Source organism: Archocentrus centrarchus, chromosome 4, assembly GCF_007364275.1.
Source record: "Archocentrus centrarchus isolate MPI-CPG fArcCen1 chromosome 4, fArcCen1, whole genome shotgun sequence".
Taxonomy (NCBI): Eukaryota; Metazoa; Chordata; class Actinopteri; order Cichliformes; family Cichlidae; genus Archocentrus; species Archocentrus centrarchus.
The window spans coordinates 10,391,014-10,634,806 of NC_044349.1; the positions used below are offsets into that span (position 1 = coordinate 10,391,014).

Sequence of the window (243,793 nt, forward strand, 5' to 3'; positions counted from 1 at the left end):
TATCATTATCACTTAATGAATATATATAATTGGATCTTGGCTGCCGCTTCCCTCTGGTCTGATGAATACTACTCACTATTCATTCAGCCCCGCCGTATCTTCCTCAACTCTGCCTCCATTACAGCAGTCTGTGAAGCTGTAGATGATGATGATGATGATGGCGATCATCATCATCATCATCATCATCATGCTGTCAACAGAGGGAAATTGAAATTATCTGTGTGTTCTTTGAATGTTTAAATGATTAAATGAAAAGTATATTAAAAAAAAATTAAATTTGGGAGTTTCTGGACAAGTTGTGTTTTTTTTTCATTGTTTTGGTCAATAATGTTTGAAGTGTTGAAATCTAGGTCAGATGTGAAAATTACATAACAGGTGATCTGATAAAAATGAGAAACAGAGTCGATACAGGTTGCGTTGCACTGAGTATTACCAAATTAATTTGCACTTAATGAACAAGGATTTTATTGCTTAAGCAATACCTGTATCCTACATGCAATTATTGCAATTTCCATGTTTTGTTTAATAACCCCATGACAATTTACAGCGCAATTGTTCGCAGAAACTCATTAAGCCCACAGAAAGTATTTGGATTTCATCTCCATGATGACCGCACATGGAGAAAATGTTTGGGAAAAAATCCTGCAACATTAACACAAAATTGATGGAAGGTGGGGAAACTTCTACAAACGCTACACATTCATAGATTGCTCCTATTTAAATGTGACTCCTAGTTTGTGTAAATGTGGAAAACTCCCAGAGGAGGCTAAAAACCTTGATAGCTGCTGTTGTGACAGTCATGGCCATCAATACCCTCTCAATCTGCCAGAAAACAGTGTGTGTGTGTGTGTGTGTGTGTGTGTCGGTGGGGGGGGGGGGGGTTAAAGATGGTGATGAGAAACACTAAAAACATTGATTTAGCATTTGTCCACTTCATTTAAAGTGAGACAAGGGGGCGACAAGGACCAGAGGGGTCTTTGAAGAGGCGAGATCAGGGAGTGTTTAGCCTCCTCCCATTCAGATGTCACCCTCTTGTTGGAAACCAAAAGCAACTGTCCCTCCCCTCCACATTGTTGAGGGTAAATGTGGCATAGCAGGGGCTGAGCATGTCCGTCTGTATAAATACGATATGGAGAGTGTGTGAGGCGATGGGAGAGTGTGCATGTGTGTGTGTGCTAGGAGGCCTGCACATTCATGGATGCGTACACCGTCATTAATCCTGCTTAAAGAAGACAGTGTTGGCAGAGTGGCAGCGCCCCAATCCAGCTGCTCCCCCCACAGAGACACATCAGACACCCTATCTGACCCCCACCCGAACACGCTCCCTCCCATCTTCCCACTTGTCACCCGCTCATTCAACCCACCTCCTCACCCCTCCATACCCATCAGTTCAGCCTTCCCCACCTTTGCTCGCAGCCCCAATTTTCCATCACTTTCCCCCCTCGCACCGCCCAAAACCCCAAACCCCATTCTCACTCACTCACCCATCCTTGCCATACATCACTCCAAATTAAATTTACATTAGACCCTCCTCTATCAAAGAAGCCAAAAGAGAAGCAGAAAGGGAATGAGATCGAGAGGCTGACATCATTACCCGGCAGCAAAGCACATGACCGTCATCTATTAAACCCTTTTATACACATGTCTCAGGATTTTACCAAAGTTCATGCATACCTAAGTGCAAGTTTATGTTAAAAATTAAACGCTCTTTTAGGAGGACAAAGGAGTTTCTGAACTGTTGACTTTGAGAGGGGCTTTATAACCTCTAACCATGGATGTCTGGCATTGCTATGGACAGCCCCTTCCCTTCTTCTCTTCTCTCACTTTTTTTCTTCTTCCTATGGCTACTGCTGCCTTTTTTCTCCCATGATTAGGCAGTAGTGAGTTGACTGTCTGCATATTAGCAAGAATTTTTCTTCTACAGCAAAATATCAGCTGCCACAAAATGACACAAAATTACAGGCTTCAGTCAGGTCAACTGCCCTCTGATATGTCTTCTTTCTCTTTCATATTGTAGTGTTTTTGTTCCATTTTTTGAGGATATTCTCTAATCCAGTATGTTTGAAAACTGAATTGTCATGAGAATGTGCAGTCCTTTGGTCATACAAGTAAACCACAACAGGACAGTGTCTACTGTAGAAACCTTCTCTATGAACTGACAACCTTTTGAAAGGTACCTCAATTAACCAGTAAATAACTGAAGGTCAAGCAAGATTGAATTAATTTAAAAAAAAAGTTCCTGTTTGGAAGGTACACTATATTGCCAAAAGTATTCACTCATCCATCCAAACCAGTGAATTCAGGTGATCCAGTCACTTCCGTGGCCACGGGTGTATAAACCAAGCACCTCAGCATGTAAACTGCTTCTACAAACGTTTGTGAAAGAATGGGTCGCTCTCAGCTCAGTGAATTCCAGTGTGGTACCGTGATAGGATGCCACCAGTGCAACAAGTCCAGTCATGAAATTTCCTCACTACTAAATATTCTACAGTCAACTGTTATTGATATTATAACAAAGTGGAAGTGATTGGGAATTACAGCAACTCAGCCATGAAGTGGCAGGCCACATAAATGACAGTACGGGGTCAATGGATGCCGAGGTGCATAGTGCGCATGTGTCACCAACTTTCTGCAGAGTCAATCACTACAGACCTCCAAACTTCATCTGGCCTTCAGATTAGCTCAAGAACAGTGCACAGAGAGCTTCATGGAATGGGTTGCCATGGCTGAGCAGCTACATCCAAGCCTTACATCACCAAGCACAAAGCACGCGTAAAGCACGCTGCCACTGGACTCTAGAGCAGTAGAGACGTGTTCTCTGGAGTGATAAATCAAGCTTCTCTGTCTGGCAATCTGGTGGACGAGTCTGGGTTTGGTGGTTGCCAGGAGAACGGTACCTGTCTGACTGTGCAAAGTGTAAAGTTTGGTGGAGGGGGGGATTATGGTGTGGGGCTGTGTTTCAGGAGTTGTGCTCAGCCCCTTAGTTCCAATGAAAGGAACCCTTAATGCTTCAGCATACGGTGACATTTTGGACAATTTGATGCTCCCAACTTTCCCAAACTGTTCCCAACAAACGGGTAACAGTTTGGGAATGGCCCCTTCCTGTTCCAACATGAGTTTGGTGTGGAAGAACTTGACTAACCTCCACAGAGTCCTGACGTCAACCCAATAGAACACCTTTGGGATAAATGCAGATGCCACTTTCCTAAATAAAGACTGGAGGAGATGTATGCCGGTATCTCCAAGAGACAACATTACGCTGTCAGTTCCCTAGCTGTTGCTTTTGAAACAACTGAATGACCAGTTTGTCTAATATTTGTTCAGCTGAAGAAACTTTCAGTTCTTTGGAAAGCTCCAGGACATTCGATTTTTCGTGTAAATATGAATAGTTTTCTGGGTTTGAGCCCTGCCGCAACAGAACAACAGTGATTTTTTTTTTCTGACTTCATGTCATTAACTGACCATAGAAAACAGCAAAATGGCATATCTTTACAATTTCACCACTAAAACCAAAGTTCTCAGATGTTAAATACAATAAACACAAAAAAGCAACCCTACAAGAACATTAGTTTTATTTTGTTGCAATAGCCCTTAAACACTTGCAATAACTTTTCACTGCCTTGTGATGTCACCCTGTTATAGTTTCATGTGCTGCTTTGTATGATGCCTGTGTAATTTCACATTGTCTATCATGTCATGTCCTATTGTGTCACACTGTATTGTACTTTGTCGCGCTGCATTATGCTGCCGCATGTCGTGTTGTGCTCCCTCGTCTCAGTCTGTATCAGTGATGTATTAGGACAGAGTGTTACCTCCCCTCACCGTTGGGGATATATTTGCATTGGAGCGTCTGAAAGCAGCTGGAGTGAACCAGCTCAGTAAAGGCACCTGAGTGCTGAGCGCTTACTCTTTAATTGCTTCATTATCGTCTGTGCTAATCCCTCTCCAATTTCGACACTCTCATTTTCCACACTAATTTGTCCCGGTCCCTCTCCAGCTCTCTCCTCTCACAGTCCGCAGCGCTATGGCACCTATTTGCTTTCCAAGGCAATGATAACAATTAATGCAGCAGTTGGCGGCGCTTGTTTCATATAAACCTGTTTTAGCCGACTGAACAAGAGGTTGCTGATAAACAGACTCTGGAGCCAAGGCGCAGAGCTTCACAGCACCATTTGTTTCTCTAATTATGCTTTAATTACAACTGTGTATGCTAATACACTAAACATTTGCATAGAACATTCACACAACTTTCTGCTTTCTGTTCACGAGTGAGTGCTGCAGAAGGAAGAGAGAACAAAGTACCAGTGCTTATTGAAAGAGGCCCGCACTGTGTTAAATTGCGTATGGGAATTGTTTAGAATTAAAAACAATGCCACAGTTCTCTCTGACAAACTGTTTATCTTATAGTGTTAGGTAACAGCAAACAAAGTAGGACTGATTACAAAATTAGGTGGCAATTTATTTCTTAACCACAAAACACTGTATTAAATTTTACAGTAATAAAACTGATCTTAAAATGCTCTAGACAAATGTGTATGCTGATGTTTTTACAAATTATTCTCCCTGCATTAACATACTTCTGCAGCAGGATGACATTATTCTGCAAAATAAAAAACAATACTAATTACAAATTCTTAGTTGGTGTCATATTTTAAAACACTAATGAACCTTTTAGTGTTTTTTAACATGCAGTTGAGGTCTGATAGACTCAAAAGTCAGGGGAACAATAGAAAAGCAGCTTATTGTAGATAGGAGGAGTTTACATTTTTAACATGTTGTTGATGTCACGAGAGTTTCTGTGGAGTACTGGTTAACACATTTGCCTTACATTAGAAAGATTCCCGCTTCACTTCTGGGAGGAAACAGAAACCCAGCCTCAGAGGGTCACAAGCACGGATAAATGGAAGGGTTGCCTCGGGAGGGGCATCCAGTGTAAAACCTGTGCCAAAAGCAAAATGTGGATCCATCCGCTGTGGCAGCCCTTAGGAAATAAGGGAGCAGTTGAAAGTTAATGCCATGAATGGGTATATTTCAGTCCAAACTATAATTTTTTCCTGAACCTAATCAAGAGATTTAAAGGATGTGCCAAGAAGAATGTGCCTATAAGTAACCAGAGACAAAAAAAAAGGCACAAAAAAAAAAAAAGAAAACAAAAGTCTAAAAAAAAAATTCTGCTCTAAACGGGCTGCAGCCTGCTGTCTTCTGAAGGAAGAATTCTGTACTTTGTGACATCTGCTGCATCGTGAGATTTCACCAGGTCACAGCACAGCAACAACTCTACATGCTCTGGCTTCATTGTGCCTTGCTTATCTTCCTTCCTAGAAGCCCTTACTGAAAAATAGAAGATAACTTTGTGTTGTCTTTACTTTGAACGTGTTCAGCCTGCGCCACAAACCAATCACCTTCTGTAAGAATAGATAGGCATTTAACTGTTTTTCTATGTATCACAATTTGTTGGAAGTGTTCATCATAAACATGCACATGACAATCAGATTGTAAGGACAAAACATACTCGTGCATACCCAAACCCTCCAGGTGAGGAAAGGAGGTAACGCCTGTTTCCTGACGTCACACACACATACACACACCCCCACACACTCACGTGATGCTAAAATAAAAGAGCCAGCAGGAAGAAGGAAGTCAGACTCTCACTCGGACACACGCACGTGTGTTGGCTGACTGAGACTCTCCCTGCAGGTACAAAGATCAACTATGGGTTTCTGTGTCTTCTTTTATTTAACGGTGGTCTGAACCTAACACCTTCCTTCCAGTCCAGCCCCCACTGGAGATCTCAGTGATGATTTTTTTTGGGCAATCTGATCCCAAATGAAGAGCTTTATGCAATAAAAGAATTATCCTACATGATTTCAGCTTACAAACTAATAGTCAGTCAGCCAAATGAGTTGCAGATTTTTCCCCGACATGAGTCGCATCAGTTGAGTTGGCAGCCTGTCAGTGAGACTTAGGACACATTTGATACACACTGCTAAAAGAATGTGACTACAGGTGACCACCTCCCAATGTGGTCAGAGTGTTCAGGTCTTCCACTGCATCTCAGTTGCCAGTCTACATCCATAATGCTTTGGATATAAATGTAGTCAAACGTTACTCATTTTGGGACACTGAAAAGGATTCTGAAACTGTGGGTTGGCACCAAAAGTTCCTCACTGAACTAGAAATGACAAACAAACATTCTGACCCCTGAATTTTAGAAAAAATGGCCCAAATGGGGCTAGGTGATCATTTTCAGATGGCCACTCTTCCTAAATTATTCATCCAGCTTTGATGAAACTAGGATTATATTGGACTTCAAATATGAAATGTAATTGTCAAATTTCAGATTTTATTATCTCTATGTGACCTTCTTACCTCTGCTCTGACCTTGGGGCCTTGTAGCAGAAACTCTACAATGCTTCAGAGTAAAATTTCATGCTTATTAAAGAATATTGAAATATCCCATTTCCTTTCACAATATGCTGTTGAAAGTACCATGAATTTATACAAGTCAAAAGAAAAGCATTTGCATTTCATCTATCACTGCCCTACATTGTTTAATAATTAAATAATTTTGGTTGCGGAGACGTCCAAAGGCAGACATGTAGCCCAACAATGAAACAACATATCTACATGACACTGTTTAATTTTTCAGATTAAGTCTTCTCTTTATAGACCATTTTCTTATTTTTAAATTGTTACATAATGAACAAAGATTAAATATAATCCAATGAAGTGACTGTAAACAGATATGAAGACATAAGATTACAATTTCTGTTAAAACTTAACCTCTTGAGACCATAAACACAAGTGTGAAATGTGAAAGTTTAGATGTCTTTGAAACTGTAACCATCAGCTATTCAGCACATCAACATTCATTTGAAATAGCAGATTTTATCTCTGAAGCTTCTGAAAAACCATTTGCCAGTGTGATAACCCAGTTATCAATCACCCAACAGATGTTAATGCCAAGTATTTTGAGGAGGCATCCACAAGCTACTGTTTAGAGCTTACCCAGGTAAATAGTGCAAATCTAATTTTAAGCATTCAATCTGCTTTAAGCAACAGCCCCCACAATCTACAGTAATCCACTATTTTTTATTTAAAATGTTTCAAAAGTAATACTTGAAACTGCATTTTATACAACATTTACAGCACGTGATCAATGTTGGAGCTCTGCAGACATCACAAACTTCTCAGCAGATAGAAACTAAAGATTTTTAAGAACTTTCATCAGTGCTGAATTAGCAACAAATGTTAAATCCATCAGCTGATGATGACCATAGGATATGGCTGAAAGATCCAGAAGACCTACTAAATGCACCTTAAAGTGAGATTTATCAACCAGCCTATTCTATTCTATTCTATTCTATTCTATTCTATTCTATTCTATTCTATTCTATACCATACCTCTGACTGTATCACTGCTACTCTCTGCTCGAGCCAGGCATTCAGCTAAACACATAACCTAACTACATAGTCATTAACATACAAATGACCTGCAGTTATCCGGTGACTGGGCCCCCCAAATGCCACCAAATGCTAAGAAACCACCATTTACAGATAAGTAACCCAGCCAGACCTGTTCAGTAATTCCTCACCATGCCATTTTGGCTAAAATTGATGCATTTAATTGGCCATTAAGAGATATGCTTCTCACAGTTAAGGTTAGCGCTAGAGGTGAGGATAATGATGGTGCTAGATGAGTATAAATTAGACCATACAGTGACAGGAAACACACAAACTCAGTGGTTGTATAGTGGTAAATACAACACATATCCCATTCATGGCATGGTGGTCATTCACTATAGGATGACCTCATAGTCAGCAAGTGACTCAGTCCACCATCAAACGCACAGTCAAATGACTGTTCACTGTTTCTGAGAAGAAAATACTGGCCATTAAATACAGCACATGAGCTCCATTTAGCTCACACCTTATGGGAAATTTGGGATAATTTAATTCCCAGAAATGTTCAGTTTTTAACAAGAATGGTTAAATGTATATTTAAGACTCAAATTATTTTAATTATTTTGTTCATGAGATCCACAAAACTGTTTAGATTCACGACAGGCATCATCAGTCATCTTGACAGACTGACCAAATAATCACATTCAGGCCCGTTTCACTTTCACTCATTTCACACAATCGTCCTCAGCTGATGGGGTTTTTTCCAGCGTTCATATTCATATTTCAAAGACCTTTTTGTATTTCTTTAAATGTCACTTTGTAAAAAAACATTTTTCACAAAAACATCGTCACAGCACACACTTTTTTATGACTGTATCCACGAATTTGTATTGATACTTTTTAACACTATAATAGAATGGGATAACTTTCCCCAGAAAAATAGACATATAAAATTTAGACTTCATGGTCCTGGGTTGTTCTTGTAATGACTTTGAATTTTAGCTTGTGCTGTTATACAGGTTCTACTTCCTGTTTTTAATTCTGTATTGTCTCCCCAGTGCTCCCCTGTCTGTTCCTCCCCCTGTCTTTGTCAGTGTTAGTCTCGTGTTTAGTAGGAGTATTCTCATCTTTGTTTAGTATTAATCTGTTTGTTGTTTCCTGTTTTACTTTGATAGTTTGTACTTCCTGCCTGTCTGATTGTCTTCACCTGTGTTGATTACAAGTACCTGCTCCTCCTTCCTGTTTCTGATCCACAACTAGTCCCCAGAGTATATACCGTCCTCTCCTTCTTTTTGCTTTTGCTGATGTGGTGAAAGTAGTTTCCATTATGCAATCACAGCATTTTAATCAGTGCAGAACATTTGCAGATAATGGCTTTAATGGTGCATAATCCTACTTTTTTTTACTGTACAAGAACAAGTTAAAACCATTAGCTACAATACCACAGAAGTGATCCTCAAGGTGTTTTGTTTATTAGCTTTGAAGTTTGCACGCTTCACATAAACGTGAAATTATGCATCTCAGTCTGACCAACCTGCCCATTATAACAGGACTGCACTCAAAATAGTCAAGAACTCAAAAATCTTCACAGGTACCCTATAAAGTGTGTTTTATGATTTTTCTTCTTCTTACAACAGTTCATCACACACAATGCACACCAGTCAGATCAATACATATTTGCTGACCTAACCCTGGTGTCTCTACAAGCAGGAAATCTAAACGCTATGAAGCAGCTCCTCTGGACTGAACTGTAACCTCTGACCCTGAGTGCAGCAAAGGCATCTTCACTCCACAGTGCCCAACACTCCAGAGCAGTAACCATTAACTAGAAGTTGCTGCACTTGTCACAAGGTTGCTGGGATCTGACGCCTATCGCTTTTCTCTGCTGTTCTTTGCCTGTTAGAATCACGTTGTGTATGTGTACATTAGCTTTGTAGCCCGAAGGCTATCAGACTTGTTGTGGCTATGCAACAGCAAAACAAAAACTGCATATTCTACACTCATTCATGCATAGGTGACTCACTCATTCATAAATAAAGCAAGTAGTATGGAAATTGGTCAGACTTAAATTAAGGGCACCTTAACCTAATCAAGGGAAATAATATAATCACCCTGAACTGAAACTGCAAATATTTCCTCTAGACCATAAAGCTGCAGGAGCACAGGAAGCATTTAAGCAGGTCTTCTACTTTGGCTTCATCTCTTGGTTCTGTCATCTAAATTGAGATAGCAGTACTGAGGAGGACAACAGAATCAACAGTGAAGACAGAACAAATAATATTTCCCTCTCACATCATCTATCTGACAGAAGGCAGCAAAAGAAAAGAAGAAAAGGGAGAGAAAATAGGAGAAATCTCCGTCTTCACGCCAATCTTTCATTCGCTCTGCTCTCATCCATCCTGGATGCACCTCTTAATTTGGTTCCGCCACAGACTGGGCAACAGAGACCTTCAGCCATTGGAAACAAATGGTCTGGCCAGAGAGGGGCAACAATTCACAGTCAGCAGTGCAAAACTACTCAGCTGCTGGGGTTTACTTTGCATTACAGGAATGGATTTGAAACCTTTTAGCATCCCTGTTTTTGGGAGTTTGGGAGTTTGCAGCCCAACAAAAAAAAAACAAAACAAAAAAAAACACCCCAATATACACACAGAAGGAGGCTTCTACTTTGTAGCTAGCAGCTGGAAGATTTGAAAGGTTAAATGACAACTGTGACTAGCATGTTAGCTAAGCTAAACTAGCATTCAGCCAGGCTGTCGATTCAACTTTACTGTTTCCAGTTGAACTCCTGAGAGTCTTAGAGAGGTACTTGATGGCAATAAACTATCCATTACAAATAAATATTGTACAGGGTTGCAAGCGGAAATAAGAAAGGTAGGTGAAGAATTAAGCCTCTGCCTTTCAAGGATAAGAAAGCAATTCAAAATCTCTATAAAAGACTGTGAACATTTCCAACACATGCAGATTTCATCTGCTTTAGAAATTAGGGTAATGATGACCACAGAAACATGCAAGAAAGGCCATCAAATATATTATTTAAGTTAGAAGTAAAAGTTGTCCAATTATAATGATCAGAGTAAATGATATCTCTGTAAGTATCTCCTCATTAATGGGTGGGCCAATGTAAACGAAATGTTGCGCAAATATTGTCACACATACAGCAAATATTAACATCTATATGTTTTTTTTAACACGTGTTTCACGTGTTACATAACTTAACAGTCACCAAAATTTGTATCTGCGAGTTTGTTTCCAGTCACCACTACTGTAAATATAGAATGATGAATCTGAAAAAGCACCCTATGGGCAGTTTTTGTTAGGCTCATTACTGATGATCAAAAAATGCTGAACATGAAGAAATAACTTTGAGTAAAATGCAACTGAAACATATAAAATCAAAGCTTTATTTATACAAATAATTCATCATTAAGGAAAATATGCTTGTTATAAACTTAATGTGTTTGACCAGAGTCCATTAAATGTTTTATGTTGTACTTACATAACAAAATTACATGGAGAGTTTACATGTAATCACATTATGTAGAGTCAGCATTTTGGGCATAAATGTTTTTTTTGACTCTGAAACATTTATGTATTCACATGACCCAAACAAATCTATAAACATAGCTATATGTGTCTTTATGTATAAAGCAAGTCCTAAGAAAACCTTTAAAAGATGTTTATGTATAAAAATTGAAGTACACTTTTGGGACCAAATATTGAGTTTTCCCTTAGTGACCGATGAGACCGGGTTGGAGCAGCGACAGAAATCTTTGTATGGCAACTAGAACTGTCAAATATAGTTCAAATAAATCATTCTAATTTATGATTAATAAGAAAGAAGGATTTAATGTGGTAAACCTCACATATTTTGGCAGATGACACAGACTGACAGACACAAAAAGAAGAGGAGAAAGGCTGTAGTCAAGTCTTTTTACAGTGACTTCAGTGTATTGTAGTGAAGAGCAGAGCGGCCACATGGTGACATTTGTGACTCTATCGATGTCAACCTAATTTTACTGTGAAACCAGAAGCCCCGTGTCATCCTCATGTGAGAGTTGAGTAAGAGGCCTAGAATACACTCGGGAGATGATACTACACACACACACACACACACACACACACACACACAGACACTCAAAAAAAGGAAAATTCAAAACACTGATACGTGCCCGTGTAAAGGAAATGGTAACTACATGATGTATACAAATACATGCAGTGACATGCAGGTATTTATTCTGATTATGATGGTGTAAATGATGGCATACACCAGACAGACACAAACAGAGGCTGAACTTAGTGACTCCGAAGAATCATGGGGCAGATGCCAACTGAATGGACCATGTTGGTGTGACTAGTGGGAGGACATATGAGTCCCCAGTGGACACTACAAGTGAACAGGGCATTGACACAAGGTGGCAGATCGCTACTGGGGTTGTTCTCCAGCTTGGAGTCTGTTCTGTAGAAGTGCTCCTCAAATAACATCTCTTTTGAAAGTCATAGCAAAGTCATAGCAAAAGGGCGTGTTTATAGAAGTTTTAACACTTAGTACAATCTGTGCGAAGATTTAAAAGCTTCTATTTTTCCATCTATCCATTCTCTTCCACTGATTCTTTTCAGGGTTGTGGGGGGACTGGAGCCTATCCCAGCTATCATAGGGATAGAGGCAGGGTACACCCTGTACAGGTTGCCAGCCTGTCACAGGGCTAACACAGAGAGACAGACAACCATTCACACACAGTCACAACTAAGGGCAATTTAGAATCACCAATTAACCTAACCCCAATAACTGCATGTCTTTGGACTGTAGGAGGAAATCGCAGAAAACCCTTGCAAACATGGGGAGCACATGCAAACTTCACACAGAAAGGCCCCAGCCAAGGTGGATTCAAACCCGGACCTTCTAGCTGTGAGGCAGTAGTGCTAACCACCATGCCACTGCACTGCCTTTTCCATTTTTCCCCCTCAGTATTTTTGATGGGATTGCAGCAGCCTAGTCAGATGTACAACATGTGGTTTATTGGTCCAATATTGAAATACCTGAAGAACTTACAATGGTTTGCTGTAAAATTTGGTACCATTGAACAAATTTGAACTATTGATACAAAGCACAATGTATCCATGTTCACCTGTTAAGGACCAGATTCTGAGAAGTTGAGATTCATCGAGAACATTTTTCCGATCTTCTGTTGTCCAATTTTGGTGAGCCTGTGTGGATTGTAGCCTTAGTTTTCTTGATGTCTGCTGCTGTGGCCGATCTGCTTCAAGGTTGAACATGTTGTGCATTCAGAGATGCTCTTCTGTATACCTTGGTTGTAACGAGTGGGTGTTTGAGCTACTGTTGCCTTCCTATCAGCTTGAATCTGTCCATTCTCCTCTGACATCACCAAAGAACTTTTGTCCAGAAAGTCAAAGGTTTTTACACTCAGCTGGAAACTTCAGATGTGGTTGTCATATTGGGGTATAAGACTGTGAGTGGGGTATGATTTTGTGTTATGAGAAGAAAGGAAGTAGACCATCTATACTGCTTGGTCCCTGTCACACCTCCACACAGCTGGTAAATCACAATGTATAAATGTTGAATTGTTGTTGCAGAGTTTAACTAGAAATGAGACACAGACACTACTCATTTCACTGTGTGTGTGTGTGTGTGTGTGTGTGTGTGTGTGTGTGTGTGTGTGTGTGTGTGTGTGTGTGTGTGTGTGTGTGTGTGTGTGTGTGTGTGTGAGAGAGAGAGAGAGAGAGAGAGAGAGAGAGAGAAAGAGAGAGAGAGTTTGTGTGTGAATTAGCAGTTTGTGTTAGGGTGGGTTTCTCATCTCTTTATGGGTGAATTTAGGTGCTGGTCTGTAAATTTTGGTCTGGAGAAGATTTAATTCAGTTTAATTTAACTTAAAATACTTTGGTCAAAATATAGCCTGTCAACACCACACAGAGAAATCAAGTTGGCCTCTGAAACTGTAGCATTTCTGTAGCCTGTAACAGCTCTTATTTGATTTCTCTAAGTTTAGCCTCTGCCAGTATAATTACATTTCCTTTACTTCTTGGCCAGTTATAAATAAATTGGGTCTTGAATTTATTAGCGCATTATTGTAACATGCCACTGATCTACAAACACAACAGGTTGCCCATCATTTGAGATGATAATGATCCGCCACAGCAGCTCACCTCTCAGATGTTATGCTGCTAAGATAATTAGATTGTACCGGAGTTGTGTTTGGACTGCAGCAGTAGCATATAGAGAATTTCCTGTCAGATGACTTAAGTTTCCGACAAACACAATTTAAGGTAACTGGAAGCATCTTTGAAATAAATCAGATGTTTACAGAGCAATTCATCTGCTAAATTGAGGGAATCTTGGGACAATAACAAAGGGTCATGAAAGTATAAGCACACTGGGTTCACTGTAAGCAGCACTGTGAAGGTTTGTGATTTAGCCTGGTGATGTTTTATAACACTATTTTCACCTGGCCAGATAAATGAACAGCACTGACGGCTCACTTTTACTGGTGGTCTGTGACATTTTGTCTGTTATCCAAGCACTGTCTATATCAATTTGCTTTAGAAAGCTAACAATGCTGCAAGTTTCCAGGGTACACCAACACTTGGTGAGCACACTCAAAACATGTAACTATACACTGACTGGATATTTGACTCCTAAACTGCCAACTGAGTTCATGACTGGTGCAGTGATGGTAGTCCAAGCTCTGCAAGGCTCTGCTTTGTAGGTGCTAAACAGAGCTTCGCAGATGTTGTAGCTGCATGTTGCCACTATTGTTCATGTTTGTGCCATTGTCCTTTGTCCTACGCACAGCATCATTGCTGTTGAGTGATGACTTGTTAGCTGAATTCCCATAATCCTTCTGCCTGTGTAGCCAAAGGACTACACTAACAGACACAAATGCAGGACTGTAAATCTGGTTTTAACTAAAAAACAATGTTTTCTAACTTCCAAGTTTGGATTCCAGTCCACATATGCAATAGTGTTTCTCCTGCTGGCAACATCTGTACTTTCCCTCACAGCCTGTAGATTGTACAGTGAGATGATGTCATGCAAATAAAAGTCAGAATGGAAAAGTAAAGGCAAATGATGCAAAATGATGCTTCACTTGAGAGCTCATGTCATATTTTTATAATGTTATCCAGTATGAGGAAAAATTCCGTTCAGGCCTTAGAGATTTGTATTTCTTTCTTTTGTGTGTTTTCATGTTTTATGTGTACATTTATGCACTTGAGCTGCTACCATAGTTGTGTGTGATGGACATGCATTTCATGACTTAGAATATGCATTATATGTTCTGTGGAATACAATTTGAGTGGTCCAGTGTCAAAGTTAAAACTAAAACAAACTTGTAGTGCATACGGGTTGTGTGATTTGTGTGTTGTTTGTGGCTTTTTAGTAGTGCATGCATTGATTTCATGATTGTACAAGTTTCCCATTTTGCAAAATGGTTTGAAAATCCAGAGTCCTTCCTTTAGTTACAAGTCTTTATGTTCTATGTAATGTTCAAAATTTAATCGGCAGGCCCAGTTCCTCCTTGGCCAGTATTCCTCTTTTAAGCATCATGACTCGTTTCATGATGTTGCTGAGATCAGAAGAGTCTGACAGATGACTTCAGCAAGGAGTGCTTTGTAATGTTATCCAGTTTTTATAATGTTATCCAGTATGAGGAAAAATTCCGTTCAGGCCTTAGAGATTTGTATTTCTTTCTTTTGTGTGTTTTCATGTTTTATGTGTACATTTATGCACTTGAGCTGCTACCATAGTTGTGTGTGATGGACATGCATTTCATGACTTAGAATATGCATTATATGTTCTGTGGAATACAATTTGAGTGGTCCAGTGTCAAAGTTAAAACTAAAACAAACTTGTAGTGCATACGGGTTGTGTGATTTGTGTGTTGTTTGTGGCTTTTCAGTAGTGCATGCATTGATTTCATGATTGTACAAGTTTCCCATTTTGCAAAATGATATGATATGAAGGATTCTGACATGAAGGACTGTCTCTCGAAGGATTTCGAAAGTGATAATAATGTCATCTTTGACAACAAAGATCAGGAGTTTTGGAGACAGGTGAAGGATGTTGAGCAAATGCCGGTGATCATGAAAAAGAGAAAAATGTGTTGCCTGGAGAGTCTAAAAAAAGAGAAGGACACAGATCTATTGTTTTGTGTCTCTCGTGGGCAGAGTTCAGTGGCCTATTCCAGAAAGCAGGTTTAACAAAGTCTGAGTCTGTCCCTAATTAACTGTGAGATGGTAAAATGTTTGTTTGTTTGTTTGTTTGAGAATAGCTAATCAGAGCTAGTTCAGTGGCGCTAAGCATGTGCTGGGTGATGACAAAAAAGCAATGTGCTTCAATGCCAAGATTCACCATAGCAAACAGCAAAGAAAAAAAGAGATTATTTGCAATCTGTATCGAAAAACTCACTTTAAACTTCACTGTCCAATTTAAAATTCTTAAAGTTGTTTCATCTGCACCACAATTACCCTTACCTGGTTATAACATGAACAATGATTTTCTAAATCTTCATACAGTTATGTGTTATTTAAACAGTGATTGTGTTTAGAAGTTTACATCCCGACGTCATGGTAATTTGGGGCTTTTAATGATTTCTTTGAACTGTTCTTATGTGAGAGTGGAATGATTGTACAGTATATATATCTTTGTTTACTTAAAAACAACAACAACAACAATTGGGTAGGTTTGAATTTATTTTGGATTTTCTTTAATCCACATAGTGTCAAAAGTATACATCCAGATATCAAATATATATACATACACTCACTTAAATGTTTTAATAAGTGGTGCTGAAAGTTCTACAATGTCTTTGAACTTGACAAGGCCAAAGCCTACTAACTTCTCATCCCTGATCATGATTGACTACAACTGGTATTTTCTCTTTGCCAGCATAAAAAGGATTTGTTTGACATCACTCACTGGATTGACTAATACTCAAAATAATGGGAAAGTCCAAGCAACTCCGCGAAGATCTAAGGGAAAAGTGTACATTTGCACATGTTGGGAAGGTCTTTTGGGGCTATTTCTAAACAACTGGAGAGTCCAGGATCATCAGTTCAAACAATTGTATATAAGTAAAAGTTATTTGGATGCCAATATAACATTAAACTTCTGGAATAGCCTTTCCAAAGCCCCAACCTCAACCCCACTGAAAATTTGTGGACTACACTTTAAAGCTAGGTCCATGCCAGAATACTATCCATCCATTTTCTTCCATTTATCTGAGACATGGGGGCAACCATGCAAGCAGAGAACCCCCCAAAAAGTAGGCAGCCACCCTTTCTGCCCCTTGTATTTGCAGTCTCTTTCTTTTGGTCACTACCCAAAGCTCATGACCATAGGTGAGGGTAGGGATGTGGATCGACCGGTAAATCGACAGCTTCACTTTTACACTTAGCTCCCTCTTCACCACGATGGACCTGTGCAGCGTCCGCATCACTGTAGCCGCACCAGTTCATCTGTCAATTTCCCTCTCCCCTCAGTCATGAACAAGACCCCAAGATACTTAAACTCCTCCACTTGGGGCAGCAACTCATCCCTGACTCAGAGTGGGCTCTCCACCCTTATCCAACCGAGGACCATGGCCTCAGATTTACAGGTGCTAATTTTCCTACCTACAGCTTCACACTTGGCTACGAATCACTCCAGTGTGAGCTAGAGGCCACCACCTGATGAAGCCAACAGGACTGCATCATCCACAAAAGGCAGAGATGAGATTCTGAAGCCTTTAAAAACTGAACAGAATCTGTGACAAAGGGCAGCCCTGTCCAACATCCACTGGAAACAAGTTTAACTTATTGTAGAGAATGCGGACCAAGCTCTTCCTGCAGCTGTAGAGGGACTGAAGGGTTGCAACAATGGGCCAGATGCCCCATACTCCTGCAGCACTCCCAGAGGAAACCCTGAGAAATGCGGTTCAATTTCAATTCAGTTCAATTCAATTTTATTTATATAGCCCCAAATCACAACAAACAGTCACCTCAAGGCACTTTGTATTGTGGGTAAAGACCCTACAATAATACAGAGAAAACCCAACAGTCAAAACGACCCCCTATGAGCAAGCACTTGGCAACAGTGGGAAGGAAAAACTCCCTTTTAACAGGAAGAAACCTCCAGCAGAACCAGGCTCAGGGAGGGGAAGTCATCTGCCCCAACCAGCTGGGCTGAGGGGAGGGAGACAGGACAGAGAACATGCTGTGGAAGAGAGCCAGAAATTAATAACAATTAATGATTAAATGCAGAATGGAGTATAAACAAAGTAAATAAGGTGAATGAAAAGAAACAGTGCATTATGGGAACCCCCCCAGCAGCCTAGGCCTATAGCAGCATAACTAAAGGGTGGTTCAGGGTCACCTGATCCAGCCCTAACTATAAGCTTGATCAAAAAGGAAAGTTTTAAGCCTAATCTTAAAAATAGAGGTTGAATGTACATTGATGGAATGAGCATAAAAACACTCATCTTAAAGACACTGTAAGCAATAGTAGGTGTCATAGTCAGTGTTTAAACTCTGATACCAGTGGGAAGACACGCATGAGGAGATTCCTTCCTTTAGTCATTATCTGTACATTCTATTCACAAACCTTAAAAAAAAAACTCTCTTCTGCAACATTATGAGGAATGTCATATATCACAACTCAAACACAAGCTTACAACTGTGATATTTTCTAGTGACAGCATCATAAGTTTTCCTTCAGTGTGAGTGATGCTGATGCTTTTAAAGCTTAGAAGGACAGGCAACAGGATCAGCCTGCAGATTGCCCACCAACAGAAAAAGAAGCCAAAAACAAGATTACCAATCATCTGAATTACCTCAGATTCAATGCTGCTATTACTCAGCTCTCCTGGAGTACACCCACCAAGTTTGAATCACATCAGATTAACATCTCTCAAGATACGTGAATAGCTGCACATATACAGAGATTATTTCATTTATTAGATTAATATAATTGGCCATGGTCCTCAGCCGGAAAAGGGTGGAGTGCCCACTCTGCCTCAGGGACGAGTTGCTGCCCCAGGTGGAGGAGTTCAAGTATCTCTGGGTCTTGTTCATGAGTGATGGAAGAAGGGAGTGGGAGATTGACAGATGGCTCAGGGCTGCATCTGCAGTGATGTGGATGCTTCACCGGTCTGTCATGGTGAAGAAGGGTCACTCGACATGGCTGTAGCTCAGTAGGTAGAGCAGGTCACCTACTGATTGGAAGGTCAGTGGTTCAATTCCTGGCTACTGCAGGCTGCGTGCCAATGTATCCTTGGGCAAGATACTTAACCCCAAGTTGCTCTCCGACCGTTCCGTCGGAGTATGAATGTGAGTGAATGTTAGATGATTAAAGCACTTAGCTTAATTAATTAATCATGGAAGTGCTTGTATGAATGCGTGTGCATGGGGTAAATGTGAACGTGTTGTGTAAGCGCTTTGAGTGCTCATATCTGAGTAGAAAAGCGCTATATAAGAACTAGTCCATTTACCATTTACCCTCACCTATGGTCATGAGCTTTGGGTAGTGACCGAAAGAATGAGATTGCCAATACAAGCGGCAGAAATGAATTTCCTTTGAAGGTGGCTGGTCTCTCCCTTACAGACGGGGTGAGGAGGGCAGTCGGAGGGGCTCAAAGTAGAGCCGCTGCTCCTCCACATCGATAGGAGCCACTTGAGGTGGTTTGGGCATCTGACTAGGATGCCTCCTGGTTGCCTTGTGGGTGAGGTGTTCCGGGCATGTCCTACCGGGGAGGAGGCCCCGGGGCAGACCCAGGACATGCTGGAGAGATTATATCTCTCAGCTGGCCTGGGAATGCCTTGGGGTCCCCCCGGATGATAGAGGTGGCTGGGGAGAGAGAGGTTTCAGCTTCTTTGCTTAGGCTGCTCCCCCCGTGACCTGGCCCCGGATAAGCGGATGAGGATGGATGGATGGATGGATGGATGGATGAATGGATGGATGGATGGAGGGACGTACATAATTGTTAAACCAGCATTGCAGCATTGTTAGTTTTTGTGCAGGGGAAAAATTATATGAGACTTTCTTCTTCTCTTTTATTCCCCTTTAAACAGAATAATTTCCCAAAAGACCATAAAATCATAACATTGCTTTTTTTTAAAAATCATATATTAAGATCTTAGACTCATATCTTAAAACCATCACAAGTTTGTTTGTTTTCAGTACTGCCAAGACAGGGTTTCCATTTTATGCTCGATAACATTGCTTTTTTTCATTACTAATAAATCTATACTTGTGATTATGTTAATGATAAGCAGTCCAAGATAAATCATTAATGTGGTTATAGAGCGTTAAACTGTGCTGTGCTGCTCCAGAGATGAAGCTACAGATATGGAATATAGAACTTCCCAACAAAAATGAGAAAGGAAAAAGGGGATATGTTCATGTATGGTTCCAAAACAGAACAGATAATTTATCCACAGCACTACTGGTCATCTTGTATCAGATTTTTTTTTTCTCTTTATTATTCATTGTGAATTGTTAGCTGTGCATAGAGAACTCTCTTAGCTTCTCTCTTTTTCTATTCAGTTGACATTCCTGACGGGGGGAAAATCCAGAATTCCTAATGAAGTTCAAAACATTACATATGCAAGGAGAAATTTTGGATTGCTCGCAGCTACAGCTTTGCAGTGTTCCCGCCGCATGGATCTGCACCAGCCGCTCTAATGCCAAAAGAGCATGAAACAGAAATGACATATGCTGCAAAACTTGAAATGTATGTAGCTTCCTCAATATTATCCTTGACTGGCTTGCTTTGTTTCAAAAGTGTGTCCAAACCATGTACACAGATAAATGACCCAGCAAAGGAATTCCTGCAGCAGCTCAATGAAATGGCTTATGCAGGGCAAATTTAATATGTGGTTTTGCCCAGACAATACAGGGGTTTGAGCAGCTCTGCCATGCCCTGGAGCTGGGTGATGAAGAAGAGCAACACAGAGGAGAATGGGGCCTTTGTGAGCCTCAGAAAGTTTGAAAGCCCCTCGCAGGATGCAGCAAAACCTGACCCAGGACGACAAGTCCCTGTAGGAGAAATAAAATGGGTAATCATTACATAAGTGCCACAAACTGTTAACATCTAAGGAACAAAAGAAGTGCAAACTAAAGAGCTGCTGGGAGAATGCATACGTACTCGAGCTTTGAGTGGCTTATGTCACTTTCTTTGCAGGAGAGATGTATATATTAAGGCACAGAATGCGTACAGTATATGTATTTGGGATTTTACATATATATCATCATTATTATTTAAGGCCCATGATATTATCTTTTACAGCTGGATGGAGAAATGAAGGTCATTTGTCATTTCTGCTGTGGCAGCACAATGAAGCCTGCTGCAGAGATTCCATCTGGGTGAAATAAAACAAAAAGATGTTTCATGATCGTGCATCTAATCAAACATCCGTGACGAGAAGCTTTTTTTTTAGCACAAATGATTCTCTTTTAATCTCATAATGTCATGTAACTTTGCAAAGCACTGCTTTATTAAGGTTTCAGCAGGATTGCATATTGCACAATCAGTCGATCCAGTGTCTGACAATCAGTGTCAGAGAGTTTTGAGGCATGTAAAGTTTCAAGTCCAGCTGTGGACCTCCAGTTCCCCTTATTCCCCAGCCATACCTGAAATGTTTGCTCTCTAACAAAGATATAAAATTACACAGGCACATCTCTCCAATAGGTTAAATATTCCAATTAAATGTCTTGCATTTCTGTGGGCCTTCAACTCAATGTTTGTTACCCATAATGCATCACTAAGCTATCCTAGGAAGTGACTGCTCAATCTGGATGCCTACACGGAATAACCAGTCCATTCTCTGATCGCATTTTAGCACATTATGCTCATTTGTAAACATTTAATAACATTCAAAGAAGGCGTAAGGCTTTTCCAAATGACATTAGCCACACTAACAGGAGTCATCTGACTGGAATACCTCTAATTTCTAGTATAGACTGTTTTCATGCAGAATTCTAACATGATAATTGAATTTGCTGTTCTGAGCTGCTTTCTCAAGTCCAGTCACATGGGCCCATTAGCCATTTAGCTTCTCCTTTGGCTCTTGAGTTGGTACATCGTAGGCCAAGAAGAAGCCAGCCAAGTGACTGTTAACTGCAGATCTTTGATGATTCTGTAACATGTTCAAATGACCAAGTGGATTTGATTCTCCACAAGTTCCTGAACCAAAAGCTACTTGATGAAAAAAAAAAAGAAAAGAAAAAAGTGTGAAACCGGATGTATTTGTTTGCAATTAGAAGAAAAATGTGTACGAATTAAAAATTGGTTTAATAACAAGCGTATAAAGCGATTTAAAAGCGTCACTGGCTGGTTTCCTCTCTTTTTGAAGCAACTTAAGAGTGTACTTTATGGAGTTATTACACAGCTTATCACATCTATTAAGTTAATGAGTGGAGAACAGTTTACACTAAAGGCACACATCCTGTATATGAATTCACAACTGCTCTTATTACCTGTTCTAGCCAACAGATGGCATGAACATGTGCCCTCAACAGGACAACAATATGCGCACTCTGAGGATATTCAACATGCTGCACACTGACCTCTCAAATAAACATTTTAAAATTTCTTCTTCTACACTGGGTGCCATTGCATGCAGTCATGACTGTATAAAAAGAATATATAAGGTTATATCTTCGAGCAATAGCTGCTCACAAAAGGGAATCATATATTGTCCTGAATCTTAGGCCCTTCGTTCTTTTTTTATTAATCATCCTTTGGATTAAAAACGATGCAGATTTTGATGTCATATGACATTAAAAAACATTAAATCACCCCATTATGAACAAATTACACAAACATTCAAACAGATGATTTTGAAGTTATGTACATCCTTTGACATCTCAGTTATCATGCACAATAATGCCACCTATACCACACATATTGCAAGTACTTGTGAAAAGCTTTAAAATTTAGAATCTGGACTCTCATTGTGAGCAAAAACAAATGCAAGAAAGAGTTTTGGTCTCAGACAGTATCTCCTGAATATGAATATTGCCTTTAAGTTCCTAAATTTTGGGATAACTTTATAATCATATCCTGGCTCATTCATGAATATTTCCAATCCTGGTATTGTATTTGTTCAGTGCATTTGAAAATGTATCCATGTCCAGACCAAAAATGTAGCCGCTCATTTTCCAGAACATCAGGAGGGACAAGTCATCAGTCCTGCACGTACACTTGATCTTGAATACAGAAGAGAACAATGTAAGGTTACCACTTAACACACGTTAATACCTTTTACAAGGAAAATCTGCTGTAAATCAACAGCCGCCTGCAGCTGTGTGCTACTCTCGAAGTGTGTGCAGTTTGTCAATGTTGAGTTGACCAAGTGACCAGAAAAATGATATTCAGTGTGCGAGCCTGCTGCCAGGTGTCATTACATTTCCCCCTTCCAGCAGAGAAAAGCAGTCACACACGCAACCATCTGTTTCTGAGACACCCCCGAAGCTCACAACAGTGTCCTTTTTGCCTTATTTTGTGATCATAATTGAGAAGCAGTGTGTGTGTGTGTGTGTGTGTGTGTGTGTGTGTGTGTGTGTGTGTGTGTGTGTGTGTGTGTGTGTGTGTGTGTGTGTGTGTGTGTGTGTGTGTGTAAAATTTGACCCTCTATCAATCTTTGAACTGAATCGTGTGTACCCATACAACAAAGCCTGACTGGACCTAGACATTTCCTCAGAAACTTGTTATTTTCCAAAAGCCTAACAAAAAAATGCACAGTTCACATTTAGCCTAATGCATTCAGAAGTATAAAAAGGCTTTAGCTGAATATATCAGGGCACAACAACTCATGGTTGTGCATGCAGAGGGCTGATGGTACATTTTGACATGAATTCATATGCAAAGGGCGCATGGATTTTATTTTAACATCCCATAACACTCTGAGCATTGTGAAACATATTCCAAACAGCCGCCTCCATCACTTTTCATGCCAGCTCTGAGTCATTCTGACATCCAAGCAACAAATTTCCCCCCCGCTTCCTGTGACAACAGTATCTGCTTATGATCTTGCTGGTGGACAAGCACACAGTCCTCAAGGCGGCCTCAGTGTGTGGCAGCGGGTGAAATCCCCCTTTTGTGCAGCAGAGTGTTGGACCAGGCTGGGTGTCCTCTTAGTCAAATCAAAGGCACTTCCTCCGGCACTGTGGCAGAGCCCACTGCCTCTGGAGCTACTCATTATTACATGCGAGGGGGGACTTGTGATCTTTTTAATTATTCTGCACTTCATTTCTATCCCACCATTCAAAACGCAACATGAGAATTGATTGCCTCAAAGATCCATCTTTATAATCTCCTTCAGGCCCATAAATTATCCAACTTTTGGGCAGGGTGGACGAGCCGTGCAGGCACAAGCAGATCCCTTTCAGAGCAAGGCGGAGGCACATCACTGCAGTGTGTTGGGGGGAGCCAAACTGAATGGGGCTGCTCTTTTGCTCGCTGAAAACGGCAGGGGGAAGGAAAAAAAAGTACACTTGTTATCTTGTGAACCCTCAAACATGTAAGATAGGAATCTCTTGAATGTCAGCGACAGAAATGGAATTAACAAGAGATCTTTTTATTGTCACAGAAGGTCATTAGGCTGCCAATCGGGGTAATTATGGAAATGATCTCCCCAGCTCTTTGGAATGTTTTCCTGCTTCCATAAGGACTTGAAAGTGTTCAATCAGCCTCTCTCGTGGGAAAGTTCAGCCATAACTGCAAGTGTACCAGCAAAATCAAATTAAGCAAAGAGATTTCATTAGTATTTATAGCCCCGAGGCATTTGTAAAAGTATGGAGCAGCAGAGTAATGTGGGACTGTGGTGGGGAGAATTATTGCTTAATGACAAAGGCCATACCTAGAAGACATACACATGGATAATGAATAGGAGGCATTGATTACATCTCTGAAGAGGATTCTGGAGGGATTATAAAATATTGATGCTTACTTTGGACTCCCTGCATGGATGCGAGGGAGATAACTTTGTTGTTAGACCTGTTATGCTGTTTGCCTTATAATTTGGAGCTGTTTAATCTTTTACCTACAAGTAAATACTGTGTTATAAGCAAAGGTAATGCAATACTGTTGCATGATTTTATATTGTTTTGTCGTGTGTTTTTTTTTAAATACATAAGGGTACGGTGAACAGTAATGGAAGCGTATGTTTGTGCAAACAATATAAGACCAAGGTCCTTTAATATGTTAATTCAATGCTGCTGCTTGTTATGATTTTTTTTTTGTACATAATCTGTGATGAGATTAAGAAATATGACGTGGTATTGAAAATGATGGCTGAAATACTTAGTTGATTGATGGCTTGATTGATTGATTACTCAATCAATTGATTAATTCAATTCAATTCAATTTCAATTCAATTCAATTTTATTTATATAGCGCCAAATCACAACAAACTGTCGCCTCAAGGCGCTTTGTATTGTGGGTAAAGACCCTACACAGAAAACTGAAACAATTTTACTGGTTTGTAAATCATTTGAGTTAATTATTAATTATTTCCTGTTTTTGCTGTTGTTTATTCATAAAACACAAAACACTGCATAAGGGATTGATACTGAGCAAAATATAGAGCACTCTAAATGATAGAGCATAATATCATTTAGATTTTAAATGATATTATTTTTATTTAATATTTTTACATCCATTGTCTGGATTCTATTTATTATGCTTATTAAGCTGCTGGATGCCCTAATTTCCTTTGGGATCAATAAAGTATCTATCTATCTATCTATCTATCTATCTATCTATCTATCTATCTATCTATATATTTATATTTATATCTATATAAAAAGTTTAATATTTATATCTATATATTATCTATTTATATATATTTATATATATATATATATGATTGATAAATGCTACTGTGTGTATTACCATTTTGATTGTATTACAGTGGGTTTTGTTGAAGCCAAGTTTTTGTTTTCTTTGTGTGTGAAATGCACTTTATCATCTGGGGTGAAAATGAAATGAAGTCAGATAGCAATGTGCAGTCAGGTGTAACACCTGATTTGAATCACTGGGTCTATTCAGTCCACTTAACCTCCGCGTAATTGACAGTTTAAAGGTGCAGTCCTTAATTTCAAGCGACAGCACCAGGACTTTGATTAGGATGTGTGATATGCACTTCCCCACTGGAATAACAGGCAAGGACACTTTTTTTAAAATAAAGCAAATAGGGGAAGATACACATTAATGTGAAATATAATGTTTTAAGATTAAAGGAATAACATTAGGCCTGCAAGAGAACGAGTATATCATAGACAGGTGAAACTAACTAATTGTAGAACATCTTTTTAGCTCTCACCACACATACGTTTTAAACACAAACACACATTTCATTCAGTCATACAATGAAAACACCATTCCTCTCCAAGCCGAAAGCTTTTGTCTCATTATCTCATTTTTTTCTTCTCCAACAATAATTGGGTTCGTGAAGAGGTAAAGTGGCTCTGAAGAATTTGACAGCTTATGGGTAGGGCAGGTGGGATGCAGGAGGTAATTTACTTTGATGTTGTTCGTGTGTGTGTGTGTGTGTGTGTGTGTATATATATATGGATATATATATAGATATATATAGATAAATAAATAGATAGGTAGGACGATATTGAGTTCAACGATCACACTGAATGAGAATTGTCTTTCATGCTTATAGGAAATGGTGCTTTACATGCAAACATTAATATTGGAGCATGAAGATTTTCATTGGACGTTTCTTTGGGGAACCATGAAATGGTGAGGGTGTTTTCATTGTTCTACATTTGTATACTTTTTTGCTGACTATGACAAATCACCCCCAAATCAACTACACCTTTGAAAACAAGGGCCAACACAATCAAGCGATATTCAATCAAGTATTTATTGATTGACTTATTTATTAATATTTATTGCATTGATTTCTTTTTATGTTGACATTTATATATTGGTTTACATGTTGGTTCAAAATGCTAAGAGCGCATGTGTGAGCTATTTATAGGCAACCCCAGGACTTGGCTTTTGTGAGATGCTTTCTTTAAGGTTTGCTGTTTTCCATTCATTAGCCCCTCTTTCGCTGTAACTATTAGCACATCGTTTACTGACCTTTCAACGATTCCGTTCAAAGCCGGGTTGCGCGTGTTTTGGCACCGCGCTGAATGCCTGCCATTGGGCCAATTTGCAGTGTTTACGGCCTGAACCGCTGCGCTCTCACAACTCGGTGATACTCTGATTTGCGACGTTCAGTCTTAATCTGAATGACAATAGGCCTACAAACTGGGTGACATTGCGCGTATTTAACAAGTACACATTGGCATGGTAATCCGGCTGCATTTAGCTGGGGGTGTCACTTTCTCACAGCACCTGCGAGTTTCCATGCAGCCCCCCGTGTCTCATTCTCGGGCGGGGGGGGGCAGAGAGGCCTCGTCGTCCAGAAGCCAGTTTATTTTCGATATAAGGTTTTAGATAGTAGATTGTAATCAGAATGAGGAAACAAATTCTTTTGATTTGTTAACACAAAACACCACATTCCCTGCTTTACAGATATTATATTATCATAAACTATTATTGTTTCTCTTGCGCGCTTGATTTATTTCACTTCACACCAAAAATATAACCAGGTTGGAAAAATTCAGATGTCTTCTTCTTTTATTGTTTTTTATTGAAACTGGGCAAGAAATTCGAAAACAGCGAAGCAGACATGTGAGTTGTCACATTTCTTGCTCTTCACCTGACCCAGAGATCACCCCGATGTCCGGTAAGACTGCGGACATAAAAGGGCAAAAAGAAAAAAGAAAAAAAAATCAGTTGAAACTTTTTATAACACAACCTGAAACACAAACATCTGATCTGAGGAAACTATCAAAAGAATATGGAAAACAGTGGCTGTAAAGAAGAGCTAAACTTGAGACTCGAAAATCAATAGAAAGGCGTGGATTGTGCCCCCTTTAAACACGCTATTATCATTCAATCAATCCCCATTAAAATATAAAACTACATTAGCACCCAAAATAGGCTGTGAATGAGCTGTAAAGGATAAGTGAGTAAAGGCACGACGTTTCATGCATCACCTGCTGTAACTGCGCAGCCTGACCTGTTGAAATGTGTCTTTATACCGGCGCGTCAAATAGATGGGACGTCCAACAAACACAAATACGCACACAGGGAGAGAGAGACGCAGCATACGCGCTTGGATCTCAGTCTTCTATTCTGGGCCCCTTTTTTTGCTTTTGATGTGACGTGTGAGAGATTTGGCTGAGGCCGATCCAGCAGGAGGGAGGGTTAAAAATGAGCTCCATCATATTGTTTGACAGAAACTCGCAGGTTGATAGAGTGGATTCTGAGCAGGGCTGAAAATGGTGATTTCCAAAAGAGAAGGGGAAGAAACGACAAAAAAAAAAAAAAATGCCTTCTGGATTCTACACGGTCGATTGCAAAAAAAAATATATAAAAATTAAAAAATAAAGAAATAAATATAAATTACATTTCACGTAATTAATTAATTAATTAAATCCATTAAATTAAACTAAAATCCAGATTGAGGGCGAAAAATATTTTGTTTTTCTATCTTCTCGTGTGACTTGGATGTGTAATGGTACACAGCCTCCCCCCCCCCCCCCCCCCCCCCCCCCCCCCACCCACCCCCCCTTGATTTTCTGATATTGAAATACTTCGTGTTTTATTGAATTTGACAATCCGAAGATCTGACTGCTGCTGTAAAATAATTAACATAATGGTCGCAATTAGAGGCGCAATAAGAGTGCATCAATTTATCGTCATATCGAGGGTAGCACGCTGCCCCTAGATGCTCCCTCGCATAATCAGTGAGTTGCCTTTAGAAATCTGGTTTTGCAGCAACATCCAGTGCAAGAATGTGAATGACTTAATATATAAATATATTGCAATTTTGAGCATTAATATTGTCATATTTGTATTATAATTCAATGAACAACTTTTTAATTCTTCCAGAGAAGCCATTAAGGCACATTTAAAAAAAATAATAAAAATCTTGGACACTTTCTGCGAACATGTTTTGCAAGAAAATAAGGACAGGGAGGAATCACTGTTGGTTTGACCACTGCGCAGGGATTTGCTCCTAAATACACTTTCTGGATGCTAAGTTTGGTGTGCCATTTTGGGATCTTATTAGGACAGCCCTTCTAATAAACCTCCAGTGATTTCTATACTGAAAGTCCATGACACAGGCACAATCGAAAATTAAAAAAAAAAAAAAAAAATGCTTTTAAATCTTCGCACGCGTGAGTTGCATGCACATTTTTTTTTTTATTCAGTCCTATTTTCCCTCAAGACCAGGCAGAAAATTGCACTTTCGTGGATTACTGTAAAATGAATTACACCTGTATTATTATTATTATTGTTAGAAATTAATCACAAAATAAACCGACTGTCGAAGCAGCTCGGCTAACTAAAAGTGAAAATATGTGGCACATCCTCACCACTATTTTTTTAACCTCCTTTCACCGCAAAATTTACCTTCATTCATTTAGACAAATCAACCCTAATAATTTCAACACCAGCCTCGCTGGTGTGTTTGAGCAAACACTCTCACCCTCCCAGCTTCTGCAGGTGACCCTGACCTCTGAACCCAGGGACAGACGCACAGGGACACGACAGAAAACCAGAATCGCCAGAGCATAATGCGTTATTATGATCACAATTATTTGTTCTGTGACCTTGCTGGTATGGTGTGCAGTGATCACGCTGTGGTGACTGTTTCCTCTCCATCACCTGCGCTGCCTGTACTGCCGCCGCCGCCGCCGCCGCTGCTGCTGCTTCTCCGCCATCTCCTCTGCCCATCCACCCCCACTCCTCCTCGCACCCGATAGTTTCATGCAGGAACGAGATGGCTTATTATACTAAAAGGTTTTGTCGCGCTAAGCCGTGCATGTGTGCTTAAAACGTACATTTCATTAACAAACTGCGGAGGTATAAAAGCGGATTTATGAGGCTTCAAAAGATCACAGGAAGGACGGGTTTGAAACCCCCTCTCGGTGCTGTTGCAGTCAGGTTATATCAGCAGTTACGCCGCCTTTCACACAACACTGCCACTCCGGGATTTTTTTAAATGAAGGCTTGCTGCACCTGGCTTTCCACACACGCGGGGAGAGATAGACAAGAGAAGACAACAAGGTTAAGTCAGTTGCTCTGTGATCATCTGATTCATTAAAATAAAGATATGCGGAAACTGTAAAATCAAACATCTGCAACACAAGTCTCTTATTTTGCTCTTAAAAAGATTTCTTGCTTTACGCCAAGAGGAAGATTCTTGAGTAGGCCCTACAAGCGAAAGCACGATCTATACGTGAACGTCTTCTGCTGCTAAACGCCCGAAATGCAAAGAAAGAAAGAAAAAACTGACTGATCGAAAAAGTTTTCCATTTATTACGAAAAAAATGATAATTAAAAAAAAAACAGTCAACCTTAAAAAGTAACTATTTCATTTTTATTTATAGTTCCACAAATCCACAAAGCAAATAAGTGATTTCTTAAACACACATGCGCCACGCGGATGCACAAGATAAAAGTTGATCCAAGACTCTGGTTTCATCTCCTAAGTAGCCCGTATTGACAGACCTCCAGATCACGCAGGTCACCGAGAGATTAAAGCGGGGCGAGTCTGATCGGAAGCCACGTTTCCGTCCTTTGACCCTGCACACGCGCGTTATTAATGATAGCGTTTGATTAACCCCACTTTTAGCTCGGCAGCTTAGGTGTCGGAGGAGCGCCGCTGCGAACTGCTGAAAGCAATTAAAGGGTCAAATTTACTCCCCCAAACTATAAGATACAAACACAAGACCGGTGGGCTTTTCAAATTTAAAATAGATCCTTATCTTATAATAATAATAATAATAATAATAATAATAATAATAATAATAATAATAATAATAATAATAATAATAATAATAATAATTAGCTATTCTGTCATATTAGGTGTTTTATATGACAAAAACATTTGATCTTAGCAGACAAATAATCGTTAATTGCATCATCTCAATTCTTACCCCTTCCCATGCTTCCATTTATTTAAATAAGGCCTTGAAATAAATAACTTGCCCGTGCTGATTATATTTCCTCCTAAGAGGCTTCCGATAAAATCAGGTGTACGTTCAAATGGCTTGTTTTACACTCGATAATATCCAAACTCATGTTTTTACTTCGACACAAAAATGTTATCAGTCTCTTTGAAATTTATCCTAAATACAAAAGCTCGTCCTTTTCTTTTTCTTTTTTGTTTTTTATTAGTCCTCCCAAATTTTCGCACACGACGCAGGAAGCCTTCTGTAATGGATCTGGCATGCCCTCTGCCAGAGCTCAGCCCACACCGCTCACCTTCACGCTTTTGTGAATAAACGTTCTCTTTGCACTCACCCGCTGCCCGCATTTCCTACTCTTTTTCTTTTTTTTTCAAATGCAAAAACGGCGATGACTGGGGTCGTTAGCACCTCTTCCAAACTCTGAAGGAAATTCTGTGTTCTCCCCATTCATCGCCGCCGCTGCTGCTTCTCAATATTCTTCCCACCCCGACTAATCCTGTGGGAATAAATAGACTGGAATTCATGCTTTGCATTCGCAGCGTGGATTTACGCGACGGGGCTGTAAAGCTGGGAGTATCGAGGCATGCATCTCAGCACCAAATAAACAAAGTAAAAATGTTTAATCCTCATGCTGCGACGAGGTATCCTTCACGCAGAGTTACATGCACGTACACTAGATTAAAATAAACTGTGGAAAAAAGAATCCTACGCATGCTCTATTTAACAGTTTTTTTTTTTTTTTTTAAAGTCAAGACATTTATGAACTTAAAGGAAGATTCCGTTAACTTAGCTGTTGTCGGTTTCATTCTGCAGCTGTCAACAGAGTTCGCGTTAGCAAAGTTTGGTTTGTTTTTTACGCAGCCACATTATTGCGCATCAGATCTTTCAATCACGCAAGCCAATTTTCTCCCCCTCCTCCTCCTCCCTCTGCCACCGTTAAATGGTCTATGACGGACGAACACAGAAATAAGCGGAAAGCAGCACTGCTGATGTCCCATTGTTGACAAATCCATGAAACAACTCCAGTTTGCATGGTTTAACAGAGAGGAGAGGTGGGTGGAGGGAGGAGAGGAGAGGACAGGGGGCGTCTGTCGTCACCAAACCACGTGTCCAGCGCTGATAGTATATCTTATACTGGGGAAAAAGTAATCTATCAGACAGTCTTGTTAAAAAGCTCCGGCCTTTAAGAGCAGCATGTGTCATCTCGACTTGGTTCTCCAAATATCACACGTCTAGGAAATAGACGCGCCGAGAAGGGACGTCGGAGCGCAGAAGTCCCGCTATCTCCAAACAACTTCGAGGCAAGACGCGCTGCTTCACAGGCCTGCTCACTTAACGAGTGGGGAAATATTTGTAGAAGTTGAGGTTCTTCGTTGGCTGGAGTGGCAGGCGTCCGGTTCGATCCCATTTAGATTTTTGGGACGCATCCGATCTCTTGACAAGGGCAGCCAGAAGTGTGTGCGCACTGACCGCCCTCCACGGCACACCGGCTGCTCGGTTGTTTTGGCTGCGGTAGACTTTTTGCTCGGTGAAAAACAGTGTAAGTAAGCCGTGAGATGACCCTGTCTGGAGGCAGCGAACGAGCCAGCGACATGTCCGGCCAAACTGTGCTCACAGCGGAGGACGTGGATATTGACGTGGTGGGCGAGGGAGACGAGGAGGGCATGGAGAGGGTGGACAGCGACTGCGACAGCCCAGGGGATGGCATCCTGCACGACCTCCGGGGAGAAACGGGAGACGATGAAGTGGAAGACGAGATCGAGGTAGAGAAAGAGGAGATTAGGTCCGGCGTAGGGAGCCCGTGCTGCGAGAGCTCAGGAGAGGCAGAAACGGGCACCGGAAAAGGAGAGGGTCACGACCAGAGCACGGCGCCAGGTGCGATCCAGAAGCCCAAAAGCAGCCTGGTAAAGCCGCCTTACTCATACATCGCACTCATCACCATGGCCATCCTCCAGAGCCCGCAGAAAAAGCTCACCCTCAGCGGGATCTGTGAGTTCATCAGCAACCGCTTCCCGTATTACCGTGAGAAGTTCCCGGCGTGGCAAAACTCCATCCGCCACAACTTGTCTCTCAACGACTGCTTCATAAAAATCCCCCGGGAACCTGGCAACCCCGGCAAGGGTAACTACTGGACCATGGACCCCGCTTCAGAGGACATGTTCGACAACGGCAGCTTCCTCAGGAGGAGAAAAAGGTTCAAGAGAGTTCAGCCAGATGTGCTCAGGGACCAGACTGCTCTCATGATGCAAAGTTTCGGGGCGTACAGTCTTGGAGGGCCCTACGGGAGACACTACGGCATCCACCCGGCTGCGTATTCCCATCCGGCTGCTTTACAGTACCCGTACATCCCTCCTGTAGGTCCCATGCTGCCCCCGGGCGTCCCTCTATTGCCCTCGGCGGAGCTAAACAGAAAAGCGTTCAACTCGCAGCTCAGCCCGAGCCTTCAGCTACAGCTCAGTAGTCTCAGCACGGCGTCTATGATCAAATCCGAGCCTTCAAACAGACCGTCTTTCAGTATAGAAAACATCATCGGGGTGTCCAGCGCTTCCTCTTCCTCACCGGGCGCCGCACAGGCTTTCCTGCGGCCTCCTGTGACCGTTCAGTCTGCCCTGCTGAGCGCGCAGTCCCTCTCCCTGTCCCGGACCTCAGCCGCTATTGCTCCCATCCTTAGTGTACCTACAAATATTATTTCTGGACACGTTTTACCCTCCGCGACGGCGGCTGCAGTGTCCAAATGGCCTTCGCAATGACTTCAAACCAAGAGAAAGCAAACTCTTATTTTTATATAGAGACATTATTACTGGGAAGTGTGAAAAGCACAAATTTATAGGCAGCACTGGACTGTAAAGCCATGTAAAAGACTGTTGAAACACAGAACAAAAGAGAAGATTTTCTGTACAGGTAATATTTGTAAATATTTGTAAAAAGAAAATGATTTTACCAGTTTGACTTTTACCTGTCCCTTTTCCCCCCTTCTGTTCCTGTTTGGGATCTGTGGTAATTATTTTACATTCTTCATTTTGTAACTGGACACAGTTAGTTTGGCTTCTTTTTCATACAAGACACAAAAGCTCTGGAAAAAAAAACGAACTGTTTATAATAATAATTTAAAAAATACAAATATATGTAATTCTATGTAGCTATATTGTGTTGTAAACTGAATTTATTTGTAAATAAATCTAAGAAATAATTAAAAATACATTTTCATTATTAACATTCTTACATGTTTTTCACACCTGATTTGACAAAATTCGCATTATTGTTACTGAACATTTCAAAAAGTGGGATGAAATATAATTTTGATAATTTTACAGTTTGTACAAAGCAGAATTAATTATTCCTACATTAAAAGCCAAATCTATCTTATTTTTCTATCATTTTTAAGGCTTAAGAAATGTCGTTTAATTTTTTACAATGTTAAAAATTTATATTTTTTCAATTTTAATTTTAATTTACATTTTATCAAAAATAATTCAAAAAATATCATAATTATGTTTTCCAAGTAGTAATAGAAAAAAAGTTAAACATTAGGGCAACACTTATTAATCCCTATTCAGTATTAGATTTTTAATTTTACTCCTTTTGCGTTTGATATGGTAGCATTTAAAAAAAACATAATTCAACTTACAATTTAACAATAATAAAAAAATAAAAATAAATACTGACAAAGAATTTTAAATTATTAAAAAGAAATAAAGAAAGTAAAACGTGAAAGCTTTGGGATCAGCTTGTTATAAAGATAATTCAGTCCTGAGATTTTGCGCATACAGCCTGCCGAATATTTATGCAGTTCTATAGGAAGACATATCAAATTTGCATCACTTTTTAAATGACGGGATGTGGCGTGAAGAGGTGAATATTGTCCATAAAACCGTGTAACTGTTCATTAAACTATTTACACTGGCTTTCCTGACTGCGTTCCCTGAGAGGAGGTTACAGTTTAGACCAGAGTTTTACCATCACATCACTGCTGTATCGTTTTGCAGGATATTCTGCGGCTTGGCTTCTATAAAGGTAACAGTTTCGCAGTTGTGTCTGGCTAATCACTTTTACACAAACAGCAAATGGTGTGTGTGTGTGTGTGTGTGTGTGTGTGTGTGTGTGTGTGTGTGTGTGTGTGTGTGTGTGTGTGTGTGTGTGTGTGTGTGTGTGACAGAGAGAGAGAGAGAGCGAGAGAGTGTGTGTGCGTGTTGGGGGGTGGGGGGGTTTAGGGGCTATATTTATCTGATCCCCATGGGAAAGAGAAAGGAGCCTCTCTCTCCGCTTCAATTCACTTTCAGACACCGAAGAAGGTGCTGATGATGCAAAAGGCTTCTCCAATGTCACCGTGGCATTTCTGCTTTCTAAATTCATTATTATTCCACCTATTGATATTATTCTAATCCGCCACAGTAGTGACTGTGATGCGAGATTATTATTATTTTAAAAGAACTGGCCTGTCTTTGTCTACTGAAACATTAAAAAAAAAATACAGAAATTGTTAAATTATTAAATACTATTAAATATTGCGTTATCTGTAATGGATTTCTGCTCATTTCTGCCATCATATTTTTTCTTGCTATTCGAGTCTACAATTATAAACCGAGAAGACATCAAATATGCACAAGCACACGCTCTAAAATGAAGTAATTGGTTAAAGGTCTGCGCACCGTTACCTGCGTATCTTTTGGGGATGCGTTAATTCTCAAAGAGAGTATCAGATTATAAATATCAAAAGTCAAACTTGCACTTGTTGAACATGTTAATTTAAGCCTCTAATTTACTTCTTGTGGGAGGCGTGTGTGTGGCTACAGATTGGAATTCAGACTCCACAAAGGAGCATCAAACCAAACACACATGTATGTATTTTATAGTATATGAGCATCCTTGCTATAATTACACATGCAGTCTCCGTGCCTTGTCTCAGACTGTGATGTTGCAATACGGGAGATGCTGCAGGCTGACAACACCTTGAGGTGATGATATTTATACCGCTAGGGGGCGTAAACTGACACCTCCGGCTCTTAATTAGGTTTATCACAAATAAATTAGAAATATTTGGGAAAACCTGAAATAATAGATTAACATTTCCTGATACCCACCTAATTCTCTTTGTCTTCTTAGACACACACTTAATGCATGAAATAAATTTATTTGAGCAATCTAACTGCAAAATGTATTTTAGGCCATCCTACTGTATTTTTTAACAGTAACAGCTTTATAGCATACAGGGAATCTATCTTTTCTTTTCTTTTTTTTCCCCTTAAAACTAAAATTGCTGGAATTCTTACGTTCTTATTTAAGAGGAAACAGAGAGGAAACACCAAAACAAACCTTCTGTTAATGCCAAAAAACAGCTGAAAATAGGGGCGTGATGAAATAGCATTTTAACATGGGCCAAATAGCTGATCTGGCAACACAGGCCTACTTAAAGGATATGGGGGTGTAATTCAAAAAAAAAAAATTCCACCAAGGCAGCCTACAGTAATTTGTTGCTTGTTGTTTCATCAAAACCATGTGCAGTTTGTGTTGTTTCGTGCTATTATGGCGCTAATTATTGCGCCCAATTTGCTGAATGAACGACGGCGCTCATTTTAAGCGCAAACAGCCGCACTGCGCGCGCACCCGCACGGACTTTAGGCTATTCGATAATGAGCCGTGCAGCTGCACGTGCTTGTGCACAGGTGGAGAAAAGCCTGGGTTGTGGTTCCCACAGCTCCAGCAGACAGACTATATTAGTCTCCAAGCGCAGTCTGTAAATAACATTCACAGTGTGTGTGTTTGATTCCTGACTTGTCTTACCCCCCACGCGACCTCGTGAGCGGACTGAGTTTGAATACTCAAACTGACCAACAATTAATTAACATAACAGTTATTGTCACGCTGTCGTGTTTCATCAGAATGTGTACCGTATGTTTGTGCTTGGGGCTATATGATAGGTAACAATTTTAAATATATATATTTTAGTATATTATCGGTGCATAAATGTGTCCAGTCAGCATTCATGATGTAAAAAGAGGTCACGCTTCATGCTGCTCGTTTTAAACCCAGTATTTCAGATTTACAAAGATTCCTGCGGAAAACAATAAAATGTGTGAGTTCCTTAAAGTGGAAATATTCGAGGGAATGGGTGTCAAACATAATCAATTCTCCTTCAATCCTCCTTTATTCTGTGTGTATTTAAAATATTTACTTGCATCTGGGTTGTATTTGGCATACATTTGTGCTGTCCCCTGTGAATGGAGGAAAAATGCGGAGAAAAAAAAGGTTACTAACCATGCAAAGAGCATCCAGAGTGCACAAAAACAGCTGGCAGTTACCTGAAATGGGGACATTTTCGCTGTTTGTGGAAGTTACTACAATTCATATGGGATAGCAACATTCAATTAAGAAGGAATATTTAGTAGAGAAATTTAATCAATATCCAACATAATGCACTTTCTTTTTCTTTGATTAGCACAGTACAGTCTTTAAAAACTTTTACTGGTGTACTTGTGCATTATTTGGACAGAGCACTAAATCAGAGGGAAAACTGAGGCACAAATCAGCTGTTCTCACAGAAACAACTTAATCCACCAAGACTCCATGACTGAAAATTTGAATGTTTGAGCTGGAGGCCCTGACAGTATCAAATTTAAGCAAACTGTCACCTGCTATGCAGTATTTAGTACATAGTGTTTAAGGGTGTAATGATGTTGCAATCACATAAGCCAAAATTCCCAATTTAGCAGGACTTTGTATGATTGGATAGTCTGGCTTTAAGAAAGCAGATGAATCCCTGGTCCATGCAGAATACTGAACACCTGGGTGATAATATTGTTCAAAGGAAGGTGTCACAGTGTGAACCGCGACCTTTGTATCAGAGAGGGCATGCCAAGTGTAACTGAAAGAGACTGAAACAGAACCACACTGATACCAGACCCCTCTGGAAGTTTAGGCTTTCAAAGCCCAGCACGGAGCTGAAATGCTTTTAAGTGCATACAAATATTGCAGGAATTTTCCAACTGGCAATTGTATCTGAGAAAATTGCAGGACTTCTTTATTTTCACAATCCCTAAATTAGTCATAATGGGAGAAATAATTATGATGTTCTGAATTCTTTAGATCCAGCTCGCCTTGCTGTAGCAAACATGACTGTTGATATGATAGACTTTAGTGACATTGGGAAGCAAGGCCCAGGCCTTCAGTAATAACTAGGTCATCCTCCACCACAAGCTATAGCCTTCTCCTGGGCGGAGATTACAGACAGTAAATGTAGGTACAGCAGTTGCTGAATATTTAAAAAGGCATAGAGATGAAGCAATAAATGACAAAGTAAAGCTGGCGTGGCTGGGCATTAATAACTAATGGGTGCCAGTGAGTTATAGGCTGCTGCTGTTGTAATGAAAGTGTCATTGCAAATCAGCAGTTGTCCGAGGTTATTATTATTTATGCATAATTGATGCCAGAACCACAAGGAGCATGTCTCATCCAACAAACCCCAAAACCTTGGGAACAAAGATGATGGTGTCAACAAAAGGAAAGGTCACAGAGGAGAAAATGTCCTCGGGCTCGGATCCATCCTACACTGTAAGGGGAAGACAAGGATGGGATGTGATAACCATATCCACATCTGTGTACAGAAGATTAACACAAACTAGTTATACTAGTTAGACTGTTGGCCCTCTGCTGCTGATGGTGCCTGTTTCTGTCACATTAACATTCATTTTGTCAGATCAGCTGCTGATGATATATTTGCAAAGAATTAACAATTTAGTATTTGCTATGACAGCAAAAATTTCTAATCTGGCATGGATGCCTGATTCTTTAATGTGAAGAGTTATCTATTCCATACACATTAGCTTTATCTGTCAATCATTTGTTCTGTTTCTGTTTACCTCCAAATTTGCATAAAACAACTCAAATATATAATAAAATGTATAATATACTTATGTTTTTACTTTTTTAGATACAATTTGAGGATTTCAAAAATGTTTTATAGTCATATTTATAAGACATCTAAAAATATATATCATTATAAATGTATACATATTATATACATACTATAGACTAGTCTACAAGCAAAGTCTGAAATTGACTGATTCACATTCCTGATTATCATTCCTGACATAAGAAACAGGAAAAGGGGAAAAGAGCAATCGTGAAAAAATGATAACTGCCTGGAAAGTGATTCATTTATCTATTTTATCCCAAAGTCTGAATTATGCAGTCAGCCTATTCTGTCACATTATTAAGCAATATTAGCAATGCTCATTTGTTACCAGGCAACTTCTGACCTCTAAATTCAGCATCAGCTGCAAGAACATGCGAAAATACTGCAGAAATAAACCTTTAATAATGCATAATACCCATCATAAATCTTATTTCAACCAGAGATGCATTCACAGTGCCTGGGAAGTTAGGAGCACCTGATTCTATTTGTAACTGCTAATCAAAACTTGTAAGAGTGATATATCGACACATCTTAAAACACTTCCTGGCAATAGGACTATTTAAACGCGCTCGATAATCTTATTCTCGCCGCAACAACTGAGAGAATGTTCGACAAAAGAGAAAATGTCCTTTTTTTCTTAGTGGTTTTAAACGCAGCATAACTGTCAGCTGCAACGTCAGAAATCTAATGACCAATGAGTAGTTGAAACGAAGACTTGGCGAGTGACGCGTACAGGAAGAGAAACAGATTTCAAAAACGTTTCAATGTACCGATTTTAATGGTTTATTTCTTCCACTAAAACCTAATTTCATCGGGAAAAGCTATGCAGACGTGGAGTCTCGTATCAATTTGCGTGTTACTTGGCATTAGTGCGAGATGGGGAGTTTCGTTAAATTCATATTCAGGTAAGAAATGTGCTGAGGCCAACGTTTAAATTCATTTTTCCTTCTTACGGTGTTTGTTTATTGACTGAAAACCGTTTTAACCGCATCAGAGCGCCACTTTCAGCAATTACCGTCAACGGCTTAAAGAGCTGTCAGCGCGGGTTTGTTGTGTGGTGGCCGTTCATTCATGAAACAAGCTTCAAATTCATCACACTGACAGCTCAACTATTTTCTTCCAGGAGCGGGGAAACCTCCCATGTTTGGCGACTATGAAGCCCAGAGGCACTGGCAAGAAGTGACCTACAACCTCCCTGTTCAGGAATGGTCAGTCTGGCACTCACCGGTGTTGTGCCAAAAAGTGATCGTCTTTCCTTTTTGATCAAGCTTATAGTCAGGGCTGGATCAGGTGACCCTGAACCATCCCTCAGTTATGCTGCAATAGGCCTAGGCTGCTGGGGTGTGTGTGTGTGTGTGTGTGTGTGTGTGTGTGTGTGTGTGTGTGTGTGTGTGTGTGTGTGTGTGTGTGTTTCTTTTCCACTCCTCTTTTCACTGCTTATACACCACTCTGCACTTTATTATTAGTTATTATTAAACTCTGGCTCTCTTCCACAGTGTGTCTTTTGTCCTGTCACACTCCCCTCACCCCCCAACCATTCACAGCAGACGACTGCCCCTCCCTGAGCCTGGCTCTGCCAGAGAGTTCTTCCTGTTAAAAGGGAGTTTTTCTTTCCCACTGTCATCAAGTGCTTGCTTATAGGGGGTCGTTTTGATTGTTGAGTTTTCTCTGTAATTACTGTATCGTCTTTACATTATAAAACACCTTGAGACAACTGTTTGTTGTGATATGGTGCTATATAAATTTAAAAAAAAAACATTGAATTGAATTAAAATATCTTTATAGAACTGTAATGTTATGTTTGTTGCAATTTCTGCTGCCCTCCTGGCTGGATCTCTCTGGAAAAAAAAAAAAAATTTTTTTAGTGTCAATGTCACTTTGTCACAAAGTGATTACAGATTCTACTTTGTGACAAAAACGCTGTTACTCACTGAAAATGACTTGGTATCATTCACAAGAAACATGTTTGACATATGTTTGACCGAAAACTCATTTACAACAGTTTAAATACAGCCAATTGTTTTTTGGCAAATACTGAAAATAACTTTTTGGCAGATGTTCACTTTTTGGCACAACACCAGGCCTGTTCATAGTAACTGGGGTGCCGTTTACACGAGACCGTTTTCATTTTGAAACGGTGTCGTTTTGATGCGTTTCGGCCTTGCGTTTACACGACAACGGTGTCGTTTTGATGTGTTTCGCCCTTCTGTTTACACGACAACAGAGTGAAAACGATGTGTTTCAGAAACGGGGTCCAGAGTGGAGCGTTTCAGAAACGCACCGGCTTGCGTTTTCGTGTAAACACTTGAAACCGGGATGATTTGAAAACGCTCGACTCGCACATGCGCACTATGGTTGCGACGGCCACAGTTTTTCGCGCACGCGCAAACTGATAAACAGTACTCGCGGATTCACGAGTGCTTCTTATGCTTTTCCTGTGTTTTTACCGTTTTGTAATTCAGCGTTGTGTGCAGCAGCGATCCAACCTCATCATCGGTCCACACAAAACCTCTCACATTGGCCGTTTTGTAAGTAATGAACAATTTGCCGCACTACCTACTGTGTCACTCCACGCATGCGCGTCTTGCATAAACAAACTTTGCAAAGAGAAAACCAACGCCAACTTGTGGCCTGGCATGAGAACTACATCGTTTTCATCGTTTCACATGTCCTCGTGTAAACGCGGATCGTTTCTGAAACGCCATCGTGTAAACGAAAGGCTGAAACGCATCAAAACGACACCGTTTCCAGTGAAAACGGCTTCGTGTAAACGGCACCTGGGTCTTATTACGGGTCCTTGAGTTGAGAAATATAATGTGATACTCAAAACGCACATTGCTAATATGTCCTGCCTCTGTGGCCTCCTTACCACGTGTGAAAGGATGGATGGATATGCAAAATATTAAATACAAATAACATTAAAACTACAGTTTTTCCTAGCTATATGTACACGCTACACTGTCTTTACAGCAGAAATCATTAAAGTTTTATTTAGAAAATTATGCAATGAGAATGCACACTTTTAAAGAAAGTCTGGCACCGCAACTGCTTCAAAATAAATGTTACCTTTCTGCTCCTCCAGGTACTTCAATACTACAGACAATGACTTGAACTACTGGGGGCTTGACTATCCTCCACTCACCGCTTACCACAGCTGGATCTGTGCTTATATGTAAGTCATTTGGATTATTTAGAAAGGATATTTCACATAATATTTGAATGTTAATTTAGGAGAAAGACAGAGAAATAGAGCGAGTATACCATGAGAGAAATGTTGTTATTTCAAGGTATAGGAAAGCAGTACCACAGCTGCCCACTATTACAGTAAGAGCCAATATTGCATACCTTAGGTACTGTTTACAATGGAAACACAGAAAAGGAAATAATCAAAATGTATGCTTGGTTGTATGCCTGGTTCCTGCAGAGCCAAAACAATAAACCCAGAGTGGGTGGAGCTCCACAAGTCCAGAGGTTATGAAAGTCCACAGCACAAGTTATTCATGAGAACTACAGGTATTGTAACCATGAGAGAAAAAAAAACAAATTCATGATCTATGTCTGCTTTAACCTTAAAACAACTCACTAACTTAAAGTAACATTTGTAGTTATGTTTGGATAATTTGCTCAAATCACTGTAATGGTTCACATTTATACCATTTGACCATTTGTGTTACTGTGTATAACATAAATTTGGCATCATGTAATATGTAACTTTTTTCTTTTTCAGTCTTAGTGGCGGATTTGTTGATATACATCCCTGCAGTGGTTTTATACTGTTTATACCTGATTGATGGATCCTCTAGGAAAAAGGTCAGAGACATGTTGGGTATGAAATGATTAGTTTTCAGTTAAAGACCCAGACCAGCCCTTTTTCTCTCAGTCTGGGAACCCACCCTTATTAAAACAGATTACAGCACTAGACCTCCAAATTGGGAAATGATGGCGTCATTATTGCAATATAATCTGGTTATATCATGTTATTACATTTCTAAGAAGTTATTGCAGTTCAGCTGGTCTTCATACATTTACTGTACAATCAATTTAAAGGGATCATTTCTAATGTTTGGACGGTGTCTTATATTATCAAACAGAGAAAGAAGAGCAGTAGTTAAAAATGACTCACACAGGATTTGACTTTAAAAGGCTGCGCTTTTCCTGCTGTGATTAATTACAGATATCTGCCCTTTTCCTTTTTCAGGTTTCCATTTTGTTCTGCTTTCTACTTTACCCAGGATTAATTCTCATTGACTACGGCCATTTCCAGCATCCTTTATGTACATGCGCATTCCTACTGTATATTATATGTAATGTCAAGTTTTTGCTCTGTGTTTTGATTAAATTACATGTAATCTGAAATGATGACCTATAAGGTTAGCTCACTTGAAAGGTCCAATCATAATGTAACTTAGTTAACATACTATATTTATATATATGTTTGTAGCAGTTTTGTATTGCAGTTTTAGTTCACTATATCTGCAGCATTGAGTTGTTTACCTCCAGAAAACTCAGCCTTCCAGACCAGCACTATCCTTAACAGTATCAGGTACAACGGAGTGAGCCTGGGTTTTGCCCTTTGGGGGATTCTGGCTTTGGGTCTGGGCTGGGATGTGTTGGGCTCCGTGGCCTTCTCTCTGGCTCTCAACTACAAACAGATGGAGCTGTACCATGCTTTGCCTTTCTTCTGTTACCTTCTTGGAAGATGCATCAAAACGGGGCTGATGGGCCGAGGGTGAGTCTTATTGTTCTTCCTTGTTTTTGTATTCTCTCTCTCTCTCTCTCTCTCTCCATAATGAGGATGATTGTTTGCAATTAAGTGCAGTCCAGATTTTCATGGGAGCATCAAGTTTCTGATGCTCCCATCAGTTCCAAATTTGTATTTGTCCTGTTGGGTTTTTTTTCACACAGGCACTGCAGCCCCGAGTTTTTCTAAATCTTCCCCAACAGAGGTGATTTTGAGAAGGCAAATGTTTCATGCACTCAGAAAAAGCAATTTTTCAACCCAGTCCTCACAACATTTTCAGGAGTCAGGAGTTTCACAAATTTAGGGTTTTCACAAAGTTAGGGTCCTCCCCACCCTACTTTAGAAATGATTAGAGAATAGTATAATTCAAAAATCCTAAGCTAAGATGATGCATTTTAGCATGTTGTTCAAAGCGCTGCTATGTGGAGGTTTTAGCCAGCGCTAAAGGAAAATCACCAGCATTTAAAAAATAAACAAGATTTGTTCATTGGGAATTTATTTCCTGTGCTTAACGAATTCATTAGACCACCATCCAGTGTAAGGTTTGTGCCACAGTAAATCTGTAACTGCCAAAATAATTTTTATGTTTCCGTAATGATTAATCCACCAGTATGTGCAAGCTTTTTAATCAAATATATGATTTTAGTGCCAATATATAATTATTGTTGTTACCTGTGAATTTTCAAATTTAATTTAACAAAAAAAGCTGAAAAATTAGTAAAGCACATTATTATTTTTTTTATTAAGATGCCAAATTATAGTTATTTACTTGCAACCCTGAACAGAAAAATTAGTTTTAGTGGTTGAATGTTATGCTTCATCAATTTCCCAGAGAAGTCCAGTGTGCCGGCTCAAATTTGGGTATAAAAATGTGAATTCAGTTTGTTATTCGCCAAATAAATAGCAGTATCATTTTTAGCTTTAGTTTTTTTTTGTTTGTTTTTTTAAAGCAACCAATTAAGGTAACACAGTAACACAGACTCCGACTGGCTTTATATTACACACATGGATCATGCTTAACAACCCCCCCTCAAAAAAAAAAAAACAAACAAACAAAAAAAACCTCATGCAAACAAAAAAAATGCTGCAATCAATGATGCCCTTCGCTACAGGCGAACACAAAATGTCCCAGAAGGACTTATAGTGATGTCTGTGACATCCTGAATGTTGCTGGTTATACTCTGTGGTCACTGTGCACACAAGTGTCAACAGAATGCCCACACTAGATATGTAATGTCAGTGTATAAGACAGCAGTGTCCTCAGGAGAGTCACAGAATGACTGAGGTAATCAGATTGGATGCTGTTACTAGTGTGTCCAGTGTCTGTTTATCTAGTAACAATGTACCAAGGGCATTTAGTAGCAAATGGAGAGCTGGATTAGAAGGCCCGGGGGGGGAGATATGTCCAGATGACACTCTCGCCATGCCCAAACTCCTCAGCTATGCCTGTGTGTGCAACTTAACCAGCAGCTTCACAGTTACAGCTGACAAGATATCCTGACCTACACCGAAGACTTTCAGCTGATGCATGGCTTTCACTGCATTCCTCAGCACAAGGGTCAAAGCCCAAATTTAGGACTTAGCACACAGTATGCGTCAACTGTTTTCAAAGACAAATTCAAAGTAAATACTAAGGCATTTGGGGGGAAATAACAGTTACAGAAAGTGGGAAAATTATTAGTAAATCCTTGTTTTCATTATTTCTGATACATTTTCATCTCCTACATCCTGTGATGATGCTGTTGTCTTTTCATGTAGGCTTTTCTTGCTGGTGAGGATTGGTGTAACAGTGTTGGCAACTTTTGCCCTCTGCTGGTTTCCCTTCCTGTCTGATCCCAGCCAGGCCTTGCAGGTGGTCAGGAGGATCTTTCCTGTGGCTCGGGGTTTGTTTGAGGTACAGTGCATTTCCTTATATTTGAGCTTAACCCTAAAACCACATCTGAGAAGCTTAATATTCCCAGACTAACTCTTAAAAAGAAAACATTTGTATCTTTGTCATGCAGACATCTAAGAATAGCAGTGTTAATCTTGGAATTCTTTTTTTTTTTTTAACTGAAAATGGGAAGACAGCAGTGCTTCCTGACAGATTGTGTTTAATGATCCGTGGGCATCTCCTGAAATTCACAAATAAATCTAACTGCAGTTATTTGAATCCAGTATAATAAAATTCCAAATACAGTACCACCAGCAACATTTTTTTTTTTTTACTTAAAAAAAAAAAAAGGGGGATTTGTTAACAGCTCCCATTGTGGGATAAGCCTGCAGAGATGCAGTTATGTTTCTGTTTACCCCCAAAACAAATTACTGTTAAATGCCAGTAACTTCACATCCCTGTTTATGTGCAATCAGTTGAGATTCTGTGTTTTCTAAGGAGTGACATTTTTTCTAAGGAACCTCATTTCATGGTGTTCAACAATTTATAGCATGAGGCTGTGATCAGTGATTTTATAAAATGTTATACACAGCCCACGCAGCACTCCTCCTCTATGCACCGTTCCATACTCTCAGCACCGTTCCATCCACCAATGCTTAGCCGCTTGGAAACAGATACCCTGTAGGATCAAAGAAAACAGTGGAATAAAACTGTGAAAGGTCAGGAGATCAGTTTCACTCTATCTCCGGGAGGTGTCGGGGTTCGGACTGTACAGTAGGAGGATAGAGATAAATCTCGCTAATTTATGAGCAGGTTGTTTTCAGCACTTCATAGCACAGCCATGTTCTATCCATACGAACTGATGAGTCGGGCTGACGCGACACTTGAAGGCGTATCAGAGCACATCAGCTGCTTCCACCTACTGACCACATCTTTGGGAAACAAACACATAAACATATGTTTGACTGTTTTACAAGAACAAACACACACGTTTGATATACTGTGGTCAGCCTGTTATAGCCTGATCACTGGAATATGATATTAATTTAAAAAGGAAAGTGATGATGGTGAACAAGAATACTTGAAACACCTCTGCAGTCACAGTGTTGAAAGCAGCGGAGGTAAAGTAAGTGTGTGTGCGTGTGACTGACAGCTCGGAGGCCAAGCTTTGCAGCTCTCATTTCTGAAACCCTGTAACCCCCTCTTGTCCCTGTTTCCCGGAGGTAGAACCCACCACAAGGTGTCATGGATGTGAGAAGTAATTGAAAATTCTACCGCCGGAGCGGTTGGCAGCGTGCACCGCGGCAGTATTTGTTCAACGAAATGGTTCAAACATAATACGCAGGGTGTGAGAGACACTATGCCCCCCTGTGACGACAGCACGACGGGGCCACTGGGGCAAGTTGTCCTGAACTAATTGTGAAATTGTGCACGTAAGCAGACAAGGGTACAGGGGTGAGAAGGGGTGGTGGGGAAGAAGAGGACTGGTGGTCCTGGTGGCTTCTGGGTGGGAGCGGTTGTAAGTTTACCCACTGAGCTGCGTCTCACATTGCTGCCTGCTCACAAAAATGGCACCAAATGCTTCTCCCTGTGAAATTCCATGCTAGCTTATAGGTGAAGGGGCCGCTCTGCTCTCGCTCACTCCACCCTGACGTTCATGTGTTGTCTTCAGGCGGTGTCCAGGAGCACCGCTGTAGCAGTTATTTGGAGCAAGAAGGAAAGAGAGGGATTGGGCTGAGATAACACAACAGTGGACAGCCCAGTGCTGCTGACTAGGTTGCCATTAAGATGGGCACAGCTGTGCAGCCAGCAGCTGTAACACAGAAGAGAGAGAGACCAGAAATAGATTTTCTAGATAGGATCATGCAGTGAAAACACCCATAGTGGAATCATAAAGCTGGTCTAGGAATGCAGGCCTCTGTGTTGCGCGATATCATGGCGCACACTGGTGGCTTTGGCCTTAATATCCCTGCACAACTGCTTAAGCACTTAAATCAACTAAAGCACACACAATGGCCTCCTCATCTGATATCAGCGTTAAACCACAAGTACTTTTTAGCTGGTATTAAAGAGGAGGCTTCACATATATGGTATATTGTACCACAGTCAATATATATAATTTTGAGAACTCGGTATACTGACTTTATGTATTGTTTGTTTCTTCTTGGTTGGTCTGTGTCTGCTGAATCTACTTCAAATTGACACTTGACCTTGAAACCCTAAGTTTTTACAAATAAGTCTCATGACTTTCCTGAAAGGAGAGAAAATTTATGAAGGAGGGTTATGAACAAAAAATTCCACAGAGAAATCTTCATTACACTTTCAAAAGGTGGAATAATTTCTCTTAGCAAGTACTTCTTTATGTTTGTTTAAGGAGGAATATATTGAATTTGTAATGGTGTTTTTGTTTTTCCTCCATCAGGCATTTTTTATTTAACCAAGGTGTGTGTGTGTGTGTGTGTGTGTGTGTGTGTGTGTGTGTGTGTGTGTGTGTGTGTGTGTGTGTGTGTGTGTGTGTGTGTGTGTGTGTGTGTGTACACAGGATAAAGTGGCCAACACATGGTGCAGCCTGAACACCCTGATAAAGATCAGATCCATTTTGTCAAGTGACTCTCAGCTCTACCTCAGGTGATTCCTCTATCTGTTTAACAACTTTCACTTTATTCTCCTCTGTCTTTTCTTTATCTTTCATATTTTCTCATTTGTGCCGTGCCATTCTGGCTTTTTACCCCCTCCCTCCCTCACTCTCTCTCTCTCTCTCTCTCTCTGCTGGCTCATGTTTTCACTCCTTTCATTTCCTCAAAAAGCCAAGCCTGCCCTTGGGAATAAAGGCCGCAATCCAGCGGTTGGAAATAAGACCATCCCGTACATCTCACGAGGAACTTTTTAACATGAAGTCATTGATGTTTTTGAAAATGGGAAAAACCTTTTGAACTGCTCGAGGAACACTGAAAAAAAAAAAAGTCTTCGCACTAAATCAATCTGACAGCAAGGTTTTTGTTTTTAAACATGATTATGGATCATGTGTTTTAAAGGATAATGTGATTATAATGTGGGTGTGAAAGAGAGGCAGATTCTCCACAAACATTAGAAGTTATCTTGACCAAAAGTTGGGGTCCTGTGCAGCCGCAGTCAGAAAAACTTTTTGCAACAGTTGCGTGGTGGTGAAGCCTGCTTAAATAACCCAGCATGCTAAATTTAGGAGTCCTATGTTCGCAGCATGGACACGTTTCTGCCAGACTGCTAAGTCCAGGGATCAAGTTAGACTTCTTTTACTGTAGTGCATTTGAAACAAATGAAAAACACTGCTGTCTTTTTGGCGCAGGGGGTGGATTGCTAAATGCTCCGCTGTGGGTATACAGTGTACATAAAATGAATCAGCTGTGAAAAGTGATCCACACCCATCCAGACAGCAAAACCCTGCCCTACACATAACGCACGAACAGCACACATGGTTTCATACAATAAATATCCACTTACTGGTCCTTCATTACTCCTGTCTATCTTTGTTTCTCCCTATCCAGCTCCCTTTGTGTATGTTCACTTCTTTTTGTCTTCTGTGATTCGCAGTAAAAACAAGTTGTTGCCCTCACACCTCAAACTAACTCACGGCCTGACCTTTAAGCAGATTTATACACACTGACTGACATGTTTTTTTCTCCTGCCTTAAACCCAGAAGGTGACAATTGAGGGTTACTGCCTGGTAACCCTAAAAGGGGGGGCCATTATTTGGTCAGTTAATGCACAGCACACAACTTAGTTACAGATCAGAAGGTGTCTTAAAAAATTGTGGCATGAATCGAGAGTTGAATGCTTTATTGTCTGCACTTGATTTTAAAATCAGATCATATAGTTCCACTTACTGAAAACAAATCTGACTGTTTTTATGGGTTTTGTTGGTTTGACAAAATAGGCTACTTTGCAGGTCATTAGAAGCGTTCCCATGCATCCATGTCCACACAGTCCACAAGATTTTCATGAAAACCTTGAAATGCAATGCAAATGCTATTGAGAATGATATTGAATCAACTGAACAGCTGATTTTGTACTATACGTTTACTGTTTTGTTTTTTCTTCACTAAATTGATCTTCCATTTTTCATTTGATTTTTTTTCAGTTTTGCCTGCACTCTTCTGGCAGTTCTTCCTTCCTCTATCAGACTGGTGACAAAGCCGACCTTCTGGCACTTGAAACTGTCTTTGGTGAGTGTTTTGGGCATTCAGCACTGGCCTGTTTTTTCAATCAGTTAGCTGTTGGCTCACAAATATTATATTTAATTTAACAAATCTTGCTTCCTTTTTTTTTGACACCACAGTCCCAAATATGTTTTCTCTTCCTCTCCTTTGTAATAAAAAGTGCAATATTAAATATAGCAGTTTTACTGATAGCCCCAATGTCACTTTAAGGTCAATTCATCGCTGGCGTTCTTCCTCTTCTCCTATCAAGTCCATGAGAAGTCCATCCTTTTGGCTGCCTTGTAAGTACAGACAAGATAATTGTAACTTCTTGAGGTTTGTCTCATTGGGTGACAAATGTAAATGGTACTTTCTCTGTCTTGTAGCGATATCTGAAATATTCATGAGTATAGATTTAATTTCTACTCACAAAGGAGCCATTCGCCTTGTGAAATCTCAGATTATGTCTTGCAGAATGTTAATGTTTCAAATCATGTTCACTTTGCAAAAGTGACGTCATCCTCCTGCTGTACTCCCAGTTTTTTTTTAAGTACAGAAAAGTTATTCACCTCTGTCATCACACTCAGTGCCACACAGATAGAAACCCTGATTCCATTGTCATGACATGCTGTGCTACGTCAGAGTTGGGTCATATTTAACAGGGTGAAAGCGGCACTAAAAGAAGTAAGATGCATATGTGTGTGCTTCAATATCATTTACCTCCATATGTATAAAGCTGTAGGTGGAGTGCAAAGCCTGGGATAGATTTGACAGCGAGGGATTTGGTTCCTAGATCTAGGCTCATCTATTAATCTAGATTAGGGTAGATTGTTGCTTTATTAACTATTGAGTTATATCTCCCACCTGTCCTCCTGAATCAATCAGTAATACATGTCCAGGGATTAGGAAAGAATGGTAGGCGGCAGCTCGGGGTGTTGTTTGCGCAGGATCAATTATTGGGCTGTAACAGGATCGCCAAAGAGCACTGACTGTAATTATGGGCTCGGGGAGTGATGGAAAGTGCCCCCCTTTGAGAAGAGTGTACAACTTGCACTGAGGCCGGCTAGCAAGTTCAATTAACGATAGGCTTAAACACAGATGAATACAGACGCATGAGTATGACACGCGGTCTCAAATTTATCATCGCAACTTCTTGGCAAAACATCGTCAGTTCTTAAAATGAAAATCGATAACATACAAAATAATGCCGCTGACGTCGTTTTAAGTCGATGTCAGTGGATGGGCTCAGTAGCTTTAATATTCTATTTATTCTTGTCTAATTGCAAAACAGGGCTTGATATTAGTCACTGCAGAGTATACTTAATATCCAGACTTTTTTATTCCAGGCCTGTCTGCCTCCTGCTGAATGACCTCCCCTTGATGGCCATTTGGTTCCTACAGGCCTCTACGTTCAGGTAAGAAGGAAAGTCTTTTGAATTCACCAACTACACACAAAAGTTGGAGTAACTAAGTAACAAAGAGTAGCAAATAAAAACTGGCTATCTGTTGTTAGACTTGTTTCTAAGGCTTATTTACTGCACTTTGAATAATTGAATAATAAATTGAATAATAGTGTTATAGAATAATAAAGTTACTTTTATGATGTAACAACTAGATGACGTTCAGCAGCTTTCTTATGATTAGAAGCAGGTCAAGCTTAGCAGAACTTTTAAAGTTCATTTACAGGACTGCTTAATTTTTTTAAGAAAAAAAATTGTACAATAAGTATCATTACAGAGCATTTTTGCTCACTTTATAACTCTTATCCCCTGGTCAGTTGTGGCCACAGCTTTCAGTAAAACTTATGAAGTTTAAGATGTGCTGGTTGCTGAGCTGGCACATAAATCTGGTGTTCCACTGTTGGATGTTGTCACTCTTTAGTCATTTTTCTTTGTTTTCTGTCTCATTTAATGAAAAGATATAATAGAAATAATCCCGAAAAGCTAAATGATGTGCTGTGTGGGTTGAGCAAAGCACCATGAATGGAAAAGACAAGTAGTGCTACAAATGCTCCATCTAACTTTCACCAGCTGTTGTTAAATTCTTCCGGCAGCACTAATTGTTGTGTGTGTGGTTTAGTATAAGGATATCTGGGGATTACACTGCATAGTCTGCATGCCTGCTGTCTAAGTGTGTGTTGTGTAGGGACAGGAGGTCATTCTGTAGCTGCTTCCCTGTACAGTCTGACTTGGACTTTCACATTATCTGCATCCTCTCCAGACTCATTCATTAAAAAAAAAAAAAATACATCTTTTGTTAGCAGAATTGGTTGAATGGATGGTCAAGCATGACCACTTTATGAGCACTGAATGCAGCCAGTCAGTATAAATGGAGGAAGTGTTAAACATTTATCTACTGAATAGAACTTTTTTTGTTTGAGTACAAATCTGAATAAGTAGTTTATTGTGAGGGGAAAGTTTTTTTTATGAGCTGGGGTGATGCGCGATTCACTAAGAGTCAACTGTTGTTCTTGCCCACGCCCGTTTTCTACACTAAGATAAGCTCCTCGTGAATTTTCAGAGCCATCTCTCCCCAGGAGACGAGTGCACATCCAGGCCTGCAGGATAAAAGCTGCTTGGTTTACTGTTGCGCTTAGCTCAACAAACTTTGCACTTAGCTATCATGTTGACATATATGAAAATCTTCCATCAATTGTGGGGTAGAACTGATTTCTTTTCAAAAGATTTCACGAATCTTCAAAATTCTGCTGTGCTTATAAATGTTGTACCAATGTGTAACAATGTCCAGCTATTCCTTGCATGTAAAGGCAATGCTGCAATAGTTCTGTCTTCATTATAAGAATCACATGCAGTTCTTGATTTTTGGGGCTATTTCACGTTGCTCAAAGCAAAGCCGTCAGCCTTGGAATGGGATCACACCAGCTACGATTCCAGTGAGTTCACGGATCACAACCATCCTCAGAACTAATCTGCCTTTATACACTAAAAATGAAAAAGAATGTGGGACTGGGGGCTGCTTTTGGTGCCCTTCACTAAGTATTCATGTATTGGAACGTGACCATCTAGAAATAGGAACCTGTGAACTTTCATAACTGTATCTTGCTATTGTATTTACAAAATTTATCCATAAGCCATGTTTGCAGTAGTCCCCGCTACAGTAGATGAAACTGAATTTTGCCACGATGACACACAGACAGGCTCAAAATGTACTAAAATCTAACACGCCTATCCTTTTCTTATCCTTCTGTGCAGCATGCTTCCTCTGTTCCTGAAGGATGGCCTGCTGGTGCCCTACACTGTGACCTCCTTGGCCTTCCTCTTATTCAGCATCTATCTACTGTCTGCACTGGATCACTGTTCAGAGGACAAACTGAAACTGGGAGCCTACAAAAAGCTGTTATATTGCTTGCCCAAGATGGATCTGGCTTTTATAGTGAGATGGAAGGTCAGTGCTGAAGTGCTGGTATAATAATTAACATTAACATTATAGCTCCAAATATGCACTGATTTGCTTGCTTGCAGAAGAAATCCATACATCTATAAAATCTTGTAACTATGTTAACTGAACTTGAGTACACTTTGGGGTATTTCCTGCTTAAGGTCCTTCACACTTCGCACTTATTCACTATATATATCTCACAGTAGCAAACAGATTTCAGTTATAGTTACTAGTCACTTGAATACAGTTATTAAAATCTGATTCACAGTTATCAATCACACCGAATAACAGTGTGAAGAATTAGTAGTTAGAAGTCAACAGCAGTGGTTTTGGCTGAGTGCGGTGCAGTCCCATACATGTGTGTATGTGGAGTTAACTTCTGTAATTATGGTTGTGGTTTCAATTTGTTGCTACTAAAGGTCATTCAGATTAAATTAGAATTTAACACAAATCCAGACAACACTAGTAGATAAAGTAGGTAAAAATACAATATGACCCTAATGTGTACTTTTTTTCCCCCCTATTTTGAATTAGCAGGATTTAAAGCTTTATCTTTTAAAGTATGGTTTCCTTCATGTTGTGTGTTAGCTTTGCACTTAACATTAAACAAAGATATTGCTTTCTTAAAATGAAGTTCATGTTTTCTTTAGTACAGGTTGGGAGGCGGATGTACAGATGATACATTTGTAGTAGGAAGGGTGCTGATATCAGGGTCCCAGTTGGCCTGTATTTTCAAAGTGGCACTAGACCTAAATTGCAACTGTGTGAGAAGATATACCCAACTGTATAAATAAATATCATGTGCTGGTGTAAGCTGTGTAAGCTGTCTAGGGATGAACGCTGCTGCCAACCAAAGAATTATTTATCGCTTATTTAAGTTTCCATAGCGTCTGAAGTGGCTTCTCTGTCGACCCCTTAGTGACAGGGGAACCAGTAGGGTGTCGGAGATTAGGAGAAGGTGTCTTTTTATAGCACGTGTCATTAACACAGGTTTGCCTAGATATATTTATTTACACAAGCAGCATAAATAGCGAGCCCCAATGATGGGGATAAGGTTTCATGGGTTTGGGGCGGCTGGGCGGTTGCGGGCATGAGGCGCTTCCTCCATCTCACTCTGGGTCATAAAGCGCAAGCAGACATATGAATGATCTCATGTTCACCATCACATCTGTTTATAAATCTGTAACACAATAAAAAGCAGTGACCATACCTTTAAAAAAAAAAAAAAAAAAGTCAGATTGGCTGTAATATGATAACGCAGGCCTCAGTTGTTTCTTTACAGCACCTCTCAAATGACTAATTTGAAATCAGTCATTTAATTATAAATATTCAGTGTCATATAAGCTCTATTTTAAGTTAAATTATTTATTAGTTTGATGTTATTGATATAATTAGTGTTAAGGGGAAAGCCAACAGTTTCTGGTTTTTTTTTTTTTTTTTCATTATGATTTTAGTAAAGAGTATGTTGCAAAAAAGACTTGGAATAAAGGCAGCTCTTTTAATGACATGCAGTTGTAAAGATACTTTATTTGTGTCACAGTTTAATTAACAGCAATGTTACTGACCAAGAAATCTTACAAATAGAAATTTAGTAAGACATTCTTAAACCGAGGTTCCTAAAGTTTCGATCAGTTCTTAAATCTTTGCATAGCTGTCAGGGAGAGTTGGTCTTCGACCATCTATGACAGCTGGTTAAAAATCTGAGTGACATTAAATACTAGGTCACATAAAGACAGCTGAGTGAATCTGCAAATCAGGATTTAGATGTAAATGAAGGCTCTGGCTAGTAAGTAACTTAGAACTCATTTTGTTAGACTAACCACACACACACCCGGTGAGTGCCGACGCTTCTCTGGCTGATGAACTCAACATCTTCTTTGCGCGCTTTGAGTCGGGAAGCCGACAGCCCGCTGCGCTCCCGGCCGGAGGGGCGGAGACACTCACTGTGACGGAGCGCGACGTGAGGAGGGCGTTTAGACGTGTAAACACCAGGAAAGCGGCTGGATCAGACGGTATTAGCGGACATGTCCTTAAGACCTGCGCTGACCAGCTGGCACCTGTGTTTACGCTGATATTCAACCTCTCACTGAAACTGTGTGTGATTCCCACCTGCTTTAAAAAGTCCATCATAGTCCCTGTCCCAAAGAAACCACACCCCAACAGCCCCAATGACTTCAGGCCCATAGCACTCACCTCTGTGGTGATGAAGTGTTTTGAAAGACTCATCAAGACATTCATCACCTCCTCACTGCCCACCACCCTCGACCCACTACAGTTTGCATACCGGCCAGACAGATCCACAGATGACGCCATATCCTTCCTCCTCCACAAGACCCTTTCACACATAGACACTGGTAAGGGGAACTATGTGAGAGTGCTGTTTGTAGATTACAGCTCAGCATTCAACACCATAGTTCCCTCCAGGCTGGTCTCTAAGCTGCTGGACCTGGGCCTGGGCCCATCCCTGTGCAGGTGGGTTCACAGCTTCCTGACCAGCAGACCACAGGTGGTACGAGTGGGTCACCTCACCTCATCCTCCCTCACCCTCAACACTGGATCCCCCCAAGGCTGTGTGCTCAGCCCTCTGCTGTACTCACTGTACACCCATGACTGCGAGGCCACGTCAGAGTCCAACGTCATCATCAAGTTTGCTGACGACACTGCTGTTGTGGGACTAATCTCTCACAATGAGGAGACAGCCTACAAGAGAGAGGTCTCCCGCCTGGAGAACTGGTGCCAGGAGAACCACCTCCTGCTCAACGTCAGCAAAACAAAGGAACTGATTGTGGACTTCAGCAGGAAGCAGCAGAGGGACTACCATCCACTTGTCATCAGTGGTGCTGAGGTGGAAAGAGTGGACACTTTCAAATACCTGGGAGTGACCATCTCACAGGACCTGTCCTGGACTCATCACATAAACATCACTGTGAAGAAGGCCAGACAGCGTCTCTACCTCCTCAGGCGGCTGAGAGACTTCAAGCTCCCACTCAAGGTGCTCAGGAACTTTTACACCTGCACCATCGAGAGCATCATGCGTGGGAGCATCACCACCTGGATGGGAAACTGCACCAAGCAGGACTTCATGGCCCTAAAAAGGGTGGTTCGTTCAGCTGAACGGACCATCAGAACCACCCTCCCCAACCTGCAGGACATTTACACCAAGCAGTGCAGGCTGAGGGCCATGAAGATCCTAAAACAGCCCAGCCACCCCGGACACTCTCTCTTCTCCCTGCTCCCATCAGGCCGGCGTTACCGCTGCCTGAGGACTAAGACTGAAAGGTTGAAGAAGAGTTTTTACCCACAAGCCATCCGTCTGCTCAACTCTGAGCCCTAACTGGACCATTATTGCACAATGTAAATATTATAATTTAAAAAGTGTGTATAGTGTATAGTATATAGAGTATAGTGTATAGTGTGAATTACTTTTTTTTTTATTTTTATTCTTCTTATTTATATGTGTGTGTATATATGGTTGCAGGTACAAAATACATTTCACTGTGCATTGTACTGTGTATAACTGTGCATGTGACAAATAAACACTATCTTATCTTATCTTATCTAACATGTGACATTTCCTTTTATGTTCTAATGTAACAAGTAATCCACAGTTTTATCTGAGCCTTCGTGCTTCTCATTATGAAAACTCATTCAGAATTTTGCATGATCTTTTTTACCCCAATCTCCTTTCGGTGAGCTGACAACTGCACTGTTTTTGTCTCTTACAGTTCTACATCAGCATTGCAGCCATGGTTGGCCTGAGCATCATCAGCGCAGTTCTGGTCCCTCCGCCACATTTACCCGACTTGTTTCCTGTCTTAATATCTACTACTGCTTTCCTGCATTTTCTGGGAACATTTATACATTTCACCGTTGTTCAGTTCAGTGAGCCCCTCAGCAAAAAGAGCCAGAAGAAGAACAAATAAATCATGTCAAAGGTGAAGGTGTTGAACTTATTTTACACCACTGAAGTCAGTGTTACACACTGGAGTATATCTGCGTTTAAAGTGCTCGAGGCCTTTCACCCACGCCTTTTTTTACCAAATACAAAACAATGCAAGTGGTTAGAAAATTACTGTGTTGCAAACTGCCATTTCAAAAGAATTGTGACATGAAATGAAAGAACGTTGTTGTGGTATTTTTCAATCTGGACCAATGAATTTAGTGCACTTCCAAGAAAAATCTTCCATGTTGTCAAAGTCACTCAAGTGAGGTTGACTAAAGTCATGTGAATTGAACCTAACTTGTTGAATGATTTGCTTGGAACATTCATATGTTACAAAAAAGTACACTGTTCCTGGCTAACCTGATGCTGCATAGCCTACACATCTGACTTGTCTGTACGCCCAAGATAAAAGAAGTAGCCACAATAACGTAAACCCCTATTGTAATGTTTCATTTTTTTAGGGACCAGGAGTATTGATCTAATTTTGTGGCAACTGTTGACACCAAAGTTTGTGGTGGTTTATAAGAACATTGTAAATTGTTTGTTCTTTTGTCCACCTTGTGTCCTTGGGGTGGTGGAATATCATATCCATCTATTCACGTGAACTCATCATTGAATTTCATTGAACTGTTTTTTAAAATAGTTTTCTACTGTACATTTTTTGCCAAACATTAAGGTTATTTTGTACAAACTTAGTTTTTGCAAAAATAAATCAAATTTCCAGGCATCCTAAAGTGAACATGAGTTTTATTGCCACATTCTTCAATGATTTGACTCAAAGCCGCTTCATATAAACTGTCTACATTAACCATGTTGTGTGCTAAATCACCCCTAAAGATCTGGCAGAGAGAGAGAACCAATAATTGGACAGAAATTATATCTTTCCAAGCTTTTACTCAACATCATTAAATATTCATTACAAGCCCTTGATACTACAAGTGCCCTGCACAAAAGACCTGTACATTTAAAACAAAACCAGTGATGGGAGAGGTCTTAAAAAAAAAAAAAAAAAAAAAAGATGATGGAAGGTGACATATCTGAACATAATGCTATAAAGTTGAAATACCACAGAAAAAGGCACAAGCAATTTCTATATCCAATCTCTCTGCCAGTTAATGACGGGCATAAAAAAATCCATTACAACTATAAATGTTATCAGGTCAGCCAGGGTTGCCTGTGCATCTGAGGCTGCGGGCTGGCAGCCAATAAAGGGCTGCAGGGACAAATAGGAGCCCAAGATCTGAGTTAATAGTTACTACAATGGGGCATGAACACAAAGGGCCAATTAGTGGTAGCATGAAAGGTGTTGGCTTGCTCTTTTATAACATTTGCTTCTTTTTTTAAATTAATTCTTCCCCATCCAAAAAAGTCCAAAAAAAAAAAGAAAAAGAAAGAACAATAACAAGAAAAAGAAAACCAAATAAAAGTTTGATACAAAAATGATTATAGTAATGATGGAATCTGATATGGTAGATATGAAGAATCTTGCATGGGTAAGTTAATATCATCACATACAAATACAATTGTAAATAGGATCAAGTAATAAAATTCAATTAAAAAAAATAGCTCATTCAGAACAATGGAATATCAACCAAAAATACAGAAAAAACATTACATAAAAGTTATAAATTGATTTCCATCTCACTGAGTGAAAAAAGTATTTGATCCCCAGCAACCCAGCCAAAATTCTGCCCATGTGGCAGACAGATTACAGAGATCAATCAATTACAGATACTCCTGATTGCAGCTCATTATGTGTATAAAGCACACCTGTCCACAGAATCAGTTTCTTCTATTCCAACCTCTCCACCACCATGAGCAAGACCAAATGGACTGACTTCTGCAGCTTAAAATCTTGGATGAGAACCTCCTTCCCTCTGCCAGAACACTGAAGATGGATCATGGATGGGTCTTCCAGCATGACAATGACCCAAAACATACCGCCAAGGCAGCAAAGGCGTGGCTAAAGAAGAAGCACATTAAGGTCATGGAGTAGCTTGGCCAGTCTCCAGACTTTTATGTGTTTTTTTTCTGGATTTTTGGTTGATATTCTGTCTCTTGCCATTAAAATTAAACTACCATTCTTTGATAGTGAGCAAACTTACAAATTCCGCAGGCAATCAAAAAATAATTTCCCCAGTGTTTACTCCACAAGTATACTTTGCATGTCCTCTGGTTACCCAGGACATGCAAAGATCAGAAGATCTTTTAATTCCTTCTTGTGTTGGACTTGCTTTTACAGTTCATTTTATAGATATTCAGTTGGATCAATGCGGAGGCCAAAGCAGCATTCTATGCTTCTTTGATACTGTACATACCTCAGACCATTCCTAAGCAAACTTTGTAGTGTAATGGGCCGAGAGAGGCCACTGTTGTACGTGGGGTCTTTAAAAATGTTTGGGTCCTTGTTAAAGTAAGATCCACAGGAATGACAGGACCTGAGGTTTCCCAGCTGAATACTGCTGCCTTCTCATTGTGTCTCTTACCCAGGTAAATGACACTAACACACAGAGCTTCTCACATTGTTTCACGGTCCAGTTCAGCAGCACTGACCACTGCATACAGGCATAGGCGTAGGAACCGGGGGGGATGGAGGGGACATGCCCCCCCCAATATTGGAGACAGGCGCATTTGTCCCAACCAAAAATTACACAGCAGAGGAGAAAAATACTTGATTTTGAAATCTTTAACTCTTTTATTTTGAAGGCACAGCATGCGCTCCTCCCCTTCCTCTGAACAGCTCTGAGCGTTTGGGAGGTGGGAGACAGCGGCAGTAGTCAGAAACTCTTGAATGAGGTAAAACAGTCTGTCGGGATCGTTGCCATGAACAGAGCCGGACTGAGGCATAGGCGACATATGCGGCTACCACCACCAGGGGGCCCCCAAGCTCACATACATTTGTAATGAAACTTTATGCTAGTGCACTGGTAACATTTGTCTATGCACTGGTAACAATTATCTGTGCACTGGTAACTATGCATTGGTAACATTTATGTGTGCACTGGTAACAATTATCTATACATTTGTAACAATTGTCTATGCACTGGTAATATTTGTGTATGCACTGATAACATTTATCTGTGCACTGGTAACAATTATCTGTGCACTGGTAACATTTATCTGTGCACTGGTAACATTTATCTGTGCACTGGTAACATTTATTTGTGCACTGGTAACATTTATCTGTGCACTGGTAACATTTATCTGTGCACCGGTAACATTTATCTGTGCACTGGTAACATTTATCTGTGCATTGGTAACATTTATCTGTGCACTGGTAACATTTTGTCCCCTTAGAATTATAAGGTTCTATCTACGTTCTGACCAGTTTTGAGATAGTTTTTGCACTCTGTATAGCAAAAATTACACATAGAATAAGTCACACATGATTATGAAACACACCCTATATGTATTCTAAATCAGTAATATCAAAATCCTATTAAATGTGCAAATGGGGTTTTTTTTTGGGGGGGGGGGGGGGGGGGGGGGGGGGGGGGGGGTTGAACAAGTATAATGCAGATAGAACCTTCTAATTCTACAAACTCCTTTTTTGTTTGGAATTATAATCTGCAAAATGTAACTACTACTGATTTTCAAGGAATGAAAAATAGTTAACTTATAGTAAGTTTTAAACCATAAAATTATAGCTATAACAGAGTGTCCACAAGTATGGTTAAATCAAATTTAATGAATTCTGTGACATTTTTAAAATTTCTTCTTTCATGGCAAACTGTTTTTACGGATACATTTCCCTTCCCTTTACTAGAAGAAGATGATGCTTGACAAAGTTTTATCTGTGAATGTTTCAATGCTACAACATCTCCATCCATCCATTCTCTTCCGCTTATTCTGTTCAGCGTCGTGGGGGGGGGGGGGGGGGGTCTGAAGTCTATCACAGCTGACATAGGGTGAGAAGCACAGTACACCCTGTATAGGTCGCCAGCCTGTCGCAGGGCTAACACAGAGAGACAGACAACCATTCACACCTATGGGCAATTCAGAGTGACCAATTAACCTAACCGCAGTAACTGCGTGGCTTTGGACTGTGGGAGGAAACCCACACAGACACGGGGAAAATATGCAAACTCCACACAGAGAGACCCGGGCCAAGTGGAATTGAACCCAGATCTAGATGTCAATCTAGCTGTGAGGCAGTAGTGTTAACCACCATGCCGCCTTGCTGCACAACATCTATTACACAATTTTAAAATTGTATAATTAAAAAAAAAAAAAAAAATCAAACTTTTCATTAAACTCATGCTGGCAGACTGCGCCCTCATTTTTCCCATCCTTTATTTTTCCAAAGTTTTCTTAAGATAACTCAACATATAATTATATGAAAACCAACAAGTAAAAATAAAATTTATAATAAATAAATAGAACAAAATAAACATTTGATATAAATTTAGGAGGCGTATACTTTGACATATAAACAAACTCAAATTTCAATAAAATTTGTACAGAGAGTCAAACAAATTCTGGATAATTTACTACAATGTTTTGTTTTTTTTTTTCCATTTAGCCTAGATCTTTTTAAATTTTACAAGCTGCAATCTACCTGAAAAAGCATTCTTTAAAATTCTGAATAAACATTTAGATTCTGAGTCCATGCCCACTGAGTACAAAAATCCAAATAAAAACTTATCCCACTTAAAAGGTAGATTTTTTTAAACTTGGATCTTTAATTAAAATCATTCTGCTATAAAAATGTCACTGACAATGAACTGTTTTCTTTCGGTTGTATTTATTCAGGAACAATGTAACAATTTCTTTGCCGTCCCTTTTCTGGTGTTTTTTTCTTTTACTTGCTCTTCTGGAGTTTGATGACAGAAATAAAAATAGACAGAGCTCATTAGCATGGTACCACTGCTAGGTCATAGAATATATTCAAATCTGAAATCATTCTTCAATCAATAATATTTTATACGTGAGGTAACTTATTTTATGACCTTTGACTATTCTCAATATTACCAACTACATTGTTTGTTTTTTTATGTAAGCACTGACCACAGGCAAACAATACAAAACTAGTGTTAGCTCACTAGCTTCGTAGCTAACAGCGCAAAAAAACAGCTCAGTGCAATCTAAAAAAAAAGAAATCAAAAGTTCGGAATTTTCCTGCCATTAGTACTTCTGTCTGTTGTCAACTCATTTTTGAAATCCTCAAGCTTTAGATGTCTTGTAAACAGCCCCAGCTTACCATGAAACATTTTCTCTAGCATCTCCTCTGCTCCTTTGCTTGACATTGGGCACCAACATTACAAAAAAGAAGCAGCCTGATTGGCTCTGTTGTGAACATTTCAAGTGCCTATTGGTTCACAGATAGAACCTTATAGTACCAAGTTAAAGCTTGATTTTGCAGATAGAACCTTATTATTTTGTGAATAAAATGCCCAAAAATATATATATTTTGAAAAAAAAACATATTGTTACATATGGTTCATAAGTGGTCAGCAAATAAGTATATGACAATAACTCAGTTTCGTCAAAAATGTCAGAACCTTATAATTCTAAGGGGATGATTTATCTGTGTATTGGTAACATTTATCTGTGCACTGTGCACTGGTAACATTTATCTGTGCATTGGTATCATTTATCTGTGCACTGGTAACATTTATCTGTGCACTGGTAACAATTATCTGTGCACTGGTAACATTTATCTGTGCACTGGTAACATTTATCTGTGCACTGGTAACATTTATCTGTGCACTGGTAACATTTATCTGTTCATTGGCATCATTTATCTGTGCACTGGTAACATTTATTTGTGCACTGGTAACATTTATCTGTGCATTGGTAACAATTATCTGTGCACTGGTAACAATTATCTGTGCACTGGTAACATTTATCTGTGCACTGGTAACAATTATCTGTGCACTGGTAACAATTATCTGTGCACTGGTAACATTTATCTGTGCACTGGTAACAATTATCTGTGCACTGGTAACAATTATCTGTGCACTGGTAACATTTATCTGTGCACTGGTAACATTTATCTGTGCACTGGTAACATTTATCTGTTCATTGGTAACATTTGTGCATTGTAAGTATGCACTGGTAACATTTATCTGTGCACTGGTAACATTTATCTATGCACTGGTAACATTTATCTGTTCATTGGTAACATTTGTGCATTGTAAGTATGCACTGGTAACATTTATCTGTGCACTGGTAACAATTATCTGTTCATTGGCATCATTTATCTGTGCACTGGTAACATTTATCTGTGCATTGGTAACATTTGTGCATTGTAAGTATGCACTGGTAACATTTATTTGTGCACTGGTAACAATTATCTGTGCACTGGTAATTATCTGTTCATTGGCATCAATTATCTGTGCACTGGTAACATTTATCTGTGCATTGGTAACAATTATCTGTGCACTGGTAACAATTATCTGTGCACTGGTAACATTTATCTGTTCATTGGTAACATTTGTGCATTGTAAGTATGCACTGGTAACATTTATCTGTGCACTGGTAACAATTATCTGTGCACTGGTAACATTTATCTGTGCACTGGTAACATTTATCTGTGATCAAGCCAGTTTGCCCACGTCCTACGATTATAAAACATATACATATGTAAATTATACATGCAATCATATAAGTGTACACAACACTATTTTTCCAAGAAACATTTGAAAAATAAGAAAGTAAAAGATTAAAGAGCATTTTTTAATGCTTTTCTCAGAGTATTTATGGATCTGTCAGGTTTCCAATATGTGTCCCCCCTAATAGGAAACTCATTCCTATGCCCCTGCATACAGGGAACACCACGCAGTACTTGTTTTTGGAGATGCTCTGATCCAGCCATCTATCATTCAAAGATTTGCCCTTGTAAACACACTGCCCTATGGGTGTGATCATATTCCCAGTCACAAGCGTTAATAATGAAATAGAACTCTCACCGCATCAACCAACTGTCTTGTGTGACTCTTGCAACTCCTTTGAGACAGATTTAGTTTGTGCTTGTAAAGTTGTGCATAAATATCACATTCAACAACTTCAATCTGTGAGACGGCATTCAGTTCACATGCTTCCAGTGTTTAAAAAAGTTAAAATACACAGCAGCGAGCATTTTCAAGCCACAGCAAAAAACACCCAGCTAAAGGTGCTATCCAGGGTGCTCTATACATCAGTACTGTGGCTGTGACTTTCAGGCTGCTCAAAGCAGCTGACATGCAATAGATGTCAAACTTTGTGTTACTGTGAAATAAAAAAATTTTTAAATCTCCCTTTGGGTCCCTTAATTACTAACATCTATTATTTAGCCTTGTCAGAAGAGGAGCTCACAGTTTTAAGTGGCCCAACTTTAGCGAAAAATACCAAGTACAGGTACAAGATAATTTGTGGTGTGTCAGTGCTGGTAAGGGCGTATTCAAAGCACCATGGATCCTTCTACCAATCTCCACAGGGGCCTGTATGAAAACATTAGTTTTGTTTATGGGCGTGCTGGCTTTGTCCTTCACGTGGCCTCTATGGGTGATAAAGTGAGAGTTACACGATCCACCTTAGGCAGAAATAGGAAATGTTGCTGTGAACACCAGCTGTTGCTTAGGTCGACTCAGGCAGCGAGAGGCCTCGGCCTTCCCAGGCACTGCCAAATAAAGAGACTACTGTGCTGTGTAAGACAGTTTGCCCCCCACACACCCCCCTCACCACATTTACTTTTCAAAGGTGTTAAAGTGCGCAGGTGGGGAGGATTGCATACATAGTTTTAGCCATAAAGGGGATGAGGGTTGCCATCTGAAGAACATTATTTGCACAGCGATGCAGCATTGTGGTTAATGTAGAATCAACATTTGTCAGCTGCCATACAGAGGCTCCGGCGGAGAGACGGGGGTCTAACATGTCAAAGGATTCGCTCCTACCGTTCCAGACACTCTCCCACAAATGAATGACGGCTTTCAAGACATCTCAGCCCCACAACTGACAGCGCAGATTCCACATTCATCTCCTGCCTTATCTCCGTGGGATCACATGCACAAGAGGTGAAGAGCAATTCCATTAGCTGTCAACAGCCGAAATGCCTCGCTAACAAAAACCTGGGGAGTATGGGAGAGGAAAACATGATTGTAACCCCTCTGGCATTCGATGATATTGCACACAGTGCAGTCACTGTCAAAACTGAATGTGCACAAAGAAGAGAGTTAACAGGAGGTGTGTTTTGCATAAACCAGTGCTATCAGTTAACAAACCAAGATGTGCACATGGCAGTGGGTTTCTGTCAGTTTTTACATTTCATCTAAAATTAGAGTTGAGGAGGATTATTTTACCTCAAACATAACAGATTTACTAAAACATGTAGGAGCGAGCTTTCATCTTGTCATCAAACTAAAATGAGAAATGATTAAATCTAAAGTCAAACATTTAGAGATGGGTAGAAGTTTACTAATTTTTCAGTAATGTAATCAAGACAACGCAAGTGGTAGGAAATGCAAAGATAATCTCAAGAAATCTATAACTGGAAGTCACTAATGTGCGGTAAATTGCCCTCTCCTGAGTACTATACTCCTCAATGCCAATTAGTCTTTTAATCCACCTCCTCTATTTGTTGGTGAACAGGAATGCTTACTTGGCCTTTAGGTATTTCACAGAAACACGGAAGTGTATTTTTTTTCACTTCCTGAGATAAAATGTAATGACACTTCGCATCTGACAAAACTGCATACTCTGCAGTCCAAGGTGTCGATCGAAGACCACCGGCTTCAGTTGGGCCAAAAACGGCCTAATATACAACTCTACCTCGTTGATTGCAACCATGTGTTCAATCAGAAAGCATAAAACTCCCGGTGGGTAGGTGGCATCTGTCCATGAGCTGACTGATGTGCCAGAGCCTGGGAGCTGCCTGAGCTGGCGGCCCACGACCTGCGACACAGCCCCTCCGCTTTTATGACATCTTAAGGAATCTTCTTTTTAATACAGCCCATTACTGCCGACATACAAATCTTCCCCAATGTGGCCCCATCTATGGTCTGATCAATTTTTACACTGCTGAGCTGCACCCTTTCCCCTCATTTTGTCATCTCAAAATTCATATTATATAGGATTTCCTTATGGGAAAAAGTGCAATAAAAATATGTTACCACTCCGAAGATGTGCACAAGTCAGTACCTGACTGTTACTAAAAATCTGCGGAGAAAATAAAATTTGTTTCTGTAGTAAGCAGAACTGTTTAAATGTTATTTATTTTTATGTGGCTAAGAAAATATATTGTGAAGTGCAGCATTGATTTAGAACATAACCATGTCTCGATACGGGTTGGAGGGGCTGAATTTATGAATCCTTTGCACAACTCCTTTAATTGAATTTTCCAAATCTCTCACCACACACAAATAATCAATACCTACTGCAGAGGGAAACTTGCTTCAGAATTATTAGGGCCTTTCTTTTTCAATTTTGTAGTCATCAGCACATACAGGCGCTGCGGGTATTTGTAATGCCTCGACTGGGCCCAGAGGATTTATGCCCGCCTCAAGCCTGATTGCTTACTGAATGTGACTTCTTTAGAATGCTTACTGAAACTTCTGTTAACCTTAAAGAACAGTCGTAAGCGCTTCTTAGTGCTGTACTCTGTGTCTAAGGAGCAAAGCAGTTTAACATTGCGGGCAGGCAGATAATGACAAGACAGAAAAGGGGGCAAGAGAAAGAAAGCAGGGGAGAAAGAAGAAGAAGTCAAAGGAGGGAAAGAAGCAAAGGTTTAAGTTTAGGTTCAGGTGCCACAGGCTTGAGTTGGCAACAAGGTGAACCACGCATGGTTCTGACCATGTAGAAAGGGCTCCTTTTAATGTGTAATAGCTGCCATAGAAGTTTGCTATACCTTACAATACTCCTGCATGCAGACAATATACAAAACTACAAACAGGCAATATAAAAAGTAAGAATATGTAACTTTTAAACTTTTTAAACTTAAACTTATTTTAAATAAGAACCTTTAAACTCCATGCATACCTTTACTTGGTCTGGTGTGAGCTTCAAACAGCCTCACTGTGTTCCTGACCTTACTGAGTTTGCTGCAGACTTGCTGCAGTGCTGATAGTTTAGCAAAGTAGAATAGTTTAATCTAAGAGCCTTTTCTTTTTTTTTTTTTTTGCCTTAACTTATGAATACTGAGTTACTAGGCCTGATTTAGATTTCTGCACCAGGTCTTTGCAAGGGGGGGGGGGCTACATACATAAACCACGTGAGAGGCTGACGTAGTTGCCTGTGTTGTGCCAAAAAAGTGATTTCCGATGTTTCTCTGTTTTTTATGGGTAATATATTTGCTTATATTGGTAAATACACTGTAGTCAACAGGATTTATGAAGGGCTTATATATAAAATGAAGGAATGACCTGTTTTGCTAGTATCTTTATGAGTGTTATTGTATCTACTTTATAATCAATCCAGTCCTTTTTGGCCACTTAAAATATCTTCATAGAACTGTAATGTTATATAAAGTCCCAAATGGTGAAATTCTGGGACAACACAAGTAACTGTGGAAACTCTAAGTGGCAAAAACGAATGAAGCAAACACTGTTTAAAAGGCAAAGAAGACAAAGATAGAAACCAAAGTAAAACAATGGTCAACCTTGGCTTTCCCTTGGAGAAGAGAGCTCCATGACTCGAGATGGTTAAAAAAAACATTGTTTGGCATTATTTCTTTCAGACCAGTTTTTTAAAGAACAGCCTCAATGCTTACAAGTACAGTATTTGTTACAGTCACATGCAGCTACAGTGTGTTCTACCCCACATTTGCCTCCTGTGTGTTTTCTTTTTCTTTTTAGGAAAACAAGCAAGTGGCAAGATGTTGTATTCTTTCTATGCTGCCAAGATCAGTGCGCACAAATCTTTTGATTTGAATAGAGTGTCTGATGACTTGAAATCGTGTTGGAGCTTTCTAAATATCCAACAGTACCTCTGCTGTGTAAAGACTTGGCTAAATCGGCTTTATTAACACACACAGCATGAGCATAGCTCTTCAATAAATGAACTAATGATCACTCACTTTAAGTCGGGTGTCCTCTATCCCTTATTTTCCAGTGATGGCCTTACAGTCCAATTTACTTCCCTCTGGATACAATAAGTACTGAGTTTATGAGTGGAAAAACATCTATTACAGTGGTCCCTGAGCCAGTACTTAATCCATATGCAGACTACATTATAATGAATACTTTGGGAAGCAGACATACAAAATAATAATACACACAGCGCAAATGAAAATGTGTCCCCATTAATGGTGCCATGATAAGAAAAAAAAGTGGAATAAATAATTCTACATCCTCAAAGTACACAACCTTTCAAAAAGTGTTACTGATGCTTTGTACCTTTGTATTCAGCACATGAGTAAATAGGCTATAAATGCCATATCAGTATATCTGAATAAACTTTTTACACCAGAGCAGAATCATCCTCGAGATACCGTCAGCATCATCTGCCTGGATTTCATGCTCCCAGCAGATAGACCAGAGCTCTTTAGTATCTTTGAATAACAGTTTGTTTGCTTAAAAATGTGTGTCTCAGTGCACATAGAGGGCCAATTCTCTCCCACAGCTATCTGCCTTGACATTGCAAAGTCTGTTGTTGTAAGGAGGTTTAAGCAAAGCTGATAAATTTCACGGCTCCACCATGTGACAAAAAATGTGACATTCCTGAGGTGTGGATCCACAATGTATCATGTATGTTTGGCTCCCTCACTGGAACTAATTAAAATAATTTCTAACAACCTTATCGGAAAACAAGTTTGCCTTCTGACAATGCCCGCTATTCATTTCCCACAAGTGTTCATTGTACGATTGAATCACAAGAATTGCTCTGCTGCAGGCACAATATGTGCCTAAAATAATCAAATTAATTCCTTCCCTCGGAAATCTACTTATTGACTTGTTTGTGTAACCATAACAAAATGTTGTTTTTTTCCAAAGGTCACAGAACACACAATTGTCTGAAAATCTCAAACAGGCATCCACTGATGCTCTTAACGTCCAACAGCAAGGGAGATGCAGGGAAAAGGCAAATCAAACAGGGAGTGGGGATGTCCTTGGGAATCAAACAGCCTTGTGACTATGTTTGTTTTCCTTATCATCACAAAGTCAACCAAACAATTGGAACAAAAATGTTTTCTTTGAGTCGTGTAAAGAACTAAAGATTCACCCAAAACTATATGAATGAAGCCATTTGGTAAAAAATAGTGTCACCAAAACCACTCTTGGCTGACACCAACTCTCTGCCCAGCATTAAGTACTTCAGTCATACTTTGATCAGTTGGTTTAAGCAAAGTATATAAACTGCACAGACTTTTGGGGTGATAAAAAGTCTGAAACTAATAAATATACAAGTCCCAACTCAATGTAGATTTCAAGAAAATACGTGTTGCTTCTTTATTTATTTTTAAAAATGTGGCAGATTTAATCTCCAGTAAATCTTGTGATATTATTTAACCTTTAGCCTCATTCAGCATGTGGCCAAGAAGCCTTTTTGATAATCAGTGTTATAAAACTTCAGGGAAATACAGTAAATGATGGCATGAAAGCCTAATAGCACACGAATGCTAAACAGTAAACAGTATTTAATTAATGTTTCACTACATAAATAGGCAGAAATGTCATTAGACTTACTTCAAATATGGGAACAAATTCCTAAACTAAAATATTTACTCTCATTTTATGTGATTTCTGGTGCCAATAGATTATAAATATAAATGAGTTCTTTCAAGCTGTTGAAAATGAGTTAGTGAAAATCTGACAAGTCCTACAGCTTTTGCTGTCTCTGACAGATTTATTTTGGTTTTTCACTCTAATGATGGCTTCCCTTATTGGCATCTCTTTGGGCCAATTTAAAATTATAGTGAAATCAATATTTTTGAATTACTCAGATATTATATCACGTTGCAAATGGATAATGACCCAAAGCATACTTCAAAAGCAACCCAAGAGTTTCTCAAGGCAGAGAAAATGGATATTCTTCAAAGGACAAGTCATTCACCTGATCTCAAACCAACACAGCGTGCTTTTCACTTATTAAATACAAACCTGAATGCAGAGAGACCCACAAACAAGCAGCAACTGAAGGCTGCTGCATCTCAAGGGAGGAAATGTAAGATCTGGTGATGTCCATGGGTTCTACACTTCAGACACTCACTGACTGCAAAGGATTTTCATTCAAGTATTAAAAGGAATCCTTATTTTTAAAATTATGATTGTACAATTATTTAGCCTCTGAAAATGGGGAGCTATGTCTAAAATTGCCTGTAATTCCTAAACAGTTAATGTAAACTTTTTTTCAAACCCCTTGAATTAAAGCTGAAAGTCTGCACTTCAGTCACATCCTGTTTGATTTAAAATCCACTGTAATGGTGTGCAGAGGCAAAACTACAAAAATTATGTCAAATAAATACACAAGTTGTCAAACAGTCCAACTCAATGTAGACTTTCAGAAAATGTGTGTTGCTTCTATATTTATCTTTAAATATTTGGCAGATTCAGTAAATCTTGTGATATTATTTAACCTTTAGCCTCGCTCAGCATGTGGCCACGAGGCCTTTGCGATAATCAGTGTTATAAAAATTCAGGGAAATACATTAAATGATGGTGTAAAAGCCTAATAGCACACAAATGCCAAACAGCAAAATGGTATTTGCTCTAATAATTAATGTTTCACTACATAAATAGGCAGAAATGTCATTAGAATTACTTCAAATACTTCAAATTCCTAAACTATTTCATTTCATATTATAAATCTAAGCCAGGTCTTTTAAGCTATTTCACACTTCACCGGGTTAGTGAAAAACATAGGTTTAACCTGACTTTCTAAAACAAGCATGTTCAACTTGTCTCCTTAATCAACTTCTGTCCTAAATCAAATCAGCATTGTTCACTGCTGCCCTCTGCTGACTAATTAAAATACAGAAAACAAACAAACAACAACAAAAACAAAAAAAATAGATAAACTAGAAAAAGTGCCGCTGGTCCTTCAGAATAGCGGCTTGCAAGGCTGCAAAGCGGCTATTCTGAAAGGAAAAGCCATGTCAGAAGTGAATATTCAGTAAGTAATAAAAAAAAAAGCATCATCTCTCAGTCTGAAGATGTAATGGAGACTGAGCCGTTTCCGCCTATTCTAAAGATTTAGGACCAAAGAAAAAGTCTTTCTCAAGAATATTTCCTCCAGCTCTTTGCTGGTTCTGATGAATGCATCCACTGATCACTCTGGTTTAGTCCTGCAAGAGAGAGAGAGGGACAACAAAGTCTTTATATCACAATCTTCATACTGTGTACTAGACTGGCTAGGGTAGGCTGAGCCTGAATGACTGAAAAGGAAATACTGAAGACCAAAGCGAGTGACAGATTATTCAGCAGCATGGTACATTACAGTACAAATAATAGATATCAGTTCAAACAAACTTTACTTTCAATTTGGTAATTGTCTATGAGCTAACAGTAGTCGATAAAATAGCTGCTGTAAATCAGTTATTGATTTAATCTTTATTCGGTTATTTAAAATCACTTTATTGTTATTTACTGTACCATTTTATTGGTTTAGAAGTGTAACTGGTTTTATCTGGCAGTGTGGGTTTTATTATTTCTCCAAATTATATTATATTTGCTTGGAAATTCATAATAAGTAACTGGTGAACCCCATATGACATAATCAAGTGAGTGTTATGAATGTACTGTAAACCAAGCTCATGTAACACATTAGTGACAGCACTATAAAATTAAAAACTAATGCTTGTCTTGATGGATGGGCTAGATACCAAATGTCTGCCTTGGCAAAGGAAATGGTTCTTGTGTTAAGTGACTCTTATACAACTATTTTTAGTGCTATGTAAATCACCGATAATTTGGCCAGTGATGGATCTCCGTCATTCCGTGTCTCCTGTCATTAAATTCTGATATGTCATTATGACCATCAGGCAACTGTGACAACTGAAATATAGCAACTCATAAAACCAAATTCTCTGTAGCTTTGCACAGACTTTAGTACTTAATATGAAAGCAGTGAAAAAAAAAAAATAATTTGCAGCCTACAATTTAACACACTGATAATAAAAAAAAAAGAAAACTTTAAAATATGGCAAAAGCTGTGAATTAGGTACTCACTTTTCCAACTTTTTCCAACTTTTATATTCCAGTAAATACTGCTTTGGGAAGCATTATTTACCACAAGAAGATTACATAACATGCAGATTACTCATTATTTATGCAGAATAAAGTCATAAATATACGCATATACTGAATATGCATGCAGTAATTTTGGTCATTACATACCCAGATTATAAACTCCTCAGTCCAAAACAATAAACCCTTAAACCTGGCTCTGTCTGACGTCTCTTTGTGATAGCAGGGAGACATATGTTTGTGCTATCCTTGATACAATCAGGGGAACCTCTGCATTTGTCTGGACAGAGTTAACAGAGGTGGCGAGCTAATGTGCTGATAAAAATCTGGCCTGCCTCCATGTGTAACTCAGGCTTAAAGTGTTTTGGACACCTGTCAGTATCGCCGGTGCCAGTCACCTCTGCAGAGGCATGCAGGAACAACTGTTAACACATCAGCTTAAGAACTTGCAGTCCCAGTCAAGTGTGGAAGGTTTTCTACAAGTACTGATGTTTCAGAAGCTGGAATCTATTAAGGAAAGAATGACTTGTTACAGTTTGGTCCATAGGTTTTTAAACAAAGACACACATTTAAAAAAAACAAAAAAAAACAATCAATGTATGACTGAAGTGCTGACTTTCAGCTTTAATTTGAGGGTTTAACAAAACGTTTGCAATAAGTGTTTACGTATTACAACCATTTTTATACATAGTCCCCAAATTTTAGAAGCTCAAAAAATGATTGGACAAACTAACATAATTTTAAATATATTGATTCTTTTGACTGCCTGAAGTCTGGAACCCATGGACATCACCAAATGCTGTGTTTCCTTCTCTGAGATTTTATGCTTGGCCTTTACTGCTGCAGCTTTCAGAACTGCTTTTTTTCATTCAGTTTTGGATTTAATAAGTGAAAAGCATGCTCTCTTGGGATGAGATCAGGTGACTTAAATGTGCCAATTAGGAATATTCCATTTTTTTTTTTTTTTTTTTTTTTTTGCCTTGAGAAGAACTTTTGGGTTGCTTTTAAAGATTGCTTTGGGTCATTATCCATTTGCACTGTGAAGCTCCGCCTGATCAGTTTTGTAGCATTTGGCTGAATCTAAGCAGAGAGTATAGCCCTACACTGCACAATTCATCCTGTTACTTTCATCAGCAGTAACCAGTAACATCATAAATAAACACTAATGCCCCTGTTCCACTGGCAGCCATACATGCCCATACCATACCATTGCTTCTAGCATTTCGGGGGGACTATGTCTAAAAATGACTGTTAATGTAAACCTTTTGTCAAACCCCTTGACTCAAAGCTGAAAGTCTGCACTTCAATCACATCTTGTTTATTTAAAATCTATTGTAGTGATGTAGACAAAACTACAAAACCTATGTCTTTGTCCAAAAACCCATGGACCTTGCTGTAGCTGTGCGAGTACATTGTCAACACACCTGGTGTATGAACTACTAGAGAGTGTCTTCTGTTCGTGTCTTCCGTGTGAATATAAATTAAGAAGGAATTTAAACCTCTAACCATTCTTGGTTATTTAAAATTTCCCTGTAGGCCGCTTTAAATGCACTGTAGTTGCAACACCATTTACCTATAATGCAGCAAAATGCTTTCAGTAGTTCACCTTTGTGCCTCTTAGGTAATCACAACCTAGAGACACAAACTAGGGCTGTATTTCCAACATTAACTCAGGTAATAGTAATGACTGTGCAGAGCCTGAAGTCATGTTAACAACTGTGTATATGCTTTGCAGACATGAAAAAAAAAGTCACTGAGTTACCTAAATTTAGAAAGCTACTAGATTTTCAGCGAAAGATATGTACGCTGGGGGTTTTTTTGTTTGTTTTTTTTCTTTTTAAGCTTACTGTCGCGTTTGTAGTTCTTATGTCCTGCTACATACAAAGGTCCGAAAATCGCTTTACTGAAAAAACGACGTTTTTCATTTTAAATGCTGGTTTTTAATCACCTCGACGGGTCAAGCACCGCTTCACGTTAGTTTTAACAACCACAGGAACCTTTAACGCGTGTTTCTTCCGTGTCCATTTCGATGCGCACCGTTGTTGTCTTTTCTTGTTTACATAGCAACAGACTAGAAGTACCAGTGATGATGTCGGGGGGCAAATCTTATTGTTAATGAGAATCAGATTCAGTACACTGCATTTAGCTGGTTATTAAACATGATCGTCACAGTGTGATAATGAGGTAAAAGCTGCCGCATCCCGCTACCGCTGTAAGCTGGGGAGACTTAGCTAGGGTTAAAAGTAGGTCGATCTGTTCTTCGAAAAATGTCTTTTCAGGAGTCACCCCGTCCTTCAGAAGAGGAGGAGGCTTTCTACATGCAATGCAGAGCTGCGTATCTAGCTGTGTTCACATCTAGTTTGACAAATATCACTTCGAAACAGCAGTTATGTCGCGGTAAGCTATGACAACAGACTGATTGATAGCTAGCATTATCGTGAGTCATTTTTCTATACGTTTTAATATACTTATACTATATTAAAAAATGCTCGAAAGTAGAAAATGGAAATTCTCCTGGACGCTTAGACCAGGGTGACCAGATCCCAGCAAACTTAATGTGGGCCAAACACTGTGTTTGTGGGTGTTACAATGAATACCTTTTCTGAATCATACCTAAATATTTTAGCCAATTCTGACGCACACGTACTGTTTGACTTCACACCATATTTTCCCTCTGTGCAAATTTGAAAAGTAGCACAAAAAAGACGAAAAAATATTTCTTATTTTGCCACTTTAGTTTCTGTGTGGTAGTGTCCATCATGTGTACCAAAATATGCAACGCTTGTGACTTTTTGGTGACTTGTAACTTTCCCTGATGAGTATGGCATTAGACAGGCCAACCTTCGTCTGACTCAATAAAAAGCCTTCATATGCACTCGATAAAAGCTAGTTTTTAGAACATTGTACATTGTCTCAAAATGTGGGACAGGGGGTCAAGGAATAAAAATGCTGTGCAGTTCCTCTTAAAGAGGGACATCCGGTCACCCTGTTTGAGACCCAACTAAGACTGATGGCAAAAGGGCAACTTTAGCTTAAGTCTTCCATTTAGTTAGAATTTCCCTCTATTTCAGGCAAAAGGTTGAATGTTTCACTTGAAAATACTCTGGATGCTACGGTATGTTTCTGTTTATCAGTTTTGGGTTTGATCCCCCAATTATTTATTTATATATTTTCATTTCCTCCATTCAGTTCTTCAGCAGGCTGGTAGAAATCCGTCCTGTGCCACTCTCAATAAATATTGGACTGCTACAACATCTAAGCTGAACTTTGATGACTTTTGTGAGATTCTCAAGCGTGAGAAGAAAACTGAGGAAAGCGAGCTGATGAGAGTTTTCAAAAAGATGGATGTGAATGGTGACGGCTACATCACACACAGTGAACTGGAGAAGGCCTTAACCACTGTGAGTAGCCTAACATTTTGGATTAGATTTGCATCAAATCGTTATGCTTTAAACTTTTTTTTTTACTCTAAAGAAATATATATAGATAGATAGAGAGGGAGGGGGGGTTGGACGACATTTTTTTAAATAAGATATAAAAAAAAGCCCCACTCACCCTGCAGGCAGTCTTTGTCCTCCAAGCTCGGAACCTCTACCAAAGGCCTGGGAACTTGAGGGTCCTGCGCAGTATCATAGCTGTTCCTAGGACAGCTGTTCCTAGGATATCGTTCCTGGAATCTGCTGGAGCCATTCTGCCAGTTTGGGGTCACTGCCTCGAATGTTCCGATTACCACAAGGACCACTTTTACCTTCACCTTCCACATCCTCTCTAGCTCCTCTCTGAGCCCTTGGTATTATTGAGCTTCTTGAACGTGCCATGTATGCCCTGCCTGCTAGCATCTTGCACCCTTCTATTATGTGCTGGATTGTCTCAGGGTCATCTCTGCACAGCCTACACCTGGGGTCTTGCCTGGTGTGGTGGACCCCAGCCACTATTGATCCTGTGTTTAGAGCTCGTTCCTGTGCTGCCATGATTAGTGCCTCTGTGCTGTCTTTCAGTCCAGCTTTGTCCAGTCATTGGTAGGATTTTTCGATATCAGCCACTTCTTCTATCTAAAGGTGGAGACGCCTGTCCTTCCATGATGATTCCTGTTCTCGTCTTTTTCGAATTTCTGCTGCCTAAGCACTTGATCCCTTATGGCCATCTTCATGATGTACTCATGGATCTTTGTTGTTTTGTCCAGGATAGTGGTTCTGACACTTACTAGTTCTCTGCCTCCTTCCTTCCTCTTAGCGTATAGTCTCAGGGTGCTGGATTTGGGCTGAAACCCTCCATGCATGATAAGGAGCTTTCTTGTCTTGATGTCACTGGCTTCTATCTCCTCCTTTGGACAGCTTCTTATTCCAGCAAGGTATCTGATGACTGGCAGGGCGTAAGAGTTGATTGCCTGGATCTTGTTCTTCCCATTCAGCTGACTCCTCAGGACTTGTCTTACTCTCCGCAGGTACTTGGTGGTTGCAGCTTTCCTAGCAGCCTCTTTATGGTTCACATTTGCCTGTGGGATTCCAAGGTAATTGTAGCTATCCTCAATGTCTGCAGTGTTGCTTTCTGGTTGTGCAGTCCCCTCAGTTCTACCTTCCCTCTCTTTGTCACCATCCGACTGAACTTCTCCACTCCCAGTAACATTCCAGTGTCATTGCTGTAGTGGTGTGGATCAGTGAATTGATGCCTCATTCCTGGCTTACAGCTTGATGTCATCCATGTGGAGGAGGTGGCTGATTTTTGCTCCATTCTGTAGTTGGTATCTGTAGCCAGTCTTGTTAACGATCTGGCTCAGGGGGTTCAGCCCTATACAGAACAGCAGTGGGGACAGAGCATCTCCTTGGTAAAGCCCACATTTGATGGTGACTTGTGCAATTGGCTTGAAGTTGACCTCTAGTGTTGTTCTCCACACCCCCATTGAGTTCCTGATGAAGGCTCTTAGGGTCCTGTTGATCTTGCACAGTTTTAGGTATTCCAGGATCTATGTGTGAGGCATGGAGTCATAGACTTTCTTGTAGTCAATCCAGGTGGTACACTGGTTGGTCATTCTCATCTTGCAGTCTCAAGTGACCACTTTATCTACCAGTAGTTGGTGTTCTGTGCCTCTGGTATTTCTGCCAGTTCCTTTCTGGGCCCCACTCATGTATTGAGCCATGTGCCTGCTCATCTTATGTGCTGTGATACCTGACAGGAGCTTCCATGTTGTACTGGGACAGTCCATTGGCCGGTAGTAAACTAGATGTTGGGTGTCGAAGAATCCATAGGTCCCACATCCTCTTTATGTAATCCCCTTCACTGGGGTTACATGTGTAGTAGCATTCCAACAGTGCCCTATTCTCATTTTGTGTCCATGTATGCCATAGTCTTGTTCCAGTAGTCCATTTCTCATCGGTATGTTCTGAGCATAGTTTAAATGCCACTGCCTGCCTGAGTATTGGTGACATGTCCATTCCTTTATGATGATAGTGCACCTATTTTCAGATGGTTGCTTCCAGCTGGATAATGCACCATTTCACAAAGCTCAAATGATCTCAAACTGGTTTCTTGAACAATGGCAATGAGTTCAAATGGCCTCCACAATCGCCAGATCTCAATCCAATAGAGCACCTATGGGATGTGGTGGAACAGGAGACAAATCTGCAGCAATTGTGTGATGCCATCATGTCAATATGGACCAAAATCTCTGAGGAATGTTTCCAGCACCTTGTTCGATATCTTCCGTAAAGAATTAAGGCAGTTCTGAAGGATCTCCAGCCTAGGACTGATGGTACTAGTTACTAATGAAGTGGCTAGTGAGTGTAAATTATTTGCATTACATTCTGTTTTTATTTTACACAGCAACATTTTAGAAAAAGAATTGTATTTTTTTTCCTGGTATTTTGAATTAAAGCATGTTTGTTTACTCTTTTAGAGAGGAGAGAAAATGACAACAGAGGAGGTGAATGCTATCTTCTCATTAGCTGACCTCAACAAGGATGGCAAACTGGACTATGGAGAAGTAAGTGTAGACGTATGGAGTGACTTTTGCTGATCTTGATACAATTTTTCTGTATATACTGTACTTCATTTACTTTATATACAGTACCAGTCAAAATTTTGGACACACCTTCAAATCCAATGGTTTTTCATTATTTAAAAATTGTCTGCATTGTAGATTAATAATAAAGTCATCCAAAATATGAAGAAATACATATGGAATTATTTAGTAAAAAAAGTGTTAAACCAGAATATGTTTTATGTTTTAGATTCTTCAAAGAAGGCACCTTTTGCTTAGATCACAGTTTTGCATATCTTAGCATTTTCTCAGTCAGCTTTATGAATCTGAAAAATTTCAAGAACTTTCAAGTGCATTTTCAAAGACCATCAAACTGTCATAGTGCATGGAAGCAGGCCGGTTAGGGAAGTGGAGACAGCTGGGGCAGAACAGGTGCACAGAATGACACTAATTAGACAAAGGGAAGTAAAACTGAACAGAACACACAGGGAACAGGAGACTGTCAAAATAAAACAGGAAGAAACCAAACATAATATAAATGTAGACTTGACACCACATACAGAGAACACAGACTAGACACAACATGGGGAGACAGACACATAAGACTTCACACAAAAGCGAGGGACACTGAGGGAAAAACACAGGGAGAGCTAAAGTCTAAAGCAACTGGGAACTAAACTACAAACACGTGGGGAACACATGAAACAATATAACATAACAAAATAGTAATAATGAAGACAAAATAACTACAAAAAACGTAAATCTAAGAAACAAGGGGCCACAGACCCAGGACCATGACACAAACATTATGATGAAACTGGCTCTCATCAGGACCGCCCCAGGAAAGGAAGACCAAGAGTTACCTTTGTTGCACAGGGTAAGTTCTTCAGAGTTACCAGTCTCAGAAACTGCAAGTTAACAGCAGCCCAGATAAAAGCCCACCTAAATGCTTCGCAGAGTAGCACACACATCTCAACATCAACTGTTCAGAGAAGACTGTGTGAATCTGGACTTTATGGCCACATTGCTGCAAAGAAGCCACTTCTAAGAAAGAACAACAAGAGGAAGAGAATGGCTTGGGTCAAGGAACACAAGGAATGGACATTAGACCAGTGGAAATCTGTCCTTTGGTTTGATGAGTCCAAATTTGAGATTTTTGGTCCCAAATACCATGCCTTTGTAAGATGCAGAAAAGGTGAGTGGATGGTTCCTACATGTGTAGTTCCCACCCTGAAGTATGGAGGAGAAAGTGTGATGTATGGGGGTCCTTTCCTGGTGACACTGTTGGCAATTTATTCAAAATCCAAGGCACACTTAACCAGCATGGCTATAACAGCATTCTGTAGCGACATGCTATCTCATCTGGTTTGCGCTTAGTGGGACCATCATTTGTTTTTCAGCAGGACAATGACCCCAAACACACCTCCGGGCTATGTAAGGGCTATTTGACCAATAAAGAGGTTGATGGAGTGTTGTGTCAGATGACCAGGCCTCCACAATCACCTGATTGTAACCCAACTGAGACGTTTTGGGATGAGTTGGACCGCAGAGTGAAGGCAAAGCAGCCAACATGTGCTCAGAACCTCTGAGAACTCCTTCAAGACTGTTGGAAAACCATTTCAGGTGATGACCTCATGAAGCTGATTGAGAGAACGCCAAAAGCGTGCAAAGCTGTAATCAAAGCAAAAGGTGCCTACTTTGAAGAATCTAAAATCTAAAACATATTTTAGTTTGTTTAACACTTAAGTTTACTACATGATTCCTTATCTGTTCCTTCATAGTCTGGATGACTTCAGTATTAATTTACAATGCAGGAAAAAAAATAAAAACATTGAATGAGAAGGTGTGTCCAAACCTTTGACAGCTTATCTTAAATATCCTTGTCCCTGATTCATGTATCATATACTGTACTGTACTCAATCATCCCAGGTTTTGAATAGAAACGCTTTTTTTTTTTTTTTTTTTTTTTTTTAAATTGGGTTTATACTGAAGTTGTGCCAAAACTAGAAATTTACTGCATCTGAATTTTCAGGCTTCCGTCATTATTATTATTGCTTGCTAGACTTTTGAACCTATGCAAATGTAACAGAATTATTATGTAATAATTATTTTTCTCATGTTTATTCCACATGTGTGTTTATGTAACATATTTTATTCCTGTTCTTAAAGTTGCCTAACATTAAAATATAAGCATTTATGTTGCTGGTTGTTACTTCAAAGCGTTGCTCATGTATCATCATCTGACTGTTGCTTTCCTGCTGCTGTCAGTTCTGCAGATTGTTTGTGTCTACAGTAGAGCAGTGTCAAACTGCTGCTTTGGAGAGACTTGAGGCTGATGCCAAACTGAAGAGGCTGAACTTTGGCAGTCAATCATACAGCCCGCCAAAGAGCTCCGTGTCATCAGCACCATCAGCGGCAGCAACTAAAGTGGCAGCAACTCAACGAGCAGACTCAGACGCAGCACCAAAGAAAGGTGTAGGATTTGACCTCTGAGTGAACTAAAATAAAAAAGGGATATCTGACTTTTGACAGTTAGGTACATATTTTTCATAAAAAAAAGCAGCTATACAGCAGTTAAAGAAAAGATTCCCATATTTGGATGCGCACACATACACACAGATTTCCCAGTTGCTTTGTTATTGATCGATTTTTCACTCAATTCGTGACAAATCACCTCATTAAGACAGTCCATACATCATAATAGCCACACAATTAGGGTAGCTTGTTTGGAGGGAGGAGACTGTAAAGTGTTTTGATTTGAGTAATCATTTCTGCCATTAAGAGATTGACAATAGCTCTGTCAGCTCCGAAGAAAAGTCCAGCCTTTCCATCACTTTGAAATTCCATATGATTCTGAAGCTGTGATTTCCATCTCACCAAGCTACTGTTTCTTACAAACATGAGAAATGTGTGCCTCTCGAGCCACTTATCTTTTTAAAAGTGGATGTAAAACTCCACTTTTTCACTTTGGAAGCACTGTGTTGAAAAGAACTGAGGTCCAGGATGAGCGAGCCAAGGACAGGCTCACAGTGGGAAGATAGATGGGGTTGATTTAAGTGGTCAGTCCATGTTCATGTTATTGATTTGGAGGATTCCACCACTTCTCACTGGGGAGATGATGAGGGATTAGAGAGGAGGCCCAGTCGACCACCACTGCAAAAACAAATGAGCTTCCAGATAGTAGTCGGGATTATCACATTATTGCGCCTCTCCCATGTATTGATTTATACACATTACATTTTAACAAGGCTCTGACACGAGATGCTACGTGATCGCACATGTTGAATGGGTTATTCTTCCAGCTAAAAAACAATTTTGACTGCTCATTTGGGCTTAGATTTGTCAGTAGAAACCAGTACTGGCCCAGGATATACATTTTTGCCATTTCAGACATGGGTAAATTTTGTTTTTAACAAATAACTGGTGAAAGTGATTATGTGTTTAGTCTGCTGAAAAATTACCCCAACAATCATTATGAACTTGTGGAAGATTTTGCTGGGGTCACATTTTAGTGCATCTTTGTGTGCACACGGGGCTATAATTTGGCTCTCTAGATTAAAATAGTCCCATCAGTGCAAAACAAATCTGTGACAAATACCATGACAGTGGGTCTGTTTATGTCTTTGCTATGGTAATTTGCTTATAAGCCCTTCACATTACTTTGCATCTCGATTTCCCAGGCTTCGAAACAATCAGGCCACTCATTAGCAGATTGATATTTTTGAGCTTCTATTAGTGTTCCAGGAAAAAAGTTGTGCGAGAAATTGATTTGAATGGGTGCTGTTGCACCACTTGTGATTTCAAATGGTTCTTTGATTAATTAAACTGAGGCTGAACTGAAGATTGCACTTTCCCAGAATCCAAATGCAAGGTGGCCATCCTCACATGAACTTGGAAATGGATTTCTGATAAGAATTAGGGAAGGCATGGGCTGTACCTCATTTATTTTTCAGTAAAAGGGATTTGTGTTTGTCCATGGGAATTTTCACATCTGGCTTGTATGTGTGTGTGTGTGTGTGTGTGTGTGTGTGTCACAGACGTCCGATCATCTTCCCGGCCTTCTTCAGCTCGCAGCAGACGTTCGTCTCTGTCGAGCTCAATCACGATGACATCCAGCAGCAGTAAAGTCAACAAAATCCCAGAGCCTTCAGGTTTACAGGTAACCCCCTTTTGTCATTTTTTATAGTTAATGAATAACTTCATTATTGATTAGCCTGTCAATTTTTCCAGTCTTTCAGTCTGTTACATTGGCTTGTACGCCCGGAACCACAGAACAGTGTTCATTTTTGTTTAATTAACCAACTGAAATAATTAAGTGATAAACAAAATCGTCATCAATTAACTTTTTATCAGTTTGCTATTTGACGATGGCTAATTGCTTGAGAACATCCAGACTTCGTCCATTAAAGACACTGTTTTAATGCAATCAGCACCGCTGTAAGATGGTACCTGACCTTTTAGCAGCAGTTTCTTCATGTTTTGTAACATTTTAGCAGCATTTGATTATAGAAAATTGAATTTAAGGAGGTCATTTAAAATAGCTATACATGAGTTAGAGTGTATATATATATTTTGTGTAAGTAAAATTCTATATTATGAATCTTAAAGCTTTACTGTTTGTGCAAACACCGAATCACTGACCAAACTGAAAATCTAAGTATGCAGCGTGGGCTTCTTGTGTGAGGGACCCCATCATAAGAACCTCTACAGCTTGCCCGGTGTCATGCAGTATTTTTGACGGGCGAATTTAGCCCGGGGTAGATAGATATACACTGTATTGATCTCATGCTCTTTGTTTTTACTCTTTTTGGCTTAACCTCAGCTGGTTTGCTTTACAGCAAAGGAGGGGCGAAAAAAAGTAAATAAATAAATTAAAATAACAGCCTCCTGCTCCATCTCTCAGGTCCAAGTGCGGTGTTGAGATTGGAAAGGGCCAGACAACCTCGAGGTAAAAGAATGGTTGTCCAGAGATTACCTCTGAGGGGAAGTTCTGCTCGCCATATTGACTTTTATATTGCCACAGGCTGATGACTGGGAGGTGGCGGGTGAAGGGCAGGATGTGTTTTTGTAACGGTGTGAATGTGTGTGCGTGACTTGTGGGATGCAAATATGCCTTCATGAACAGAAGCCTACGCAGTAAGGGTTATTCTTACTTATTTTGAGTGTTTGTGTTTATGTATAGGTTATAAGTGTAACAAAATGGAAAGGTTGTGGGTTAAATGTGTGCTTGTGTGTGTGCCTGGTTGTGTTTGTGGCTGGTTCGGTGTCCTGTGACCCTGTGTGAAACAGTAAATCAGACCTGTGGCCGGAGCAGGTGACAGCGCCTGTATTAGTCTGCAGGCTGACCCTCTCTCTGTGGGGGCATTAATTCTGATGTCTTTAAGCAGTGGATGGGCGCCTATGGCATTTCCCCTCATTTAATATTGTCTGGACAAACCTCTGAAGTGTTATGGTTTGATCTTTTATGCCTTTCAGCCCAAGATAAATACTTTGAGAAAATAGCTTTTCTCTAAAGGAGTGACATGCTCCATCTTTATGGTACTTTCTTTGTTTAACTTGGTGATTTATTTGTCCACTAAAAGGATATATGGCCTATTCCAGACGTGGTTGGCCCTCAATGCCCTCTTATTGTGTGTCCACACCAACTGTGTTTTCATTTAATGTGTCTCCACTGAGTGGAATGAACTTCCTTGTGTTGATGTTCCTGTTCAATTTCAAATTATGACCTCATTTCGGTCACGCTGCCAGAAATAAGAACAACAGGATTTCAAAACGAGAGAAATATTAGGATTCATAAATTTTGCCAAAGTAGCCTCTTGATAGTTTTGAATGACCGCTGGCCCAAGATTGAAAAGTCTGTATTTATCAAAGTTAAATGGACTCCAATTTGCCATATCAGGTCCTAGAGGAAGATTTACTTCTGGCTGCAGCAGAAACACAGCGTGACACTTCTGCCCTCCTCTGGCGCAGCACATGTATAACGTGTGATTTCATGCTGCTGAGCTGACATTAACTGGGTAATAATGGATCTGCCCCGTGAAGATTGGAATGGCAATTATCACAATGGCACTTTCTGTTAATCAAGCGAGCTACTTAACTGTTATGACTGACTGCTTTATTCACTTTTTTCCCTATCACAATATCGGTCCCCCTGTTAATAGGAACTGCAAATTAGTTTTGGTTTCTGCTGAATGAATAAATGTATTTTGTTGTCAAACAGGGAAGCTGTCTGATTGTGTTAAACTGAGATCACAAATACTAAAACTTAATATGTTACAAGTAATTAGGGAAAACTGTACATGTAGTATTTTTTTTTGTAATTGTAACACTTGCATTTCCTCATTAATGCCTTGACATTTTATCAGTCTGTATGTATGATGGGTCTGAGCAGAAATATTTCCCATTTTTCTAGGATTGGCATCACAGTTTTATGAAAGGAGGCTTCTTTTTAGAAGACGATGGGGGTATCAGCTCTCTGCAGTACCAGCTCCATGTCCCCCACACAACAACCGTCTACCTAACCATCCAACCACTCAGCCTTAGCCACAGACCTGGTTGGTACTTAAACTTTTATACAGATCCAATTCTAAAAACAAAACAAAACAGGGATGCTGTGTAAAATGTGAATTAAAACAGAATGTGATGATTTGCAAATCTCATAAACCCATATTTTATGCACAATAGAACATAGAAAATTAATGTATGAACTGAGAAAATGGGTCATTTTAGAAAAAATATTGGCTCATTTTAATTTGATGGCAGCAACACATCTGAAAAAGTTGAGACAGGGTAAAGTTTCCAACTGTGTAACGTAGAAGGTACTAAAATTATTTAAATGTCACTTTAGAGGAACAAAAAATACATGGCATGTTCAATTATTTATTTAACAAAAAAATAACGACGAAATGAAATGAATGAAAAGTTTTTGAGAACCACTGCTTTATTTGGCTTTAGACGTTCCCTGTGATGATGTAACAAAGTATTTTTCCCCAGTAGATTTCAAAATATAAATCACAAAGAAGATTAACTTTCTTGTTCCTGTTTCACAGTCTTTTACATCATTTAATCATCAGGTCAGATTTCAGCTCAGATCATTTACGATGAGATTGCTGTGTCATTATTTAACAAAAACTAAACTAGTTTATTTATTTTGGAGCAATCAGCAGTGACTGGATTAAAGTAAATTTGCAGAAAGTCTTCACAGAATGTAAAATCTTATTGGTCCTTTGACATTTTGTTATAATTAGAAAAAAAAGTTTTAAAAAGCTTGGGTGGATTGACTTCCCATAATATTATAATATTATTAGGGGTGGGACTTTAACGCGTTAATTTCGATTAATTAATTAGGGGGAAATTGACATTTCTCAGTGCACGAGTTCCAGGCATACAGATTATATCGACGCACGATGTCAAAAATTCAGCGGCCGCATCGTTCGAAGGACCCGGCCCGCGTCCTTCGCAGCCCACGAAGACCGCAAAGGCCGGAAGTGAGCGTCTAGCCTTCATATCAGCGTCGCCTGCCCTCGCGTAGCTCATGTCGCCTAGCAACCGTGAGTGCGAAGCACAGCTGTGTAAAAGCAGCTGGTTAAACGGAGAACAACTTTTGCTCCTTTTTGTGGTTTAATTTTAAGTCTTTAATTCAAAATAAGCTGTTAAGCATAACACATTTCAACATCAAGGAATACAGTTGAGCTAATGATTAATTTCCAACTATATTAAGTGAGACATTAATGTTGACTAAAACTATCCAGTTATGATGCTTAACTTTAATTTCAGGAGTTTGCTTATCACAGGAGCACTTCCACCTTTCGTTGGTCTGTGTAGTAGACTGGTGGGAAAATAAACAAAATTTTGAAGTTTAAGCTTATGTATATTGATTCATTCATCAACCAAACTTAAATTAATATTTATCATGTTAAATACTTAAATGCGATTAAAATTAATTTCGATTAATTAATTACAAAGCTCCTAATTAATTAGATTAATTTTTTTAATCGAGTCCCACCCCTAAATATTATATAATAATGTTCAAATCTTCGTGTATCCCTGTGATCTTGTTCTGTTTTTCAGACCAGCCGTCATCATGGATGACGGTGGACACGGCGCTTTTTGTCATGTCAGCTGGAGAAACTAAAGAAGACACAACTTTAGTGTGTTTCACTGAGTCAAAAGACAAAGAAGTATGTTTTTCAAAATTTTCACGAAATACTGCACATTGATGTTTTAGTTCAGTCGCTGCTTCTCCCTTATTTATTGTCTTATTCTTCTGAAACTTTTCATAAATATTGATTGGGCAGTGGTCAACAAAATATTCACAAATTTTCAACATTTTTAAGAAATATTGTGAATTGATTTTTATAGATGTTCAGTTGCCTTCCTTATTTATTAGCAAAGTCTTCTGAAACTTATTAGAGTATTCATTGGGCAAAGGTCTATAGAGTGTTGCAGACAAATTTTCAGTCTCTTACTTTGTCTTAGTTTTTGAAATTTGTAAAAAAATAAAAAGGTAAGTAGTAGCTCAATGATGGTTGATCTACAGCCAAATTAGTTTCCATCCCAATATGTTGCATGTTGTACAAATAAAACATGCAACATATAGGCCAACAGGTCTCTTGTTTTTATCTCTGTAGAAGTATATTTGGAAAGGAGAGTTGAATGCTGGGACATACCACCTGCTTCCCTTCACCACTGGCTGCAGGCTAAAAAAAAGGAGCAAAAAGAGTCCATCTAGTAAACCTGTGGAGCTAGTCTACAGGACTGACACTGAAGAACTAGACCTTACTAGGGAGTTCAGGTGAGCCTGCAACAGTCTATCAACAGCACATTGAAATGCTTGATTGGTCAAAATTTCAGTTTTTAGTAATGTGTGAAAATTCTCAGTTGATCCGGGGCTAGGTAAAAGTGAGCACTGCTTTGCTAGCTCTGTTATACCCACAGGAGTTGAATCACATGAGTGAGGACATCTCAGTGAGTTGATGTTGCCTGCCTGAAGTCCTGCTGATATTTCTCTGTGTCGCTCTGTTTCTGCCACAGGGAGGTGCTGTCTGACATTTTTGAGATGATCGACCTGGATGGCAACGGTTTGCTCAGCCTGGAGGAGTACAATTTCTTTGAGCTCAGAACCAGTGGAGAAAAGTGTGATAAGGATGCCTGGGCCATCTGCAAAGGTAGTAATTACAAAATTCATGTGAAATGAATTGGAGGAGAAGGCGATATAACAGCTCTCATTGCTTCTTCTTGGGTGCAGAAAACTTTGATATGAGAAAAAACCAGCTGACACGACAAGGATTCATGGAGCTGAACCTGATGGAGGCCACAGAGAAAGATGGTGATCCTGCAGACCTGTGGGTCACCCTGGAAGCCATGGGTTACAACCGTATGCTGGAGCTAGTAGAGGTGGGTTTGCATATATGATTTATTAGCTAATGCTTGACTCTTGAGGTGAAAACAATATATACACTACATATCATCACTACTAACTACATAAACCCTCTCTCCTACTCCAACAGGCCTGTCCATTCCAGATAGATGTTCACTGTGAAAGCACTCAGCCATCCATCCAGCCACTCAGTATGGATTCAGGACCCAAGCTTCTTAACCAAGCACTCCAAAAGTCCATCACAGCCAGGACAGGGGCCAAAGCACTGAGAGGACATGAAAATGTGCTCATCTACACATACAGAGGGGAGCACAGGATCTCCTCCCTAATTACCAACAAGGTAGGGTACAACATTTGTTTCGGAGGAATTATAAGAATGTGCGGCTAGAGTGTCAGTCTGAAGTTAAGAAATCCTTAATGTGACACAAAGACACACAGCAACAGAGACTTGAAGCAGCCTTTAAAGTTTAGCTGTAGAGCAAACAAGAAGTAAGTAAGAGTATGGATAACTCTACCCAAGATTTACTGTCTTAATACAGTTTACTGCTGCACACCATTCAGTTCATTTGTAATTGATATGCAGCAGAGGTGTCCATTCTCATAGCAACGAGAGCTGCTCTAAAAGAATGATCCAGGGGTGCAAACGAGCTCCTTTGTAAGAGTGCGTCTGGTTATTGTGAGAATGCTCAGATTGATTTTTTTTTTTTTTTTTTAATTGATTAGTACTATTCTGTGTACTAATCAGCTGCATATGAAAAACATTGACCGTGTTGACTACTTTGATTGCAGACTAACCAGAAAGTGACTGTGCATGTAAACAACGAGCAGGGCAGGAACTGCTGCAGCAGCAGAGGCATGACCGTGTTTGCTGTAGAAGTGCCAGCCAGGACTAAAATGGTAAGTTGTCTTGGTAACAATGCTGCTTTGTTATTATTATTATCATCATCATTATTATTTTATTAAGAGAAAAAAAATCAAATAAAAATACCTACAACTTTTAATTGTTTTCTTCTACAACTAAATTTAGAATGAAATTCACATTAAATAAAAAGCCTGATGCAGGATGATTATTTGGTGGTGTTGATGCTTTCCTCTAGGTGTGCCAACACGTCCTACCCATCAACGAAAAACAGGACTGGATCTACAGCTGTGTGGAAACCATACTACCTGGCATGTAAAGTTATCCAACCTGAAAATGCAGCTCTTTATAATCTAGTTATTGATTTGACGGGCTAAAATTTATTCATCAAGGTTTTAGATAGGAGAACTAAAGAGTAATTTGTTCTGTATCCACTGGCATTATATCATGAATGTGAATTATCATAACTTGTTCTAATGATTATGTGTATTTTTACTGTGAGAAATGGATCTCACTGCCTAATCAGTTCAGCTGTCTGACATGTTACCTGGCCTGTAATACTGAATGTGTCAGTAGCGGATGACTTTGTACAATGTCTGATTTATAATGGAAAGATTTAACAAATTTCCTTTTGTTAAATTGTTTTATTTTCCTTCTGTTGTTTATTATTAATATTATTTCTCTTGGTTGAATATTTCTAACATTTCCAAAATTATTTTATCATGCCACATTAGAGTGTTGTTTAATTATTAAGGGCAAGACAATACTTGTTTTTTTTTTTTGTTTTTTTTTTAACATTAAAAACCATTTTTAATAACTCATGTCATGCAACAGCGCTCATGTTGCTGAATGTAATTACCATGTTGTTTCAGCAGGACAGATTAAAGGAAAAGAACAAAGTTTCACTACGTCTTCAAGCTTAAATGTGTTTGAATCCATACAGAGTCGCCAAAGAAAACTGTGGGAATACCAAATCTCTGACAGTGTGTGGAAAACCAGCTGCTGTCTCCTGTCAAGGATTCACTGACTGAGTTAGACCTTAGAGAATTGTCAAGTCATTTTCCATAAACAGGAATTTCATTCTGGCTCCAACATTGTCTCCTGGAATTAGAGACACTTGTAAGCATGCGTGGCTGATTAACACTTATAGCATTGCACTAACTTTGCATTAACTCGTCAAATGAAAAGCTGAACAGTGTTATATACAGTTTGTTTTATATTTCAAGACACTAAGCAAGTATGTATTTGTTGGGTGATGGGAAAACTGCAAACCTTATAAACCTTATAAAGAATCAAATCCTTTAGACACAGATAACAGTTTGGAAAACAGTTGAAGACAAAAGGACAAAAACTGGTCCTAACATCTACTCAGCACTTGTTTGCAGCAGTTTAAATGCTGTGGATGTTTGTTGAATTTAACCAAGTGCGTAGACTCATTATTCAGTCTTTGCAGACTATCTTGTGAAGCTATTCATCCGTACTCTTTATAGAGTCTCTGTGTGTGTTTGAAATGCATTCCTTTGCATTGCACTCGGGCCTAAACTTTATTTGCCGTTGGCCTTTCTAGTTCAATACAGGCTTGACCTAAATATATCTCTCAGGCCATTATTTGACCTTTGACTTTCTCTCCTGAAACAGTAGAGCTAGCTCTGTAAATGTCACATGTCTCCTGTCTGCTCTTCTTTTCCCAGCATAAGGGTTTAGTGTCATTTATCTGCTTGCAACTGGGCGTTGGCTTTGTCAAACTACTTCTGCATTATGTGTGTTTTACAAAAGATTTGATTTTTTATGTTGGCAGCTACAGTAATACGAATCCTTCATTTGCGTGCAATCTGTGCGATTGGTGGAGTGTAAACTCTTAGGAGATGGCTTTGTAACAGTCTGATTATCATCATCAGTTCTTTTTCCTCAAAGTTTTGTTCATGCCATGATACACTTCCAAAAACAATTGTTGTGAAGGGCAGATCCCTGGTCTTTAAAACCATGCATCCACTCACGCTTTATTGTTGCCACATTGGATGAGAACAGCTGACTTTAGTTTTACTTTCAAATTTACTGCTAATCCCAGGGGTTCATATTTTTTCCCCTCAAATAAATGTAATATCAGATTTTTTTTCTCAATTGAATTAATTGAGTTCAGATTTATGTTATAATCTGAAACTTTTTCCTACAACTATTTAAGTGTATATTATACATACATTCAAACTTTAAAAAAAACAAAAAAAACCCACCTAATTAAGAGGGGCAAACCAGTGTTGTATAACCCAATTTAGCAAAGAACCAATTGCATATTGTATCTTCAGGGACTTTGCTACTAGCAGTTTATGGGGAGAAAAAAAACAATTTGTCCCCATTTTGGAGGCTCTTGCATGGCAGTTTGATGCCAAACACAATGTAGTAAAAGCATAACTGGACAGAAAAACACAATGGAACACTCAGTCATGGATTGGCCTCCTCCATCATTTTTGAAGCAGTGTTTGATCATCATCCAAAAAAGATCTTTGAATGTCCTTCAAGAAGCCTGGAGAACTATTCCTGAAGAATACTTAAAGAAATGTCAAGAAAGCTGCCTCAGAGATTTCAGGCTGTGTTGAAGAATAAAGCTGGTCACACCAAATATTGACTTTCAAGCTTGTTAGAAATGTGCAGACTGTTTTAGCCTTATATACTGTATCTCCATTTAAGTTTGCATATGTTTCAGTTAATTTTCCATTTTCCTAGCAAAGTATAAAAGAAATGAGGGGCAGCTTAAGAATTTTGCGCAGTACTGTACATACAGGGACAACTTCCATACCAATGTAAGCACACCCCTCTGTTGTGAAAGATCTGACAGTAAACTTTGTTCCACTTCTGTTGATCAAACACTGTGAAGCAAAAGGCAAACAGCAGTGGGTCGAAACCGACTGTGTCACAACCTTTTTCCTGCAACATTAAGCATTGCACTGAAATAAACTGAAAACTCTGAGTATTGCACTTTGTTTTAACATAGTAGAAATTTCAATATTTCGTCAACTTTTCTGTTCAAATTTCTCTGCATTGTGAAGCAGTTTGCAACAACAAGCCTTGCAGTCATTGACCTGTGCATATATATTTTTTTTTTTTTTTTTTTTTTGCTTGAAAGGTTCAAATGCTTCTCAAGCATGAATTAAAACATGAAGTCTCATAAATCCTACATTTGGAAAATTCTGCTTTTTCAGCATTTTATTTATGAAGGTAGATGATTGTAACGTTACCTAACAGTGCACATATTATGGGGGATGTTCATATTCAACATAGCCAAGGTTCAGGCAAAAAGCTCAGCTTTCAGACTGCTCTAAATACTCATTTTCTGACATTTTTTCTACTCTTGGTTCTACTCACCTGCTGTTAAAACACTCTGCTTGCAAGGCGCAACCAATCAGAGGAAGCCAGGCTTAAAGGGAAGAAGACCTTCAAGGGAGGGGAACTAAACCTGCTTATTTCATACAGTGGATGAACTGAGTGATTTTATAGGGTTTGTAGTCTCTCCCAGTCACACAAGATGAAAAGGGGAAAAAAGTGAGTGGCATCCACCTGTAAAACCATTCCTGTTTTGGAGGTTATCTCATTGTTGCCGCTCTAGTGCATGTGTTGTTAATTTCATTAACACCAAAGCAGCTAAAACTGATTACAACCTCCTCTGCTACTTAACTGACCAGATCAATATCCCAGAGGTTTAATTGACTTGATACTAGACTGATTAAAAAAAGTGTTCCTTTATTTTGAGCACTGTATAATGTGATATTGAAAATCCTCATATACCAGTATCGTTTCCTAAATGCTGCCAATACAAACAAAGGTAAAAGAATTTTGAGCAGTAATTTTTAGATAAAAGACATTTTATGAATTAAAAAGACATTTTATGACCTTGAAGGTCAAATAAGGTCCAAAGTAACATGAAATTTGGAATCCCCAAATATCATCCTATATGTGGTCAATACAAGCAATGGCAGTAAGAATCATAGGTTTAAATAGTTCTATATAGTATTATTATCACTTTGACCTTCATGTCAATCTACTGACCTTGAAGGAGAGGTCAGAGGTCAAATGTGACATATTTAAAATCTTTATACAGTACTTTCTATATGTTGACAACACACACTGCACTTGTTAGAAATATAGGTTATAAGGCTTTTGTCAATTTTTGACCAATAAATCTTTAAGTTGAACTTGAAGACCTTGGTGGATGTAAGCCAAATTTTAATGGACCCCACTCTACACCCCTACAAAGTTTTATCAGAATTCATTCAAAACCTTTCACTTATTGTGTTTACAGACAGAATGTCACATGCACGCACACGCAAACACTACCAAAAACATAACCTCCTTGGCAGAGCAGGTTGTGAGTTTTTAAAAAAATGTCCTCATGTCCTCAGTGTTTTGGCTACGGCCCTGTAAGGCATCTTCTCACACAATGCAGTTATACTAATTAACTTTTATTAATTAATTAATTAATTTGTTAGTAATATACAAGAATGGACGAAAGGCGGACTTTTGACTTTTCTGCCTTTCGTATATGATCCCTCCTTTCCCTTTAAACCGGGAGGGCGGGCGTATGAAAGGGGGGGCGTTGCCCGCTGTGTACGTGTGGCTGCTCCGCCGTTGCAGTCGCCTGCTCGTCGGACCAGACTGCGGATCACACAGGGGTAACCACTGGTGCTTACTGGGGGTGGAGGTGTCAAAAATGGTGAAGATTACGACAGTGAAGACCAAGCCGTACACGGACCAGAAGCCCGGGACGAGCGGTCTGAGGAAGAGGGTGACGGTGTTTCAGCAGAACCAGCACTATGCGGAAAACTTCATCCAGAGCATAATCTCTGTCATCGAGCCCGCCGAGCGCCAGACGGCCACTCTGGTGGTGGGAGGGGATGGCAGGTTTTTCATGAAAGACGCTATTCAGCTGATCGTCCAGATTGCAGCTGCCAACGGGGTCAGTAGGAGAACGAAATATTGTTCACCTTTGCCGTCCTTGCTGTATGTGTGTGGGAACGCTCCATACCCTGCAGAATAGCTTGTAAGCTAGCAGGGTCACATCAAGCTAGCGGTCAAGTCTGTCAGATGCTTTCCTCGGTAACTAGTCTGCTCTGCTCACTAGTTTCATATTATGCGGCTAGTCAAGAAATGTTAGCTATCAGGAAAGGTAGAGTAACTTAACTAACTTAATGCTAACGGTAGAAACAACGAAATGCTCAAAATATTTACTGTCAGGTTATTTATCATGAACTTGCTAGCGTAATTCGGATTAAAACGAGACTTTCTTTATTATACGCGTTAAAATGTTGCAAGAGGTTTACATCAAACGGGTTAATGCAATGCATTAAATTCGTGTTCTGCTTCTTCTTCTTTTAAATACAAGTGGCAGCGCTGGAGCCAGGATAACCTGTTCATTGATGTTGGCCTGAGTTCATTAAGACTGCGTAGTTTTCCATAAGATCCAAAGCAGGCAGTGAACCCTTGACAGGTGTCGCCATGCCTCCGTCTCCGATAGCCTGCGTGACCGTGGTGATCTTTCGGATAAAGTGCACGAAGGAGGTCGCTTACCTTTGACATTTACACTCTGACTCGACGTCTTTGATCGATTGGAAACACTTTTTGGCTCTTGTTCCGTCTTGCACAAACTCTCCAAAAGGGAACAAAACGGGTTTAGATGTTGGGAAAGAAGGCACGATAAGCCAACGTTGTGGTGTTTAATTAAATGTGTGGTAACTAACTAACTGCCTGCCTGTGCTCTGTTACTCAAACGATTTAAGCCATCGGGGGGGCGGCGTGATGTGCAGCCGGTCACGTTGTTCTGCGTATGTCTTGGGCACAGATGATGAAAATGCATCAGTCTTTTTGTCATTTTATTCATTAAACCATATTAGGTTTTCCGTTTGGTAGTACCGCTGACATTATAAAGTGTAAGGCAGCCTCATCACTCTTTGACAGGACATATTGCAGTCTAGCTTTAATCTGTGACCTTTCTCATGAGATGGCCTCTCTGTGTCTATTGCTTTGAGTGCAAAGCAGTGTTGCCAAATGCAGGGTTCCTCTGTGATGCCAGTAGGTGTAAGTTGCACAAAGATGGCTGATCTAGGTTGCCCTTTGCATTTCTGGGTCTATGTTAAGACCCATTTTATTCACCATAGATTAAGTCACAGAAAGAAGTGCTTGTGTTTATTCAAAGCAAACCATTATGTGCTCAAATAGGCCAAGATAGCACCATGATTTCAAAACTATAAAAGGAGTCAAGATATATTTGCTATTTTTATATAACCTGTTCCGTGCGGCTTGAAATGCATTGGCTAGCAGGGCCAGCTGTAGTCATTTTAGCACCACAGTGCACAGTGCACTTACTCGATATAAAACTGTTGTTCCACATATATCAATGTGAGCAGATCTCTCACTTAGGGAATCCTCTGAGGAAAAACCTTTACAGACAGCTGCTAGTAGCAAATACAACTTCAGCTCCTGTTAGATTTGTCAGACTCAGATTTCATTATAGGTAGCCTCAACGCTTATTAATATATCTTACTGACAATGCTGTGTATGAGGCTCTGACAGTGTAGAGCAAACATTTTGATTTATATAGTGTATAGGCTATCTGTATCAAAATACCTGTGACATTATCATAATTTCAATGTGCAAATCACTATTGATCATTACAGGTTATCTTTAGTTAAAACTGCTGACTCAGTGACTCCCACAGTACCCAAGTTGGAGACATCTGCATGCACACCATATTATCCATTTACTCACAACAGACTTTGACCAATATGTTTTAGTGTAATTTAAAGTTGGAGTTCAAGAAATAAAAAGTAAACGTATTTGCTAATTTTGAAAAAAGAATGAAAAACAGATGTTATGAAAACCAACTTATGATGTTAACAAAATTGCACAGATGTAAATTAGACCTAAACTAAAAAGGTTAATGAGAAGAAGTGCATTTTTAGTTGAGATTTGAATCCTGTTAGTGTGGTTGAGGAGCTGATGTGGAGGAAGGGGCTGTTCCAACTGAGAAAGCCAGCTTAGCTTTAGGCGCCAGTCTGGTGCTTGGAGCTACTAACAGCTGCTGGTCAACAGATCCAAAATTGTAAAAAGTCTGATTACATAGTCAGGAGCAAGCCCATGGATGTGAGCAAAATTTAAAATGAAGCCATAACTCCACAGGTAGCCAGTGTGACAATGCCAAGACAGGTGAAATATGTTGCCCTCTAGCTAATCCACTGTGGATGTGGTGAAAGTGTGGATAACCTCAAGGTTATACAAAGGGGGGGAAAGGGTTTCATTCAGTTGTTTTGCAGGGAGCATCAGTGCAGTTGTTACATCATTGTAAGAGGTGCAAGGTTTGAGTGTGCTCCTATTGTCTGCCTGTTGTTCTGTAGTTTCCTCTCAATGTAAGCTGCAGTTTGAGCAATGTTTGAAGCTATGTCTCAGGTGCATTGGGTATAGCTGTCAGATGTTGCCCCCCAGATGTTGTAGAAGCAATAACAAAACAGTCCTTCCCATGTTTTTGCACCCCTGTACTTGTGGTGCTATAGGCAGCCATCTTGTTGGCCTTTGCCAAAAGATTCCAACCCTGCAAAGGAGGGTTGGAATCTTTTGTGGCATTATGAAAATGGTTTGGCATGCCCTCTTTTTAATTTACATGCATATGTCTGAAGGTAATATTAGATTGTATTAGGAATTGAGTTAGAGCTAGCGCTCTGATTTTCATGTTATTGATTCTCAGACGGACACCGTGACCTTGAATAGGTCTTCGACGTAGTGGTGTCATTCAATAAAGTAAACCACTCAAAATCAAAAACACTCTGCATGTGGAGTCTCCATACATTTGGATTGCACATTTCTGCTCCACATATTAAAGATTTTTGCAGTATCTCCTCCTATTTCTTTTGTCTGTCTGTGTACATTAATCTGTGCATGTGCATATGTTTTCCTGCTGGCAGATAAATCACCTAGTGATTGGTCAGAATGGCATCATGTCCACCCCAGCAGTCTCCTGTGTGATCCGCAAGATAAAGGCAGTGGGTGGTATCATCCTCACAGCCAGTCACAACCCCGGAGGCCCCAATGGAGACTTTGGCATCAAGTACAATATTTCTAGTGGAGGTGAGACAAGTTCACAGACCCAGTGTTTATCTAATTGCTACAGTCCCAAGTCATTTTATGAACCTTTTTCCATGTTCCATATTTGGGCATTGCCTGGTTCTTAACCACGGTCTTACTTTGTCTGTAGGACCTGCTCCAGAGGGCATCACAAATAAAATATTCGAGATCAGCAAAAGCCTGCAGGAATATCACATCTGCCCAGAGCTCAAAGTGGATTTGTCCAAGATTGGCAAGCAGACCTTTGAAGTGGACACTTTCAAGCCCTTCACAGGTAGAACACCGTGGAACGCAGAACCCTGTCTTCAACTGTGAAAGACAATTAGTTCAATTCATACCAACATCTTAAAATCTGACTTTTTAACATGATATTGTTTATTGAAATCTTGAATAGATATTGTTGTGAAATGTAAATTCCATATACTAGTGTTATCTTTGTTTAATGACTGTTAAATTTGTACGCAGTCTGTATCTTGACATGTACTAACATGTTAATTATGCTCCATTTCCTCTTGATTTATCTCAGTGGAGATCGTAGACTCAGTTGACGACTACGCCGAGATGCTAAGGGGAATCTTTGATTTTGCTGCGCTGAAGGAGCTTCTTTCAGGAGCCAATCACATTAATGTCAGACTGGATGCCATGCATGGAGGTATGGATGGGCATGTCTCAAATGTAGGCCTCTGTGACAGGGACTGGATTTGGATCATAAGTTCAGACAGTGGACACTGGTTCCTGAATGGAATAAATTAGCAAGAGACAACGCAACTGATTTAAAAAAAAAAAAAAAAAAAAAACAACTTTTGCATCTCACAGTGTAAAGAAAAGTTTATTCTGTCAGTGGCTCTGACAACATGCAGTGCAGAATGATGGCTCGTTTTAATGGTCCTCTCACTCCCTCTAGTGGTTGGTCCGTATGTGAAGAAGATAGTGTGTGAAGAGCTGGGTTCTCCAGTCAACTCTGCAGTCAACTGTGTCCCCCAGGAGGACTTTGGTGGCCACCACCCTGACCCCAACTTGACCTATGCTGCTGACCTGGTCAAAACCATGAAAGGTGGAGAGTATGACTTTGGAGCTGCATTTGATGGTGATGGTGTAAGTTCTTCAACTTTCCTTTTAATAGGAAAGCTGTACTGGCGAGAGCTGATGAATGAATCTATGATATCAGATCACATAAAATGAATTTAATCAAGTCTGATCTAATAAGTTTTCATTCAAAGTTTATATTTTCTTTAATACATGAGAGTCAGTAATCAAAATTTTAGGCCTAGATCCCAGAGTGAGACTGAATTGAACTCATTTAAACTTTGGAACAGCATTTAATGTGGAATGTTTTTAGTTGGCTGCTTTCTCTCTCCTAACTCCTGACACCTATCTCATGTTTCATGAAAAGAACAGACCAAATGCTTAACAGAAATCATAAGGCATACTTGCTCAACTTATTATTTTCAAAATTCTCAGTAAGTTCTTAGAAATGTTTTACAAAAAGTATATAGTTAGGGATTTTGAAATGCAGTTGGAGAAATACATGACACAGCATCTGTAAGGTTTAAAAAACTTGTTTGTTTTTTTTCCAAGAAGTACTCACACTAAACTGTTCTGCTGTTCAGTTAACAAACAAACAAATTAATACCACAGCTCAGGGAAACTAATCTAAGTATCCTGTGTGTGCCATTGTTCCATCCCCTCTTCAGGACCGCAACATGGTGCTGGGTAAACACGGCTTCTTTGTGAACCCCTCCGACTCTGTCGCTGTCATTGGCGCAAACATCAAAAGCATCCCATACTTCCAGAAGACTGGCGTCAAAGGACTGGCCCGCAGTATGCCTACAAGTGGAGCCCTGGACAAGTAAAAACCACAACAGCTAAAGTCTTCTTGGTTAAATTAGAAAAATTGCTGACGTACCACCAGTCAAGGATCCCTGTGTTTTCTTCTTATGTGGTGTATTCTGTATGTTCCAGTGTGGCTAAAGCAATGCAGATGGACCTGTATGAGACTCCAACAGGCTGGAAGTTCTTTGGGAATCTAATGGATGCTGGTAAACTCTCTCTGTGTGGAGAGGAGAGCTTTGGCACTGGTGAGACTCGGTCATCATGTTTATTTAGTTATGACACTAGTAAGAAAGATGTGCCCCTCACTCAGTAACCCTCCCTCCTCTCTCTGCTAATCAACAGGCTCGGATCATATCCGTGAGAAAGACGGCTTGTGGGCGGTGCTTGCATGGCTGTCGATCTTAGCCACCAGGAAACAGAGCGTAGAGGAGATCATGAAAGATCACTGGCATAAGTTTGGCAGGAACTTTTTCACCAGGTCAGGAAAGATGCCTGCATTATGGTTTATGAAATGGGAACTTGTCCCAAAAGATGAGTATTTCCTGTCAGCAGTGTTAGTAATTTAAAAAAAAAAAATAATAATAATGGTAAGTTTGGTCAAAACAGTTATAAGAACACTGCTTGAGACAATGCAGGAATGTAGGGTGCTCAGATGGCATTCTGGCACCTTCCAGTGGCAAACTGGAAAACTGCAGCACACAAGCAGCAATTCTTATAATTAGACTTTCTTTACCTTTTGTTGCTTCAAATAAAAATTTAAGTGATTTGTTTTATGAGTGAAAGTCAACACTAGTTTTTTTTTTTTAATCTCGGTTTAACTTCACATCCAGGTATGACTACGAGGAGGTTGACTCCGATGCTGCCAACAAGATGATGAAGGATCTGGAGACAGCAATGTCCGATCCATCCTTTAAAGGCAAAAAGTTCTCATCAGGTGATAAGACCTACGAGGTGGCCATCGCTGACAATTTTGCCTATACGGACCCTGTAGATGGAAGTGTGTCCAAAAACCAAGTAAGTGACCTGCAAGGTGGAGCCCATTAATAATTTTTCAGTCCATTAGTTACACTATATTGTGCAGCAGTGCTGTGCTTGCCTCAGATTTGAGGGGGTTTTTTCCCACTTCAGATGCTACTAAGAGTCTGTATTCAATTTAAAATGGATAGAGATTTCCAATTATAATCAGACCTGCTAATGATGCAGTTCAAAAACTGGCAAAATACTTGATGAAGTCATACCCCCATGCACATGCGCTAGTGTGAGTTATTGCACCTCGTACATCATATCGCCACATGTAACCACTTACTCGATATTTGAATTTGTCACCATCTCCCGTTTCTTTCCTTGCTTCCCTCCCAGGGCCTCCGAATCATCTTCTCTGATGGTTCAAGGATCATTTTTCGTCTCAGCGGTACAGGCAGTGCTGGAGCAACCATCAGGCTCTACATAGACAGCTATGAGAAGGATGCCCAGAAAATTTACCAGGATCCACAGGTGAGGACAGTGAGGAGTAATCCCAGCTGGCTAGATCCAGGGACGAAAAAGATTGGACAATGAGGTCATCAGATAGGAAAATAAACATTTACAAGACCAGAACAAAAGTTTTTCTTTTCTCGTGAATATTTATGTGAATAATCAGTTAAGTGGAGAAAAAAAAACAAAAAAAACCTGTAGTTTGTCACCCTGTTATCCATCTATATTAGAACACTTTAATATTCACATGGGCCTCTAACGCTTTTGGGTTGGCTGGGATGATCAGTAAAGTGCACAATAGCCAGCTCACACTGGGTGGAGCTCTCAAACAAGTTCCAGAGATTTTATTCAACATGGGAGATGAGATGAGAGAGATGTTTGGCCAAGTTTTGACTTATGACAGCTTATCGGAGCTGGTAAGAAGAGAGAGAGAGAGGGGGGGGGGGGGGGGGGGGGGGGGGGGGGGTGAAGTGTGTGAGTTCCAGCTAGACACTTCATAAAATGATTTTGAGTGGTGTGGACAGGGAGGTGATGTAGTACAAGTAAGGGGAGAAAAAAGTTGTACTCTAGTTCTTTATCCCTTTTGGCGCTTAGACACTATGAATGAACAGATAAGCAAAAACATACTGCTTCAGAATCGAAACTTGACAGATAAATGGCCGGCAGGTTAATGGTTCAGTTGTCTGACTTTGGGTGGGTTTGATTTACACACCCAGAGGATCACATCCTTTCTATGTGCAGATTTAGAGAGGAAAAGAGAGCCTCACAAAAAAAAACTACCAAAAGCATTTGTTTAATTCATTCTGTTCTCAGTGAATCACTTTGAATATAAATGGTCTTCAAAAAAAAGTCTGAAAAGAATAAATTTAAGAATATACAGTTAGGTCCATAATTTGCTGGACAAAGACAATTTTTGTAGTTTTGCCTTTGTATAGCATCGTAGTAGATTTTAAATCAAATAATTAATATATGATTGAAGTGCAGATTTCAGATTTAATTCAGGGAGTTTAACAAAAACTTTGCATTAACAGTTGAGGAATTACAGCCATTTTATACACAAAGTATGAAGAAGAAAAAGAACAGCTCCTGATCTAAAACAGACCACATTATTTGTCAAACACGGTGGAGGCAATGTTATGGCATGGGCATGTATGGCTGCCAGTGGAATCGAGCCACTAGTGTTTATTGATGCAACCCAAGAGTTTCTCAAGGCAGAGAAATGGGATATTCTTCAATGGCCAAGTCAGTCACCTGATCTCAATGCAACAGAACATGCTTTCCAGTTACTGAAGACAAAACTGAATGCAGATGCAGGTGCTGCAGTGAAAGTGTGGCAGAGCATCTCAAGGGAGGAAACACAGCATTTGGTCATGCCTACAGATTCTAGACTTCAAAGTAGGGCTGCAACTAATGACTATTTTGATAGTCGATTAGCCATCGACTAATCGACTATCAAAATAGTCAATTAGTCATCGACTATTGAAACGCTTAGGCGACTAATCGGATTATGAATCACATAATTATGAAATGACACTTATTAAGCTATCAGCTTTTACATTTAGCATAAGGTTATTTAAAATGTGGTAGTAAACACACGGAAGATGGATACTTCATTCAAAAATTTTAATCAGGTTTGCTGCTGATATAAATTTAACGGTCCAATTTTCCAACCATAAAAAAATATATAGTACATTTTCTTCCCTGTAAAACAAAGTTGGCACAGTTTCACCAGTAGCCGCCATGACTAAACATGCAGCTGAATGCATGTGTGAAGCTCGCCAGAGATAGACGGACAGGAAGATGTCTCACTCCGTGAAAAAATCATCAGTAATAAAAAAAAAAAAAACGACTATTATCGACAATTAAATTCGTCATCAACTATTTTTTATTGTCGATTGTTGTCGACAATAAAAAATGTATTTTCATCCAGGTATTTAAAACAGTCCTTACATCTACAATTACATTATTTGTCCACTTAATTTTGAGCCTCTAAAAGTGGGAGGCTATGTATAAAAACCATCAGACCCAACTGTAATTTTATTTTGGCAAATCTCTAGTTGGACCTTAATAGTTGATGTTTCTGCTCATAGGTCTGATACTGGGGCAGTTAAGGGCAAATACATAAGCAACTTGTCAATAATACAGAACCTAAAGAAGCTGCTTTCTATTGAAAGATGTCTATAAACTGCATGACCTGAACAGCACGCCCGATCTTCATTGTTCTTTGTATATCTCGTCATCCAGGTGATGCTGGCTCCTCTGGTGGACATTGCCCTCAAGCTCTCCCAGCTCCACGAGAGAACTGGACGCACTGGCCCGACTGTGATCACATGATTCTGTTGCCACACTGCCTCCACTCATGCTCAGCAACAGGATACCTCCACTCTCTCTGGGGGTGAAGCTACCCTTGAATGCTGTCTTGGCTTCAGTTCCTGGCTCTTTTGAGGGGGGGAAAAAAAAAAAAAAAAAAAACAGAGCTGGACGAAAACATGCAGGGTGAATACACGAGGAGCTCTTGGTTTTGCTCAAAGTTATCTAGTGCCGTCCTCTTAGTGCTAGTCTACAGTGAGCTTAAATGGTGTTTTCATTAAATGTTGGGGAAAAAAATCTACCTGAGGGTTCTGATTATTTATCTTAACTTCAAGTGACATGTGTGACATAAATGCATTGGCTCATGCTGAGAGAAATGTGAAGAAAAGGTTGGACTTTAGAAACAAGTGATGTTAGCTTCATGTCAGGAATAAGCATGTTATTGTCCAGCCCTGAATGAAACTAAGAAACTGCCAAACTGACCATAGTTCAGCAATTAGGGGAGGCTTCACCCCGTTCCCTCCACTTCCCACTTACCGACCTGGTGCCTTCTCCTCCTCCTGTTCTCCAAAACCACCACAGTAGCCTAATGGGGTACACTGAACCACAGTTAGTCTTGAACCAACACATCCACCATTAATAAAAGAACCTTACATAAAATGACTGTAGTCATGTTTTGTTTTTTGTTTTTTTTGGATAATAAATATTTGTCATCCATAAGTCTCAGAAATATGGAGAGAAAATGTACCTTCAAGAAAACAGCTAGTATTGAGACCAGCGGTAATTGCACAGAACAGGATTAAAAAAACAAAGCATTTGCGGGGGGGGGGGGGGGGGGGGTGGGGTTAAAATGATAGCTCTTGTTCAGTTGGGAAACGATTCTACATAAACTCAGATCTTTTCCAGCAGAGAGTGAGCCAAACTGTAGGACAGAGCTAGAGCTGAAGTGTTTCCAAGAAGGCAATTCCTCTCCAAAGACATTCCTGAGGAAAGCAGAGTATAAACTGATGAGTTCTCTCCCTCCCTCGCAAGTCTTCTTGTATTAATGATGGTCACCGTAATCCTGCCGATTAGTTACAGTGTCGGGAAGTTGAAGGATCCCCAAAACTATGTAAATGCAAAACAGTAACTTTTTTTTTTTTTTTGGAAATGTAGTGCAAGACGATATAGGTACATTACTGGTGTGAACTTTTTTCCTCACATGACACATTTTAGAGTTTGCTGCAATTCAGTTGCACGGTGCTTCATTCTAAACACAATCAGCTCCACCTGTTTGCACAAATGCCTCAATGACATATAGCAAGTAGTTAAAGTTCATGAGCTGGACTTAATTGTCCAATCAAGTTGTATTTTCTTGCAGCTATCTAAAGAGTTTGATGTATGATGACATTATGTTACAAGTGACTGTTAATATACATTTCCTGGGATTTTTAGCTTTAAAACAAACATTTCACATAGCGCTGTTGACAATTATGTGCCATTTCTGAATGAATGTTTCAAATCTTTAATCTTTGTTTACATTAAGATCGCAGATAGGAGTTTGAAGGTTGATTGCTAGTCTTCAAAGGTACATTTGGGACATATAAATGCCCTAAACAGTTCCTCTCCATCCCCTTAGGAGTTGCAGTAACTGGGTGGAAACTTTTTCATGCTGCATTGTTCAGGCCCTGTCAGGCTGACATAGCGCAAAGCAAAACGTGTTCCCCTTGTTTGGCTCATAATGGCTTACAGGCTGTATTTGGATTGGCTGTCATTACATCAGGTAATCGCAATAAGGCTTACATTAAGCTGACCTGGTCCAAAGCTATTAGATGTCCAAATGGCTTTCTCTGGAGCTGGCACATAGCCGTGTGTTTTTAAGAGCAGCCTGTTCATTGCTCTCATACAAGAGGGGCAATGTGGCAGACAAAGACATCATTCTCAAATAAGAACCAAAGAAAGCAGTGCTGTTTTCCTCCCTGCTCATGCTCATAGAAAATATTTGAAGTAAAGAGCAGTTTTAATAACATCTAAATATATGCAGTAATCATTATTACTCAGTCATCAGTATCATGCTTCAAAGACTGGCTGTCATTTTATAGGTGATTTCAGAATGCTGCTGGTTAATGTACTGTATGTTTAGCTGATTCAACTCATTGTCATTGTGCGCACAAGGCACACAACGAAATGATTGTTCCAGATCACTCATCCAGAGACGAGCATGCAGCCAGAGACCAGCACTATCGTTAGGCAATGTGGTTTAAGTGTCTTGCCCAAGGACACAATGCAGCGTAGGGACAGGGGCTCAAACCAGCAACCCTCTGGCTGCAAGGTGAACAGGGAGAAAACACTGAGGTATGCTAAATTACACAAGAATGACACTGAAAATCAGTGGCAACAGGTCTCATGGAGTAATGAATACTGATTTTAATTTTTTGGTTCAAATTATTGTCTGTATGTATGGAGGAGATAAAAGAGAGGCATAATAGTGAGTGTCTACAGCCATCTGTAAAACACGGTGGAGGCTCTGTCATGGTTTAGGGCTGCATTTCAGCCAGTGGTGTTGGGGATCTTGTCAAAATTGATGGAATTATGAATGCATAAAGGTACCATCAGATTTTGATCCACTATGCAATATCATCTGGAAAGCATCTGATTGGCAACAACTTTGAATGTCCTTCAAGAAGCCTGGTGAACTATTCCTGAAGACTACTTAAAGAAATGACAAGAAAGCTGCTTCAAAGAGTTCAGGCTGTGTTGAAGAATAAAGGTGGTCACACCAAATATTAACTTTCAAGCTCATTAGAATTATACAAACTCCATTTTTGCCTTATATATTGTATTTCCATGTATGTTTTCACGTTTCAATAAGTTGCTGCAGCTATTTGCTCATTTTTATAGCAAAATACAAAGAAATTAGGGCGTAAGACCTCTGCATAGCCCTGTAAAGTATGAATTTATATAGTAAATTGAGCCACCATAGAATCAAGTGAGCAAAATCACTCAAAAAAATTTTTATATCGGATTTTTAAAATTATTTTAAAGGGGATCCAAAATGTAATTTGGCAGCCCAAGATGCAGAACCAGTGCAGCAGCTGATATCTTAACCAAACTGACAAATCCAAAAAAATCAAACAAATTTCTGTAATTTTCTTTTCTTTTTTTACATTTCACCAAAGGCAGCTGAGTATGCTGAAAACATACAGCAGCCTTTTCAGACTGTCAGAAATGTTGAGGGATATGAGGGAATTTTATGGTCATCTCAGGCCCTCAACACTCCGTTATCCCTGTCAGGCATGACTTGTTTTTTCTGACTGATATTTTACTTTTCTCTGCTGTATATATTTTTTGAGTTAGCTGATGTTTTTATCTAATATCCATTATAATGGATCCCACAAATGTAAAATGTCAAGAAGTCATCGAGGCCAATCCTTCCATGTCTGTGTCTGTTTATGAGACAATGTAAAGGTTACTGCAAGTGATCATGTTAGCATTCAAAATGGGACTATACTGTATTTTTTAAAGTGAAGACGGGATAAATGGAGTATGTTTGTTATTGGAAATGGTCAATTTAATGTGCTGTTTAGAACCCTGAATGGTGCTAAGTGAAAAGCAACTAAGCAGAGGTGAATCTAAATTCTTCTGTCTAGTGAAAGCATGGTATCACTTCTAGTTTTTTTTGCAGGATGTGAACAAGCTTTGGTCTGTGATGTTAAAAGTGTCTTAGACAACCTCAAAAAAAAACCAAAAAAAACTGGCAGTGATGGATGTAGAGGCACCGTATGAGTCATCAGCATCTTTACGCTCTCAATTTTCCGGGTGTGGAGCTCAAGTGTACAGGATGATGTGTGAGGCCATAAAAACTGGGACAAGATGAGTTCTGACCACACAGTTTTACCAAACATTGCATGAAAGCTGGATTTAGTCCAGTTAGAATCCTGTCCAACTCTTCCTCTGGCTCTCAGGCAATAAGTCAACAAATACTCAAGAAGACAGCGCACTTACATGGCCCATTGTCCTGTGGAGTGTATGTTTGATGGAGAGACCATCGGGACCTTGTCAGAATTTAAGATGAAAGAAATGTGTGCGTTGAGGCCTTACCACAAATAAACAAGCTGAAATTTACTGTAGCGGGCAAAAAAAAAAAAAAAAAAGCTTTTCTCTCATCGCTCCATTTATTCCCACTCCATATACAAATACAAACAAAACAAAGACGATGTAGTAAACAATCAGCCCCCATAATGTTTGTTACATGTATTCAACTGCAGCCTTTTACTGACTGAAACTTCACATGATTTAGGACCCAGTAGACAAGAAAGGGACAATACAGCATTGCCTTGTCTCCCTTGACCAATTTCCTTGTGTTTTTTAGAGGGTTTTGAAAGAAATTGGGGGAAATTGGATATCTTTGCAGTTCCTAATTATATATCACAAAGGTGCTACCTGCTCACAGTGAAGTTCCCTTTTCCCTTAGTGCAGGAGGAATTGACTGGGGGGAAAAAAAAAGGCCTCTGCAATTCCGCATGTTGCATGTCGTATAAGCACGGACTGTAGTGAGCTCCTTACAAAATTACATTTAGTTTTGGAGTGAGATGGGGGATTGGGCAGTGGGAACCCAGAGGATGCAATGAGGCCAGTCTGTCTGTGGGCTGTTTAAAGATGTCTAAACTGTGGTGGAAACTGTCCTCAGTTATCCGCTGCTCGAAGAATGTGCAAAGTGCTAACACATTTTCAGTGAGATGCGAGGAAAATCGGATAAAAGCACACATCATTAGTGTTATTAGGATGGAAAGAAATAGAAAACATGGTGAGAAGATGTTGGGCGCATTTTTAGGGGCTATCATTATCACCGTCATCCTTTCATGCTCTGTCATTGACTGAGACATCATTGCCCAGCTTTTAACAAAGAGCTTCCCTGTCCAATTGCTACAGCCACAGCAGAAACCCCAAGGGATCTGCTCTTCAAAGAGGCCTTGAAAACGCCACTCCACTCCAACATGAAAGTCAGATGACTTTCACCATGCATGGTTGCAATTTTAATAATCGCATCCTCTGTCAGGCAAAATGAAATCGATAGACATCAAGGAGAGAAAAATAGGCCGGTGTCAGAAGTAATCTCACTACTCGACTAGCACAGTAGTGAGGTCTTCCACCCCTCTGAGTGTCCTCACTAAAGAGACAACCACCTACACATTCATCTGGTCACTGGTCATCTGAAAAATCAAAAAAGGTGCTTCGGAGAGAGAAACACAATTTACAGTTTATGTACATCATCTCACACGTGTCTGCAGACTGTAATCAGTCATGCTCAATTTCTTCTGGTTTGAGAGTTATTTCGATTTATTTAGTTTGAATTTGCTCTCCGTGTGATATCACTGGAGAACAAAAGCCCCTTTGTTGTCTTAATTGAAATGTTATGTGAAATCATGCGGATGCAAAAACACAAGTTCTCTGGTCCCCAAGAAGCTCTGCCAGAAGTCCTCAAAGTAGCAGCCCGCAGATTTGAGAGGTCTGAGCTACACGTTGACGTGTTTCAGTGTCAGAGCTCACTTCACTATTTCAAATTAAATTAGTGTGAGAAGAATGACAATCTTAAAAAACATCCCTGATTTTCCCACCTTTAAGCTTTGGTTTGAAAGAGTTTTTATATATATAAAATGTGTTAAAGTGAGCCTGAACAATCACTTGTCATGAATTGTGTTTTTATTTACATGTTGAATTGACCGCAGCCCTGGTTTCGATCAGAGCATTGGGCAGCAGTTCCAGTCTGCTGCTTCATATCTCTCAACCACTGTAATCACTGTATTTTTGATTTCCTCAGCTACTCAAGTAGTGGTGGACTGAGGACACTTGAAGGTGTGTTGACATACAATCTACAGTATTACTGAAATTTAACACAGAACAGTCTTAATGTTTCTGGATCTGGTTGTGTTGTATTAGTTTAACCCGGCAGCCTCACTGAGATTAAAATCTCTTTTCAAGAGAGACTTGAGAACAAAAGCAATTACAAGAACACAGCCAGCAGATGGACTCTGGACCTGGACTCTACTAGAGTAGCTTTGCGTGATTAACAATTCAAAACAATCCTTATTTATCACACTGGGGCTCAATGCAGCCCCTCAGTTCACCCACTGACCGAAACAGTGTTAGCTCCCTTTCCCCAAACTTTGAGGCACCTTTCATTTGATTGACTGTCTCTTGTAAACAAAAGGCTTGAACAGCAGGTGGGTGGGTGGGGTATCTGTGCTCACAGCCAGTGCTGTGGGCCTCAGATGGCCATATTAGGGATGTCTGTCTGAAGTTGTGCTTTTAGAGAAGTCTGAAGCCTGAGCTTTTGGCCCATAAGGATTGCTTGCACATGTGCTGACCTCATTATTTGAAGGTCACCTTTAAGGAGTGGTAATTGTACGGTATGACATTAATGCAGATGGTTTCTTAATTTGCTTGTGTCTGTTTGTTTGTGTGTTTTCCATGTTGCAGTGCATTGAGCTTTAGGGCCAGTGTACAGACCACTGAACACATGAATTTGACTCTAAATGGAGGATCATGAGGCAGGCACAGACCATGTCCTGGACTCTTGGAGCTGACAAAGAGCAGGGATATCTGAGGTAGATTACTGTGGCTTGTGAGCGACCCACTTCATCGTCTCTTGAGTCTGGAAAATAATTCAGTGTCAAGCATTATTTATGCACACTTTTCCTTTATTCTGTAACAGTTAAAACATACCTCTGAGAGGATGACGTTTCCCTCTAATGAGCAGAGGTAGGTCACAGTACTGGAGAACCGGAGATACTAAATTGCTACCATTCTTGTCCTGCTCCCCAAAATGGCTTTCAAAATGCTCTGTGTGCAGACACACACCTGCAGAGACAATACATGTGTCAGAATCCAGACGTCAGCCGAGTGAAGTTAAACAGGATGTGGATTTACAGAGGAGAAGTGATTTTGGTCAATCATACTGGAAACCTCTGGAATGAATAATTATGTTAAAGTGTGTGTGTAGACATTATTATTCAAAGCACAAGAGAACATTGTGGTCTTTTTTTTACACTTCATCTTTCCAGCTTTCATCTGTTTTTGTCCACTCAATGCATGGACACAAATCAAACGAGTTAAACATTTGCATATGGTTCTTAAGCATGTTATATTATGTTAAAAAACAAAACAAAAAACAAAAATATACTAAACAGCACCAGATGGATTATTATCAGCTACAGAGAGATCAGTTAAGCTCCATTAGCAGTTATTTATTAAGTCACATTACTTTGATCTTCTATAAGCTGAGCTCACAGGAAACAGGAACTGGTGTCCATTTAAAAAAAAAAAAAAAAAAAGACTCCAAAATTTGTGAAGTGGGTACATACCAGGGAAAACCTAACCCTTTAAGTGTTCTCTAAAATATCATTAGTGCAATAAAGTGCATTCAAAAGACTTCAGTTCACACTTCTTGAATTAATTATAAGTGTATTTTTTCATTTGAGAATATTTTCCTTCTTGTAACCACTGGACCTTATAAGTCATGAGTACCAGTGACAGCTTGGACAAAAATGGCTGTTTAGTGCCCCTCAGCCTGCAAGGAACTGAGGAGCTTTCTTTTGTTGCTTAGGTTCCTCCACCAAGGAGTCAGTCAGTCAGTCGGTTAGTTAGTTAGTACTAAAAAAACGGAGGGATTTGCATGAATTTTTTTTTTTTTTTGGTCCAGCTTATTTTATTTATTTATTTGATTGATGGTTATACTTCATTTATCTGATAAAGCACCAAATTCCTCATAACAACAATAAAATGATTATAAAAAATATAAATATACAAGCAAACATGTAAATGTAAAAACAAGAACAATAAATAAAATTAAAGATCTTTTTAAAGTTTATCCTAAAGTTTAAAAAAAGAAAGACTTGCCATGGTTCAGAAAGCACAGCTGGAATTACTGATCAATTCCATTACACGTCTCAGTCATCAAAGTAAACCAGCATGCGCAAATGCAGGCTCTCTCCCAACATGAATACACTTCAAACATTTCTCAAATTTTATTCACAAATGGGAGAACATGAGGTAAAGAAGTGGACAGCCTCTGCTTGCCCTCTGGACAGTTCCTGTAATGCACGCACGATGGCGACACTTGGCAAATCAGAGCCATGTGGCTTCTGTGGGCACAACTCTCCCAGTGAAGTTTGCTGGAAGGATTGAGCTCAGTCGGAGGGAGAGACAGAGAGGAGGCAAAGTGAGCTGGGCTCAAGCGAGGAGGAAAGACGCAGACTCTTGGACAGACGGAGACAGCTCTCTTCAATAACCACGTTTATTTTTTATTACATAGAGAGTTTTGGTGAGGTTTGAAAGAGCTACGGAAACAACTTAGAATTGATCAATTCGCTGTATTTTAAGGGGTTACATTTTTTTTTTTTTTTTTGGAAGGACTCGAAATTTAATATTGCGTGCGGTGGATGTGAAAAGCGGGCAAAGGTTTAACACAGAGCCGAAGGAATGTATCCAAACCGGGCAGCGGCGAACAAGCGTCTCTGGAGATGTCCAGCCTGCGCTCTCTGGATCGCCCTGCTCCTCCAAAGTGCCCTGGACCTGAGCGCGTCTGGTGAGTCTCCAAAACTTTTTTCTTCCCTCTGAAATCATTCCCGTTGTCGCTCTGCTCTTCTCACTCGCAGTTCGCCCCAACGCTCAAATATGTAATCTGTCAACCTTGACGAAAAAGTCGCTGCAAGGGCTTCCAGCACGTTCCCAATGCGCTCCACAGCGGAGTTACGCTTATTAATATTATTTTAATCGTACTATAAAGACACTTTAAGTCATCCATCACCGTGTTTACACTTGGATGTATATTTTAAGACGACTCTTTGTCTTTGGCTACTGAAATCATCTTATAAGTGACCCCATACTGTTGGCCATCGCTCGGCCTCTCTTCTCATGCAAATGATCTTTGGTTTTTAGATTATCGTCCTATTGTAATTCTCAAGCCTCGGCACGGGGAAATACTTCACTCCACTGGCAGACAATAGGGGTGCTCTTAACGAGTCAGCTGGATACCCATTGTGCCGCCACCACGCCCCTCAAAACTCTGAGCGTTAAAGATAAGGAATGTGTAAATGCTTATTTAAGAGGCAAACAACTACTGCGTGTAATTTTAGGTTTGGTTGATGTTAGGAGGGTTGTCACTGTTTGAGGCAATAAAATGCGGACGCATGGAGAAGCCTGCGGCCTCTGGGAAACGGGATTATATTTAAGCATAAGTGTGTTTTACGAAACAGACATTTAAATAACTCTTCAGCTTATTTGTGTGTCCATTGTGGTCAAGATTACTTTTTTTTTTTTTTTGGCTCATTTCTCATACTACTGTTTGCACTGCACAGCTCCATGCGCCTGTGTTGTATTGGTATTTTAAAGCAAAGATGGCCAGATAGTAAATGTGAGTGGCCTGTGGTTGACTAACATAAGTATGATTGAACTCAGTTTGAGCTGAATTTGAATTGTTTATGAAGCTACTCCTGGAAGGCATTTTCCTTCTTTGTCCTGGCTTTTAAGTGTTTACTAAGTATTAAACAATCCTCCCCATCCAGACCAGTAGTGATGAATTGTCTCCGGAAAGTTTTTTGGGGTTTGCTTGGATTACCTCTGTCCTCCTTAAATGCTTTTTGCCTGTTATTTACAATGAAGGTGTGCAGCATATCCTGCACTGGGCGTCAAGCATTTCACCATGACCCTTTTTTTCCCCCCTCTCTTTCGTCTCTGCATCCTCAGTCCTCTCTTTTTGCTCTGAGGCAGGGAGGAATGTTAATCCACATTACTTAAGTGGATGAGTTAGCTATAACTTATAACTCAAATGGAGTTTTATGGTTGAATATGAAGTGGAGGGGAGCCAAAACTCCCTGCTCCTCCAGGTACTTCATATCTGGAAAGAGACAAGTGGAAACGACTGCATTTCCCCTGCATCCAATCTAGAGGGGAAAATACTCTGAAAACTAAGTTTCAAATGGTAATATACTGTTTTCCATGAAGAAAACTCCCATTGGGCTCTCTTCAACTATAAATAAGCTTCAGTCTCTTTTCTCCCAGAGTTAATCAGCAGCCGCTGCTTCCAGTGACTTTCATTCATTCTGTCCATTCAAATGAATATAATTTTGTCGGGAAATTAACTGGTGTGCTGCAAAAAAATGACACTCACTTAGATGGTTTTTCTTTTCCCTTCCATTGTATCCTCAAACTTGATTGCTTAATCACTGCACTTCCAGGATAGGTTTGTGGATGATAACGCTGGGGGTGCTGTCTTGTCTTTCTGCGGCTCACTGTAATGGGAAGAGTCAGAGAGGAACAACAGTGTGGTTTCACTGTAATCAAATGCTAAGAGAATAATGCTGGACCCCGTGATAGTGGCTGTGTTGCGGTCGCAACCGAGTCAGCGGGACAAAGAGGAAACTTAAGTGTGGTTCTTGTTGTCTTTATTTGCTGTTGTCTGGTGTGCCGGCCAGTCTGTGAGCTTCTATTCAGAGGTCAGAGGTCACTGGTCTGTCACTGTGGTTTAAACACGAGCATTTCCAGGAACAGTCAGGAGTTTCCCCGGCCACAGGACAGGATTTTGTTTATGTGGCGGACATGGCAAAGGATGTGCAAATTAACGGTTAAAACCTGTGCGCCCTTTGAAACCTTGCTTTCCTTGTTCACAGGATGAGAAAATTTCAGTTAGTGTGCATGATCAGGTTATTGCAGGAAATTTTATGGTTTTGCCTATGCACCCCCTCACCCCAAACATTCTCTCCTCTTTCCAAAAGCAGTTTAAGCATCACTATCAGCCCTCGGGGTGCTAAAACCAATGGAATTATGCGGAACAGATCATGAGATTTTATTCTTATGGGCACAGCTTCGCTTGTAAATCACAAATGTCCTTGTCTGGAGGTCAGTGCCATGCATTTGTGGACTGTGGAGGAAAAATTAAAAAAGACCCTGAAAAACCCACCTAAAGTTTAATGGGCCTTTTTATTTTTGTCCAAACATGACTTTAGTTGTGCCAACAGGGCTTTTTCTTATACAGCTAACCTGAGATTGAACCCAGGTGCAACAGCATGGAAATCAGATTTCAGCTTAAAGCAGCCATCCTAACAGTTGAACCTTTTATTTGAACATCAGGGAGGCCCTTGCGTGCTTGGTCACTGTCGTTCCGTCCATCAGCTAAGCAATAATCTATGACGAATTCATAAACCCGAATGGACAAAGATGTTTGAAATCTGTGTAAACTGTGTAAATGTTCTTGAATGTGGGACATTCACCTCTGAGCATGAAAGGTCCTCTGCAGGGCAGGGACTATGGGAAATGTGTTTAGAATTGCATTTAGCCGTTTAATAACACTTGGGAAGGCTATAAATCATGTCGGGTGGAACTGCCTGGCTACAGTTTTCAACGGGACACACTGTTGACAATAAAGGCACTTCACCCCGAGAAAATACACTTGGTCTTACAGGCTGAGTGTGTAGGTGCTTGTCCTGGTCTGTCTGCTACTGACGTGTCTATCTGGACTGTTTTATGTCCCCTGGTGTTTTCTTAGACTCTTATTGAGGGAGCAGTTCTCACGAAGTGAAAAAGAGCTCCAAATTTGTGGTTTCATTTCTTTTATGAGTGCTTGTTAAAGTTTTACATATCAGCCACTCCCTCTGGTGATTTATTTATTGATTGATTTTAAAGCTCGCTCGGTGCATATTATGGCTGTTGCTGCTATTTCTCACCCATGTGCGGCTATTTCCAATTATTCAGTGTTTCATTCAGATGCTCAGGGAAATATTTGGCTCGGTCTGAGTGGTACATCCCCTTAAGATCCATGACTCTGCTGCGTCTAAAACTCAACTCCCACTCTTGACGTTGCACATTACACCAAGTCAGGCTTGGACTGCCGTGCATCTCTAAAAGGTTTTGGCAGACAGCGAAGAATGTGGCAGGAAGCGTATGTGTGAAAGAGATGTATGTTCTTTTTTTGTGTGAGTGGATTCTACATATTTTGAGGCAGTTTGACTCCGTTTGGAGTGTGTGAAACCGGGAGGAAAAAAAGCATAGATGTTAATGTAATCAGCACATGGCTATAAATCATAAGCTCAGACTCTGTTTTATGTCACTGATTTAAAGCACTGGTGTGTAAACTATGTCGTGCACTGGCAATTACCCGCTTCCCACTCGTTATTAGGCACATGTGTTTGACGAGGCTCGGTGTGCCCCAGTGTTGCCACGGGGCAAACTGTTTTGGAGAATTTTGTGTGCTAATTGTTTAACTGATGTACAGCCAGCGGGCAATTTGCTCCGAATGATAATAAAGGTTTCAAGATATCAAATGACTATTTCAGTGCATTTTTTCCTGACTTGTCTATCCCCCCCCCCCCCCCCCCCCCCCCCCCCATAAGAACCACAATTACAGCATTCACAAAATAGGGGATTCAGAAGAACTTTCATTATGCTGCCGGCTGGAATGTCCTGATAATATGCCGTCAGTGCTTGGTTGTCAAAGGAATTTTGAAAGGAGAGCCAGATTTGAGTTTCCCTTCTTTGTAGATCTGCTCTGCCAAGTGAGGCAAAAGCCTTTCTGTGAGTGGTGAGAAGTGTAAATTTCCTGCATTTGCGTAATACTGGCACCAAAAAAAAAAAAAAAAAAAAAAGCTCCACAAATCGGACTCTGTGGAGCACGGTAGTGTTTTAGTGGCCAGGGTTCCTTGGAGAGGCAGCGTTTAATCAGAGGCTAAAAGCACTGCGCTCAGATCCTCTTTGGAGACGTTTGATAAAGTTTCTGCCACTACAAACTGTAGCCAAGCGTGAAAACCTTTTTCCTGCAATTTACTGTCTGCACAGGAGGTCAGCCTGTTAGAGGCAAAACCTCTACAGGGTTCAAGGAACTGCAGCACTGGTCTGGATTAAGGAACACAAAAAAAAAAAAAACATTGGTTCAGGCTTTGGTGCTGCCATTGAGGAAGCCAGTGTGTAGATGGCACTTGAACTATTTTAACAGAGCACAAGTCTAGACTGAGCGGGGAAATAAGCAGCATTAAGGTGGCGCTCTCAGAAGCAGAGCATTAATTGGCTATATTTTCCCATTCCATCGACTGACCTGCACTGTATATGTCCAACCACAAACGAACCTGCTTTGTATACCCTTCTACTTGATGCTTTCTGTGTTGATGTCTTTCGGCTGCTGCCTGGAAGACAAATTATGCCTGCCACATTAAAAAAAAATGCTCTGTGCTGTATTTTATACACACAACACAATGAGCCCTTTGCTGCAGTTGTAAGGCAAGCTCTAAGTGCGAGAGCGTGCTGATGACAAAGTGACACTTTAATGAGTCTAATGGAATAAGCCACACATACTGCATATCAATTTCCCATATGGACTTGGCACGGTTTTATGTTGTGGACTGTAGGGAGTAGCGCTGGTTTAAAGAGCTCTAAATGTCACTGAGCCCACTCCTCGTTGGAGTTTAATCAAATTACTGCTTTGCTAGTGTCCTCCACAGCCCATGCTTGATATGTGGAGATCATGCTACATTTCATTTAATAGGGGGGTAGGATGAAACATGTCTTTTTAAATTCTCCTGTATGTGCCAGAGTAAATCGTTTTTAAGCTCTGTTTGCATAGCATTAAGGACTTCAGAAACTCCTGCTGCAAGCAGACGGGCAGATCTCTGATCACCACACAATTAAATCTTTGTACAACGCCACACTCCCACCATGGGATTAAATACCTCAAACTTAATGGGCCTCACTGCCAAAAAAATCAGTATTTGTCTTTCAAGAAAGATATATTATTAAAAGATATGCCACGGTCAAATTTCTGTCCAAAAATGGAAATATATGTACCCTTTCTACAAAGCTGATTAAGCACAGGGTTCCAACTAATTAGCATTGCCATTTTTATTTAATCTGCTGGTTATTTTCTGCATTCAGTTATTAATTAAAAAAGTAGTGACCACCTATTACAGTCTAAGATAACTTCTCCAAATGTTTTGTGTTTCTTATGACTAAAGCTTCAGAACCCAAAGATATATGATTTTTTATTTTTTTTTACAAAGATCTAAAAAAGGGGAAAACAGAGAATCATCACAGCTGTGATGCTGGAACCACAAAATATGCAGAATTTTGCATTAAATCAACTCAATCAACTAATCACGTAGTCATCATGGCTAGAACTAAAGGTCCCAGACCCATGTCTACATGTGGTAGCGGTCTACTGCCACTTGGGGGCGGTGTCAAAAATATGTGAAAGAACTGATAATCGGTGCCACATTTGTTCATATTTGGACTTTTGTGGGTCCTTTAACGTTGCCTCTGCTTCACAGTGGACACAGTCCAGTATACAAAGATCCTTTGTGAAACTGCTGCAGTTTGAAAAATGATCCAAAATGATGCAAACTCTCCACTGCAGCCACGGTCAGTGCTTCTCCTCAGTGCTTATATGACCTTAAGTAGTTTTTGTGGTTCTTCAGCGTTTGACCTGCGCACAGCGTCATCTCTGTAAGCTTTTTGGAGGACTGCACACAAGCTTTTGTGTTGAGTGATTACCAATATCTTTTTCTCTGCAGAGCAGAGAGTTATGCAAAACTGTTTTCCACTTTCAATGGCCAAACTGGATGGATGGATGGGCAAAAGCATTAGTAAAGTGCACAGTGTCTGTGGTTGCAAATGCTGAATTTGTGCTTACCATTGCATGTTTTCAGTGGTACACACAGACCTTCCTTTTGCTTGCTGAAAATCAGAAAATAGTCAACCCCTCTGTCACCCCATCACCATTAGCATGACATCAAAACTCCTTGGCACACTTCCTATCTGGCTGGCAAACTCGCAGTAATGCTGGCATTCTATCCCAGATTTTCTTTTCTCTCTTTCTCACTTTTTTTTGGCAGTGTTCTCTCTGTCTTACACACACACACACACACACACACACACACACACACACACACACACACACACACACACACACACACACACACACACACACACACACTTTCTCCCTGTCTCTACAGTTTCTGAGTGGCTCCTCCACCTTTCCCTTTCTTGCCTGGCTGACTGACATGCTGCTCTTGGCTGAGCTGTGTGTGTTTACTCAACAATAACTGAGAGCAGGGTGGCTCCACAGCAGTTCCTACGCTCTTCAGAGACACAAAGATAACAACTCATGCAGGCTTCTGGCAAAATGTTTGTCAGTAATGCAGCATCCCAAACTAGAGCGAGATCAAGAGGCATCATGTGCTGTCAGCTGATTCAAAAACACTTCATTCTTTCGATTCATTCATTCAGTCGTGGCATGATCACGAGAGGGATCTTTAGTCAGATCTTTCCGTGTTCAGCGCAACTCTTGATGCATCTTCGAGGCTCCAAAATGTGGTACAGTGGTTACACTGCAAAAAGCACTGGACCATCAGCTCCACAGAGGGATTTTTGTATAAACTTATCACTCTGCAGTTATTATTAGAATGCTATCGCATGCCTTTTCCCCAAATCATTCCGGGCGGATCCATTGCTCAAATCTTTATTTTTCGTACTTTCCACTCTTTCTTTTTTTTCGTGCCTCCAGAGTGCAAATGTAGCACACATTGAAAGTGCTTAGCATGCAGACTTCGCCCTGCTTGTGAAGTAGCTAAACCAGACACGTTTGGACTTCAGGAAATTGAATTTTACGGGGCATCTTATAATTTGTGTTCAGCTTGAATAAACTCTGCGCTTCCTTGTTGAACATGTGCGAGTCTGTTTTGTTCCCGAATGGCTCTCATGTAGCCACTTGAGGTTTTTCTGTTTGCATAAGATGCCGAGAAAAGTGTGTTCCCGTGACTTTGGCCTGTCATTGCTTTGTAATTACAGTTAGCGGCTGCAGAAACTATAATCCTGTTGCCAGAAGTTGAGACATTTTTCCTTTTGAGGATTAAATAGGTTTGTAGCGTAAAGCTGCCGGTTTAACAAGTCAACCTGGCCACCAAACAGATTTAGGGATCTGCTAAAACAACACTAAGGCTGTGATTGTCTAAGCCTGATTCCTTTTATTTATTTATTTATTCTGTTTTAGTGGGGGAATCAAAATGTATCATAAGCACTTTTTGAACTCACAAACTGACATTGCCACCTTTTTTTCAGCTTCTCTCACCTCATCAATATGTCTGCTGGAGTATTCAGTGGACCTGCTCTGTAATTTGGAATAAATAGCAATAAAAACTAAATAAACAACCAGAAAACATCATCTGCATCATGTTGTGTCAGAACCAAGTTTGTTCAGCAGAGAATCTTGCTAAGTAGCTAAGTAGTTTGTGAAATACATAGATGGAAAGTGCCAAAATATCAGCATCTGAAGTTTTTACACCCAAAATATCGGTACTAGCATCCACCCAAAACTCCAGTGTTGCTCAGGCAAGCTTGCAAGCTTGTATTACATACATGTATTGAAAAATGCAATCAAACACAACTAAATGCTCAATGCAACACATATTTCCTGACAAAAATGAAACAAATATGTGGTAATAATAATATATCCAGTGTGTTTTCAGTGAATTGTAGACATGTTCTTAATAAATGTCTTTGTATGAGCATTAGTGGAGACATGGCCTTACTGTGTTTGTTTAACCAGAGCCCTGTCACCTTGCTCTCTATGCAGGCACCCTATTTAACCAGCAGCTAGTGTTTATCCAGCCACTTGATTCACACAAAAAGACTCAAGAAGGGCTGCGCCTGGAACCGGCAGCACAGTCCTGTTGTCAGACTGATCTCAGACTTTTTACATTAGGCTGACAAATACTGCCTTTAGTCCTAATGGCAGAACAAGAAAGCGTATAAACAGCATTTTGCGGAAAACCGGGTCTCTGTTTGCATGTGCAGCCTGCGAATGCCTGCGACACCGGCGTTCAGGGACAAAATTTAGATGCAAGCACACAACCATAAATTCAACAGTGACTTAGCATGAACAGAGAAAAGAAAAAAAAGCACAAAAGAGCACAAGAAATTTGACTTAAATGGAAATCCCCTTTCTATCCATTTCTAATCCTGTGTTGACCGCAGTCACCGAGGAATCTGGAGTTAAAGGTCTCGCTGGATGGAAGTCTGAAGTGCTGTTACTGTAGTTAAATGCCCATCTAACAAACCACTGCTGCCCGGGCATCTGGCTAATTTAGCCAACCAGGAAACTGCTGCCCCTGTGTGGTCAAGTCTTCTCTCATTGGTCAGATTTGGTGATTAGAGGAAAAATGTGGATTCTCAAAATTCTCGCTTTAAGATTCTGAATTTCCACTTTGTCTTTTCTTCAAGAAACTGTTGCTGGTGGCATGACTTGTAGCAGATTATGGCGTGCTTAACCCTAAGAGTTTTGGCAAACCCTCAAAGTTCTCTTTATAGTCGTGGGGAATAGCTGTTACTGTGCTCATATCCTTTTTGGCTTGATGGCCTCACCATAAGGCAACCCCCCCCCCCCCCCCCCCCCCCCCCCCCCCCAAAACCAAAAGGGTAAAGTTATTGATTCCTTTGTAGCCTAACTATCCAGAGTGTAGGCCTGTTTTAAACTGTGGCAAATGAGTGAAAATAACAGCAGGACTGAAGGTTATGTGCTACTGACTGTCCAGATGCATTAACCAGAGCTTTGAATGACGGAGGCAGTCCTCTGTTTGAAGTCTGAGCGGCCGTGGGTTTCGTGGTCAAATCTGCCGGAATGCTTATGAAAGAAAATAAGGTATAGTCGTAGAGCAGGAATCTCTTTGTTTTAAAGTGACAAAATGTGTGTTATCTTCTCCACTTCTCTTCTTTTTGTTCGCTGAGCTCACATCTGTATTGAACCCCAGCTTAGCTGGAGAGGGATTTTATCGAGTGGCCCGTCCCGGACCAGGAATTCATACATTTATCCTGTGGGATGCCGAATGCTTTTCTTTCCCCATCTGTCTTTGAGGTGAATAAAAAATGATGGGGGGAGTGTTGAGGGGAAAATTGAGTTTACCCATTAAAGCGGCCCTCCTGTTTTTCATATTTCTGCTTTGAACGGCTGTTTTATTTCCCGGTAGATGTTTATCAAAGCTGACGTTGACTTGGAACCAGCACGACTTTAAGGTTATTTGTTGGTATGGCTGTGTCCTGCATGCCAACAGTCCTCTCACACCTAACTCTGTGCTTTCCTGTCTCTCTCTATATCTGTCTCTGTCTTTCCCTAAGTCCATAACCCGCTCCCCTGCTTGTCTTCAGAAAGCATTGATTTCAGCAGGGCAGGAAATGAAACTACATTGCCCTGCGACTCCCAGCGGGAGAGAAGGGACCTGGGGAGGGAAAGAGGAAGAGGTTCATGAAGTAAAAGGAGTCCAAAACTATGATTTTTTTTTTTTTTTTCCTTTTTTTCAGAAAGGGATGAAAAGATTGAAAGTGTAAGGAGGTGAGAGAGGATCGGGATAGAGTTGGCTCGGCGCAGAGAAATCTGAGCAGGCTACGAATGTTATTGAGATGGGAAAATATTTTCATAGAGGTGTTTGACTGACAGCAGGCTTAAATTAACTCTCAACTAAGTGCTATCAGTCATAAAGCTGAATGATTTGACTCGTTGAACCGAAATAAACAGCCTCACAGCAGAGGCTGTGAAAGAGGACCTTCGCAGATCGAGGAGCAATGGCCTCGCTATCTTTGAAAACTCCTCAACTTCATCCCTCCACCAGAAGTCAATGATCTTCTCCACAGAGGGGACTATATAAGAGGCTTAGGCCCTCGTGATCCCACTGCCTGTTTGTTTAACCTCTGCGTGACTGCCTCAGCAGCGCTAAGCTTTGCCCGCAAGAGCTCATTACCTCTCAGCCCTCTATCTTAACTTCATCCAGCCATTGTAGCAGTTGGAACATGGCTTTAAGCGCCTCTGATTATGTACATTGTTAAAATATGATGTGATCTCATGCCATGTCAGCACTTACGTCTTTAAAAACAAAATGCCAACCCAGGATTAAATTTGGAATTGTTGAGCAATGCATGCAGGCGGCATTATTTCCTAACATAGGAAAACAGATTCCCAGCATTTCGCTGTCCCACAGCAAGCTCTAATGGAACATAAAACCTGTCATGTCATTGCAGCCATAATTGGAGCAAAGAAGAGGTGGCACAGCGTCAGCATCTTTCCAGACGTTTAGCCACAGTCGCAGTGCACTTAAGTGGAATATTTATTGGGCTTTTCATTGAAATGTACAGCTGTTTATACCGTTGCATGCATTGTGTAATGATGTTTTGCAACAAGGCTCCAGCTCCGTTGCTGCAGATGTATGCAGACCTCTACAGTGAAATAGGGAAAAATAAAATAAAAGTCTCAGCTCGGGGCATTGGAGCTTGTTATTTCTGACGTGATCAGTTGACGTGCTGATCTGAAATCGACCGGTGCTGATAATTTAGATTGAGACGGATCGCTGTACCAGTGATTCATGACTGTTTGAGTGGGAGTTTTAAAAAGTAATGGCCTCGATTTAAAGTTTCCCCTGCTGGTAAAGTTCAGCAGTTTGGACTACTCAAGGCAGGGACTTGTGATAGAGTTTGGCAGAGCAACATCTTGTCTCGACTCTCCTTCTCCTTCCTCTTGCTCTTTGTCAGCATCTTAATCCCCCTCTCTGAAACTCATTAAGATTTCCAAAGCAGATGGTTTGCCATGAAAAGTGTCTGAGTTATAGCTATCTCACTATTTCAGTTTGATCCTGGAGCATGTTCAGTTCTCCTCACTTTATTTTTATTCCTTTGGCCATCCGTGTCCTCAGTCAGGCAGCGGTGACCCGTTGTCCCCCTTCTGCCCTCGCTTTGCACTCGCTGGGATTTGTTAGTTCATTTACTCTTTAATCTGAACCTGATTTAACTCCAGCTTAACCCTCCCACTCATGATAGCCCTGAGCAGGAGTGGACATTGTCCTTTGTCTCGATATGTGTTCTTGCGTGCATTTGAGTACACAGCCTCTCCAGTCGTTTAGAGCTTACCAGCATTAACAAATTTCCAAGCAACTGAGCGCCCTTTATGATTGCTACAAACAGCTGACACCCTTCCAGTCATTTGGCCATAAGCGAACAGCGTTCCACTGACAGTCAAATGATGGCGGTGGGATTGCACTTTCTGACCGAAAAAAAAAAGAGTTGTGATAAATGGGAGATTTAGTGGCTCACAGTGCTTACTTTAGTTTTATGAAGTAATTCCTGTTCACAAGGGAAAAAAAATGTGCCAAAGCTGCTGTCTCGTATGGTCGACTTCAGAGGCACTTGCTAAATGGGCTCTTTGATTTCTGTTTAATACTTTTGCTGAACTGGATTAGCCTAAAACATTTTAGGTACATCAAAAGGAGATAAGCAGAGTGCACTTGGACCCAGTTGAAGGGTAGGACTGCAGCGAGGTGATATATTTAGAAACAATCCTCTGTGCTTGCTGTAGACCTGTGAGTTTATTTAAAGAAGGCATCATTTTCCTGCCCACTGCCCTCCACATTTAATTGGGACAAATAGCTCATTGTTAATGAGTTTACTGCAAGCTTGTAAACATGTTTAGGAAGTCCTAGAACTCTGGAGCTTGCTGAATGAGTTACCATCACTCAATGTACGAAATGTCTCCAGAAATGTGCGGTGAAGACTCCTCCATTATAATGCAACAGTTGTTCATTCTGAACTTTCTAGGCTTTCCTGGCTTGAGGGTAATAAAACTAGGAGAAAAACAGTAGTTAAGAGTTTCCAAGACAATAGACGAAAGGTGTTTTACTGCCGGGTGCGCAGCAGATAGCAGCCTGCGCGTTTACCCTCGGCCTGTGCATGCAAACGTGCACGCCCCTCGTCCCATTGTTGGTGGTCTTGGAAAGCCACCAAGATCACCCGGCTGCTCTGTAATGTGAAAGCAATTAGCAGCCAGTGGTTTTACACAGTGCCGATATGCGTGGAATAACAAAGGGGAATGTAGGTCAGCAGGAAGCTGCAGGTACTCTGTGTGGACCGTGTGCAGTTACTTCAAACTGTTGTGGCCTATTGGTCAATAACAATTAAGAGGAGAGATCACATATCAAAATACTAAATAGGTACCATACCCTTGCATGCACATGCAACAAAAGGATGGATGAGTATGGATTCTTGTAGGAATTCATTCTGAAAATTCCTTAAATAAATGGGTTTATAATGAGTTAAAAGCCAGATTTATTCAGCTCCCTGCAGACCTCTTTGATGTCTTCACCCACCGTTTCCTTCATCTGACATTCATTTTAATGAGACGGACATTCCCGCGATAGAGATCTGCCTCCGACTTTAGGTAGGAGTACAGTAAATCTGTGCCACACACATATTAACTTTGGCTTAGACCGAGGGCTGTCTGTGTCACTTTTTTTTTTTTGTTGTGTGCGTGTGTATGTGTGTGTGTGTGTTTACGGTGTGTGAGCAGGGTGCATGCCCTCTGTCACATCTGGCAGCTTGTGGTTTTTTTCATGAGCTGCTAAATGAGGAGAAAAATACTCCCAGCTGCCCTCAGGAAAGCTCACCTGGTGCTGCTGTCCTTGTTTACTCTCTCACACTTTGTTGTTCACATTGTTGCCTGCAAAACATGCAGATAAACATGGACACTCTGGCAAAGGTACTTTGAATAGCTTGCCATGTTTTTCTTTGTTTATTTTACAACCATATCAGAAATATGCCTGCCTTTTTTTTTTTTAGCTGAGCTTGGGGAGGGCACAAGCATGAAAACTTGTGCGCAACTTGGCCTGAAACATGAATATGCTTTTTAAATAAGATATTCTGTACTCGGCGTCCCAGTATAACCCGAGAAGTCAGATTAAGACAAGACAAGAACAGTTTGACTGGGTTACATGAATAGCGGGAGCAACCACAGGCCTCTTCACATGGTAAAGTCATTTTCACTGCAGCCTCTGCAGGGAGAGGAGGCCAAGAGCAGCATCCACCCCCCCGCCCTTAACCTCAAACCCCCCAGCCGGCATATTTCGCCTATCTGAAGGGAGCGGAGCTGGGAGATATCAGTCCCGAGAGCTGAAAAGCAGCTTTTGTCTCAAGCAGCCCACCAAGACCTGCTCCTGTCAGCTCTATCAGCAAATCATAAACTATACTTCACAACTGGAAATGCAGGCATGCGCAACGAGAAGGGGAAAAAAATATCAGCAAGATCAAAGGCATGAAATGAAAAGTAGAAATAGTTACTATAGATGCAGATCAGGTTTTATACTGTTATATTAGTTAGTTGGTCTAAATTTTACATTTCCATTTAAATGAATAGTAATAAGTAGCACTTAGACGTGGCTGGACTTCACTTCCCTCCACTGACACTTGTAGCTGCTGTAGACATGAACACATCAGTGGGCTGAAGGGAAATGGAGTTTGATGCAGCTTCTTCAGGGGCAGAGCCATTAAACTTTCTCTGCTGCCTGTTTGAGCAGCAGAGATGTGCCATCGCCTTGATGGAGCATCTCCATATCAGTTTAATTGAAAGCAGAACTTCTGCATTGAAAATCATACCATCATAGTTTCTAAATAATGACAGATACTTTTCTTTTCATCATCTCACAGGTTCTTATATTGTGATTGTGATTTCTCTTTGCACGTCTTTCTCTTACCCAGGCAGGAAGAAAGCTGCCTTAGTAATTTAAGGCAAGGTCTCTATCAAAGCAAGGGGCTTACTGCCTTTCACTCTTAACCCGTCATTTCAGGATTTTCAGGTTTCACACTAGTTAGACTTTGGGTAAACAAGGACGCACTGCTGCAGCAGACAAATTAGAGCTACAAGAAGAGTTAGAAAGGATTTGGACAACAGTGTAATCCCACTAGCTGCTTGTATATACGGTACGTAAACAAACATCCTGCTTGCAGTATGCAGTTCTATTAATTATTTAGGTTTCTGACACAGTCATCACATTTAGTATTTCCAAGTGTAGTTTAATCAGACTTAAAGGATTTATTGGCGCTGTTTGCCAAAAGCTGCACGAAGAGCCGCTCTCGACTTAGATTTAAATGTCACAGCTGAGTTTACCTGCTACAGTATTGGTTATATTACACACCCAAAGGTTTAACCCTCATGCCTGCTTTGCCATAATATTACCAAAGGCCTTCACTTTATTTACTTTGCTTTATTCTACTTTTACGTTCTTGCCTTTGCTCCGCCTGGTTGGAGTTTGAAGTCAATTATCTACAAGTAGCACCCATGCCCTACAAGTGTCTCTAAACAGCGCTTGCAAGCCCCTGGAGAGCTCTTCATCAAATGACCCTGCACCCTGATGCCTCAGTAGAGTCGGAGAAATGAAAAGGAAAAAGTCTCTACTAGGGTCTCTAAAGTAACTCGAGCAAATCGGTTCACTTCCTCAAAATCTGACTCAGCCTAGTCCCATAAGTGCCGCTGGACCACCAAGAACACAGTCAGACCTGCGGTGCGACTAGGGCTTCCATTTAAAATAAACAGTCCAGTTTTTTTATTTCCTGCCCATTTTCATGATCTCTGTTGGACACACAAACATTTCCGTTTGACATATTTCATAGTTGTTTTTGACATACTATATTCTTTATATGTACTAATATTTAAAAAAAAACCCAAGTTTCACCTGTTGGAATTCAGCTAACTTGTTCCCTGAGGTAGGCTTACGGTTAAGCTTTGCAGGAGCAGCCTGAAAGGACAAACAGACAAAAATGACCAAATGCCAATTATTGTCTGAAACGTCTGTCTGCTCTTTGAGTGAGTTGACCACATTTGACTGCCGTTAGCCTGACTCACTCACTGTAATTCCACTGTGTTGAAAACGTCTTGATCTAACTTGGCGTCTCTATTTTGAGCAGTTATTTACAGTTCCCCAGCTCCTACTAGATCTTGTCCACACAGCTGTGATTTTTTTTTTCTTTTTCTTTTTGTGTGTGTGTGTGTATTTAATGTGAGGTTCACAGGACATTAAAAGCCGGCTGGACCGTCAGTCAGGCAGTGAGGCATTTAAACAGCAGAGCATCTTCTTGTTTCTGTTTTGCTGTGATGAATAAAGCACCTTTGGGATGCCTACTGTATAACACACTCCTTAAGCTTAGTGACCCCTACAGCTCATGTCACGTCTGCCTACAGGATGTTGGTGTGTCTTGCAGAAGCTTGTGTATTTATCTGGTTTAGTTAAAATACACACAAAAGCAGTGAAATAGATGGAGACCGGATCAACAGATATGGGGGTAATGATGGTGTGTCCAGGTCAGTCAGACACTGGGCCAGCAGGGAGTGAAAAAGGGGTAATGATCAAAACAAAAGAACATGGAGGTTAGAGTGTATGATTATTGGTAATCATTCAAAAACTGTATTGTAATATCTATTGTTGACTGTGACTTTCACTGAATCCCACCAGATTAGGAACGGATGGTCGTTGAGAGGCAGTTAATTGAGGAGCTGAAGAGAGGAAAGGACTGAGGGAATGAAGGAGGGACACTGGGCAAACAAGAGCGTGAAAGAGAGAAGGGCAAATCTTTTATGAGGCATGGAAAATGGGGTGAAAGGAGGAGAGAGGGGGGAGTTGATGCCTGCGGTGGGTCTGAATAGAAGGACCCCGTGCTCTCTTTAATGTTAAATGAATAACTCCTGACCTGACACAGGCTTTTAATTGGTATAACCACCAGTTGGATGGAGTGCCAGGTTGGTTGTATCGTGGGAAAGTGAGAAAATACACACGTTCTGTCATGGCTCCAAAAAAGTGCTCTTCAATGTGTACTTATGGTATGGTGTCGAATTTTTAGGCACTTCACTTGTGTAGCTCATCATCATTCAAGGAAGGCCTGGGAGGGGTGTGATCAGTCCCAGGTTCACTATGCAGCATCTCCCTAAGCATACAGACAGAACAAGGCTGTTTATATTCTGAGTCTAACAATGCCATACCATGTAATTAGCTGGTTTTTGCCTACTGGCTAAGGACAGTTTCACACAAGTGTAAATACTTCTTAAAATTGTTTAAGTAACACTTTTGGACATAGAATGATTGGGGTACAATAAATTATTGCCATTGTTAAGCTCTTAAATGCAGACAATCTGACATCGGAATTGGTAAACTCTCATGTACACTCACCGGGCACTTCATTAGGCACACTTTGCTAATGCCATATTGAACCGCCTTTTACCTTCTGAGCGCCTTTCATTCTCCACGGCACAGATTCAGAAAGTTGCTGGAAACATTCCTCAGAGATTTTAATCCATATTGATATGATAGTATCACACAGTTGCTGTAAATGTGTTGGTTGCACTTCCAGGATGTGAATTCCTGTTGCACAACATCCCAAAGGCACTCTGTTGAATTTAGATCTGGTGATAGTGGAGGCCATTTGAGTACAGTGAACTCACCATCATGTTCAACAAACCAGTTTGAGCTAATGTGAGCTTTGTGACATGTCATGTTATCCTTCTGTAAGCAGCTATCAGAAGATGGGTGGTCATAAAGGGATGGACATGGTCAACGACAATACTCAGGTAGGCTGTGGAATTTAAGCAATTACTCATTTGGTACTGAGTGTGCTACACCATCCTGAGCCATTGATACAAGGCAGGATGGGCCCATGGTTTCAGATTGTTTACGCCAAATTGTCACCCTGCCGTCTGATTGTCACAGCAGAAATTGAGACTCGTTTTTCCAATCTTCTGTTGTCCAATTTGGGGAGCCTGTACAAGCTGTAGCCTCAATTTCCTGTTCTTATCTGACAGGAGTGGCACCCATTGTGGTCAAGGTACGACGTGTTGTGCATTCAGAGATGCTCTTCTGCATACCTTGGTTGTAACAAGTGGTTATTTGAATTACTTTTGCCTTCCAATAAGCTCAAAGCAGTCTGACCATTATCCACTGACCTCTGGCATCAACAAGGGATTTTCTCCAGAGAACTGCTGCTCACTGGATATTTTCTTTTTTTCTGTCCATTCTCTCTAAACCCTAGAGATAGTTGTTGGAAAATCCCAGCAGATCAGCAGTTTTTGAAATACTCAGACCAGCCCTTTTACCACCAACAACCACGCCATGTTCAAAGACACTTAAATCACCTTTCTTCCCCATTCTAATGCTCAGTTTGAACTTCAGCAGGTTGACTTGACAATGTCTACATGCCTAAATGCACTGAGTTGCTGCTGTGTGATTGGATGGTCAGATATTTCTTAATGAGCAGTTGAACAGACATACCTAATAAAGTGGCCAGTGAGTATATAATATATTAGAAAATAATTCCCTACTTCCACGTCTAGCATAGCGTCTGTTGAAATAAAATGATTTAAGCCCTGCTTCTGCTTATCAACTCCTCAGGAAAAAGATCAAGTGTCTCTCTCTCTCTGGATATTCAATTTTTTCCACATCTAATTTATTATCAATACAAAGGGTGTATACACACAATTGGTCTGAGTTGGCACTAAATGGATAAAACCACACAGACTCATGAACCAGAAGAATGAGCCTAAAGCTCCAAAAATTCAGGTGAAAGCAACAGACTTGTTGATCCTCAGTGGGATTGGCAGCAGTAGCAATCCTTTCACTGTACAACAATATATTCGAATCAGTGTTAATATCAATTCTGCTTTCTAGAGCTTTAAGAAATCTCTGCTTACTAGCTGAATGGATTGCTGGCTAAGTCCCCTGCCTTGCTGTGGGGGACCTCCCATGTTTGGGAAAAGAAGGAGCCTTTGGCCTGTGAGCCCGTAGGATACCCTGTGCATGAATGACAGGGAAGAAGGGGGTGCTGGGGTAGGTGGAAAGGAGATGGCTGAAAGAGGCAGCTCAAGCAGAAAGAGAGGGAAAGGGGTTAAGTGGAGGCAGGTGTTCAGTGACAAACCTTACAACCCCCATCTCTCTTTCTTTTACTCTAGCTCACTCCTGCAACAGTGGTCCACTGAGAGTTCAGAAAACGAGCCCAAGAACAGACACTTGTTAGTCACTTCCCTCTTTCTCTTTTACCTTCTTTTGTTAGCTCTTATCCAACCACCTTATCCTTCTGATCTAATCTTTTCCACCAAATTGCATCCCTTTCCTTTCATCCCGTGTTTCTTTCTGTGGTCTCCCCTGTGTGCTTTCTGCCCATTGCTGCGGGACCACCTGGCGCTGTGGTTTGAAATCGTATAAAACTCCTGTTGCTCTAAGCAGATAGACAGCTTTCCCACTGCTCCACATTGCCCGACCCAGCTGGCAAATTAATTTAGATTGGATTGACTTAAAAATCATGCTCTCTCATCGTGTTCCAGAGGTTATTAAAATCCAGCTCCGGACTGGAGCAGAGTAGTACACAAATCCCGTTTTGATTGCTGGAAAAACAGGGAGTGCATGATTGATGTCATTTTGTAATTTTGTTAAATGGAATTAAATCAGTCTGCGATTATACATTTTTCCCATTTAAATGTAGTCAGCATCTCTTCCAGTGGCTTTCAGTTTTTTGGCACGCCGCTATCACGTTTTCTTAGGTTGATTGTGCCATTTCTGTGGAGCGCTTCATGATTAAGGTGCCCTTTTTCTGGTTTTCCAAAAGCAGCCTCACTTCATCTGTCACACACAATACCTCAGAGCTCAGCGACTGGATTTTGAGAAAATGGTGTTTGAATGATGTGTGCTGCTTTCAAAAGGGGGTTGGTGAAAAGTTTAAGTTTACTTAAGTCAGATAATGCGTCTTGCATTACGAACTGGAAATCTTGGGACATTGTCTAAATTATGCATAATTCTATAAAGTGGAATTCAGTATAATAATTTATTCCCCTACTCCTAAGATCTAAAATGCCTGAGTAGAGATTTGTAACAACAAAGCACTGCACTAAGGTGACATATAAAGTCAGCATAGATGAGCCAGGAGGGAGTTTTAATGGCAAGAGCCACCCATCTGACCCCTTTAAAGCATGACTCACAGTGCCTCTATTGTGTGAATGTTGTGCATTTAGTATAATTGGAATGCTTAGAAGTTGTGCGCGTCTTCTGTTCTGTCAAAACATAATGTACGTGTCTGTCTGTGAGGACGGAAGGATGATGTTTTATTCTTTAATAAATTGCTGGCCTTTTTCCCGACATTGACTGATTCTCATTGCTGTGGCCTTGAGCAAATTCAGACAGCAGTCAGTTTCGGTAAAACATCTGGAAGATAAAAAACCTGCTGCTGCCTTTTTCTTTGGTCTGAATGTCTGAATCACTACGTATCATCATCCACGCACATTCATCTGCACACACTCACACTTCCCGAGATAAATGAGTTTTGAGGATGAGTTTGCCTGTGTCACAATCACACTTCTGGGTCTCGTTCTCTCACTTTCTGTTAGACTCTCTCTCCACGCCGTAAGATGGTGCGCACTTGCTGTTTTTAAGAATATGTGTGAGCAACAACCACTTAGAGGAACACATGTCAAGTGAATGAGTGTTTTTTTTAATGACCCAGGCCTTTCAGAGGCTCCAGTGCCCTCCAGAAGTGAGCACTACTGATAGACGCAAATGGATAAGAGGCTGCCTCGGAATAGAAACAACCACAACAGTTCACTGTGTTCTTTTTTTAAGTCTTTAATCAGTACCAGTGTAGAGTTTCCCATAGTCAGCAAGCTCCCATCTTCTGCCAGCGTGTGTTGTTGTTGTGTTAATGTGCTGATAACACTGTAAAGCTAATCCAGATAAGTGGTTCAATGCTACGATTATCAGCAGATCTGATATCGATTACCCTACTACTGTATAATCTTATTCTTCATTTTCTTATCGGAGACATGGCGCTTCCTGCCATGCGGCGTATTTTAGCAAAGTCAAGGCAAACTGTCTATCTACTCTTAACACAAATCAGACCATGATAACAAGGTCGCCACTTCATGGCTGCAGCATTACCTTAACTGGTGTCCATTTGTGATAAAGAGCCAGACCTTATCATGCGTTATCGGCCACAGGAAGAAAGGCAAAATGCCAGACGGCAGTAGAGGGAGGGAGGGAGGGAGGCTTCAAATTCCTGTGCACATTAAAAGCAGCTACCTCAGATCCAGTTAGTTATTTAATTATTTGATTAATGCTTTTTCTTATTAGCCGTTTTGTAGCTCCTCATCAGTTATTAAGGCCCGGGTTGTCTGCAAATGTCCAGGCGCTAAAGTTGAATTTGACTCAAAACCTTTATATTTGTCCAGAGCCCGGGGTGTGTTAGACTGTACAACCAGATTAATATATCTAAACACCATTTATCATTAGCATTTGCAGAATGGGAAAAATTCCAGTGTTAAAAAGGAAACAGTGAACGCCTCTGAGTTTCATGTGTTTTAATTAATATTTCTTTTTTATGTCATTAAGATATACTCAGGGACTGTTGACAGTGAAGAGAGAGGACACACAGACACCAACAGTGACCCTTCATCTAACTTACTGGTGGCTGGTGTATATTTATGCACATCTTTGTGACCCTGGATGTCATAAACATGTGTAAATGTGTAAATTCAAGCATGTGCAAATGCTTGTGTAAGTAATGGTGTTTTTATTTTTGTACGTTTGTGTAAAATTGGCCCCCGTGGTCTTGTGGACCAGTTGGTAATAACATTACAAGAATCTGGGGAATAGCGAAAGTATGAGGGCGAGAGGGAGAGTGGTCAGGAGAATGAATCCTTGCACCCGAGGTGACTGAGATAGAGAGCTTGAAGGGAGAGAAAGCTGAGCAGGAGGGCAGAAGGTTATTGGATTGCTCCAGTCTGCTCCAGAAATGACTTTTCCATGACTCCAGGTATGTGATCCTGCCTGAGCCCGGGGATATCCTCTGTTTATACTCAGGCAAAGACCCGCAGATTTGGCTGTCCTGGTATTCACCTGATTAAAATGACCTTTTTGTGTAAACTAAGCTGGTGGCTTGAGAGAAGTACTCACTCACACACTCACACACTCTCTCTCTCTCTCTCTCTCTCGCTCTCTCTCTCTCTCTCTCTCTCTCTCTCTCTCTCTCTCTCTCTCTCTCTCTCTCTCTCTCTCTCACACAGACTCACAGACACACACACACACACACACACACACACACACACACACACACACACACACACACACACACACACACACCTTTTGAGACCTGGACATTGTATGAAAAGTCCTGTCTGTGTAATTAACAAACACACTGAGGGCACTGTGTTCTTTTCCACTGAAGCCACATTACCATAGAAATTAAAAAGGGAAGAAATTAGTGCTAATAAACCTATCAGCTGTTGGAGTATCAAATGAAAAGCCAACTACGGCTAACTACAAAATATTACTATTTTTATAAGGGGAATATCAGTGCATGAAAACTTATCGTTAACTGCAGTATAGTATTTGTGTGTTTTTCCAGAGCATGCGTACACAGATTTCCTTTTGTCTTGTTTTCCTATGGGATGTCCATCTTTGTGTCTTATCCCATTGTGACCATTTTTATGCATCCATGGATCTTAGGTTATTCTGTCCCATTCTCGTGAACAAGGGATCTTTTGAATGCCCTAAAATTTGGCACAAATTTTAAGAATGACTTGAGGATAGACTGATTTGATTTTTGGCGATCACAAGCCAAAACAACTGTAACCTCACTTCTGTAGCAGTTTTCTGAATTCCATTACATCTGCCACAAATTTTCACTCGGATTCAAGGATGAACTAATCAGAGTTTGGTCTAATGGCTCAGTTGCACATGCCTAGAGACTGGTCAGCAACCTCCTGGTAACCTCCAGTCAACTGGTTGGCAGGTGGTTGTTGGCAGTTGCTGGGTAAAATTAGTTGCAAAGTGGTTGCTGCACTGAAAACCTCCATGTGATTGCTTTGCTTGTTACCAAATTGCTGTGGCCACCCATAGTTTGCATGGAAGATGCTGACTTGTGTGTAGACACTTACAGACTACTTGGAAAAGTGTAACACAAACCAGAAATAAGGGAAAGTTTGCATTGAGAGTAAAAGCATTGCAGCCAGCATGTTTGAAAAGTTTGAACCTACTTACTTTGAAAGCAAGCCTCCTCCGATTTTGGTTTGTGTTGCACTTTTCACCATTTCACTACTGCTCGGAGAGTAGTCTGCAAAAAATTGCAGACAAGTTACAATCTTCCATGCAAATTATGGGCAACCACGACAATATTTTAATGATAAAAGCAATCACAATGAGGTTTTTGGTGCAGCACCGGATACCAGTGCCATTTTTCCGAGCAACCTGTGCCTACCATATGGTCACTGACTCGTCTCAAGGCCTGTGCGACTGGGGCCTAAAGATAAAATAATCAAGCAGGGGCTTTTTTTTTTTTTTTTAATCTAAAATGTCAAGTTTGAAAATGCATGTTATACAAACTGCAGCTTGCCTTGTTGGCATGCAACCATGAGCAATAACTCTAGTTTCCATTTCCCTGTTGTCCCTGTCTGTTTTATGTGTTAAGGTCAAGTATCTTGGATGCACTGATTTCAGCCTTGATCAGAATATAAAACTAAAACCCACCTTCTCTCTGCTCTCAAGAGCAACATGTGCTTTTCAGGTTTGTGTGTGAGTATCTCATGGTTGGTAAATCATTGCTGACAGCTGTCATATTGTTATAATGCAGCGTCTTCCTTGAGAGCAGCTGGTTCTTATACCTTTGGCCTCCCTATATCCCCCTTGCAGCCATAAATCCTGGCTCGTCTGAACCTCGCTAGCTGTATCCAGGTAGTGTCTGCTGGTAGCATGGCACCTGTACAGCTACAGGTAGCATGACACCTGTATCTCTACAGGCAATACAGGTATAGGTATCATATGAAAGGGTATGTGCGTTAAGGTCAAGTAGCTTGGACGCACTGACCTGAACACATACACATTGGTGACACTGGCATATGCTTCCTATATAGGAAGCACTGGCAGATCATTAATGATGTGTTGATTTTTGTGTTTTTGACTTTTTCTTTAAACTTTTAAAGCCAGCCAAGAGATGTGTGTAGTGCAGAAATCTTTGTGATAGATTGAACAACAATCAACCAATAGAATGAAAGTGAAGAAAAGTTGGGTTACAGTAGTCTGACCACTCAAAAATCTGGAAAATATCACCGTATTATACATGTAGAAAACCAGATACCTCTGAAATACAGTTTTCTTGGTCTCAGCTCTGTCTCTGACTTACAGAGACCTCAAAAATTACAGTTTGGCTAACTTAGATGGACTCTTTGCCAAGGTAAAAAGGAAAACATTTGATGGTTACATTGCAGCCAAAATGCAGAAAGGTCTAAATCTAAGATGAAAATAATGTGAAGTAAAAGATATCTTCTGGCACTGACTGAACTGGGAATATTTTTTAAAGGCCATCAGTGTTTATTTCCTAGGTCAGATAAGATTGTCAGGAGTGAATAGGTTTGGACTATGAAACTCACTTTTATTGTGTATTAAAATTGTCGCATGTAAGTGCTGTAATTTATTAAATGCCATAAAATTCGTCTGGTTGGTCGTTATCAAAGACAGAAGTGGGTTGAAACTTTACAAAAGGAGGGACGCGTTACCTGCACTTTGATTCTCAAACACAGAAATTGGAGTAATGGGATTAGTACATGTCTGCAACAATATGCTGACCTTTCCCGGTGGGGCACAGCAGTATAGAGCACAGATACGCCCTGTTTCTGACTGTGTATCTGTTATCTCACCCCCGTACAAAACCTCACACCAGGTAGTCGGGGAGTGCATAACTGACTCCAGATCAAAGTCACTGCAAGGGCACCCCCAACCTCGAGTCAGAATTGAGCAGGAGTGCAACACTGTAGGCATGACCCTTTCTAAATGTTGGTGTACAGGATATTTGGCAGTGTAGACTCTTTCAACATTTTGACCTGTGACCTGTCAGCATTTCAAACTTCTCATGGAATCAGTTTGCCCTTCAATACTCGTATTACATTGATCTAAAACTCGTTACCATTTTCAGGAAAAAAAAAAAAAGAGATAATATCTGTTGCCACTATATTGGTTTTCTTGGTTAGGCTCAGGGCTGCAGAGGACACTGGGAGGAGTGGGAATGTCAAGACAAAGGCGACCAGTGGAGAAGGAATGCTGGTGTCCTGCTGAGCTAATCCTAGCTTGAAGAAAGAAGAAAATGTGGAAAGCGAGGGAGAGAGAGGGAGGAGACGAAAAGATGGCAAAGGAAGGTCCCAGGGTTTTGGGCAGAAATGGAAAAGGATTGCTTGTGGAGAAAAAAAAAATCCTCTTCCCATTCACCACTTTCATTCTAACTTTCACCTGCTTTCTCCCTATTGCTCCAGGGTGTTCTCTTTTCCGCTGGTGGTCCAACTGGTCTCTGTTCAGCTATCGAGGCATTTGGAGTTAATGAGACAGCTGTACTATTTTAGAGGTGAAGTCCTTTAGATCAGCTTTGCTCAGTCTGCATGGCCCAGCGCTCACTTGTCCTTTTAGTCCCGAGGGGAGTGAGTAATGCCACTCTCACCCTCAAGGGCCATTTATATCGAAACAAACGCCTACCTCAGCCTGCTTTGTTTATGACCGTTTGGATGATTTTTAGATTAGATCAGCCCTCTTTAGTCATTAAATCAATAAAGGCTCCCTGTGCATATTTAGTGAAGTGTGCTGAGAATTCCACATAATGTCCTGATCTCAGAGGCCTTTGTAATTTGAATATCTGCTGTTACGTGAAGCATCTGTCGTTCCCTGGAAATCTTTATATGCCCATTTTGCATGTGGGCATGTAAAGATTTTCTGAACTTGTTTGTAGACAATTATACTGCTGACACAGCGAGTGCGCACAAGCAGTTATGTTTTCAATCTGAGCATGAGAAGAGACAGTCTGAGCCTTTTGATTTAAAGCAGATCTTCAAAGCCTCTCTGTATGAATGTTGGCAAGGACTGCAGCATCAGAATGACCCCCCAGATAGGAACCAGACTAGGGAAGCTTAGGGAACATGGACTTAGACTTAAAATGACCCAGAAAAACCAGCGGAATGCCAGCACTGATCACTTTTCAAAGATGCTGGTGGTAGGTCTGATTGGACTTCAGAAGACGTGTAATTTAGTTTGCATTTTAGCTTTAAAGTCTTTACATACATCTAAAACCAATGTGATCATACAGAAACCATGAATGATGGCGATGTCATGACACATCTACCCAGTCCGGTTCTAGGAGAAGCCAGCGTGCTGCCTCAGTGGCTGAATCCGAACCATTTCCTGTCCGACTTCCTGCGCCGGGCCTCCTGGTTTTCTCCTGTCTGCTCCAAGCTTGAAGCAATTAAAAGCGGCTCAGGGGAAATCACCTCCCTTTACTATATGTTCTGGCTCATTTTTCACAAAGCCGCCAACTCTTTTAAAGTGTTGACAGAAACATTAAACACAAAAAGCTCTGACAAGTAGTTTTGGGAGAAAGGTGAGTTCATATTGGGGGGAAAATAAATAAATAAATAAAATCAAAAACCAAGGAGAGTTTTCAGAAGGTAAAAATGGAAATGTTTAGTTCAGATAAGGTAACATCAAAATGAAATATAGGCATCTTTAAAGGGGAGGTGTGTTATTAACATCTACAAAAATACATTACTAATAATACATTAATGTAAGCTCCCGGCATTCCTTTAGGCACAGTATTTTTAGTTGTGAAAACACATGCAGCAGAGCGTATGGCACATTCCTGTGGAAGAGCAATTTACAATTATTATTACAATCTGTCCCCTGATTTAATTCTCACTTTAGACTGCAAGATGAGATGTTTAAAAGGGTAAACTGAGAGTGGAAAGTAGAGAAATGTGATTCATGGACAGTTCAGTGTTTGTTGTGGTGACTGGTCCAGACGGATTTCCACAGCTTCTGCAAACTGAAGACAGCATTTTTATGAGCCCACCACTATTCACTCCTCACAGCCCATGTCACACAAAACAGAGGTCAACATTTCCTTCTGCCTCTGCTTTTCTTCTTTCTCTTTTGTGCGCACCTTTTTTGATTTCACCCACTCTTATTATTTCCAGGCTGCTGTTTGGCTAAGAAAACATGTCTGTACCCAAATCCAGAACATCGGATCCCTGTCCCCGCTTTAGGCCTGACGCTTGTTTAGGATAATGTATTTTTATTATTTGTTTTTTAGAAATCAGTGAATTCTTTTGGAGGAAATATCAGGAAAGAAGGCTAAGAAAAGAAGGAAGAGGAGGGTAGTTATTAGAGGTTGGGAAAGGCGAGACATGGATTTCATTATAGTTCCCAGTGTGAGTGGTCGTTCTCCACGAGAGAGGGCATTGTTCTGCTCTCTGCCCCCCAGCCCAGAGGTCCTGCATGGGCAGACTTGTTAGAAAGACAGCCTCCTGTAGAGACGGCTGGACGAGGGTTATCAAAGGACAAAGAAGCCTTTTGGTGTGCTGACAGGCGGGCAGGTCAGACGCTGTGGTGTGTGTGTGCGTGTGTGTAATGTCTGGGTTTGTGCTTTGGCACATGAGCCCTTCTCTTTTGTGATTTTCAAAGTTTGTTCTCTGGTGACGGATAGCAGGCTGACTGGCACATGGAGAGTGCACGAGCTGCTGCATGTGCCCATGTGTCGTGATGGAGCGCCGTTCAGATCTATGGTGTGATCAGGGTGGCCGTAGGAAATATTAAAGCAGACACATTTTGTTTCACTGGCAACCAGAATAATGGTTCATAAAAACAAATCTAGTCCAATGTGTTGAAATGTTTACTGTGGGATTGAACTTTGGGATTTTACAGTCGTCTATTTTCCTGTTCCAGAGAGAACAAAAGGCCAGCTGCAACTATTGAATGACAAACAAAAGATGATTATAATGAATCCAATTTTCCTTTTTGTTGGACTAGCGTACCCAGTGTGAGACTCAGTGGGTTGTCTGGCCTTGTAATTATCTTTTAAGATACAGACGTGACTTAGCAGCAGGCCTGACACCTTACTGCACAGTGTTTTAATTGAAGGTGTCCATCTTATTAGCAGTGTGTTTATTGAAGGCTTCAACTTGTCAGTTTAATGGGTTTGAATTGCATCAAATACTGTATGTAATAGAGAAGTTCATATATAACATCTAAATCTTTAAATAATTTACCCTAAAAAAATGATTTTGGGCCACTTAGGAACATATTATCAACTTTAAGTTAAAATGAGAAACCTATAAGCTAACAGTGTCTTTTTTTGATGAACAGTTCAGCAGAGGTGGGCTTGGCCTACCTTAGAAGTTACGGCACAGGCTTCTTTGTCATTGGTAGAAAGGTCACACTGGACATTTCTCATCACGTTCATGTATAGATATGAGATTGATATTTGGGCGACTTTGTCTTGATCTCAAGAAATTATTGCAAACTAATCTGGACCCAGACATTGTTTTTGGGTCCAAGGACATTATTTAAGGGAATTTTCATTATTTACATTTTTTAGGGAACTTTCAGCCTCTGCAGATGTGTGCAGTCATGGACTGCTCTTGTTTTTTCATGGTTTAGCCTCATTATTGGGACTCTGCTGTAGATTTCACATCTTATTTTACCAAGAACACTTATCCTATAAATCATGAGGTGAAATGTGCTGTCTTGTACCTCATATTTTCATGTTAGTAGCCTTACATTATTTAGTCCAAAGACTAATGCCATTTGGATCCCATTGCTTTGCAGAGCTCCATCTAAAACGGCCAAGCTCAGTCACACTCCAGGAAGTTAGCTGATTTTTAGTCATTTGTTTTTAAATATTTTAATACAATTTTAATATTTGTTTAACTGCTATGTCAGTTACGTCAAGACTGAGAACTTATTTCTGCTTGTGTGTTGTGTTGCGCTCTGCTGAGTCACATATTGAGTTTCCTGTGCAGTCTTGCATTTGTATACATTTGAAAGTGTTTTTAGGAAAGATGCCAATGGTTACATCATTTTTTTTCCCCTGTTTAATCTTTGTTATATTTTTATATTATTTTATATATTTTATATTATATTTATGGGGTTTGTGTTTCTTATAAACATGAGTCACATCTATTTTGCCTCACTACCCCTTTGTTTTGCTATTTTTGAAAGTTACATTGTGGAATTTTGCATTTTTTTGCATGACTACTGATCCTTAAGCAGTGAGCAAATGTAAATTTATTACATCAACTGAAGCTTTCTTGTCATATCTGGAAACACTTGTACTTAGAATATGAAATGTTTTTCCATGATGCGACAGTTGCCTGTGAACTTAAATGTACGCTGACTGTCAGAAAGACTGGTGTTTGTACTAAATATTTGGATGAAAGGGTATGTGGCAGTAATGGGATTATATATGATAATCATGGGTCAAACCCATGATGTGAATGGCACACTTTGTGCTATAATCTACAAAACCTTCATTTGCCCCAGTGCTGTTTTATTAAACCATCTGTGCTCCCAGCAGTGGCAGCCCTCTGCGCTGGATGCTTGGGGCACTTTGATGGATTTGGTATGTTATTGGGGGTGACACAGGGTGTTACACCTCTACCCCTCCCGCTACTGCATATGTGTGTTTGTGTGAGTGCTTATATATTTGTGTATATAAGGCCATGAGTTCTCACTGCTATATTTAATGCTTAGTGCTGTGAAATGGAGCAGTGGCCTAGTGTCTGTTTGGAAAGATCCAGCAGCTTTTTAGGAAGTTTGTTTGTTGATTTTTATTAAACAAATCTTGCTTTCCAGAGTGCATATCTAATCATTCATAATGTGTCACTTTACTCTCATATATAACCTAGTCTCCAATTAAAAAAAAAAAAAAGTCTTGAGACTGCTAAATAATTTTTGTATGTCAATTTTGCATTTGATGGTGCCACGTGTTCAGAACAATTCCTAAAACTATTGTCGATGAACAACAGTTTGTTTCTGCATCTAAAACTCTACTGTGCAACAAAGAAAACCTAAAAAAAAAACTGGTCCAGAAAGGATTGATAGTCAGGTACTAATTGGTACTAAAAATGACTATCAGATTAGATGATCATTTGCAACAGTATCAACACCACTGATTAATAGGCCCTGTCGTCATTAGCAGCTGTAACATTCAGCAGCTGTAACTGCACAACCCTTTATGAGGAATTTTGAGAGGTCATTAAAGCTCCCCGGTATCGGAAATAGTATTGAAGATTTTCCTGGGACTTGGTATCATGGCTGAAATCCTAGGATTGTGAAAACCCTATCAGCTAATCAGTTGGTGTATCTGTTAAGCTCTAGACTAATTGATTAATCCTCAAGTCATATTTGCGCATGTGTATATATATATTTTATTTTGTTGCATATTTTTGCAGTTTGCAAGTCATGTGATTTTTTTTTTTTTTTTTTTTTTTTTTTTTTTTTTTTTTTTTTGCTACCTGTATGCATGCTTCTTTTTCCTTTTGTTTTTTTGTTGTTTTTGTTTGTTTTATTGTTTTTTTTTTTTTTTATGCTTTTTGGCTTCCCAACCCATTTGGCTGTGTGTTAGAAATGATGGATTCATGGAAAAAAACATATAACAGGTGCAAAATATCTTCAAGAAGCCCTCATGCACTTGATGATTTGACCGTGGTACAGCACTATGATCTCACATGGGGAGGGGAGCACCTCAGTAAGCCAGAAGGATGGACTTGGGCCTGTGACTTTTGTTGTGAAAGCAGTAAAAACAACTTTTATTCCACTAATTATTTGATTTAGTTTTTTTCGTTTTTCAATTTCACAGTTAGCTCCCTAATGGCAGAATTTGCTGTAATTCTGATTAATCATGGTGCTAAGAGCCGGACAGGCTCTGTAGCTGCTGCTTGGCTTGGAAAGTATTTTTTTAGTAGTGGTATGAAGAAAAAAAAAAAAACTCAAAGCCAGCCACGAGTGTATTTGGAGGTTGCGGATTTGGTTTAGAGTGCTGTATGTTTGCAGATGTTTAGTTCGAGGGTGAACGCCTGTCATGACGTGTGCTGAACTTAAACAGAGGTTAAAGATCTTCCTGTCGTCTGATCCACAGAGGCGCATGTTTATATGTAAAGTTTCAAACACATGCATGCACGGAACACCAGCAACATGTGAAGCTCAAGCAGGTTTTTATTTCTCTTTTTGCAGAAAAGAAATAAACTTCTGGTGACAGTTTGATAGCTCTATCATATGATTTTTCTCAAGGGCCAAATGATTTAGAGAGTTTTTTTTCTCAAAGTAGTTTGGGGTGGGGTGGGGGGTGGACCACCCATAGTCTAGTTACACACTCTATGTTAGCCACTCATAAGGGGCCAAGCAAAGGATTTTCACTTCTGGCGCTAATGTACACACACACCTATGCTGTGGCATTAATTTAGGCAAGCATTCATGCCCTGATAAGGGAGGCAGTGTACCCTGTGTACACAGGGACATATGCAGCATGTCTGTTCACACCTACAAGATATGGTAAACCCAAATATGCTCACATATACAATATTATATAAGCACTTTGTTCCATATTTGTCAACCAGCTGACTGTTGATTCCTAGCGACTGTTTGGCTCACCCGCTGTCGGCAGACTAAGTGCCAAGTGCGCGGTGTTGCAGCATGACCCTACATGCATGCATGAGGCTTCCTGCGCATTTTGACTACCGAGCGTTCAGCCATCACCAAATTTCACTTGAATCTAAAAAAAACATAAAGGGTGTTTTGTTTGAGGGTGCTGTGATTTTTTTTTTTTTCCTCTGGATTGTGAATGCAGCTGCAGCTACTGAATTTTTCCATCACTGATTAATCTGCAGATCATTTTATTTATCACTCAGTTGTGTTTATTTTTTCATATTCATTCAAATTTAGTAGAGCTGGTGACTTTTTTTTGTTCAAACACTCCCCATATTAAATATATTTAACCCACTAAGTTGTATGTAAATGATTAAAAAAAATGCAACAAAGCTTTATGCTTCAGAATCTACTGACAGAACCACTGACATCAACTACCAAATTACTCAATAAAAATGTAGAAAAATTACTTTCTTGTGCAACCTGTAAGATATATAAAAGGTTTTAATTAATTTTACTGCCACACTGGCTTCCAGCTGCTCCCCAGTTGCCCTTTATCTCCAATGGAAGAATGGAAATGGCTTTTAGCGTTATTATCTTCCTTAAGCACATGAGCAAACATTTATTTGACCTCACAGCGAGTATCACAAAAAAACCCCAAATTAGCCACAATTAAGTTCCTGTGGGAAGAACCACCAGAGGGAAGAGAGAGGAGTGCTGAAATTCAGCTTCTTCCGTCCATACAGCCTTTTTTCACCACATCTGTAAACTGAGGTGCTTCATACACACTCCTATTCATCCATCATCGATGTCCCTTCCTTTGCTCTAATTTTCGGGCTTCTTTGTTCTTTCTGTCTCCTCCTATTTCCACGGCTGTAGTTATTAAAGATTTGTGTTTTTAGCAGTCAAGCGGAGCTGTCATATCATCACGTTGATGGGCACACAAATACGATACAGTAACATGTGGGCTGCACATGAAGTCATAATACCTTATCATGTTTCTTCTTGCCTCCAAGTATCCCTCCTTCGGTCGGCCCTATCAACCAGTTGCCCTCCTCTTGATCTTTGTTCTAGGGCCCTTTGAGGGTGTTTTTCCAAACAGGGGTTATTGACATTGAAGCCCTAATCAAATGCAGGCATCTTTGGCTAACTTAAACCATGAGGGAAGGGATGGGGTGGGGGGGAAGACGGGGGCTTGGCTTCAGCATTAAAAGGAATAAAAAGATTTTCAACACAAGCTGGTCAAGTGTATTCCAAATACATCGCTGTTTTCAATTGGAGAGGCGTCATGTTCGTGTTTCAGAAGGAAGTTATTCTCTCCATCAAGCTGAGCATTTGTTGAGACCTGTGGGAGAGAACTGTCAAACTATCCCAGTGAAAAAGGGAAACAAAGGATTTTTCACATTACAGAAAATTGTGTTAATTTGCAGATGTTTCACACATGGCTCAGTGAATTGGTCTTTTTTTTCCTCTTTTTTTTTAATCAAAAGAAATAATTCACGTTGACAGCATGCGGTGACTTCAGTCCTCAGAGGATAGTTCACTGTTCTTTTCTCCGTGCTTTTACCATTTTGGGAACTTCTTCAAAGTAGCGGACTAAGTCCATTTTAAACACCATTCAGCATGTTGCATCAGCCTCATTTATCCTAATCTACCATACCAGTGTTGCTCTTTTTTTTTTTTTTTTTTTTTTTAATGTTGGATCCATTCTTCCAAATATTTTGGTGGTTGGTTTTCTGTGTCAGTATGGTACAGGAATTTTCAGGATTGTACGAGACTGGGCTTTGCATTTAATCCCGATGGAATATTGCAGAATAATAATGATTTAGCCAATGACGTGAAAGTGGAGGGAAATTTAAAGATGGGTCAAGTCAGGATTATTGGGACTTTGGAAGAACATTTGGAAGGAGTTTATTTTGTTACTCTCAGCAGTGCATACCTGCATGCACCTGCATGTACCTGCATGTGCCTGTGTGTTGCCGATGACCAATCTAAGTTAAGTTTCACTTTCTGCCATATATCTTTGGTTTTATTCCTTATGAACACCTAGGAAGAAAAAGAGCAACATTAGCTTGAGTGTTTTTACAACAAGATTATGCCACAGTGGACCCCATTTTCTGACTCCTTTACATGCTTATGCTGGACCACACCAAGCCAGTGTGATGCTGCCACAGTGTGATTTTGACACAGTATGCCGGTGTTGCAGAAACAGAGGATTCCTGATGCTCTGCCTTTTAACGCACAGGTTGATCTAGTCCTGTTACTGCGAAGCAGAATAACAGCACAATTTTCCTGCCTTCAAACACACTAGAGGGTGTTTTTTCCTAACCAAAACATAGCCTACATGAAGTATTTTTCATAAACACTACGTCATGTAATGTGTTTCTAGCCTCCCATCATTTCTCCTACTGTTTTGGCGTCAGAAAATGTGATAGTGGGTGTTGTGGCCTGAGAATTGACACTGCGAAGAAACCCAGTCAGCGAATTTTTTTTTTTTTTTTTTGGAAAGTGGCAGATGCATGCATCAATGCGCAGATTCAGTCTAAGCTCTCTCTGTTTTGTTTCTCATGGTATCAGTTTATTGACATTGCTGTGCACGCCTTGCAGAGTGCAGTGTACTGCAAACACACTCTGCTGTTTTTCTTGGACTCTGGAGTCTTAGACCTGCAGTGTGTCATTGCGGCCATGGTGAGAGACCAGGTGCGTTGTGTCCCTTAATATTGTGTGGGAGAGAAGCAGAGACTGAGATATTCTTTGTGGTGTGTGTGTGTGTGTGTGTGTCTGTGTGATTTCCCAGATTCCCAGTCCCATCTCAGCTAGTGAGCATATTGGGGTCTCCCACAGCCAATACTTTCTCTTGCTTACTGGCCAGAGCACTGTAGAAAATAGGACCAGCATTAATTTATCACTGTAGCATTCTGTTTTATTTCACTCTCAGCTTAGTCATGGAGACACACTCACACTAGCATGGGGCCTACATACTGCGTAGGGCCAAGGGCTTTGCAGGGCATTAGTCACAGAAAAGTGTGTTGTTTGTTGCGTTTCATCAAATTTAGTGTGATGGATGATAACAGATTTGACAGAGGAATTTGATATAGATTAAAACATGGATTTGACCTCAGAATAGCATAAGGTCAAATCCATGCCAGGAACATCTTTTTTTTTTCTCCTTAAACTTTAACCTTTGTAGGGGAAAGCAGCCCCCCTCACATAAACCACACATGACCACATTTACAAGCTACTTCCAAATGATTCACATGCTCTGTGAATTTGATGTTGTGCTTTGTGCTACATATAAGAAGTTGTTTATTTTTTTTTTTCCTTCTTTTCAGTCAAAAATTGCCTCCAGCATTTAGATTATCATTGCAAGGGTATGTGATGTGAGTGAGAGCATGTTTTAGAAACCACATGTACACAAATTCCACATGAATACATTCACAATCTGTGATTAAAAAACACAACCCCTGTCCAAAAATGCATGTTCACTTTTCAGACTTTGGTAAGGAAAGTAATGAGTAATGTGAGTATGTTGTTTCACTGCAGTGAGCTAAATGACAGGGTGGCAGCACAGGATGACAGCGGCCCATTTGATGGATGGGTTGTTAATGAGAGGAGTGCAGGATGCTGGGAAACAAACCCCTAATGCTATACTCACATGAGAGAACAGAACTTCTGGAAGCCTCCTCTGCCTGTGGGAACTACAGCTCAACACAACTGCACGATTCACAGATTTCATAAAGGAGGCAGAGTGTTATAGGTCAGTAAACACAGCTTTAATGAAAACAAAGCTTTGAACATATATATATAAAAAATATATTTGTAGACTTAAGCCCAAGTACACTTAAGCCCAATATTTACTGCCAGTACTGAAAAAGTTTATTTATATATATATATATATAAAAGAATAAATAAGTAAATATTTATATAATTAAAAATCCCAGCTCGCCCTGTGGGCGGTCTTTGTCCTCCAAGCTTGGACTTGAGGGTCCTGCGTGGTATCTTAGCTGTTCCCGGGACTGCACTCTTCTGGACCGAGATCTCGGATGTCGTTCCTAGAATCTGCTGGAGCCATTCTCCCAGTTTGGGGGTCACTGTGTTCCAATTACCTCGGGGACCACTGTTACCTTCACCTTCCACGTCCTTTCTATCTCTTGTCTGAGCCCTTGGTATTTGTCAAGCTTCTTGTGTTCCTTCTTCCTGATGTTGCCGTCACTTGGTATTGCAATGTCTATCACCACGGCCTTCTTCCTTTGTTTGTCCACCACTACTATGTCCGGTTCGTCGGTTTGTCTGTCTGTATCTGGAAGTCCCACAAGAGCTTAGCTCTGTTATTCTCGACCACACATGGGGGCATATCCCATTTTGACCTCAGGACTTCCAGGTCATACTCGGCACACATGTTCCTGTATACTATGCCAGCCACTTGGTTATGGCGCTCCATGTATGCCCTGCCTGCTAGCATCTTGCACCCTGCTGTTATGTGCTGGATTGTACCAGGGACATCCCTGCACAGCCTGCATGTGGGGTCTTGCCTTGTGTGGTAGACCTTGTACCACACAAGGTGTATGTGCTCAACCTTGTGCTCAGAGCTTAATCCTGTCCTGCCATGATTAGTGCCTCTGTGCTGTCTGTCAGTCCAGCTTTGTCCAACCATTGGTAGGATTTCTCTATATCAGCCACTTCTTCGATCTGCCGGTGGTACATGCCGTGCAGATTGTCACGCTTAATTTCCATAATATCACAAATAGATTGCATATAATTACCAACTTGAACCCATTCAGTCCTAAACTGATAGCAGACAGCAGCAGCCTTGATGCACCAAAGTCGCTCTGAAGATGGCATCTGACTGCGAGACCTGGTCCCCTGTCTTCGAATCAGCCGTTTCAAAGGCAACAAATGAAAGTTCATTGCACACGTCCTGTTGCGGTCTCCAAACACTGTTTTCTGTAATGTGACTGTAACATTAATAATTAATTTTTTAAATTCATTTGTCACAGTAGTGTATGCTTTGATTATTTGTTCTTGTTTTTTGTTTTAATAGAAATAAGTCAGAACATGGCATATCATGTCCGTGGATAGTGCTTTTTGCATTGGAAGTATCTACTTTCTATATAAGTCCTATGCAACTCAGGTTCAAGTCCTCGCTTCTCTCTCACCAACAAATCAAAATGAAGTAGGGGCAGTACTAACAACATCAACACTAAATAATGGCAGATGAGAAGACTGAAGATCCCTTTTGTCGCCTATCAACAACAACGCTTGACTGAAGTGTTCTGAAAATTAGTTCCATCCAGTACAACACTGTTGAGTTTTTAAAAAGTGGATTGCTGCACGATTTAGGGCTGTTCTTCTAGTTAAATTTTTTTTTTTCTTATCATAAGGAAAGGTAAAGATATTCTAAATAATTTGGACATGTGAGGTAATATTGAAATGTGTCTCAACAGTGGGCCTCTTTGTCTTCATAAGCTCTTTTTCAATCCTTTTACGGATGCGGGATTGTATTAAATGTTGTTTGAAACTATGGGCTACAGAGCCACACTTGGCCACAGGCCTACCTGTTTTGGGTCCCTTTCCTCCCATGACGCTTGCAGAAATATGCTTTCATGGTTCTGGATCAGAGGCAAGAGACTAAGTGTCTCCTCTTGGTCTTTCACTGAAGAAAAAAAAATTAATAGCCCTCATATTAAAGGATAAAAACTCTTTTAGCATGGTGAGAACCTGGCGGGGACTCAGCACCACTAATCATATTTTGATAGAAGTGCTTATTCACTCTTATGTATAAGAACTCTAAGCTCATGAGTACTGTATTGAAAGATTTATCAATGAAATAAATCGGCATGTATGAAGTTTATAAAATTAATAAACGGTTTATGAAAAAAACTTTTGTCGGTCCTGTTGTGAACTCACCGTCATGCAGATAAAAAACTGCTTGTCATCACAGTCCATCTATCCACTCTATTGCTAGAGTAGAAAGCTACTGTTACTCTCTCTGTTCTTGCATGTCTCTTGCTGAATGCAACCACGGGCCCCCCTTGGGTGCTCTTACACTCCACTAATTCACCCCTCGTCTCACTTTTCCAGTTCCTCAATAAATAGTTAGAAAAAGACTACTGGCAAAGGTTTCTGGCCCCGGTTCCTCTCACTGTATAATGTGAAATCGTAAAATGTAGAGCTGTGATCAGTTTTGTGTTTTTTTTTTTTTTTTTTTTGCAGTGGAAAATAATACAGTCCCAAGATCGAGTTTCAATGGTCTTAATCGGTTCCATATCTGTTTTTATGGTATTTGCTCAACGTGGCACAAAACGACGCAGATGCTGAACACAGAGCAGGGGAAAGCTGTCGGAGGACCGGACAGTCGGCTGTATGTTTTCGTGGTGTTTGCGGCGGTAGCGTTGACGGGGTGTCATCTGTCCTCCCGCCCTTCATAGGCCTCCTTGCTGTTGGACACAGACATGCTCGTTGTCCAACAGAAGCCCCATAAGGAGCACTTAACCGCTGTCTGTCAGCGAGAATGTCCATTAAAAACAAATCCAAATTGTTAGTCTGCCACAGAAATGGCCCGTGTTGGAAAATACAGGATTGAACCGCAAAGATGGGAGTTGGGCATTTGATCAATCATTTTCTGGAAAGACTAGTTGTTTGTGTTTGGTATGATATGTTGATGGTATGTTTGTGCTTCTTTTAAACCATGTGACATGTAAGCATTACTTAGCTTACATGCCACATTCTACCTGCCTCCTGACATTCCCGGTGAAAGATTATTAAAGGAACAGGACAGACATACATTGACAGACAGCTAAAGCAGGAGCAAGGCAAAGGGAGGATATTTGTTTTCTCATTTTGTGGCATGGATCTTGTATTTGCATTCCTCTGCACTCCACAAAGTGTCCATTCATGCTTGCCATCCCTCTCTGCGCTGCAATGTTACCTCCCTACACCATTACCTTCCTTTAAGCGCCCAACACCTAAAACCGCCAGGCCCAAAGGCAATTGGCTTTTTAAGTTATCCGCTTGTTTTCCACAGGATTAGATTATGAGAATTTCCTGTCTTAAATCACTGGAGACATATGAATTTGTGAAAATCTAGCGTGGTATTTTAAATATGCCCAGGTATAAAGAAACACTCTGGACAGGGTTGATATTCAAAAAGCTTTTGCATCAGTACCCTACAGTAACAAGTAAGTCCCCATGCTGTCCATACATCAGTCTTTTTTTTATCATCTTCTCATTCTGTTTTTCTCATACTTTTCTCTGTATTGTAGGGTCTTTAGTTTCCAATATAAAGCACCTTGATGTGATTTTTGTTGTAATTCTGCGCTATATGACAAAAAAATTGAATTACAACAAGTTTGTGTCTCTCATTCACTGCCATCTTGCTCTCCTTCTTGGCTGATGGTTTACATAACAGCTGTCATTAATGAGTCTAAATCGGGCAGCGGGTTGGCCCTTCTCGGGGAATGCCTGTTGTCAGGGAAAGTGAGCATGAGTATCTAGTTAGCATGTCAGATTTAAAGTGCTGAAAACAGGATGGCCTAGAACCCTAAATGAAACCCAAACCACTCAGAACAAATGCAAATAAGACGAAGACACTTGCATGTATATCAAGTGGTCTGCAGAACTCGTGAACTGAGTATGTTTGCAGGTTGGTGTGTGTGTGTGTGTGTGTGTGTGTGTGTGTGAGCTCAGGCCTGCATGCTGACTTGCATCATGTGTGACCCACATTCCTTGATGGTTGGCTCATTCACACGCTCAGCCATTTAGCAGAGTTGGGTTAGTGCAGATGCAATACTTCAGCACTTTATGATTAACACAAGTCAAACTAACATCTGAGGAGCTGTATATTAAAACACAGATATTTGTGTCAGTGTCCATGGGTAAAGAAACTGTTGGAGCTGAAGCCAGAAGTTGTGACAAATTTGCTTTTTTTTTTTTTTTTTTGGTGAGCATTTTGATAGTCGTTTGGTGCTGGCTGAAACTTTGTGAAGAAATGAGAAGAATATGTTTGATTCCGAATGCTTTTCATTTGAACGCAAATTCATTAGAAACACGAGATATTCCGTGCTGTGTTAGAAAACATTTTTATGAAACAAGAAGTTGGACAGTGAGTTCTAAACTGACTGAAATTCAGTAACATTCAGGACATATCCTATTTTGCGTTCAGATTTTTTTTTTTTTTTTTTTTTTTACTCTTTTCTGTTGTCAGGTCCTCAGTGGTTCAGACAGGGAGGCAGTCACTGCTTGACCCTGCCAGGTCACGGGCCAGTAGTGCTCAGGGACTAATGAGTTTTTCAGTCGCCCATGCCAGAGACAGAATGGCAGTCGATTAGAGTCCTCAACGAGCTGACCTGAGCTGCTGCTGGCCAATTAGAGGGCTTCATACATACACAGCTGCACACATGGAACATTCCACAAGCAGGTGGCAAGAGGAGGACTGTGTGCCGAACACGCCACGCCTCGGTCAAGACCAGCTGGCGCAGGTGGGGAGTTGCTGTGTGGGAGTATTGGGGCTGACTGTTAAGTGGGAAGTGAGAGTACATGGCCATAGTGTTTCACCCCTCACAGATCCTTTCTCAGCTCCCACAGTGCGCTTTAAGCTTCGCATCCACGTCTTTGTAAAAGTTTGCCTTCAGGTGTTTTAGTAGCTATATTCAAACCCCACTGTGTGAATGTATACCAGGCTGAAATAAGGACACTACACTGTATGTGCTTGTGTAAGTTGCAGAGCAGAGTTCTTTGTTGTCTTAGGAGGCTCGGGTATTTTCATACTTCCAGTGTAATCCCAAACCAAACTTGTGGTTTGTCAGGGGAAAAAAAAACAAAAACATAACCTGCTGTAATACATCAGTCATTAAACTTCTGTTTATGTTTAGCTTAGCCTGCAATGAATTGACTTAAAGGTTTTGGCATCGCAATGAAGCTCACTAGTAGTTAGCAAGTAATTATAAAGGGAGCTCATCAGTGAGAGAGCAGTAATATCCCTCTGTTTTTCCACTTTGGCTTAATTTTGACACAAACTCTAAATCAATATGTTTATTTTGATTTTTGTCTTCTTTTTTTTTTTAACCTCCATTTTCTTTCTCATTTCAGCTCACTTCCCTTTTTAATTCCACTGCGGTTAGCTGAACATACTGAAATGTTGGATGGCTAGATGTGTTTCTGAGTGTTTTCAGGGTAACTAAAAAGTAACTGAAAAACATCAAATGAGTTCATCTAGAGCTTTATATTGTCAATTTTCAGTCCTTCGGGCTGTGTTCAGAACTGCCTCAAGGAGCAGCTATTAGTATGTTTAAGGACTCAAATATGCACTTGTCAGTTTTACAGTGTCGCCACCCTTTGTTCTCAGAGACTTAATAGGAATGTGGAAGGACTTCAGTGCAATTTAAGTCAGTACTATGCTATCTTATTTTATTAATAAGCTTTCAAGATGTTTTTTTTTTTTTCACTTAACTGAAAATTTTCCTTTTTGACTGCCTAAAATTGGATTTATTGAAAGTGCAGCTCGATACATTTAATCTTTTGAAACATGAGCTCCTAAAGGTGGATAACAGTGAATTTTTTTAATTTATTATTTATTATTAGTTTATTAATGATGTGGGATCACTTTATATTGCCTGTGTACTGTAACGGAATGTAAAACTGAAGACGTCGGTGCTGAGTTGAGCCAGCATGCTATGCTACCTTATTTTATTACTAATTATCCATATTCAGTAAACTGTTCTGGATAAAGTACACCCAGGCCCGTGCTGTCAGCCAAGAACTACTGATGACAGGCAGTCTTGAGTCAGCCACTGTACCCCTCCTTTGGCATCTTTTTACCTGCTTATCTTGATATGATGTCAAATGCCCCTCATGGGGAGGACATCGACAGCATCACGGACTGCATCACTGAGTACATAAATTTCTGCGTGGAAAACACTGTGCCCACCAGGAGGGTACGGTGTTTTTCAAACAACAAACCCTGGATCAACTCCGAAATAAAGGCTCTCCTGAAGGAGAAGAAGAGAGCCTTTAGATCAGGAAATAAGGAGGAGCTGAGAGCCGTGCAGAAGGATCTGAGAAGGAAAATCAGGGATGGAAAAAACATCTACAGGAAGAAGATGGAGGACCAGCTACAGCAGAGCAACATCAGTGGGGTTTGGAGGAGTTTGAACTCAATTTCAGGCCACAAACCAAGCCCTAGGATTGTGGGAGACTTAGAGTGGGTTAACAACCTGAACCAGTTCTTTAACAGGTTTGACCAGCCACCCACCCCTCCCCCAGCCCAGTCCCCCCTGCTGTCAGCCCCACCATCTTTAATGACTGCCAACCTTTCTTCTTCTTGGGACCTCACACCTCTCAGCTCTCAGCCATCACCCACCCCCTTCACTTCTGAGGACTCCATCTCACAACCCCCACCCCCCACCTCCATCTTGTCCCTCTCAACTCATCATGTGAGGAAGGAGCTACGTAAGATCAAGGTGCGAAAGGCTGCTGGTCCAGACGGCATCAGCTCCAGGCTCCTGAGGTGCTGCGCAGATCAGCTGTGTGGCATCATGGGATACATGTTCAACCTGAGCTTGAAGCTGGGGAAAGTACCACAACTGTGGAAGACCTCCTGTGTGGTACCGGTACCAAAGACCAAACATCCAAAGGATCTTAGCAGCTACAGGCCGGTAGCCCTGACATCGCATCTAATGAAGACCCTCGAGAGGCTGGTCCTCAACCATCTACGCCTCATGGTGTCGTCTTCGTTGGACCCGCTGCAGTTCGCCTACCGGCCTGGCATCGGGGTGGATGACGCCATCATCTACCTCCTGCACCGAGCTCTGACCCACCTGGAGAAGCCTGGAAGCACTGTGAGGATCATGTTCTTTGATTTCTCCAGTGCTTTTAACACCATCCAGCCAGGACTTCTGAGAGACAAGCTGGAACTGTCAGGAGTGGACCACCACATCTCCGAGTGGATACTGGACTACCTCACTGACCGCCCACAGTATGTGAGGACACAGGGCTGTGTCTCTGACAGGCTGGTCTGCAGTACGGGGGCCCCACAGGGAACTGTGCTGGCACCGTTCCTCTTCACCCTCTACACTGCAGACTTCTCCATCAACTCCCCACGCTGCCATCTGCAGAAGTTCTCTGACGACTCTGCCATAGTTGGCCTCATCACAGGTGAGGATGACTCAGAGTACAGACAGTGGACTCAGGACTTTGTGGACTGGTGCCAGCGGAACCACCTCCTGATCAACGCCGCTAAAACCAAGGAGCTGGTGGTGGATTTCCGCAGGCGCAGACCCACCACACGGACACCGGTGAACATCCAGGGAGTGGACATTGAGATAGTGGACTCTTATAAGTACCTGGGTGTTCACCTAAACAATAAACTGGACTGGACTCATAACACTGATGCGCTCTACAGGAAGGGTCAGAGCAGACTAGGGTTTAATATTTTTCCCGAAAATGACATGAATCAAATCCCGGGAAATGACGAGCCATTTCCCGGGAATCCCGGGAAAAAGTTTATTTATTTTTTTATTTTAATTAGGCCTTCTGTAGCCTGTGTCGGCCTTAACCTATTGTGATATTGTAGAGGTAGCTTTCCAGCTATGTCCTGTTATGCCCAGTAGGGGGCAACGTTGGCTTGATTAACGCAATAAAACCTACATCTCGAGATTCGAGTGCTCGAGCTATGCGGTGTTGTGTCGTTCCTCAACACTCCCTTAACAAATATAATTCGAATATTCCTCCATTGTACATGGAATTATACCAAGCTATTTTACAACTGCTGGTGCAAAACAATACGGTTCATCTCCACAGCATTGATAATGGCTCAGCCACGCTGTCGTGGCGACATCTGTTGCACTATATCTCCACCAGTGGAACGCTGTAATAGTCATTGAAAAGTTAACTACCGTACTACACTATAATATGGCATAACACAGGGCCTTGAGTAATGCACTACGACTTGGTCATTGCCATTCTGGCAACAGCAAATTTATAACACCGTGTCTGAGGGTTAAAGTAGGTTCGCTGTGAATCGTCTTTTGAAAAACTGGCCAATCCTTATAGCCTAAAAAATATACATTTTACTCAACTCCATTTTAAAAGCGAAATATGTTAAAGCAATCTATTTCATGATAATTTCTTCACACATTAGGCCCGTATCCTAATTCATGATTGTTAGTAAGCGGCTGCAAACGAGGAAAAGAAACACTCGAAGTTAAACAGATATTTCTTTATTGTTCAGGGCAGGCGTATTTTATAGGCTATATAATGCAATATAACAATATATAATAATATAAAATTATATAATACAAAATACCTTAGGGTAAACACATTGCCTACGATTTCAACAAATTAAAGAGGAAAAAACCACAACTGTGTAATACCTCTATTAAAACGCTTGAGATGAAGGCTGAAGCCTTAAACGGAGGCTGAACGTGCCTGAAATGAAGAGTAATGCTTTTCGCATTAAACGAACCCTTCTCTCAATATTTCCTTAAATTTAACATTCTGAAGCTTTCTTTTCTTTCTGAAAGTCAAATCGACGCGCGCGACTTTTTTCCCGGTTTCCCGTCTAACGTTTCCCGGGAAACGGGAAATGGTTCTGATCGCATTTCCCGGGAATCCCGGATCCCGGGATTAAACCCTAGAGCAGACTCTACCTGCTGAGAAGGCTGAGGTCTTTTGGAGTGCAGGGGACACTCCTGAAGACCTTCTATGACTCTGTGGTGGCATCAGCCATCTTCTATGCAGCAGTATGTTGGAGCAGCAGCTTATCTACAGCTGAGAGGAAGAAGATAGACAAGCTCATCAGGAAAGCCAGCTCTGTCCTAGGATGTCCTCTCGACTCAGTGCAGGTGGTGGGAGACAGAAGGACTCTGACCAAAATAACATCACTGATGGACAAGGTCTCCCATCCCATGCATGAAACTGTTGCTGAGCTGGAGAGCTCCTTCAGTGACAGACTGCTGCATCCTAAATGCACAAAGGAGCGTTACCGCAGATCCTTCCTCCCAGCAGCTGTAAGACTTTATAATCATCACTGCTCCCAACAAAAACCACAATAACCTACACAATGTAGGATAATATATAATATACTGTAAATAGTCCGGCCTGTTAAGGTTCAACACACAGGCACATCATGTACATTGTATATAGTGTTATTATTAGTAGTATTAAGGTTAATATTGTTTGTTGATTTTATATATATTTATATTCTTTTCTTAGTGTGAATTATTATATTTTTACTTATATTTATAATAACTGCGGCTGCTGTTACACCCAAATTTCCCCTCTGTGGGACAATAAAGGCTGTTTCTTCTTCTTCTTCTTCTTCACCATTCATCAACATAAAGTTGAGACAGCGCTTGGCTGAACACAGCCCACACATCATCTGGAAGGCGGAGGGAATGGGATGGATTATGGGTAATCAGAGCGGCCCTCAAGACAGAGACCGAGGATGTGCAAGAAAGGAATGCAGGAGGGAGGGAGGGATGGATGAAAGGGGGAAAAAAAAGAGGGAGAAAGGGTTGTCGAGGATAATGGAGTAGCAGCATTTATCAGTCTGTGGATCTACATATGGGATGGAAGGACAGCGAGGGAGGGAGGACAGGACAGAGAGATGGATACAGGGAAAGAGGGAGGGCATCTAATATGATGGGTGAGTGAGCAATGCAACACACGGGTCAGGGTTCACTGCACTGAGATGTTTCTCAGTTTTAACAAGCCAAAGAAAACTGTGCTGCATCTCCTGGAGATTTATATATAAAGGTGCTGTAAGTATTAATACTCCAGCAGAGGATGCTTGTCATTGTTCACCTGCAGATTATTTATTAATGCAATTAATCATTTAGTCTATGAAGTTTGGCCTTCTTACAGAAGCATTTTTCTGAGTGGTGTTTTTGTAAGTGTAAAAACGTTTAACATCAGCAGTGGGCTAATCCTGAGCTAACGTCAGAGCAATCAAAGCATCAAATTCTCACATTTGAAAAACTGTAACCTACAGATGCTCTGCTGCTTTACTAGAATATTGAAATCATTCATTCACTTTCCAATTAATTTGCCAATAAATATTACTTTGACCAGCCAATCAACCGATGTATGCTTTAGGCTCTAGACAACCATCTCATTTTATCTCTTTTTAGTGATCTATTTATCTCATATGCTCTTTAAAAAAATCAGTCCCAAAAGAACACTTCAAATTGCTTCACATTATTTTGTAGAACTTATTTTGATAGAATGGAACATTTTGCATCTGATATTTGTTGAAATTACTTTTTTGAAGGCAAAAAAAAAAAAATCTCCATGGAAACATTAAATCTAAATGACTATAAAGGAAACACTAATGTGGCTTCTGGCATTGCAAAACAGAAGTAATGAGTGTAGAAGAATACAGCTTGGGAGCAGAAGGATGAGATGATGATAGATTCGGTGGTTTGAGAAAAGCAAGACAGACGCACTGAGAGACGGTGCAGGAATGCACATGAATGAATGGACGAGGAGGGAGTGAGGGATGTTGAGTGTGTCCGGGTGTGCTTTCCCAGACCTCTCTGTGTCCCCTCTGTACGACCCCGTTTTATGGCTCTTTTACAGCCTTTGCATACTGCAGCCATCCAGATTCTCTTCTCCAGAGCTCTGCTCACTTTGTCCACCCCCCTTCCCCACTCCAAGCCTCAACCGGGCTCTAACAGTGTGCACCCTCCCACAACCATCCACCCATCTTTCCTGATTTCCCACTAATTGACTCCAGATCAAATATGTGATCCTTTCCCTGTTTCTTCATTATTTTACGCAAGCATCTGCAGCACATTTTTTCACGCAGTCATTCATCAAAACTCAGACCATTAACAAAGAGAGCAGGTGTGTTTTTACATTCTGTCACTGAATATGGATGAAATACTTAATTTATACCCTTGAATTAAAGACATTTTATGGTTAACCCCTTTTGGGTAGTCAGATTTTTTTGTCATCTATTATTCAGGACATTCTTGGCTTACTCTGATGCAGTGGTGCAAAGCGGCTAAGTACATTTATTCAGAAACTGCTTTATTAAAAATGAGGGGTAATTGGGCTTTACTTGAACATTTGTGTCAGTGCTACCACCTACCGCTACTCCACTGTGTTTGAGAGTGATATATTTGACTTTCTGCTGTGCTATCATTAGAGATTTACTTTGCAGATAGAAAATGCACGATCATCTTGTATAGACTGTATATAAAAGATGGACATAGCCAACATGCTGTCACTCCTCGATATGTGAACTGCCACTCTGAAATCTCAAGTTTTGTCTTTTGCATCTTGGTGGTGTTTTAAAATCTAGCATCACAAGCAATCTCAGTAACAAACCAAGGATACTGGATGCTTGTACAACAGCAGTGTGTCAGTTACAAGGTAGTCTGCCCTAAAAGCTACTTTTTTTAACACTAAATAGGGCCATAATTTATTAAATGAACACCATACTTTATTAAAAGAGACTTGAAACTAGCGATTGGAACCATAAACTCATTAGGAAAGTGCTTAATGAGGTAATAGATCAAGAGAGAAGCTGGGTTCTTTTCTTATAGTCTTTGGTGCAATCTGATTTTTGGAACTAGAGAAGTCATCTCCTGCTGGCCTTTAGAAACAAAGCAGCTTTACGGCAATCATCTTTAATATACAGCCTATGTACTCATAAAGTCTTTGAATAAAATTGTTACAGATTATGGTCCCCAGCTGTATATAACATACATGTGGACAGTTTACACTGTTAAAATACTGGCTGCACATGCCCATTAGAGATGCACCAGTTGCAATTTTCTTGGCTAATTCCGATTTCTGATTTTTGTGACCTGCCGGCATGATTTTCTTTCTAACTGTAATTGAAAGCATATGCAAACAAAAATCAAATTTTCTTCAATGCAAAATTTTATTTTCATAATCAAAGACATTTCCCTCAAACTGCCGTAAGTTACAGGATCTTTGCTCACTTAAACACGCAACAAAGTGCTCTACTACTGGAAAGAGGTACAGATAATTTACTGAGCTGTGTGCCCATCTTTACCCGACACATTTTACCTTATCAAATAAAAGCAGGTGCAACAGAGTTATATTAAAAACAGTCCCATCATTTTTCAATATGTTATTATAATGTATTATTTTATATATATATATATATATATATATATATATATATATATATATATATATATATATATATATATATATATATATATATATATATAAAATAATAAATAAAATATAATAAAAAAATTATAATAATATACCCTATCTGCTCCTTAATAAGTGGGCAAATCTGAACAAAACTTTGCATGAACATCAACACACATACAACATAAATAAACAAACATAAATATTTTTTAAATATTTATTGTAAATCACAATTCTTTTGACCTAATGAATTAATTTAATCATTAATTCTCTTTGTTAGCTTCTTCAAACTGGGCATGCTCAGCTGGGTGAGGGTGATTCACGTGTCTCGTTAGGTCTGTTGTTACAAACATTTCCCGTGTGCTTTACTTTGGTGAACTTTGTGTCTTCATCACTCACATGTGTGCGCGACTACTTGCCTGTGCGGCATGTACGCATGTTGCTCATGCATGAAACTGGCCGGCTCCTAATTGCACATATGTGAGACAGGCGGGCCGGTCAGGATCGAGAATGCTGAAAATCAGACAATTCCAGTCGTTGACCAGTTGATCGCTGCATCTCTACCGATCACGATACAGCCTAAACAATAACACTGGCAACAATTCTTTTCCCTACATTATTTATACTTTTGATACTTCGCTCATAGGCATATGCTCATAATAGTATGAATAGTATGTTTACATTGTGTGACATCTGTCCATGTTTTTCTAACAGCTTGCACTTATAAAAGTACAGATATTTCAGGTGTGTCAGTAACCAGTGTGAAACTTGTTAAGTCTAATGTGTCTTTCCCCACCTTACCTTTGCACTCAGCCGGTTACTGGAAATAATTTACGACGTTTCCTTAACTGAAAGCTCCTCATTTCGCAGTTGGACCAGGATCTGGAACAACTGATGAACGGACCTCTCAGAGTTTTCTTTCAAATGTTGTAAGATTCGTACATTGATAAATCTACGTGCTCAAAGCCTAATGTGATCCAGCACAGACCAATGAACCGTGCGGCCCACTACACTGTGCGTGTGTATGTGGGTGTATGTGTCAAAATCCACTCTTATTTATCCCTGCCATTTTTCAGACTGAACAGAGAATTCCCAGTGCTCCATTTTAAGTTATAGTCTGCTCATTTTGGCCTCACGAAGTCTGCTGTGTCCACTGAGCCAGTCACACTTAGGGGAGGGTTGCCAGAGAGTGGCGACCTAACTGTTGGCTGAAACGTACCCATTTCAGTTCATGAAAAGTTTAAAACAAGGTCCAGGTAGAGGCTGGTTGTTCTCTGTAACATCTGAGCACTGTACAGCAGAATGGAAATGCAGCAGCAAGCCACCTCCTCTGCAACAAAATTTTCTCTTGCAAGTCTTTAAGTTCTCCCAAGTGACCTTCATCGTACAATAACACCCGAAGCCAGACTCTGCTCTGCTCTCACATTTAATAAGGTGCAAAGTAGTGGGAAGAGAAAAAAAGCTAGCTTTTTTTTTTTCTCTGAACTTGGTTTCTGGAAAATATGGAGAGCAAATAGTAAATTATGCTAACAAGGGGACTTCATCCTCTTATCCTGCCTTAAATCACTGTAGGCTGTGTAAATACACCCTTAGTCCTGCTCTGGGAACACAATTCCACCTCCACAAACAGAAAACTCTGGGAACAAACCAACAAATAAATACACCTCAGTGGGGAGATAATTCATCACAAACTGGGGTGGGGGTGTAGTTGCACAAGGACTTTCTTAGCTACGTTGTGTATCACAGTACATGCGGTTTAGAGCAATTCTTACATAGTGGGCATCTAATGTAAGTACAGCCACACATTCATGTGCATTTAAACACATGCATGTGTGCAGCCTCTCGATCCAAGACAGGATATAAGTATAATGTTACTAAACACATTCAGTTTTTAATTCTTGTAGGGACACACACACACACACACACACACACACACACACACACACACACACACAGCAAAGGAAGTAAATTTAGGATGGTGGGAACAGTGCGCTTTGGAGTTCAAATGAATTAGTAAATAGGAAAAGGAGAGATACACAAGGATGGCAGTGTTCAAGGTTTAGCTCTACTTAATTGATCAGTTTTCAAGAACTGTGCTCTTTAGAAGTCTAAAGAGTGCAAGTCCTGTCATGTTAATTGTGTTATTTTCTGTATTTAGCCCTTGTCTCTTTCTGACACACTCAAACTCTAATCCTCTCTGTCTCTTGCTCCCAACCTGCCTCATTCTTTATCTCGAGTCATTTTTCTCTGGCTCAGTCCTCTCGAACCGGTGAACTGCTGCTGACCTCCACGCTCATGTCAGTGATTGATGTGGCTCTCCTGTACAACTCCTCATCCCATTCAGAAAAAAAAGCCCACTCTTAATAAAGATGGGGATCATAGCAGTTTTCTCCAAAAAAGGGGGGATAAGAGATCATATTTGCTTTTTACAGGCAAAATGCTACTTACAATGTAAAACAATGAATATGAACACACATTTATCATTATTTCTCATTGTTTGTTCTATAGATGTTTACGCATTCAAAAAACATTTTTATATCAAGCTATTCCCCAATCCTTTGTTTGCTTTGGTCTGGTGAAATATAGACCATGGTTGGAGTTAAAGAATACCAGACCACCTGTTGGCTAGACTTCAGACATGGAGACAGAGGCTGCCAATAGGTAGACATGCATGCATGCACGCACTTAAAAACAAACATATGGTATGTCAGCTTTTCCCATGATCCTGTTACCTTAGAACCTGATGTCCACTTCTTCAGCATCTGTCTCCAAACAGTGAAAGTAATCACTAGTTCCACAATCAGTGGAGCCATCTATTTTTTTTTCAATGTTTCTGTATAATAAGCATTCATGTTTTTATATTGGTTAATCTATCTTTTGATTTGAAGGCTGTTAGTATGTCATTCATACACACACATAAACAGCAGGTGACAACAGCTTACTAGTAAGATGAATCTGTTTACAACTCAAATACATTGGTTTTCTTTCCAACTAAAATAAAGTAGGGAGAAAAATGAAAATTTCCCAAGCACCCACAGGTACCTGTCACCTGTATGTTTGCCACTCTACATGAGCCAAACGTGAGGAAAGTGCTGAAACACTCTGGCCCTGAGAACATCTGCAGCTCTCACTTGAGGGATGAGATGCCTCAGGGCCTGAAAAGCAGACACTGAAGAAAAAGTCTTTGACATTTTGTCTCCATGACCCCATCTAACCCGCTCTGATCTTTCCCTCCAGCAAGCCAGTTGCACCCCCCACCCCCCCCACCCCAAGACTGCGTGTCAGAGTTTGTGAATAAGGACTGTCTGTGTGTGAATAGGGACTTTTTGTTTTGTGGGATTGACGTCTCTCGGGGGGAGAGGACAGAGATAGTCAAAATAGACTTTGACAGAACTTGATAAATTATGGGAAAGAGATCAAGGAACAGACAAATTAAGCTCTTGGTTCTTGTGACAGGGTTTCATTTTGTTTAAGGGCAGATGTGCAGTTATTCATAACTCACTAATTGTCTAAATTTTAGTGTCAAGTGAAACTAATTACATACATATAACTTTGAAAATGATGCTCCTTTTTTCATAATACAGTTTGCAACATCTGCTAAATTAATTAAACTCTAACATCACAGTATCATCATAACTATTTCTATTCAAACAGCAGAGGAAATCAAATGTATTGCACTTAAGCATTTTCCACATTTTTGCAAATTTTTTTGTATTTTGAGAAGAAAAGCAGGTGGATGGAAACATTTTCACTGCTGTGTTATTGTTAGAAGACAAGTGGGTTTCTGGAATAAATTGTGAAATAATAAACTTTATACTGATGAGTGCTTGGAATCTGAACTGCTATCATCATTTCACCTGTTCCACACTGAAAAGGTACAGTTATAACTATCTCGGAGATTCATTTAAATATAATAGCCGTGTCCGTCCCACCACTGTATCCTCAGCTGTTTGAACTCCAAAAATCACTTAATCAGCTTATAGTCGCAAGTGATTTAAACTATTTGTGCAGCTGCACAACTTGAAGGTGACCCAGAAGGTTTTGAAGGAAGGGAAAATGGGTTTTACAGTGTAATGGAAAGACAGCAGGAAGGTGAACAAGACTAGTTTGCTCTCAGAGGTGGATAAGTGGCTTGCCAAATTGTGCGCACGCACGCACACACACGTATCGACATACAGTAGGCACACAGTGACACATGGATGCTACTGACAGTGTGGAATTGTGCGCATACAGCCACGTAACCTCCACCTCCACCTTCATCCCTCACTCCTTCCATCTTTCAGCATCTGTCACCACCAGAGGATTATACAGTGGGATACCTTACACTGCTGTTGCAAAAAAAAAAAAAAAAAGTATCCTGGAAAAGCTCTGTTCTAAGCAAAAGCACAACAATTTATCTTCCTCCGTCTTTCAGCTCCTTTTTGCTGCCTCATTCTTCCCTTTTCACCTTCTTTTTCTTTCTCCACGCGTTTGCTTGTCCCAGATTTTTATGGTGAGAACTTAACTGTTGCAACACAGCAGAAAACCCTGTCCTTTCATTTTATACTATCTACTCAATTTCATAGTTAGGTAGTTCAGAATTATGAAATTTAAATTATTTAATTTCACTGTGTTGATAATGTTAATATCGGCCTGTGTTTTAGAGATAATACTTGGGGGATTTACACTGAAAAGAACTGTAGCAACTAGAACGATCAACTGCCTGGCTCATCGGCAAGCCAATATTATCGGCCGATACTATTTGCCACTCTGTTGGTACTGGCATTTATAACAGCTGATAAATAAAAATTAGAAATGTAAAGAGATGGGAGAAACACCCTCCAAGGATGTTATAAGTGTTAATAGTTTGGTCACAACAGCGCAATCTGCAGCTTCCCTGTTGGCAATGTGTTTGGAACGCCACAAACACAACTGGTTGAACTGAGCAGAATCAGGCAGAGCATAAACAAGTACATAAATAACTACACATATGAAATGTTAGGGAAATGTTCTGTTTTTGCTTCGTGTGTCTGAAATAAAAAAAAAAAAAATTGGACGATATATGTTAACCAAATCACTAAATATCGGAATCAGTATCATTCTTAAAAAGCCAATATCAGTCAGGCACTAGTCTTAACCAATTTTTTAATCCTTTTTTTTGGCTAAAAAATGTACTGAAAACTGCATTACAAAAATTCTGATAACTGTTGGAAGTTGTTTTGCAGTTTCTCAGCTCAGCATTGCGTGGGTCTTGTTCACTATATTCCTTAATGTCTGCTTGTATTAGGAAACAAGTTTTGGAGGTCAGAAAAAAAATTCTTGCTGGTCAGATGCTGGATTTACTTTAATAAGAAGAAATTACCTCAGTATTAGGCCCGTAAGCCCAGCATGTAGAGTGCACTCAGTACATTGTGACTAAATTACTCAGTAAGGACACAACATACAGACTTCCCTGCTCTAACCAATTTGGTTGAACAGTAGGTTTACTTTCATTCAACCAAGATTTTCTTTGGTTGACTCATCCCAGGATCTCTGGCATGTGTTCCTCTCCTGGGGTGTGTGCATATGGCTTCCAGTTTCCTCATGTTTGGTTTTTAGTGCTGTGATGTTGTCTTCACCTCCCATTCACTGAATTCTGCCTATTTAAAAACCTTAAGGGAAGATTTATGTATCACCCGTGTAATCTGTAAAAACTGTCTCAGAGCAGTAAATCAAAGGTTCTTCTGTGTGCTAGTAAGAAATCATATCCGACCCCGAGGTGCCATCTCAGAGGCGGAACAGACAAGTCTCTGCGTATGTCCCTCTCTGGCTTTCACACAAATATTGAAACACACAGTGCTCTTCCACATGTTCCTCGCGTGTTTCAGTTTTCTCTGAGTCGTGTAATTGTTTAATCTATAAAATGCCTAATATATAGCCTAAAGTGCCTACTGTATGTGAAATTTACCAGCCTTTCTGTGTTTAATATTTGTAAATGTGATGCCTTTGGATATGATGTAGCAACGGCACTTCTCTGACCCTTCCATTTTTAGGCATCTCATCTCACCTCACCTCAGCTTAACACACACATGCGCGCACACACACAGAGGAATGCGAGGCAGGGAAGAAGAGCTCTGTGTATGTGATTGAAGTTGTCCTGCTGCTCTGGGCTGTGATATGAGGGGCAGATAAGAGCCCTACTAGATGAAGGCTTTGAAATGTCTTTATCTCCCGTGCTTGTACTTAGCCTACAAGTCTTTGTTCCTGTTTTCCTCTCCCACAGTGTGATGAAAACTGTTGTCATGACTGACATGTGAATGAATCTCATGATGCTTTTCAGGGTATGTCCTTTCTTATAATGTTTTGCCAACAGTTAGATTTAGCTTTGACCTTTTGCTGATTGTATTTTGATGCTCCTTTCATGATTTTTTTTTTTAATTACTGGTCAGTGTTGCAGTTATGTCATCATATGTGCACCCCATATAAGACTTATGATCAATCATAAGGTCACAGTTAAGCATAAGTATGTTTTTTCATACAAAAACATACCTTGTAATCACTGTGTGTGCATTACTGTATTTGTAATATAATAATTTATATAGAGAATATAAAAAGTTCCTCTTCACAAGGTCTTTAAAGGAAACATGTGACCTTTGCTAAAGCAGCCTGACATGTTGGAGCAACTCTGTTACGGCTGTTGACCCTGCGCTTATATGGAAGCTCACCCATTAATGTTTAGGAAGTTTCTAAACCTTTTCAATCAGCTTCATTCACATCTTGACTGACTCTTGTAGATTGTCATCTGTCTGATTCGCTTTCATTTCTCTGTGTTCGTCTTTCTCTCATTTTCATCCATCCCCTGGGCTGCGTGCTCTCTTGCTTTCCCTCACCCCTCGCATGTTGGCCAGAGAGCGAGATCCGGTGACGATTATCCTTTAATTAATTGGACACAGTTTCTTCATTCAAGTTCTCAGAGGGCTTGTTTTTCTGCCTCCTTGCAACCAGATGCTTGTTGAGCAGAGCCAGCTGCACAGAAAAGAACTAATTTCCTCGTCTGCTTTGTCCAGCCAAATGATGCTGTAAGTGGCCCATGCTTGAACTTGTTACACGCTTTAATAGATCCTAACGTTCACTCTGCATTCTTTGGAGAACTTCAAGATGATTGAACCTACTAATGTAATTGTGATGGTACAGTATTTTGGCATGAATTGGGGCTTTCAGCATGTTTTTTTTTTTAATGGTTACAATAATTAAATAAAGATTTCTTGATTAGATTTGCACCATTGGTGCAGTGCTTTAGGTGTTGATATCCACATAACGAGGTATGATTTTAGTCTGACTCAGTGCAGTTTCATATAAGTAATAGTGAGACAATAATAAAAAAAAAAAAACAGTCGAGTGTCTTGAAATACGGCACTGACCATTCACATTCATGCCATTCTTGTGCACACACATTTCACTGTGCATACTGAGATGAAAGGCCTGACCTCTGTTGCTGTGTCCAATCCTCTTCTTATCTCCTTCCTTGAGACGTACCTCCGAGGTAATCAGTCTGAACTGTTGGACTGGTTAAGCAGAGGAAGCAAAAGCTGGGGAGTACGCACATGTGTTAATCTTCGTAGCTATCATTGCTCACAGTGAACCTTAAGATAAGACACTGTCTAGCCTTTTCTAGGGGAAATGTTTTAATGACCCTACAGGAGTAGGGAGGTTCGGGAGTATGGATAGCAGTTTTGACCTTTTTCTTTTCTTCTATAATTTACAAATTAAAGATGGTGTTCAGATGGTGTGTTAGGCACTCGGGGGGGGCAGCTCAGGAAAGAAAAAATAAGAGAGCAACTGCTTTGCTGTTTCATACCTCTGAGCGAGAGAAATTATGGTTTTAGGATTTCCATCTCATTCCTGTTAACGCCTTACTGGGATTTCTTCAAATATGTCACAAAGCTTCACTTGGACTCCAGAATGAACTGATTAGATTTGGGGGGTCAAAAATCTTGTTTTTGGCCACAAATCAATAATTCACTTAAAGAATTTCACTGATAGGATGACAAAGTTAAACTTCACCGTTCTGTACTCATATTCTTCAAAAACATTTTTATGATTTTATTTAATTAAAGAAGAGAAGGAGAGATTTTATTTCACATTTGGCCGGATACTGAATTAGCGACACCAAACTTTAGTGACTACGTTGAAACTGGTGAATGATAGAATTTGTAACTTCTTTGCAGCAGCGTCTATTTTTGAATCCTCACTTAATCTCATGGCTACAATGTAACTCTTAATACTGTTTTATTAATTTCCTTCAAAGTCCCGTGTTTCTAAAATGCATCTTGACTGCTTGGCGTTCAGCTGCAGGGTGGTAACTCTAGATAATTATGCAATGTTGTTTTCTATATGCTTGACTTTCTTCAAAATGAGCAACACTTCCCTGAGGAAATGGAAGAGCAGATTGCCGTGCACTCAGTCTCTCCCCACTCCATCTTTCCTCTTCTCCCTTCTTTATATTGACCTATCCCACACTCTCTCACATTGGCCCAGTTCCTCTGGATGTGAAATTTGCTGTGGCTCTCCTCACTCCAGACAGATTTTTCACCCAAACCAAGATTTGCTATCAACTCCCTTGTGCTTGCACCAGAGTATCATTCATTCGTGCTTCAGTTGGATGGAGAAGGGAAATGGGAGAAAAGGATGAGAGGCAGGGTACCCTGTGTCTCGAGCCAAAGCAAATAACATTGTTCAGGTGTGCTTGGATTTGGCCCCTGGACCATGTTGCATGATAACCTCAGTCCCCCACCTGTTCTTGAGTTGTAGCTTAGATCCATCAACATCCTTTCTGGCAAGAATGTAAAACTTTTTTTTTTTGTAATGCACATTCTTCACTGACATAAGTAAAAGATATGATATGCCACAAGGTGTTAGTTATGTATGTTTTGATGTAGGAGCTGCAGTTTTCTGGTCTCCCGCAGCCAGTTATGTGATTCTTGGATCAAAGCAGCATCTTTCATTTTGAAGAGAAGTTTTCTGTGAAAGGATTACATGAATATTCATCTAGAATAATAGATTCTCCTGTCAGAACTTGGCAAAGACAAGTGGATGAGCATAAAGCATCCTTTCCAAACTTGTTATATACTGTGAAATGAGTGCTGTAGGACCAAGAGCAGTCCTGTCAGTTAAAAAATGCTGTATAGTACAGAATTATCACCTAACATGCAGCAAATACTGACACATACATATACATACACAGCTGACGTCATTACTCTATTTCCACAGTTGAAAGGACCTGAGCCTCCTTACTCATTCCTTTCTCACTTGACCTTTAATATTAGTGTGCATTCGTAGAAGGAGTGAGACAATAGTGTAGTGTGTGTGGAACCAAATAGCTCTCTGGGAATAAGCGCCTACAAACACACACTGACACCACCCGCTCTGTCCGTGCCCATCTGTCCGAGGTTGACCTATTAGGAGTGACCTTTCGACTGCCTGGATGCATGGATGCGGTCGGCTGTTTTATTAGAAGGTATCAATGTCAGAATCTCATGCAAACAGCCTCGCAAGCAGCTATCAGATGTCCACTTTGATGAAGACTTTGGACCTTGTTGTGTGCTTTCTCTTTCAGTCTGCTCCAGCTTGCCTTTATTATGAAGGGCTGTTACCATACTGTGTTCAATAGGCCCTTTGTTTTGTGTGCATGCGTGTGTTTGATAGAATGAAACATTGCCATTACGGTGTAATATGCTTGTGACCCTGGAAATACAAAATTGCTTTGGTGGCTCTCTTCAGACTGTGTAATAATTCAACAGTGGTGAAGGTGTAAATTGGAGTGGTTCTTTTATGTGCTGCAGTTTTTTTTTTTCACTGTCCAAAGTGTGGTTAGATTTTTTTCATAGCAAAACTGAGACTGTTTGTTGTTAAACTAGAGCACATATATGAGGTGTATTGGTAAAGTCCTTGCCCATCACTTTGAGCTTGTCATATGCTTTTGCCCTGCGGCCAATAATTTATTATTGATAAGGTTGCTGTTGTCTCACAGATGGAGGCCATAATGAGACAGGTCTCTCTCTGTCCTAATTTGCCACATATGGATGCTTGTATGGAAACCCTTTACATTACCTTTAAACACACTGTGTACTGTTAAATGCCATTTTTCAATGTGCATGGTTAATGTTTTGAGCTAAATCATTATAACCTAAAAATGTTGACTTTAGCACCCTAGCAGCTCTGGGCATCTAATATTGTAGCAGCCAGTGCACCGAGGCACCAGTACCAAAGGAATACATACATGGAAATACATTATATAAGACAAAAACAGAGTTTGTACAATTCTAACAAGCTTGAAAGTCAATATTTGGTGTGACCACCTTTTATTCTTCAACTCAGTCTGAACTCTCTTTGGCAGCTTTCTTGTCAATTCTTTAAGCAGTCTTCAGGAATACATTCAAAGCTCTTCTTTGGATGTTGGCTGCCTTTTGCTCTGTTCTCTGTCAAGATGATCCCACACTGCTTCAATAATGCTGAGGTCCAGGTTCTGGGGAGGCCAGTCCATGACTGATAGATGTTTTTACTGCATTGGCAGTGTGTTTGGATCATTATCATGGTCAAAAATGAAGCCACCGCCAATCAGATGCTTTCCAGATGGTATTACATGGTGGATCAAAATCTGATCGCACTTTTCTGTGTTCATAACTCCATCAGTTTTGACAAGATCTCCAACATCTAGCCCCAAACCATGCCTTCAACTGTGCTTTACAGATACCTGTAGACACTCTCTGCCATACCTTTTTGTTATCTGTAGAAACATTAAACAGACCACTTTAAAAAAGACCAAAAAAACCAAAAAAAAAACCAACTGTGGGTCTGGTTTCTTAGAAGCACAATATAAAGAATGAGCACTGTGTATATTCCACTTAATTGTGTGTCAAGATGTTAAGTCAGATGAAAGTTGCAGTAGGATCTATGGCTCATGTGTAGTAGTTCTTTGCTCTGTCTACCATTAGAAAAGCATGAAAATGATATATCATACAGCTCTGTCTGCTGTTTTCACAGAGGCTGAAATCAGTGTGTATGAGGATAGTTAGCGGTTTAGTGTAATTATCTGTGTTTGTGCGCTCCTGTCTTTGTCACTGCACAATAGACTGTTACCAGCGGAAAAGAAATTATTAGTAGCACCAAGTAATGACGGCAATAAATGGCTGTCTAGACCCTAATAAGGGTTGTATTGGAATTGGCATTGTGGTGTTGGCAGTTTCAGTTATGTGAAAGTATCTAAATGCTTCCTCCATCTGTGTTTAATAAAAAATGGAGACACACCAGTAACAGACAATGAAGAAGAGACTAAAGAACAGATTGTTCTGACGGGGTGAGTGGACAGACTGGGGTTCTTGGAATCTGATGATCCATTAGATGGACGTCAGCTTAACGTAATTAGTTAAGATGACGTCACAAAAACTACATTCAGCAGCATCAGTCTCCAGTCCTGCTGTCACCAGTCTGTGTGTATGTGCTAGTAAAGAAGACCTATTGTTTTCTTTCATTATGAATTACCCTCAACCTCCCAGATGTGAAACACCATCTTGTTTTTGTACATTTTTCTTGTGTCTAGAAGAAACAGAAACCCCAGATCGACAATTAATAATAACCTTGCATTGCCAAGAAAAAGGTTGGGGTGGGGGGTATAAACAGACAGATAATGCAAGGGGTGTGTAATTCCTCTTATATTTGCACCGTCTTTGTGCGCTCAGGGCAGCAGCAGGCAGAGTGAAAATGACAGAGGCTTTATTTGATGGCAGCTGAAGGCTGAGCTATTAGTAGAGTGAAGGCCGTAAAACGAGCAGGAATTTTTGCTGCTGGGTCCTGTGAAGTTTTCATCAGGCTGGGAGTTATAATGACAATGACGGGGGTTCTCCCCAAAGGAAAACAGGGAGGAGGAGTGATGGGGAAGATATGAAGAAGAGCATAACAATGGCTTCATTTGTAGAGAATGTGCAGAGATTAGACATAGTTAAAAAATCAGCAGACTGTCAGATTTGGTTTGAGTTTATGCAAAAAACACAGTTAATGGCATGTGAGAAGGGGGTTATCTAAACTTTATAACAACAGGATACTAAAAAACAAGTGAAAGAATTAAAAAAAAAAACCAAAACAAAACACAAAGACACAGCTTGTGGTATAGTTTGTATATGTGTGTATATAGTAAGATGCACACACAGAGAGAGGAATCAGGTGATACCTGCTTTGTAACACTTACCAAAGTAGCAGCAGGGAGTGGTAAGGCCTCAATATGGCAATTAACTGTCTCACTGACCCTTGTCTGAGAGGCTCACCGGCCACCAAAAAGATGCCAGAAATATCTAGATATTCCTGGATAACCGGGAACTCAAAGGTTTTTGGTTTTTATCATAAACAAATCAAATAAAACAGCTCAGTTTTCATGAGCTGACCAACATTTTTGGTGCCTTGTGTCATGCTGTTTGTATTTCCCCCATATTACTCTCAGGAGGTTCAGAGCACAAGCAGCACAGGGAGGTAATGGAGATCCAAAGTTAACTCATGTAGAAGAGGTAATTATCTTGTAAATCATGCCTGACCTGCCTGAATGCATTGTTAAGAAAAACTGTGTTTGGATGTTGGACTAGAGCCTGGTGAAAGTTGCGATGCTGCCAACTCCATAAAACATCAGTTTCAACCTATTTTAATGGTTATTACTAAGGGTAAATGTACACTGATCAAGCCCAAAAGTTGTTTGTTAAAAAGAAACGAGGATGATAAGAATAAATTTATGCAGAAAAACCATGCACACACATGCAGCGTGTACTCCTTGAACAGCAGACAGACGGTAGAACTTAGCAAAATTAGCCACATGCCAACCAGAACAACCGCCCGAGGGAGGAGCAGGGAGAGAGCGCGAGGGGGAAAAGTGTGCAGAGGGCGGAGGTAAAGCGAACTTTCCAGCTGTTACCATATCATGTTTGACATCAGTCTCTTGTCCTCCACCCACCAAAGGGCCCTCAGATCAACACACACCACCAACACACACACTTAGATTTATTAGCTACAAATTGCCTTGAGGCTTCTTTCTTAAAGCACTCTTGTCTCGCGCACACACACACACGGTAGTATTACACTTGTAGCTATGCAAAAACATATATATATATACTGAATAGCACATAAGTATAGAGATCAATTTTCTAGGAGAACACACACACACACACCTGAATACAAATGCACTTCCACTCATCGAGTAATGCCCACTCCTTAAATACCACACAGCTCGCCACAGGTGTTGTCTCACACGCAGCTGCAAGCATCAGCGCACACGGCTCACAGATGCCTGCTTATTGGGGAAGCGTGTCCTGTTTGTAGATAACAGCAGATCAGGCGGCCCAATTTTTTTCACTCGCACCCTTTCATTTGTTCTGCTTAACACCAAGTTTGGGGTGTCAAATCACTGTCGCCCTTTTTTTTTTTTGTTTTTACTTTACAAAAAAGTGTTTGACACAACACACGCTTTCATGCCGGTCCTGCCATTGCATCATTTCTGCTCAAGAACGGGCCTGCCCCACCTGTGATCTCATCACAGCCAGAGCGGGGTCATGTGCTGCAGAAAGGCGTCAGTGCCCGGGGGCCTCGCTCCTACCTCTGTCTACTCACCCTCTTCCTAGCTCTGCCATAGGAGCTTGTAAAAGTCACAGCGAGTGCTAAAATAAAAGAGATGCATGCTGGTTTTTTATGAGCTTTCTTTAACGTTTTCCCCTCTCCTTTGCCCATCCCCCTTCCAGTCTCTCCTTAACTTGCTCCTGCTGTGATGGTGAAAGTCCTTTGTGACACACACTGTTTTGGTTGGATTAATCATTACAGCTCTCTCTTTCCTCGTTTCTTATTTAACCTTCTCCTGTCTCTCATCCCTTAACTCCTCCTCCAGTCTCACTAGATATGGTTTACAGTTTAAGGACCCCTCTCTTTCTTCCTCTCTGATCCCATTTTCAGTGGTGGATTAAGCCAAGATGATTCACTCTGCAGTACTCAACCTGGACTAAAACTGATCGTGTCACGGGCTCCTCTAAATGATGTGAAAAGCTCCCATCAAAGCATTACACCGAGTTTGATTTTACCCCAGAGGATGAGAAAGATATAGTCAGCCCATGTGTTGGATCAGCCTGAAAAATAGAGTCATAAATATGGATATACAATCACTGTCAGATGGCACTTACTGTCAGCCACTATTCATAAATCACCACAGGAATGACCAGCCGCTCTCAGTTATTCCTGCTTATTATTTTCAGTTATTCCTGGACACCGCAGTCCTGAAGGCCTCCGGGGATAATGACAATGTTAGTAACATGCTTAAAGCCTGCAATCGGATCTGGCTTCTTGTTGCCCAGCTTTGCCAGGCTATATGTATGAGCTGATGAGTGGAGAGCGATGCCAAATCTGCTACACAGCAGCTTGAAAGACCATAAGTTAGGCAACTCAGCGAGGTGTTTATGCCTCTGCTTTTTTTTTTTTATAGTGGTTGTACTTGAATGACACCTTTTCAATCATTACTGCCTTTCAGCAAGGACTCAAGTGTGAAGTAGCCTTTCATGCTGTGGCATTCAAATTAATATGTATTCTACGTGCGTTACATTCTAACTCCAGTAGGTGCCTCACAAGCTCGGTTTCACTTGATGCTCTCTCGATGATAATTTCACAGTTTGCGCAGCATTATGAAACAAAATCAGCAGGTTATCCAAACAGTACGATTCAATTTGTCATGAAGTCAAATTTACAATTTACAACACATGCCAGGAGAGTCTTCTTTATGCCACTGCAGGGCCTGTTCAAAGAGAGATTAACCCAGGTTATTTTTATATAGCTACAATTCACAGTTGTACTCTAAATGCGTCACATTTGCTGGCGAGTGCTGGCAATCATAAAGCTGTTGTTTTTATAAGAGGACAGTTATAAGGATTTCCTCACTGACTGTGTGTGTATGCGTGCGTGCGATTATGCTCCGCTGTGCTTGTGCAATTGTGCTTGTCCAGCTATTTTTGTGAGAATTTCAGACCATCTGGATGCTGGAATTTTGATCTCACTCTCATTATTTTTCACACCCTTTGAAAGCCCTGTTTGAGGATTAAGACTTGTTTTAGGTTTGTAGTTAGAATTTGGTTCAAGTTACTGTTGGGGTTTGGCACTTAATTGTGATGGCTAAACTTAAGGCTCGTGAGTGCATTAGTTCAAGGGTATACTTTTGAGTTTCCCCATATTTGCACTGCTCTGTAATAGTGGCGGTATTTCCACAGCAGAAATAGTTGTGCACCCTATTGAAAAAATTTTGAGTTTTTAATGACTTCACTGCTATTTTCACACTCGCAAAGCCATCTAGTGGGCCGCATGTTTGTCACTCCTGCATTAATTTCAGTGACTATCTTCAGACAGACAGAAATGCCTCTGTGTGTGTACACAGAGGGGAGAAGGCAACAGTCATTTTAGGGGAAAGACTGATAACAGAAGAACTTTTAACCAAACTATGAGAACCACTCATCCAAAGTACCTAACAGCCGAGTTACTGCTGAAACTGTAGCACAGAAAATGACTGGGATTATTTTGGCCAGCGGTGGAAGCCAGGCTGTTGTCATACTGTAAAAATTTAGTAGGCTGCTCTTTATGGGACTTACACTGTGAACTGGGGCTGTCCTTGCTGGAAGCAGCCGTCGGAGCTTGTTGTGTTTGAGGGGGAAAAAATGGAAAAATGAAAAAGCTGGTGTGTCCCAGAACTTGGAACAGCTATGTGATATTTATACACTGTATACCATAGTAAAGAAAGCAGTATATGCTTCAATAAATCATAAAGACGGACACTTACACACAAACAAAGACAAATGTGTATGAATTTTAATATGTCTGCCAGCAACACCAGGAAATATCCCAGGCCCATTCAGGAGGTAGCAGGAGGGTTCAAAGGTCCTTTGAGCTGCATTAACAGCCCACAGTATGCTGAAAGAGTGTGGACTATTTTAATAACCTAACTACCTGCATTTGCCTGCCACAAATCTATATTACCTAACATCATATATGGAGCTGAAGCATTTTTTTAAGGACCTTATAACATCTGGCACTGGCAAAGATACATAAATAGTGAGATCAGCACTCGGCTTTTAAGTGCTCTAGGTATTCTAATGTTACTGAAGGAAGAGTTATGAGCGGGTGAACACTTGGGTGTATATTACTGCGTCACCCTCATTATGTCTTACTGTTTTCTACTGCCCGCATTGCCATACATAAACCCTAAAGAAGATATAACACCTCAAACCTCACCCTCAAATTTTCTCCAAGCATCTTTTGCTTCTAAGTTTCTGTTGCCCTTTGGCTCCAGCTTTTCAGTCTTGCAACAAAATAATGTGTTATTAAATGCACATCAGTTCAGCAGATGCAAAGACCCATAATTCACACGCACTGTCAACACAAAATGCATTAAAACGTGTGTTTATTATTTTCTCCACAGGACAAGTATGGATGGATGTTTCTGCATTGAAAGCATGCAGTTTAGCACATGCTTGATATGGAACGATAACAGTCACTGCAGTGGGAACAACGAGGCCTCGCGGTCAAGCACACCAAAGTGAATACATAGGGAAGTGGGGAATAATGTGGACTTAGAGTAGAGAGGGTCCGCAGGGCAGAGGTGAAGGCTGAATACTTTATAATAACACTGGCTAAACTCCATTACAGGTTTGCTTTATTGGTCATGCCATCATTTTGCACTTGATGACTGTTAATTGCGTGAGTCCGACATTGTTAGTGTTATGGCTGGTGTTCTCAGCACTGGCCATTAGCCTAGTTTGGCCCCTTCATGGGTATTATGGGAATCTGAGGTGCCCAACATCATAAGAATAGCCTTTTTTTAAAAATATGGGTTTGAAGACAGTAGACACAAATAAACATAAGTCTTAGGAACGCCAGGGCACACAATGCCTATTCAGTGATTCTCATGAAAATTCCTTATCATATGAAATGGGCATGTCAGACTTTCCTATTGGGGTCAGCGTGAGCGGTTTGGCTGCCTTGTACTTCTCTTGGCAGGGAGACGTCTACTTTTGTTTCAGCCGGGCATTAAAGACATAGACGGGGTAATTTTATCCATTTTGAAATATTGGAAAGAGGATTTGCAGTTTCAGACATATGTAATGATTCTTATTAATCTGTGCTGGTGATAAATTTTACATAGCTTCCCATTAGATGCCATTAAGCTGTCTTTCAGAAGGAGAAGAATGAGCAGCAAGGCCTTAATTATTTCAGAAAGTTCCCCGTAGTGTCAAATTAAGAGTATGCGGGGGGGGAGACAGGCTCTCTTTGTAACTTTAATTTTGGCCTGTTCTGCTGAGCATAAACATTTAGTTTAAAATGAAATAAAAGCTGAAGTATCAACTGAATCACAGGAGAATTGTCTTTCAAGATGCTGGATTAGTGTTAGCTGCACTGCCAAAAGAACAACACAGAACTGGATTTGGCAGCGCAGATAGCCATCAAAGATAATGAAAAGTAATAAAGTGTGTGTGTGCGTGCATGCATGCGTGCGATGGAAAGCTCAGGCTGAATATCTCAGTTATTTTATGTGTGTGCATGTGTGGAGAAGATGAAATTCATTTTCAGATCCTCGGCTGATGTGTTTGGTTTTTCACTCCCCCCGCCCTGCAGGATGCAGAACCCGGGCTCCTGCCTTTATGTTGGACTGCCGTCATAAGTTACAGTTTTCAGTTTCTATAGAATCTGAACCGCTTAATGAAGAAATGTTAATAATAATTTTTAAAAAAAGGAGAGCAGATTTCTACTCAGGGGATTGCTGTGCTGAGACGTGGGAAGTGCAGCAGATGCTCAAATAAAATGTAAAATGCGGGATGAAAGGGGTTCGGTGAATCCTGTTAGACAATATATATAACTCATTCCAACATCAGGGCTGCTGGCTGTCAGCTTCAGTATTATAAACTCATTAATGCATGGTTTTATTCACACATTTAGGGGTTTACAATATACATTTCATATCCAGTGTTTTCACCACCACTCAGCAATAGCTTCCTGTTTGCAAATTCACATTAAATCTGAATCATAGTTTACTTTTGGGAGCTGACTGAGTCAACCTAACTGTGAGGCTTCAAAACACATCTGAGCTAATGTGCACCCATCTTCCCCTGCAGTTAAAAATAACCCAAAAATAAACAGCAGGATCCTTCTGAGATATTTCTCATGAAATGAATCCACTTTGTAGTGACAAAGTTCTGAAAAAGAAGACATTTGGCTTTGGATTCAAACTTTAAGTAAACACGTTGAAAGATGCTGAACTACCATGAAATAAAAATGGCCCACAAGCACAACAAGATAATGTGTTTTTAAATATGTGATGAAATGAAGTTTAAAGTTTGAAATATGATGTTAATATTCACAGTAGTGCTCCAGTTTTGCCTTTCAGCCCCCCCCCCCCCCTTTTTTTTTTTTTTGCACTGTTATCGTTAGGATAGATTCAAGTGGAGTGAGCTTTATTTATATATAAAGCTTGTATGCAGTGGAAGGACAGAGATCTCTTGTGGGAAACTGGATTTATTGCTTGTTGTGTTTAACCCCTGCACACGGACTGTTGTCAGATTGATTGCAGATGAGTAAAGAAGAGCACGAGTGAGGGTTGGGTTTCACAATCCTGTAGCAGACTCAACTCAAATGTATAAAAAAAGCCAACTGAATTATAAGGCAAGAGTGAGAATATGACAGGTTTGGGCAAGATGCAGCATGTGGAGGGGGTTTTATATTCAGTGAAATAGTCCTGAATCCATGAGTAGCCTTTCCAGATCCAAAATTTCAAGAGCTTCTGATCAGAGGTCTTCTCCAATCCAAGAAACAGAAACAGTTCTGATCTCACCTCCTGTTTTCCTCACTTTGTTATGTTTATCCCTTATTGTCTCTTTCCTTGTTTGGTCCTTGCTGGTGTCTGTTCTTGCTGGGCGCCTGCTCTGCTTGTCTTCTCAGTCCTCCGCAACTGTTGGAAAGCTTCAAAGACAGAGAGGGCATCAAAGGCTTTGGCCCCGAGTGGCCGCCTCCACTCATCCCCGGCGCTTCCCTTCTTTTCTGTCTTTCAGCCTCCGTTGTTCCAGCTTTGTTGTTCCTCCCCTCATGTGCAAGTGATTAAACAACAGAACCAAAAGAAAACACGAGCTTTGTTTTCCAGGCAGCGGGTACGCTCGGAATTCTGGCGGATTTATAGCGGTGAGGATGCCTCAGATCCCGACTGGTTAAATGTTACTTCTGAGAGCTTTCTTTGGTACCTGCTAACACCATCCAGGTCCATGCTTTTCCTTCTGTTCACCTTCCCACTTGTCCACACTATCCACTCTTTTTATTTTTTTTTATATTCTCTCTAGTTTTTCCCCTCCAGCAATCATCAATGTAATTTTCCTCTCTGCTCTTCTAGACAGAAAAGATGACACAAAGGTCTATTCATAGCCTGAGTGACTGCTCATTTTCTCATTCCTGCCCAGCCTTGTCTTACTGTCACTCTAGTTCTAATGAAAGGTCAGCTAGTCGTGGATGGTACAGTTGCTTCTATTGTACCTTTATGGGCAACAGTTATATCTTCTGTTATGCCATCTGCTCTGCAAGCAAAAACAGATCAACAGATCTTAATATGTAACAGCTTGGCCTTCCAGTGACCTCCAGGCCAGCTGGACGTCATAAAGGTTACAGGGGCCTCACGGAGCCCAGCATCTCAGTGAAGAAGAGGTGAATATTCTTATTACACACGTGCTCAGTATTACTGCAGTGGTACAAGTAAGAATTAATAGGCTTTGATCTTTAAATGAGATCAAAAGTTTTTCCAGAAACTTCTCATTCTCATTAATGTGAGCATGAGTGTAGCAGATATAACAGTTACAAAGTGCTTTGCAAAAAAACCCCACACATTATACAGACAATAAAAAACAGTGAAGTGCAGGAATGAAAACTGCAGATATTGGTTAATGATGAATCTTGTATTGGTAGATATTAAATATTCATTTTTCTGAAATAAGTTTCAGTGTTGTGACAAAGAAATGCACTTTGCAGGACACAGAATATTGAAGCTGTCAAACAGCGTCTTAGTCGTTTATTTTTTTGGCTTCTTATCATTTAGCCACTGACAAGTACACTGATATATATTTGGAAATAGCTTATTAGCCTTGCTTATTTATCAGAAATCCTCTATTTCAGGCCGTGATATGAAGCCAGCTTTGCTAAATGCTGCAGTCAGTTCAGAGCGCGGAGCACAGCTGAGACTGATTTGGTCAAATACCAAAGCACTAGTTATTGAGATTGATGGGATTTTCCTGTTAACAGTACCTCTATCATTTCTGCTCATAGTCAGACTCTGTCAATTCCCTTGTTGATTTCTGATCTGCGTGGATAAAAAGTCCACAGATTCGTACTTAGTGCTTGGGTCTGGCAGGAGTTCGGCTTTCACCAGGCATGCCGCTGGGCTTGTAGTACATTGGCCAAAACTCTAGTGAAGAAACAGAGTGGAAAAAAGTACTTTCATGTGGCTCAGACATGCAGAAGCTCCACTGCCATGAGTTTGATGTCATTGTTGTGCAATTCAAAACTGCAGGGGAGGGGGTGGGGTGGGGATATGCATGCCATTATTGATAAAAGCATTTAATAAACTTGGACTCATAAGATTTAAAGGACTGTACAACCTGGAACCGGTTCTTGATTTCTCCTGTGCTCCTGCAAAGTGTTGGTCAGGCTTTGAACAGATTATGTCACCAGATGGAAACGGAAAGGATCACTTAAGTTGAGGAACCTCAACTATCCAGTAGATGTAGCAGATGTAGTATTTGACTGGATAACTGAATGCACAAAATTTTGTGGGAATCCACAGTTTGATTGTTCATAAATCAGTCTGAACCAAAGTGGTGTGCCGACCGTTTAACCCCGTCATCACTGTGTGGCTCAAAAAGCCCAGTATGTCAATTTTATTGTTAACAATCAGATTAAATATCATTGAATTAGAGAAGCATGACATTTTAAAAATTGAACTTAAAAAAAAAAAAATTCAGACAAATCAGGTTTTCTTCAGGCAACCTCAATGTGTTTGGGGGGGGGGGGGCACCACATGTGCAGACGCTCCCACTTAGCAAGCCCCGGGCATGTGCTGCACCAATAGGAAAGTGCCAGCCAGAACAGAAATTTCTACCAAAAACAATCAAAGCAAGTGAAGTGTGGATCATAGAATCAGCCTGGCATGCTTGTGTGCTGACTGGAGAGTAATGAAAGAATTTAAAAAGCTCGAGCTCAAATCACGTTTCACTCAAACAAAGGAAGATAATTTTGGGGGAAAACTAAGCCTGCAAGTGATTTAAATCAGGGGGCTAACAATACAGTGCGGCATTTGTTGGGATACATGTGTTGGTGCTCGTAGATATGCATGTGGTCTTAGTAAAGGCAAGTGGAGGCTGAATCAGTCATACAAAAGAAATTTGTATGATCGTGTGTGTGTGTGTGTGTGTGTGTGGTTCTGTCTTTGCATGTGCTCATTTCACTGCAACATATGGCTTCTTAGACTTGGTTGGGTACTTGTGTGTGTGTGAATGCGCTCATGCGCAAATAAACACATGCACTCACGCATACGTGCTTCCCTGCAACGAACTGTGCAAAATTGCAACTGGTGAGATGTGACAAGAAAACTGTTTTCAGATTTCAGTTTAATTCTGTTCAGACTCATCCCTTCACATGTGGAAATAATACAGTAAACTACCAGTTTATTCCAGCTCCTAGAGGATATGCAAATGACATGTTGAATTGAATGGTTTTTAGAGGCAATAGTCCCCTCTTTTAAAAAAGTGTTGTTACTGTGTCTTGTGTGTGTATTTGAGTGCATGTTGGTCTGTGTCTACTATATCAGGATGGTAACAGAGCTGTTCCAGCAGCTTCTGTCTTTACATATGCTTTGTATGGGTTGCTTTTCTTAGTCTGGTGGAAACAAACACAATTTGTCTCTGTGTTGGCTTTTAATCGTCTCATTTAGTTGAAGGACAGATAGTTTAAAAAAAAAAAAAAAAAAAAAAAAGTTTTTCAAAATGCTTTGCAGGATCTAGAGATACTTCCCATCTTTACATCTGAGTATTTCAGAAGTAAAGATGGGAAGGGGTTAGCAATACTGAGGCGATGGAGAAAGAGGGTCATCCAGCCAGACCTGGACTCAGAGTTGGTGTTTGTTGACCGTGAAGGCCATTTCAAAATTACAAGTGCTGGTCCCCTCCAGCTGCGAGCTTCTTTTAAGTTTGCAGGTGCAGATGGGGAGGGGGGTCAGTGAGATGCACATGCAGCAGTGGACTTGCTTGCCATGGGAAACCAGCATGCAGAGATAAATAGTAAAGCAACAGAGGGCTTGAGTTTCACCATCTTGGCTCAGTTAGGGGGGCAAGCACCCCAGTAAAAAATCAGCCACCATTGCAACCCTTAAAAAACCTGGATTAAACCTGAAGTTCTCCTGAATCAGAGGAATCTATATAGCTATATAGAAGAAGTTACTTTCAGCTACTCCCTTGTCACAAGGGGTCACCCCAGCGGGTCGCACCGCCTGCTTTGGCAGAGTTTGAAGCCAGATGCTCTTCCTGACGCAACCCAAAAGGGGATTTGGGTCTCCGACTGGAATCGAACCAGCAACCAGTAGAATGAACACATCTAAGTTTCACAGAAGAGTGTATTTAAAATATCCCTGCTGGGGTTAAATCACTATGGCATTGCCTAAACTGCTACTCAGGACTACTGAAGGAGCTTACTTTTCTTCATACTGCCAGCCAGTAAAGAAACCACCAAGCTACCAGCCTTTACTTTCCGACTGTGAAAAGACTTACGGAGGTCTTCTGTATATGTTTAAGCACTTCATCTATATATCAAGACCACTCCATTAAAAAAAACAGTTGCTTGGTACTGTGGGACTGCAGGTTTTTGTTGCCTCTATAACTCACTTTACTTTTTAGGAACAGCTTGAGTTGAATATTATAGCATGTTTTGATCGAAGGATAAGGAATCATTACTCATTTCTCCACCACTTAAATCTCCAACATCAGCAAACTGTGGATTTCCTTAAATGGTACAATACACTGAGGATTTTCCTAAAATGAGCATCTCCTCCTTCAAGGTTTCTGCCCCTCTTCCTTTGTCCGTTCACCTGGCTGTCACATTTTCTGAGGAAAATGACCGTACTGTACGGACTCTTCCCAGCATGAAAAACACTTACTGAGAAAGAAATGCACCCGTGCCTTTTGGAGTCTGGTGATTGTCAGCAGTGGCTGCTCAGTTCAAAGGCTTCATGCCTATATAATAATAGGCAGACAAACGGAGCTAACAGAGCGCATTCACCACATGTGGAGCACGACACACTCCAGTGTCTGTGCTGTCTGTCTGCAGCCTGCAGCTATGCAATACAATACAATTCACTTACATATATATTCACTCAGACATGAGGCTGCACTTCATCATGGGGAGCTTAACCAGCCAAGAAATTATAAACTAATTCTTATTTACAATCGTGGACTAGTAAAAACATTAAAGCTTTATTGCTTTCAGGTCTTAATTCTATTTTTCACCTGCTTCAGCCAACCATCCAAGCACCTCTCGACCTGGGCTCAGTTTATCCCCTAAATGGTTCTCTCCATCTTACATATCAGTTTTACACCTTTCATAAAACAGCCCAGTAACTAGTGAAATAACTCTGACAGAACTGTGTGCGTCATTGTATCATCAAAGACCTGGATAGAGCTGGGAAAAAAATTCCTTCATCTTGGTCCGAAGTTGATGATAAACTGTTTTGTTGTCTTAAATGCTTTTTTGTGCATTTGCTTTGATCTGAGCTATTTTTGTGTCTACATTTGTCACTGCAGATCACGAATTAGTGGACCCTTGGTAGCCTAGCAGCCCATTTCTTGGACTCTTCATGCTGTTGGAAGAGGAGGGAGGATTGTTTATGTTAGCATGAACCAGACCTGAGCCCATCGTGGCTCTATTTCTTTAAAAAAGGACACTGTGTAATGTGTATAGAACAGACATTGTGTGTACAGTATTATTGAATGCTTGTAGGACAGCACTGAAAGGAAAAAAAAAGAGATTCTTGAAAAAGGGAATAAATTAAGCAATTGCAGGTATTTCTCCTTCATAGAAAAGTGCGTAAAATTGAGAAAAGTTTTGTCCACCAAATGAAGTACCACGATAACATCAGGGCCCAGCAGTATTCCTGTAAACATGTTCCATATGCTCTCACTGTCTCAGCATTTATTTCCTTCTTCTCCCCTTTCTGTCTGTTTCTCTCCATCTCTTTTGATTTCCTATCTCACTCTTTTTCTCTCCTCGCCCCTTCTCTCCTGCCCGCTTGTTGTTTTATTGAGGAATTCTCCACTGAGGAGAGCATTTGATCTCACTGCTACTTTGACCTAAGGATGGATGGCTGGATGGAGGGATGGATGAAAGGTTTAAGGCTGCATGTGTCCCCAATTACACCGCGGAGATGGCAGGGTAATTCACTGCTTCACTCGGCGACTGGTGGACGGAAAAGAGACGCCTAATCAAGGCCAGAATACACCAACCTGCTGCCAGTTCTAACACACAGACACTGCACATGCAAGAACTTTCTCAGACACACAAATGTGCAGAAGACAAGAGCCATCATGCACCTCTAAATCGAAGGCCTATATTGCGCGTATTTTCTTTTTCCCGCTTCAGCAGTATCACGAAAATCGATAAATATTCCACATAATGTGTGAGATGGAAACTTCCAAATGTGTTCCTACTCTTGCTTTAAAAAGTAACCTTTTCCTTTAATCCACCAACCTAAGTATGTTGAACTCAAACACATTGTTCTGTTAAGTTCCATAAATAAATAAGAGCTGATCTCCCTTCAGATCTGCTTCAGATGAATATTCAGTAAATCCGTTTCAAAGGGCTACAAATAAATACTCACCCCCATATAAAAGCGCAGTCGATTAAGCTGATTACTGTCCTCTCCAAAAGTTACAATGAAATGTAGAGCAGACTTATGAGACTTTGGAAAGACTGCGTAAAAACACAATCTTTCCAAAGTCCATTAATTGTACTTAAGTAGCCATTTTTATTGACTTACTAAGTAGATCACCAGCTTTGCCTTACCTGACTGAAACGTTTTTTTAATATTTATTTAATGACGCATTTCTTCAGAACACAAAGCTCAGATTGTGATGAGATATCTTAAGCGAGATTCCTGTTGAGTTTAATTACCTACTTAACAATACGCTCTCATGTCAACACAGCAGCATTAAGAAAGAAGTTACTGTTTTTGTTCCCCAAAATGGCCACTCTGAGTCATCTGTCAGTGGATGAACGGTATTTGCCAACTATGATCTGCTCTCACTGTTGGTGTAAATGTGTTCAGTTCTAGTCTGCACTTGAAAGCAGGTGACATGAATCGACCACCACGTTTGACTAATCCTTTTGCATTAAAGGAATGGTGGAATGTCTAGGCCACGCAGTGGCATTTTTCAAGACTCCATCTCACCCTGATAATAAAAATATGTAGCATGCCGCGCTGAGACTATGCTTTAGACTTGTAAACACAGTACTGTGCAAAAGACTTGAGCCACCCCTCATTTCTTTATACTTTGCTGGAAAAATGGGAAATAGGTGCTGGAATTTATTGAAACATGTAGAAACATACATGGAAATACTGAATATAAGGCAAAAACAGAGTTTGGACAATTCTAATAAGCTTGAAAGTCAATACTCAGTATGCCCGCTTTTATTTTTCAACACAGCCTGAACTCTTTTATGCAGCTTTCTTGTCATTTCTTTAAGCAGTCTTCAGGAATAGTTCTCCAGGCTTCTTGAAGGACACTCAAAGCTCTGTTCTATTCTCTATCAAGATGATCCCACACTGCTTCAATAATGATGAGGTCCAGGCTCTGGGGAGGCCAACCCATGACTGATAGTGGTCCACTATGTGTTTTTCTATCAGGTAGGCTTTTATTGCATTGGCAGTGTATTTAGGATCATTGTCATGCTGAAAACTGTTGCTACTCAGACACTTTCCAGATGGTCCTGTAAATCTTATGGTACTTTTCTACATTCATAATTCTTTCAGTTTTGACTGAAATGCAGCCCCCAAATGTGACAGAGGCTCCCCTGTGTTTTACAGACGTAGGCACTCTTCTACCTCTCTCATGACCTCCTCTGTACATACTTACACACACACACATTAGTTTTCCATTCATGTCCATGAACACACAGCGGTAGAATGATTCTGTGACAGTTTTGGGTACCGCCACGAGTCTGTGTTGGAAATAAGGTGCACAGCAAGCCGTGCGATTCGGCGCTCACAAGGATCTGACTGATTTCGTCTTTGCAACCTGGGAGATCTGAGCAGGAAATGAGCTAATACAAAAGACATCTTTATGCCTGTAGCCCTCCTTCCTCCTTTCCATCGTCTGGGGTGGAGGTGGATCAGTTATGAAGTGTGTGTTTGAGAGAACAGTTTATGGGAGGTGAGGTGAGACCGTGTTTAGAGAAGCAAACTGGGATGCTTTACAAGGTGTGCTTAGTCAGCCCCCGCACCAGTCATTTGGTGAAATGAGATGGAAATTACGACAAGCTTTGGAAATGTGAGTTACTGCTCATCTTTGTCTCTTGTGGCAAATTTTGTTTCTCTCTCTTTGGCACTCTCATGTCTTCTCTGAATTTTTGCCCACTTTTTTTTTTTTTTTTTTTTTTGAAGACAGAAAAATAAGGTAGGTAGAATGGGAATGGCTGAGTGATTTGGAAAGCCTGGGTTTTATTTAAGCTCTGTGTTCAATCCACAAGGATTACTTGAGTGGAAGCGTTTTTATAATCAGTGCACAGTTGCATCCAATAAAAAAAACTACATCAAGATTCCACCCAGCATGGTTTGCTGTTGTCAGTTGGGTCAGTTGCGCATCATGCATTATCATTTCATAAATTGTTCTTTTCCTCTGCACCCCTATGAACCTTCTCTTTTTTTCCCTCCATTGCTACATTTCAAAGTTTTTTTTTTTGTTTTTTTTTAATCCTTCTTCTCACGCACTGATGAATCCCAAAGTGCAGTTGAAAAATCTTCCAGTGTACGTTTTCCATTCCGTGAGTTTTCCACATTGTCAGGTTTACCTTATATCATCTCTATGGTTTTCATCACTTACATCTGCTGGACATTTCGCCTTTGTTCTTCTTCTTCACATTTTGTTGCCTTTCTTTTCTTTCTTTTTTTTTTTTTTTTTCCCGGATCTGAGCAAATCCGGAGCAGGTGTCTTCACCTCTCTGTCTGACATCAGGGATGAGACAAAATGGATTTAAAAAACTTGAGCACATAGTGTCTACTCACATAAACACACACCTTGTCCATCTGGTTCTTTGTACACATCTGTGGACTAGCTTAGATTTCATCAAAGAAGAATCCCTTTTGACAAATCTCCCCCTTACCCGAATCCTCCCCTGTAAAAATTGATTTATTTATTGGTTTTTTGTTTTTTTTTTATCTTTTGCATGGTCAGTTTGGTATTTTATTTTATGTCACAGTTGTAAAATTAAAATTAAATACTAAAGTTTTATGCTGAAATTTTAAAGTTACCATAAGAAGGACCGATGACTGATTACCATGGAAAAGCATTCATCTGTTCATAAGAATGGCTACTCCTCCTAGAGTGTCAGTCAGATTTTAGTGAAACTTGCACACAGTGATCACATAATGAGTACGTGCTCAAGGTCAAGGCCACATTTGTAGTTTTATGGGCAATAATCTGAGCCAGATGAGCTACTATGTCAGTGACATTTGATTTAATCTGAGCTTTTAGTTTTCTTCAGTTGCAATCAAGATTATTTATTTAGTCTAATTTAAGAAATTGTGATGTAATTTCTTTTCTTAAACTACAGTCAATCTTACATGAAACTTATGGAACATCATAAAATACACATAAATTCATTTGAAGCCTTAGTAACACAGGTTCAGGCCCCCCACCACCACCCCACCCACACACCCCGTAACCTTGCAAACACTCACCTAAACACCATTTAGTCTCCTATGGTGGAATTTGAAAACGTGCGATGCAAACCAGAACCAGAGAACATTCACTTTCAAAGTAAAAGTTGGGCATTACTGCTGCAGCCAACACATTTCAGAAGGAACAGCTTTTAATTTGAAGGTGAAAGCCAGTCCCTTGCCTTTATTGCATCGATTTGAGCCATGTTAGTGCTGTGTGTAACCACTCATCTTTATTTTTTACAGCTATTGTCACTGTCCAGTTACTGTGATAGGACAGTTGAGGCATTTGTTTTACTTCTTAGATGTATGTGTGGTCTGTTTTTTGTGTTATGGTCTGCAGTTCAGTTCCTCGGCTCTAAATGGTTTCACTGCAGTAACGGAAAGTGTTTTGGATGCCGACGGTTTGCATTTGTCTTTCTTCCTTCAGAGCTTCCCCCATCTCCTTTTCACCACTCATCTTTTCATGCTGTCATTTTTTTTCTCCTTTCCATCCTCCTGTCTTCCTCATTAGCCGGCTGCCTTTTCATCCAAACAAGTGGAAGAATGCCGGTGCTTATTTTCATAACCTATGACAAGGAGCAAATTCCTATAGAGGATCTGTGTGATTGACAGGGAAGCGTGCTAAAAGGCTCAGAGGTTCTCTGTTTGCCTCAGAGTCTCACTGGTGGCAGCCAAAAGTTGGTTTCCAATATAGGGCTGGAAAACCAAGGAATAAGAATAACACTGGACATTTTCACTGGAATGAATATTTCTTGCACGCTTGATGTTTTTCTCACACTTTCATCTCTCGCCGTCCTGGTCTCTATAACCTCTTTGCTGCCACTAGTTCTTTTCATATCCCCGTTTTTATTTTTCCCTCTTTCCCTGTCGCACTTTTTCTCTGGCTTGCAGTCAGATTTTTTGCGGCTGAGTATATCCCGAAGCGTCAGTCACTGGGAGCTGACTCAGTCATAAGTTGATGGAGACAAGCCTCACACCCAGTTTCCCGAAAGCATCCAAGAATTACTAAGCACAGTTTATCTGTGGAGTCAGAAGCAAGCACGCAGTGGCCTGTGGAACTTGCCAGTCCATATTCAGCACAATGATGGTAAAAAGAAAATTCACAGGCCACAGGAGGTAAATGAATAAAGCATAAATTCATTTGTTAGTAATCCCATCTGAATTTTGGGATAGGCTAGTTCATTGTAAGAAATTAATGCAGTTATTGTTGTTGCCCATCTTTGTAAATGGATGCACCTTTTTGTTTTGGAGACCCTTCCAGATGAAACTGATGCTGAATTGATATATTTAGACACACCTCGGATGGGAAATTGTAGAGCAAAGCCAAATGAAAACTCAACGTGCGTTAAGAGATGTTTTCTTTTGAAGATGTCTGTCTGCACTTGCAGCAGATAAAGACATGCAGAGTCATTGACTGTCACTAAAAAGAGGAAATTGTTATCTTGTGCTTGCCTGTCCACACGACTGCCAGCAGCGAGCAAGATTGATGTCTGCCTGTGTAGGTTCTCAGTCATCCAGGACTTGGTAGTTTTAAGTGCTTAAAAAGAAGGCAGCTAGACTTCTTTAGGTTCATGAAGACGTTCTGCTTCTCATCTGAGTGGGTCGGTGACCCTCAGGACCACCTCTATGGGGACAGCCCCCACAAGAGTTAAATATCTGGGACTCACCACCAGCTGGAAGAGAGGCAAAACGTGGGTGCCGTAGTGACTTTTATGAAGAATGGCTGCGTTTTCAGATGCTAGAAAGGAGTGCAAGTCTGACGGGCTCCTGTGTAAAATTAGTGTTTTCCTTTCAGCAAAGCATATATGATGATATAACTAATTAGTATTTCATATTGCATTTGAAAATACAAACTAAGGCTGCAAATACAAATACAAAACATCTAATAAATGCACCATTCTATAGGGTTTTGATTTCGATTTTTTTTTAGCTATGACCATAACATGAGTAAAGAAGTACAGACAGACAGACATAAAGAATAGTTTTGGAATGGCGCCCGGCCCAACTGTTGTCACATGATGTCTGAATCTGAGTCACGTTTGAAATCCGGCAGCATTATCCTGTTGTTCCCAGATTCCATCTGCATTGGCCTCTCCTTTTCAATTTGTCATCCTGAAGGAATTTAGGACTGCTGTCAGTGAACTTATGGTGTGTGTGTTTGTGTTTGTGTGTGTGTGTGTGTGTCCCTGGCTTCACCTGAGCACTCGCACTCAGTTTTTTGTTTTGTTTTTGTTTGAGGTTTTTTTTTTTTTTCTTTTTTTTTCTTTTGCTTTGCACAAGCTGGCATGTAACATGGCATGTTTATTACTCACACCATTCAGACTTTTGGCACACATGATACACATGTAGCAGAAAAGTCACGTTCAAACGCCAAGCGAGCTGTCTGTATTCATATCCTGCACACAGACAGCCTGACTGGCTTTGGCTTTAGGTCTTAAATCTTATATTCTACTCATGACCCTTGACAGGCACTTCAAAAATGGATATAAAACATACATGTGCATTTATGTTTTGTGTCCATCCAGTTACAGTATGTTTTATATCCATGTTTCTGCTGTTTAATGCGTGCTCTTTCTGCACAGCGTCTGATGTCTCTATTCGCATTCCACAGAGAGATGAGCAGACAGACTTTGCGGATTACGTCAGGGTCACAGTGCTCGGTCTATCTGCTTGAAGGCGATCAGTTTTTCCAGAAAGCTGAGCTCTTGTGCGCACACTTGTACCAGCCCTGTCAGGTGAAAACAGATGAGCTTCACAGTAGGTAGTAACATGCTTGAGCACATTCCTCGCTAGTCTGCTTACATCGCTGGTAACAGGAGCTTAAGAGAGCTTCGCCCAAAATGGCCTAACCAGGCCTTACAGATCAGCGTGGTTTCCATTGCAGGAACAGCAGGGGCTTTTGCATCAGTCTGTTTAACCCACAAGGAAAGACTTCTGCAGAACTATCAGCACAGCATGACGCTACTTAAAAGCAGTTTCTCTTATGACAAACCAGATATGAATATGGATGCCTAATACATGCATGCATGCAAAAGAGATGCCTAATGCAGCCAGCCTTTCAATGCAGATGGAGACTAATGGACGAGACCTCTCTTTTCACAGGCTGCGGCCCTTTCTGTGTCAAGTTTACATGCTGTGGGTTTTTATGTGTTTCCTCTGCCTTTTCAAGCTTTCTCTCATATTTCAAAGACTGACAGCAGTAGTCTGGAGGGTTGGATACATAATCCAGAGCAAACTGAGATTTCTGAAATGCATTTAGTGCTTTCTTGATGTTACTGTGTATCAAATATATAAAATGTCTGCAAAATTACCCCATAAAAATCATGTCACTGGCCAAAAAAATGCAAGTCTATTAAACCAAATATAGCTAGTTAGAGTGAAATTGCACATTTGCAAGAAGCCTCGTGGTCCATCAGCACTTCTACATTTCCTGCTATTAAAATTACTGCAAAATATTACCAAAATCAGTATCCACTATATGGCCAGGTCTTCTCGCACTTCTCAGTTTTTCTTTTGCATGCAGTGTAGTCTACTTAGCTTATGTTGCGTGTCATCAGGCAGTGTAGTCCTGGTGGTGGGCTGGACCTTTTCCCAGTTGTCATTAGGCAATAGGCAGGGTACACCTGGGACATGTCACCAGTCCATCACAGGGCTAACCCAGAGATGGACTATGATTTACACTCACTTTCACAGTCACACATAAGGCCAATTTGGAATCAGCAGGCTGTGGGAGGAAGTCAGAATACAGGGCACAGGGAGAACATGCAAAGCCCACACAGCAATGCCATCAGGTTCAAACCCATAATCTTTTTGCTGCCTGCAGATTGGATGTTTTTTGGTAATACACAAATAAGGCAGCTGTTATTTTTCCTGCTCAGCTCTTTGTGATTTTTTTTTTTTTTTTGGATGGTAAGCAACGTGCCTTTTTCCTCACAGTGTTTTACATGTTGGAGCAAATGTCTGTTGCAACATGAGCCCTTTCTGTTGTTGTCTATTGTTCAGATCCAAAAAAGGGCTCTGTCATGCAGCCTCCTGTCATCTACCTCCTCAAAGCCTCCCTTCCCAAACCCAGCTCTCTTGCACTCTTTCTCTTTCTGTGTCTCACCCCTGTCTTTGCTCTTATAAGGTTACACAGCAGTACTTTCAAATGCATCGCAGGTGTGTGTGTGTCTCTGTGTTTGTGTGAGAGTAAGTAATTCCTGTGCTCCTGGGTCCATAATGTCTTCAGTAAATGCTTCCTAAACAGAGCCTGCTTTTATATCGCTGTACACTTCAGTCAAGCTTGGTAACAAACACCTGCATGCAAGCATCCAGGTGCAGCTAGACAAGCACACACACACACGCATCGTTATTCTTTTACTTGCAATAAAGTCTTCTCCCTTCCATCTCTCTGTAAAGGAATAATGTTCACCTTTTTTTGTGGTTTATTCTCATTTTGGTCAGTTATACCATTACTTCCATTTCTAATAAAAATTCACAAGATAAAGGCAAATTCTAAAATGACTCTAAACTGTAAAACATGACAGTACAGTATTCCAGTTTTAATTTACTTCATATTGCATATAAATGTATACAAATTCAAATCTGCATGGAGGATTTTTGGCTCTTTTCAGGATTACTTACTTTCTGTCTTACCAGTAAGGAAACATGGCTGAATAGATGGCAAGTTCAAAAACGATGCAGAGCACGTAACCACCTGGATGTAACCTGTAACTTGCCCGCTTGAGTCACTGTAACCAGCTACCTGTTTGTTTTGTTTTGTTCTTCCTTCTCTCAGGTTACCAGATTCTAAGATCTCAACAGTTTTTCACTGTGGTTTCTAAACTCTCCAGCCAACATAAACCTACACTCTGCTCAGTGGGACAGAAGCCCACTTCTTAAAAAGTCGATTTTACGAGCGCCTCCCTTACTGAGGTTTTCTTCTTCTTCTTCTTCTTTTTTTTTGAGGTTTCTTTTTTTTATTTCCTCTCTTTCTGTTATTACTCTGGACTCACATTTTCCAAGTCATCTTCACTCAATTTATCTGTAATTACCTTGTAGTCATCCCTCACTTTTTTTCTCTGCCTCACTTTTCACCACTCTTTTTCTTCACTGTCTGTTGCCATAAAAAAAAAAAAAAAAAAAAACTATATTCGCTGCAATCCCTGCCTCGTCACTATGACCGTAACTTTCCGCTCATTTTCCAATCTTAAGCCTAATTGTGCTAATTATTCATTAATACAGCCTGGCAGTGTGCGCTGAACACTGGAATATTGGTTATCTGAGTCACACTTTTCATTGTCTAAAACTCCACATTTTAGGTGAGTAGATGGCAAAAGTTAACTAATGCTTTCTTCGTGTAAATATGGAGGAGATGAGGTGAGGGGGGGGGGGGTTCAGAGAAAATTTTAGTATTTAAAAGTGCCATGCACAAAGCAATATTTTAGAACACAGAAAACATCAAATACTTAAAAATGTGCCATTTAAAAAATAATTTAAAAAAAGCTCATTTTGAATTTGATGGTAGCATCACATATCTATGTTGGGACAGGGCCAACTGTGTAGTATCCCATCTTCTTTTAAGTCTGTAAAAGCTGGGAACTGAGGAGACCAGCTGCTGGGCTTTTGGGAGAGGAATGCTGTTCTTTGTTGTATTTTTCATTTCATGATGCACCAAATGTTTTCAGTTGGTGAAAGGTCTGCAGGCAGGCCAGGTCAGCACCTGGACTCTTCTGCTATGAAGCCATGCTGTTGTAATGGTTGCAGTAAGTGGTCTAGCATTGTCTTGCTGAAATATCCAAGGCCTTCCCTGAAAAAGACATCATCTGAATGGGAGCATGTTGCTCTAAGACCTGTTTGTACTTTTCAGAATTGATTGTAACTTTCCAGATGTGCATGCTGCCAGTTCCATAGGCAGTAATAACCCCCCCCCCCCCCATACCATCAGAGTTGGAGGCTTTTGAACTGAGCGCTAATAATCACCCTCTCATCTTAAGCCCAGAGTACATGCTGTCCATGTTTTGCAAAAAGAATTTCAAATTTTGGTTTGTGTGACCACAGGACAGGTTTCCATTTATTCCTTGGTCCATTTTAAATGAGCTATGGCTCAGAAAAGCCAGCAGCGTTTCTGGATCATGTTCACATATGGCTTCTTCTTTGCATGGTAGAGCTTTTTCCTGCATTCGTGGATGGCACGGTGAACTGTGTTCACAGACAGTGACTTCTGGGAGTGTCCCTGAGCCCATGCAGTGTTTTCCATGACAGAAGCAGGCCTGTTTTTAATGCAGGGCCACCTGAGGGCACAAAGATCATGGGCTAATGATTTTCAGCATTGTCTCTCGCACACAGAGATTTCTCCAGATTCCCTGAATCTATTTTATGTACTGTAGAAGATGAGATAGTCAAAGTCTTTACAATTTTTATGTTAAGGAACATTATTCTGAAATTCTTCCACAATTTGTAGATGCAGTTTTTTTTGCAGATTGGTAAACCTCTGCCCATCTTTACTTCTGAGAAACTCCGCCTCTCTAAGATGCTTTTTATACCCAGTTGTGTTACTGACCTGCTGCCAGTTAACCTAATTAGTTGAAAAATGTTCCTCCAGTTGTTTCCTTTTACTTTTCCAGCCTTTTGTTGCTCCCATCCTAATTTTTTGAGACATATTGCTGCCATCAAATGAGTTCATGTTTTTCATGAAATAGTAAAATGTCTCAGCTTAAACATTTTGTTTTCTGTGTTCTGTTGTGGATAAAATATGGTTTATGAGATTTGCAAATCACTGCATTCTGCTTTTATTTACATTTTACACAGCATTCCTGCTTTTTTTGTAATTGGAATTGTATACTTAAACTAAAATGGGCCTTGGTGCAACCCCTCAGTTGATTCATTGTCTGAAACTAGCTGTTTTCCTCCCCCCTCCCATTAAGCCAGCTTTCCTCTGAATTCTTGCTTCTTACAAACCGAAGGTTTGAACTGCAGGCTGGTGGGGCTTCTGTTTCCACAGCTGGAATGATGTGCTTAAGAAGACTACAATGAGGAGATGCTCTCTCTTTGACATCGCAGAGACAGAACAGGAATAGAAAGTTGCTGAATGGAAACTGAGGCCTGATGAAGAGAAATTGGAGAAAGAAATTATTATAATTTCTCATCTGTGTCTTTCATCTCAACATGTGTCGTAGTTGCGCTGTGAAAATTGTGGGTTTACCGATCTTCCAGATAACCCCTGAGTTAGGTCAGTTTTCCGGCTAATAGGGATGGAAGAGGACCTTGGGAGAGGCCCTAATAACAGAGCGGGAGAGCTTATACATCAGTCTCACTCACCACACCAACCACCCTGGCTCCAAACACAGCCCCCCAGACCATATAACAGCATATTAGTTGCTATGCATAACCACTCAAATTGAACATTTCTGATTCGGTTCGGCTTTACCCTTCCGTGGACCTACTGACTTGCTTTCTTCTGAGCTTTCCGTTACTTCTTTCTTCCTTTCATTCCCCAGCCTTCAGCTTTCAAGTTTTGCACTAATTGCCATATGCTGCTGTCACAGTGAAGTCACACCAAATTCTGAGAACTTTATGGGGGTTAAGCTTGTGTCCCTGCGTGATTTTTATCATCGTAAGCCAAATACAGCTGGATGGGGATCAGAGGCTGCTGCTCACGGAATTTTCTGTGTGGAGATCTGATGTCTGGACTTCTCAGAGGCACCTTCATGTTAACCATTTACTTTATATTTTGCTACTAGGAGTGGCACTCGCTTGCAAATGAAAGAGGACGTTCCAAAGTTTTAATGTGAATAAAGTATGACAAAGCAGCCAAGAGGGGAAAGTGATACTCTTATAAAGACTGTCACATATCCAGAATTTTATGGGTGTTCGCTGCCATACCAAAATTAATTTTTTAAAATGGCACTTCTGACATGCTAGGGAAATTTGTGTTCACAATTTTTTTTTCCCCCCTAGTTACATTTTCAAGTTAAATTGCTTGCTTCTGGCAGTACTTAGAGGTAAAGGGTTGTGACAGTCATCACTATAATAAAAGCCAATGGGCAGATATGGTATGAAAATATTCTGGAAAACCAACTTGTGACTGTTGAAATGGAAGTGATGTGAAACTGGAGACAGACAGCTTAAAGGTAGCTGGACTGTTGTGTGGAGAGAAGGGACAAAACAGACCTGAACTTGGATCCTGCTCTATTCCCTTGCAATATTTGAGTTGGGATTTCATATGCTTTATATGTGAACTATATCCATATCAAGTAAGGGGAGAAATATTGTCAAAAGCTTCGCTCTAGTTTAAGGTGGGGTAGTCTATCTGCAGTGCAGCTGAAAGGAATCAAATAAACTGGCCTTGGATGTCTTTCTGCTATAGGCTCTGAGTAGTTGACACTTTATTATGTACACCCTGCCAGTACTAGGTTGGACTTCCTTTTGCCTTCATAAGTACCTTAATTCTTCATGGCATAAATTCAACAAGGAGCTGGAAAAATTTCCCCGAGATTCTGGTACATATTCACATGATAGCATCACACAGTTGCTGCAGATTTGCTGAGTGCACACATCCCAAAGGTGCTCTATTGGATTGAGATCTGACTGAGGAGGCAACTTGAGTACAGTGAACGCTCTGTTATGTTCAAGAAAGCAGTTTGGGATGATTTGAGCTTTGCTCAGAAGATGGGTACACAGTGTGGTCATAAAAGGATGGACAGCTACAATACTCAGGTAGACTGTGGTGTGTAAACAATATTCAGTTGGTATTAAGGAGCACAAAGTGTGCCAAGATAAATACCCCCACACATTACACCAATACCAGCTGTCTGAACTGCTCATACAAGGCAGGATGGATCCATCCTTTCATGCTGTGTATGCCCAATTCTGACTCTACCATCTGAATTTCATAGCAAAAATCAAGACTGTTCTGTTGTCCACTTTTGGTAAACTCGTAAATTGCTGTAGCCCATCTTCAAGGTTCAATGTGTTGTGCATTCAGAGATGCTCTTCTGAATACCTGGTTGTAACAAATGACTGTTGCCTTCCTATCAGCTCCAAACAGTCTGGCCATTCTTCCTTGACCTCTGGCATCAACAGGGCATTTCTGCCCAGAGAACTGCTACTCGCAGGATATTTACTCTTCTTCAGATCATTCTCTGTAACCCCTAGAGATGGTTGTGTGGGGATAAGAAAAAAAAAAAACAGTTTCTGAAATAGTCAGACCAGCCTGTCTGCCACCAACAACTATGCTGCATCCAGAGTCACTTAAATCACATTTGTTCCCCATTCTGATGCTCCGTTTGGGCAGGTCATCTTGGGCATGTCTACATGTTTAAATGGGGTTCAGGTTTAGTAGTTTGTAGTCTGTCATGTGAATGGCTGATGAGAGATTTGTACTAATGAGCAGTTGAACAGGTATTTATTTCCTGATCTGGTGCCAACAAAGAAAAAATAGGTTGGATTGGTTCTCTTCAGTCCATAGCAATGTTTATATTCTTATGACTATTTTCTGATTCTGGAGTAATGCTAGTGGAAACAGTCTGGTCATGGTTGAAACATTTGGCTCCAGTACACACATGTGCACAATTTCTTCCTTCCTATATTATAATGTAAGCAAGGCTTTTGCTCCTTTTCAGTTATTCATATTGACAGACAAGAATTCAGTACAGAGATCCAGTTAACATATGGGTCTTCCAGTCAGTATCAAAATCACGATTCAGTCAGGAGCAAGAGCCACAGCTGCTGAAACCGCTGATGTAAACTGACACGGGCACTGTGACGGTTCCTATTTTTAGGCCTTTATTAACAAACCGGGCTAATAAAACTGCTCCTCTCCACTGCTGGGAAACATTAGAAAGCTAATCTTAATATTGCTCCGCAATTCATCCCAACTATTTCTGATTATTGTCTTAGTGAAAGAGAACAGGTTGGTCCCAAATAACAGGTATATAAATTGGGAGAAATTGAAAAATGGAAAGCAATGAGCAGATAACTCGTTGAGCACTCGTCTTACCCTTAGACGTAGCAGCAAAATCACTGTGTGCCATTGTTTGTTTTTGAACAGAATTACCTCTCCCTGGAATGATCACAGTCCACAGTTGTGCCTCCTTTTTTTTATAAACTAGTACTTCCTCCTCCCCCTTCCCTCACTATATTCCCACGACCAGCCACCTCTATTAAACTCTCACCTGGCTGCCCTTGGCTAGCTTTGCGTTGATGAAGCTAGTGAGCTGCAACGTCCCCTTTCCTCTGTCCTTTGTAGAGCACAGAGCTCCAGACTTTTTAGAGTCTATCAGTAAAGAACACAAAGTAAATTTAGACTCACCGTGGGGCCCGGTCTTGCTATAAGACACTGTTAGTCTCCTCCTGGAACAAACCAGCAAGTCATTCCAAATCCCATACTGCAGCACAGCTTGTATCAGGCGACGTTACAAAATAACTACCAATTTAGTGAAGAGACACATTTTAATTGAATGTCTGCCCTCTGGGTTTGTTAGATATCTCTAACAGTCATGAACATAACTCCCAAAGCTGCCAGCCTGCTGTTGTAAGCTTGTTGCCAGGCTTCCAGACTCCTCACTAACAGGTGCAGAGGCCCAAAGCGCTGCTCATTAACACAGTTCATTTCACAAGCACCACCACATAGTCGTTACCATCCCGACACATTATCACCCAATTAGTGTGACCCTGTGTCAGGCTCCTGGTGTTGTTTGACTGCGGACTTTCTCTCCTCCTCGACCGTCACATTTTCAGTTTTCAGGTTGTAAATTCAAGAATACTTATGACATGTTCTTAGTAAAATGTGTGTGAAAAAAAATGCACTATGTGTATAGTTAGGTTTGCAGCCAAATCTCAGCTGTCTCAGTGCACATGCTTGCATTTTTGCATGTGTTTGTGACTTTAGGGTGCTTGCTCGTTGTTGGATGGCAGCCATTTGCTCATTCATCATGTTAAACTGTCCCAGCCTGCACCAAAAACACACGGACACATACACTAATGTAGCCGACTGTGGGATGATGTATGTGAACTGAATGTTTGTCAGTGGGCTGGTGCCCTGAGAATCAGTGAATGTAAAACTGCTTAAAGTTCTTTGCCAGTCCTTCATCTTTGGCTGTTTAATTTGTTAGGAATCACCTATGACCTGCACCACTGCACTCTGAAGCCAATTTTCTGTCTCTTCTCCCCAGTAATGAAAAGCAGAGAGCAGCTCTGTCTTCAGCTGGTAATAACAGTGCATTAGGTCCACACGGCTTGTTGATAGGCTCCCTCTTGTACACCCAAATCTTTGATCTGCACTAGCAAATGTACATTAGCATCAGCACTGTTGTTTTGCATTTAAGAAGCAATGTTTGTATATGTGCGCAGTATTTTATATAGAAAAGTTTGTACAAACTTGTGTTTAAATATTTTTAAAATTTAGGGCATTTCCACTGGTCCGGAAAGTCTGTGCAGGTCTGTGACCCACTCTTTTCTGTGTCATAACCATAGATTATATATAATAGATGGATAGAGCTTCCCGGTATAAAGAATGCAGCTGTAAAACGGCATTTTAAATGTTTTATCTATAATGGCCAGAGGAAGGCAACTCCCATGTTCGTAAACAGAAGTCAGGTTATATTAAGGTTTTGGAGACACGTGCACGCTTACACAGATCATGCTGACACTGTAGGATCATGTGAATAAGGCCTCAGCCACACAGGCCTGGTTAGTTGGTGAATGGTTCCTGGAGGTTGATGGCAGTCGTTGGGAGATCATTTGCTAAAGTCACAGTCATGCAGGCATAGAGTATGGTCAGTGCCACCTACAGGTTGCTAGAAAAAAATATTCTCCAACTGGCTGGCAAAAATCTCCTTGCGATTGCTGTAGTCGCTAGCCAGTTGTGGTAGTGGCAGATGGAATGCACCAATTTGTGCACACTCGCCAGCTACTCTTTTAATTTTATTACTCCTGGGCCAGTAGTTAGTGTTTGCAGAGTAATAAACCATGTCCAAACCACAGGCGACCGTGGTAATCTGCTAGCGACCAAAGCAATCATAAGGAAGCTTTTAGTGCAGCACCCTCTTTGTGACTGAATTCATAATAGTCTATGGGAAGACGACCCTTCGGCTCCCTTGCTCTGTGAACACCCTCTCAATCAAACTCTTACTGAATAAAACAAAATGTAAATTTGTAAATTAGAGTCAGAAATTATTGTGACAGACTTCTCGCCAAGATCCACCCCACATTTCACATTGTGCATTATCTGAAAGTGTGACTGCATACTTGCAGATTTTCAGGCTAGCTGCTTTTTGCAAATATTTACAGCCTGTTGAGACCCTGACCGTAAATAAATTGTCTCTATTGAATTAGTATTAGTAACACACGAGTACCAAACAGTGTCATAAAACATATAAATTCATGCCTGACCAAAAATAATCTACTGATGCTAGCTAGCTAGTTTTCATTAGCATAAATATCCTCTTGCTGGCTGAAAAATAAAGTTGGTGGTCTCCCTATTTTCATTGCGTAGCCAAAATTTTGGTCTAGTGAGTGTGAGAAGTGTATGATAAATATACAAGGTCAACTTTTCAACATTTGAAGCATTTGAATTTTCTGAGTATGTTTCCCAAACTAATTTTCTCATTCGTGTCCTCCCACCCCCAAAAATCCAATGTCCAATAATCAGAACTGTGCTCATAGTCCTTTCCATCTCCCCTCTTTTCAGGGTCTGAGTTTCCCCAAGATCCCAGTATGCAAGCCTCCACTTTGTGGAACACTTCCAGTGATGGTAAATGCACACACGCACACACAAAAAGCACAGATAAGCCGTCCACGACTTTCTTAACAAACCTCGCTTCTGCAAAACTGTTTAAACTGAGTACATCTGTTAGAGGCAACATTATGATCACATGTTCATAGTTCAAATTAACACATGCAGTGCTGAACTGTAACTCCACATGTGCTGCTGAAATTACCTTAAATGAAGTGTTGAAAATTACACATCCTCCACATGGCCGACTTCAGTAAGCCAGACACCCATTGTCCTAGTGTAAGGTAGCAAGGCGGATAATTGACAGAACGAATTGCACATTGATCCACTCCACATGTGGGAATATAGCCACAGGAGCATTGTATTTCTGTTAATTTCCACCTACATCTACTCTTTTTTTTGTGGAAAATACCAGTATAGTCTCAAATGTCCTGCTGCCTTTGGTACATCTTTTTACACTTTGCATTATATTATATGCATTATACTTTTTTTTTTTTTTTTTTTTTTTAAATCAACACATGTAGACACTGATCATGTACTTGACTACTTTTAATGTTCTGAGGTCTGAAGTTGTAATCATGATGATATCAACCCTAATTGTAACCCTAGGTAATGATTCTCTTGATCCTATTAAATTCTCTGGAGCTTGAAAAAAGGGCGACTGGACCTCTTTTTGTTTCCTGAAGACGTTTCACCTCTCATCCAAAAGGCTTCTTCAGTCCAGTCTCCCTTTTTCAAGCTCCAGAGACCACTATGACCTGGATGAACTGTATATTCCCAAACCAGTTGGTTGCTGGAGGTTGCTAGGTAAAATGGGTCACAAAGAGGGTGCTGCACCAAAAACCCGTTTCATGATAATGTTGGTCACTAGCAAATTGCATGTAGTCGAAGATGCTGACATGTCTGCAAACACTGCTGTAGTGATACTTGGGAAAAGTGCAGCATAAACCAGAAACGGCTTACCGCTGAAGCCAATTACTTTATGCATTTCTGATTGCACTCTTCAGTTTTACTGCTGTTTAGAATAGAATAGAATGCCTTTATTGTCATTATACAGGATGTACAATGAGATTGGAGGGCCACTCCTGTTCAGTGCCGTGTAACAGAAAATCAAACTCTCTAAAATGAAAATAAAAATATTATAAAAATATTATAATCTAGTATAATCAATATGATCAAGAGATATACAGAAAATAAACTTTAGCTAGTAGTTTAGCTAGTAGTTGACACTGTCAGACAAGACAGTGTGTTCTATACAAACTACAAAGATGCTGCAATCTGTTAGCAGCCAAAGCATTCGCATGAAGGTTTTCAGTGCAGCACTGTATACCTCTTGGCAACCAATCTCAACAGCAAGCAACCTCCAGCAACCATTTTCAACCAATCAGGGAATACTCATTTTTCCTTAGTGACTGATGGTTGCCAAGCAGCCGCCAACCAGTCTCTAGGCCTGTGTGACTGGGACCTTTGTTCATATACTGATGACTTAAAAAGGATCCTGCCATAGCTTAATGTGTTCGATGACAAGTCCAATGCTTTTACATCTGGCAAGCTTGCAGAGAGCAAACTTAACAGCAAGTGTGATTTACCTCGTCTTTCACGTAGTCCAAAACCCTAAAAAAACGAGTTTGCTGTGTGGTATGCAATATGGAAATAAAGGGAGAAAGCATTTAAAACTCCTATTGTCCTGTCAGCACTGCACGAACAACTGATTCACTTTTCTGGATATTTTCTCAACACCGTTACCCAGTTATCAGTCAAATCTCGCCCCCTCTCCTCAGTTTCTTATTGGCTTAAAGAGCCAACATCTGCCTAATCTCCCACAAAGGTACACTGACTGTAAGAGCCTCAGTTTAAGTTTGTATTGAACTTGAACCTTAGTTTTGCTCTCTCATTTTGTCTGGTTTGCTTAATTCATCTCTTGCAAGTCCAGTTCTCCCACAGCATCCTTCCCACAACAAATTGTGTGTACACAAAAATAGACACTGTTAAACACACGCAACAATGAAGACGGTAGTTTCTGGACAAGACTGAACAGTTTAGTGAAGATAATATTTTGACCAATCAAGGATGTTTAAAAAAAAAAAGTCATAAATATAACAAGATCCAAACAAATCATATAGCGAGCTTTATTTTTCCATAAATAGAATATGAAAACCTATAAGCGCGGTGTATCTGTCCTGTGTGTGTATGTGTGTTTGTCATTTGGTTGTCAGCCCCCCGTGCTTACATCTGTTTCTTATCTGATGGATGGATGGTGATTGCACCCCTTGTTTTGTCTGCAGGCAGGGATGGTTTTGATTGACCAAACAGACACAATTCAGGTAGCGTGGCTTTATCAGCATGCGTCAGTAGCAGGAAGTTATCGTGCTGAAAGAGGCTCATTACTGGGCTGAAATCAGGGGTGATGATAGTTTACTGAACTCATTTCCCTCGAGGCTTTCTTTCATTATTCCTCTGTTTCTTTGTTTCATTTTGTATCCATTTTTTTTTCGTTCCTTGACTTACTTCCTTTCCTCTCTCTCTTTACTGGAGAGTGACCCAACTTTAATCAAATTCACCTTTTAGCCAGAGCTGGAAGTACTACAGTGCAGGGCCCTCACAGTGTATCTGCTGAGTATGTTTAGTTAGCTGCGCAGCCGCTCAGGTTTCTGAGCCTGCGTTTTGTTGAGAGAATCCTAGTGGTCACACCCTTACTGTATGTGTGTTCACCGAATGCAGACATGTATTCTCATATAGAGCATACATTGTTACTGATGTCGTGAAATGTATTGTGTAACGTGTGCAGTTTTGAGCATGTATAGTTTGTCTCCTCTGCGGTTGTGTGGGTGTGCGGGTGTTTACATTTATGTGCCTGCATGTGAGCGTTTGATTGTGCAAAACTACTGCAAGAAAATGCAGGCTGATGACAGGGTGCCATTTAGCTTCCCTGCCACATTAAAGGGACAGTCCGCAGAAAGGGTTCGAGTTTCAGCGTCCTCCTTGTGCCAAATACCACAACACTCACCACGGGACAATTACATACAGAGTGGCTTTGTTACACAGACATTGGTAGGACATATTTCTCCTTCTCTTTCTCCTCTTCACCTCTCTTCTTTTGTCTTCACCCCTTGTCTCTCTCTCTCTCTTTTTTTTTTTTAAGCCCTCATATTACTCCCTGCTGCTTTATTATGAGTTACTATAACGGCTAATGAAGTGTGCAGGCACACAGCTCCAAAGACCATTTTCTTTTCCATCAACTCAACTAATGAGACGGTGATAAAGTGAGTCAGTGTGTTTGACCGTCTCGCCTCTGGCAAAACACTTGTGTCTTTTAAGAGTGAGTTTGTTTTGTTTGTTTTTTTAGTTTTGTTTTTAGATACTACAGACAGATATAATAGGCACATTAAGGCAGTGAAATGGAAGCAGGATTTGGTCCACTAAAGTCATAGCTGGCATCGGCTCAGATTGCCAGCAGACCTCCATGAGTTTGTTATGATAGTTTCGAAGTCAGATCATACTGAGAATACACACCCACACAGCAGCATGCATGGACAGACAAACTGCAGTTCACTCTTATTAAGATAAATATGTAAGCCAGCAGAATTAACTGTATTTTTGCCCTTTTGTTTGTTTGCTTGTTTGTGTGTGTGTGTGTCCTTGTGTCTGTGTGTTTAGGTTTGGTGACCCGAGACTAGGATATGTTGCAACTGTTTTCCTGTCAGACCTGTTCTGTTTTTTCACATGCAGAATCCTGCTTCTTTTTTTTTTTTTAGTAAAACCTTCCTGAGCGTTTATCATAGGGGTTCAGTGTCCTGCTCAAGGACATTTCAACTACCTTTTATTTCCCCCTGATGTTACAGCACTAGGGCTGCAACTAATGACTATTTTGATAGTCGATTAGTCATCGACTATTAAAACGATTAGTCGACTAATCGGATTATGAATCAGATAATTATGAAATTGCACTTATTTAGCTATCAGCTTTTACATTTAGCATAAGGTTATTTAAAATGTGGTAGTAACACATACTTCTTTCAAAACCTTTAATCAGGTTTGCTGCTGATATAACTTTAACGTCCATTTTTCCAACCATAAAAAAAATATATATAGTACTTTTTTGTCCCTGTAAAACAAAGTTTGCACAGTTTTACCAGTATCCCCCATCACTAAACGTGCGGCTGAATGCTATCCGGTCTTTAACTCTGACGTCGTATCTGGGTCCAAATGATTCTAAATAAACAGCAACGGTATAACTCAGGGGTCGGCAACCTGCGGCTCATCCAGGCTTAATGTGCAGTACAAATAAGTATCCAGTTGAAGTGCATTTTGTTTTTCTCAGTTCGGTTTTTGTTGTAGTTTTAAATTGGAACATTAGTGTGATCTTGAAATATTAAAATAAAATCATTTTATTTATTTATTTTAGTTTCTCAATCTATGCGTCACTCGCGGTAACCTCTACCGGCTTCGGGTAGCGGCTACCGGCTTCCGCTAGTATTTGCGGCTTTTCCGTGTAAACCGGGTTCAAATGGCTCTTTCCGGATTACGGGTTGCCGACCCCTGGACTTTAACCAATGACTGGTCACTATTAAAGATGATTGTAACATACCTTATCAACTGCAGCTATTTCCGCTTCTCTTTCTCATCGGTAAAATCACAGCTGAGTGTGTTTTTTTTCGAGTTAAAACAACCAGGGACACAGCATTGCGGCAACTTGATCACGTGACAGTTTGGACCAGGAAATGGAATTCTACGTCCTCACTTAACAACCGAATTGCCCAAGTGTGAAGCTCGCCAGAGAAAGACGGACAGGAAGATGTCTCACTACGTTAAAAAAAAAAAAAAAAATCACCAGTAATAATAAACGACTATTGTCGACAATTAAATTCGTCGGCGACTATTTTTATTGTCGATTATTGTCGACTATGTCGACTAATCGTTGCAGCCCTATACAGCACCGGCACAGATGCAAAGCCAGTTGGATATGGTGCTTTCTGAAAACAGCCCACATTGTGGCAAGTTTGAGAACTGACTGTTAGCTAGCAAAAGTTGGAATTATTTCCATGTGGCAGAGGAAACCTGCAAACTTTATGAACTTATGGGTGAATTTGTTGAAGTATCAGCACCGAAATGCACCTTTCTGGCACCGGTGCCTATTTCTGTTTTTGCTGAGAATGCGTGGAAGCTGTTATAGTTTAGGCGCTGGCCCCATGTCAGTGGAAAAGCACTTACTAAAAGATAACTAACATACCACTATTAAATATAGACAGAAAAAATAATTATCATGGAGAGAAAGAAGCCTGAAGCAAACCATGCACCAGAAAATTGGAACATTACACCAATAGCATAATGATTACCGCTTAAGTTGAAACAGTGTCTTAACTGGTTTAATGAGTGCTTTTAGACTCATAATTACCTTTGAGAAACAAATTAGCAAGTTTCACTGACCCGCAGTGATAGATTGCACCACGCTTGAGGTCAGAGCACATTTTTACCTTTCGCAGCCGTGAGATGGCTAAAGGTGACAAATTGAGTGCACACAGTGCTGCAAAGTGAAGCTAAATAGCAAAATGTTGCTGCTTAATGTGCGTGAAAGTGGACTTAACAGACAAGGAATGTAATCTCGCCACCTATCTCGGTACACTTATGGTTGTCTCATGACTTTTAAGGTCGTTCGAAATGGTAACATAATCAGATTGGATAAATTCAATTGAAAAGTAAAACAAAACACCAAGTAGCAAAACGGCTGGATAAACAAGTTATGAAAACAAACAAGTGACACAAATTAACTGCAGAGACCGCGTCACTCGATATTTTCTGTTGGTGTGCGCTGTTGTCATAGACAAATATGAAACAGGTTCACAGCTTTCAGCGAGCTCTGTGATATATACATTGCGTCTATGTGATGTCATGCAAAGGCATTTCCAGTTTTTTATGCCTGGAAATGAAGTGCACACGTCAACAATGGAGTGGAGGAGTAAATAAAAAAAAGGAAATGGGGAAAATTGGATGAAGGGGTTTTTTAATATTGTTCCAGATGACTTTAAGCATCGACTTGCTGAAGGTTTTGGTCCTGCTGCTGTAACAGTGAGAGACGGGATTTGTACAAATAAAACTGACAGTAGTGTAGAGCACACAGAGAAAACAGGTCATATTAGGTTGAGTGAGAAGAGGGGAGAGGAGAGTTGTGGTGGGCTGGTTGATGGTGGGAGTTTCCTCATATTGTCACACACTTGTTAGGACCACGTTGCGGTGTTAAGCCCTGGGACTTTATGGAAGACGCTGTGAGGCTGCCAAGCAGATAGAGGCTCTGTGCCAATATATGCACACTTCTCTTTTTCACATGTTGCAAACACTGATTTTTACACTATACACTTAAAGACCATACAGTATGCATGTGTTTAACTTCTCCGACGAGTCCTCTTTTTTTTTTTTTTTTTTTTCTCCATTCACAGTACAAAAACCCTGAACAAAGACTGCCCGAGATGAAGCTGAATATGTGGTTGGACACCCTGTGCTCAGCGAGTTAAGCTTGATTGCAATTTTTCATCTTCCCTGTTTTGCTAAGTTACACTACACATTCTTCTGCCTGACTGCTCCCTGCAACTTTTATACTCGCACTGTATGAATCATTCAACGAGCCACAACATGGATGCTCACACTGAAAGAAAGCTGGCCTGCAATCCAACTCTTGTAAAGTTTATTCAAACAAAGCTGTACTATAAGAAATACTAAGTGATGAACACTATTTTATGCAGTTCACCCCCACAGTCTTCTGGCCTGGGAGGACTCATCTGCTTAACAGGCCAAACTCAAGGCACAGAAGTTCCCTGCATATGCAGCTTCTGACTTTTATTCATATTAATTTCATATTTCTGCGTATTGGGATAATAAATTAGGTATTTCAGTCACCAATTAAGCAAACTAGCCAAATATTCTCGAGTTTGAGGCTCTCCTGTATGGGGGTTCTCTGTTTGACTTTGTCGTGATAGAAAACTGAATATCTTTCACTTTGGGGTTGTTGCTTGGATAAAAAGGCGTGCTGAAGATCTCCCCGCCGGCTTGGAGAAACCGAAAGCTGCATTTTCCCATTTTCTAACTGATTAATATAGAAGATAATCTCCTTCTTGCTTGATAATAAAAGTAAATGTTAGTTTCAGACCAATTCATTTAGCAAGTTTTTCCTGCTGACTGTTCCTCCTGTAGTTTGTGGTAATGCAGTATTGCTAAGTACTTGTGTATGTACAATGTAATGAACAACAGATTTACATGCTATATCAAGAGAGGACTCAGCTCTCTAATGCTTTCCGTTAACTTTTCCTGGAAAACCTTGAACCTAACCTTGCACGTGTTGGTGTGCTAGCACCAGTAGGCGTGTGCCTCTATTTTTACCCATCAGTTTCTCTATTCACGCACACACACACACACACAAACACACACACACACCCTCAGCCTCTCTATTCACACACATTCATTTTCATTTGACTAGTATTTGAGATTCTCCTGTATGCGCGTTTCCTCTGTTGTTTGTTTTGGCCCGTTTGTGTAACCAGGAGCATTTCTGCATACCTAACACGGGTTTTGGGGTTGAGAGAACTTTCCAGAGGTTTTTCATGACATTAAGACCGATGTTTTTCCTGCACATTAAACTCTTAGGTGGCCCTCCAGATAGCTTTTTTTTTTTTTTTTTAAACTGACCATCTTAAGGGGGAAAAATACAGTTCTGGAGCGAGTTAAGCAAAGATGCCTTAGTCTACCTTTGCATTACAATGTGTTCCAATAGCGTTACCACTCATGAGTTTTTGAAACTGGTTTTTGGTGGTGAGCCATGTTTACTTGCTGTAATTATTCCTCTCATTGACAGCAGTAATCAGGAGCTGTTTGTTTTGACTGTTTAAAGAACAGACTTGAAACGCTGTGAACCAGTCATTTTAAAGTTGATTCTTCTTTTCTTCAAAGACCGCAGCACAGGTGATATTGCCTCGTGAGCTCACACACACAAATCTGAGGGGGAAAGCCCCTCTGGCATCATACAGCCACGATGAAACGAGAAATTAGGTGTCACAACAGTGGCAACCGCAAAATAACTTGTGAAACCAGGCTCTGAATATGTGTGTCTGAAAACACAGAGTTTGTTTTACCACATTTCTTTTTCACATAGCAGCATGTTTTATTTAATATCTGGCTCTGAGGTAGTGTAGTAAGTGTTGTTTGATTTATGTCTTTTTTTTTTCTTGGCCTGTGTGGTACAACTTTCTTGATTTTTCTTTTCGCTTGGTCTCATTTAAAAAATATATGTATATATATTCATACTTTTTTCCCTTTTTTTTATCCATCTTTTATCCTACCTATACTGCCTACCAGGACCCCTCTTTATCCGCCTTGATGCTCCCATGAACAACATAACCACCTCTGTGGGCAACACGGCCGATCTTTTGTGTCGCGTGTCCGGAAACCCGCCGCCCGCTGTGCGCTGGCTGAAAAATGATGCTCCTGTGGTACAGGAGCCACGACGGGTATCCTACAGGTCCATGGCATTTGGGTCACGCCTCCGCATCCGCAGCCTGGACACTACTGACACAGGCTACTTCCAGTGCGTGGCCACCAATAGCCAGGGTTCTGTTTCCACTACAGGCGTGCTGTTTGTCAAGTTCGGTAAGAAGACTTTGTGTTTCCAGTAGCATCTGCTGTAAGCATCTGTGCATCCAAAACTGACCAGCCAAGCATTTAAAAACTTACTGGCATGCTTTTTCTTTTTCAATATTTCGATTTCTTTTCCTAGAGATCTAGCTCCTCATAGCAGCACTCATCTCAGCTGATTCTTCTCGTAGCTGGCAGCTTGCACAGAGAAAAATCTGGGAACAATATTGTTTATCCTGTTGTAAAAAAAAATCCCCTTGTCTTCTTTTCCAGATCCGCTCCCTACATCTCTGCCAAGAGAGCCCACGTAAGTCGCTTTTCCTCTAACCATTTTTCTCTCTGTCAGTCTATTCATAATGCACTTACCACAATACAGGGGACAGCTTCAGAGAAGTTCGTTGTGAGCAGATCCCGCACACAAATTGCAAATGATGAGAGAACTGAATTTTATATATTACTGCAGAAAGACTTACTCGTGCACAGGTCGCAAGCACCTTGTCGGTGTAGGTTGGTAAAACGTGCAATTTGCAGATCTGATGAAACAAAGAGATGATCAACACTGTAATTTCGTTTAATATTTAATCTGATAATCATTTCAATAAAGACACCAATCAGCGTATGGATTGACGAGTATTTAAAAGCACTCCTGCTGTATACTGACCTGCTTTTTAAAGTTTGCACATACAGTCTTGAAAGTGGAAAACACAGCATTGATTTCTATCTTCTTCAGTAATTCATTGCTGGTTTGCAAAGAGCTGCCCTAAGACGACCTATAAAGCATATTCATTGAGTAATCACTCACTTTATAACAAGGTCTGGTCTGTAATTTTCCATTTTATTGGTACAGGTCTCATGGGGAACTAAATGAATATTTAATAAGAGCCTTTAAAGCTCAGCTCTCTCTTGTTCTAGAAAGCTTTTCCACCCAAGTGTAGACACGCACATAGGACATATTTGAATATTCCATTCCACAGTCGGAATGTGGACTGTTGGGCCATTACACACACACACACCATTCGGGATCCAAAGCAGACTCTGACGCACACAGTGCATCATCTCTATATAGCATCTAATACACTGATCCTCATATTAGAGAAATTGGGTTACTTTAGTTACAGACAACTTCAATCAGAAAACAGGGTTTGACTCAAAATGTTAACAAATTCAAAACCTGTGCCATTCATTCAATTTCAGAGGAATGTGAGCAAAAACAATTCAAATCCATACCAGAATGCGACGGCTTCTCTTTGTGTGCCCATGCTCCACCGCCCCACCAGTTTTATGAAATCAGTCTTTCTAGTTTTTTGTGTAATCTTGTTGACAGGGTGGAAAGCATTGATCTGATTTCAAGACAGTAATGAAGTTATTTTAATAAAGCGTGAATGTGTTCTGTCTAGCGGTGAGCTCCGTTGATTACCTGAATTCTCACTTAAATAACGCTGTCTGAAAGAGCAGCACAGAAAAAAATGACCCGCATATTTATAGTCACCTAATTAGATGGTAGTAGTCTGATATGCAGCAAAACCAGCTACAGTGCTGATCATTTAACAGGAACATGCATATAAATAAAAGCAAATGATACAAAATCCTTTCAGAAATCATTTAAATTCATTCTGTAAAATATCTTCATGTCCTTGGCAGTCTAATGCTGCTCAAATCAAAATTTTGTTTGTGTCTGGCACGCCTCCTTTGCTTTGTTTTAACCGCTCTCCAGTTACCGGATAGTTTTCAGTTCGTTTGATTCTTGCAGGATCAAAGGAGGGAAGCTGGATGATTTTCCCCAGTGACATTATGGCAAGGCTCACTGCCATGTTCCATGCAGCGTTTTGTGAATCAAAACTGTTGGCACAAAGTGGATGTCAGACACTTACTAAATCCAGTCACACGCTGGCATGAGCGCGTGCGCAGCCACATACATGCTCTCGAGCCCGTGTCCGTGCTCCCCTCTTTAAACATCTGTTTCTGCTGTTTCTTTGTTTACATGTTTTTTTTATGTCTTCCTGTGCAACCAAATTACAGCTTTCACAGATGATGCAGTTGGTCCGCTAAAGAATCACAATGCACTTTCTCAAGGGAAACGTCAATAAAAAGACATTTCAAAGAGATTCTTGGCTTCGCAACACGGTCGTGCAGATACTGGAAATAAACTGAAATGGGAAATTGAATGAGAATTCAACTAGGAGGAAGGGATTTTAACCTCCTGCTGCTATATGTTGGCTTTCACTCACCAGCCACATCATTAGGAACACCTTCCGAGTATTGAGTTGAACTCCCTTTTACCTTCAGAATTGCTTTAATTCTTTATGAGCAAAGTGTGCCCAACTATGTTATGGTAACATGTCAATATGGACCAAAATCTCTGAGGAATGTTTCCAGCACCTTGTTGAATCCATGCCGTAAAGGGACGGCAACAAAAATTAGGCCTGGTTGTGGCATTTTAAACGATGCTCAGTTACTACTAAGGTGCCTATTATTACAAGGCAGGATAGAGCCATGCTTTCATGTTGTTTAGGCCAAATTCTGACCATACGACATGAACATTGTAGTAGATATTAAGACTAATCAGATCTGGCAACATTTTCCAATCAGTTGTTCAAATTTTGGTGACTCCATGCGAGTTGCTCTTTTCCTGTTAACAGGTGTGGGACCTGGTGTTGTCTTCTGCTTCAAGGTTCTGACGCGTTTGTGTGTTCAGAGATGCTCTTCTGCATCCCTTAGTTGTAATGAGGGGTTATTTGAGTTATTGTTGCCTTCCTATCAGCTCAAAGTCTCTATCAACACTGGATATTTTCTCATTTTCAGACCATTCTCTGTAAACCCTTGACATGGTTGTGTTAGAAAATCCCAGCAGATCAGCAGTTTCTGAAATACTCAGTCTAGCCTGTCTGGCACCAATAAACATGCCACAGTCAGAGTCAGTTAAAATCACCTTTCCCCCCTTCCCCCATTCTGATGCTCAGTTCTAATTTCAGCTGGTCATTTTGACCATGCCTACATGCACTGGGTTTCTATGATGGGATTGGCTGATTAAAGATCTGTGCTAATGAGCACTTGAACAGGTGTGAAGTGGCTGATGAGTCGAAGTTAATATCAGCAAGACATTGCCTGGATCATCATGAGAATTTAATCATTCTGATAATCCAGTTCTCACACATTACAGTTTTCAAGCATTCTAGTTAAAGTACATGCATGTTTTATATATAAAGGTTGTTTCCACAGTGAAAGTCTCTCTGATTTTTACTGGTCAGCCTGAGGCTTGAAAAACTCAGAGATATCCCTTCAACAAACTAGACACAGTGTGCGCCGTAGTGCGCGTTGCAAGTTGGAAGAAATTAACTTCTCCTTGCGTTGTTTTCTTTCCTGTCAACTTTTAGAGGAAGGGGTCACAGTCGAGCGGAAGCAGCATGAGCTCGAGTCGTTACAGTCATTACAGCCTTCATTTAAATAGACAGGTGCCTCCTTTGACAGCAGTGGAGGTGCAGTGGCGGTGGGCTGCTGCTCATCATTAGTGTCACTGCCGGCTTATTAGCTGTAAAGTTAGTGTGGCAGCCATCAAGAAGACAAGTTCACCTAATGATGACACTTGGTGACCTATGGCCACTTACCTCATACCACAGCTGTTCAACCATCAAAACCTTTTCTCGTTCAGCGTTTTCAGAAAGACGTTTGGTGCAGAAGCTTGTCAGTTTCTGTGAAATATATTCATTTGCACTGCTCCCCCCCCCCCACCCCCCGCCCCAACCCCACCCACCCACCTCCTGCTCCCAAGCTGCTGAAAGTGACATCCATGTTCTAGGGAAGAATTATCCACAAGTATTACTCATAAATTTTGGGGAAAATTTCTTACCACCCACCTTGTTGAGCCTGAATGCAAACTTCAGGTCCTCTGTGCTGTCTTTGCTTCAGCCCGTGCTCTGATTTCCATCCCCACCGCGCCGTGCAAAAGTATACACTCTGTGGTGTGCAAAGGATTACAGTGTGTGTCCCAAGGGTTTGGTTTTTAGTGCGGACAGCCTCGAGGTTTCAGCTCACAATCCAAGCAGTTTGTGTTGAATGGAGGTGCCTGAGACCAGAGGAAGGAAGTGCAGTAAAGCAGGTCTGAAATTAAGGGGGGAAAAATGAGACACATAGATGACTGAGAGAGGGAAAGAGAGAAAATGTCCTGGAAATTTAAAATTTAAAGCGTGGCATTTTGGCACGGTAAAATGAAGATGGACGCCTTTCAGGTTTTCTGTCTTCCAGATGTTCACGGTTAAAATGAGGACCGCCAATAGGGGGTTATTAATTAAATGCGGATAGTGTTTCTTCCCCCTCTCTCTTTATGTTATTCCAGGTTTTGTACAGTGAAAACCTGAAGATATAAAACATTACAGCATATAGAGCCCTTATTAAACCAATTTGTCATTTTGGGAAACCTTTGGTAAGCATTTGATGAGAAGATTGATGCCAGTAGTTTAGAATATTGACTATATCTTACTATAATGATCGTAGCATATGTACAGTATGTATGTTCCCCAACTCCTCCTAGATGTATTAATCAATGTGGATGAATCTTACTGTATAAACTGCGTAGGGTGCCAGGATTATCAACATCTATATAGCATTTGGGAGTTATTTTTATCACACTCTAATCCTTACAAATTACATATATTATGTTGACTAGCTGATCTCAAACTAAACAGTGATATTATGGGTATGTTACGTATATGTTGTTGACATTATTATTATTGTTTGTAAATAAATTTTGCTAAACAATAATTAGTGCAGGGGCAGTTTGGGGTGCTGTCATGCATATCTTTAAATAAATGTTCATCAAACAGTGACACTAATAGTGCCTGTAAATGAATACTTTGTCTTATACAATGAATCTGTAGCTTGCAAAGAGGACAAAGTCGAAATATATCTATTTATTATTCATTTGTTTGCTGTCTGAACAGCCATTGTTTGCCATCTCAGCATATGCAATAATATAATGAACATAAAAAGAAAAACACGATAAATTAACATGCTTGTCTGTATTTTCATACAGGCCTAACTTGTGCCAGTTCAGACTCTAGGAATCCTTCATTATAGTCCAACACTAAAACCCCAACATGTTGTTTTCATACTTTCTCCTTTTCTATCTTTCTTTTTTCTTTTTTTTTTAATAGAATAGTCTCTCAGAAGTGAATAAGTGTACATGGGATGAACGATATTTTTAATTATTTTATAGCGATAAGCTGAATTTGTTGCTTTTGAGAGCACGAGGCTACCTATTTCCTTGTTTCCAGTTTTTGATCTAAGCTTGCTGACTTGTGTGTGTGTGTATATATATATATATATATATATATATATATATATATATATATATATATATATATATATATATATATATATATAAGTAGCTTCATATTTACAGCCAAGAGTGGTGTATTTTCTCTAATATCTGAAAATATACCCTCAGGTCTGGGCTATCATCTGTCCAGGTTAAACTTCAACTTCTTTTTTTTTTTGACTCGCATCAAATCTAAAGCACAGATTCAATCCACAGTTCATTATTATATCAGCAGTTACCATAATTAAGAAGCAGATTAGTATGTCAGTACTCTTCCTTGACATTCTCCTCCACCTTCTCTCCACCTTGGAGGTATTTTCATAGAGCTTGCACAAACACAGGGTGAGGGGGAAAGTCTCGCCTGCCAAAATTAGAGCCCCAACTTTATTCATTCCTTCTTTTTTTTTTTTTTTCTGCCTATGCACAGGGAGTGGGGTGAAGGGAGTGAAAGAAAAACAGTGTTAGCAGAGCAGGAGGACGATGGTACCATTAACACTTGGGAGCTGCATGTTTTTCTTTGATGCCGGAGTCCAGTCGGCGGCACTCAGGTGTGATTAGCTGCGTGAGCCGACGGGAGGTTCAGCTGTAAGCTCACATCAGAGGCAGCTAATAACTCCCAATAAAGGCCAGCATGCAGACTCCCCACAATGTGATAAAGCAGACTAAAACAGTCAGTGATGCAGTTATTTACTCTCTTTTTCTGTCTGTATTTGCATTAGGTGCACACTAGGCTGAACCTGATCTTTAAATGCCCTTCATTACTGAAATTTATTATGTTAAAAGACTTAAGGGAGGCACTATGTGCATGTTGAGGCAAAGTATTGCACACAGCCTACAGGTTTCCTTCCTGGGTTGGAATTTTGTTTCATTCATATGGTTAAAACAGCTGTAAAATATATCACATGAAAGATTTCGGTGGTGGTGCCAATCCCACAGAAGTATCGCCCAACTCTGCATCACCTTGCAGTTCTGCAGAGCTTTGGCCCAAAACCCACAGTAACAATTTCTGCATGGAAGTGAGCGGCACACAGGCAAAATTAGCAACTAGCCAGCCAGATATTTTCCTCAGTACTTGTGGAGGCCAATAACAGAGCTAACAATTGGTCATGCATTCACTATTTGATCAGACGCACAACTCATATGAGCTAAATGCTGGTATTGCTTTGTGTGGCGATATCAATGTCAAAAGTGATATGATGTCAAAGTTCTGTTTGTAAATGTGTTCTTCCTTCTTCCTACAGATTGGTCATTTCCTTTTGTGATTTTCAGAAACGGCAGCTTTTATATTTCCAAAAAAAGATGTCGACTTATTGGATATACACGTTTTTAATCTGACAGAAGCAATAAACATGCTTTAAGTAGCACAGCCGCCGAACCCCGAGTCCCTGTCTGTGTTTATAATAGAGGGGTTTTCTCGCTGTTTGAAAAGATTAATAACACTGCACCCCAGCTGTCGGGGCTGTTTAAATTTCTCAAAACTTTCCCCACCACTTTTCTCTCTGCACTGGCAAAAAAAGAAAAAAGAAAGCAATCACAAAAATGGCTGCTTTTTTTTTTTCCTCCTTTCCCTCTGCTGTGCCTCCTTTCTGCTCTGTCCACTCTGTGCTCAAGAATAAAGGAGAGACAGGTTTAACAGAGAACAGATTCCCTCTGCTCTGTTTTCTCTGGCTGCTTTTTTTTTGTCTGCGCTCTAACCTCTCTGCTCATTGCTTACGTTCAGTCTTCTTGTCACTTGCTTCAGCATATCCCCCTTTTTAGGAAGCGAACAGTTGAGCGCGCTCAATGAAGGGTGCGCTCTGATGCCCTTCTCTTCATTACTGTCCTTCAAACACCAAAAGTCTTTATTGGATTGATAGTTTACCGCGATGTGTTGATTCAAGCCACCCTTAATTGGGCTGGCTTTGTAGCAAGTAGATATATGTGTGCGTGTGTGCGCGCGTAAAATCTTTATTTGCTTTTTGTGAGCTTGTGATTAATTTGCCAGTTGAGCTCTCGTTTAAGTGTAACTCGATGACTCGGAGTGATTGCTCCAATCAGTTGTATTTAACTGTAATATAGTATAAACACACATTCAGTCTAACGTTTCCTGCAACTGGTGTGCATGTGTGTGTTTGTGTGTTTGTGTGTGTGTGTGTACATACGTCCTCTATATCTCTGTGTGCATGTGGCTGTGTGGCAAGAAACCAACCAACACACTGTATAAGGCTCTGTAATTAGCCAGCTGTCAACACGCTAGATTAAATCGACCTTGGAGCTGAGGAGACAACGGCCTGGAGGCCGGCTCTGCCTTCAGCCCTGCTGGCAGTCCAATTATACAGTTGAAGCATCAAAGGGTTAAAAAACGCAGGAGCAGTTTGACTTTGTATAGACAGGACCGTAGCATGTATGTCCCGCCCTCTGCGGTGCCAGGGTTGATTGACAAATTAGTTTATGGAAGCCGTTTCCATAACGTGTAATGACTTGAAGATGTCACACTAAGGTGATGTCGAACGTTGCCGAGGCTTGTGTGTCTGCAGTAATCAAAACAGATTGATTGATACCCTGAAATGTCTTTTCTTTCCCATGTAGACCAGCTGTTATGAAATGTTTGCACTTATAATATCTGTGTAATTGGCATCGATTTTATTAATACGCCTGGTAATTGCAGAGTTGGCATATGGGACTGCCTTCTAGGTGTGTTCCGCAAGAGAGGGAGGATAAACAGATGCCGTCAAGGGTTTTTATCTGGCAGCGATCAACAAAGCATGCAAAATTAAACCACAGTTAAGTTTTTAATGAGATAATTATTTAGGGAATCTATTACAGATTCTTTTGCTCTCAGCTATATCTTGCATTTCCCTCTCAAGAGCTTCCAGCTCTTAGGCAACAAGTCACCGCAGTCACATAGTTTTATCAGTGTAGGGTATTAGCTGCTCAGTAAGCATTTCTTTTAAGTTTAGGCTCACCCTCTCAGTATTTAGCCATCACCACATTGTCTTTGTGTTTATTGGCTTTTTTCCTACATTGACTACAGTATTTTATGTGGTGCATTCACATTTTATCAGCTGCCCATCAACAAAACTCCATGTAATTAAATCCTTACACATAAAAGACAGCTTTTATGTGTGCTTTCCTTAAAGCTCACTCTTGTTATTGCACATTTACTAAGGTGCCTTATGATGAGTAGATCGGTCTGCTGAATATGAATCCACACCAGCTGGTTAGCTTAGCATCAATACTGGAAATGGGGAATGAGCCAGCCTGCTGCTGCTGTCCAAACTAAACAAAATCCAAACTGTTTGTTTAATCCATTCAAAAGACTGAAATGCAGCAACTGTCTTCAGGACTCCCAGAAGACGTAGCCCCACACATAACCTCCTGTAACCCTACAATCTGAGGTTTTTACACTCTTTAGCTATTTTACAGATTGCACAATTAAGATATAAAGTGTGAATCTGTGGATCTTTGGATAAAGCCGTGGTAGCTGTTCCCTTTGTTTACTGCCTCACTGCTTATTTATGCTAGCAGCCGCTGGCAGTAGCTTCACATACGGCGTACAAACCAGGCAAACTGGTTAATTTACTTGATATTAAAACCTCCAAACATGCGCTGACCCTGAAAACAGGCACAAAAGTGTCCTGTTTATTCAGAGCAATACGCAAGTCCGCCATTCCAAAACCTCTCCTCCATTCGCCCATCAACCCCGCAGCCCGCAGCATAGAGCGTGTGCTGTTTTTGGTCACAATAGGCTCTTAACTCAGACCGTGAACTTGTGTGCTGTATTGAGAAACTCTGGATTTTGGTTTCACTTCTTCTCACCTCAGTGCCAGTGTCAACACGGCTGCGGTTCTCTGATGCTGGCCAGGACTGATTATGATTTGCACCACACCACAAGCATCGCACCCATTCAGACTGAGGGGATGACAGGCCCTCTCAATTTTTGGATGCACTTCTTCTCGGCCACATGCTGATTTTCTTCAGCACTTCCTGTCAGAGTAACACAGTGGGCTCTTCACTGTGTTTTAATTTTGGGATTAAGGATAACACATCTCTCACACTGAACCTCATGCCATTTAAACTTGCCAGCAGCAGGCTCTGTGAGTTTTCTCAACCTGCAGTTTTACTTGGGGTAAGAGCGGTAGCTGATGGAGTATCCTCGGATTGCTTAGTGTTTACCTGCCAAACATGGAACGTGAAGTGAAGAAACTTTCTTGGCGAAGTGCATAATAAGGCATTCTGTCCATGCTCAGGGTTTCAGTTGGGTCATTCCGTGAAAATCAATCAATCCCTCCAGCCTGACCCCATGAGAATCGTTTTTTCTTACTTAGAGGCCTTCAAGCTACATAAGGGGTGGGTTGAATTTTTAATTTGCATTGCTTCCTCCAGGATTTGGGATCCCTCACAAGTACAGGAGATAGCCACAAAAACTGCAAATCAATTGCACCTACTCCAAAATATCTTTTTTTTTTTTCAGAACTCTCATGGACTATATCATAGTTTCAAAACTCCACTCTTTTAATTTTTATGATGTAGAGTAAAAGAATCAAGCGGTGGTACAGTTGATGGTTTGTTTTTTCTGATAATTCACTGGGAAAGTCTTCAAAAAATATTTTTGTTCAACTTTCAAGGATCCCCTCAATATCTCAGGCAGGTGGCTGGTAAAAGCAATTTACAGCATATGAAAGTTCTTCTTTTTACCTACATTTTTATATCAGGGTCAGCTTGTAGTCTTAAGTCCTTGTATCAGTACATTGTTTTTAAGAGTTTTTAGTATGACTTGTAAGATCAGAAGGTGATCTGAGTATGAGTCAGCAGATGAGGACACTAGGAATTATATGCCTTCTTAAATTTAGTAAAGCCAACTGGTCACAGCAGATGACTGCAATTCCCTGAGCTGGGGATTTCTTCCTGTTAAAAGGGAGTTTTTCCTTCCCACTCTTACCAAGTGCTTACTCATATGGGGTCGTTTTGATAGTTGGGTTTTCTGTGTATTATTGTAGGGTTTTTGCTTAGAATATAAAGTGCCTTGAGGTGATTTGGCACTATATAAATAAAATTGAAATGATTTGAAGTTTTTTTTTTTTTAAAAAAAAGTGTGTACAGCAAGTAGAAGGGAATTGTGATCTTATGCCAAAAGAATATTATCACAAACTGAACAGGCAGTAAATTGCAGAGTCCACTGACCCTCAGTCCTTCTGTGATCCACATCTGTGTTCAGATTTCAAGGATTTTAAAAATACTTCATCAGGACCCTGAATGTTTAATCAGTGGGAAATTTAGAAACTGTTATTTAGAACAGCCATAAGCTACATTCAGTATTAAAATATGAGTGTGCATACGTTTCCACTTTGAAAAACAAAGATGTTCTACTGGGACATTTTTTAGCCTCTGCTCTTTGCGTATCCGGAGTAGACTGGGTCTTTTTACCCACAAGTAGTCGTGCAAACATGCACTCACACACTGAGTCAAAGAACTGCTCACAGAGTTACTCTTACAAACCCTATCTCTCTCACATGTTTAGCTAAGTCCTCGACGGGGTTTAATTGCCATCTTGTTGTGGATTCTTTTTAGCGTGGTGCTGATTGATTGGGGATCAGGGCCTTAATATGGCTCATCAGGGACAGGCCCTTTGACATGCCCTGGTCCCAGGGCACAGGGGCTGTTTGAAACCAGAGATCCCACCGCAGCCTCCCACCCGCAGGCCTCTGCTGAATGCTGCCCGGCAGACACACATGGGGACTGCCATAAATTGTAGATGGCTTTAACCATTAAAGCAATTTACATTATTAGGCATTAGACGTGCGTCTGTCTTGACATACTTTGCACAAATTACGAGTTTCATACACCACTCTTTATTAACTGAGCTTTCGCACACATGCTTGGACAAGACCCACTTCCTGTTTCACAGATCTCCTTGTGTTTGTGTGTTGGTGATCTGGTTGGCAAGTCTGGTCAAGGTCAGATCTGGTAAAGTCTGTAGTTTAAGGTAGGTGTAGGTGTAGGTGTGTGTGTGTGTGTGTGTGTGTGTGTGTGTGTGTGTGTGTGTGTGTGTGTGTGTGTGTGTGTGTGTGTGTGTGTGTGTGAGAGAGAGATTTTATGAATCACTTTTTCCCTGAGGGTTACAAGGCCTACATAGGGTCTGTGGGGTTTCCCTGAACTCTGCCCTAAACCTCCCATGAACACACACATACACACACACACACTTACACAGAAAAAAAGGGAAATGTATGCACAGAAAGCACTCTTTCTTTGCCCTTGGTGGTGTGTGAGAGAAACAAACGGCCACAGTGTACGTTGTCTATTTCGAGGTTTATATAGAGGCTTTTGTTAGCAGTTTAGAAAGGCATCCTGCGAGCAAGAGCCAGATGATATTTAGTCATTTGCAGAACCTAATGGGATCAATGCAGTTTGCATTGAGAGTGTTGTTAAAGGATTCCCTTTTCTTCTATCAATTGACGTCAGTTTATCAATCAGTTTGGCATTTATTAGTCTTGGCGCCCACCAAATTTTGTGCCCATGACTGCAGGACATTCTTTGAATTTAGCTAACCTCGTTCTTCCACCTCTTCCACTTTTGTGGAAAGATTTTACTTGGAATACTTTAAGCTCTGACTAGTCAAAAGAACACAGCCTCACTGGACCAGTTATACAGTATTATTAGTGTCAGTCAGGAGCACAGCCCAGATTACTTATGTTTTCCTGTTTTGATAAAATGTAATCACTTCTGTGAAATGATCTCAAACTCATCTTAGGTGGGCCAGGAAGTGAAATCCATGGATAAGGTGAGGTCCAGCATGAGCAAACTCAGGCTGCTACAGACTGGTAACAAAATGGATCAAATTTAGTTTTCCAGCCTGTGTTCACCTCTGTTTTTGTACACATTGTAACTTTTACTACTTTTTGTGACTAGAGTCCACACTGCTTCTGCATTTTAGGAACCTTGACATGGACTTCAGAAAATGCTCCTGACCCAGTTTTAGCAGCGACACAGAGTCCCATGTTCGTAGCAGAGTCCTATTAGTCACAAATAAATTTGCCAAAGTATTACAACTGGGCTCACATACCCTTTTGATTTCATCCTTCTTTTATGAGTACTCCTTTCCAATTGTCATTGCTTCATCTAGCCATTCATAATGCTTTCCGTAGCACTTAAAACATACCTTAAAATGAACTGTCTCCTGCTCAATCACTCACACTCACTCATACAGACACCTCTCACAGAGAGTGGGCTGCTTGTAGACAGTACTGCAGAAGAAGACTATTCTGCAGTATTCTCTGCAGAATGGTCACAGATGAGGATGTGAAAGTGTTAATGAAAGCAACACAAAGTATAGCATAGGACAGTCATGCAAATCATTAGAATGTATTAAAGACACTTCAGTGAGCTAATAAGATTGGGAAGCATGACGTTTTGTTGTAACACATAATTTGTGTCCAGAAAGATGTTATTTACTATAGTGCAGCATAGTTAGTGTTACTTGAGTGTCTTAAAATTCTGCTTCTTCTGCTTCTGCTCTGTGCTCCATGCTCCTTGCTGGGGTCACCACAGTGTATCATCTCCCTCCCTCTCACCTTATCTCTAGCATCCTCTTCTGTCACATCAACCCCTCTGCATGTCCTCCTCCACTACACTGTGGTCATCCTCTTTTCCTCCCGCCTGGCAGCTCTATATTCAACAACCTTTGTCCAATATAAATAGAAATTAATGAGAAAAATCTCTTGACACCAAGGATGGTGGTTGAAGTAGACCTTACAGGGGAAAATGCTTTTTATCCTCCTGCGCTAAATAAAGTGTGAGGATATTGTCATCATACTGACCATCTAAGTCTGAGGCCATGGTCCTCAGCCAGAAAAGGGTGGAGTGCCCTCTCCGGCTCAGGAACGAGTTCTTGCCCCAAGTGGAGGAGTTCAAGTATCTCGGGGTCTTGTTCACGAGTGATGGGAGAAGGGAGTGGGAGATCGCCAGACAGATCGGGGCTGCTTCTGCAGTGATGCGGACGCTGCACCGGTCTGTCGTGGTGAAGAGGGAGCTTAGTGTAAAAGCGAAGCTCTCGATTTACCGGTCGATCTACGTTTCTACCCTCACCTATGGTCACGAGCTTTGGGTAGTGACCGAAAGTATAAGATCGCGAATACAAGCGGCAGAAATGAGTTTCCTTCAAAGGGTGGCTGGCCTCTCCCTTTGAGATAAGGTTAGGAGTGCAGCCATCCGGGAGGGGCCTGTGGTAGACCCAGGACACGCTGGAGAGATTATATCTCTCGGCTGGCCTGGGAACGCCTTGGGGTCCCTCCGGATGAGCTGGAGGAGGTGGCTGGGGAGAGGGAAGCCTGGGCTTCTCTGCTTAGGCTCCTGCCCCCGCGACCCAGCCCCGGATAAGCGGAAGAGAATGGATGGATGAATGGATGGACTGACCATCTGCTCGTCCGTCCGTCCATCTGTCCGTGAGGTTTTACCTTTCCAGTCTATAGACTCCAAAACCCCAAGGAGTTGAGCCATGAAATTTGGCATATTTGTTCTTTACTCTTCAAAGATGTTCAACACAATATTCATATTCCTAGAAGTTCAATACCCTTTGTACACTTTTGGCTGTATTTATCTGAAGTGGAATGTAAACAACATGGAGTATTTCAGGCTGCTACTGCCATAATATATGCAGCCTCTTTTGCATGCCTGATTGGCTTAGCCCAATCATGTGATCATTGTGCTGTGTGATTGGCTGTATCTACTTGACCATTGTTGACAGGAAGTGGGGATTCCCCATAACTAGCTGGCAGTAGCTAGATAGTGAGAAACTGGAGAATCCCAAATTTCTAGGTAAAGAGCTCGTCTGTTTATAGTAACATCAGTTCTAGGCTGCAGCCTTATTGATTAGTCTCTGATGCCAATGTGTGATTGGCTGAACATTGTCTGTCATGTTGGTCGGGGATGTCTCATGGCCATAAATAGTACTGACTATGACTCATCATTGAGCAATATCAAAGCCATATCTACTCCTCAGCAATATTGCTCAAATGTAAACAATATGCTTACATTATGTTTTGTACATGGTTGCTTTGTGATTATAGTGATGTTATACATGATGCATTGATATCAGCAGATTATGTAGTAGCATTATGTAATAAAATTCTTGTACACACAAGTATAATGTATGAAGCATGAAAGTATGAATAAGTATGAATTATGTCTGGCTTATTGTTATAGATTACAGAAATAGAAAAACATTGTGTAGGATACACTCTTGTACAAGAGTGCAGTATGTAGTTTCTCTAATTTGTTTACCATGGAAATTTGTAGGATGCATTAGAAATGTTAAAGATAATCACAGAGTACCAATCTCTTAAAGCATGTTTGAAATTGATTTGATTTATGGAGTACTGTTAATATTGAAAACATATTTTTGTTGTAACTTGTATTATACCTTTACTAACCCAGGGGTGACTAAATGTATTTGCATAAAAGTCTAGGGCAAGGCCTCCAAATTAGGGCAATATAGTTGTGCAGAAGGTAATGCAATGTTTGCTGAAGGGTTTTCTATTATGAAATGGGGCTATAATGCTATCCTGACTCCTACATTTCTTTTATATTTTCATTAATTGCGGGAGGATATCCCCATCGGTGATGAGTCTTGTTAAACCTAATTTTTGGGCAAAGTCACCAAACGCTTTAAGCAGTTTTCATCAGATTTGACTTCTATACATGTCATTTTCATGTTTAAGTAAACATTAATATTAAAGTTAATTTAGCTAATGCTTCAAAATTACTGCCCAAATAAGTGCCTAGTAACATTTCAAGAAGGACTTTGATTTGTTATACTGCAGCTACTGAGTAAGTAAGGTACATGTATGCACAAAAACCTTTTGGCTTGTTGAAACATTAATGTTCCCTCCATCAAAAAAAAGGTCCTATGAACATACACAAAGTTGCACATATGTGCACATATATCAACCACATTCTAAATATATACGACAGCCGTGAGAGGCTTTGCCTGGCGTTTGTACCAAATGACTAGTGTACTGTTGTGTTTGTTTCTAAGAGTGCGGGAGCCTTAACTTATCTTTTTATTGGTCTGCTTTTAGTCCTTAGTCATTTTCAGTGACTGAGATCAAAATCTAATCTTTTCTTGTTGATTCCTGAGATTTTTACTGCTGCTTCTTTAACTCCTCTTAATATAAATTTTACACCTCACGGCTACATGTATTTTATGACATCTGGAAAGATGCAACAAAAAAAAAAAATTATCAGCATGCAGGTAAAGAAACAGGAGTATCCCTTTAATTTTTAAAATCATTCTAACCCCAGACTCAGTTATAACCAACCTCGCATTGTCATTTCGCCAATGCATCACAATGGCTGTGTGAGACATTTTTTAAATTTCTTTTTAGAAACAGTAAATTATATTATATATTAAATTATATATTATTTCTCCAGACTGTTTTTACACTGCAGTAGAGAGACATCTCTCCTTTTCACCTGAAACCATACTGGACATGCTCTCTCGATTCTGTTCCCACCAAATTTCTTAAAGAAGTCATCATCTGTTTTTTGTTTTTTTTTTTTTTTAAAGACACCAAAATCCCAAGAATTTTAGTCCTACCTCCAAACTTCCTTTCTTTTTTTTTTAAGTGGCTTCAACTCAACTGCAAAATGTCAAAATGACATTTTTGAGAAACTTCAGTCTAGTTTTACAGCTTTACATAGCACAGAAACTGCTCTCCTCAAGGTCACAAATGACCTCCTCTTAATATTAGATAGAAAAGAGTGTAGTTTTAATTCTTTTAGAATTTGTACCTTTTAGAAGGTCCCTTTTCTCTCACCGTAGATAACCATTCATCATCTACAGCTCACATTAAATGTTTTGTACTGCAAGGTTTGATTTTAGGTCCTGTTTTATTTTCGGGGGGGGGGTGTTGGTTCCCCTTGCTAATATTTTAAAAACTCATAATGTCTTTGTTTAGTTACAGGAATGGCATTTAAGGTGGATGTCCTTAAACCGAACATAAGCCTTTTAGTGTGTTTTCTTTGTCATACAGTCAACAGTGTTTTTTAAAGAGGGATTATTTATGAGCTCCACTGTACGGCAGTGTTATCTTTCGCCGCGAAACCTACCTTGTGTGATTCTTATTCGCTCTCATCGAGGATTACTCCGGTTTCCTCAGGAAGCCACGCTTGTGTTCAAACATGTACAATCTTGTTCCTTGAGCACCGTCAGTAGCCAGTTAGCCAAAACATGTGTCCTCCTGTCTTTTTTAAGTGTCTGCCTTTGTGTGTTCAGATTGGGATCTGTGATCTAGGCAATAAGCTGTCGTAAATCATGCACAAAAAAGTGTGTGTGTATTGTATAGGTGTGTGGTGGGGGTGAAGGGGCATGTCTGAATCATAAAAGTAGGTTTGCTCCTAGCAGTCTTGCTCCCCTGTTCTTTATTTTCTGCTTTCCTTACTTTTCTTGTTATTATTGTTTCCACACAGATGTTTGCCAGCAGCCTGGAGTCAATTCAAGGAATGTTATTAAGAAAAAAAAAAAAAAAACAGGATTTTTTTTTGCAACAGAGATAGAAAACAAGAATAAAGTTTGTAATAGTTCTCCAGGGGGGAGAAGACTTCTTAGGAAAATAAATTATGAACTGATGTATTTGTTATACTCAGCTGACAGTTTGGAATTCAGAGCCCTAATTTTTTTGTTACATGGAAGTCAAACATTTTAAGGCTGTTTTTCCTATTTTCTGGGTCCTTCCTGCTTAAATGATTTAAGCTGTTATTAAAATGATCAACATCTTTATTTTTCAGATATCAAAGCTGACAGTTTTGGGAGTTTTTTTTTAATAGCACAGTAATGTTTTCATACATAGCAGTCAGCAGTGTTTCCAATTCTCCTCATAATGTTCATTGTCACACTTTGTCATTTAATTTCCTTTTGGTTTTAGTTTGCAGTTTTCTAAGATCTTCAAGTGGTTATTCCAGCAAAAGCATTCCAACCTCCTCCTCCGTCAGCAAATTCTACTTTGTGACCCCTGTGCTCTGTTTGTTTGTATGTGTATCCGTCTGCTGAAACACCACTGGGTTTATGTTAGCTTTAAGCAGACATATTGCCTCCTATCCTCCTAATTGACAGACTGATTGACACCCTCGCCGCCCAACCCCTCCACCCGCCTGGACCTCTGAGTCCTTTCAACCCTCTGGGAAAGTGATGTCACCAGGTCAGGAGTTTTGTGAGGAGTGACGGGATTGATGTCAGGTCTTTTCCTGCATGTTGAATTACCATCTATGTGTTAACATCTTCTGGGCCTTACAGCAAATTCCTCAGCAGAGCGCAGTGCAACACATCAAACACTAGCATCTGTATCTGGGAGTCATTTTTGCGTTATTATAGATTAAATCAGCATCTAAGTTTCATTAAGCAAAATATTTACACAAATACTTTTCTAGGTTTTATCTCAATTTGAGAGTAATTTGAACAGGCAGTTTAATTAAAGCTTTAGCTTTTACTTTTCAAAGCTACTACTCACTGCTCTGCCTCTTCAGTAAAAATTGCTTGAAATAAATGAAAGATTTCTATATTTAGCTTAACAGAGAAATAAAGGCTTTGGTTGTACACTATGATCAGACCAAGTGATAAATAGGACTGAAAAATGAAACCAAAGCTAAAAGACTTTCATTTAAGTTCAAGGGTATGGCCGCTTTGAGTGTCAGGTGGGTGCTATTAGCTGTACGCTAGCAGTCACTTCCACTATGTGTGCATTTGTGGTCAGTGTGGTTATTCCCTGTCCACGTGTACACAGGTAAATGCAGCTTTTTCTATGCGTTGTGGCCTTTCGTTCACATGTAAACAACATTTTAGCTCACTGAAAATTGAGCTTTTGAAAAACTTATTCCAGGATGAAACTCTGTATCGGCATTTACATGTGGACTCGGAACACAAAGATTTTGTTTTGCAGCATCAAAGTTGGCACTTTTATCTTTTTATGTCTACTTTTGTGATGTGATTCTTTTTAGGCTTCTGATTGGCCAATATTTCTGTATTGTTGGGCTTATATTGCCACTTGTTAGTTTGACATGTTCTTGACAGCGCTTGACATAATTTTTTGCACTTTTACGTGGACAGAGATGTTTTTCAAAATGAAAGCAGAAAATCTTTGTTTTAAAAGATGCCCATGTGTGTGCCTTAATGCCTTTTTCTGACAAATAACATGGCTGCTGTGTGATTGCTTCTGCAGTAAATCAGTGTAGACACCATAGTACAAATCCACTTTTTTTGTGACCTGCTATGAGGTCACTGAAGTGTTGATCTTGCCTTTTATTTTTAAAAAGACTCTAACATCTGTAAAGTTATGGCCCGCCCTACAGTACCTTTGAGGGGGTTAGGCTGATTCAGCACTCATGAGGATTGATGATTTATTGGTTTAGACACAAGGAGTGAATCAGAGGCGCAGCAGAGCCATTGAGTGAGTATCTCTGTACAAAGGAAAGTCCTTCACAGTTTCCAAATGTTATGGTTTTGATTGTATTGTGACTCTAGGACCTAGTCTCTTCATAAGTGTAGCCATTTCTGCTGATCACCCTTATCCAAATATAGTCACTTCCATATTTGCTCACTTGTCTCCAAAAAGACAAGATGGTCAAGACCAGTATGCTCACATTGAGTCCGCAAACCAGTGGAACATCCATATTTCACCGTGTCCTTAAATGTGCAGCCTCACCATTCATTTAAATGATACCAGACTGAGTGGGTAGCCAGGCAGGAAAGTCACAGCTGGCTCAGCTGTGAATGACAGACACTGAATTCCACATTTGTACTGTTTACCCCGTTACTGTTTATATTAATACTTTGATACAAAACCACAGAAGTAATCTTCTTCTTCATAGTTTTATAAAACTTCATTCGTGGTTTTGGCATCTAATAAACATTCATACTGATGGCTATATTAATCAAACTTGGCATTCAGGCCATTTTGACCATATTACCAAAGATTTTGCTATGGTGGTTGGAAAAAACAATCCTTTAAAAAGATTTCCTTTTCAGAGCACTCGCCCCCTATTTTTTTTTTTTTTTTTAAATAGAACAAGCACACCATGTCTGTTCTTCCATCCTGCTCTGTAAGGTTCCTTCTCTCTGACAGAAGCCTCTATTGTTGCAGTGAGTGAGCAGCAGTAACATGAGGACCAAGAGCACCTTCTCTTTCTCTATTGTATCCTAATGCAATGCCTCAGTTGCCCTCACTTGCCGTTCATTCCCAGTGTGGTCACGGGCCACGGGCAGCCACAGATCCCAGTCAGCCTCAGGCTCTGGTGGCCATTTTGGCTCCCTGTCAGTAAGAGATTGTTACACACTGCAACCGCACAGGCAGCTCTCCTGTGATAATGGAATCGCACTGATGGTGAGTGCACGCCCATGCAGAGAGCCAAACACGTGAATCACTAGCCTGCAGTTGTTGTGGGTACTTGCAAATGAGTGTATATTTCACCGCTGCACAGATAAAATTGAAAAAGTGAGACTTTCATCGCAACCCAAAATTATGGCTAAGTTCTGTGGTACCGTTCAGAACTGTAAACCCACAGAGGAATGCTGGAGCTCAGTTTGTTTTCCTGTGTTTTCCCTCCTTTGTCTTCCTCGCATCCTCTGTGCCTTTCACTCCAGACCCACAGGTGCCTTTTGATTGGTTGTTGGGCATCTTCAATCTAATGCAAACACAGCATGTAACACACACGCTCATAGATTCAGAAAGAGTTGTATTCTAGTTTTTGAGCAATGCCTCGATCATGAGTTGTGTTAGCATCTCCAACCAGTCACCTTCTTTTCTTACTCTCAAAATTTGTTGTGTACTTTTAAAACTTGGGTTTATATGATTTGCACATCATTGAATTCTGGTTTCATCCACATTTTACACAATAACATAAAAAAAATATATAGTTTATGAAATTAATGTATGCAATGGAATACGCGTAATGGGCTAGTTACAAGAAGGCACATTCCCAACAAAATTTGCAGGTTTAAAGCAAAAAAAAAAGAAAGTATTGGTCATGGTAGACCTCCTGATTCTGTCAAAGCATTTATTATTCCTGTCAAACCAGGAAGAGAGTGATTAAATCAAAACAAGTTTAGGGGCATCCCTAATCAGGACACAACAGCTGTGACCTCATGCTGCCAGCAGCTCATCTCCTCTTCACTCAGCACCCAGAGCAGCTAATGGAAACAAAACCCTGAAATCTAAAATGTCATCAGCCCCCCCCCCCAATCTTCTTTAAATCCCTTCCTTTCTCTATTCTCCTCCAACAAAAAGAATTGAGTTTCATATCCCTTTAACCCCAAAACTCAGCACAAACCCATCATCACAGACTCTCAATGGGAAACACCCTATCTTATATCCTCAGGGCTTAAAGGTTTCTTTCATAATCAAAACAACACATCATAATATAGTCCTCAGATGAAAAGCAGATAAAGCTGTTTATCATATTCTGCAGTTAAAGAAAGTGTATTCTATGAAATGTCACACCCTTTTTGAACTATGCCCATTGATACTTATGGAATACTTCCATGCATAACACACAGTAGTCCCTTTTTTGAGGTCAAGTGTTCCGTATCCTTTCATGCTTTGTACATTTTAAATCACTCCTGCTGGCAACTTTCAGAAATTATATTTGCCAAAAATGCTTTTGTCAGGGTCTTATCTTTACAGTCATGTGTCTCACTAATAAATGAACATTTTGGGGAAACATTGAAGCAGATAACAGTTAAGACGAGTCATCATGTTGGAAAGTGGAATGGGAGAGTCTGTGGGTTCTGTGGAAATACTGAGAACTTTTGACTTTTTGGTTAATATGTTTTTTTTAAAAATCCAGCTGTTTTGCCAGATTGAACAACTTATTAAAGATATTTGGAGTTGACTCAGCACATTTTTTTTAAGCATTTACAGTGTTCCTTAACTAAAAAGTCTCCTTTTCCTGTTAATGTTGTGTTTGTCTTAAACCACAACCTCTGATTCCTGGATCACGTCTGTGTCATTGTACTGATGCATCTAATATTAGTCTAGGGATCAGTGAGAAGACATCAAAAGAGCCCACTCCATCCTTTCATCAATTTGTGGTTTATATGTTTCATTGTTCAGGCATGTGTGTCTATGAAAAACTGACAATGTGCCATACTGTGAAAAAGTCTTGAGCTACCCCTCATTTCCTTATATTTTGCTTTCAAAGAGCCAGGCAAGTTTTTTTTTTTTTTTTTTGGAGCAATAGTTCTCCAGGCTTTCTGAAGCTCTTGCAAACTTCTTCTTTGGGCATTGGCTGCTTTTTCATTCACTTTCAGTCCAGTTCTTGTACCTGACCAGTTTAAGCCAATTAACACTGACCTATGGCTAATTCAAGCATATAAAAGGCACTTAATTCTACACATAACAACTTAACATGAGCCCATTTTAAATTGCATCTTTAGGCAACTCATTACATCATGGTTCGGGGCTGAATTTCAGCCTGTGGTGTTGGTGATCTTGTCAAAACTGATGGAATTATGAATGTAGAAAAGTACCGTCAGATTTTGAAGCAGTGTGGGATCATCATGATAGAGAACAAAAGGCAGCCAACATCCAGAGAAGACCTACGGGAGGTCCTTCAAGAAGCCTGGAGAACTATTCCTGAAGACTGCTTAAAGAAATCACAAAAAAAATAAAAAAGCTGCCAAAGAGAGTTCAGAGTGTGTTGAAGAATGAAGGTGGCCAAATATTGACTTTCAAGCTCATTAGAATTGCCTTATATGCTGTATTTCCATGTGTGTTTGCACGTGCTTCAATAAATCGCTGCACCTCTTTCCCATTGTGCTAGCAAAACATTAAGAAATGGGGTGTGGCTCACAAGATTTGCACAGTACTGTACATATCTGCATGTTCTTTTCCTTGTAGTGTTTGTACAGTCATAATTTCTGATCACTGAGGCATAAAACTAAACAGAGACTTGATCATGTGTCTATGAGAGCTGTTAGCACTTTGCTGATATATTCCTGAATTTAGTTTACAGAATGAGTCGAGGGCTGCCACTGTCAGACTGAAGGCTGGTTCACCACATTGGTGCAAACTAAAATATCTCAACAGCTTTTAGATGGATTACCATGCAGTTATATGCAGATGCTGGATTATTTATTTAACATTCCCCTAGCACCACCATGTGGATTTACATTTGTGACTTTATGTTGTCAGGACATCTCACTCAAAGTTGCAGTACCGTGAAATCTGGTTTCATCTAGTGACATCATCAGATGTACTTTAATTGTAAGCATATCATCCATCAAAATGTTGGCACAGTAACTTAAATAACTCCTTGTTACAACCAGGGTATGCAGAAGAACATCTCTGAATGCACAGAAAGTTGAACCTTGAACCAGATGGGGCTAAAGCAGCAGAAGACGACACTGGGTGCCACTTCTGTCAGCTAAGAACAGGAAGTTGGTCAATAGAAGATTTTTTGGGGGGGTACTACTCCGTAGTACCAACTGAGCATTTTTTAAACACTGCAGCCTACCTAAGTATTGTTACTGGCCATGCCCATCCCTTTATGACCACAGTGTACACATCTTCTGATGGCTGCTTCCAGCAGGATAATGTGTTTTGTCACAACACTTTAAAGTTGAACTCTATACATATATATACGTTCATACTTCTAAATATTTTGCATATATGTGGAGTTAAACATCCCTGAACAGCTAGCATTTAGCACACAGGTGTGAGATCCATATGTAACGTTATGGATGTGGACCTGGGTGGTGTTGGAAAAAGAACATGGCTGCTTAGTGAGCGCTCCCCTCAATAAATAATGAGGTCGGAAAAAATGTAATTGGACAGTGCATCAGTGTCTTCAGTACCTTGTTTAGGTTCTGTGGTGAGGCTCGTCTTTCTGTTTATATCTGGATTATAGATCGTGTCTCGGAGGGAAAAAGCTTCCTTTGTAATTAACTGTTATAAAACATTATACAGAGGGCCCGTGGCGTTGGTGTGTAAAATCAAAGGCCTGAACAGCTATCCACTGTTTACACAAATAGCAACCGCACTTGGCTCTCCCTGCTCGGGATAGCTTACACTGACACACACAAACACACAGAAATAAATGGATACAAAAACACGAGAAAGATTTTCGGAAAACCTCAGATGTCTCACAGTGATTAGATTTTTGTAGATGTGTCTTTCCTACCCGCTTCTTTCTTTGGACATGCTATTATTCATTTCTGCACTACTAGACAAGATACTTTAATCAGCATCTCAGACATGGCTTGGAAGCTAAGTTGCTTTGGAAAAGCGTTAAAGAAACTAAAATATAACAAGAAGAACAGCGAGGGGCGATTTGTGATTTGAGCTGAGTTGGTTTGGTTTAGGGCGTTCTGACTTGCAGCAGTTATAATTTGCCCACGGGGATTTGGCTGCATTGCGGTGGATCCTCTTCTCTCCCTTGTCATTTGCTTGTCTGTGTGTGGCTTCATGCTAGTGTTGATGTTTGTGTACACCGTTCTCTGTGACGCACAACCAAACTAACCTCTGGACTGCCTGGACACACTCCAGCCCTCACTCTTTATCCCGTGTGTGTGTGTGTGTGTGTGTGTGTTTTCTCATGCTTGAGCTGCCTTTTTATATTCTGCTTCATTACATTCAAAATGCTAGGAACCTAACCAATCATCCATCAATCCATCTACCCATTCTCTTCCGCTTATCCAATCCAGGGGGGCTGGAGCCTATCCCAGCTACTACAGGGTGAGAGGCGGGGTACACGCAGGACAGGTCGCCGGCCTGTCGCAGGCCTTCACACCTATGGGTAATTTAGAATCACCAGTTAGCCTAACCCCACTAACTGCATGACTTTAGATTGTGGGGAAAAAGCGGTCTTATGGTGGATTCGAACCCAGGACCTTCTTTCTGTGAGGCAGCAGTTCTAACCACCGCTGCCTAACCAATCATAAGTGAAATGATTCAATTATTTAGTGGTTGCTTCTTTTTTATTATAAAAACCCTCCCCTTTACTGCTTTAATCCCAGGCACTTTTACCTAAACACAGGCAGCTTTTCACCAATGGGGAAAATATCCAAAGACGTATCAGTTTGTGGCTTGGTGAAGTGGTGCTAAGCCCTCTGCAGGCACACCGCAACATGAAGTCATTATTACTGCATATTTTAGTAGGAAATTACATATTCCAAGGATAAAATCTGTTTAAACCTGCATTAAGTTGTAAAGTTACCATATCTCAGAGGAATCGGCAGGATGCAGCCCAATGCCCTGGTAGTCGTGCGTGTGTGTGTGTGCGTCCATGTCTGGAAAGCCCATTTAGATCTGCACAGACAGGGGAATGGGGAACTGACCTTGGCCCTTCAGTCACTTAACACTCCACAGGGAGAGGGAACCTAATGACCTCACACTCACACCAAACAGGGATGGGGTGTGTGTGTGTGTGTGTGTGTGTGTGTGTGTGTGTGTGTGTGTGTGTGTGTGTGTGTGTGTGTGTGTGTGTGTGTGATTTTTGTCATCTTACTCTCAGTTGCATCTTTGAAGCACTTTAGCGCCGTTTTACAGCCTGCAGAGTAATTAGTGTTATTTGCACTTTGTTACAGCTCTTGTAAACTACCCGACTCTCATCAACAAAGGTGACATTTCTGTAAAGCCCTAATAAAGCTATAATGCATGAAAGAAGTAGAGAAACAGTTAAATTCACGTTTCGCTGCTGAAGCCAAAAGTTTGTGTGTGTAGGAGTCATAATGTTTGACGATTTTTATGATTGCTCAGTTAATCTATACATTTTAAAGTTGAATATATTAACAATTTTTTAAAAATGTCAGCCTATATACTTTCAAAGGGAGTCCTTCTGTTTGCTATTACTCAAGCAGCAGGTCCGAACCATGAGGATATGCTTCACATATGCAGTGGCATCGTGGACTCTCTTATACTATACATTGTGGTTGTGCCTGGTCTTAACGTCCCCATATGGTACGACTTAAAGCACATGACAGAGTGATCTCACACTAAGCGAATAGTCTGCTAGTGACCGTGTGCTTTGTGTGTGTGCATGTGTATGTATACAGAATAAAAAAGGGAGGAGGATGGTGATGAGAGCATTAAATGGGATAAGAATTGCTACATTAATGATAGAGGGGGGGGATATACCCATACCAAAAAGTAAAACTCACTGACTGCAGTTGTAGAGCTGTAAAAGCAAGGTTGCTCTCTTTCTCTCAACATATGTTTTCAATTATGGCTCAGCTTGGCCACTCTTTGACGTAACAGGAATAAAGTCAGACACGAAATATTAATTCATGCGGTTTGCTGTGAATTAGGATGCGTATATGTTTTAGATGTCTGTCTTTGAGTGTGGCTCATCTTCAACCAAGCAAAAGCAGCAACAAGGAACAGCCTTCCTTTTCTGGAATATTCAAACGCAGGCTGACCTCTAGTGGTTTTTCTGTGCAAGTGTTGCACAGTAGAGACTGTACTTCTGAAAGATGACTTCATATTGTCCAGACAAACTTTAAATGTCCTCTCTTTCTCCTCTCTCCGCTCTCAGCAACGGGTTTCCTGAAGACGGATTCTGCCAGCCGTACAGAGGCATAGCCTGCGCCCGCTTTATCGGCAACCGCAGCATTTTTGTCGACTCGCTGCAGATGCAGGGGGAGATTGAGACCCAGATCACAGGTGAGAAGAATGCTGTGCGTTTAAGTGGGTTTAACTTCCTTCCAGCCAAAACAGATCTACTTATTATTTTATGTACTTTCACATGTATCATAGATAAAAAAAAATTGTTATATTTGGCATTTTTGTAGATTCAATTAAAGAAATGGGAACAAATAATGTGCTTTTGTGACATTTAAAATTTTAAAGTTGTCTAGCCTGAAAATGAGAACTATTGCTTAAGACCACTTTTTAAAAAAGAAAAAGAAAAGAAAAGAAAAAAGTCTGGTTCTTTGGAAGCAAAATATGAAGAAATGAGGGGTAGCTCAAGACTTTTGCACAGTAATATATTTTCATTGGCAGATATTAAAACCTAAAATTGGTTATATGTGGTCTGTGGCATCTTATACCTGGCAAATTCTGTCCTGATTAATTTACCTGCTCCTCACGATGCAGCTTGAAACTGTAACAATACATCTTTCATTCCTCAGTTCTCATCATCAATAATCAAATGTCAACAAATCTTAAAATTATGGGCAAAGGGGTTTGTCCCTCTCAGGTCCTTTGTATTTGACAAATTACTTTCCTTAAGGGAGTTCACCAGTTAAACCATTACATGTGTGCCAGCAACTCTGATATCATATCTATGTGAAAGTGCTTTTTCTGCACATCCTAATTTGATGAAAACCTTGCGTGGATTACAGTTTTAAAGAAGGTAATCCTTAATTAATATTCTCCAGGAATAAAGCAGAACATCACTTAGAGAGTTCAAAGCGAGTTCACCACTCAGTATGAAGCACATGTGGCCAACATACTGTTTCATAGTGTTGTTACACGTCTGTGTCTCAGCGTGTGTGCTTTTGTTTTACGTGTATGCGTGCGTTTGTCCTCAGAGGTCATTATTGATTACATCCATGCAGCCGTCAACTTCCCTCCCCCCAGAGCGGTTCAGGGACGAAGCAGCCCGTGAATCCAGAGCCTGATCTGAAACATCAAGGACGAGTGATAATTAAGATTTATGGTGCCACAGAGTCATAATAAGCCAACGGTGGGACTGTAAATCATGAAGCCGCAGAGTCCAAATTCAGCATCTTGAATTTAATATCACACTTACTGATCTTTATGTTCCTGTTATTCAAGCAACATGTGCTGCAGAAACATTCGGATTGTTGCCAGGTTCACTTATCCACTTTATATTCGCTTGTCCTCTTCATCGCAGTTGCCTTACTGATAATGACAGCCACAGAAATGCATGTGTTTGCAATAAGTGCACAGTTTCGCTGTGCGTAAGTCATCCAGCTGAAGCAGCTTTTGTAAGTCTCACTTTTTGATGGAAGCAAACATCTGTCACTTTCCTTTTTTTAAAGTATATAATACGCTGTTTTCATTCAGTCTCCTAATCCTTCATCGTTCGGATGCCTGTTTGATTTTTGTACCATGTTTTTCTCTTTCAAACAACTGAAAGTGAATCATTACTTTTTTTTTGTTCCCAGCGGCCTTCACCATGATTGGGACGTCCAACCATTTGTCTGACCGTTGCTCGCAGTTCGCCATCCCTTCCCTCTGCCACTTTGCCTTCCCGACATGTGACCGCAGCTCGGGGACCGACAAACCTCGAGACCTCTGCAAGGACGAGTGCGAGATCCTAGAGAACGACTTGTGCAAGACCGAGTACATCATCGCCCGCTCCAACCCGATTATACTGAAGAGACTGAAACTGCCCAACTGTGAAGACCTGGCTGCTTCTGACAGCCCCGAGGCTGCCAACTGTCTGAGGATCGGGATCCCCATGACAGAGCCCATTAACAAGAGTAAGACGTGTCCCTGTGGCAACTGTAATCATTTGCTGTGTAGATACGGCGAATGCGTTATTATTACTGTCTAAGGAGAGCTGTTCTGAAAACTCTTGGTTCGAAGAAAAACTCTCATTATTCATTTTCCCAGCATGCATCTTGCTTTTCTTATTTTAGTTTCTTATTTTTTATTTTATTTTGGGACCATCGCACATTTGAAATGTTAGAGCAAAAACCTGATTGTGTTCTAATTTTTTACCACTTCAGTGTGGCTGTGAGCATAATACTGACACATTATCACCTTATAATATTTTTAAATATTATATTTTTAAATAAATTAAGCTGCCAGATGGTACCCTGGTCATTTTTAACTTTGTCTGTTATATTCCAACAGATCACAAATGTTATAACAACAGTGGGGTAGACTACAGAGGGACAACAAGTATAACCAAGTCAGGGCGTCAGTGTCAGCCGTGGAATTCCCAGTATCCTCACAGCCACAACTACCAGGCTGCGCGCTACCCAGAGCTTAACGGAGGACACTCGTACTGCCGCAACCCAGGGAACAAACACGAGGCCCCCTGGTGCTTCACGTTGGATGAGGGGGTCCGAATGGAGCTCTGCGACATAGCCCTCTGTGGTGAGATACTAGTTTAAGGCTTGGCTTGGTTTATTTTGATGATCTCTAGAAATCTGGTAAAATTGCACTAATACTATGTTATTCCTCTTTCTCAATCCATCTATTTAGACCATAAGGAGTCTGGAATTGAGATCCTGTACATCCTGGTTCCCAGTGTGGTAATCCCCTTAGCCATCGCTTTGCTCTTCTTCTTCATTTGCGTGTGCCGCAACAACCAGAAGTCCTCCAGACCTCCTGCAGCCCGCCAGCCCAAACCGGTTCGAGGCCAGAATGTTGAGATGTCCATGCTCGCGACTGCATACAAGCCTAAGGTACAGTCACAGAAAAATGGCACTCTGGTGGGAAAAATAAATGATAGAGGGCCTTTCTGGGCCTCATGGAGCTTACTTTTATTTATGTAGCTGTAGAACACATTTTACTTGCAGTATCAATACAACAACTGAACACTGTGATCCTTATTTGTTGCTTGGTCTACCTCATAAAGTGGCAGCTTACTGTGTCATCACGCAGTGTTGTGAGCTGTTCTGTAGTGACTATAAAGAACCTGTGGCTCATCACGCAAACAGACTGCAGAAGGAGTCAAAACGCCAGCATGGCCCTCTGTGTGTCATCAGGGATATGTCACAGCATGCAGGGGTTACTGGCTTGAGTGTGTGTGGAAATGACCTGTCTCAGACAAAGCTTCAGATCTCTCATCAGAGCTCAGCAGGTCCAGGAATGTTCATGTTTATTTCTGTCTCCCACTGTCTCTTTTTCCACACCTCTCGCCATACTTCTCCTCTTCCTCTTGCTCTCACTTAATCCATCTTTTTTTCTTCTTGCTCTCCTTCTCTCCCTCCTTCCATCCCTGTACTGCTGGAGCTTTTTGTAGTGTAGATCATCCTGCTTTCCCAGGAAAACACATAGCTCACATCAGTGTGAGTATCATGTTCCTTTCAAGGTTGCACACTCTGTCATATCATGTATGCTCATCTCTTTTCAACGTAATTTTGATTGGTTGAGGGTGGAGGGTTTGGGTTTATTTAGACAGCGTGTCGAGATGGGCAAACCTGAGCTGATGCTCAAGGTAATGTGTATAGTGTTACCATAAAAAGCTGGGGAGAGAATCGTAGATGTCACAGAAGCATCAGAATCCATTAATGTCTTTGGGTAATTTTGTTTCAGTTTGTTCTTTTGCTTTTTTTTTGGACAGGAATAAATGTTTCACTGACCTAAAATGGGAGACACTCCTTGCTGTTTACATGAAGACCTTGTATCTGCAAAGAGTTACGTTTACAGGAGAGTGACAACCATGCAGTCATGGAATTATACAGTTGATTTTAAATGGTCTTTGCGGCCAACTAGGTTCTGAAATATAGCAGACTGCATAACCATCAGTTGTGAGGCCAAAAAAGCTTTTCCCACCTCTTGTTTTTTTTAATGCATGCATCCAGTCTTGTAGCTAAATATTAACAGCATGCAAGAAATTCTTAAATAAATGAAAGTTGTTGTATGATTTCTCTCTTTTAAAACCTTTTTTTTATATGTGCTAAATCGTCAGGTATTTAGACCAAGTCATATGTCTGTCTTTCCTGTTTTCATTATCTGCAGCTTTGTCTTGGGTTAAGCGGCTACCTAACAGGCTTTGCTGCAGGGTCACCCAAGGGTTACTGCCTGTGACAATCCATTTAGACACACACACACAAAAATCTGTGGTGGTGTGACGGGGATCTGAGGGTTTGGGTGTGGGGAGGAAAGACGGGTGAAAAAAAAAAAACAACCCGTAACTAAAAACATCTGTGTGTCATCATATACAGCACACACTCACCACCCCCCTCAGAGCTCACACAGACAGCGTGTGTGTGTGTGTGTGTGTGTGTGTGTGTGTGTGTGTGTGTCCTCCTCGCATAGGAATTTCATTATTCATCTCAGAGTTCCTGGAATCTAGAAATCTCTGCCAACCTCTCTGCACCTTTTATCTCTTCCCAAGCATAGCCACACACACACACACACACACACACACACACCAGTGCAGAACCCTCCCATTTACACATTCATACACAAAGAGTGGCAGTTTGGCACCATATGATGTGAAAGATTCCCCCCCATGTTGAGGCATTAATATCTGTGAAGCCATTCACCTGATTTGAATGGTTTTAAAGGATATTATGTGTCTTGCATATGAGAAGCTGTAAACAAAACATCAGTCCCCTCCCTCCAAACTTGTGGTTTCTCCAGGCTTCCAAAGCTGCTGTCAGAGATCGGGTGTCCAAATAATTTGAAAGTCCATGTTCACAGAGCCATAGTACCAGAGATTTACCCTAAAAATTGGAATTTTAAAATAGTCATTCACAAAATAGGCAAAAAAAAAAATCCCTCCCTTCATCCCTTGATTTATTGGTTTATTTATCAGAAACTAACAACAGTAGGGACCTGAAATGTGAGAGATGAACTTTCATGGCTCAACCGTATGTGTTTGTTGTTTACCATTTTATTAGCGTGTCTGGCCTATGGTCACGTGGCTTCATAATCTTCGTGAATTCTTAATAAAGTGATCTGCTTTCCTCTCAGCTATTTTAAACCAAAATGCAACCCTGAATATACTTATTAATGTAACAAATTATTTATAGAGGGCATTCACATCGTTGTATCTGCTGGAGTGTTTCTGGCAAACTGTGTGGGTTGAAATGCAATTTTCTGCGTTTGTGAGTGGGAGTGGTGACATTCAAAGGGAAACCAAGTTTTCTTTATCTTAATTAGGAAATGGACTTTTAATTGACTGCAATTTACTTTAAATGAATTACAAAACATGTGTGACCATCTGTTAACCCCACAGCCCAGCTCATTCCTGTTGGATTTGGATGTGCTGGAACCCTGCATTCCGATCCGAGTCCTCCTCAGTGGGCTCCACAGACTGAAAAGGCAGAGTCATCCCTCACAGCGAGCTCTACGTTGTTTTCTGCTATTGTTGCAGCAGATTCTATGGTTTACTGGCAAGAGAATTAATTGCTTCATCTTCCTGAATTCTGCTTAACCTGTCAGCCAGATGACATTTTTAAGCTCCGGACATGGTGCCAGGTTTCACAGTTTTCCCATATCGCTTTCCAAAGGCATAAAGGGAGTTATTAGGGGCTGAGGTAATGGATTGAGTCTGACTGTGAGAATTATCAACTCTCTGAGCTATGGTTTTATTTTTCTTTTACAAATCAAACATGTATTTGGTGTTATATTAGGCAGTTCGCCTACATCAGATTGGAAAACCAATGCGTGCTTTCTTTTCCCTACAAGGACCCTGGTGAGGAAAGGGTGCTGACCTGACAAAAAAAGTAATGATTTAATTTTTCTGTAGCTTTTCAACCCATTGGTGTCACTTCATCATTTTTTTCTTCATCCTCTTCTTCACTCTGCAGAGCAAGGCCAAAGAGCTTCCACTGTCAGCTGTGCGGTTCATGGAGGAGCTTGGAGCGTGTAATTTAGGGAAGATCTACAAGGGTCATCTGTATCTGCCGGGAATGGACCAGGCACAGCTTGTGGCCATAAAGACCCTTAAAGACATTTCCAGTGCCCAGCAGTGGGCTGACTTCCAACAGGTAAAGAATTGAATTGCTCTACCACCTAATTTTAAGTTAAATTAAAAAATTAAGTTTCATAAAGGTAGCCATCTTTTGTAAGAAGACAACAGATGCGTTCTTTAAATTAAGAAAAAGAAAATAATGTTCATGGCAGCTCTAATGTTAAAAAGTAATTTTAGAAGCCACATCAGTCATCTTTGTCATGTGTCACTAAAATAATTTACTGTCACTGTGGCTGCTTTCTCAGCTGAAAGAGGGCTATACCCACAAGATTTCGAGCATGGCTTGTTGTATGTCTATAGAAGGTAAATGTGGCGAGAGATTGGAGACTGTGTATGATGGCTGGACCGCTCAACTGTAGATGAGTTCTCTGGAAATAGCTCCCAAAATAAACTGTAACTGGTGGAAGGTCGTCCAGATAAATTTAGATGTGAATGAGGATTCAAACAGATGACATGTGTAAAACATAATCTTCACTTTCCATTTACAGAAAATGAGGCAGACCTGAACTGCCTGCCTTTTAAAGTGATGCTATGCACAACAAATCTTTTTAGCGCATCTTTTTGTATTTGTTTTGTTTTGTTTTGAAAGCTATCAATGAGCCATTATGAAACCAGCTTCAGTGATCTTCTTATAATCACCTTTCAAGGCCACAATGCTTCAAACTCAAAGGGATTTTAAACTGTCTCTCAATTAAACTCCTAAATCTTCAGTAAATTTCCAGAGTTTTCCAGTAAATGTTGTTTAAATCAACGTGCCAACCACCTTTTTTTTGTTTGAAGTTCACCATTATTTATCTGGCTTTCATCAAAGGAGGCTGCAGTGCTGACCGAGCTTCAGCACCCCAACTTGGTGTGCCTGCTGGGTGTGGTTACCCAGGAGCAGCCCATCTGCATGCTGTTTGAGTTTCTGCCCCAAGGTGACCTCCACGAGTTCCTCATCATGCGTTCCCCGCACTCTGATGTTGGCTGTAGCAGTGATGAGGATGGCACGGTGAAATCCAGCCTGGATCATGGAGATTTTCTGCACATGTCCATACAGGTAGGATCTAAAAACAGTCTCGTTTTTTTTTTTTCCCCCTATTTTATCTGCAGTCTCTGCATAGAGAAGCATGGTGGAAGTAGTATTGCACTTTCAGGGAAAAAGCAGGAAAACTGCATCCATTTTAACATAAATCTGTATTTTTCTTAAATTATCTAAGAGACTCTTATTATGCACAACTTTTGCCAGTTTAGACTGCCGTTAGTATGGCAGTTTCTTTCAGTATGAATGATTTGGAAATGTTGATGTTGGGATATTTACCTCTTCTTTTACTTTCACTTCTGAGTTTGCTTCTACATACATCTAAAAAAAAAAAAATTCTTCTAAATATTCTGAACCAGGTGGCTGCTGGAATGGATTACTTGGCCAACCACTTCTATGTCCACAAAGACCTTGCAGCTCGGAACATTTTGGTAGGCGAACAGCTCCATGTTAAGATTTCTGACCTGGGTCTCTCCAGAGAGATCTACTCCTCTGACTACTACTGCATCCAGCCTAAAATTGTGCTGCCCATCCGCTGGATGCCCCCCGAGGCCATTGCCTCTGGAAAGTTCACCACAGACTCAGACATCTGGTCATTTGGAGTGGTGCTGTGGGAGGTCTTCAGCTACGGGCTGCAACCCTATTACGGTTTTTCCAACCAGGAAGTGATGGAGATGGTGAGAAAGCGACAGCTGCTGCCCTGCCCTGAGGACTGCCCACCAAGGTATGGTGCAGTTATTTTATTATTATTATTTAGTATTAGAAGGTAGCACATCCAGCTAATGGTGAAATATATATATCTCATAATATAGTGTTAGAAAGCCCAACACCATCTGTTTCCTCACTTTTTATACAAAGTTAGTTATATAGTTAGTTATATAGTTGCTAAAAATGGTAACAAAGTAACTCTGCTGACTTTTAGGTTTTATGGTCTGATGACTGAGTGCTGGCAGGAAGGACCAGCACGCCGACCACGCTTCAAGGATATTCATGCCCGCCTGCGAGCCTGGGAGGGACTGTCATCCCATGCCAGCTCCAGCACGCCCTCTGGTGGAGGAGGCAATGCCACCACTCAGACCACATCGCTCAGCGCCAGCCCCGTCAGCAACCTAAGCAACCCACGTTACGCTGCTGCTGCTGCTGCAGGGTATCTCTACCCAGCCCAGGCTATTCCCGCGCCGGGGCAGATGGGTCCAGTCCCAGCATGGACGCCCATGGCTGTACCCCAAACCCACCAGCGTTTTATCCCAGTCAACGGATACCCAATCCCACCAGGATACGCAGCCTTCCCGGCTCACTTTGCACCCCCAGCTCCACCTACCAGGGTAATCCAGCACCACCTGCCCCCTCCCAAAAGCCGTTCCCCGAGCAGCGCTAGTGGCTCTACCAGCACGGGCCACGTCAGTGGCGTGCCTTCCACTACGGGCTCCAACCATGATGCCAACACACCGCTGCTCTCCCACTGCATCATGCCGGGGAGCGGTGGAGGGCCAGCTCAGGTGTACGGACAAGTTTCCCAGAAGGGGGTGGGACCGGTGGACCACCTGTCCCAAACATCAGCACTGCTAACCCCTGACTCTGATGTGCTGATGTACAATGACTCAGTCATCACTGCAGACCTGTAAATATTCAATCTCTTTGAGCTTAGGACCCAGATATGAGACGTTTTGCCTCTCAACCAGTGACGCAATATCGCAGTTACTGAGACCCCGCAATGAGATGGAACTTGCCACACATCTGGGTATGCAAGAAACACTAAGTAGGAGATATAAACAGCTGTCTGACTCTGTAATGCCTTACTGTTTAAAGCGTATTTACCATCACGGTTTGAAATTGTTATTTTAACCTCTGTAAATACGGTACATAGATCCTGAATGAATGAGTGAAATACAAAGAGATATATTCAAATGAACTTTTTATTAAGTAAAACACTTTAAAGGTAAAAAACAAGCACATCCTTCCAGTGGCCTTATTAAATAGTTTGTATTCCAATCAGATAAAACATTTTCCCAGTCAATAGATAGGATGTCAGGGAGACATGGACGTCCATGTTGATGACCTTTGGGTGCCTTTTTTTTAACCAGTTCAGTGTCTTGCTTGTCAACACAAAAATGAGCTATCCAAGGGAGCAAGAATGGGAACAGCAGGTGGCCTTATCGAGAAGCTCAACAGTGACCTGCTCCAATAAAAGCCAAAAAAGTCTACAGGTGTCTTACTCCTTAGACTTCCAAAACGAATCTTTAATGTTTATGGTAGCATGCATTGCAGCCACACCGCGAACAGCTATGAAGATAACTCATCCAGGTACTAAGAAGTCCCTTCGAAAATGACAGCTGAATGTGTTTATTTTCCCAATTTTATCTTGGCTATCTGAGACGTCTGAGACAAGAACACCTGACAGAGCAGAAGTTTATGTGATCAGGCAATAAATTCTTCATTGGCCTCTCAGCCCCCCCCCCCCCCCCCCCCCCCCCCCCCCCCCCAGCAGATCTACAAATGGCATCACACAGCACACGCATCCTCCATAGTTAAACTGCACTGTTCTCAGGGCAAACACTTCATTCACCGCATAATAGATCGGATACAGTGTTTTATTTTTAGGAAAGTTTTCACAGTGTTTTATTCTGAAGGAGAAAAAAATCTAGATTTCATTTGGAGGCCTTTTCTTGGTCTGTTTCCTTTTTGTATTGTCTGTTTTTATATATCTATATAGTGCAAAAAAAAAAATCAAGACATGGAGGAGTAATGTAAGTAAAAGGGTTAGGCATAGTGCTTATAGTGGACAGCTGCTTTGTATGATCTCAGCCATGTACATAGAAGGATGTGGTATCTAAAAAAGGATTCATTTTGTTGGCTGGGACATGCTGCAGTTAGGTGTGCTGAGATATTAAAGCAGCTTATTTTGAATACACCCAAGAGACAACTGCATTGACATGTAGGGGATCCTGACAAGTAGCCCAGCTAGTGCAGCTTTTAAAAGAAAAAGAACAACAACAAAATCAAAATCAATCAGTCATTTTATGTGTTAACTAGTGAAGGATGAAGAAGTATGTGTTTGGTGACCTGATTAACTCTGTTTCATAACCACACAAACTGCCTCAGCTATCCATTATTATTGGATGATGGTTTATGAAAGGCTGAATCTTTATTTTTAAATAAAAGTCATAAAACCAGCAGTATCAGTGATCAGAATTCTCAGTTTTTCTGCAAAAATTCCCCCTGAAGTTGACAATCATTAGGTTTGGTTGTACGAGTGTTCCTGAGTGTAAGCACACATCCAGGGTATTCTCACTATGGACGTGCAGAGCATAAAGCACAGTGACGATGCCTTTTTTTTTTTTTTTTTGCCTCAAATGCATTTCTGAATTGTAAGGTTTTGAGTGGTTGTGTGGAATATGGGTGGAAGAGCTGTGATGTGTTCACTTTAGCTTTTAGTCATCCGTGTCTGTTATGAACTAGAGAAAAGCATCTGCATAAAAGACATCAAAATCAAATGAAATCCTCTTTATAAATCTGACTGCTCTTTAGTTTGCCTCAAGGTAATGGCATTCAAGTTGATAAAGGTCAGTAGTGAAGCTGGTTGCCTGTTACTAGCAATGTGATCTTGTTTCCACCTTTGGAAGCGATTAAAATCTGGCTATTTTAAGTCATTTGACGGTTTATTTTGCAAATGTTTTTCCTCTCTGTGCTTTCAATTTTATTTCTATTTTTCTAAAGCAGAGTGAACCTACCTAGGCATCTGTACATGTGAGCCCCAGCAATGTAAATGATGTACACACACTAATCATAGACTGTATAGATAAGATGGATGTTGCCTCCAGGTCTGAAAAGCAAAGCTAGTGTAATCTGCACTCTGATGGCCATTTTGTTAATGATTGTGCCATTTACAGTAAAATTACTAATAAGGCAGAGAATAGTGTAAGGCATTACTACCTTGTGAGTGTATAGTGTGAAATAGAAAAAAATGACAACAGTGAAAATGCTCAAGTGAAGGTTTCAAACTTCGACTTAAACCAATCTATGTCATCATTGTGGCTATGTTCATCTTTTTTTATTTAGTCTATGTACTAATATAGCAGTGCAAAAACCACTTGTACACAAGACTGTGAATCTTAATCAAGTTTAGGTATTTTTGTATTTGGCAAAAATCATTATAGTGCCTTCTTTTGTCTTTTATTGGTAAGAAAAAAAACAACATAAGTAAATGTATATTTCAATATCAGTGTACCCATAACAGGTTTACATGCATATTGACCAAGAGAGGCCTTGTCTTTGTATTTTGTCTGAATATTTTTGCACAGATGTTTTGTATTGCAAAATCATTTATTAAATGATGTTTGGTAAATCTTGCTCTGGCTGTTATATGATCAGTATCTTTTAGGAACGCAGATTTGTGATAGCAATGTGAATCCACTAGGTGCCACCAAATCACCATTTCTGTGAATGGTTTTCAATTTCTTTGCTTTGTAATTGCAGTTCCCACTGATGACCAGGTGATGGGGCCCTTTAGCTGTTTGATTACTGTAGACATAGGCTCACAACAGCTGGAAATAATAGTCCTGCTAGAATTTGGCCCAAGATGGAAAAATGGCTCTGGTATAGCGCCCCTGAGTGCGTGTCAGTCTGCAGTTGTGTGTTTCACTTCATTCCTTTCAGGCTC

General features: G+C 40.5%; 5 protein-coding genes across 6 annotated transcripts; all 5 read left to right on the top strand.

Moving 5' to 3' along the window:
• The first annotated feature begins 31,613 nt into the window (after positions 1-31,613).
• On the top strand, positions 31,614-33,601 carry foxd3 (forkhead box D3). The gene has a single exon (XM_030727772.1). It carries the CDS (start codon positions 32,002-32,004, stop codon positions 33,193-33,195), a length of 1,194 nt encoding a protein of 397 aa, XP_030583632.1. The 5' UTR covers positions 31,614-32,001; the 3' UTR covers positions 33,196-33,601.
• A 5,470-nt stretch (positions 33,602-39,071) lies between these two features.
• Positions 39,072-57,205, top strand: alg6 (ALG6 alpha-1,3-glucosyltransferase). The gene is made up of 14 exons (XM_030727634.1): positions 39,072-39,262; positions 39,481-39,565; positions 41,440-41,529; positions 41,782-41,870; positions 42,085-42,167; positions 42,556-42,620; positions 42,901-43,086; positions 44,857-44,992; positions 47,514-47,599; positions 49,089-49,173; positions 49,378-49,448; positions 50,493-50,561; positions 52,359-52,551; positions 56,271-57,205. Exons 1-14 carry the CDS (start codon positions 39,181-39,183, stop codon positions 56,466-56,468), a joined length of 1,518 nt encoding a protein of 505 aa, XP_030583494.1. The 5' UTR covers positions 39,072-39,180; the 3' UTR covers positions 56,469-57,205.
• A 16,424-nt stretch (positions 57,206-73,629) lies between these two features.
• Positions 73,630-88,706, top strand: efcab7 (EF-hand calcium binding domain 7). 2 transcript variants are annotated; one of them, XM_030727700.1, is made up of 13 exons: positions 73,630-73,983; positions 74,776-74,987; positions 77,480-77,566; positions 79,832-80,036; positions 81,601-81,722; positions 83,976-84,117; positions 85,634-85,743; positions 86,194-86,357; positions 86,597-86,730; positions 86,811-86,959; positions 87,073-87,282; positions 87,732-87,839; positions 88,040-88,706. In XM_030727700.1, exons 1-13 carry the CDS (start codon positions 73,854-73,856, stop codon positions 88,118-88,120), a joined length of 1,854 nt encoding a protein of 617 aa, XP_030583560.1. In that variant the 5' UTR covers positions 73,630-73,853; the 3' UTR covers positions 88,121-88,706. The 2 variants fall into 2 exon arrangements, with proteins under 2 accessions (XP_030583560.1, XP_030583561.1); XM_030727701.1 differs by lacking the exons at positions 73,630-73,983; positions 74,776-74,987 and adding an exon at positions 77,204-77,335.
• A 3,692-nt stretch (positions 88,707-92,398) lies between these two features.
• On the top strand, positions 92,399-101,820 carry pgm1 (phosphoglucomutase 1). The gene is made up of 11 exons (XM_030727802.1): positions 92,399-92,749; positions 95,748-95,910; positions 96,038-96,181; positions 96,434-96,559; positions 96,812-97,002; positions 97,602-97,756; positions 97,870-97,985; positions 98,083-98,218; positions 98,571-98,754; positions 99,100-99,234; positions 101,458-101,820. Exons 1-11 carry the CDS (start codon positions 92,504-92,506, stop codon positions 101,545-101,547), a joined length of 1,686 nt encoding a protein of 561 aa, XP_030583662.1. The 5' UTR covers positions 92,399-92,503; the 3' UTR covers positions 101,548-101,820.
• Positions 101,821-109,716: 7,896 nt separating this feature from the next.
• On the top strand, positions 109,717-241,522 carry ror1 (receptor tyrosine kinase-like orphan receptor 1). The gene is made up of 13 exons (XM_030727681.1): positions 109,717-109,825; positions 109,915-110,089; positions 197,546-197,608; positions 205,934-206,224; positions 206,483-206,516; positions 232,023-232,150; positions 233,620-233,937; positions 234,314-234,559; positions 234,668-234,870; positions 237,949-238,128; positions 238,924-239,151; positions 239,493-239,857; positions 240,056-241,522. Exons 2-13 carry the CDS (start codon positions 109,984-109,986, stop codon positions 240,756-240,758), a joined length of 2,865 nt encoding a protein of 954 aa, XP_030583541.1. The 5' UTR covers positions 109,717-109,825; positions 109,915-109,983; the 3' UTR covers positions 240,759-241,522.
• The last annotated feature ends 2,271 nt before the right edge of the window (positions 241,523-243,793 follow it).

What these genes read in the sequence shown, in the direction of transcription:
- foxd3 (XM_030727772.1), top strand. Translation starts at nt 32,002, where the DNA reads ATGACCCTGTCTGGAGGCAGCGAACGAGCCAGCGACATGTCCGGCCAA.
- alg6 (XM_030727634.1), top strand. Translation starts at nt 39,181, where the DNA reads ATGCAGACGTGGAGTCTCGTATCAATTTGCGTGTTACTTGGCATTAGT. An exon ending in GTTATTCATGAGAACTACAG is followed by an intron (nt 41,871 to 42,084) that starts GTATTGTAACCA and finishes TTTCTTTTTCAG; the next exon opens with TCTTAGTGGCGGATTTGTTG. An exon ending in TGGCTCGGGGTTTGTTTGAG is followed by an intron (nt 44,993 to 47,513) that starts GTACAGTGCATT and finishes GTGTGTACACAG; the next exon opens with GATAAAGTGGCCAACACATG.
- efcab7 (XM_030727700.1), top strand. Translation starts at nt 73,854, where the DNA reads ATGTCTTTTCAGGAGTCACCCCGTCCTTCAGAAGAGGAGGAGGCTTTC. An exon ending in CCTCCCTAATTACCAACAAG is followed by an intron (nt 87,283 to 87,731) that starts GTAGGGTACAAC and finishes CTTTGATTGCAG; the next exon opens with ACTAACCAGAAAGTGACTGT. An exon ending in TGCCAGCCAGGACTAAAATG is followed by an intron (nt 87,840 to 88,039) that starts GTAAGTTGTCTT and finishes GCTTTCCTCTAG; the next exon opens with GTGTGCCAACACGTCCTACC.
- pgm1 (XM_030727802.1), top strand. Translation starts at nt 92,504, where the DNA reads ATGGTGAAGATTACGACAGTGAAGACCAAGCCGTACACGGACCAGAAG. An exon ending in ACAAGTGGAGCCCTGGACAA is followed by an intron (nt 97,757 to 97,869) that starts GTAAAAACCACA and finishes TGTATGTTCCAG; the next exon opens with TGTGGCTAAAGCAATGCAGA. An exon ending in GGCAGGAACTTTTTCACCAG is followed by an intron (nt 98,219 to 98,570) that starts GTCAGGAAAGAT and finishes CTTCACATCCAG; the next exon opens with GTATGACTACGAGGAGGTTG.
- ror1 (XM_030727681.1), top strand. Translation starts at nt 109,984, where the DNA reads ATGTATCCAAACCGGGCAGCGGCGAACAAGCGTCTCTGGAGATGTCCA. An exon ending in TCTCTGCCAAGAGAGCCCAC is followed by an intron (nt 206,517 to 232,022) that starts GTAAGTCGCTTT and finishes CTCCGCTCTCAG; the next exon opens with CAACGGGTTTCCTGAAGACG. An exon ending in CCTGAGGACTGCCCACCAAG is followed by an intron (nt 239,858 to 240,055) that starts GTATGGTGCAGT and finishes GCTGACTTTTAG; the next exon opens with GTTTTATGGTCTGATGACTG.